Source organism: Oryzias latipes, chromosome 10, assembly GCF_053564925.1.
Source record: "Oryzias latipes strain Hd-rR chromosome 10, Olatipes_Hd-rR_3.1".
Lineage (NCBI taxonomy): Eukaryota > Metazoa > Chordata > Actinopteri > Beloniformes > Adrianichthyidae > Oryzias > Oryzias latipes.
The window spans coordinates 18,389,556-18,660,928 of NC_136246.1; the positions used below are offsets into that span (position 1 = coordinate 18,389,556).

At 39.6% G+C, this 271,373-nt stretch overlaps 7 protein-coding genes, 1 long non-coding RNA gene and 7 pseudogenes across 65 annotated transcripts; 1 reads left to right on the top strand and 14 right to left on the bottom strand.

Moving 5' to 3' along the window:
• Window positions 1-8,361: 8,361 nt before the first annotated feature.
• On the bottom strand, window positions 8,362-185,494 carry LOC101161365 (protocadherin alpha-C2). Of its 44 annotated transcripts, XR_013658552.1 has the most exons (6): window positions 68,975-71,489; window positions 66,363-66,570; window positions 21,449-21,513; window positions 17,731-17,816; window positions 11,271-11,381; window positions 8,362-9,755 (listed from the first exon to the last, which is right to left on the bottom strand). XR_013658552.1 is itself a non-coding variant. In XM_078954210.1 (5 exons), the coding sequence occupies exons 1-5, from the start codon at window positions 177,511-177,513 to the stop codon at window positions 9,709-9,711; spliced, it is 2,664 nt and encodes an 887-aa protein (XP_078810336.1). In that variant the 5' UTR covers window positions 177,514-177,648; the 3' UTR covers window positions 8,362-9,708. The 44 variants fall into 44 exon arrangements, 43 of the variants coding, with proteins under 43 accessions (XP_078810336.1, XP_078810339.1, XP_078810331.1 ...); XM_078954210.1 differs by lacking the exons at window positions 66,363-66,570; window positions 68,975-71,489 and adding an exon at window positions 175,159-177,648; XM_078954213.1 differs by lacking the exons at window positions 66,363-66,570; window positions 68,975-71,489 and adding an exon at window positions 164,104-166,604.
• Window positions 44,530-47,175, bottom strand: LOC105358129 (protocadherin alpha-5-like). The gene has a single exon (XM_023959171.2). It carries the CDS (start codon window positions 47,035-47,037, stop codon window positions 44,641-44,643), a length of 2,397 nt encoding a protein of 798 aa, XP_023814939.1. The 5' UTR covers window positions 47,038-47,175; the 3' UTR covers window positions 44,530-44,640.
• Window positions 55,546-59,074, bottom strand: LOC111948003 (protocadherin alpha-2 pseudogene; annotated as a pseudogene). The gene has a single exon (XR_013658557.1). The product of XR_013658557.1 is annotated as a protocadherin alpha-2 pseudogene (transcript).
• LOC144994878 (protocadherin alpha-8 pseudogene) lies at window positions 55,546-63,227 on the bottom strand (annotated as a pseudogene). Its single transcript, XR_013658553.1, has one exon. The product of XR_013658553.1 is annotated as a protocadherin alpha-8 pseudogene (transcript).
• LOC101170354 (protocadherin alpha-3 pseudogene) lies at window positions 75,117-78,768 on the bottom strand (annotated as a pseudogene). The gene has a single exon (XR_013658556.1). The product of XR_013658556.1 is annotated as a protocadherin alpha-3 pseudogene (transcript).
• On the bottom strand, window positions 86,265-89,269 carry LOC111948004 (protocadherin alpha-2 pseudogene; annotated as a pseudogene). Its single transcript, XR_013658554.1, has one exon. The product of XR_013658554.1 is annotated as a protocadherin alpha-2 pseudogene (transcript).
• LOC101170852 (protocadherin alpha-8 pseudogene) lies at window positions 86,265-92,914 on the bottom strand (annotated as a pseudogene). Its single transcript, XR_013658555.1, has one exon. The product of XR_013658555.1 is annotated as a protocadherin alpha-8 pseudogene (transcript).
• A 3,203-nt stretch (window positions 185,495-188,697) lies between the features above and the next one.
• LOC105354900 (protocadherin alpha-C2) lies at window positions 188,698-241,711 on the bottom strand. Of its 7 annotated transcripts, none has more exons than XR_013658336.1 (4): window positions 239,128-241,672; window positions 191,264-191,299; window positions 190,916-190,953; window positions 190,037-190,223 (listed from the first exon to the last, which is right to left on the bottom strand). XR_013658336.1 is itself a non-coding variant. In XM_078953568.1 (3 exons), exons 1-2 carry the CDS (start codon window positions 241,531-241,533, stop codon window positions 191,288-191,290), a joined length of 2,418 nt encoding a protein of 805 aa, XP_078809694.1. In that variant the 5' UTR covers window positions 241,534-241,711; the 3' UTR covers window positions 188,698-190,223; window positions 191,264-191,287. The 7 variants fall into 7 exon arrangements, 4 of the variants coding, with proteins under 4 accessions (XP_078809694.1, XP_078809693.1, XP_023814949.1 ...); XR_013658337.1 differs by lacking the exon at window positions 239,128-241,672 and adding an exon at window positions 232,614-235,156; XR_002873996.2 differs by lacking the exon at window positions 239,128-241,672 and adding an exon at window positions 204,031-207,196.
• LOC111948010 (uncharacterized) lies at window positions 195,728-201,783 on the top strand. The gene is made up of 4 exons (XR_002873998.2): window positions 195,728-195,855; window positions 196,565-196,639; window positions 196,923-197,015; window positions 200,239-201,783. It is a non-coding gene; the product is annotated as an uncharacterized LOC111948010 (long non-coding RNA).
• LOC144994728 (protocadherin alpha-C2-like) lies at window positions 210,670-214,269 on the bottom strand. The gene has a single exon (XM_078953570.1). It carries the CDS (start codon window positions 214,134-214,136, stop codon window positions 211,722-211,724), a length of 2,415 nt encoding a protein of 804 aa, XP_078809696.1. The 5' UTR covers window positions 214,137-214,269; the 3' UTR covers window positions 210,670-211,721.
• Window positions 215,886-221,303, bottom strand: LOC144994727 (protocadherin alpha-C2-like). The gene is made up of 2 exons (XM_078953566.1): window positions 218,769-221,303; window positions 215,886-216,110 (listed from the first exon to the last, which is right to left on the bottom strand). The coding sequence occupies exons 1-2, from the start codon at window positions 221,163-221,165 to the stop codon at window positions 216,036-216,038; spliced, it is 2,472 nt and encodes an 823-aa protein (XP_078809692.1). The 5' UTR covers window positions 221,166-221,303; the 3' UTR covers window positions 215,886-216,035.
• LOC111948008 (protocadherin alpha-C2 pseudogene) lies at window positions 222,799-225,627 on the bottom strand (annotated as a pseudogene). The gene has a single exon (XR_013658338.1). The product of XR_013658338.1 is annotated as a protocadherin alpha-C2 pseudogene (transcript).
• LOC111948007 (protocadherin alpha-C2-like) lies at window positions 225,714-229,075 on the bottom strand. Its single transcript, XM_023959177.2, has one exon. It carries the CDS (start codon window positions 228,994-228,996, stop codon window positions 226,624-226,626), a length of 2,373 nt encoding a protein of 790 aa, XP_023814945.2. The 5' UTR covers window positions 228,997-229,075; the 3' UTR covers window positions 225,714-226,623.
• LOC111948009 (protocadherin alpha-C2 pseudogene) lies at window positions 235,682-238,784 on the bottom strand (annotated as a pseudogene). The gene has a single exon (XR_013658335.1). The product of XR_013658335.1 is annotated as a protocadherin alpha-C2 pseudogene (transcript).
• Window positions 241,712-253,185: 11,474 nt separating the features above from the next.
• Window positions 253,186-259,606, bottom strand: si:ch73-233f7.1 (protocadherin-10). 2 transcript variants are annotated; one of them, XM_011480196.4, is made up of 5 exons: window positions 256,953-259,606; window positions 256,749-256,862; window positions 254,537-254,595; window positions 254,317-254,444; window positions 253,186-254,014 (listed from the first exon to the last, which is right to left on the bottom strand). In XM_011480196.4, the coding sequence occupies exons 1-5, from the start codon at window positions 259,269-259,271 to the stop codon at window positions 253,716-253,718; spliced, it is 2,919 nt and encodes a 972-aa protein (XP_011478498.1). In that variant the 5' UTR covers window positions 259,272-259,606; the 3' UTR covers window positions 253,186-253,715. The 2 variants fall into 2 exon arrangements, with proteins under 2 accessions (XP_011478498.1, XP_004073500.1); XM_004073452.5 differs by having other exon boundaries at window positions 256,749-259,600.
• Between the last annotated feature and the right edge of the window lie 11,767 nt (window positions 259,607-271,373).

Below are 271,373 nucleotides of genomic sequence, written 5' to 3' on the forward strand. Positions count from 1 at the left end.
AAAACCAAACAATTTAGGGAAATAGTTTGCACCACACAACAATAATTCTTTTCAAATAATGTGCGATTCATTTTTGATGAAAATTCCTTGTAGTCATAGTGATTTCATTAAACTGTTCATGATACTTTCCCCTTTGGTCGAGCTGCACACAAATCAGTGGTCCAATAGAGTGAGATTAAATAAAGCACTTACCCGGGGCTCAGAAACAGGGTTCTGGGTCAAGCCCAAATGCCACAGCTGGTTTGGTGTCATGCTTTGCTCCGTCCTGATTGGATGGCTGTCCCATGCGTCACTAAAGACATCCAAACTTGCCCGAATGCGTGGTAGGAAAATATAGTGACAGCAGAATACGTGATGTTACTGATATTGAGCAAGTCTTGGTCCTCAGGAGAGTGCAGGATGTTGTAACACTAATGAAGACATAACGCCAGAGGGGCTCAATCCTGTATTTGGAAAAAAGCAAAAAGTAGTATTATATTGTCAGATTTATTTTTAATACATCATTTACTTTTATGTATAAAATAAAGCTTCTAAAACTAGGTTCAACTCACCGTTCATTGTGTGTACACTTTTTCCGCAATGAAGCCGTTTGTGTCAGTTCTACGTACTGTGAGCAACTCTACTATGCCCATATTTTCTTCTCCGTGATCTCCTCTCACCCTGACAATAACATGAAAATCATGTCTCAAACACATAATTACAAATGCATCGCCAATACGGTACACATCAATTTAAAAATGTTTGTTCATTTTCTTATGTATGTTGCCAAGTAGAATTTCTAGGTTAAATAAATTGCAGGAGTGGGTTACATGTATCATTGGGAAAAAATTGAGGAGAGAGAGACTGTTGAGGGGGGGTAAAATGTTATTCACGAGGGCAAAGAGTTTTAGAGTTTCCTTTGTTTTAGGAGAGGAGTCTAAAAAAGTTATTTTATTTTTGTACAAATAAGCAAGTACTTATCCTGCCTGATATGTAGATAGAAGATTTCTTTATGAATAACATGAATACCTCAGAGGAAAGCCATGCTGGTTTACAGCGTCACTGAAGAAGGCCAAGTGGGTGTCTGCACAGTTGTTGTCTGCTATCTTCAGGTACAAGATCTATGGAATACAAGTACAAATACTTTCAACTGACAGATATTCACAGGGGCAAAAATGCTACATTCCCAATTGACAGGTACAACAGTAATACAATATGATGAACAATTATGAAATAGAATAGAAGAGTCTTTAATAATTCCTGAGGACATTCATGAAAAACACATAAAAACACACAAGCATTAAAAAAAATAAAAATATCACAAATTAAAAAGATTGATTAAAAAGGTAAATAATTGACAAATCAGTGGGTAAAATTAATTAAAATAAATTACTTCTACAATGCCCTGCCAGAGAGTTGTATTGCCTGATGGTACGAGGAACAAAAGATTGCTTTAGTCTTTCTGTGGAGCAGCGCTGGGACAGCAGTCTGTTGCTGAATGTGCAGGCCTTCCACATCAACAGGTTGCCTCTCCAAGGTGCTTACAGTCGATGATGCAGCCTTTGAAGGATGTCACGCTTCAGTAATTCCTAGAGAATAAATAAAAACACGACAAACATGGATTAGATCATTTAGCTGGCTGAGATTAAACGACATAACTTTCAAATATTTGAAAGGGGATTTTTTTCTTGCTATAATTTTAGTTTGCAGTGAAGAACAGTTTTAAAAAAAAAGCAGAGACAAGACACTGATCACAGGAAGTCTGTGTAGTACTTAAAGTAACTTCTACTCTTATCACTGTTGACAGCTGATTTCTCCCATCCAGCCTTTCTGTGACTACTTATCGACTACAAAACAGCCTAAAACCATTATGTTTGGGATTGTTGTCATTACGTAATTGGAAGTAAAGATACAGGGATTTTAGTGGCTGTCCCTGACACAATCTCACAGGGCTTGTCAGCACAATACGGGCTCTAACGTTAGAAACAAACTTCTATGACGCCTCGAACCAGGGTTCGAATCCGGGCTGCTCCCTGTTCCCTTCTCTGCTTCTGTGCCGGTCCCAAGCCTGGTTGCTTTGAGAAGGTTGCGTCAGGAAGGGCATCCGGCGTAAAACATTGCCAAGTTTACCATGCAACTTGTTCGCTGTGGCGACCCCTGATGGGAAAAGCCGAAAGAGACAGTTCCATCTGAATCATGTTAAGAACCTACAGATTGCCTATCAGCTGCTAGACGGTCCCACCCACCAGCGAGCTTGAACTTCACTCAGGCAGACAACTTGAGTCAAAAAGCTGGCTAGTTTCGAGGCCCCTGGTTGGTTGGTTGTAGTTACTAGTGTTGTGTGAGAAGAGTTGGTATGCCAAGTATAAAACTTGACAAAACCATCACAAGTCCTCCCCCGCTTTAAAACCACAGGCAAAGCTAAGCTAATTTGCGGTGGGTGTACTCTGCAAACGACTCGGCTGAAGTGTTCATAGCATTCACACATGTCACCTGGGTAAGGGGAACGCTTCAACTTATTATTCAATAACATTACAAGATGTACAACAAGGGAATGATCAAATACATGCATTACTTACAGGCTGAGACCAATCCTGTTCGGTGGACATCTTCGCCATTGTTGCCGCCTGCGTACTTTCAACTGCTTTACTGAACAGCACCCTCGTCAGTTTAAAAGTTTGGAGAAAGTCTAAGGGGCCATTTGATTGGCTAAAAGGGAACCCGCCTGCTTGCTGATGAGTTTGATTGACAGATTCACTAGCCAATGGTGACATTAGTCGACCTGCTCAGTCAAAGGAGTCTCAATATTCACCGTATAAAAATCTCTCACAAATGTGGGGAGATTCACAAATGAGAGCGGGTTTTTGAATGCACATTCTCCGATTCGAATGATCTGTGAGTTCACATCACATGTGTACCTAAAAATCATGTTTGTGAAGCACCTATTGTGAATTTCTGAAATGTTTTTGTGAAACACAGTGTACACATTTGTGAGAAACACTTATTGTGCTTTAAAAAAAAACATTTAGTGTGCATGTGTGAAACACAATGTGTGTGTTTGTGAAACACAGGGTGTGCATTTCCAAATGTATTTTTCACGTTTGCATAAAATGACATTTGTGAATCAGAGCATGCGTATTTGTGAAAGAGGTTGTGTGCATTTCTGTTGATTGAGACTGAATTAACTCCATAAAAAAAACAGTGTATTAAATTGGCACAGCAACATAACCATGTTAATAGAAAGCAGAACTGTTCATTATGACATTTTTTCTAGTTTAGCATTTTTATAGGAACATTCATTACATTAACAATGTTATTAATAGGACTTGATTTAAGACTTTTGTTACAAAGTGCAATGTCAAGAAGCCTTTTGTATAATGCAGATTTCTGTGAGATAAGGTTTCTTTGAAAGTAAAAATTGTTTATACAGACTGCAGGGAGACTAAAAAACAGGGCATCCAATCAACCAATAAAAAAAGCTGATTAAAACCCTGTATTTTTAATTCTACATCTATCAGGTTTTAATGTAATAAAAGTGAAGAATTTTTCTCTTTATATCGGTGTCCCTGTTAAATATTTCATCCTAAAAGCATAAAATGTATTCTTTTGCTGTATAAAACAAAGCAGTTCTTGGCATTTGTCAAAATAAATGTAGAAATACGCCCTCAAAAGTGGGCACAGATGTGTTTTACCGGCTGGTTAAAATGTCATTAAAATGTGCTGTAATACCTAAACCAGGAGAGGGCGCCTTTCAAACAGCAGTACAGACAAAGTGAGTGCAGTCAGCAAAGAGAAAAGAATGGAGGTAGTGCATTGTCATGCCTCAGTTCACCTGGGATGTAATGATTCCAAGAGAAGTCCGAAATTGTCAATATATGTTAAAATTCTGAAAACTAAATAAATAAATAAATACTGTGTGGTGATCACAGACTTACATTTATCCTGCAGCTGCTGCTGTATTTCTTTTCACAGATGTATCCAGTGTTATTGTAGTATAGAGGCACAGAGGTAAATTAATGCATGACGAAAGTTGTTAATGGCAGAAAATCTGTTTTTTCCTCATAATAATCTGACAAGATTGAGCTGCATAATTGATGTTGTACTTTATATAGTTTGTAGTTATGGTGATAAATTCTCTTCTCTTCTCTTCTCTTCTCTTCTCTTCTCTTCTCTTCTCTTCTCTTCTCTTCTCTTCTGTTCTGTTCTGTTCTGTTCTGTTCTGTTCTGTTCTGTTCTGTTCTGTTCTGTTCTGTTCTGTTCTGTTCTGTTCTGTTCTGTTCTGTTCTGTTCTGTTCTGTTCTGTTCTGTTCTGTTCTGTTCTGTTCTGTTCTGTTCTAATTTTGTGCAACATCTTGTTCACCATAGTCAAATGGAGGGATGACTGATGGCAAGACACAATAAATATTGTAAGTCATTCCATTTGTATTCATTTTTTTGCTAGAATATAAATAAATAAAAAACTCTATACATACCAGCTAGTTATGGACTCTGTTTCTAACCATGTTAAATATTTAGGTCAAGACTAATATAAAGCATCAGCTTTTTCTCCCAGATTGTTGAATGCAAGTGCTTTAATGTCTTGCTGTAATTAGCGACACAAAATTATGTTGTCCTGTTTATCAATAAAGAAAAGGACAATCAGTGTTGTTTTGGAGCCTATTATTTTCCTAAATGTAACCTTTATCTTTTTTTAACTTCCAATAAAACGTACCCACAGCTGTTTATAAAGATCACATTCTTCAAAGTAAGGCTTTGACTCACAGCCAAGCTCATAAAAAGAAAAAAGGTTTTTATAGACTCAAAGAAATTTATATTCACAACAAAATTAAGAGAAATACCACACTGGAATAAATCTGAGTCATTACTTGGTATTTTTTACATTTTCAAGTCTTGTTTATTCACAGGGTGTCTTAGGTGAAATAAAACAAGATCAATAATTGTTTGCCCTTTAATTTTATTGGCGTCAGTAAGATGCCTCAATTTTGCCTGCGTCAGCAGAATCTTGAATTGCTAAGTCATTGTGGCTGACTGCACAATCACTCAACAGAAGACCATTCCTATAGGGAATTCCTATAGGGACAATTCCTATAGACTGAAGCATCGATTCTACATCAGACATACAAAAAAGAAAAGTGTATTTTTTTAACATGTATTAGGATAAAAAACATGTTAAACTAAAAATGTTCTTCCCTGTTAAATTAAATCTAAACTGCATTGAACTGATTTTTTTAAACATTCAAAATTAAAAAGGAAAACATTAAGCAGAACTGTCTCTCTTTCCAATGCATGGTTTTTACCCTGTCAACGCCTTCATTGAAATGCACATGGTTTAATGACTCAGCAAATGTAAGGATTTGTATAAAAGCAGAGAGTTCGGGAGAATTTAAATAAAATGCAGGGATGCATTAATTTGATGTCTTTAAAGTGAAAGATGTTCTGCTTTTTTTTTAGAAACAACTGTGCCAGCCACAAGAGTCAGAAGGTCACAAAAGCTATGCTAAAGTAATCTATGGCTAATCTGGCCCATCTGTCCAACAAGCAAAGCTTGGTTGAAACTAGGTCGTGGAAGTGGACACTCACATAGGAAAATCTACAATGAATGTCTAAAATGGAAAATCAATTTCTTGCAATAGTCTAATCAAAGTCTAGAAGTAAACTTACAGAACAACAATTGGTTTTTAAAGAAAGGTGTGCACAAATAAATATACTGTACTAAAAATAAGGAATGTGCAGACCATTGTTTATGTGTGGTCAATCTTCTCCAGGGTCCAGGCCGGATAGCTGCCGACCCTTCTCACCCTGGACATGACCTACTGGAACTACTCCTTTCAGGCAGGAGGCTAAGGTCCATCAGGACCAGAACCTCACGACACAAGAACAGTTTCTTTCCCTTTGCAGTCAGACTCTTGAACACCCTTTAACTCCTCCCCCCCTTAAACTTCACTCAATGTCCAGTCAGACACCAGCCCACTACCTGCACCTTGATTATTCTCAGTTTGCACTGTTTTTGGCACTGTTTGCAATACTTATTCTATTTATTGTTCTGACCATTGTGTAAAATTTTTGTCGCTTACTGTTCTTCTGTTTTATGTTGCACACTTGCACCGAAGCAAATTCCTACTCTGTGTAACTACACAGAATATGGCAATAAAACTTCTTGAATCTTGAATCTTGAATCTCATTTTAAGACCCGTGCAGAGGTGCATACTTCAAAAAATACCTGATGAAAATAAAATGAAATGCAATAGGTCATGTTTTTTTCTTGTTTTGTTCTGTCCCTTCTGTTGGATCTTTAAATCATCTTGTGGACGAATTGTGCTATACTTAATTGTATCATACAAACAAACCTGCATTGCCTCACCTCAAATAACCCAGATTTGATCACTACTTTGTTTTTCCTGTTGGACATTTGTTTATTAATATGTGCAGAATATTATTTCACTGAACAATTTTGTCTGTCTTTGTTTTGTGTTTAAATTATGTGGATTCACCATTGCCCGTCCAGTCAGAGGCTTACAGAGCTCTGTTTGCGCTGACACAGTGTATATCCATATTCATTAGCCAAGAATCTGCTCTTGTGCTGCCCAGACACTGCAGGCTACAATTTCCAAACAGTGAGTAAACTAGCTTGTTTGTGTATAGCTCAAGTAAAACAATATTCTAAAAGACCTGTGCACATAATTTCAATCTGCATCAGATGTATAATAAACCTTGAATGTGCAGGTTGTGTTGTTTAGTCAGATTTTTGTTTCTATTCCTTAACAAAAACATTTCAGTTAGAAGTGAATTTCAGAATTTGAGAATAAGTTCATGGTCAGATTAACAGCTCATCAGGCACATGCTCAGACTACACATTTAAACTTACCAAACTTTTTAATTGTCATTTTGATATTATGTTTTAAATATTTAATGAAAGTATTTTCTAAAGATTATCTTGAGTGGATAAAATAAGCATCTCTTTGTTTTGTTGAAAAGACTAACCTGAATCTTCAAGGTTGATTACCTTTCAAAGAAGAAGAAAACCAGAACAAGAGAGACTTTATTTACATTTTTTCTTTGTTTTTGCAATAAAACAAAGTGGGAGTGGGAGTTATTCCAGATTCCGTGCTCCTGTACTTGGCTGTGTACCTTACCTCTGGCTCATCTGTGCTCCTGTACCTGACCATGTACCTCGTCATTTTTCCTGCTCTTACACTTGGTTGTGAACCCTACCTCTGGCTCGTCTTGCCCCCCTACTCATCTGGATAAAGCCGGACTAATTAACCCCTGTGCTATCTTAGATGACCCCACCCTTACATTTAGGTGTTATTCCTACGATGGCAACGGCGGATAAAGGTGGAAAGATTTCATGTAATCCATGGACACCAGTGAAGATCACAAATCATTAAAGAAAAAAGGTTCACTGCACTGTCTAGTGGGTCTAGATGACCCAACTCCCAATGTTAAAGTGCCTAGGAGAGCACAAGGGTTAAATAAGTTGCTGTAGAGTTAGACCAGCCAATTCCCTCTAAGACGTTTAGTATATTGCCTGTCCATCCTGGGGAAGGATCCCTCCTTCATGTGGGCACCCCAAGGTTTCTTATTTTTTTCTTCGAATCATTATTTTTTAGGAGTTTTTCCTTACCGCAAAGGAGGGTCTAAGGGCAGGGATCCCCAGTTAAGTTTGCGATCAGCTATTGAATTCTATGACTTTATGGTCTTTATGATTCATGTTTAGTACACAATTACTATGAAGCCCATTGAGATGACTATTGTTGTAAATATTGGGCTATATAAATAAAATTGAAAATAAAAATAATCTGTACTGATGATTAAAAAAATACAATGCTTCCTTATATATACAGATCAACTGATATAATTATACTACTTTGTTTTCTAAAGGACATATCCACTAAGACAAAAAGATCCATTTAGCCTGTCTATTGAATTATTGTGTGTCTGGAAGCTTCTGCATGGGACAATTTGGAGCACCTGTGACCAGGCTTTCACTGTGGAGAGACTGGGCTTTGCAGATTACTTGGTTGCCTTTTATCTCCACAGAGACTGATCCTTTCTGACTGCTTGTTAGCCCAGAGAAAGGAGGGGGATGTGAACATGTATGATAGAGGAGAGCAGCCTGCAGTTACTTTGTCAGTCCCTCCCTCTCAGATGATGTGCACTCTTTGTGTCCCTCTAGATTTGTACCTTTTTTTTCTTCCCTTTATCTGCTTAGGGTTTCATTGTGCACCTTAGATAATAATAGTTAAAAAAAGAATCTTTGTAACATTGCTTTACAAACAGATCTAGAATCTAAATAAAGTTGTTATAGCCAGATTTGTTCTCACAAAGGCAGTCTGAAGGTAAACAAATATACACCATCGAGATAATAAATTGACATGAATATTTTAAGAAAGAAAACTTTATTGGTGATTTATAAACCAAACACTTTACCACTGTTTCCATTTAGGCAACATAAAAAGAGTCAGAAATAAATGAAATCTGCTACTTCACTGTCACAGCTGATGAGAGTGTGTACAAAAAAGGTTTTTACAACAGATCTCTGCTGATCCATAGAACAGCACATTGCCACCATATTTCACCACCATACATTGGGAAAGAAAGACAGAATGAACACTCACTAAACACAAGCATACACTTACATATACCCTTTTTTTATATTTTTGCTTTAGTTTTACACAGGATTTTTTTTCTTTTGTTTTGCTTTTTATAAGAGTAAAAGGGAAGTGGTAGCTATTGATAGCATCATACATATTTCAGTTACAATAATACAATGTTAGTTAGATCAGAGACAAAGTGTGATTCCTTTTTCTTTCTTTTTTTCTCCTTTTGCTTTGCTCATTCTCAAAACAGTTGTTGGTAAGAGAAAAATAAACTTGCATTGAAAGGTATAACACTATAGCATTTACAAATATCTAAAGAGATTTAGTGGATGCCATTTAACATCTGTAGTGTGTGAAGATGGTAGTACATAGATGTTTGGCAGAGACAGCAGTACAAATATCTCCTGTGAGAGTAATGAAGAGAAATGATGATACAAAATAATAAAACCAATAGCTATCCATCTATCTATATATATATTTCTCTATATAGTATGTGATTCTTTAGAGCAGTACATGCAGCAGCCACTGAATGGAGTGACATCATACTGAGCCGCAAACTCTGGGGACATGGCAACAAGTAACAGGCAAAGGGAGTGGAACCAACAGATGGAGGTTTTGAAAGATGTCCGTGCCCCTTTTTTTCAAAACCTCCTCAGAGGGGATTGGTGGGAGACAGCTTAGGGGTTTAATTATTTTGAGTAACTATTTGAACTCATAATGATTCACTTATTGCCAATCCTTGGAAAAAAAAAATTACCTGCCATTACAGCATAAAGGGTAGCTGACTTGATACTTAATGCTCCCAGAATAATGTGTTCTCTATAACTTTTAGTAATTAGCTTATATTGAACTCATCACTTTATTCCAGCTGACCAAAGTCTTTATGCAAAGCTTCATCCCACCTGGTCCCCTCTCATTAATGGTTACAAACAGGAAATGAACAGTGTACTGTAGTATTCGCAAGTTAAAAGCACTGAACCGTTATGCACTTGAGAAACATCTGAGGAGGTTTCAGGGTGTAGGCCCCCGATCGTGCCTCCCCAGGCCTTGTCCACATTACTCCATGCTGTTCTCAGCACACCACAATGTTCAGAGCAGGCCATAACCAGGACATGTCCTGGGTAGGGGATCAGAGCGGGGGTGGGGGTGACTGCCTGTGGGTAAATAGAGGTGGGCCTGCAAAGCATAAAGCAGTTAAAGCTATGATAGAAGAAAAGAAAATCAAAACGTCATAACATGGAATAATGAATCTCTTTCAAGAAGAAAAAATTAACACAGAATAAGTCAACAAACATCTTAGTTACATGAATAGGCAATCACATGGATGGGTAACAAGGGAGAAAAAGAGGTTTGGGGAGAAGATGGCTTGTGGCAGCAAGTGTCCAGTACAAGTATAGGAGCATTTGTAAACTCAATGTACTGGGTAAAGACTGGTTGCTACCAAACATTCAAAGCAGAAAGCATTTAGGCTTATGCTGCAGCAGGGAAAGTGAAGATCTCTCCTTACTTTCCGTAAGGTTTCATCAGAGCCCATTGACTAAACGCATGAGTATCAAGCATGATCCTCAGAGAAACTTGAAGTATCTTCCACCCAGCACTCTTTGCATTCTTCAGTGGAGGTTCTGGCAAAGGACACAGCTCCAAATGTCCTTTCCATGCAGTGGGCCAACACAGAGGAATCTTGCATCCATCTTGAGAGAGGGCTGATGTGCATTTTGCACCTTAAAGATGACAATGCTAGGCAAAGAGCTTGCACATTTACCATTTATTCACTCACTTTAATTTGTTCCTTCTTTCTAGGCCTCAAGTGCTTTCTGAGTCCACGTGCCATGGTTTCCATGTTTGAATGGGTGAGCATGCATGTGTGCGTGTGTTTCAAGGAGATTCCGGCAAACACGCTTGGTCATTACCAGTGGACTCTGCAGCAGTGTCATAATAGCCTTGGTTTCAGTGACTTTTGCCCGTGCTATTTACAAGAAGAAAGTGTCCAGCTCAGACCTCATACATTGGTATATCAGCCTTCTTTGCGTTTCCATCTTTCCTTGGCTGGCACATGTTTTCTTTGTTCTTGTACAAAGTGTTGTTCTCCTCGATGAGAGGATGATTTCCACATTGCAGCTGGGAATTTTGGGGGGCTGGGTAGGGGGGAGGGGGGTAAGACAGAGGTGCCAACATACCCAAAGGCTCAAAAGGGCAAACAATTCAACAGTCCAAAAGTAAATGTTCCATTTTTTAAAGGATAACATAAGTTGAGTCAGGGTGCGTAGGCACATAAGGGTGTGGAAAAAAAGTTTTATTGTCTGTTTGACTCGTAATTGTGTGAGTTATTTGACTTGACAAAGCCAATGTATCTAGCAACAGAAATCTAAAATCTTATTAACAAGAACAGGAATTAAGAGTATTAAGGTTTTTTTTTTTTTTTGCCTTATGGACTTTGGTTGGTACCTCTGTTTTAACAACACCCGCTTCCTTTTTACTATATTTACTCCTGTTTGTTCTACTCATCCCCATCATCCTTTCCCTTATCCTTTTTGTCTTTCTTCTCCTTCTTCTTCTTCTTTTTCTTCTTGGCCTCCTCTTTCTTTCCAAAGGTGATGAAATCACTTTTGTCATCCTCGCCTCCCTGGTTCTGTCTAATGGATATTATGGCAGGCGACCCTGGGATGATGAATGCTTCTGGGGGAACCTCACCAGGCTTCAGGTGCTGGGGGGCACCAGGGCCTCCTGGGCCATAGCGAAAGTGCCAGCTGTTGCTGTCTACGCCGGCACCCATTGGGGGTGAAACTTCTCCTCCTTCAGCATCTGAAAGAAACAAAGAGAGATTGGGGATTGCACATTATTTTTAGTTGAAACATTAAAAAAAATCTCTACATTTCTTTTTTTTTCATTAGAGCTTTAACTGTGTTGGTACTGGTATCTAGAGCGCAAAATGGAAAAGTTCTATATATGATAGTGAGACTATGAACGGGCTGTCAATATTTAGTGTCAGACAAATAGTAAAATGTAGAGAAACAGTTTCCTTTTTTGGGAAGAAAAGATACTGGTAAGAGAACAAATACATAATATATTTTTAATAAGTATGACTGGGTTGTATATTAGTGGGTGCTGCTTGTCAAACTGACCTTTAGATCTAATATTATGATATTTTTTGTGTTTTTATACTAAAAATCCGAAAATAGACTTTTTTATTTGCAGAAAAAAAGTGGCATTTAACTACCAAATATGTATAGCTGGGAAACAGCTTGTTAAAAAAGACAACATAAAACATAAATGGCCTAATGTCATAAATGACATTAACCTTTGAGAAAAAGCATGGGTGTAATCATATCTTTGATCTATGAAGCTACTGAAAGTCAGTGTTAAACATGTTTTTCTTTTTTCTTTGCCTCCTAACAGCAATGACCTACTTGCTGCACTTGCCTGATGTATTCCTTCCACCGCTTTGAAATCTTTTCTGAGTTCTTACCAAAGGGGAGATTAACTAGACACAACTCCATCCAACTAGAAGGAACAGTGTCTGGGCAAAGAGGCCTAGCCTCTTCCAGGTCTTAAGGCAAATCATTCCAGCTTCCACTAGCATCCAATTCCACGTGTTAGCTCACCAAGCTATTGCCTAAAAAGCATACTATATTTGTAAGCTTTAATTTGAGACATTTTCAATATACTAGGAATAAAGGTGACATAAAACAACCCATTTGTGTGGCCATTGGTCAACTTTCTGATACTAAAACTTGTTTTGAGCATGAAACTTTAATTTAAAAAAGCCAGAATGCATTACATGGAATAAAGGGGAAAAAGCTCCAAATTAGGTGGCAAAAAAGTATTATTTTTGGGGTAAAATACAGTTTTAATTTAGTCAAGTATATTAGCAATTAAAAATTGAAACATGTGCTTTAATTCAACCACAATTTATTGTAGTTTTAGGTGATTTTTATCAAAAGGTTAACAAAACTGCACAAAATCTTCAGACTCCTGGTATCATAAAATAAACAAGTGGAGGCAAGTATTGTAAAGTACTGACAATGTAACTTAGTTAAGTAGTTCAAACTCAAGATGAGTCATGAAGATTTGTTCATTTTGGGTCACAATAAAATGAGCAGATCTTTTTTTTTTTTTATAAACATCATTGACACCTGATTTCTCACAAGGTCAAATCAACTTGACTTAATAGTTTATTGTAATCTTTCTGATTTTTTTCAATTTGCCATCCTTTTCTTAGTGGTGTTTTGGAGAGCAAGTAAATATTCTTAGAATTAACAAACAGGTCAATAATATTTATATATTTTATTTGGTGCATTCTTACATGTTGTAACTATGTCTGGTTCTCTTTGTTACATTTACCCATCTTTCTTTATCAAATTAGGTCATTCATTTAAATTTTATAACATCACTATATCCCAAAATGTCATGGTTTTATTGACTTTGACAACAGAGCTTAGAGTGCAGCTGAGAGGGTGCATTATTAGGAGACAGAAAAGATCAGACAGGCCAAGCTAGATCCCAAAAGAGCCATTTCTACTAGTGAACAGCAGGGCATATAAGCACGCACTGTAGAAATGTCCTCATTTGATTTCCAAAATAAACCCAAGGAAAGTTAATTAAAAGGAGCAAATATCAAATAGAAAAAAGAGATCTAAAAATACCAACAAAAAATCTTTCAGAGAATTGACACACTGGCAGTGTCTTGTTCTGAAGCGTCAGCTCTTAAGTCTTTAATTATGTAATTAATTAATGTAATTTCAGTTTCACCTAAAGTGGAAACTGCATAAGACAGTTGTGCCAATGTGTGAATTCACATGATTAAACAAAACACTTCAAGAGTGAGTCTGTCTGAGAACATATTTTTAAAAAAAATGTAAGTGTATTTTTGTTTGTGCATTGTCCCATTTTTGTCTTTTATGTTTCTTTCAAGTGTTAATCCCCACCCAACAAGTATACACACACAGAAGCTCCTCTGCGTATCCCTCATCTTCTCTGACCTTTCATCTAATCTACTGTGAAAACACAGTCAGACTGCACCCATCGCTCCCAGTTATCCATGCAAGTCCTAATCAAGCTATCAACATTTATAGTAACACTAATGTGATCGCATGTTAAAAAGCCTGTCCATCAGTGGTTACTTACAAGCAAATTTTTAAGGACACCGATGGCTATATGCACTTTGAAGTAGTAACTTCTGTTTCTCTAACAATCTGCAACCATAAGCTTTTTTATCATGCTCCTCCATATATGTAAGGCCCAAAGCTCTTAAATCAATAACACTATGTTCAAAGTTTTTTTTTAATGCTCTTCTGTGTTTGTTTTACTTTCTGTTTTTAACCGATTTTGTTTTTGCATTAAATTTCCCTTCAGTCCCACAGTGCAGCAGGACGTTTTCATAACCATGTAAGCCCCCCTAACTCCATTTTGCCACATTCACTTTATTCACACTTGTCTTCCTCCACCATCAGCCAACTGGGCAGACGCAGGAGCGTTAGCGCAGTGCAGTGTTACATAAGAAGTGGAGAAGGAGTAAGAAGAAAGACTAGGAAAAGCAAGACTGCAGATACAAATCACACTATAAAATGGAGTGTGGCATAAAAAAGATGAAGAAGATTTATTTAGATTTTTTTCCACCATAAGAGTCTGCTGAGGGACCACACCTTTTTCAAGATGGCTCTTTTGTCTGTTGCGCTTGTCTAAGTAATGAAAATGTCTGTGCATATTTAAAAAAAATTAAAAATAGAATATTTGTTTTTTTATGAGTTTAACACCTATCCGTGTGTAGAGTCAATGATTCACTTATGATGATACAAGAATACATTGGTGCTTGCATAACACATGATATACTCCCAATTTTGCAAACACCAATGGTTAAGACATACTTGAGTTCAAAAACAACATTTTATTTACATACTTGTTTTGGGTAAGCAGCTGTGTACTGGATAGCGTATGTGTATGTTTGTGATTTAAGCCAGACTGAACACCCTGCTGTCCCCACCTAGCTTAGTATCAAAGCAGGATTCTGTGAGATGATAACATGCAGTATATTACACTGAATGTGATGCAAACCTAGGAATCTAAAACTGTGTATTTGTACATGTGGTAACTATTGGTATATGTGTAACATACATACAGATGAAGGCAAGTCTTTTCTCCAGAGAAGAGGAGTGAGAGATTTGGCAAGATATTTATAGACAATAGCAGCACATGATGGAAGACAACAGAGTGACCAAAGGAGAGAAAATATGAAACAATCTTGGAAAATGTGAAAGATTTCAGATAGCATAAAACTGTTGTCTCTATATGGGCAGTTTTGAATTTGACCCTGTCTGCCTTGCAGTTTCTATTAAGATCATCTTTTAATGATGATGTACCTATGAGTTCTGATCATAGGATCAGAGCTCTTGATCAGTATGTGCTTCCAGATGAGACTACACGCTAACGAAGTAGATTGCAGTGATGCAGAAATGCAGCACCTTTCATAATTTTTTTTATTTTCCTTTGTCCTTGGTCACCCTTGGTTACTTTGCCTTTAATGTGTGGTTTCAGTTGTAATTTATTAGATACCTTCAGCAGTCCAAATCCATCTTTTCATGTAAGCAGTATATTTCCATGGGTATATAAGAGTTTTCTCTGTTGATACAGAAAACAGGGCACCTGCATCCACCTCTGCAGTACTGCAACACCCCAGCTAATGTAGGCCACTCTCTCTTGGATCTTTTTGCACCATCCTCTTCCTTCACTAAAACTCTTAACACAAACGATGGCTCTCTCTTTCTAAAATAAAATAAACAAACATATCATACACCTTCCTTATCCTTGCACAAACACAGACAAACAGACACGTTCACCCTCTCCTAGCAAAATCAGGAGCTGTGAATAGTTGCTATAGAAACAGCATTCTCAAGAAAAGCAATAGGACATTGGTAGGAGTCATGGTGACAGTGCTTATGCTGATGGAAAATAATGCTGGAAGCTTTCACTCCCTCCTGCCTTCACTGTCTAGTCTAACCAATCTCCCCTAGCAACAACATTAGGCTGATAGAGCTGGCAAATTTCGCTTTGTAGAATTTGTTTTAGTCCCTGATTCCTGCTTCAATTTTTATACTGAAAGAGCAGCTTCTTTCTACTGATTGTACTAGATATTTTTTGTTGAAATTCTCTTCCATTTGTTTATAATTCCCTACAGGTTTTGAATTAGGAACTGATCTGTAAAAATCAGGAACACAGAAGACAAAGACGAGCAAGAGGAATAGACAGGAAGAGTGAGTTGACACCAAACACAACCCCGATTTCCCTAATGTGAATCTGCTAATCTGGGCGTGGGCTGCACACCATCTGTCACAGCAGGAACAGTACACAAAGCAGGCAGACAAAACACACACTTAGAATCACTGCCAGGCAAATAAATAAAGACACACATAAGATGCAGTCTAAAACACATGGCCGGATTTGCAGGTTTTGAATCGAAGGAAAGGAATAAGGGCGTTGTCATCTTTTTGTCTCACAATCAAGAGCCAGCAGCATGGATGTCATGATGAGCAATTCTTTCAATGAAACCCCACCCAAAGACCAGTGTCTTCATTTCTGATCTGTCTATCAGATTTTGATGAAGACATGTTTAATACAATCAACTTGAAATTTAGAGGACACTTCATTATTTTGTCCATTTCTAAATTCTGTTCAAAAATATTTTCATCTGACACTCTGCTTTTTCTGATCCAACATTAAAATTTGACCTGAAACTAATGTAGCCCTGAGGTAATGGTTCTATTCTTAACCTGGAAAACATTAAAGAAGAAGGAACAGTCAACCCTCAGGTGAAATTAAAGCATGTCCCTTACAGCTGCAGCTTAATGAGAGCCCCCTAAATCCTCTCCAGCTGATCTCATTGCATTTGACCGAACCTAAAGGACATCATGTTGTCTCCTTTCCCATCTGTTCTTTTAACTGTTCAATCCATTGTGGTTGGATGCGCCTGCAGCCTGTAGTCCTCAGCTAAGTCAAAAAATCGATGATTGAGTGGAGGAGGCTGTGTGTCAGAGTGTGGATAGGAAGAGACAGTAGTTACCATGCGGGTAGTTTGTCTGCCTGTCTTACCGACCCTCTCCTGTAAAAAAGGACACCAGCCCAGCTCAGTTTTCCTAATTAGAGCAAATCACCCCTTTATCTGAATCAGATCGCACTCGCGGCTTCCTTCATCCAATCTCGTTCCATGAGTCTGTTCAATTTTGTTCTTTGTTTTTATGTATGTATCCTTCACCTATTAAGTTGCTCCTTTTAATGATTGCACTAATATGATGTTTTAAGCACAGGTCACTTGTCACTTGATTCATGCAGTGTCTTACAAATGATGGGCCTCAAGATACTGGCAGAAGAGCTTCAATGTAACTTTGCACTGCTTCTTGGCTTCTACACCTCAAATGGGCTTCACTCGAATTGCAAGAAGTAAAGAATTTCAAATAAAGTTGTTGTTTATTTATAGCAGGTACTGATCCTCAGTGACTCCTAAAATTAAGGTGGCAGGTGAAATCCAATTCATTTTAGAAAAAAGATTTATTAATCAATGAAAGCCATGGGTTAAGCTGTTGGACATGTAAACATATTTTTACATAACCCCCAAGATTTTTGGTGAAAATGAAGCCTGAAGTAATCCCGTCACATTGGTAGAAGCTTACTCTGACCAACTTAACATTCAGAGAATGGCAAGCATGGGGCAGGACAGAGAGTTTATTTTTGGTGCAGAGTTGGACTTTTTAACATGGGAGTCAATCAAGTTTCCACCTTGCATTCCAATACTTGACACAAATCAGAAAGTACTACTTAAATAAAGCACTATAGGCAGGTTGCAAAGAGAAGCAATTTTCCAGTGACTGTTGAAAGGTCTGATTTATTAATCTTCATCATCATGTAGCAGCCATGGGGAGTTGTAAAAGTTAGTTGGATTATTTGAAGTCACTACTTCTATCACCTCTCTTGTGTGGTTCAATTTGCTCTTGAGACTCATGCATTCATTGTTGTGTGTTTATCTTAAAATGTCAGAAACTGTGTTATGGGAAGATTTTACAAAAAAACGTGAAATATCATCACTAATGAGGCTTCTTGAGTCTTGCATTGATATTTATTTATCTGCCATACCAGGTTTTAACTTAGTTCGACCAGTTCTTACCAGCAGCACTCGATGCAGTCGGCCAGTTCTGAACCAGGACGCCCTGGGCTCCTTGCAAGACCGAAGACTCTTCCATGTGCACTGAACTGAAAAGACAAAAATGCATTGTGTTAAACACAATAGGCGTTTTTGCTTTAAAATAAACCTCAAAACAGTTGGCATCTAAAAAAAAAAATAATGTATTTAGTTTCAGTTATATTGTGACAAAGTCACAAATTAAAAACTCCAAATCACGGTGTCTTTTAAATATTGTTAGAAATGCATGTATTGTTTCTCTTTTTTTAGGTCAGCACAATACCAAAATTAAAGAAAAAAAGTGATTAGAAGGACCTTTCTGCACATTTGCACCTAAACACTGCATTATGTGGAGTATTGATAGAAAAGTAGCTTATAGCTTGCAAATCCTGTTGTGCTGAAAATATCATTTTATTTGGATTTGTTGTCTTTAAAAAAGCTTTTTTTACTTCAAGAAATTACAGAGCATGTTAAAGATTTAGTTTAAATGTGTGTTCTCTAATGTGTAAATTCAACAATAAAGATGTACTATTCATTTTGACAGACTCAAGACTGAAGCTGCTTAGTTCTTAGTACTTCAGTAAATAAAATACATTTCATTCAAACTAAAACATATCACCTAAATATATATATGTATCCATTTTCTTAACCCCTTCAATGCCTTTTAGGGTCACCTAAATAAAACACATCAAAAAATCATAATTGTGCTAAGCATATTTGTCTAATTTCTTGTCAAAATAGCCTAATGTACTTCAGATAAAAACTTAAGAGGTAACATTTCACTGACATCACTTGTTTTTGGTCAAACAAAATAAATAAATTTAGTTTTTTTCTCTCTTTTTTTATGTGACAGACAAAAAAACCACCAGGTGAGGAAAAACAGGTCAGTTTAATTTTTTTTGCAAGATATTTAATAATATTTATTAGCTTTGATTTTTATGCTTGTTTCAACTGAAAAATTTCTACCTTTGGGTTGTATTTACTAAAACAGGTCAATTAACTGGAAACCCGTATTTGTTTTGTTTGAATTAATGTAAGTTAATTTCGACCAGTTCTTTTTTTTAACCAATATATATTTGTTAAGATTTTGAGTTTTTATCGTGAGCTCTAAAATTGGAAGCATATCAATTCATGCCTGAAGCGATTGCACCCCTCTCCTTTAGATCCACTCAGTCTTAAATTCTTAAAATCTACTTAATGAGAAATATGTGAGCCAAATGTTTGCCCCAGATTCATTAATAACTGTAATCTCATAACCTGAATAAATATCAAAAGCATGACCTTGGAGAAAATCATTAAAAACATTTTTTTATAAAAAAATCCCAAGTTTGTTGTTTATGTTTGCTAGAGAAATTTTACTGAGAATTTGAACTTTTCCTAAGGGAGGAAAAGCATTATGATGATGGAGGCCATTTTAAGTGCTGCTGAGCACCAGCATTATCACTGCACACATACATTATTAATGGAAATGCTTAGCAGATTATATATTCTTTAACTAATGATAGTCATCTCTTCTCTACATCACTGCACTTTCCTTTCTTATCTTATCAAGATTAACATGTTCAATATTAATAATTATGTCACTAAATGTTTTTACCAATAGGATTTGCAAAACATATAAAAATACAGCATGAAAAAACATGAATTTACAGGAGATTTTTAAACACCCAAAAAAAAGAAAAGAAATCAGTTTAGCAGGCATATGCAAATTACCAAAACAAGCCCAGATGATGTTACTATGTAAAAAGGTGAATAGCTTGGCGATGTTAAATCTAAATTAAAATCAACCTGAATTTTTTATTTTATAAAAAATTAGATAAGATTTATATTTAAAATGATAAACTGGTTTATTAAAGGGCATTTGTTCTGTAAACTGCTATATTTGACTTTGTAATTCCGCTAGCGTAATGGTAGATGATACCCTGAAAATTCACTTGAATGTTATGTTATGTTAGAATGTAAACTTTTGTAAAAGTATGTTCAGGTAATAAAAGTAAACACTTACACTTAAATAATTAATTATATGCTATATTTTCCACTAAAATGTATGCATTGTAGCAGATGTGCAACACTGTCGTTATACTTTTAAAGATAACTGTCTTGTTGCATCTCTTTAAATTCAAGACAATATTAGCCAATTTCAAGCTAATTAATCAGTGTATACCTATTTTTATTTGTTTATTGTTTTTTACCATTCTGTTTCCATGAACTCATGCTTTGTGTCAAACAATTCTAGGAATACTGCCAGTGTGTGGAAGCAGATAGCAGCATCTGTAAGACATCTGTTTAGACAGGGACCTGGCAGAAGTAAATGGATTTTAGAATGCTTTCCCAGGTTAGATTAACAGACGGATATCGAGACATGATTTAGCTTTATGCAAAAAAAAAAAGAAAAACTAGTTGAATCTACATCTTTTAATCTCTATATTCTGTAAAGAACATTGTAAAGCAAACAAATAAAATATGATTTGACCAATTTGAATGAACATGAGAGTTTGTCATGAGCACAAGTTGAGAGTTCACCGAGCCTGCTGGCTGGATATTCAAGGATTTAAGGAGTATTTCTTGCCATTTTCAGTGAACAGAGCAGTTTCACAGAATAGGAATTTGCTGTGGTGCTAATGTGCAACATAATAGACTTAGAATAGAAAAAAATGAACAACAGTAAGCAAAATAAAAGAAAAATGACACAATGGTCAGAACAATAAATAGAAATAAGCTATTAGCAATGAATTTCTGATGCTTTTGATAAAATAATACAAAAACACTTTGGTAGCAGTGTTGTGCTGCATTTTGTGTACTGCTGATACTTTTACAACAAAATATATATAATTTTTGTCCATATTTTGTGAAACTTGGTTCAGAAAGAAAATTATATTTTTAAATATAAAGAAATATTTTCCATCCGATTTTAAAACATGAATCTGAATAACAACAAAGAGGCAAAGGTAATTGTAAATGGTAATGTTGACTCATTTGAAATGAATGATTATGGCAAAAAAAATTTGACTTTATGACTGATACATATTTTCTGTGCTGTTGCAGCATCTTCTCTCATGATAATTGTTAGCTACACAGTATGACAAGACAACAATTGCTATCTTAAGTAGTTGGTAGTGAAGTTATCGAGGCAAAATTTGCTCTTATCACTTTTTTTGGTCTTACAGAATGAAACTGTCCATTGTCTTAGGGTTGGTGACAACTGTGGTGTGGTTATCCAGCAATTTCTTTGTCCTTGATGTGCCACTTAATCACCAGAGGACCTACCCTTCATGCACCACTGAGCTCCTCTACTCTTCCTCCCTGTCTGTTCGCCATCTGTCTGTGGCAGCACAGAAAACCATTTCCAGGTTCTTTCTCTATGTTACCATACAAAGAAATGTCAGTTAAATACTTATTCATTATAGTTGATTAAAAAGATGGGGTTTTCAACACTTAAAAAAAACATATTTTTAAAATAATGCACTAATATCTAAATTGAAAATATTATGTTTTATATTTTAGATGTGGTCAGCAGTAAGCTTTGTCCTTTCCCTTTAACAGCTGCTGTCATGCTGAAACTACAGAAACTGATGGCACATTTATAGAACCACAGCTTCAAGTGTCAATCAAAAAGCTAGATAATATGGAAGGACACAAATTTATAAATAATAAAAGCCCATTATGAAACATGGGTGCAGAGAAAATGAACTGTGAACCTCACCTCTGCATCACTCCTCCTGCTCTCAGGGAGGCCGAGTATCTCCAGTCAGAACCGGGTCCCTTGGGCTGCAAGAGAAAACGAGATGAGTTCAGTCTTAAGTACATACAAAAGCCATTACCATCATATCAATCAATTAATGATGAGACCTAAAACATTTCCACCACATGCGCACAAAGAAATACAAAACACAACCAAAAATCAACCATAACAGCTTGTTTTATGGCACTGGAGAGAGGCGGTAGAAACAAAATCTATGCAGATGCTCTCATCTCCTCCCTGTACTCTGTACCTTTGCCACTGCAAATGTTGAAAAATGGATTAGAAAGGTTTCCTGCCAACCATTCAATATAGTGACAGAATGCCACAAGCAACACATCAAGTAAGCCTCATCTCAAATAGGGGGGTTACATCACAGCTGATGAGAAAAAGTTGACTGAAAATTTCTCACAAAGATGAATCAAATAAAGACTGGAAAAAGCAAAAATTAAAGTTTATGAAAAAGAAAAATACAAAAATGATCTCTGTCACATATTCATATATCACAATATAAAATAATCCTTATTTTTTTTAATCATCCCAATTATTAGTTTCTCTTGATACTTATTTTACAGGCCATTCTACTTAATCTTTGGTCTTGTTTAACAAAAGCTGTGAGATTGGCCAGTTGTCTCCTGTTATTTTAAAGGGGTCTGTTAGTGTTTTTTAATGTCACACTAACATTAAAAGATGAGGTAATCGTCTCAAATAAGGTGAGCAAAATGGCCTCCCTGAGTTAACTGCACTGGGATGAACGAAGACAAGTACATTTGATGCTCCATACTTAGTGAATTTAGTTCAGTGAAGGTCACAAAAAAACTGATAGGGGAGAGAGAACAAATGTCGCATGAAAGTTGTCCTTGTCAGCACCTAGACAGTTCTTTAACGAAGACACAAACAATCACTTCATGATAAAAAAAACTCTGTTCATCGTCACGTACCAGCAGGAAAACTTTTAGAGATCCTAATAAAAATACTTAGATATCTTAATGTATCAGGGTTAAAGATGAGATGGCATTTTTATAAACTACACAGAGCTAAGCTGCTCATTTTGTGAACACACTATGCTCCGTGATTTGTTATATCATGGGAGGTCCATTAGAACATCTATCACACATGATAGATGTTCACTTGCAATTGTGGCTGCATTGACCTCTGGGAGTCTGCAGTGAACATTCGTCATATATGGAATCAAATATTTGGCCTTGATGACAAAAGCCTGGCATCCTTCACAGAGTCATTTAAGGGGAGGTGAACATCTACTGAATAACAAAGTACTGCAGCATCGGTCCAGACACAGATGAAATCCAATTACATAAGCACATTCACTTTACAGAAGTCAGGTGCTAAATACCTTTCTCAAAAAGGGGGAAGGGAGTGACATAAAAACTAGTTGTTTTTCAAAAAAGAAAAATCTAAAACGTGTTAAAAGATTATGGTAGATTTGGGTAAAAACACCAAATTGTTCAAAAAATAACAGCATATTTGATCTGTTCCAACTGTTTGGTTGTTATTGAGCCAAATTAAGACACATAAACTGGACTACTGATGAAATATGAACATTTGTAAAATAGACAAGCAGTTTAGTTCACAACAAAGGAAAATCAGCTTGACAAAACTGGAATATCAAAGTAGCAGTTTATATAAAAAAGAGAAAAAAAGGTTTATTTTTAAAATCTTGATAGAAAAACATGGGTGAGAATGATAAAACAAAATAACTTGTGTTCTGCACATTCTTTGCTTTGCTTTATAGTGTACTGTAAACTACAAAACAAACCCGAACAAAGAATGAATCCATCTTTTTCCTGCCCTTTCTATTCTAACCTCTTCCTGAGTGAACACTCCCTGCATGGATACAGAGCTCACACCTCCGCCATCAACTCTGTGTCCAATCACTTTTTATTCCCCGCCTCATCTGCTTGCAGCCAGCCAATCCATGCACAGTACAAAAAAACACCGTTGCCATTTAATTACACAGCCAGCACGAACATGACCAGCATTTGATCACCAGGTCAAACGATAGGACCAAATTACCCTTTGTAATTTCTTTCTTTGTTTATTTCTGATCATTTAGACATCTCTTTGATGAAGAGATAAGCCCATAGTGACTGAGGTAAAAACAAGGGAAGAACGATTGTTGCATTTTCTGTTCTATAAATTTGTTTATTTTTCTAGGTGAAATCTGTAAATAACTCTAAAATCTGTGATCATCTTTAGCAGTAAATGATGTCATATAAAGTAGAATTATTGTGTAAATGATATTAAGGTGAACATGTTTTTTTAAGCTTTCTAGACCAATTCTTATAGTCTGACACATTGTGTAGCTCTGCAAAAATATTTGACCAGAAGACAATGTTTTGGTGCAACTAGACATAGCTCTTAGTGATGCGTAGCAAGGCTAAACTGTCTTCCTCCCTCAAAAGATGACCATCTATTATTGCCCTCTGGACTAGCTGGACTGAAACATTGTGGCCCCTTACCACAAATGAATTTAAAACTCTGCATGGATTTATATAAAAGATCATCTGACATTCAGGACAAGCTAAAAATGAATGGAAAAAAAAAAACTCAAATGTAGTTCATGTTTGAACAACAAATTTAAAATGTAAAAATGCAAAACATTACAATGGTGGGCCGTGTGTGTTTCATAACAATCTCATTCGATGATTAAAAATATCATGAAGACTATATGTAAAACACACCTGGATGATAGTTGCATCTGGCATACTCAGACGGCGTACAATTATCTGGCTTTGTCCACTGTGGCTTGTGACATAGCCCGAGCCCCAGGTGCCACTGTGTGGCCGCCCTGTGTTGTAGAACATAAAAGTGTCGCTTCCTGACGTGGCAGTCAAGCATGTCTTGTAACAGTATGTTTTGGTCAAAGACCCACTTCTGCGCACTTCAATATAATGCGGTTCCACTTTAAGGTCACGGCGAAGGGCCACGTTGCTGTTTGGCTGCCCTGCACCTCCACTTCCACTTCCTCCCCCACCTCCTGCAGCTCTTCCGCCTCCTGATGTGTTGCCTCCTTCAGGCACACACTTCTTGGATACACAACATGGAGAGCAGGAGCCAGGCTGGGTACAATACGCATGGCAACGTACAATGGCCAGAACAAAGATAGTGACCAGGAATACAAAGGTTGTGGCACACAGGGCAATGATGAGGTAGATAGTGAAGGTGGAGAACATTAAGGGGCTGTCAGGCCTGATGATAGGCTTAGGATCAAGGGTCAACTTTGGAGGCTGCTCCATCACATTAACATGAATGGTGGCAGTAGAGGAGAGTCTTGGTAAGCCATGGTCGTGCACTTTGACAGTGAGAGCAAAAGTTGTGGCATTATCTTCCTTGACACGCCTTGTGGTGCGAATTTCACCTGTGTACTCGTGAACCTTAAACAAGTCAAGGTCTGTGTTGGTTTGTTCCAGGGCAAAAAACAGCCAAGCATTCTGCCCCGCATCTCCATCCCACGCCATAACCTTGCTAACCAGGGCTCCTGCTTCAGCGTTTTTCATGATTGTCTCTGTTGTGCGGCTGCCATTAGCAGGTGGGTAGACAATCCGGGGCACATGGTCATTGTGATCCATAATGTAAACATATACTGTGAGGACACGGCTGAGAGGAGGCACACCATTATCTTGAGCTTTTATCTGAAAGTGAAATTCTTGCAGTTTTTCAAAGTCAAAGGATCGCAGGGCATAAGCTTCACCTGTGTTGGGTTTAATGCTAACGTAGCTGGCCACGGGGATACCATGGTTGTTGTCATTGAGGACAGTATAAGTGATGCGTGCATTTTCTCCTGCATCTGCGTCTGTTGCCTTGACAATGCATAGAGATGCACCTGGAGCATTGTTCTCAGTGATGTAAACAGTATATGAGGTTTGCTCAAAACGGGGTGGGTTGTCGTTAACATCCGCAACTTCTACTTTAAAGGTCATTTGGGAAGATAAGGCTGGAGTGCCTGCATCTACAGCAATGACTGTGACGTTGTACGATGAGATTGTTTCACGGTCCAGAAAAGCTGCTGTGACAATGGTATAGTGATTTCGGAAGGATTTGATCCTAAAAGGCAAATGGGGCATAATATCCAGGGTTACCTGTTTGTTTTGCCCGGAGTCACGATCATTCACACTGATCAATGCCACCACTGTGTCAGCCCGGGCATCTTCACGCACAGGACTGGACAGGGAAGTCAATACAATCTCGGGAATGTTGTCATTGACGTCCAAAACTTCTACAACTACTTTGCAGTGTGCTGCTACGGGGGCTGGGCCCTTGTCCATTGCTTGTATGTACATTTCATAAGAGTTTGTCTCCTCATAGTCTATGTTATTCTTCACCCTAATTTCACCTGTATTTGTGTCCATGGAAAACACCTGTCTTACTCTTTCAGGTGTGTAACTACTGAAAGAATAAAAAACCTCTCCGTTTGAGCCTTCATCTGGGTCAGAAGCATTTAACTTAATTACAAGTGCTCCCTTTGGAGAGTTTTCATATAATTTTACTTTGTACACAGAGCTGTCAAATGCAGGCACATTGTCATTGGCATCAAGGATACGGACATTGATTCTGGCTGTCCCAGTTCGCTGTGGAGTCCCTCCATCCACTGCTGTCAGAATAAGCTGATAAGAGGGCGTCTGTTCCCGGTCAAAGGGCCTTTTGAGGATGAACTCTAGGTGATTATTATTTGAAAGGGGTTTAATGGAGTCCAGTGTGAAATGGTCGTTTGGACTGAGGCGGTACTGTTTAATGGAGTTGGAGTCGTCATCGGTGTCCTGAGCTTTTTCAATTTGAAAGCGCGACCCTGTTAGCGCGGACTCCAATACTTCCAGCTGATATTCATCTCGTGGGAATTGTGGCGCGTTGTCGTTCACGTCCAGAATCTCGACCACCACGTTGTGCACCTCGTGGGGATTCTCCAAGACCACTTCGAGGTTACGTGAACAGGTGCCGCTGAATTCACACAGTGTCTCTCGGTCAATGCGGTCACTCACCACCAGTTTTCCAGTTTCATGGTTTATGGTGAAATATTTGCTTCCACTGTCCGACCTGAGTGTGATACGTCGGTTGGGAGGTTTTCTCAGATCCAAACCTAAATCCCCGACAATATCACCGACCAGTGCCCCGATCTCCTGCTCCTCTGGAATGGAATATCGAATCTGTGCATTTGTAAGGCCACTGAGCACAAACATAAACAAATAAAAAGAAGGAGGCACGTTCTTCTTCACGCCGCAACAGCATCGCGCCGTCACAGCCATCGCAGGCAAAATTTCCAGACGGGCAGGTGAAATCTTTCCGCCTTTCCAGCTTGCTGCGGGTTCCCACCCGCTTCATTAAAAACAAGGCAAAAGTCCGCGCATGACTCCGATTATGTTCGGCGTAAGCGCCACATCCCGCCAGGTGCGCATGAGAAGGAAACGTTTCCCCGTGCATCCATGTTTTTCTTTGTCTTTCAGGTGGAGGTTGTTTTTGTTTTTTTAAATGATTCTGCCTTGCAAAGCTGTCTGCTTTGCAGTGATGCTTCTCTCGGTCTCTCTCCTTCTCTCTGTCTGAGATGGTGATGCTGCATGTGGGCAAAGGGGAGGGAGAGCGACTCGCTCAAACGAATTTGGCTGCATTTCAGCACCTCCGATCGCGCGCCATCAAACAAAATGACACCCCAAAACAGAAGAACCTCTTTAATTTCGCCCAAACTGTCCGTATTTGTCGACATATGTAGAACATGAAGCACTAAGCAGTGCGCACCCATCAATTTCGAGGCACAAAACTACCCCCCCCCCCTTTTTTTTCCCTCTCGCGCTGCCACCGCCCTTTTATTGTGCTGTGAAAAACTGATTTATGAGCAAACCTGCTCACAAGACTGCCTCGCTGATGCCAGCCAGCAATGACTTGGGGAAGGCTAATGCTAAAAGAAAAAGAAAATGCATGCAGCAGATTTTTTACATAAGCAACTTTAAAATCTGTTTATGATAGACGATGCAGAGTCTTATTGCAACCGTATGACGTGACTTCCCTAAAAAAATCATTTAAATGTTCTAAAAATAACTTTTCTGGCAAAATAAGGCATATTATGTTCACCTTTACTTTTAAGCACATCCTAAATAGATTAATTAGGCTCCTTTACTCTGTGATTCTCCAGACTTTTTTCTTTTCACTCCCTATGCTTAACTGGCATAGGGAGTATATATATATATATATATATATATATATATATATATATATATATATATATATATATATATATATATATATATATATATATATATATATATATGTATGTATGTATGTATGTATGTATGTATGTATGTATGTATGTATGTATATATATATATATATATATATATATATATATATATATATATATATATATATATATATATATATATATATATATATATATATATATATATGTATATATATGTATATATATGTATATATATGTATATATATATATATATATATATATATATATATATATATATATGTATATATATATATATATATATATGTATGTATGTGTGTATATATATATATATGTATGTATGTATATATATATATATATATATATGTATGTATGTGTGTATATATATATATATGTATGTATATATATATATATATATATATATATATATATATATATATATATATATATATATATATATGTATGTATATATATATATATATATATATACATACATATATATATATATATATATATATATATATATATATATATATATATATATATATATATATATATACATACATATATATATATATATATATGTATGTATGTGTGTATATATATATATATGTATGTATATATATATATATATATATATATATATATATATATATATATATATATATATATATATGTATGTGTGTGTATATATATATATGTATATATATATGTATGTGTGTGTATATATATATATGTATATATATATATATATATATATATATATATATATATATATATGTATATGTATGTGTGTGTATATATATATATGTATATATATATATATATATAAAAACAACGTTCTATAAGCCTTCCATTAAATATGCCCCTGCTGTTCACTATGGAAAGTACCCAAGTCACAGACAAATGCTCCAGATGTGACCTCATTCAACATCTGGCAAACCACCAAGTTGAACTCATCTGAGTAGACAAATTGTATACATCCAATGGAATAATAATTGTGCAGCCACACCAGTGTGTGCAGAAGGTCTGAATTATAATTAATTATAAACCTGCATTTTTAGAGCTGTTGATGTTTAAACCCATGAGACAACCACAATAATTCAATTAATATTCATATTTGCCAACATTGACTCATGCACCTGAAGGCAATTCAAATAAAATCATATATATTGAATGATGTGTAATTGTAAAAGGTCATGGTTTAGATTATACAAGTCATCTGGATGGGACCGTTCACTGTTGTTGGATCATTAATTTTTGGCTAATAATTTAATCTAATCAGAGCAATAAAGATGTGTAAATGTTCTGATGTAGCCTTGCAACAATAGATATTTTGGGTAAAAAAGTATTCGTAAAATTAAGATGATACAGGATTAACCAGGCCAAAATGAGCATACCACCCACATAATGTTTTCATTTTTTTCCTTTTTCTTTTTGGTTGCACTGCCACCTGAGCCCACGTCCAATCTGCCCATGGTGATGACAGTTCCTGGCATGCCGAAGACAGGAAGAAGGCTGTGACTCAAATGTTGAGGAAGACAGGCTAACAAAAAGTGACTTTTCACACTCGAAAGCAACAAAGGCTCAGTTGGAAATTGTTAAGTTGAAGAAACAGCCAACAGTTTCATTCTGAAAATTTAAAAAAAACTTCCACAAAATTTTTACTATTAAAAATAATTAACAAACAAGAATCTCAACAGCAGTGCAGCTTATCACAGAATAGTGTGGGGGGGTGCGCGCAAAAGTGAGAGATGCACTGATTAAAAGTATTTATTTGTGAGCCTTAAAGGATGCTGATTTATTTTATAAATATTTTGTGAATTATCTATCTTATTCATTTTTTGGGGGATCTTTTAACTAAACACAGGTGTTTTATTTTTTGTTTTTAGTTCAAAATAAAGTAAATTTTCTCATATGGATCAACACCTCCATCTACATTAGCTGTGACATTTAGTGGATTTTCCCAGAGAGAGTTTTGAACCTCTGTGTTTGGCAGCAACACAAAAGAGAGGACAGGCGACAGCTATCTGGTCAGCAGCAGACACAGAGCTGGATTACACCTGACCTTTGCATGTGTGTGTTGCTCATTTCCCTCGTGCCTCCTGAGGATCTTTCTTACAGCTCTTTAGAGCTTCTATCTGCTTCAATTGTGGCCATCTGTTTTAAAAATTCATGCATGCTTCTGAACTGTAGAGTATTTCTCTCATGTCCTCAAGGATGTTGTTAATAAACTTATCAAGATTTCAATTGGAGACAGATGCCCGTCTCGCTTCAAGAATTGTTTATTTCAAAGAACCCATTAGTAACATGTTCTATACAAGGAATTTTCAGGTGAATACACTCACCCAATTAGCTTAGTGAGAATACTTATCTAATGAAATCCTCAACCATTTATGCAAAGCATAATGTCACTTCTCTCAATATCCCCTTGTCATTGTCCTGCTGCATTTCTGTCAACGACCTGCTTCTACTGCTGAGAGTCACACTGAGGTCTTAAGTAAAGATGAAAGCAAATGCCATCTGCAGACAGAAGAGGTGGAGGAAAAAAGGAAAGCAAATGTAGAAAAACAGACGCATATGAAAGAGAAGAGTCACATGAATAAACGAGAAACTTGCTCTTTGTTGGCTAAAAATATGAGCTTTCATTAACTATGCAATGCGGCACTGCTATTTATATTATTCACTCAAACCACATTAATACTGAAAGCAGGCCCTCTAAAAGCAATTTTTCTTCTGCTGCAAGAGACTTTTCCATGGAATTCCCCATTTTAGTGAATCATGGCAAGAAAAAAAAAATAGGGAACTGACCAAGATCAGGTCATACTTCGGTTATCAAGAAACTTGGCTTCTTGCATCATTCCTTCAGTCAGCATAAACAGAAGCATTCATGCAAACCTAAAGGACACTTGTGCCTGTGGGTCTGTGTGCAAGAACATGTCACCATAGAAATGTTATTTAAGGATAAAAATATTTAGTTAATGTCAGCGGATCTTTTCGTGTTGCTTCTTCTCATTTTTAAATGCCAGAGCTTAATCATGATCACTCAGTAGCTTTGAAAAACAGACCCGCATGTGAGGAATAGGAGTGTGCAGAACGATTAGGCAGACAACTGAGGAAGATGCTGCAACAAATAATGAATTGAAGCTAAAACATTTATTACAATTCCCTAACTAAAACTGCTACCTCAAAATAATATGATGGATTAGCATTAGTGTTGTTTGTTTGTGATATTTCAAAAAGAGAGTGAGCAAAAGCAGCAAATAATGAAACAACTTTCTGATAATTGTACTTTGCTGAGAACAGGCACGGCCATCATCTTCTTCAAGATATTAGGATGTTATTGAAATACCCCAAACAAAAAAGTTTGGACAACTGTAGGAGCTGTAAACAACAAAAAAGAGGTCAGTGCCAAAAGCAGTGTAAAATCATACATGTCGGAGCACAAGGACAAGTGAGAAGCAAGTTGAAAAGACAGCAAAACTGGTCCCTCTGTTGGAAAAAGCCGGTAGTACAAGAGTTACAGATGAGGTGGCCAACGCCCCCCCCCCCCCCCCCCCCCCCCGTATTTTTCATTAAACCACAGCACCAAAGGATAATCCTGTCTGTGACTGCGTATATCAAAAAGACTAAAAGACATTTCGAGAGAAGCTACACAGTTATCATCCAGCAGCAGCCATTTGCTTTGCACAACATGACCACAACAAATAAAAAAGGCAAGTCATCCTTTGAAGGTGACACCACAAACAAAGCTATAAATAGCAAGTATACTGTAGAGCCCCTGATGAAAAAGACAGGTGGTATAAAGATTAAAAAAAATAATTCCCACATTTAACACATCTCACTTATGAGTGAATTAAGTCCAAAAAAACTATTTTGTATGCAAAAAAACCCTACAGCAAGTGGAAGCACAGAAAAAGAAAGCTGCCAATGGCTACTTTTTTTGCAAAGTAGATAAGGCACTGTAACCGCTCCCCAAAAATGATATGCAAAATAATCTGAGAAACTGCATTAACAAAACAAGAGCAAGACATGAAAGATTTATCATAATGAAACAGATCTGCGTTCCCATACCTTCCCATGTGGACGAACAATTCCCTTTTAAAATTTCCTACACAAAGGTCCCACGATAACCACAATCCTTTTAACCAGGTGAACACTGTAGCGGGTGGAGAGGTTCTCTACATAAGCATGTTTATGCTGATCCCTTGTGTACTTTCTTTCAAAAATAAAGGGCATTAGAGAACAAAAGCAGCGCAAATCCTCTCCTGTGGGACTCAGCATGGGTTAAACAACTGCTTAGTTACCCCGATTCAGGCAGTGCACGAAACAGATTCTTGCTGAAGCACTGAACAAAGTTATCAGAAAATGCAGGCAGGCTTTGGATACTGCCCTCCAAGAATGTCCCAGCTTTGCATCCCTGCAGGATAGGAGAGGATGTCACTATGGGCTTGAGCATGACAAAGCTAATCTAAAGAGTGCAGAAATATTCCACTGCTACTAGACGATTTATTGATGGAATGAAAATGGAGGAGAGGAAATGGGTGATGAATTTCTCTTTTTATCTGTGACCAATTGTAAGGCTGTGATGTTCTCATTTGGCTGCAAGGCATGCATTTAATGGTTTATTGTCCATGCCATACTCACAAACTCCTGCTCCTCGCTATCTCAAGCTCAAAGCTCAAGTCTTTACAGACTTTCTCTGAAAAGCCTTTCCTAAATTAGAACATTTTATCTCACACTGTCTTGACTCATTTGGTTTGCTAACTTCTTTTTTTTTTTTTTTTGCTTGCTTGAGAAGACATGTCTTCTGGAACCTTTTGCATTTTTGGTCTGCATCTTTGCCTCGGTATCTTTCCTTCTATGTATTTTTCCCATCATTCATTGTGCACACCTTGTTTCCCTCCAGCTAATGTCTCCCTAACACATGGCAATGAGTGGGGGAGGGTGCACACTGACAGCTCCCTGGAAACAGGCTGGTTCAGTCTCCATGGCAACCACAGACAGCAGCAATAACCTCTCTTCTACAAAGGACACACCCTTGTGAAGGAGGAATACAGGAAGTGCAGTAAAGAGAGATGAGTCACGTGCTGAAGGACCAAATATACATGAAATAGAAAATGACTGAATGCACACAAGACAAAAAATGGTTGCTTTGCCTATCTGCAAAATTCTATAAACTGATTTTCTGATTACGCTTTTTTTCTGTAAAAGTGATCTATAAACTCTGCAGCACTTAGCAGTAAGATGCAGCGATGACAAGGAACACTATAATAAATAATTTAAGGCATATTCTGGCACTAAGGAAGCTAGACAGAACTTTTAGCTCATGGTATTTTTTTCAACACTGACCTTATTCTGGTTTATCAATAATGAAATAATGCATTACTTCTATCATCAAGGCTCAAAACAAATATCTATGTCCCTTGGAAGCATGAACAGTTTAAGCACCCCCATAGGCTTCGGTAAAAGATGGCGGATGGCAGCATGCCCAAAGAGCCTCTCCCTCTCATCCCTCTCGCCCACACCTTTTCCCCGCTCTGTAGATTTAATATGATTGACTCTGAGTGCGCCTGCCCCCACCCATTGGCGGAGCGGATCAGCAGGGAGAGCTGAGCCGAACGGGTCTGATACCTCGGTTGGAACGGAAGCTCCCTGCTGCTGCTGCTGCTCCGAATGCAGCAAAGAGCATAGCGGAAAAGTACCTGCCCCTCCCCCTCCTCTCGCACCATACACTGATGGAGCTGCAGCACACAGGGCGCATACTGGACCACTTTAACGTGGAGTCAGCTCCAGGCTTTGTTATGGGAGCCACTGCATCCAGCCTGCGCATATAGCCTATACCGTGAACTGCCAGGATCAGAAAAAACGCAGCGGGAGCTGCAAACACGGTCAGATGGCACACATACCGTGCTGCTCAGCTTATATCACTTGCTGACCCACTTAAAGGCAAAGCCTGGACCAGTCGCTTGTAATATTCTAAGCTTGTTTGGTTGTTTGGGGGAGCGAGAGAGAGGGAGCACACAGGATTCTGATTCACTCTTGAATCAAAAGACAGGAGTTGAGACAGATCAGGCCACGCTTGTTGATGATGGACCACTCCCTAAAATGAGGTCATTGCGCCTGAGGCTCACATAATTCAGGACTGCATAAGAAGCAGTCAATGCCTGAGCCTCACCAGAAATCTGCCAATGCGACCAATTGTAAAAAGAAAGAAGTTGTTGAACATTTGCATCGTCATTTTAGATGTAAACTGAGAACATGCAGACACTTCTGTAGAAAAAAACAACTTGACCTGACACGGATCAGGGTTCTGTAAACACATTACAGGGATGGTAATAAGAATTTATTCGATCATGTTTACAGCTGTCAAAGCCTGATAGAATTCATGTCCGTGAATATAAAGCTAATTTCCTTTCAGATCCAGCTGCTCCCCTTCTGTAGGAGAGGGGGGAAGGGCGAAACATGGCTGCACAAAAAGGGAGAGAGGAAAAGAAGCCTGAGATCAACACCATCATACCACAGTTTGCACATCTTAGCAACTTAGAGAGTAGAATAAGTATCTGTAATTGAAGGCATTAAAAGGCCAAATTTTAATTATTATTTTATGCTTGTTTACATAAATAGTCTAAGAGTTACAATAAAATGCTAAAACTAAGATGTTAGTAGCATTGTTAATGCTCGCCAGATAGCCAGCTCTAGGCCTAAAACATAAATAAAACAAATCAAATCGGAAATGAATAGTCAACCATCAAATACACTGCATTTTGGTATACTGAGACAAAAATTGAGTGAATCAGATAGAACAGGTTAAGAATCACTGGATATGTAACTAAATTTTACTTTTTATATGTTGCAAGCACTTAATAAATGTCTCATCCTTCTGTATTTTCAATTAAATATTTTAGTTTACATCACTCCACATGACTTTTTGAACTATTCAATCTACAGTGATAATGTTTCAAACAGATTTCAGTATTCCATTAAACACGATAACTTTCTTTAAGTGACAACATCACACATCCTCCACCTCATACAATGTTTCTATTTTAAACTTGACGATTAACTGAATAACGCAAAAAGGTTCATTATGACTTAGATTTTCTAAAGGACAGCAAAGGTGAAGCCTGCAAACAGGAAATGCAATTTCCATAAACAAGCTTTCAGCAAAGTTTACTTTGCAGCATCTTATGAATGTGAGCACTTTTTTCTTCCTTGAACATACACTTATTTTACTGGCAGACTTAAATATAACTGGATTTTTTACTGGTAAAAACGTGCTCTAGTCTTTATTTCAAGCTCGCTAATATGATTTTTAAAGACAAAATATCAAATTCTCAATCAGAGTTATGATTTAATTTGGCCTTGTTCAGCTGTCAATGTCATGGTCGTAGTGCACAAAAGCAACCTGCACCTTTGTCTTATATGTTTTTATTCAATCATTGTACCAATTCCTCTACATCAACAATTTTGGTAAACTTGTTAAACAGATTTTAGTTTAGGACAGATAAAAACCTTTCTACATTTAATTGTATTTTTTAAATTTTGTTGTTTAAAGGCATTAGTGCATTTTCACAGTATTACATTTACTGATGTTTACGTTCTGTAAAATGGGAATTGAAATGATGCTGTGGGAACAAAACAAAAAATAAGAAAAAAAAAGTGACTGTTATATCAGCACCATGGACAGCACCAAAAACCCATTGAAAGCTGCAAGTAAAATCCTGGATACGCTGTAGATTTAAAACCAATCAACAATGTATATTTTTACAAAAATACTCTTATCTCACCTTCTCTGAGTTGGGTAAAGTCTGAGTTCTGGTAAACGTGTCTGCTCCGTTTATACTGATCAGTTCTGCATCTACAGGAGGAAACGGTGTGGGGAAAACCACCACGTCACTCTTGAGTGTGTCTGAACTGAAACACACGTCGTACTGCTGAGTAGCTTTCGAGTAAGACCAGCTCCCGTCAGGGTGGGTGGTGATCATTGGAGCGCTGTATCTGCTGAAACGTCCGTCTGTCCTGTGGCATCTGACAGCCATCAGACTGATGAGACTTAGCAGAAAGATGACGGACACTGACACTATGGCGATCAGCAGGTACAGGTTCAAATCCGAGAAGCTGTCCTCCTTTAGAGGCACGTGTCTGAACGGAGTCTGCATGTCAGCGGTGCTTTCCAGCACCACCACCTCAATAGACACAGTAGCTGACAGAGAAGGTTCTCCGTTATCAGAAACCAGCACCAGCAAGGGGTGACTTTTCAGGTCATTGTCGCTCATTCTCCTCTTAGTCCTGATCTCCCCGCTGCTGGTTCCAATCCTGAACAGGTTGTTTCCTTTGGGCTCAGACAGGTGATAAGAAAGCAGTGCATTGTATCCAGAGTCTGCGTCCACAGCCCTGATCTTTGCCACAAAGTATCCCGCTTCAGCAGAATATGGGATGTTCTCACTGTTAACGGAGCTGTGCTCAGAGTAAGGAGCAAGAATGGAGGGACTGTTGTCATTTTCATCCAGAACAAAAACGTTCACAGTCACGTTGCTGCTGAGCGGAGGAACTCCAGAGTCTGTGGCCTGGACTTTGAACTGGAATGTTTTCAGCTTCTCATAGTCAAACGACTGCAAAGCAACTATATCTCCTGTGTCTGAGTTAACTGTAATGACTGAACTTAAAAGTTTATCTTTCTGATCATTTGCAAGAAATTTGACTTTTGCATTTTCGCCTATGTCAGGATCGTCTGCAGTTAAGGTGAAGATAACATCACCAGTAGGACCATTTTCCTTAACAAAAATATTTATCTCAGGTTCTTTAAAACGAGGTGCATTGTCATTGACATCAGAAACATGGACTGTTACAATGGCCGTAGTGGAGAGAGGTGGCTGACCTTTATCAGCTGCTGTAATACGTATTTTATATTCAGAAGCCACCTCTCTGTCTAAAGGCCCATTAACAAGTAAAGAGTAATGGTTTTTATATGTGTTCTTAATTTTGAACGTCACCGAATCTAGTATGTTCACATCAACATCCCCGTTTTCTTCGGCATCATAATCCTTTACAGTTATAAGACCAACCATTGTATCGGGGGGAGCGTCCTCTTTCATTGTGTTTACTACTGACGTCACTGATATTTCAGGGGGATTATCGTTTACATCCTTGATTTCAATTAGCACTTTACAATGAGACGTTCTAGGACTTACACCACTGTCTTTTGCTTGGACTCGTATTTCAACCGCATTGTTTTTTTCGTGGTCCAGTTCCCCGTTAACTGAGATCTCCCCCGTTAAGACATTAATTGAGAATTTATCTACAGTGTTATCGTTGTCCTGGTTTATAAAAGAGTATTGGATTTCTCCGTTCGGACCTTCGTCTAAATCTCGTGCGTGCACAGATATTACTGACGTTCCTGGCGCTGCGTTCTCGAGCACTGTGGCTTTGTACAGAGCCTTGTCAAAAACAGGGATGTTGTCATTCACGTCTTGCACGTTTACGGTGATAAGTAATGTGCCTGATTTCGGTGGTTTTCCTCCATCAGTAGCTGTCAGCGTCAATTTTATAACCGCCTGTTTCTCTCGGTCTAAAGCTTTACGCAGCTCCATTTCTGCAGACTCGGTGGGGTCTCCGTTATTCTGAGCATCCATCGAGAAATATTCATTCGCACTCAATTTATAGCCCTTCACAGAAAAAGCGCCGACATCTGCATCGAATGCTTTTGGGAGGGCAAATTTTTCACCGGGGACAGCCGACTCTGAGACGTTTAAAGCAATACCGGGTATCCGGAAAAACGGCGCGTTATCATTTACATCCAAAATCTTAATCTCAAAGCGGTAAAGATTCAGCGGGGAGTTAACAATGGCTTCCACCTCCAGCGAGCATTTCACTTTTCGGGAACACAGTTCCTCTCTGTCGATTCTGCCTTTCACGAGAAGAGCTCCGGTTTTTAGATCCACTTCGAAATACTCCTTGTAGGCTCCTGATATTTGAAAACCTCGATCTTCCAGCTCTTGTACATTTAGATGCAAATCTTTGGCCAAATTTCCCACCGTGGTACCAAGGCTCAATTCCTCCGTGACGGAATACACTATCCGTGTCGCGGCGGCACTCCATAAATGAAACAATGGCAAACAATAATAAATACTCATCACTAAAGGCTTCCATTCCTGCATTCTGGTCATAGCTTCCTATCCGTTTCGAAAAAAAAATCATACCATAATTGACAATGCTTATTCATGCTCCATCCTGTTCAAAGCTCGTCTCTAAAGCAAACTCATGCTGCTGCACGACAAACAAAGAATTACTACCCCTCTGTAAAAGGGAGGACCACTAAGGTAAAAATGGATGTTTCATGCAGCAAGTTATTAGCAACCTCTTGTGGCCAAGTCAAAAAATTATATATTATTATTCTTTATTAAAATTTATTAATTAAACTTATACAAATATATCAAGAAAAAAACTATAAAAGATCACAGAGGGCTGCTAACATTAAAGCTATAAAGTTCCCTCTATAAAGTTGTCCTATAGATCATTGAAATGCGAAAATATTGATAGCTAAAAAATGGGATACAAACAAAGCAACGTCTAAGACTCAACTAGGCATATTTGTTTATCAAAGCATTTGGTAATGAGTTTTAAATGCCTAAACAGCATTTGAATATTTTTCCACTAAACAGTAACTTGAAACATATTGGTTAACATGATTGTTTCTCCTGTATATCACTGTGCCCTTACCTTCTCTGAGTTGGGTAAAGTCTGAGTTCTGGTAAACGTGTCTGCTCCGTTTATACTGATCAGTTCTGCATCTACAGGAGGAAACGGTGCGGGGAAAACCACCACGTCACTCTTGAGTGTGTCCGAACTGAAACACACGTCGTACTGCTGAGTAGCTTTAGAGTAAGACCAGCTCCCGTCAGGGTGGGTGGTGATCATTGGAGCACTGTATCTGCTGAAACTTCCGTCTGTCCTGTGGCATCTGACAGCCATCAGACTGATGAGACTCAGCAGAAAGATGACGGACACCGACACTATGGCGATCAGCAGGTACAGGTTCAAATCCGAGAAGCTGTCCTCCTTTAGAGGCACGTGTCTGAACGGAGTCTGCATGTCAGCGGTGCTTTCCAGCACCACCACCTCAATAGACACAGTAGCTGACAGAGAAGGTTCTCCGTTATCAGAAACCAGCACCAGCAAAGGGTGACTTTTCAGGTCATTGTCGCTCATTCTCCTCTTAGTCCTGATCTCCCCGCTGCTGGTTCCAATCCTGAACAGGTTGTTTCCTTTGGGCTCAGACAGCTGATAAGAAAGCAGTGCATTGTATCCAGAGTCTGGGTCCACAGCCCTGATCTTTGCCACAAAGTATCCCGCTTCTGCAGAATATGGGACGTTCTCACTGTTAACGGAGCCGTGCTCAGAGTAAGGAGCAAGAATGGAGGGACTGTTGTCATTTTCATCCAGAACAAAAACGTTCACAGTCACGTTGCTGCTGAGCGGAGGAACTCCAGAGTCTGTGGCCTTAACTTTGAACTGGAACGTTTTCAACTTCTCATAGTCAAACGACTGCAGAGCAACTATATCTCCTGTGTCTGAGTTTATATTCACAATAGATGTTATTGGAATGCTGTTTGAAAACCCATTAAGTATTGAATATGTCACTTTAGAATTTTTTTCTAAATCATAGTCTAAAGCAGAAATTCTGAATACAATTTCTCCAATTGCACTGTTCTCTTTCACATAAACATTGATTACAGACTCTAGGAAAATTGGGGCATTGTCATTTATGTCAGAAACTTGAATAGGTATGACAATGACACTGGACAGAGGTGGGGTGCCTTCATCTGCAGCTACAATGGTAACATTGTATTGAGAAATCCTCTCTCTATCAAGAGGTCCACAAACTATTAATGAGTAGTAATTTTTATAATTTAGCTTTAGCTTGAACGGCACCGGTCCAGTAATTTTTGCACTTGTTTGACCATTTTTACCCCCATCCTTGTCAATCACAGTAACAAGAGCAACAACGGTACCCTCTTGAGCATCCTCTTTTACAGGACTCATCAGAGATGTGACAAGGACTTCAGGTATATTGTCATTTACATCAATTACTTCCAATAATAATTTAGCATGCACACTTCGAGAAGGTGTGCCTTTGTCTCTTGCCTGTATCCGAACATCAAATGCTGTGTTTTCTTCATAGTCTACTTTTCCCTTTACATTTATTTCACCTGTTTCTGGATTTATTGAGAACAACGTTTCAGGGTTAAAATGTCCTCTTTCTATAAAAGAATACATTATTTCACCATTTACTCCCTCATCGATATCTGTAGCTCTGACGGTCAGAATGGCTGTTTGAAAAGGAGCATTTTCAGTGACATGTGCCTTATACAACGGTTGATCAAAAACTGGGGTATTGTCATTAACGTCCAGAACATTTACAGTTATCATTAAAGACCCTGATCGAGCAGGCTTTCCCCCATCTATAGCAGACAAAGTAAGGCGAATAGCGGAGTTTTTTTCCCTATCTAAGGATTTTTGCAACACCAACTCAACAGACTCACTGTGCTGTCCGCCGCTCTGCACATCCAGAGAGAAATATTCATTCGTGCTCAGCTTGTAGTTTTTAACCGAGTTGCTTCCTGTGTCTGCGTCGTTTGCAATTGGAAGTAAATATTTCTCCCCAGGAGAAAGCGACTCAGAAATGTTTAGAGTCGTCTCAGATGGTCGAAAATACGGCGAATTGTCATTTATATCAGTGATCTGCACCTCCACACGATGCAGATGCGTCGGGTTGCTCAGCATTGCTTCAAAATTTAGGGAGCATTTCTCTGTATTTGGACAGAGCGCTTCACGATCAATCCGCTGTGAAACGAAAAGGAGACCCGTTTTTGAATCCACGTCAAAATATGTTATAGAATTTCCAGAAACAATGCGTAAATCCCGTGTTTCTAGTTCGTCCACGCCGATGTGTAAATCTTTTGCGAGGTTTCCGACCGTGGTTCCTTTGTCGACTTCCTCGGCGACAGAGAAAGACAGCTGCGCTGTGCACCCGCTGCACAAACACAATAAAGCCGCAATTTGTATCCAAAATGTGGCGTGTCCTCGATCTTCCATCTTGACTATGTAACTAAATAAAAAGTATACACATTTTGACATCCTCACATTTATATGGAATAAAGAAATGAGCTTCCTATTTGCCGTCCTCATTTGATCTGACAAAGAAGAGACCCACTGATGTTTCATAAGGGGAGGAGTCTTAGATCACTAGAGAGGAGGGAGGAGGGGGGACGTAAAATGAAAGACACTCTCATGTTTGCAATCTCCAGCGACACCATCTGTTGACATACGTAAACGAATAAAAGAGAGGCCGCTATTTATGCAAGCTTGAACGATGTTCTCTATTCAGAACCAAGGACAGCGCACGCGCTCAAAAAGTTACACCAATCTCGCTTCACTTTTCATCACAGCATTCGTGTATTTTTTTTACAATTGTTTAACCCTTGTGCTATCTTAGATGACCCCACCCTTCCATTGACGTGTTCTCCCTACCATGACAAAGGTGGATAAAGGTGGAAAGATTTCAAGTAATCCATGGACACCAGTGAAGATCGCAAATCATTGAAGAAAAAAGGTTCAGAGCACTGTCTAGTGGGTCTAGATGACCCAACTCCCAATAAAAAAGTGCCTAGGATAGCGCAAGGGTTAAAAGACTAACTACAACTTTATTCTGTTCGACAACCATAATGTAGTAGTGGCACATTTTGATTACTTTAACACACAAAAGTTTTAATTGAATGCACTTTAGAGAAGTTGTTTATTATTGGAACTCACCTTCTCTGAGTTGGGTAAAGTCTGAGTTCTGGTAAAAGTGTCTGCTCCGTTTATACTGATCAGTTCTGCATCTACAGGAGGAAACGGTGCGGGGAAAACCACCACGTCACTCTTGAGTGTGTCTGAACTGAAACACACGTCGTACTGCTGAGTAGCTTTCGAGTAAGACCAGCTCCCGTCAGGGTGGGTGGTGATCATTGGAGCGCTGTATCTGCTGAAACTTCCGTCTGTCCTGTGGCATCTGACAGCCATCAGACTGATGAGACTCAGCAGAAAGATGACGGACACTGACACTATGGCGATCAGCAGGTACAGGTTCAAATCCGAGAAGCTGTCCTCCTTTAGAGGCACGTGTCTGAATGGAGTCTGCATGTCAGCGGTGCTTTCCAGCACCACCACCTCAATAGACACAGTAGCTGACAGAGAAGGTTCTCCGTTATCAGAAACCAGCACCAGCAAGGGGTGACTTTTCAGGTCATTGTCGCTCATTCTCCTCTTAGTCCTGATCTCCCCGCTGCTGGTTCCAATCCTGAACAGGTTGTTTCCTTTGGGCTCAGACAGGTGATAAGAGAGCAGCGCATTGTATCCAGAGTCTGCATCCACAGCCCTGATCTTTGCCACAAAGTATCCCGCTTCAGCAGAATATGGGATGTTCTCACTGTTAACGGAGCCGTGCTCAGAGTAAGGAGCAAGAATGGAGGGACTGTTGTCATTTTCATCCAGAACAAAAACGTTCACAGTCACGTTGCTGCTGAGCGGAGGAACCCCAGAGTCTGTGGCCTGAACTTTAAACTGGAATGTTTTCAGCTTCTCATAGTCAAACGACTGAAGGCTGATTATTTCTCCTGTCTCCGAATTAATATTTATAAAGGAGGTTACTTGAATATTCCTTGAGTTACCATCCAATGAATATGTAATTTTAGCGTTTTCATTTGCATCCGGATCAATTGCTTTTATCACATAAATATGATGTCCGACTTCACCGTTTTCTTTTACGTAAATATTAATCACAGGCTCAGAGAAACGAGGCGGGTTATCATTGACATCAGAAACCTCCACTTTGATGACTTTTGTGCTGGACAAGGATGGTGAGCCTTCATCATGAGCAGTTATTTTTATGTCGTAAAGAGCATGTCTCTCTCGATCAAGAGGTCCATCAACAACTAAGGAATAATAATTCTTATAGTTTAACGTAAGCCTAAAAGGGACCGTGCCGGCTACTTTGCACTTAGTCTGCCCATTTTTCCCTCCATCTTTATCAGTCACGGTCACCAAAGCAACAACGCTTCCAGACTCGGCATCTTCTTTCACTGGATTCAGGAGTGACGTCACCACAATTTCAGGAGCATTGTCGTTCACATCTACCACTTCTATCAGCACCTTTCCATTTGCTCTTCTGGGCGACGCACCTTTATCGGTAGCTTGAACGTGAACTTCATACGCAGACTGAGATTCATAATCTAACCCCCCTTTGACTGCGATCTCACCACTGTCAGGATTTAGGGAGAACATGTCTGCAGGGTTAAAATTGGCACGCTTTACAAAGGAATAAATCACCGTTCCGCTGTCCCCTTCATCTAAATCGGTGGCGTTTAGTTGAATAACTAATGATCCGGGGGGAGCGTTTTCCTTTACGCGTGCCTTGTAAAGCGTTTTGCTGAAAGACGGCGTGTTATCATTCACATCAAGGACACTTATATGTATTTGCACCGTTCCAGTGTTAGGAGGTTTGCCTCCGTCAACTGCAGACAGACTCAGTTTAATATCAGGTTCTTTCTCGCGGTCTAAAGCTTTTAGCAGCACTAATTCTGCAGAAGCGCTCCTTTCTCCGCCGCTCTGTACGTCAAGGGAGAAATATTCATTCGGACTCAGCTTGTAAGTCTTCACAGAATTGCTGCCTGTGTCAACATCGACAGCTAGAGGAAGCAAGAAATGTTCCCCTGTCGGGGAAGATTCGGAGATATTTAGGAAAAAGGAATTCTCAACAAAAATAGGCGCATTGTCATTCAAATCGACAACATCCACCTCGATGCGCCGGATCACCATAGGATCATTCAGTATGGCTTCGAAGTTTAAGGTGCATTTAAGGGAGTTTGGACAAAGCTCCTCGCGATCGATTCTCTCATGAACGTATAAGTCCCCAGTTTTAATATTTGTCTGGAAATATTTCTTACTGTACCCAGAGACGACATTAAGATTCCTGGATTGCAGATCGTTAACATTCACGTTTAAATCCTTTGCGAGGTTGCCGATCACAGTTCCTTTGTTTGCTTCCTCGGTTACTGAGTAGGATATTTGAGCAGCACACCAGTCCAAAAAAAATAGAACGAGTAGTGAACATAATATTCCACGATTTCGTCCTCTGCCCATGGTAGAATTCAAAAACACTGGCGTGTTGAAAACGGTTTTAATCCATAAAGTGCGACACGATCGGCCAACATAATTCTAACCACTCGGCTTCCATTCATGCAGCTCACACAAAGCGCCTGCCTTCTGTCGCTCCTGCGCACAGAGGAGGAGACTGAACGTAGAGAGTTTGCAAACATGTGGTCATCAGCGACCCCAAATGATGCTACTAAGGTATGAGAAAATAAAAAAAACAACAACAGTATTTATGTTTTAATCGTTATGATGAATATATGAAAACGCCTTTAGTAAAGAAAAAATGGAACTAAACAAATTTTAAATGACTGATGTTTATTTAAAAAAGGAAAATAAATCTAAATACTAAGAAAATATAGCTACACTATTAACAAGTCTTATGAAGCAAACAAATGAAACGAAGGAAGGACAAAACGTTTTTAAATAAAACACAATAAAATACTGCCAAAACAAAAGTTCCTCTCATTAAATTTTACATGTATTTATTGTTGAGGAAATTGAAATCGGAAAGAATTCTTAAAAAAGCACATTATTTACTAGAAACATGATAATCTACAGTACTTCATTCAAAGTGTATAACATTTACATAGATGCTAACTTCAAAAATCACTGAGTGACCAACTCGCCTTCTCTAAGAATCAATCCTTTCATTCTTGATTTTTTTCATCATACTGTCAAATTGTGCGTATATCTGACAAAGGATTATCAGCACGAAAAACAAGCTTTTTACGCACTGTTTTAACACAAAAATCCTTTAAAAATGTCTTACCTTCTCTGAGTTGGGTAAAGTCTGAGTTCTGGTAAAAGTGTCTGCTCCGTTTATACTGATCAGTTCTGCATCTACAGGAGGAAACGGTGTGGGGAAAACCACCACGTCACTCTTGAGAGTGTCCGAACTGAAACACACGTCGTACTGCTGAGTAGCTTTCGAGTAAGACCAGCTCCCATCAGGGTGGGTGGTGATCATTGGAGCGCTGTATCTGCTGAAACTTCCGTCTGTCCTGTGGCATCTGACAGCCATCAGACTGATGAGACTCAGCAGAAAGATGACGGACACCGACACTATGGCGATCAGCAGGTACAGGTTCAAATCCGAGAAGCTGTCCTCCTTTAGAGGCACGTGTCTGAACGGAGTCTGCATGTCAGCGGTGCTTTCCAGCACCACCACCTCAATAGACACAGTAGCTGACAGAGAAGGTTCTCCGTTATCAGAAACCAGCACCAGCAAGGGGTGACTTTTCAGGTCATTGTCGCTCATTCTCCTCTTAGTCCTGATCTCCCCGCTGCTGGTTCCAATCCTGAACAGGTTGTTTCCTTTGGGCTCAGACAGGTGATAAGAAAGCAGTGCATTGTATCCAGAGTCTGCGTCCACAGCCCTGATCTTTGCCACAAAGTATCCCGCTTCAGCAGAATATGGGATGTTCTCGCTGTTAACGGAGCCGTGCTCAGAGTAAGGAGCAAGAATGGAGGGACTGTTGTCATTTTCATCCAGAACAAAAACGTTCACAGTCACGTTGCTGCTGAGCGGAGGAACCCCAGAGTCTGTGGCCTGAACTTTGAACTGGAATGTTTTCAACTTCTCATAGTCAAAAGACTGAAGGCTGGTTATCTCTCCTGTTTCTGAATTAACATTTATAAGGGATGATGTCAGAACATTTCCTTGAGAAGTTTCTCGTAATTTGTAATAAATATTTGCGTTATTTTCCAGATCAGGATCAACAGCTTTTATTTTAGAAATAATTGAACCCACTGGGCTGTTTTCTTTAACATAAACATTAATGACAGGCTCAGTAAATTTGGGGGCGTTGTCATTCACGTCAGCAACCTGAACAGTAAGAACGTGGATGCTGGACAGAGGCGGGTTCCCCTCATCTGTAGCTTTAATGGTGACATTATAAACAGAAATGTTTTCTCTGTCCAGGGGTCCGTCTACAACTAGAGAATAGTCATTTTTGTAGTTGGACTTGAGTTTAAAAGGTGCAGATCCAACGATAGTACATTTAGTTACACCATTACTTCCAGCATCTTTATCACTCACTGTTATGAAAGCAACAACTGTTTCCCGTTCTGAATCTTCCTTTATTGGTGTCATCAGTGACGTCACAGATATTTCCGGTGCGTTGTCATTCTCATCAATTATCTCTATCAGTAACTTCGCATGTGCGCTTCGGGGAGATGCACCCTGATCCTTTGCTTGAACTCTAACCTCAAAAGCACGTGTCTCTTCATGATCTATTTCGCCTTTTACTGTTATTTCACCCGTTTCAGAATTCAAATCAAACATTTTGGATGGATCAATGTTTCCAGTTTTGACTAGAAAGTAACGAATTTTTCCATGTGTTCCTGCATCCAAATCTGTGGCATTTAACTTTACAACTAACGTTCCAGGCTTAGCGTTTTCCTTGATACGTGCTTTATAAAGTGAGCGACTGAAAACGGGAGTATTATCGTTCACATCGACAACATTGACAGTTAAAGCCAGAGACCCTGATCTTGGTGGTTTCCCTCCGTCTACAGCGGTCAACATGAGCGTAATGACTGGCTCTTTTTCTCTGTCCAAAGCCTTCTTCAGCACCAGCTCAGCCGACACTCCATTTTCTCCTCCGCTTTGCACATCCAGAGAAAAATGTTCATTCGGACTGAGCTTGTAGCTTTTCACTGCGTTACTTCCCATGTCTGGATCTACTGCTATAGGGAGAGGATACCGCTCCCCCGGAGACAGATTTTCTGAAATGTTTAACACATGCAATTGTTCCACAAAGGAAGGCGAATTGTCGTTTATATCTTGAATGTTTACCTCAATGCGGTGCGCATCCATTGGATGATTTAAGCCAGCTTGTATTTTCAAAGAACATTTTACCTCAAGCGCGCAGAGCTCTTCCCGATCTATCCTCTCATTAACAAAAAGGTTTCCTGTCCGTAAATTTATGTCTAAGTATTTCTTTTTGTAACTCGAAATAATGCGAAGATCCCGACTCTCCAGTTCTTGTACTTTGAGATTCAAATCCTTCCCAATGTTCCCAACCACGGTGCCTTTGTTCACCTCCTCAGAAATAGAATAGGATAGCTGAGATGCAGAGCCGTCCCACAGACAAAGCACAACAGCGAAACGTATCCACACGCATCCTTCATGTCCTCGCAAAGACATCATTGCCTTGCCGAAACAATTAAATCCACCGCAGAGTTTTAGATTATTCCCTTCCACAAATGCCTATGCCGTCGTTCTCTGTCTTCATCGTATCTCCGAGTGATTGGTAAAACAAAAGTCGACTCATGTGCTTGAAGGAGGAGTTGCAGACGGAAAGAAAAAAAGGGAAAAATGCTATCAGAATCGTACTCACGGTCTGAAGCGACATCATGCGGTAGACAAAAGGAACAGCCGTCAAAAAAAAAAGTTTTAAGCACAATTCCTGTCAGTTTACTACTTGTCCAAATAATTATATTTCAAAACAAGGTCGGTCAAATAAAGCACGAATGCTGATAAAGCGAAGCCGGGCAAAACAATAAGATATAGCATTGTAGCATCAAAACAATAAGATTTGATAAGGTTAAATCATTCTTACTTTTTTTTTTTACTTGGGGAATCTAAGAACAGCAAAGGCTTGTTAAATTAAATGGCCTCAAGCAATAGAGTAAGACGTTTGTTCATTTGATTTATGGACATTGATAAAAAATTATAAGTAAAAACATAAACATAACAACAAACAAAGATAAAAAATCTCCACTCAAAACCACCATTTTCATGCCTGGTCAGACACAAGCAATAAACAAATTTGCTTTTTTGTAGGGTTTTGTTGGATCACCTGAAAACCTAAATATGCCCAAATACTTCAAGATTGGTGTCAATTTAAGAACAAAAATATAATTATAAGCATTGAAGATCAAATATAATTAATATCAAAAATGTAAAATTTGCACAAAAAGTTACATATTAGCTTTGTGTTCAATCAAAAAAAAAACACCTGTTTGGTCATGAATTGTTAATTTAAACATTGAAAAAAACCCGCAAAACACAAGATGATATATAACCAAGTCAAACATGTTTAAATGTATCAGCACCAAGGCCAGCGCATTAAATGACTAAAAGAGTGCGTCTGAGAACAGAGTTTTTTTGCTATTGTTTTTTTTTTTTTTTTTTTTTTTTTTTTTTTCCAGACTATTGGAAATCAAAATCTACCCTGTTAAAAATAATTCTTTCATTCACTTCTGGATATTACGCAAAGAGATCATCTTACCTTCTCTGAATTGGGTAAAGTCTGAGTTCTGGTAAAAGTGTCTGCTCCGTTTATACTGATCAGTTCTGCATCTACAGGAGGAAACGGTGCGGGGAAAACCACCACGTCACTCTTGAGTGTGTCTGAACTGAAACACACGTCGTACTGCTGAGTAGCTTTCGAGTAAGACCAGCTCCCGTCAGGGTGGGTGGTGATCATTGGAGCGCTGTATCTGCTGAAACTTCCGTCTGTCCTGTGGCATCTGACAGCCATCAGACTGATGAGACTCAGCAGAAAGATGACGGACACCGACACTATGGCGATCAGCAGGTACAGGTTCAAATCCGAGAAGCTGTCCTCCTTTAGAGGCACGTGTCTGAACGGAGTCTGCATGTCCGCGGTGCTTTCCAGCACCACCACCTCAATAGACACAGTAGCTGACAGAGAAGGTTCTCCGTTATCAGAAACCAGCACCAGCAAAGGGTGACTTTTCAGGTCATTGTCGCTCATTCTCCTCTTAGTCCTGATCTCCCCGCTGCTGGTTCCAATCCTGAACAGGTTGTTTCCTTTGGGCTCAGACAGGTGATAAGAAAGCAGCGCATTGTATCCAGAGTCTGGGTCCACAGCCCTGATCTTTGCAACAAAGTATCCTGCTTCAGCAGAATATGGGATGTTCTCGCTGTTAACGGAGCCGTGCTCAGAGTAAGGAGCAAGAATGGAGGGACTGTTGTCATTTTCATCCAGAACAAAAACGTTCACAGTCACGTTGCTGCTGAGCGGAGGAACACCAGAGTCTGTGGCCTGAACTTTGAACTGGAATGTTTTCAACTTCTCATAGTCAAAAGACTGAAGGCTGGTTATCTCTCCTGTTTTTGAATTAACATTTATAATGGATGATGTCAGAACATTCCTTTGAGAACTTTCTTGTAATTTGTAATAAATGTTTGCGTTATTTTCCAGATCAGGATCAACAGCTTTTATTTTAGAAATTATTGAACCCACTGGGCTGTTTTCTTTAACATAAACATTAATGACAGGCTCAATAAATTTGGGGGCGTTGTCATTCACGTCAGCAACCTGAACAGTAAGAACGTGGATGCTTGACAGAGGCGGGTTCCCCTCATCTGTAGCCCTAATGGTGACATTATAAACAGAAATGTTTTCTCTGTCCAGAGGTCCGTCTACAACTAGAGAATAGTCATTTTTGTAGTTGGACTTGAGTTTAAAAGGTGCAGATCCAACGATAGTACATTTAGTTACACCATTACTTCCAGCATCTTTATCACTCACTGTCATAAAAGCAACAATGGACCCCACCTCTGCGTCCTCTTTTACTGGAGTCATCAATGGCGTCACAGATATTTCCGGTGCATTGTCATTCTCATCAATTACCTCTATCAATAACTTTGCTTGGGCACTCCGTGGAGATGTTCCCCTATCTTTTGCTTGAACTCTCACTTCATAAGCTGGAGTTTCTTCATAATCAATGTTACTTTTCACTGTTATTTCACCCGTTTCTGAATTGAGATCAAATATTTTTGATGGATCAAAATTCCCTCTTTTAATAAAGGAATATCTTATTTTACTGTTTATTCCTTCGTCTAAATCTGTGGCATTTAAAATCTGTACTAACGTTCCAGGAGCAGCGTTCTCTTTAACACGCACTTTATAAAGTGATTTACTGAATGCTGGAACATTGTCATTAACATCAATTACATTCACATTTATTTGCAGTGATCCTGATCTGGAAGGTTTGCCTCCATCTACAGCTGTTAGGACCAGGGAGATCACGGACTGCTTTTCCCGGTCCAAGGCTGTGTTTAACACCAGTTCGGCCGACATACCGTGATCTCCACCGCTCTGCACGTCAAGAGAGAAATGTTCATTCTGACTCAGCTTGTAGCTCTTTACGGAGTTGCTTCCCATGTCCGGATCGACTGCAACCGGCAGGAAATACCGCTCCCCTGTTAATGACGACTCAGAGATGTTTAGGAAAAAGATAGATTCCATGAAAGCAGGAGAGTTGTCGTTAACATCTACAACGTTAATTTCTATCCGATGTGCTGTCATTGGATTATTTAGAACCGCTTGTATTGTTAACAAGCATTTTGCCATGTGCGGACAAAGCTCTTCTCTGTCTATTCTGTCGTGAACAACGAGGTTTCCTGTCTGCAAATTAACGTCAAAATATTTCTTACTGTAACTCGAAACGATACTTAAATCCCTTTGATATAAGTCCTGCACTTTGATGTTCAAATCCTTAGCGATATTGCCCACCACGCTGCCTTTGTTCACCTCCTCGGAAACCGAGTAGGAGAAATGCGAAGCAGAGCAGTCCCACAGACAAAGAAGCACAACAATGCATATCCACACATATTCCTCTCGTCGTCGAGAACACATTTTTGATGCATCCGAAAAGCTCAAAGCATCTGATCTAACATCCACAGGAAAAATAGTCCCCGGTTGTCGCAAAGGCTCCGCTTTACTCTGAAACGCCGTCGGCGAGTGTGGTAACGTGGGTTTTAATGATTCTCTTTTTTTCATATGACAGAAGGAGGAGTTAAGATTTTGCTCTGCATTAAATCCACGGTCTCGTGCGACATCGTGTGGTGCTTTATGACTTTATATTCAAGAATAGACTCTCCAAAATCGGCATTGGCTTGACAATTTTTTTCTATTTCGTTTTATCCTAAAAAACTCATGGAAAGAAATACTTTCTAAAAATCCTCATATTAACATTAATATAGGTTCATTGTGGGATTTTAAACAAGTATGAAAAATACGTATACATCAATTTCTATTTATTCCCAAGACATGCGCAGCACCACGGACAGCTCTTTATACACCTCTATTTATAGCAAAACGTGAAGCAAAATTCACAAAAGCAACTTAAAATTGTATTTTGTTAGGTTATAAACTTACTTTTTGTAGAGCAAAGACTACATTTGATGACGAAAATAGTTAATTCCATAAGACAGTATGAAATGAGGAGTAAACATTTTATAGAAAAACGAAAAATTAGATAAATTGTTGTAATGGCTATTTTGGGTGGAAAGACTAATGCCAAAAACTAAAAAAAAAGGCAAATTAATTCATATTAAAATAGAAAAAAGTACATCAGCTATCTAATTTGCTCTAACATGAGGAATTAAATTGCAAATAAATTTAGCTTTTCTGCAACTACTCATAAGCATTTAAAACCACACATAATTCAACAAACCAACCCTATTGGGGAGCCAAAACACAATGCAATCAAATGAGAATGAATCCAAACACGGGTGGTTATGGTTACAGGAGCTATTAAAACAAAGGTAGAAATCTGTCTAAAAAGCAGAACAAATATGATATGACTCAGCCCCAAGGCCAGTGGAAAAACAACAAAACCAGCTCCTCATATATATATATATATATATATATATAAAATACATCCGTGTTTTTTAAAATGCACGTCCACAGATATTTCAAATTCGTCATGAACCAAACTGGCAGAAAAAAAAAATAATCATACAGTCTTTTATCTGACTAAAGATTTAAATCGCCTATATCATGCAAAAGAAACGTTTTTGAACTTCCCCGTTTATTACGTGTATTCGTCAGTATGAAAAAACCCAAAGCGATATTTTGATTTATTCACGCCTTGAGCATTCCTTTGAAAACACCAGCTCTGATCACCAGTCTTTCCCAATCCACGAAAAGGAGTGGGTTCTCACATTGTAACGAGTAAGGAACGGCCCCTTCCAGAAAGAGTCTGAGCTCCCAGCACCTCCCCCAGGCTAACAAACACGTCTTCTCCGCGGTTTTCGCGCGTTGGCTTTTACATCTTTGCAAGATTTCGGATGTCATTTGTTTTCGTGGGAGAAACAGAGACACGCTGCCGAGGCCGGCTATGGGTTGACGTCATGAAATGGGTGGCACCCACAAGATGCGAAACCCGGAGCCTCGGAGATCAAGGCGCCTTACTACAGGATAGAAACATGAGCTGCGAGAATAATTAATGTTTTATAATAAATCATTCTGTGTGCCAAAGGCAATTTACTATCATATAGACATAATGTACCTTTAAAGGCTGAAAAAACACGATATAGGCCCTTTTACTTAAAAAAGACATTAACAAAAATTACCCAAACTAAAAAGAAAAAAAAAGAAGAAAAAAAAACAGGGGAAATTTTTGAATTTTACTCTTAACTTTTAATACTATTAAAATGTCTTACCTTCTCTGAATTGGGTAAAGTCTGAGTTCTGGTAAAAGTGTCTGTTCCGTTTATACTGATCAGTTCTGCATCTACAGGAGGAAAAGGTGCGGGGAAAACCACCACATCACTCTTGAGTGTGTCCGAACTGAAACACACGTCGTACTGCTGAGTAGCTTTCGAGTAAGACCAGCTCCCGTCAGGGTGGGTGGTGATCATTGGAGCGCTGTATCTGCTGAAACTTCCGTCTGTCCTGTGGCATCTGACAGCCATCAGACTGATGAGACTCAGCAGAAAGATGACGGACACCGACACTATGGCGATCAGCAGGTACAGGTTCAAATCCGAGAAGCTGTCCTCCTTTAGAGGCACGTGTCTGAACGGAGTCTGCATGTCAGCGGTGCTTTCCAGCACCACCACCTCAATAGACACAGTAGCTGACAGAGAAGGTTCTCCGTTATCAGAAACCAGCACCAGCAAGGGGTGACTTTTCAGGTCATTGTCGCTCATTCTCCTCTTAGTCCTGATCTCCCCGCTGCTGGTTCCAATCCTGAACAGGTTGTTTCCTTTGGGCTCAGACAGGTGATAAGAAAGCAGTGCATTGTATCCAGAGTCTGGGTCCACAGCCCTGATCTTTGCCACAAAGTATCCCGCTTCAGCAGAATATGGGATGTTCTCGCTGTTAACGGAGCCGTGCTCAGAGTAAGGAGCAAGAATGGAGGGACTGTTGTCATTTTCATCCAGAACAAAAACGTTCACAGTCACGTTGCTGCTGAGCGGAGGAACTCCAGAGTCTGTGGCCTGAACTTTGAACTGGAATGTTTTCAACTTCTCATAGTCAAAAGACTGAAGGCTGGTTATTTCTCCCGTCTCTGAATTAACATTTATAAGGGATGACGTCAGAACATTCCTTTGAGAACTTTCTTGTAGTTTGTAATATACATTTGCATTATTTTCCAGATCAGGATCAACAGCTTTTATTTTAGAAATTATTGAACCCACTGGGCTGTTTTCTTTAACATAAACATTAATGACAGGCTCAGTAAATTTGGGGGCGTTGTCATTCACGTCAGCAACCTGAACAGTAAGAACGTGGATGCTGGACAGAGGCGGGTTCCCCTCATCTGTAGCCTTAATGGTGACATTATAAACAGAAATGTTTTCTCTGTCCAGAGGTCCGTCTACAACTAGAGAATAGTCATTTTTGTAGTTGGACTTGAGTTTAAAAGGTGCAGATCCAACGATAGTACATTTAGTTACACCATTACTTCCAGCATCTTTATCACTCACTGTTATAAAAGCTACTACAGCCCCCACCTCTGCGTCTTCTTTTACTGGAGTCATTAATGACGTCACCGATATTTCCGGTGCATTGTCATTCTCATCAATTATCTCTATCAATAATTTTGCATGTGTGCTCCTGGGAGATGCGCCCCTATCTTTTGCTTGAACCCTGATATCATAAGCGGGAGATTCCTCGTAATCGATGTTCCTTTTCACTGTTATTTCACCTGTTTCTGCATTTAATTCAAACAAATTTGATGGATCAATATTCCCTCTTTTAATAAAGGAATATGTTAGCCTACTGTTTATTCCTTCGTCTAAATCTGTCGCATTAACCCTTAAGACAATTGTTCCAGGGGCAGTGTTTTCCTTAACACGCACTTTATAAAGTGATTTACTGAATGCTGGAACATTGTCATTAACATCAATTACATTCACATGTATTTGCAGTGATCCTGATCTGGAAGGTTTGCCTCCATCTACAGCTGTTAGGACCAGGGAGATCACGGACTGCTTTTCCCGGTCCAAAGCTGTGTTTAACACCAGTTCGGCCGACATACCGTGATCTCCACCGCTCTGCACGTCGAGAGAGAAATGTTCATTCTGACTCAGCTTGTAGCTCTTTACGGAGTTGCTTCCCATGTCTGAATCAGCTGCGATAGGCAAAACGTAACGCTCCCCTGTTAATGACGACTCAGAGATGTTTAGGAAAAAGATATTCTCCATGAAAGCAGGAGAGTTGTCGTTAACATCTACAACGTTAATTTCTATCCGATGTGCTGTCATTGGATTATTTAGAACCGCTTGTATTGTTAACAAGCATTTTGCCATGTGCGGACAAAGCTCTTCTCTGTCTATTCTGTCGTGAACAACGAGGTTTCCTGTCTGCAAATTAACGTCAAAATATTTCTTACTGTAACTCGAAACGATACTTAAATCCCTTTGATATAAGTCCTGCACTTTGATGTTCAAATCCTTAGCGATATTGCCCACCACGCTGCCTTTGTTCACCTCCTCGGAAACCGAGTAGGAGAAATGCGAAGCAGAGCAGTCCCACAGACAAAGAAGCACAACAATGCGTATCCACACATATTCCTCTTGCCGTCGAGAACACATTTTTGATGCATTCGAAAAGCTCAAAGCATCTGATCTAACATCCACAGGAAAAATAGTCCCTTCAAAGAGAAAGCGGTTGTCGCAAAGGCTCCGCTTTGCGCTGCAACACCGTTCGCGGGTTTTGGTAAGGACCAATGTGGGGTTTAATGTTTCTCTTTTTTTCATATGACAGTAGGAGGAGTTAAGATTTTGCTCTGCATTAAATCCACGGTCTCGTGCGACATCGTGTGGTGCTTTATGACTTCACAAATGCAAGAATAAACTCTCTAAAATGTGTAGTGGTCTTGTTTTTTTCCATTTGGTTTTTGGCTTAAAAAGAAGTAACAGTAAAGGTACTTTCTAAAAAAAGCCTTATAATAATCATAATATAGATTAATTCTGCCTTTTTACCGATACGTTTGAGACATAAGTTTATAATAATTAATTCTATTGACAAGCAATGGCGCAGCACCACGGACAGTTCTTTTACCACTATGCAGCAAAACCTTATTTTCATGAAGCAAAACTCAAAAATGCAGCCTCAATTTATATATTTTCAGTCATACCCCTAATTTTTGTAGAGCAAAGACTACATTAGATGGTGAAAACAGTTTTTTTCCCTGATAAAGGAGTGGATGAAGAGTAAAATATATGCATAAAATGGAAAATTAGGTAAATTGATCTATTGACTACTTAAGGAAGAGAAGACTGATGCCAAAGATAAAAAAGGTAAACGTTTTCAAATTAAAATAGAAAGACATACATCAACTATACGATTTTATTTAATGGGAGGACATAAAATGCCAATTGTTGGTGATTTCTGTAACTTCTATTAATCATTTCAAACCACAAATTAATCAACAAACAAAGCACAGATGTGTGGGAAACGTAATTTAATAAAATAAGAATGTATCCAAACACAATTACCGTAATAAAAATTAGTTACTAAAACAAATGAAATCATCTGTCTGAAAATCATGCGAACAAAGATAATACCATTCAGCACCAAGACCAGCAAAATTTACTGTAAATAATACTAGCTCCTTAGAACAACTTACAATTTTTCAAGTACATTAGTGTTTTCTATGGTAAACCTGCACAGACATTTAAATTTCGTAATTAACGAAACTACTAGAAAATAATAATAATACACTAATTTATGACTAAAGACTTAGAGGGCTTGTCATGCAAAATCATCTTTCTTTGATCTTTTGTATAATAATGTCCCATCCTCACTATAAAAACCCCAACATGACATTTTTTCAGTTCACTCATTTTTTAGCATTTCAGAAAACCTGTGCTCTGAGCACCAATCTCTCTCAATCCATAGAAAGGAGTGCTATCTCACTTTGTGTAGACCAGTGAGAACAGCGCCGGAGGGTCTGAACTGCCAGCACCTCACCCAGGCTAACACACACATAAACACACTACTTTCTGAACAAAACTAACAGTAATCCTTAAAAAAAAATATTCTTTAATATGCACAAATGCATATCGATCTTTGAAAAAGGTCAGATGTTGTTTGTTTTCGTGGGAGAAACTGAGACACGCTTCCGAGACCGGGTATAGGTCAACGTCATTAAATGGGTGGCACCCACAAGGAGCGAAAGCCGGGGCATTAGAGATCAAGGCGTCTTACTTCCGCGTAGGAAAATGAGCTGCGAAAATGACAAATGTTTTATAATAAATCGTTCTGTAGTGGGCCAAAGTCAACTTATTATCAAATATATGGCTTACTCTAAAACACTTGAAAAAACACGATATAGGCTCTTTACTAATATACATATACACAAGTTAAACAAACAAATACAACGGATGGACATTACGGTTTTTTTCCTCACTCTCACCGTAAACACAATTAAAAAAATCTTACCTTCTCTGAGTTGGGTAAAGTCTGAGTTCTGGTAAAAGTGTCTGCTCCGTTTATACTGATCAGTTCTGCATCTACAGGAGGAAACGGTGCGGGGAAAACCACCATGTCACTCTTGAGTGTGTCTGAACTGAAACACACGTCGTACTGCTGAGTAGCTTTCGAGTAAGACCAGCTCCCGTCAGGGTGGGTGGTGATCATTGGAGCACTGTATCTGCTGAAACTTCCGTCTGTCCTGTGGCATCTGACAGCCATAAGACTGATAAGACTCAGCAGAAAGATGACGGACACCGACACTATGGCGATCAGCAGGTACAGGTTCAAATCCGAGAAGCTGTCCTCCTTTAGAGGCACGTGTCTGAACGGAGTCTGCATGTCAGCGGTGCTTTCCAGCACCACCACCTCAATAGACACAGTAGCTGACAGAGAAGGTTCTCCGTTATCAGAAACCAGCACCAGCAAGGGGTGACTTTTCAGGTCATTGTCGCTCATTCTCCTCTTAGTCCTGATCTCCCCGCTGCTGGTTCCAATCCTGAACAGGTTGTTTCCTTTGGGCTCAGACAGGTGATAAGAAAGCAGTGCATTGTATCCAGAGTCTGCGTCCACAGCCCTGATCTTTGCCACAAAGTATCCTGCTTCAGCAGAATATGGGATGTTCTCGCTGTTAACGGAGCCGTGCTCAGAGTAAGGAGCAAGAATGGAGGGACTGTTGTCATTTTCATCCAGAACAAAAACGTTCACAGTCACGTTGCTGCTGAGCGGAGGAACACCAGAGTCTGTGGCCTGAACTTTGAACTGGAATGTTTTCAGCTTCTCATAGTCAAACGACTGAAGGCTGATTATTTCTCCTGTTTCTGAATTAACATTTATAATGGATGATGTTAGAACATTCCTTCGAGAACTTTCTTGGAGTTTGTAATAAATATTTGCGTTATTTTCCAGATCAGGGTCAACAGCTTTTATTTTAGAAATTATTGAACCCACTGGGCTGTTTTCTTTAACATAAACATTAATGACAGGCTCAGTAAATTTGGGGGCGTTGTCATTCACGTCAGCAACCTGAACAGTAAGAATGTGGATGCTGGACAGAGGCGGGTTCCCCTCATCTGTAGCCCTAATGGTGACATTATAAACAGAAATGTTTTCTCTGTCCAGAGGTCCGTCTACAACTAGAGAATAGTCATTTTTGTAGTTGGACTTGAGTTTAAAAGGTGCAGATCCAACGATAGTACATTTAGTTACACCATTACTTCCAGCATCTTTATCACTCACTGTCATAAAAGCAACAATGGACCCCACCTCTGCGTCCTCTTTTACTGGAGTCATTAATGACGTCACAGATATTTCCGGTGCATTGTCATTGTCATCGATTATTTCAATCAGTAATTTTGCATGTGTGCTCCGGGGAGATGTTCCCCTATCTTTTGCTTGAACTCTCACTTCATAAGCTGGAGTTTCTTCATAATCAATGTTACTTTTCACTGTTATTTCACCCGTTTCTGAATTGAGATCAAATATTTTTGATGGATCAAAATTCCCTCTTTTAATAAAAGAATATGTTATTTTACTGTTTATTCCTTCGTCTAAATCTGTGGCATTTAAAATCTGTACTAACGTTCCAGGAGCAGCGTTCTCTTTAACACGCACTTTATAAAGTGATTTACTGAATGCTGGAACATTGTCATTAACATCAATTACATTCACATGTATTTGCAGTGATCCTGATCTGGAAGGTTTGCCTCCATCTACAGCTGTTAGGACCAGGGAGATCACGGACTGCTTTTCCCGGTCCAAAGCTGTGTTTAACACCAGTTCGGCCGATACACCGTGATCTCCACCGCTCTGCACGTCAAGAGAGAAATGTTCATTCTGACTCAGCTTGTAGCTCTTTACGGAGTTGCTTCCCATGTCCGGATCGACAGCGAGCGGACATAAATACCGCTCCCCTGTTAACGACGACTCAGAGATGTTTAGGAAAAAGATAGATTCCATAAAAACAGGAGAGTTGTCGTTAACATCTACAACGTTAATTTCTATCCGATGTGCTGTCATTGGATTATTTAGAACCGCTTGTATTGTTAACAAGCATTTTGCCATGTGCGGGCAAAGCTCTTCTCTGTCTATTCTGTCGTGAACAACGAGGTTTCCGGTCTGCAAATTAACGTCAAAATATTTCTTACTGTAACTCGAAACGATACTTAAATCCCTTTGATACAAGTCCTGCACTTTGATGTTCAAATCCTTAGCGATATTGCCCACCACGCTGCCTTTGTTCACCTCCTCGGAAACCGAGTAGGAGAAATGCGAAGCAGAGCAGTCCCACAGACAAAGAAGCACAACAATGCGTATCCACACATATTCCTCTTGTCGTCTAGAACACATTTCTGATGCATCCGAAAAGCTCAAAGCATCTGATCTAACATCCACAGGAAAAATAGTCCCTTCAAAGAGAACGCGGTTGTCGCAAAGGCTCCGCTTTGCTTCGAAACACCCGTCTGCGTGTGTGGTAACGTGGATTTTAATGTTTTTTTTCATATGACAGGAGGAGGAGTTAAGATTTTGCTCGGAATTAAATCCACGGTCTTGTGCGACATCGTGTGGTGCTTTATGACTTTACAAATGCAAGAATAAACTCGAAAATCTGCATTGGCCTGACCTTTTTTTTCTATTTGGATTTTGCCTAATAAAGAAATAGAAAAAGGTACTCTCTAAAAAAGCCTCATATTAATTGTAACGTGGATTAATTGTGCTTTTTTTTCCGAGAAGTTTGAATCATAAGCGTACATCAATACAACATACGACTTTAAAAAGCGCAGCACCATGGACAGCTCTTTAACCACAACATGTAGCAAGACGTTATTTTCAATGAGCAAAACTCACAAAAGAAACCTCAAATTGTATATTTTAACTCATAACTCTCCTTTGTTTTAGAGCAAGTACTATATTTGATGGTTAAAAGAAGTTATTTTCCTAATAAAGTGCTGGATGGGGAGTAAATTATGCGCATATAAACGAAAATATAGGTAAATTCATGCATTGGCTACCTAAAGAAGAGAAGACTGATGTTAAAAAGGTAAATGTATTCATATTAAAATAAAAAGACATACATCAACTCTACGATTTGCTTTAACAGGAACATAATGCAGATTGTTAGGGATTTCTGCATCTTTTCACAAGCATTTAAAACCAATCATTATTAATAAAACTGAGCACCGCTGTGGAAATCTAATCAAAAACACAATGCAATAAATGAGTGTGTATCCAAACACAAATGGTTACTGTAATAAACAGGAGATTCTAAAATTAATTAAAACATCTGCCTGAAAAGCACGCGAAAAAACGATTCAACATGAAGGTCAGCGAGAAATATAAAAGTACCAGCACCTTAGAACAAGTTACAATTTTAAAATTCATCTGTGTTTTCTGTGGTACACATTCAAAGAGATTTAAATTTCGTAATTAGCCAAGCTAGTATAAAAATTAATCGTACAGTCTTTCACAAGACTAAAGACTTAAAGGGCCTATATCATGCAAAACAAACTTTTTTGAACCTGTACGTTTATTACGTGTATTACTTAATATAAAAAGCCCAAACAATATTTTGATTCATTCATGACTTATTGAGCATTTCTCTGAAAACACCCGCTCCGAGCACCAGTCTCTCTCAATCCAAGAAAAGGAGTGGGTTCTCACATTGTAACGTAGATAAGTAAGGAACGGCCCCTTCCTGTAAGAGTCTGAGCTCCCAGCACCTCCCCCAGGCTAACAAACACGTCTTCTCCGCGGTGTTAAAGCTGGTTGGCTTTTACATCTTTGCAAGATTTCAGATGTCTTTTGCTTTCATGGGAGAAACAGAGACACGCTGCCGAGGCCGGCTATGGGTTGACATCATGAAATGGGTGGCACCCACAAGGTACGAAAGCCGGAGCCTCGGAGATCAAGGCGTCTTATTTCAGTATAAAAACATGAGCTGCGATAATAACTAATGTTTTATAATAAATCGTTCTGTGTGCCAAAGGCAATTTACTATCATATGAACATATCTTACCTTTAAAGGCTTAAAATATAGGCCCTTTAAAAAAAATAAAATGAAAAAAACATTAAAAATAGTTACACAAACTAAAAGAGAAATAAAGCAGGGGACATTTTTTTCATTTCACTCTTAACTTTTAATACTATAAAAAATCTTACCTTCTCTGAATTGGGTAAAGTCTGAGTTCTGGTAAAAGTGTCTGTTCCGTTTATACTGATCAGTTCTGCATCTACAGGAGGAAACGGTGCGGGGAAAACCACCACGTCACTCTTGAGTGTGTCTGAACTGAAACACACGTCGTACTGCTGAGTAGCTTTCGAGTAAGACCAGCTCCCGTCAGGGTGGGTGGTGATCATTGGAGCACTGTATCTGCTGAAACTTCCGTCTGTCCTGTGGCATCTGACAGCCATCAGACTGATGAGACTCAGCAGAAAGATGACGGACACCGACACTATGGCGATCAGCAGGTACAGGTTCAAATCCGAGAAGCTGTCCTCCTTTAGAGGCACGTGTCTGAACGGAGTCTGCATGTCAGCGGTGCTTTCCAGCACCACCACCTCAATAGACACAGTAGCTGACAGAGAAGGTTCTCCGTTATCAGAAACCAGCACCAGCAAAGGGTGACTTTTCAGGTCATTGTCGCTCATTCTCCTCTTAGTCCTGATCTCCCCGCTGCTGGTTCCAATCCTGAACAGGTTGTTTCCTTTGGGCTCAGAAAGGTGATAAGAAAGCAGTGCATTGTATCCAGAGTCTGGGTCCACAGCCCTGATCTTTGCCACAAAGTATCCTGCTTCAGCAGAATATGGGATGTTCTCACTGTTCACGGAGCCGTGCTCAGAGTAAGGAGCAAGAATGGTGGGACTGTTGTCATTTTCATCCAGAACAAAAACGTTCAAAGTCACGTTGCTGCTGAGCGGAGGAACTCCAGAGTCTGTGGCCTGAACTTTGAACTGGAACGTTTTTACCTTCTCATAATCAAAAGACTGCAGTGCCACTATATCTCCTGTTTCTGAGTTGATATTTATTGCAGATGATTGTTGAGTATTTGCTAAAGAATCCCCTAACAAACTGTAAGTTATTCTTGCATTGACATCAACGTCCGGATCAAATGCACATATCTTAGAAATAACATACCCTGCAGGACTATTTTCTTTTACATAAATATTAAAAGCAAGACTTCCAAATCGAGGTGCGTTATCATTAATATCAGCTATTTGAATTGTAATAATTGTTGTGCTGGATAATGGGGGACTTCCTTCATCGGTCGCTGTAATAGTGACATTGTAAACTGAAGTATTTTCTCTGTCTAAAGGTCCATCTACTATCAAAGAATAATCATTTTTGTAGTTTAATTTTAATTTAAAAGGTACAGACCCAGACACTTCACAGTTTACCGCTCCGTTTTCCCCCCCATCTTCATCACGCATAGTTAATAACGCAACTATCGTTCCTAATTCTGCGCTTTCTTTTATGGGTGTCATGAGTGATGTCACGTGTATCTCGGGTGCATTATCATTTACGTCAGTTACCTCTATCAACACTTTAGCATGTGCAATACGGGGAGACGCGCCTTGATCCTTTGCTTGGACTCTTATTTCATAAGCATGCGTTTCCTCATAATCCATGTTTCCCCTCAGCGTAATTTTCCCCGTTTCGGAATCAAGATGAAAAATATCAGCAGGATTGAAATGACCTCGTTTTATAAACGAATATAGAACCTTGCCGTTACTGCCCTCATCAAAATCGGATGCATCTAATTTGATGATCTCCATTTCTGGCGTGAAATTTTCACTAACTTTAACTTTGTAAAGAGATTTACTAAAAGTCGGGGTATTGTCGTTTGCATCTATAACATTTACCCGGATCTGCAACGTTCCAGATCTGACCGGTTTTCCTCCATCGACAGCGGTCAGAATTAGTTTTAGGACAGGCTGCGTCTCTCGATCCAAGGCTTTATTGAGCACCAACTCAGCAGACACGCCGTGTTCACCGCCGCTCTGCACGTCAAGCAAGAAATAATCGTTTGGATTCAGTTTGTAGCCATTTACAGAGTTCCTGCCATCATCTGCGTCCTCCGCTATGGGCAGGAGGTAACGCTCTCCCGGAGCCGTAGATTCAGAAATATTTAACAAATAGACCTGCTCACTAAAATCTGGCGAGTTATCATTTACGTCTAAAATATTGACTTCTATACCCTGCGCAAACATGGGATTGCTTAGTACAGCCTGCACTCTTAGCGAGCATTGTTCCATGTTTGCACAAAGCTCCTCTCGGTCAATTCTCTCATCGACAAACAGATTCCCGGTCCTCAAATCAACGTCAAAGTATTTCCTGCTGTAACTCGAAACAATGCGTATGTCTCTGCTTTCTAGTTCTTGAGCATTCAATTTTAAATCCTTTGCGATGTTTCCCACCACGGTGCCTTTGTTCGCCTCCTCGTTCACTGAGTAAGACAACTGCAGAGCGAAGCACTCGCCGAGACAAAGCAGCACAGCAAAATAAATCCAAATAAAATCCATGTTGACAAGCAACAAAAAATCGTGAATGTCCTTCAGTACGATTTAATCCAGCTCTGGTTGTAAATCCGTTTGTAACGCCATTTTAGGCGCTGAAATCAGCTTTCCTCTACACAGCACAAAAAACGTCTCTGAAATAAAAGTGACCAACGAGGGATTTTTTTCTCATAAAAGGAGGAGCGGTAGACAATTAAAAAATGCACGGTCTGCAACGACACCTTGTGGTATTAAGAGAGTATGCAATGATGAGAGAAAAAAACACTTTAATAACTGGAAATTGTAAAATAATCTCTTTATTTTAGGCATTTGACTGTTCTCACTTTGTTAAATTCTGTCATTGTTTTAATTGAGTCATTCATTCAAGAATATAGTAAAAAAAAAAACCCAGAACAAGCTGCAGAACGTACTCTATGTTTCAAATAAATCGAAATAACGAATTATCAAAAAGAAAAGAAAAGAAATAACAAACCATGGAAGTTTACTGCAGAACCATGGACAGCGATTTATATCCTGAGGCAGAATGTGCGTTGTTTTGTGTTTTGTGGCAGTAATCTACTATTTTTCATTACATAGTTAATACGAATGCTAAGGGTGATGATGTGTTGAAAAACTTGTCATTTATATTTATGAAAAAGCTACAAGACAGTTTTTTTCAGTGTTCAAAATTACAGAGCTCCATCTTCTATATGGTTGGATTTTTGATTGAAAGGGGAACATCATACATATTTTAATATTTTTTGTGTCTTTATTTTTCTGTTCTTGTATTTTATAATAAATTTTTTCCATTTTGCAGTTTTTAATTATTTTCTACTGCACCAAAATGTATATGAGAGCAGAAAATCTGTAAATTGTGCACTGAGTTTCAGATAAATTAGTTTCATTTACAAGCCAAAGTTTGAGTCTTGTCCCATTTTTATTGTCTATCAACTTTATAACATTTAGTTTACTGTCACAACTCTACAGTAACTATCTTTTTTGAAGTGAATTGAAAAAAGGAAATCTAAATTTAATTGATATGCTACTAAAACAGAATTTTCCAAAATATATAACTAAATAACATAAAAATAATTTGAAGCATTGTATCAAAATAACGTGCTTACCTTGTCTGAATTGGGTAAAGTCTGAGTTCTGGTAAAAGTGTCTGCTCCGTTTATACTGATCAGTTCTGCATCTACAGGAGGAAACGGTGCGGGGAAAACCACCACGTCACTCTTGAGTGTGTCCGAACTGAAACACACGTCGTACTGCTGAGTAGCTTTCGAGTAAGACCAGCTCCCGTCAGGGTGGGTGGTGATCATTGGAGCGCTGTATCTGCTGAAACTTCCGTCTGTCCTGTGGCATCTGACAGCCACCAGACTGATGAGACTCAGCAGAAAGATGACGGACACTGACACTATGGCGATCAGCAGGTACAGGTTCAAATCCGAGAAGCTGTCCTCCTTTAGAGGCACGTGTCTGAACGGAGTCTGCATGTCAGCGGTGCTTTCCAGCACCACCACCTCAATAGACACAGTAGCTGACAGAGAAGGTTCTCCGTTATCAGAAACCAGCACCAGCAAGGGGTGACTTTTCAGGTCATTGTCGCTCATTCTCCTCTTAGTCCTGATCTCCCCGCTGCTGGTTCCAATCCTGAACAGGTTGTTTCCTTTGGGCTCAGAAAGGTGATAAGAAAGCAGTGCATTGTATCCAGAGTCTGGGTCCACAGCCCTGATCTTTGCCACAAAGTATCCCGCTTCAGCAGAATATGGGATGTTCTCGCTGTTAACGGAGCCGTGCTCAGAGTAAGGAGCAAGAATGGATGGACTGTTGTCATTTTCATCCAGAACAAAAACGTTCACAGTCACGTTGCTGCTGAGCGGAGGAACTCCAGAGTCTGTGGCCTGAACTTTGAACTGGAACGTTTTCAATTTCTCATAATCGAAAGATTGCATAGCCATAATTTCTCCAGTTTTTGAATTTATATTTAAAATTGATGAAATTTGAGTTTTCCAAGAATTACTGTCAATTAAGAAGTATGTCAAATCTGCATTGTCATCTATATCTGCATCATGCGCTGTTACTTTGGTTATTACGTTTCCCACTTGGCTGTTCTCTCTCACATATACATTCATCGCACCTTCTGGAAAAGTGGGTGCATTGTCATTTACATCAGAAACTTGTACGTTGATTACTGCAGTGCTTGAGAGGGGTAAACTGCCTGCATCAACAGCGGTGATTGTAACATTGTATTCTGCCACTGTCTCTCTGTCAAGCAACCCATCAACTATTAGAGAGTAATAGTTTTTGTAATTAGTAGTTAATTTAAAAGGGAGGATATTTTTGATTTTACAAGTAGTAATTCCATTCTGTCCTCCATCTTTGTCAGTCACAGTAACCAAAGCAACAACGGTTCCAATCTCTGCTTTTTCCTTAACTGGACTCATCACGGATGTTATGGAGATTTCTGGTGCATTGTCATTCATATCAACAACTTCTATCAGCACTTTAGAATACCCACTCCGGGGGGAGCCTCCTTTGTCAGATGCTTGCACTCTTAATTCATAGGCATTGTTCTCCTCATAATCTAAACGATTCTTCAGAACGATCTCACCGCTCTCTGGCACCACATAAAATTTTTCATGAGAATCCACATTTCCTCTTTTCATTAAGGAGTATTTAATTTCCGCATTTGACCCCTCATCCAAGTCTGTGGCATTCAACTTCAGTATGGTTGTGCCAACTGACTCGTTTTCACGGACACTCACTTTATAAAGCGGCTTGCTAAATAAAGGCGTATTGTCGTTAACATCCACAACGTTAACGATAATTTGCATGTTACCAGAGCGCGCAGGTTTTCCTCCATCTACAGCAGTTAATATCAGTCTCACATTAGGTTGTTTTTCTCTATCTAAAGCTTTCTGTAACACCAACTCTGCAGACAAACCGTCTCGACTTGTACTTACATCTATGGAGAAAAACTCATTTGGACTTAATTTGTACGTTTTCACTGAATTGATGCCTGTGTCGGCGTCATGTGCAGCAGGGAGGGGGTATCTCTCCCCCGCTGAGGAGGACTCAGAAACGTTAAAAACGTGTATTTGCTCCAGGAATTTCGGAGCATTGTCGTTAATGTCGAGAATATTGACCTCAATCCGATAAATATTCATGGGACTGCTAATGAGCCCCTCGATATTTAAGGAACACTTGTGTGTATTAGGGCAGAGCTCCTCGCGGTCGATCCGTTCATTTACGAACAAAGCGCCTGTTCTTAAATCCACTTCGAAATATTTCTTACTGAGCAAAGATACGATCCGAAATCCTCGTTCCTCCAGCTGTTGTGAAACAATGTTTAAATCCTTTGCGAGATTTCCTATCACTGTGCCTTTGTCCACTTCCTCGGAAACTGAGAAGGACATCTGAGCGGCAGACCAGTCAAAAAGACAAAGAAGAATGGCGAGAAGCATCCTGGCTGCTTCGTTGAAGTCCCGTCTATTTATATTTCTCTGAAATGTAAATAAATCCAAGGGAAATCAGTCATTATTTCCTCTACATCAAGACCGTTTAAAATAAAAGAAAAAAACAAGCTCAACAAAATGTGAGATCTGACGAGGTCGTTTCCGCGGCGAGAACAAGCGGAACGCAGGGACTGGTTCCTGTTTCATATTCAGAGGAGGAGTTTGGGGTGGTTGTTAAAAAAAGCGTGAATATGTGGTCTCGAGTGACATCTTGTGGGTTATGATGTCACAGACTTCACATCAACATTTTCCTATCAGATAAAACTAAAAACTTAATACATGATTTACTGCGGAGAGTAAGGACAAACAGGAAACGTACAGATATAGTTATGTCAATCCCCTTTTTGCTAGATGGTCAAGTCAAATGTAATATTAAATAGTGCAAAATCTATAAATATGTTCACAAAAATACGCTTTAGAGTCGGCTAAATTGATCTATTATTGATAATGCTTTGTACGGAGTTATGCAAGCATGGACGAAAGAAAGAATGACGTCAAATGCACTAGTGGAAGACAAAAACAATATTGAATTTATGAAAAAACATATAATATTTCATAGTTAAATAAATGAATAACATATTCTAAAATAAAGTTCAAAATGATACCATCCAGACCAAGAAAAGAACAGAAAAACATCTGAATGAACGGGACAATTGAATTTCCTTAAATCAGCACCAAGGCCAGCGCTCTCGCATGAAAAAAAAAGAAAATTTGATGTCTCTTTTAACCAAAAAGAATTCGACGGAGTTTTAGGGCCACCCAAAAAAAAGTGAAATTACGAGATTTTATCTCGTAAATTTAGGAGACAAAAAGTCGTAAATTTATGAGAAAAAAAAATGTAAATTTGCGCGATTTTAAGTCGTACATTTATGAGAAAAAAACTCGAAGATTTAGGAGATTAAAGTGGAAGTGTGCATATGAGAAGCAGGTGAAAGCCGCGCAGCAGCAGAGCGGATCGCCTAAACTTTGTTGAACGGGTGAGCTGAATGTTTATTGATAACGTTCCAAAAGTCTGGAAGCTCATTAGTTTGATTTATGATTTATTAAAGGTTTATTTTGGTTGGTTTGAAGGATCTCAGCAGCCCGAAGCCGTCGGGTATCCCTGCAGCTGTTCGCTTCCGTCTGAGGAGGAGCAACACCTTTTGGCCTTTTCAACGTTATGATGCCATAGCATTATACCGTTGAAAAGGCCAAAAGGTCTGTCTGTCTGAAAATAGTCTGTTATAATATAGTATCATAGACTATTTTCATTCCTCTTTATTGTTTTATGCTGAAACGGGACGCTTCATCTGGAGTAGGGGGCGTATGCAACACTGTTTACTTCCGCATTGGTGTTCGGTTGACAGGTTCATGACGTAATGAGACAGATGAACTACAGGTTGTGTGAATGAAAAGGAAGGAAGGTGAAGAAAATTTACATTTATGAATTTAAAATTTGCCAAAAAATAATAATGTATGTTCTAATGTTTGTTTGAACATGTTTGCATGCTCTCCCCGTGCGTGGGTTCTCTCCGGGTTTTCCGGCTTCCTCCCACCGTCCAAAAACATGCTTCTTAGGTTAATTGGCATTGGCAACTCTAGATTGTCCCTATGTGTGAGTGTGAGAGTGAATGGGTGTGTGTTTGTGGACATTCTACCCTGTGACAGACTGGTGACCTGTCCAGGGTGTCCCCTGCCTTCGCCCATAAGTGGCCGGGATTCGCTTTGGCAGCCCCGTGACCCCGAAAGGGAAAACGGTTAAGAAAATAAATGAATGAATAATAATGGATGATCCCCTGGCACATCTGAAGTATATTTTGTAAAATTGTGTTTTGTATTGTCCTTCCGTTTTGTACAATAAAAGAAAAGAAAAGTGTGAATAAAAAGGAGAATAAAGGCTGCAGCGGTTCTCTACACCCAAACGTGTCTCTGATCTCCTTATCATATGAATCTCTGCTTTACCGACACCGAACCCCGGAACGACGGCTCCACTGACAATAAACTGATTTTGAGTGATCAAAAGGTTCAGAATCTTTGTTTTAAACTATAAGCCGAAAAAAAATCTTCACAAACGGCTCTGCATATTTCATCTTCAAACTAGGCTCAAATTAACAGACAACTTTGGTGTTTTCTCCTTGTTAATCTATGACTTTTTTCTCGTAAATTTACGAGTTTTTATCTCCTAAATTTACGAAATAAAATCTCGTAATTTTATTTTTTTTGGTGGCCCTAATACTCCTTCGTAAGAAGAATATGTTTCATAGATGTGTCATTTTAATAGATGTTAAAATAAAATAAACAAACACGTATAAAGGCAATAAAAGTCACTGCACTTTAAAAAAATGAATGATCTGATAGAAACCCAACCAAGCAAAAGTTTCATGTTCAGTTTTGAGCCACAAGATTGTCTTACCTTCTCTGAGTTGGGTAAAGTCTGAGTTCTGGTAAAAGTGTCTGCTCCGTTTATACTGATCAGTTCTGCATCTACAGGAGGAAACGGTGCGGGGAAAACCACCACGTCACTCTTGAGTGTGTCTGAACTGAAACACACGTCGTACTGCTGAGTAGCTTTTGAGTAAGACCAGCTCCCGTCAGGGTGGGTGGTGATCATTGGAGCACTGTATCTGCTGAAACTTCCCTCTGTCCTGTGGCATCTGACAGCCATCAGACTGATGAGACTCAGCAGAAAGATGACGGACACCGACACTATGGCGATCAGCAGGTACAGGTTCAAATCCGAGAAGTTGTCCTCCTTTAGAGGCACGTGTCTGAACGGAGTCTGCATGTCAGCGGTGCTTTCCAGCACCACCACCTCAATAGACACAGTAGCTGACAGAGAAGGTTCTCCGTTATCAGAAACCAGCACCAGCAAAGGGTGACTTTTCAGGTCATTGTCGCTCATTCTCCTCTTAGTCCTGATCTCCCCGCTGCTGGTTCCAATCCTGAACAGGTTGTTTCCTTTGGGCTCAGACAGGTGATAAGAAAGCAGTGCATTGTATCCAGAGTCTGCGTCCACAGCCCTGATCTTTGCCACAAAGTATCCCGCTTCTGCAGAATATGGGATGTTCTCACTGTTAACGGAGCCGTGCTCAGAGTAAGGAGCAAGAATGGAGGGACTGTTGTCATTTTCATCCAGAACAAAAACGTTCACAGTCACGTTGCTGCTGAGCGGAGGAACTCCAAAGTCTGTGGCCTGAACTTTGAACTGGAATGTTTTCAACTCCTCAAAATCAAATGACTTTAGGCTGGTTATCTCTCCTGTTTCCGAGTTAATTGTTACCAATGACGTCATCTGCGCTTTTACGTTAGGGGTTTTAATTAGCTGGTATGTTGATTTGGCGTTTTCGTCTAAATCTGCATCAACTGCTTTTAGTTTATACATTGTTGTTCCGATTGGACTATTTTCTTTCACGTATACATTGATTTGAGAATCCAGAAATCTGGGAGGATTGTCATTAACATCTGACACCTGAACAGTTATGATATGCGTGCTAGAAAGTGATGGCGTCCCGTCGTCTGTCGCTAATAATGTAATGTTATATTCTGAAACAGTTTCTCTGTCAAGAGAGCCACTAGTTGATAAAGAATAATAGTTTTTGTAATTCGATTTTAATTGAAATGGAACAGAATTCATGATCTTGCAGTTTGTTTTTCCATTTTTGCCCCCATCTCTGTCATTAACTTGCACCCTTGCCACAGCTGTGCCAATTTCAGCGTCCTCACTCACAGGACTCATAAGTGACGAAACTGAGATGTCGGGGACATTATCATTGACATCAATTACTTCAACTAAAATTTTACTATGCGCACTGCGGGGAGGATTGCCTTTGTCCCGTGCCTGGACACGAATCTCATATGCCTGAGTTTCCTCAAAGTCCAAACTGCCTTTGACCGTAACCTCCCCGGTCTCATTATTCAGGAAAAATGTGTCGTCTGGACTTAAACGCCCCTTTTCTGTAAACGTGTAAACTACCTGTCCATTAACGCCTTCATCTAAATCAGAAGCAGCGAGCCTCAGTAAAGTTGTGCCCAGAACTGCATTTTCCACCACTTGCACTTTGTAAAGAGGATAACTAAAAGCAGGGGAATTATCATTTACATCCAGGACATTCACTTTTATTAGTAAACTGCCTGTTTTTGGAGGCTTTCCTCCATCAAGCGCCGTGAGAATGAGTTCATAATGCGGCTGCTTTTCCCGATCTACCACTTTCTGTAGAACTAATTCAGCAAACACGTTCTGCTCACCGGTGCTCTGTACATCTAAGGAGAAATGCTCATTTGGGCTCAATTTATAAGTCTTCACCGAGTTAATTCCAACATCTGCATCATGGGCTCTCGCCAGAGGATATCTCTCTCCAACATACGAAGATTCTGAGATTTCCACTGTTGTTACTTCCTCCACAAAAGCTGGCGCATTGTCATTAATATCCGTTATCACGACTTCGATTCTATGCAGACCTCGGGGGTTGCTCAGACTGGCCTCTATGTTTAAGGCGCACTTTAGCATATTAGGGCAAAGCTCCTCACGGTCTATTCTGTCGTTAACGTAAAGATTCCCGGATTCACGATCCACTTCGAAATATCGTTTTAAATATCCAGATTTGATCTGAAGACCCGAAGTCTGGAGCTGCTGCACACTGAGATGCAAGTCTTTAGCGAGACTTCCTACCGCGGTGCCTTTGTCCACCTCCTCCGCGATGACATATGATATTTGAGCCACGGAGCATTCGCAGAGACAAAGAAGGATGACAAATAGATTCCAAATATGATCCCATAGTTTCCAAAAAGCCATTGCTGTTAAAGGAAAATGTCTGGGTGCTTAATATTTCCTCATCCAAAGAAAAAAAGATTTCGCCACATCTCCATTCCGTGAAAAGCTCCTTCCTGTTTGAAGCTTTGCTCGCATGTGAGATCTTCACAAAGCAACGGACAAATGATGACGTTTATGTTTGGTCACGAGAGCAATTTACAAACACGGATTCTATGGTCTCCAGCGACATCTACTGGCGTATTAAGAAACAATTCAAAATAATAGTCAACAATATAAAAAAATTGCTAGAAACATTAATATTTTTGTCAATAAAAAAATGATAATAATAATATGAATAACATAATTTTTTTTGACATTATTTCGGACTGCCTCACCAGTATGTACGTCTGATATACTTTCAGGCTTTCACATAAATATATGTATATCAAATAAATATTTATGACAGGCACCAAAGCCCCACAGAGGGTGTAAACAGAGCAAAGAGGACAATATTTTTAGCAACATTGACAGTGTATTTATGGCAGGTTGAGAAACAACAATTTTCCTCATGCTATGCAATAGGCAACAAGTAGTTTTTTTTTATTTAAAAACTCTAACATAACCTATATAAGTTCAATAAGTTGACCCCAAGAGTCTTAGTGAACAAAATTTTATAGCACATGCACATCAACCTCCTCAACCATATTATTGTCATTATTTTTTGATTTGTTTTTTGTTTTGCCTGTTAGTAGTAAATAACAAATACTTTTATATCACTTAACTAGATTCTTGGAAGACAAAATAGCACATTGCTGTCACAGTACCATTCACCAAACACAAACACATTTAGACACTGATGGCGGCTCTGCTGCTCAATTTTGGTGCCAACCTATAACCACCAGTAGCAATTTGGGGTAAGATGTTTTGCCCAAGGACACTACAACACAGGTGAGCAGACCAGAAACAAAACTGGTGATCTTCCAATCAGACATTGACTGCTCTACCTCTACACAGAGGCATCGTCCTATTGAGACAAGCAAGTAGCTTACCTTCTCTGAGTTGGGTAAAGTCTGAGTTCTGGTAAAAGTGTCTGCTCCGTTTATACTGATCAGTTCGGCATCTACAGGAGGAAACGGTGCGGGGAAAACCACCACGTCACTCTTGAGTGTGTCTGAACTGAAACACACGTCGTACTGCTGAGTAGCTTTCGAGTAAGACCAGCTCCCGTCAGGGTGGGTGGTGATCATTGGAGCACTGTATCTGCTGAAACTTCCATCTGTCCGGTGGCATCTGACAGCCATCAGACTGATGAGACTCAGCAGAAAGATGACGGACACCGACACTATGGCGATCAGCAGGTACAGGTTCAAATCCGAGAAGCTGTCCTCCTTTAGAGGCACGTGTCTGAACGGAGTCTGCATGTCAGCGGTGCTTTCCAGCACCACCACCTCAATAGACACAGTAGCTGACAGAGAAGGTTCTCCGTTATCAGAAACCAGCACCAGCAAGGGGTGACTTTTCAGGTCATTGTCGCTCATTCTCCTCTTAGTCCTGATCTCCCCGCTGCTGGTTCCAATCCTGAACAGGTTGTTTCCTTTGGGCTCAGACAGGTGATAAGAAAGCAGCGCATTGTATCCAGAGTCTGCGTCCACAGCCCTGATCTTTGCCACAAAGTATCCCGCTTCAGCCGAATATGGGATGTTCTCGCTGTTCACGGAGCCGTGCTCAGAGTAAGGAGCAAGAATGGAGGGACTGTTGTCATTTTCATCCAGAACAAAAATGTTCACAGTCACGTTGCTGCTGAGCGGAGGAACTCCAGAGTCTGTGGCCTGAACTTTGAACTGGAATGTTTTTAGTTCCTCATAATCAAAAGACTTAAGGCTGGTTATTTCTCCTGTTTCTGGGTTGGCACTAATCATTGTGGTTAGAAGTAAGGAACTTGTGTTTGTAGCCAAAACAGAATAAGTTATCTTAGCGTTGGTGTCTACATCAGCATCAATTGCTGACACCTTTCCAATAACTCCTCCTGTTTTTCCATTTTCGTTTACATAGATGCTTATAAAAGGACTTGGGAAATGCGGGGCGTTATCATTTACATCTGACAGGTAAACAGTTACCACAGAAATATTTGAACGAGCAGGTCTACCTTCATCACTAACTAATATTGTGACATTGTACTTTGAAGTAACTTCCCTGTCAAGCTTTCCATTAACAACTAAAGAATAATAGTTTTTATAGTTGGTGTCCAGTCTAAAAGGGACATCATTTAAAATCTCACACTTCACTTCACCATTTTTACCACTGTCTTGATCTAGAACCGACACCAGGGCTATAGCGGTTCCAACATCAGCATCCTCATTCAGTGTAGAGAGAAGGGACGTCACGGTAATTTCTGGAGTATTGTCGTTAACATCAATAACTTCAACAAGCACTTTACTATGCGCAGACATGGGAGGCTGGCCTTTGTCTCTGGCTTCTGCTCGGATTTCAAATGCTTTTCTCTCCTCATAGTCTATTTTGCCTTTTACTGAAATAATTCCTGTTTCCGGGTCAATTTGGAAAGCATCCAAAATATGGTCCTGATCTTTGCTCCTCAGAGAGTAAACTATTTCACTGTTTGTTCCGTCATCGGCATCTGTCACATTTAATGTAAATATTTTTGAGCCAACTGCAACATTTTCCAGTATCTGGATTTTGTAAAGGCTGCTGCTAAAGATTGGTGCGTTATCATTGGAATCCAACACATTTATATTAATTTCGGACGTGCCTGATTTTGGCGGAGACCCCCCATCCACTGCTGTAAGTAAAAGTTCTATGTTTGCTTTTTTCTCACGATCTAAAGCTTTCTGTAGCACTAATTCTGGAGAAATAGTATTTCCTCTTTTATGTGTCACAAGGTTAAAATATTCGTTTTGACTGAGCTTGTAGGCACTGACGCCGTTTTTACCCACATCGGCATCGTTTGCCTCTGATAAAGCGAACCTAAATCCCGGTATTGTGTTTTCTGCGATGTCCAGTGTTTGTAACTTTGTATTAAAGGACGGCGAATGGTCGTTCACGTCTTTAATTTCTATCTCCACTCGGTATAGTTTCAATGGATTGTTTATCACAGCCTCCACAGTAACAGAGCATCTGGGCTCCTCCGCACAAAGCTCCTCTCGGTCGATCCGCTCGTTAACAAACAGGAATCCGGTTTTTAAATTGATTTCAAAATACTTCTTTTTGGATGCTACTATTTGGAACAATCTGGTCTCTAAATCCTGCACATTGAGGCTTAGATCCTTTGCGATATTCCCGACATTAGTTTCAGGGTTTACCTCCTCCGACACAGAATAGGCGAGCTGCACCGACGCCGCTCCCGAGTTACAATCCAGCAACGCGAGCGCAAGACATGTGAAAAGCAGCCTGCAGCGGCTGAACAAAAACATAATTCCTTCAAATAGAGGTCGCAGATGAAATCCGTCGTTTTGATGATTTGGGGAAGATAAAAGTGATGAAATCTAAAGAAGAATCTTCGTGTTTGAAGACACAAACTCCAGCCGTCGCTTCCACCTCTCTCTTTGTGCAGAAAATCACAGCATTTACGCTTTTACTCAGGGAGGAGCTGCAACATTTCTGTGTCACGGTCTATCGCGCCGCCACGTGGCAACTTTAAGAAATTGCACACATTGTGTGTGGGTGTGTGGGTGTGTGTGCGTGTGTGTGTGGGTGTGTGCGTGTGTATGTGTGTGTGTGACCGTCAACAAACACCTACATTGATTAACACTAAATAAAATCTGTTATGCGCTGGCTTTTATATTCAACATTTTTCTTTTGGGTCATATACAAAGCCTATATAATCTAGCTTTTATCTTGCTAAAACTTGTTCAGTCACGTAATTCGGGCTTCATTTCCCCCGCACGTGAAAAAGACTCTATTTTGCTCAACTCGTTTTCGCAAATCTCTTTTTCCAATAATCATTCCCCACAGATTAGGCATCATTCCCACTGACAAATAGTAAACAAATAAATAAATAAAAATAAATCCGGCATTTAGGGGTGAGAGTGAAGTGAACATGCTGTGGTAAACCAAATTAAATTGTGTTTTAAGAAAAAAAAGGTTGTTGTAATTTAAATGTATTAATTCCCTTGTTTGTTTGTTATTGTGTTTGTTAGTTGGAACTGTCAAAAAAGAGAAAAAAATTGTCAATTGTACTTCTGCCTTTATTTCTTTCTTTTTAAAAGTCTGAAGAAACTACCGAACAACTAAGAGCTTCTACAGGTGGTCCTTTTTAATATTAATTTTGTCCCTGTTTGTTGTCTATTTAAAAAAAAAAGAGAGAGAAAAAATAAAATGAATAAAAGTCACGTACTTATATTTTTCTTAAATGAAATTTAAGTTTTGATAAATGGATTTTAACTATGATTACATTAAAGAAAAGAAAAACATTTCTAAGGAGCTAAAATCAGCACTAAGGACAGCTACGTATTTCCGTCACAAGGTTAAACTTATAGTTGATCTTAAGATCTAGCATAAATTTACAAAAAGAATGTATAGTTTTCTTATAAATTAAGAGCAAAAATATTAAAATACAACTTAGAACACGTTTTCATTTTTATTTTTTAAAGAGCGTATTGTTCTGTTTTATGGAAAAATATAATAAATTATAAAAGTTATGTTCTTACCTTCTCTGAGTTGGGTAAAGTCTGAGTTCTGGTAAAAGTGTCTGCTCCGTTTATACTGATCAGTTCTGCATCTACAGGAGGAAACGGTGCGGGGAAAACCACCACGTCACTCTTGAGTGTGTCCGAACTGAAACACACGTCGTACTGCTGAGTAGCTTTCGAGTAAGACCAGCTCCCGTCAGGGTGGGTGGTGATCATTGGAGCGCTGTACCTGCTGAAACTTCCGTCTGTCCTGTGGCATCTGACAGCCATCAGACTGATGAGACTCAGCAGAAAGATGACGAACACTGACACTATGGCGATCAGCAGGTACAGGTTCAAATCCGAGAAGCTGTCCTCCTTTAGAGGCACGTGTCTGAACGGAGTCTGCATGTCAGCGGTGCTTTCCAGCACCACCACCTCAATAGACAAAGTAGCTGACAGAGAAGGTTCTCCGTTATCAGAAACCAGCACCAGCAAGGGGTGACTTTTCAGGTCATTGTCGCTCATTCTCCTCTTAGTCCTGATCTCCCCGCTGCTGGTTCCAATCCTGAACAGGTTGTTTCCTTTGGGCTCAGACAGGTGATAAGAAAGCAGCGCATTGTATCCAGAGTCTGCGTCCACAGCCCTGATCTTTGCCACAAAGTATCCCGCTTCAGCAGAATATGGGATGTTCTCGCTGTTAACGGAGCCGTGCTCAGAGTAAGGAGCAAGAATGGAGGGACTGTTGTCATTTTCATCCAGAACAAAAACGTTCACAGTCACGTTGCTGCTGAGCGGAGGAACACCAGAGTCTGTGGCCTGAACTTTGAACTGGAATGTTTTTAGTTCCTCGTAGTCAAATGACTGAAGGCTGATTATTTCTCCTGTTTCTGAGTTGATATTTATCATTCTGGACAGCGGTGCATGTTTGTTATTATCGTTTACAAGTGAATAAGATATTCGAGCGTTTTCATTTTCATCAACATCAACTGCAGATATTCTTCTTAAAGCTGTTCTTTCTTTAGAGTTTTCTTTCACGTACAGATTGATGACGACTTCAGAAAACAAAGGGGCGTTGTCATTTACGTCAGTGATCCTAATAAACGTGGAGGCTGTGGTGAACAGAGAAGGTCTTCCTTTATCTGTGGCTTTCATTGTAATGTTGTAATTAGGAATTAGTTCCCTGTCTAAATGACCATCAACTATTAATGAATAATAATTTTTATAATTTGTCTCCAATTTAAAAGGAACCGAATTCATTATTTCACACGTGACTTCACCATTTTTACCTCCATCTTTGTCAAGCACTGAAACAAGAGCTATAGCTGTGCCAGTTTCAGCATCTTCCTTAACAGACGTGAGCAGTGCCGTGACTGTGATCTCGGGGGCATTATCGTTTAGATCCAGGACTTCCACGAGGACTTTACATTGTGCCGTTAAAGGAGGCTGGCCTTTGTCAGTGGCCTGAACGCGAATTTCAAAAGCAGGGCTTGTTTCAAAGTCAACAACTCCCTTCATTGTTATTGATCCTTTTTCAGGATCAATTTCAAAAGTTTCCAACACGTGGTCCTGATCTTTTGCATTAAGCAAATACACGATGTCTTTGTTTATTCCCTCATCAGCGTCAGTTGCTGTCACCGTCAGGACTGTTGTTCCAACTGAGGGATTTTCTGAAATTGTCGTTTTGTAAAGTGTTTTTGTAAAAATCGGAAAATTGTCATTAATATCCAAAACATGAATAAGAACTTCAGACGTTGCTGTCTTTACCGGTGTTCCTCCGTCTAGCGCTGTCAAAGTGAGCTTGATTAAGGCCTGTTTTTCTCGATCTAATGCTTTCTGAAGAACTAACTCAGCGGATACGCTTTTACCTTTGTGGACCGCTAAAGAAAAATATTCATTTTGTGTGAGTTTGTAGGTGTTAATTGCATTTTTCCCAATATCGGCATCATAAGCAGACAGCACGGGGAATGTGGCTCCAGGCAGCACGCTCTCAGCTATGTCGATAGTTTGTGATTTGGCACTAAACGACGGCGGGTTGTCATTAATATCGAGAATATTAACCTCAATACGATAGAGCTTTAGTGGATTATTGATCACGGCCTCTACGTTTAATGCGCATGTTGCAGCTTTTTCACACAGCTCCTCTCTGTCTATTCTTTCTATGACATGAAGGAGACCTGACTTTAAATTCACATCAAAATACTTTCGCTTTGATCCGCTCACGATCTGAAACATACGTGACTCCAAATCCTGCACATTGAGGTTCAAGTCCTTCGCAAGGTTTCCGACTGCAGTCCCCGAATTTACCTCCTCTTGCACGGAGTAAGAAAGCTGCCCAGACACCGCTACACAGCTATATTCCAGAACAAAAAGCACCAGATATATCCGAAAACAAATCATTTCACCCAGCAGATGATTCATTCCGTATACGAAGGTGGCAACAATTATATCCTGGAATGTAATTTAAAACAGACAAGAAATGGGTATATTGAAAAAAATCCGGAGCTGAACAAATCCATTCCACATCTAACTGCGTTTGAAACAAAGGCCGGACAAAGAATGCGACGCGTCTGACGTAGGAGTGGTTTTCACGTTTCAGAGACTTGCTGTCAGTTTCACGGTCTAGGCTGTCCCCTTATGGACGTTTTGAGGAAGTACAACTTTTTGATAGTACTCTGAATTCGACCCTACATTTATTATATTTTGAACAACGATGAAATCAGCTGTACAAGGACAAAAAAGGTTAAATAAATGCAGTGTTTTATTAGAAGTGGAGCGCAACTGCGTGCGGCAAATATTTCAGTACCACGGACAGAGTTTTACTGCAGCAGTGCGAGAAGGAAAAAAAGAGGAGAAAAAAATAAAGTAAGAAAAAAGTTAAAGGTTTAAAAAACATAGGTGATGTTATTTCATATTATTGCAGGCTCAATTTATTTTTAGATTAAATCAAACAAATATCTGTTGCTGTCTCAATAAACATTTAAAACCATAAATTGTTCATTTACTACCATGAGGGGTAAAGAGGTTTTTACACTTTTAGACTTCATGTCTCTTTTTTCTTTTTTCTGTTCATGTTTATGTTCAGGGGAAAATACTTTCACTATTTTACACTTCTTTTTAAATTCTGAAGGTAGTTGTATCTAACTAAAATATTTTATGTAGTTTTAAGTTAAACACGAAAATATATAAATTTAACAACAACAAAAAACCCGCATAAAAGCAGGGGTGCTCATTGCGTCGATTGGGATCAACCGGTCGATCTTTAAGGACTTGAGGGTAGATCGCAGGCCAGCAAAGATAAATGACAAAGAAGTACTTCTAAAAAAATCCACCAGCCAATCAAAATCCTCACCTAGAAGTACGGGACTTAATTGACATGCAGAACGGCCAATCAGACATCCTCTGATACATACGTCACTGCATGCGTGTTTAATTTCTCTGAGCTCAAATTCTGTCTGTCATCAGAAAGTTGCTTTCTGCCCCACGGCACCTCAAGTCCCCGGCTGAAGACCACTCTGGACAACCGGAGTGTTTATTGAAGCTGCCTCGCGTGTCTCCTCCTGGTATCGGTTCTGCAGTTCCCGCCCGCTAAATACGAGCTGATTAAGGAAGCAGTGTTTTTTTCCGTGGCACGCGCTTCATATGGAGCCAGCAGCGATTTAGAAATGCCATCCTCCCTGCATTGCATGGTTTACAACAGAGCATGACATCCGATAGTCCCTGCTTTCTGTCTTTGTAATAAAACGCCTCATCTGTTAATACAAAAGTATCTTTGTGTAATTTCCCTGTGTAGTTTTTAATCATCAGTACATAAACAATAATGTTCAAATACACATGTAACTAATTAACACAACTAACAAACATTTACTAATAGTATTAAATAGTATTTAATATACATTGCTAAATTATTTTAATGATAAAAAAACAACAACATACCCTCCCACCAGAAGAATTGTTAAATTACTAGTATGTTAAAACATCATCTTACCTTCTCTGAGTTGGGTAAAGTCTGAGTTCTGGTAAAAGTGTCGGCTCCGTTTATACTGATCAGTTCTGCATCTACAGGAGGAAACGGTGCGGGGAAAACCACCACGTCACTCTTGAGTGTGTCCGAACTGAAACACACGTCGTACTGCTGAGTAGCTTTCGAGTAAGACCAGCTCCCGTCAGGGTGGGTGGTGATCATTGGAGCACTGTATCTGCTGAAACTTCCGTCTGTCCTGTGGCATCTGACAGCCATCAGACTGATGAGACTCAGCAGAAAGATGACGGACACCGACACTATGGCGATCAGCAGGTACAGGTTCAAATCCGAGAAGCTGTCCTCCTTTAGAGGCACGTGTCTGAACGGAGTCTGCATGTCAGCGGTGCTTTCCAGCACCACCACCTCAATAGACACAGTAGCTGACAGAGAAGGTTCTCCGTTATCAGAAACCAGCACCAGCAAGGGGTGACTTTTCAGGTCATTGTCGCTCATTCTCCTCTTAGTCCTGATCTCCCCGCTGTTGGTTCCAATCCTGAACAGGTTGTTTCCTTTGGGCTCAGACAGGTGATAAGAAAGCAGCGCATTGTATCCAGAGTCTGCGTCCACAGCCCTGATCTTTGCCACAAAGTATCCTGCTTCAGCCAAATATGGGATGTTCTCACTGTTAACGGAGCCGTGCTCAGAGTAAGGAGCAAGAATGGAGGGACTGTTGTCATTTTCATCCAGAACAAAAACGTTCACAGTCACGTTGCTGCTGAGCGGAGGAACTCCGGAGTCTGTGGCCTGAACTTTGAACTGGAACGTTTTCAACTTCTCATAATCAAAAGTCTGGAGGCTTACTATTTCTCCCGTTTCTGATCGGATATTTATCATAGTGGACAGTGGCATTGAGTTACTGTTGGTATGTAAAAGTGAATAGGTCACCCGCCCATTTTGTTCGATGTCTGCATCAACTGCTGACACTGTTTTCAAAACGCTTCCTGATGGACTGTTTTCCTTCATAAATATGTTTATGATGTTTTCTGTAAACAGAGGTCTGTTGTCATTAATGTCTGACACTTGAACATGAATCACACTCGTGCTGGACAGAGGAGGTCTCCCCTCATCTGCAGCGGTGATGCTTATATTGTAATGAGGAGCAATCTCTCTGTCCAGCTCACCGTCCACTACTAACGAGTAGTAGTTTTTATAATTGTTTTCTAATTTAAAAGGGACGTCATTGGAGATTTTACACGTGACCATCCCATTTTTTCCGCTGTCTTTGTCAAACACGGACACGAGAGCGATGGCAGTACCAGTGCTCACGTCCTCTTTGACAGAGCTTAAAAGGGAAGTGACAGAAATTTCTGGAGCATTATCATTAACATCTACAACTTCTATTAATAATTTTGAATGAGAAGTCAGAGGAGAAGAAGCTCCGTCACTAGCTTGCACTCGAATCTCATAAACATTTTTTTCTTCAAAGTCAATGTTCTTTACATTCGTCACAGTTCCTGTTTTTGCATCAATGCTGAACAAATCCTTTTGTTTCTCCTGATCTATTTCAAGGAAAGAAAAAAACACTTGCGCGTTCTGACCTTCGTCTAAATCTGTAGCGTTTAATGTAATTATTGATGTTCCTATCTCAGCATTTTCGTACACTTTGGCTTTGTAAAGGTTTTGACTAAAAACTGGAGGGTTGTCGTTAACATCCAAAACGTTTATAGTTATTGTCATGCTGCCAGATCTTGCGGGCGTCCCTCCGTCTATGGCCGTTAGTATCAGAGGAATAAGCGACTTTTTTTCTCTGTCTAAAACTTTCTGCAACACTAACTCGGCAGTCACGCTTTCTCCTTTGTGTAATGAAAGAGAAAAATACTCATTTTGATTTATTTTATATGTATGTACTGAATTTTTACCTACATCTGCATCCTGTGCTCGTTTCAGAATAAATCTGGTCCCTGCTGCGGTGCTTTCTGTTATGTTAATCGTCTGCGAGCGGCTGAGAAATAGCGGAGAATTATCATTTATATCCAATATAGTAACTTCAATGCGATATAATTTTAAGGGATTATTTATTACCGCCTCCAAGCTAAGTGAACACGAGGACTCGTCTGCACAAAGCTCTTCTCGATCGATTTTCTCATTCACGTAGAAGGCACCAGTCTTTTGATTTACCTCAAAATACTTCCTCTTTGATCCAGCAACGATTTGAAACTCACGAGTTCCTAAATCCTGGACACTGATACTGAGGTCTTTAGCGATATTTCCGACAACGGTTCCAACATTTGTCTCCTCCGCAACAGAATAAGAGAGCTGAGCAACCACGGCTTTCCGACAACAATGCAGCAAAACAGCCATCAAATATATCCACAAAAAGCTCGTCCATCCCGATTTGCACATCTTTTGGAAAATAAAAATAAAAAGGTTTCCGAAGAATAAGAATCAAAGAATGACTTCTAGCTGATTATTCTGCATGCTGGGAATCTAACACCGGGCCGTTGTTTTGTGATTCCACCTCTCTTTGTCATAAAGCACATACGCGTCATCAGGCTGGATCTAGGAGGAGCCCCAACCTAACCCAGTCTAAATGTGGCGGTCTGCAGTGTCCTCGTGTGGACTTTCATCAGAACTTCATCTCACAAGAACCATAAAACCAGAAGGAAAATAGTTACCATCCGGACAACATCAAAATAGTTGAAATGTAAAAACACAAGATATGGAAACCATAGGACGTCATACAGCCCATAGTGGCGGCATTAGGAAGCTTAACTAAATCACACGCAAAACATTGGGAGAAACAAAAGGGTACTAGTAAATGAAATGCAGGAATGTTTAAAAAGGTTAGTTTTTGTCCTTGGATAACCTATGTTTGTATGTATGTTTTTAAAAGTATAAAGTAATTAAAAGGAGAAGGGGAAACTAATATGACGGAGATTACCGTGTAAAATATAATAAATAAAAATGTGACAGTTCGAAAATTAAATATTTAAAAGGTTATGATGTTACAATCTGTGCAATCAAACAATAGTTCTAGTGACAAAAGAGCAAGTATAATGAATAAAAACGAGAGAAAAAACGTGTTACTTAAGCCAATATGTAGAAAATACATTTTAAGAAAAACATTTCAATCTCATTTACAATGGACTGAGGATTTGGTAGATGCAACCCTTGATTCTTGATTTTTTTTTTTTTTTTTGGACAAAGGATTTTCGACAGAAAAAAAAAGAAGCTTTTAACTCGTTGTCTCAATGCTAAAAATCCTTGAAATTTATCTTACCTTGTCTGAGTTGGGTAAAGTCTGAGTTCTGGTAAAAGTGTCTGCTCCGTTTATACTGATCAGTTCTGCATCTACAGGAGGAAACGGTGCGGGGAAAACCACCACGTCACTCTTGAGTGTGTCCGAACTGAAACACACGTCGTACTGCTGAGTAGCTTTCGAGTAAGACCAGCTCCCGTCAGGGTGGGTGGTGATCATTGGAGCGCTGTATCTGCTGAAACTTCCGTCTGTCCTGTGGCATCTGACAGCCGTTAGACTGATGAGACTCAGCAGAAAGATGACGGACACCGACACTATGGCGATCAGCAGGTACAGGTTCAAATCCGAGAAGCTGTCCTCCTTTAGAGGCACGTGTCTGAACGGAGTCTGCATGTCAGCGGTGCTTTCCAGCACCACCACCTCAATAGACACAGTAGCTGACAGAGAAGGTTCCCCGTTATCAGAAACCAGCACCAGCAAGGGGTGACTTTTCAGGTCATTGTCGCTCATTCTCCTCTTAGTCCTGATCTCCCCGCTGCTGGTTCCAATCCTGAACAGGTTGTTTCCTTTGGGCTCAGACAGGTGATAAGAGAGCAGCGCATTGTATCCAGAGTCTGGGTCCACAGCCCTGATCTTTGCCACAAAGTATCCCGCTTCAGCAGGATATGGGATGTTCTCGCTGTTAACGGAGCCGTGCTCAGAGTAAGGAGCAAGAATGGAGGGACTGTTGTCATTTTCATCCAGAACAAAAACGTTCACAGTCACATTGCTGCTGAGCGGAGGAACACCAGAGTCTGTGGCCTGAACTTTGAACTGGAACGTTTTCAACTTCTCATAGTCAAAAGACTGAAGGCTGATTATTTCTCCCGTTTCTGAACGGATATTTATCATAGTGGACAGTGGCATTGAGTTAATGTTGGTATGTAAAAGTGAATAGGTCACCCGCCCATTTTGTTCGATGTCTGCATCAACTGCTGACACTGTTTTCAAAACGCTTCCTGATGGACTGTTTTCCTTCATAAATATGTTTACGATGTTTTCTGTGAACAGAGGTCTGTTGTCATTAATGTCTGACACTTGAACATGAATCACACTCGTGCTGGACAGAGGAGGTTTCCCCTCATCTGCAGCGGTGATGCTTATATTGTATTGAGGAGCAATCTCTCTGTCCAGCTCACCGTCCACCACTAACGAGTAGTAGTTTTTATAATTGTTTTCTAATTTAAAAGGGACGTCATTGGAGATTTTACACGTGACCATCCCGTTTTTTCCGCTGTCTTTGTCCAACACGGACACGAGAGCGATGGCAGTCCCAGTGCTCACGTCCTCTTTGACAGAGTTTAAAAGTGAAGTGACAGAAATTTCTGGAGCATTGTCATTAACATCTACAACTTCTATTAATAATTTAGCATCAGATGTCATTGGTGAGAGAGAATTATCACTGGCCTGCACCAGAATCTCAAAAGCACTGTCCTCTTCAAAGTCAATGTTCTTTATATTTGTAACAATACCAGTTTTTTCATCTATTTGAAAGATGTCAGCTTGTTTCCCTCGGCCCACTTCACTGAATGAGTATGAGACCTGTCCATTAAGCCCTGAATCTAAATCTGTTGCGTTTAATGTTATGATTGTTGTGCCTTTTTTAACATTCTCCTGCACACTGGCTTTATACAGTGATTGGCTAAAAACAGGAGCATTGTCATTGATGTCCAAAACATTCACTATTATATTCATTGTTCCAGATTTAGGGGGAGTTCCCCCGTCAATGGCAGTCAATGTTAGATGAATCAATGATTCATTTTCTCTGTCTAAAGATTTTTGAAGAACCAGTTCAGGGACCGTGTTCTCCCCCTTGTGCCTTACAAGAGAAAAATATTCATTCGGGCTCAGTTTATAGGCAGTCACCGAATTTCTTTCATAATCTGCATCTTCAGCTGAATGCAAACGAAACCTTTTCCCTGCTGATGTACTTTCACTAATGTTGATCCGTTGAGATTCACTTTGAAATACGGGAGAATGATCATTTACATCTAAGATCAAGATCTCAATGCGGTACAGTTTGAGAGGATTGTTAATCACGGCTTCTACAGTAATTGAACATTTCGCTTCATTGCCGCAGAGCTCCTCTCTGTCTATTTTCTCGCACACGTAAAGCGCACCAGTCTTTAGATTTACCTCAAAATACTTTCTCTTAGATCCCGCAACAATCTGGAACATGCGCGTCTGCAAATCCTGCACGTTTAGGTTTAAATCTTTGGCGACATTTCCAACAACAGTCCCCAGATTAGCCTCCTCTGGAACGGAATAAGACGGTTGAGCAGAAACCGCTTCCCAGAAAAAAACAAGCAGAGCGACGACATAAATCCACATAGCGCTCGATCTGTCCGGGAAAAGCATAATTCCATACATCCAGATTCCCTCATTGGAAGGAAAAAAAAAACAGAAAATGTTGGATCTTTTTAAGGAAATCAATACATTTGTAATCAAATCGGGAAGCCTCGTCACGACGTCTTCTGTTCTCCGTCTCCGTCTCTTTGTCTCAAACGAATGAGAAATAATATCCGCTCAGCCTGGGAAAAGCCGAGACCCACGAAAGCAGAATAAAATGTGATGGTCTACGACGTCCCTGTGTGGACGATAAGTAGAACTACACGGTACGGACAATTCTACCAATCACACAGTGTTTCTTGCCAGCTAAACCGTAAAATGTGTAAATTAGTATGCGCCTTTTAATTGTGAGAAAGTGTTTATTGATGTGTCTAGCCTGTTAAAAAAGTTTCGTATTAGAAAATATGTAAATCAATAACACAGTACTATTAAAGTGTAAAGAAGAATAAAACAGCAAGGTCTAAAACTCTATTAAAAAACAAACAAAAATAAACATACAAATTTGTTGGCGGCAACAAAAACTTCAAAATTCACGCTATTCACAAATACGTTGAACATTCTCTCGTAAACACTGTCCTTATTATTCTCCCTCATTATTAGATTGAGAGTCCATTTATTAATAAATTCACATGTGAAATAAACAAATGACTTATAATTGGCACTTAAATTAACAAAAACAAGTAAGACAACCAAAAAAAAAAAAAAAATGACCAGCACTAACGACTTGATATCACTTTTATTGCTAGTGAAGTTAAATGATTACTACCTCCAAATACATCTGTTGTACGTAATTCCTCATGATAAATGCAATGCGCGGTCGGTCAATGTAACTTAATCATGAATTCCTTACTAAAATCTAACCCAATGTAACCAGATTCAAACAGTCACACAAGTTTGACTTATTTTAATGTTTGCCAAATCTTAAACTAAAATGACATATTTCTATGTTTTTGCAAGTGTTTGTAGAAGTGACTGTAAAATCTTATTTAAATCATCCTATCATTAAATTTTCTTTGTTTAACGGAAGGGAATGTTAAAAAAAAAAAAAAAGCCAAAACGCCTGTTAATGTTAACATGATTTCAGCACCTTGGACAGCAAACAGTTGTTAGGGGGCTGACCTTTTGGGAGAAATAAGGCTTTCGTTCTAAGGACAAAGTAAAAAACAAATTAAGCATGATTAAAATTAAAAGAAATATTATTGCTTTCTATCGTAATAAAGATGTTGAGGTAAACTTGAACCAAAAAAATGCCTGAACATAAAAAGGGCAATGTTTGGTGAAAAGTCGTATTCTTATTGTTTTGAAACAAGTTATTCAAATGATGTTCTTACCTTCTCTGAGTTGGGTAAAGTCTGAGTTCTGGTAAAAGTGTCTGCTCCGTTTATACTGATCAGTTCTGCATCTACAGGAGGAAACGGTGCTGGGAAAACCACCACGTCACTCTTGAGTGTGTCCGAACTGAAACACACGTCGTACTGCTGAGTAGCTTTTGAGTAAGACCAGCTCCCGTCAGGGTGGGTGGTGATCATTGGAGCGCTGTATCTGCTGAAACTTCCGTCTGTCCTGTGGCATCTGACAGCCATCAGACTGATGAGACTCAGCAGAAAGATGACGGACACCGACACTATGGCGATCAGCAGGTACAGGTTCAAATCCGAGAAGCTGTCCTCCTTTAGAGGCACGTGTCTGAACGGAGTCTGCATGTCAGCGGTGCTTTCCAGCACCACCACCTCAATAGACACAGTAGCTGACAGAGAAGGTTCTCCGTTATCAGAAACCAGCACCAGCAAGGGGTGACTTTTCAGGTCATTGTCGCTCATTCTCCTCTTAGTCCTGATCTCCCCGCTGCTGGTTCCAATCCTGAACAGGTTGTTTCCTTTGGGCTCAGACAGGTGATAAGAAAGCAGTGCATTGTATCCAGAGTCTGGGTCCACAGCCCTGATCTTGGCAACAAAGTATCCCGCTTCAGCAGAATATGGGATGTTCTCGCTGTTAACGGAGCCGTGCTCAGAGTAAGGAGCAAGAATGGAGGGACTGTTGTCATTTTCATCCAGAACAAAAACGTTCACAGTCACGTTGCTGCTGAGCGGAGGAACTCCAGAGTCTGTGGCCTGGACTTTGAACTGGAATGTTTTCAAATTCTCATAGTCAAATGACTGAAGGCTGATTATTTCTCCTGTTTCTGACCGGATATTTATCATAGTGGACAGTGGCATTGAGTTAATGTTGGTATGTAAAAGTGAATAGGTCACCCGCCCATTTTGTTCAATGTCTGCATCAACTGCTGACACTGTTTTCAAAACGCTTCCTGATGGACTGTTTTCCTTCATAAATATGTTTACGATGTTTTCTGTGAACAGAGGTCTGTTGTCATTAATGTCTGACACTTGAACATGAATCACACTCGTGCTGGACAGAGGAGGTCTCCCTTCATCTGCAGCGGTGATGCTTATATTGTATTGAGGAGCAATCTCTCTGTCCAGCTCACCGTCCACTACTAACGAGTAGTAGTTTTTATAATTGTTTTCTAATTTAAAAGGGACGTCATTGGAGATTTTACATGTGACCATTCCATTTTTTCCGCTGTCTTTGTCAAACACGGACACGAGAGCGATGGCAGTACCAGTGCTCACGTCCTCTTTGACAGAGCTTAAAAGGGAAGTGACAGAAATTTCTGGAGCATTGTCATTAACATCTACAACTTCAATTAATAATTTTGAATGTGAAGTCAGAGGAGAAGAAGCTCCGTCACTGGCTTGCACTTGAATTTCAAAAGCGTTATTTTCCTCAAAGTCAATATTCTTTTTGTTTCTTACTGTGCCCGTTTTTTCATCTATTTCAAAAAGTTCTGTTTGCTTTTCTTGACCCACTTTACTGAATGAATATGAAACTTGTCCATTGGATCCTGCGTCTACATCAGTTGCATTTAATGTTATCAAAGATGTGCCAACTTTGACATTTTCTCTTACTGTCGCTTTATACAGCACTTGCGTAAAAACAGGGGGGTTATCATTTATGTCAAGAACGTTTACTAGGATCACCATTGTGCCCGATTTAGGAGGAGTTCCGTCATCTACAGCAGTTAGAGTGAGCTGAACCACTGATTGTTTTTCTCTGTCTAATGATTTTTTAAGTACAAGTTCGGGCGATACACTTCCTCCTTTGTGTGTTTCCAGAGAAAAATATTCATTTGGACTCAGTTTGTAGCTGTTGATTGCGTTTTTCCCGACGTCTGCGTCGTGAGCAGGATGGATGGGAAATTGTGCGCCATTTGCCGTGTTTTCACTAATGTTCATTGTTTGTAACTTGCTGAGAAATGATGGGGAATTATCATTTACATCTAAAATTGAGATTTCTATGCGGTACAGTTTGAGAGGATTATTAATCACCGCTTCTACAGTAATTGAACATTTGGCTTCATGGCCGCAGAGCTCCTCTCTGTCTATTCTCTTGCACACGTAAAGCGCACCGGTCTTTAGATTTACCTCAAAATACTTTTTCTTTGATCCCGCAACAATCTGGAACATGCGCGACTGCAAATCCTGCACGTTTAGGTTTAAATCTTTGGCCACATTTCCAACAAAAGTCCCCAGATTTGCTTCCTCTGAAACGGAGTAAGACAGCTGACCAGAAATCGCTTCCCAGAAACAACCAAGCAGAGCGACGACATAATAAATCCACAAAGCCCTCGATCTGTCCGGGAAAAGCATAATTCTATACATCCAGAATGAAAAAAAGAAACCGGTTTCCTTTAAAAACAAGAATCTATTGATTCAAACGTAGCACAAATAATCTCCGCCGAGTCTTTCTCGCTCCCTTTTTTCGTTTCTTTGTCTTGATCGCCTGAGAAATATTCATCCTGTGAATCTGGGAGGAGCTGCAGATTACGAGCAGCCAGCCCAAAGTGACGGTCTATAACGCCTCCATGTGGACACTAAAATAAACTAATTTTTATTTTTAAGAGAAATCACCTCACCGAAAACAGTTATACTGTTAAGATAGTCCCATTAAACTGGGATGCATACGAATATGATCCCGCACGAGACCACATGCTGCAATTTTGAAATGAGCGTACTCAATACCTTAGCTCACTCCTTCAATACGTCATCTGTTTGCTGCCCACATTCAGTTTGATGAATAGTCCAGCCAGTCTTGATTTCCTATCCCTGTTCTTTTTCTACTTCAAGTCTCCTGACTTGACTCCTGCATATGACCTGTTACATGCACGCTAACCTATTTAACAAAATCCTCAATTACACACTCTGAACACACAAAACCAAATTATTATTCAGTAGTGACTGTTGATCCTGACAATGCTCGTGTATATTAGGGACAAAACATATTTTAAGGAACATGGGAGACAAATAAAAAGTAAAAAAAACTTTAGATTATTTTTTGAATGCTATTTTTGTATTATTAACACAAATCTGAGCTCCATAAATTATTTATTGACTAAGCAACTTAAATCCTTATTACCAAATAGCAATTGGTGCATGCAAATTTTATATTAAATAATTATAGATTTGTAAACAGAAACATAAATGACAAATGCAAACTTGTTATAAATGTGGATAATGTAGAACAATGATCAGAAAAAAACGTTATTAAACCTCGTGCAAACACCATTTCAGCACCTTGGACAGTCTCAAATTTTCAGCACTTGGCTAAATTTTCAAAAAATGTTTCTTTTAACTAAAGAAAAATAAAACAGGATGAAAATAAAAAAAAATAATATATACAGTATAATTTTTAATTTTGTAAAATGATATCAAAATACAAAAACAAACTATTTTTTTAGTAAAGTAAGTTTTTATGGAAATTTAAGATGTGTTATAAAATATATGTTCTTACCTTCTCTGAGTTGGGTAAAGTCTGAGTTCTGGTAAAAGTGTCTGCTCCGTTTATACTGATCAGTTCTGCATCTACAGGAGGAAACGGTGCGGGGAAAACCACCATGTCACTCTTGAGTGTGTCTGAACTGAAACACACGTCGTACTGCTGAGTAGCTTTTGAGTAAGACCAGCTCCCGTCAGGGTGGGTGGTGATCATTGGAGCACTGTACCTGCTGAAACTTCCGTCTGTCCTGTGGCATCTGACAGCCATCAGACTGATGAGACTCAGCAGAAAGATGACGGACACCGACACTATGGCGATCAGCAGGTACAGGTTCAAATCCGAGAAGCTGTCCTCCTTTTGAGGTACGTGTCTGAACGGAGTCTGCATGTCAGCGGTGCTTTCCAGCACCACCACCTCAATAGACACAGTAGCTGACAGAGAAGGTTCTCCGTTATCAGAAACCAGCACCAGCAAGGGGTGACTTTTCAGGTCATTGTCGCTCATTCTCCTCTTAGTCCTGATCTCCCCGCTGCTGGTTCCAATCCTGAACAGGTTGTTTCCTTTGGCCTCAGACAGGTGATAAGAAAGCAGCGCATTGTATCCAGAGTCTGGGTCCACAGCCCTGATCTTTGCCACAAAGTATCCCGCTTCAGCAGAATATGGGATATTCTCACTGTTCACGGAGCCGTGCTCAGAGTAAGGAGCAAGAATGGAGGGACTGTTGTCATTTTCATCCAGAACAAAAACGTTCACAGTCACGTTGCTGCTGAGCGGAGGAACTCCAGAGTCTGTGGCCTGGACTTTGAACTGGAATGTTTTCAACTTCTCATAATCAAAAGACTTTATAGAAATGATTTCTCCCGTGTCTGAGTTGATGTTAACTTGAGATGGATTTTTATGATCGATTTGTATTAAAGAGTATTTAATCTGCCCATTTTCCTCAGTGTCAGTGTCATATGCAGTTACGGTTTTAAGAACTGCCCCCACTGCACTGTTCTCTTTAACATAAATATCTATTATAGAATTTTGAAAAAGTGGTGCGTTATCATTTACATCAGAAATTCGTATAGGCAGGACACTTGTGCTGGAAAGAGGCGGACTCCCTTTATCATGCGCGACAATAGTGACGTTATAAAACGACACGGTCTCCCTGTCCAGCTGTCCATTAACCGACAACGAGTAATGGTTTTTGTAGTTTGTTTCGAGTTTGAACGGGACTTCGCCTTTAACGTGGACCTCAACGTCACCGTTTTCTCCACCATCTTCATCAAGAACCGACACGAGCGCAACCACGGTGCCCGCTGCTGCGTCCTCTCTTACTGTGGCATGTAGTGACGTCACCGTGACTGTAGGAGGATTGTCATTTACGTCCACGACTTCCACCAGCACCTTGCAGTGGGCAGACATGGGGGGCTGGCCTTTGTCGCTGGCTTCCACGCGGATCTCAAACGCCTTTCTCTCCTCAAAGTCTATGTTGCCTTTGATTTTAATGACACCTGTTTCGATTTCGATTTCAAACGCATCCAGTATGTGATCCTGATCCCTGCTTCTTAGTGAATACATGACGTCACCGTTTGATCCCTCATCTGCGTCCGTCGCGTTCACAACAATTACGGTAGTGCCCAAAGGCGTGTTTTCGTAAACTTTTGTTTTATACAGGGAGTCACTGAAAATTGGAATATTGTCATTATTATCTAAGACGTTAATAACGAGCTGTGAGGTCCCAGTTTTTGCAGGAGTTCCCCCGTCCACTGCCGTTAGTGTCAGGGTTATGACCGGCTGCCTCTCTCTATCCAGCGCTCTCTGCAGCACTAACTCTGCAGACACACTGCCGCCTGCTTTGTGCACGGCCAAAGAAAAATGTTGGTTCTGACTTAATTTGTATGTATTGACGCCATTCTTCCCTACATCAGCATCAGCTGCTTCAGACAACGCGAACTTCACTCCGGGTAAAGTACTCTCTGCTATATATAAATGTTGCTGTTTGGATGAAAATAAAGGCGCGTTGTCGTTTACATCTACAATTTGTAGTTCAATCCGATATAGCTTCAAAGGGTTATTTATCACAGCTTCCAGACTGAGCTGGCATTTGAGCTGTTCTGAGCACAGCTCTTCTCTGTCTATTCTCTTAGCCACAAAGAGAATTCCAGTTTTAAGATTTACCTCAAACAATTTTTCCTTAGATCCAGCAACAATCTGAAACATGCGGGATTCCAAATCCTGTGGACTGAGGTTTAGATCCTTTGCGATATTCCCAACAGAAGTCCCTGGGTCTACCTCCTCAAAGACGGAATAAGAGAGCTGCCCAGCCACCATTTGGCAGCAACATTTCAGCAGAAAAATCCATAAATACATCCCAGAATTGTTCCTTTCAAAAGCAAAATTCATTTCCTTTCTAGAGTCAGAGATCAAATGATGCTCCAAATAATAAAAATGAAAAAAGCAAATACAATAAAAGCTTTAAGCTTGATGTATTATGTTAACGTGTTTCTTCCACCACCCTCTGTGTCTTTATAACAAAGAATGAGGAGATGTACTCCTAAAAAACAGGAGGAGCTTCATTTTATGAAGCAGCTGAGCTGCTGCTTATGATGGATCAACAGCGGCGCCGCGTGGAGAAATAAGGAAACTGCATTTATAATAATAGCATTATATATTAATATAATACATATCTTAGAAACATAATACATATAAATTAAAAATCTAAAAATAAATGGTAGAGATCACATCTAATTTTAAAGAGTGTGTTACAATGGAATGTAGCACCAAAGTGTGTGTGTGTGTGTGGGGGGGGGGGGCAGTAACACTTTAAAACAGCTATATTGACATTAACAATGTTTAAAGAAGTCAAAGACAAGTCCAAAATTCATTCATTTTTTTATATTTATTCATGACCTAAAGTAACAAAATGCCTTTCCCACAATGGGGTAAATTATAAATGCTTTAATCAATGTTGTTGGCTATAAGATGTTTAACCAATTTTTGTTCCCTGAGACATTTAAGCCTTAAATCTATTTTCTATCCATACTGTTCAGTTACTCTCTATTTAATTCAATTTCATCTTGGATTTTGGAAATGAAAGTCCTCAACTTTTCTTTTGTCATTCACAGACACACAGATCCAATCACTGAGTGGTTTAGTTTGGAGCATTTCATTCTATGTCCCAAGAGAGACAGCAGTCACATGATTACAAACATTCCCTTTATTATAATCCCAGAACTAAGCTTCAGCCTGAGAGGAAAAACAAATCTAACAGTGTAACAGTTCCATTCATCTGTAAGCTGTCAAATGCAGTAACAGAAATGACTCACAATTGATGATTAATGTGCTAATTTTGCTAATGTATATTAGCAATGTACCCTCCATGCAGGCATGCACACGCACACACACACAAATACACCACCTGGTCCTCCAAACCTTGATGACCTGCAGTGAAATCCACTGATTCGTGGATTTATAGGTCACACTATACAGCAGCCCTTTGGGATTTAATTCTGGATTATCTTTCTAATAAAGTAATATGTGTGGAGTTTGCATGTTCTCTATGTGCATGTGTGTTTTTTTTGTCACTCTGACTTCTTTCCAGATACTAAAACGATTTCATATCTGCTTTTACAGCTAAACAAAAGATAAGTGTTTGTATTTGCAGTAGCCTCTTTAATAGAAATATAAGTAGGCAAAGTGATTAGATGACCAAGAAATAGTTTATTGACAAATGAAAAATAGATTTATCTATCTCTTTGACCTGCTCTGTCCCTTTCACAAGGCTGTCACAGGGCTGCCAGAGCCTATACTGTTGCCAGCCTTTTGCAGTGTCACACAATCACACACCCATGCACACTCATAGTCACACCTAAATTTAGAGTAATCAATCAACAAATGAAGCATGTTTTGTACTGTGGGAGGAAGTCGGAGTACCCGGAGAACACACGCATGCACAAGGAACACATGTAAACTCCACACAGAAAGGTCCCAGGTGGGATTTGAACCAGGGCCTTCTCGCTGTGAGGCAAAAGCGCTAACCACTCCCCATCAGTGCATCCCCAAACGAAAACTAAATTAAATAATATGGAAATTTATATGTCTGCTTTATTTGACAAAAAAAAAATCAAGTCAGTCTTTATGGAATTATTATTTGCATGTCATGAATAAACCTTTAACACATCAAACAAATCTATCTTCCCTGAAACCATGATAAGTCAATGTTATTAATTATTAATTGTGAATTAATTGGTGTTTGTAAAAATAAATAATCTAAACTACACAATCAATCTAAAGTTAACCCAGATTTCCTTTCATTTAGTTGAGTTTACTGTTGTTGGAGAAGAAGAAAAAGCTTAGTGAGGAGAAACTGCAGGAAGTGTGCATGTCAGGATGAAAGTGGCTGAGTAGAGAAAAGCAGAAAGCTAGTTGCATGTGCAGAAGCAGCCAGCAGGGCACATTAGGCGTGGTCTTTGCATTTTTAAAAGGCTTTTTTCCCCATATTTAGTTTTCTGCATTCATCTTATCATGTTCTCATTTTTTAGTAGTGTTTTGGCACTGAAAATAGCATATATTCGTGCATGTTTTAGAAGGGCGTGTACGGTTCAAGAGAGAGTGAGTACACGGGGGGAGGGGAGATACGTGAACACCCTTCAAGGCTGATTCTCCTTTCTTTCTGTTTTTCTCCTTCCGCACTGCTCTTTCGTCTCCATAGCAACGTCACTTGCAGTAGCAGAAAAATGATGCACAGGCACAAATACATAAACACCCATTATCATGTCTGCAGACTGTGTAATGTCTATTTAGCATTTAAAATCAAAGTTATGTAAAACAATGCATCAATAAAAGATATTTGAAACCAAATTAAATTTTAGGTTATTGAATCTGATCAGATGTCAGTTACAGGCATCTAAAGACTCACACGTCTGTTCAGCAAAACAATTTATAGTTTACTGGATAGGGGAATATGCTGTCCTTCACTGCATGTGGATTAATCACAGTGAGAATGTAGAACTGTGACATCCACTATGACAGCAGTTCAGCTGTCAAACCCACTTTTTTCTGCTCTCACAACCCCCAAGAGAGTGTGACCTTTGCATTCTGCCATGCCAGACCCTCTGCACTCTGGTGAGCCTGTGCTATGAGGCTGTGCTGACGTGATTTGGATGACATTTCAGGTTTTTTTTTTGTTTGTTTGTTTTTTGTGTGGATTAGTGCTAATTAAGACACAAGAGGGCATTCTGTTATTTTTGTGCAATTCTGTCCAAAACTCACTGCCTTTAATTTGTGTGCAGGTGTTTTTCTGTCACTTTATTTCTCAGCTTGTCTTTGTTTCATATAACCTTTTCTTTGAGAAGCACTTGTCTTATGGCTTATGGAGAGTTTAGTTTTTATAAAGATGCAAAAAATCCTCAATACAGATAGAAATGCACAACAATGAACAAAAGGTTTGATTAAAAAAAAAAAAAGCTTGAAAAAAGTATCATACATTTTTTTCACTAAGAAATAGGGAAACTAGCAAACAAACTCTTTCTATAAAATGAACTGCACACATGATCTGCATTACTATGGTTGCAACTATTTATGTTCAAACACAGAGCAAAAAAAACAACTTTGTAAGATGATTCATGGGACATGCAGGGAGACAAGGAGTCAAAAAGAAGGCAGGGGAATCGAATAAGCTTCAGTGGTTAATCCAACTACTACTTAATCATTTATTGCCAAATCTGCACTTGTTTTTGGAATAAGTAGGACAGGGGCGGGTCCACGAAAACATGAGCCGGAACAAGATGAAAACCAGGACACAGCAATATGGAGCGTGCTTAAACACACAGAAGCACAGGCACATTCCAGAGTGTTACACTCACATTGCGTGCAACATCATTTTGGGAAAGTAACAGCCCTATGATGTCCAACAATGCAATTCATCTTCTGAGAAAAAAACAAATTAAAAAGATAAATTTGACGCTTCTTTAGCCTTAGAAGATATCAATCGATCATGAAGTGATATAGCATAGATCATTTGGCTTTTTCAAGAGTGTCATGTTTGATTTAAAATGTATCACAGCAGATATGAGATGCTTTAGGAACTGTCATCAGAAAGTGACAAGTGACAACCACAGCCAGTGTGGCTTTTGTGGACATACACAGCTGAATCATTGATGTGATTTACATGCAAGAGAAATAGAGGGGTGTGAGAAGAGACACAAAAGGCTGGATTTGATGTTTCCTGAACTGCTGAAAGTTTAGTTTTTAAACATGTACACCAGTTAAGAGCTTTGCAGTAGCAGTTGTTTCCTTATATTGTACATAAAGATTATTATCTGAAGTGGTCAATAAGAGGAGGATCCACACTGAGCTTTCGTAACAGTAATTGTAACAAAACATTTGACTGGACAGCTGGTGTCAGTAAGACTGTAATGCACACTCTGATTGGCTAAATATCATGCCTAGTGACAAAGGCAGAGTCCATCTGATAGATCCACTCTTTCACAGTGAGCACATATAATTGATTTACTATCTTCCTCTTGTATCCATGGAGATGCAGCCACCTCTGTCTGTGCCTTTCTCTACATCCAATTCTAGAAAACCCCACCGTATTAACACAATTCCCTTAATATTACTACTCATTTTTTAGAAGTCAAACTTTTAGCTTTACTAAAATAAGATTTGTAAAATTTTTGAATATTTATTTCATGACAATAAAATCCTTCCTACAATCACTCCGAATTCCTCTTTTATCTTTCACTTTCCAGGTGAAAAAAAAATCGTTTTTACTGAGATTAAGATCAAATCTAGTTACATAGTGAGACATGGATAACCCAGATTTGTCAAGCAAACAGCCCTCTGGGGAGGAGGCTTTTCACTCTGCATGGCTTAAATCAAGACTTGGAAATGGGACAGTACTTGCTATATATGGATCAATACTGATACCATAGGCTCAATAATGGTACTAGTCAGTACATTTCACAGACAAAGTGACAACATCGTAAATAAATGAATGTACTGACACACAAACACAGAGGAAGTAATGAGTAGTTCATGTGTTTCTCCACAAGAGGGAGCCTCCCTGTTCTCTCTTTGTTTTGCAAAGGAGCTTTTACATTTGAAGACGGATATGTGGATGCTAGAAACTGGCGAGAGGATTCTTTACAGCAGTAGAAATTGCATCAGTTAAATAGCAACATGAGCTGTCTGAGTATCTGCTGCACCGGTGCACTGTCTGCGGAAATGAAGACGGCATCTGTCTCTGATGGGAAAATAGATTAAATGGGCTGTATTTCTGCACACTCTTATCCAGCTGATACATATTAAAGCTGACAGGAAAAGATAACGAGAAGACTATGTCAGGTGGAGCTGAAAATTCTGGAAGACACACTCAAAAAAACAATATTTTCTGTTACTGATTGTTCATCTGAGTATACTATCTCACCAGAGACTCTTTAAATGCTTTTTTGTTTCACCTGTTAATGCAGTTTCCTGTGCAGCAGGAAGTCCTGAAGTGGATTGCAGGTAAAAGTCTGCTGTGCTGGGCATGACCCATTTCTATAAAAAAAAAAACAATGAATAATAGAAGAGAGTGCTGGCCTGCAGAGAGTTTTATGTCAGAAAAGGCTGAAATGTTCTTAGTTGGGATGTTTATGTGCTGTGTAACGATGGCCAGTTAAGAAATAATTAAAAGTTAATAAATCATTTAAGCCTGTGCTGCAGGTTTACAAGAATAGATCCGACATCTTCATCTCACCAGTATCCAAAAGATGTCAAATGGATGGGCTTTAGACAAAGAAGAAACATTTGATTTTATGGATGAGCTATTTTGGAGGGATTAATAACCACACATTAAAACTAAAAACATGCCTGCTTATTATTCTGTCATATGAAGTTTTGCCATTTGTTTTCTTTTTTGCAAAAATAATTGTGCATTGATTTAAACTCAAAAGGGTCAGTTTCTTTGTCAGTTTGTATATTGCTTGTTTTGTTTAGTTTTTCTCCTTTTTTCAATGTTCCTCATTTTTTGTGTCCAACAATGTATCGTTCAGTTCTATGTATATTTCTTACTGAAAGTATGAGTAAACTCCTGCAAACTCCTTGCAATTCATTACTTAATTTGCTTGTAAAAGAGTCAGCGAGTAAAACTTTAAATTATATAAAGTTGTAAAATGTTCAAATAGTTCTAATTTTAACAAAATAAATGGAGCTGAATCACTGAGTTAGGAGGAATTAAACTAAGCAAAAAAATATTTGACAAAAATGAAAATGGTGTAAATACCATGAGTACAAACTTTTAAGCATGCCATTGAAGAGTGAACGACAGTTTAGCTCACATTACATGCTTCTTTCTGTGAAAGCTTGACTGTTTGGCATCTTAGGAAGACTTTAACTAATCGCATTAGAGGAGCAACATCAGAATTAGATCATTTTCACACAGTGCAGAAGCCTTAATCCAAGTCAAATAAGCGCAGGGATTTCTTGCACTGAAATTATTCCATACTTAAACACGTGAAATAGCACAGATGCTCCATGGCCATTTCCTTTTCATTAAACATAGATTATTTAATACCTAGTGGGTATACAGTAGGAAAAGGATAAGGATGGTACATATGTCTTCTGGTAAACTATAAATATTACATATTCAAAGTTCCATATTAGGCAAGTTTGTCACAGGCTTTCTGATCTGCTTCCAGGTAAAGAAAGCAACTTAAGTTTTTTTTTTGTTGTTATTTTTTGTTTTTTGTTTGTTTAGTAACCAATATTGTTGTTAAATATCTGAAATTTTTAGATTTTAATGATAATTTGAAATGGTTTATTTTATTGAGCCTTAGAACTTTATAAATGCTGCTTTGCTTTGCTTTTATCCAGGCCAGATGCAACATTTTTAATCAACCTTGTTATGCACAAAACGTGTGGTTTAAGGGCCAGCACATGACACAGTCTCTGTAAAAATAAAAATAGTTACATTTACAGAAGTGAGATCTAAAGGTAATAAGTAGTGTTGCTTTGTAGTAACAAAAATCTGTTCAAGCATTGTGTTTGTTCTTTTTTTCTCCCACATTATCACTTTTCTTCTCACAACATGAAGCCTGCCTCCACAAAACTATTTTTCCCTACATCTCATCATGTAGGGAAATGTCTCATCATCCATATTGCTTTCCATCAGTTATAGAGTTCAGCAGCATTTTTAAAACAAATTAGTTTTATTGAAAGTGGGAGTAATCTGTTTGATGCCTGATTTTAAATCTCACTGCTCATCTGTCCAAAGCTTGTGAACGTCACACAGTAGCACATAATGGGATACACTGAAAATGATGCATCAAGACAAGGCCTGAAGGGCACACATGGCTATGCACACAGCATCGTGGCACTTTTTAATAAGCGTAATGACTAGCACAATTTGTATAACTCCCAAGTCAACAACATTTTATTTGTCTGAAAATAACTTCATTATTAAATCCATACTTAGTTAAAACACTGACAGATTTATTTATTTTTTTCTAAAGGAATCAAGTTTGTGAGCAAACTGTCATTTTGAAAAAGTTCCTTTATAATAAAAACAAAACAGCTCTATTTTTTTCTTTCTTTCTTTTTGATAAGAGGCTGTCACATTTTAATTTACTGTTTTACTATACATCTAAAGAACTTTCCTCTATTTTCATTTCTAGTCTTTTTTTAAACCTGCACAACTGCAAAAGGGTGACTACCAAGGCATGACAGCATAAACATCTGTTTAAGCAAACACATGACATGCAAGCAAACCAAGCAAGCCACAGTGACCGGAGAGAGTAGACAATTATTTGAAAATAAATAGAAAAAGAAAAAAAAACAGCTTGTAAGTCTTAACAATTTCCTCTCATTGCAGTTGCAGAAAGCGACAGGAGAGGGCATAAGAACAAGTCAGCCATAGGACGTCAGTATGTGTAGGAGGAAGAGAGGCATGAAGAAAATCAAAGAAAATAGGGGCTTTATCTGGAGAAAAGCCCGAAAAATGCAAAGATTAGGGACTGGATAACTGTAAATGTAAATGATTTAAAATGGTAAAACAGTATGTCCAAAACGAAATTGCGCGATAAAGAGAACAAAAGAGGAGAAAAAGAGGAGGAGGGGGGCTGAGCTATGAGTCAAGCGTTCAGCTCTAACACTCATGTTCCACACCCATACTTCCTTTGTTTTATTCATACTGTGCATCTACACGATCAGACTGCAGGACGCAGAGTGGGGGGATTCGCTCGTGCTCACGCAGCACAGCAAACACGCGCGTTTGCAACAGGGTGTCCTAAGCCATAAATCATGATACAATCATAGATAGAACAATATATTGCAACAATTCTGATTAATTCTTCGGACAAATGGTTCATCCTAAAAATAAACAGATCAGCTGCACAAAATGAGAAGCTACATGTGGGACGAGATGACTCACTCAATGTTCAGAACAGCTCACTGTTTCACATTCCAGAAAAAAAGGACCAGAAGGAGGCAAATGGTTTCTGTCCTAATAAATATGAAGACATTCTGAGCTCCAGGGGGATCAATCTCACTCCACGTGATTTCAGATACTCTCTGTGTGACATAACACACTGTTTATTCTTATTATTGGTGTTGTTTTTGTTATGAAAATTATTATTGGTAATATTATTATTATTATTATTAGCAGTAGTAGTGGTAGTAGTAGTAATAGTAGTAGTATCTTTTTATTCATGCCAAGTTCGAACTGAAAGTAAAAATTATTTAAACATGTCCAGTGAAAATTAGGCTTAAGTCTGGACGTTAGATAGACAATCATTAAAAAAAGAAAAATCACATCTAAGTAATGGTGATTTTGTTTTTGTGAAAATGGCGCATGATTCAAATATTTGCATTATTTTTATTATAAAGTTTAACAAAATAATATCACAAATTCTAATTTTCTTCATCCAAAAGGTATTTTGTAATTGGTCAAGTTGGTGCAGGTATTTAATATTATTAAATATTTTTTATTATCACCATTATCATCGTTATTATTATTATCATTAATATTATTACTGCATCTTTTTTAATAAATGGCTTGATTTTACTGTAATTTTATGATATTCTTAAATGCTTTGTCAATAATTCTGTTGTCGGTGTCTATGCCATCTATAGTGTTTCATTAACAACAACAACAAAAAAAACACAGAATAAAAACAATAACAAAAAGAAAAAAGAAAAAAACCTCTGTTTCAGAACTAAAACTGTCAGAACTGCAACTTTTGTTTCATCTTTCATTTGTTAATTTTAAATATCTGTTTCTAAACTCTTTACATATAGTGTGGTGATTTTATGTTAGCACTTAATCTTATTTACTATATATATATAAATTTTGTGTTTGGACGGCCCATTTTGTATCAATAAATATAAAATTTCAAATATTTAAAACACATTTACTGCATCTACCAAAAATAATAATAAATAAAATAAAAAAATATCCATCACTTTGCGAAGTAAACCACTTAAGCACACAAAGACCCCAGAGAATGTCAGAAAAACCACGGGAAGACCTTATTTGTTAAAAATAAGCAACAGATTGCCTAAAATTGCCAAAGGAGGATCAACAAGCAGAGAAACAGTCACAAGAGAAGATGAACCCTGCAGCTAGAGACTGTATATCTGTGACAGAGCATCTGATCCCAAGCCTTGCATGTGCAGAAATCAACACAACATCCAGTATTAATCAGGCAAGTATCTGGCATTTGTAACAGTTTACCCCATTTACCCCCACGGCGCACAGTGCAAACATACTGTGGCAGGAGGGCAATCCTCTTAGGAAGGCTTCACCAACTCTCTAAAGGGTCATCTCTGGATTTTCCTCACTTGTTTAGGCATTTTCTGTTTAGAAATCGTAAAAAAAAAGCTTTCACAGATTCCAGTTTACAGCAACAGCCAATTGTAGATTTCTCTGCATTTGTACTTAATGGCCCACAGTTTCACATGATGCTTCGTGCTGACCCATCAGTCAGTTCAATCCTCCAGGCCAGCCTTAATGACCTAAGCACAGCACCAGATGTTGTGTCTCTGTGAGCACTTTTACTAAACAACATCTGTTCTGAGTCCTGTTGATTAAGAAAAAAAACAAAAAAACAATATGTGCTTAAAGTAATTCAACAGAGCATTAAAGCACATTTTTATTTCATTATTATGAACATATTCTGATGATTATGTAAGTACCGTAACTAACAATTAGAAGGCAGAGACTAGATATTGATAAATGAAGCCTGGGCCATGAGCTCCTAATCTATGAAAGAGACAAAAAGTGACACTTCAATATTGGATTTGCAAAATACTTTCTTTAATGCAATTAAAAATAAATCAATTAATTAAATAAACATTCCTTGTTAACAAGAATCATCTACCAGTTAAGCTTAAAAAGAGCAGGTCCAGCAGGATATACAGCCATGAGTTAATGAACTGAGAAAGAAAAAAAAGGGATGGTTTATATAACAGTGGAAGAGAGAAAGGGTGAGGTCAGCCTGAATGTCACCCTGATTCAAGCACAACCGAGAGACAGCAAATTAATATTTCAAATGTGTTCCTGATTAAACATCTAACTAGCTTGGAGGATATGTTTGCACATTTCTTGTTCAAGGTGAAAGCTAAAGATTTCCCCCAGATCCTGAAATAAAATTCTGACATTCAGACTCAAGATATACCCCGCTAACTGAGACATAACTGTTTCACAAGAAAACTGTACGGAACGTGAGACTGTAATGTAGGCATCTGGCTTGTGGCTTCATCCAAAGTGACTCCCATGAAATGTTGTTACACACAAACACAGAAACACAGCATACATGTTGTTGTCAAAAACTCATCTCTTGTTTTGTTTCTTGAATGTTCTTTTTTGTAGTTTTGATGTTACATGGGTTGATAGTGTGCTTATGGATCACTGAAAGAAACAAAAAAAAAAAAGGGTGAGAGCAAGTAATTTTTTGAAAGTATTTCTGCTTTGTCTGGGGATAGTGTGCATGTGTCCCTTCTTAATGTCTCTGTGCTGGTCCCTGCATCAGCACCTTCTTAGTGCAGACATTCAGGTGATTTGGTGTTGTTAAATCAGGAGGTCGTTCTTGTGAATGTCAGCAGGCACGTGCACTACTGCAGTGCAGCATAGGAAGCCTTACGCTTCAAACCAAACAAAACAATACTTGCACCTGTGTTACTATTATTTTTTCAGTTAAATCAAATATTTTCTTTTTTAACACAATAAAATCAATAAGGGGTTATTTTGGTTAAAGTGATTTTATGGATAAGGAATGTTGAATTCAATAAATAATTTATGTAATTATGATTTAACAAGAAGATACTCAGCATAAATTCAAATAATGTCTGGCATCTGTTGCCCTCCGCTTTGGTTGCTAAAAGATTGTCACAAGTCTACAATGTTTGATATGGTAAAAACAAAACAAAAAAGTAAAAATAAAACTAGCATCAACCAACTGATTGCTATCATTATTTCCTCCATCTCCCTTTGTGAGAGTGCCTTTCAAAAAAGAGGGTTAGGTGTATGAGAGGAGTCTGCTGCAGCAAGTGTGAGCATGAGTGCATATGTGCGAAGACTGAAGATGGCTTTTTTTCTTGTACAGCACTGGGTGTGTGTGTATGTAAATTAGATTAGCATCACTGGTGCTGACCTCAGTGTGAATTGTGTCGTCCTCAAACAAAGCTGGAGCAATAAGAGAGAATTTGCCCTACTGACACAGCGGCACCCACACTGCACCCACACTCACAACCCTGCAGGCACGAGGCACAGCCCCACTGAGCTAAAATGCATGTGGTGGATCGAGAGGCGAGCAAATGGAGACAGGGAGAGGATGTCTGCAAAGGGCAGCACATGCAAAAGGAAAGGAAAGGCAGATGCATGAAAGTGAGAAAAGGAGGCCAAGTGGGGGAAGGGGGAGGAGATGGCTGGTGAAAGGAAAAGCTGAGACTGAAATCAGAATGGCGGGAAAGGAAGGGTAAGCAGAGAAGCTGGAGAAACTGGGATTTACACAGCACAGAAAGATGAACAAAGGACATACGTGGAACAGCAGGTGCTATACGAGCAAAATATGGCACAGTAGCCTGCAATAACTATAAAGGTCAGTATCTTACAAACTGAAAAATGTTTGAAATACAAATACACTCTGAAAAAAGAGAAAAAGCTGGTTGTAAATATGAGCAAAACATTCAGTTTAAAAGAGGAAGGGGAAAAAATGTTCAATGGAGAGCTGAAGTCTAGTTGTATATGTCAATCTAAAAGCATCTGCAGACAAAAAACAATTACTAAAAGCTTATTTGGAAAGTTTGGCATATTTATCAAATGCTTTTAATTAAAATTGTTGTTTTAGTCTCCCATTTATTTACAAAAATATTATCCTCAGAAAAAGAAAGCTTTTGCTCAAAGGCGCTGTCTGGGCTTTTTAAGGATTTGCTCAAATACAAATCATGTATAAATCTGGATTATTCATTTACAGCAGCAAGAAGAGTAATTCATGACACCTATAGAAAAAGTAAAGCCTGAAACCTATTTTGGCCAATATCAGCAATTAAGTATAATATACAATTTGTAGATCTAGTCTGACTCGTTTAAGAAAACTTGTTTAAGACAGCAAACCGCTTCTCTGCTTCTTGAGCTACAGATACTCCGCACTAATGAGGGTCAAGGAGGCAGAAAGATGCAGCAGAACATGAGACCTATGCCAGAAATAACACCAAAAGTCTTATTTAAATATTAAAATGGAAAATTAAAACCCATGAAAGCATCAGATTCTTTCCAGCACTTACAATACTGTTTCATTATGAACCACAGTGAATAAGCTAAAATGAATCTTTAACAGAAAATACCTTGATAAAATCAAAACATCATTCTTACATTCTTCTTATAGTACTAAACCTTTGATTTTGGTCAAAAATTGTCATGAGGCGATAATAAGTACATTTTGAAATCCTATATATCCTGTTTTCATTCATTTTTTCAGTAAATTAAAAAAATCTCACATAGGGTATGAAGAGTAGAACAGAAATGGAGTTTAGACTCTTAACAAATCTGCTTAGACAGCAAAGACACACATAAACATCACAGTATTGCCCAGAAGAGTGTATAAAATAAGTCTATAGCATTGTTGTCAATTGTACTGGGCACAAACGTAATTTAGTCTTCTTATCTGTTTGTTTTATCAAATTTGTACTTTGAAAATAAAAGAGTAGTATCAGAAAAAAAGCATTTTAACTGAGAAACAGTGAGAGCCTGTGAGCTTAAAATGTAATTGTTAGCTTCATGAAAGGTGTTCATATTTAATCACGTCTTCTGTGGGCATCTGCTGTCCAGGCACAGCTAAGTGCTGCTGCTGTGACATACTGAATAAGCAACATGTATGCTTTTTTCTGTCACTCGCACACAAGCATAAACACATTAACATCAATAAACACACATAGACCCACACTTGTTTATGTGTATTTATGGAAGGGACTAGGACAAAGGAAGTGGTAAAATGCTGCAATAATCCTTTCAGCCTAGACTTCATGAAACTCTGACTGTGCTCAACCTTCCCCTCCCTGTATGTAAGCTCCACTCAGACTGTAATTTATATTTCATGCTGCTCTGTCTTTAAATATGTCCTTCGTTTTCAGCTTCATTGTCTTGCAACTAAAATCACACAGTGTACTTCTGGCTCTTTTTTTTGCTGGCAAATCTACAGATGACCCAGATGTTTGAGGAGGAAAAAATTACCCCCATCAGTATATAGATTTAATTAAAAGCTTAGCCATTTCCAAATTCATCACTATGTTCATGCATTCACCATCTGGTTTTAAATGTTCATTTCATCAAAGTAGGCCACGTGTTTTCCCCTAAATAAAGGTTTTATGATTACGGGCATGATATTTCTGCAGATGAGCTTTAGCAAAGGCGCGTCCCTTCCCCCTCTTTTTCTCTTTCATCCCTCCCTTTCACTGCTGTTGCTAAGATCCGCGTCAGCACACTAGTCTGTGGAAACCAGTAGACTCCAAGAGGAGGATCACCCAGTTTGTTGCTATGGGCAACAAACAAATTTCAAGATGGAATCAGCTAAGAAGTCTAGCATACATACTTTCATTCACATGGGATAAAAAATGACCTATTTCTTTGTCAGTCAAAAGGGATTGTGTGCTCTGAAGCCTGTGGATTTTGTTTCTCATAGCTTGCAGAGCACATGCTTGATTGCAACCTCTATAAATTAATTTGTTTTTTAGGTCCTGGTCCAACATGCCAATGATCTGATCACTTTTAAATACATTTACAGCTTATTTTTTCTTCCTGCAATGAATGCTGAGGCAAAATATTATAACGCTACCTGAATGGCTGCACATTGTGATTCACTCCACACACGCCTCAGGCTCTCTCTGACCCGCTCCCTTCTTCAGCCATTCACAGTCCAGTGAATGTCTTCCAACTGCATCAGCATGCAGAGATCTCAAGCAAGTACTTTAATAAGGGAATGATTATGCATGCATTAATATTAACTCTGGCAGGTTTGACAGGAGCAAAATTTCAACAACAAAAAAAGGTAAATCAAGAAAATGACCTAATAAAAAGGAAATAAAATAAAAATAAAACATAAAAAAGTATAAATAAAATACATGAAACAAAAAAAGATAAAACGAATGTAATATTTAAAGAATATATTAACATAAAAAGTGAACAGTCAGGGTTGGGGCTAATAACCAGATCTCAATTGATGCGTGTGTAAATATTAATGCAATCTGGCCTCAAACTAAGCTTAGATGCAACTTATTTCTAAAAGTCGACAAGAATGTATGTGAATAAAAATACAGGCACCATAGCAGCTTCTTCAAGTTCCTAAAATAATTTTCAAAGTATTTGTTTTTGGTTTCATATCCTATCAGCAAAGCACTAAAGAAGTATCTCAGTGTGAACGACAGATTTTTTTTAAAATGCTTTTTAAATATATATAGAGGCTCCCCTTCTCACCATCCACGAATGGTCCAGAGGCCTGGAAGCTTGAGGATCCAATGTGCATATATTAAAAGATGTGCTCTCTCCCCACCATTTTGTTGTTGTTCAAATGTTCCCCTGAACATCATATCATTTGATATAAGAAACATTTCTTACCTCCTCACAAAATTTTCTTCTATCTGGAAGAACAAGTGTGTTTGCATGACTTCCAGAAACTATAGTAGATCCAACACTCATTCTGGGTCCCACTAACATGTAGCGTTTGTCTCCAGATCTGTACTGGATGCTGTGACACAGTGTTCCATCATAATTGGGCTCTGGCAGATATTTGGAAGTATAGTCTGTGGACTTGGAGCACTGCATTGCAATCAGCACGATGATGCTGATGAGAAAAAGCAGGGAAACGGAGCCCAAAGTGATGATGAGGTAAAAAGTCACCTGACTGTCCTCATCCTCCGCTGCTGCACTTTGAACATCAGAAGCTGCAAAAGCCTCTTTGGGCTCCACAAGTTTGACAATGACAGTAGCTGTTGCTGAGAGGGAAACGTTGCCATTGTCTTTGACCAGGATGAGCAGTTTGTGTTCAGCCTCGTCTGTCTCTGTGAACGAGCGGAGAGTTCGGATCTGTCCTGTATAGCGGTCCAAAGCAAAGAGACTGTGGTCAGTCACTTGCTGCAGTGAGAACAGCAGCCAGCCGTTATATCCTATATCAGCGTCATAGGCTCGGACTTTAGTCACCAAGTGTCCTGCGTTCACGTTGCGGGGAATCTCCTCCACCCCTTCAGCAGAACCGTTGGAGCTGACTGGATACAGGATGACTGGAGCGTTGTCGTTCTGATCCAGAATGAACACGTTCACTGTCACGTTGCTGCTCAGAGGCGGACTTCCTGAATCTGTGGCAACAACATGGAACTGGAACGTTTTTACACTTTCATAGTCAAAGCTTTTCATAGCTACAACTTCTCCACTTTCAGAATTAATGCTCAGAAATGAAGCTAGTTTTGTGTATTCATTCTCAAGTTTCGCCATAGAAAATGACAGAACAGCATTATTCCCTTCATCATAGTCATGAGCACTAACAGAAAAAAGAGGAACTCCAACAGCATTGTTTTCAGCCATATAGAACATAAAAGGATTTGATGGAAACTTTGGACTATTATCGTTAACATCTGAGACTCTCACATTTAATGTTAATTGAGATGACAAAGGTGTTTCAGCAGCATCTTTTGCAACTATTGTTAAGGTGTAGCTTGCCTGATGTTCTCTATCCAGGAAAGACTTCGTAATTATGGAATACATATTCTCTTGTGACGAAGGAGTTAATGTAAAAGGTGCCTCTTCAGTTATGGAGCAGATTACTTTTCCATTCGCACCTGAATCTCTATCTGTAACACTTAACAGTGCGACTGTTCTACCAGGTTTAGAGTCTTCGGGAACAGCATTTGATAAAGATGTCACCTCAATCTCAGGTGCATTATCATTTAGATCAGCAATAGTTATCATGACACTTTTTTCTGTTGCTAACGGAACCAATCCTTTATCAGAGGCTTTGATGTCAATCTCATATTTGTCTTTTTCTTCAAAATCTATGAGTCCTTTCACGGTTATAACTCCTGTTTTAGCATCAATTTCAAAAAGTTTGCGTATTTTATTATTCACATTATTCCCAAAGGAATAAACCACCTCTCCGTTTAAACCATCATCTGAATCTGTGGCGTTCATTTGAATAACACTTGTCCCAACAGGCGAATTTTCCTCTAGCACAGCACTATATGAATCTTTGACAAAAACTGGCATATTATCGTTAATATCTAAAACATTTATAATAATTGTCATCGTTCCTGATCTCGCAGGCTTTCCGCCATCAACAGCCGTAAGGCGCAAAATGTGATGACGTGCAGCTTCTTTGTCCAGCGGTTTCTGCAAATACAAAATAGGGATTTTACCATCATCTCCTCTGTCTTTGACCTCCAAGCGAAAATGATCATTCTGACTGAGCTTGTAATTCTGAACAGAATTTACACCGCTGTCAGGATCAGCGGCCGCTTGGAGCTGGAATCGCGCTCCGGGTAAAGCAGATTCAGAAATCTCTAGCTGCGTCTCGTTGTCGGGGAAGGTGGGTGAGTGGTCGTTCACATCCAGAACCTCAACACTGACATAGTGGACCTCCAAGGGATTCTCCAGCACCGTCTTTATGTTGATAATGCAGTTGGTGACGCCTTCACACACCTCCTCTCGGTCTATTTTGCGGTGAACGGTTAAGACTCCATTACTGTTGAGTTCAAAGAGGCGTACGGCAGATCCCGAGACAATGCGAAAGCCTCGGGTTTCCAGAGCACTGCGATCCAGCCCGACATCTTTAGCGATATTCCCAACAACAGCCCCCACCGTGAGCTCCTCGGGAATTGCGTATCGCAGTTGTGCCAAAGAGGAATTTAAAGAAAGACCCAGATAAACTAGGAGCATGGACAGGAGCTCAGACCACTTCACGTGTCCTCCTCGTGCCATAGTCAACTCGAAGGAAAATAAAAAATAGGATTTGTAAGATACAAAATTGTCCTTATGTTCGCTTTTTCAAGAGAACATAATTAGAATAAAAAATAGCTGCGCGCAACGATGCCGATGACAGCTCTGCAAAAAACAATGGATTTGAAGCCATCGCCCCACAACGTCATACAACCAATAAGAAAAGCCTATCTAAGCGAGAGTCCTCCACTTTTACATCCAGTGACACCATGCGAGCTGCTGTTACAGTACAGATGCATCGTCAACAAGGTGGAACTAGAAGAGATCTCCTGTTTTGTGGCCGGTTCCACGTTTCACTGCCACGCAACATATTGACAAAAAGTGAAAAAAGCCAATAATCGAGAAGCTCATAAAAGGAATAGAAAAAGAAACATAAAACTAAACAACTATGTTATTATATTTTCCGCTATGCCAATCCTCACATGTCCAAGAAAGTGGACGATAATAGACTCGGTCAGTCACTGTACTAGTGTATTCCCCTATTTTGAAGGGTGAAACATTGTTTATGTTTGTTTGCATAATCACGTTTTCCACATACATTGTGAACGTGGATGTATATACAAATAAATATACAATGTCCTAAATTTGTGCTCGCGCTTGAGTGTCCCCCGGAGTCCCTGTGCGTGTGTACATGCGAATTTGTTGCTTTTTGATTTTTATTGTGTCCTTATTTTTGCTTAAAATACATTTTGTGGACAAGGGTACTTTATGAAAAAAAAAGAAAAACTGAAAACCTGCAAGTATATTTTTTAATAAATTGCAGAAATGAAAAAAATAAAATGCTAATTCCTTTTTTGAGTTACTCCTAATCCTAAAATATAATTTCTTAAAACATTTTCGATTTATTAAGTTTCAGAAGTATGTTTGTAAATGCTTACAAGCTTTTCCATTATATCAGACCCCTGACCAATAGATCCCCACAACTATCTAAACAATCAAAAAATGCAGGGGTATATTTTAAAAAGTGTCAATTCATGTGACTGTCGATGTTTTCTAACATTTCCTTCTTTTTCAATTAAATACAATCAATCAAGTCTCAAAAACTTCAGTCACAAACAATAAATTTTAGACTGACTTTCGCTTCCTTTTTCAGAACCATGGACAGCATAATACCGAAAGTGCTTTTGGAAAGACTTTCAAGGACTACATCAGACAACTCACTAATTCTAAATCGACACCAGTATCTCAATAATCCAAATATGTGAAGAAATATTCTAAGTGTAATTTTATGTGTGTGGTAAAGGCTATTTGACAAAAAAAAAAAAAAAAAAAAAAAGAACTCAAAAAAATGAAAGATTCTGGACTAACGTTTCCTTCCATTTTTGGCACTATGGACAGCAAATGAAAAAAATATGATAATTATATTCACAGCAAACAAATGCAAGCTTTTCTCCCTAAATATTTTTTGAAGGAGAGGGCACCACCACATACATGTTTAAGAAATTAAAAACATAAATATTTGCAGTGTTATGAACAAGTTTAATAACCCATATTTATCCTAAGCTTGATAAAATGGAAACAAAATATTACATAATTTAACTTTATTACCACAAAACTCAGAAGCACCAGTAATCTAAAGAGAAGAAAAGGAACTATACATTAAAAATGCTAAAAAGTAGAAAGTAATGGGCAGCAAAAGTAGCTAAACTACATACCTAAATGAGTGAAAATTTACAATCAAAGCACAAGGACACATAAAAAACTACTTCCAATAAATAAATAAAAAAGGTTTTAGATTTTAAGTTTTAAATTGTTTTACCTCATCAGATGTCCTTCTGTCAGGGAGCACAAGTGTGTTTGCATGACTTCCAGGAACTATAGTAGATCCAACACTCATTCTGGGTCCCACTAACATGTAGCGTTTGTCTCCAGATCTGTACTGGATGCTGTGACACAGTGTTCCATCATAATTGGGCTCTGGCAGATATTTGGAAGTATAGTCTGTGGACTTGGAGCACTGCATTGCAATCAGCACAATGATGCTGATGAGAAAAAGCAGGGAAACGGAGCCCAAAGTGATGATGAGGTAAAAAGTCACGTGACTGTCCTCATCCTCCGCTGCTGCACTTTGAACATCAGAAGCTGCAAAAGCCTCTTTGGGCTCCACAAGTTTGACAATGACAGTAGCTGTTGCTGAGAGGGAAACGTTGCCATTGTCTTTGACCAGGATGATCAGTTTGTGTTCAGCCTCGTCTGTCTCTGTGAACGAGCGGAGAGTTCGGATCTGTCCTGTATAGCGGTCCAAAGCAAAGAGACTGTGGTCAGTCACTTGCTGCAGTGAGAACAGCAGCCAGCCGTTATATCCTATATCAGCGTCATAGGCTCGGACTTTAGTCACCAAGTGTCCTGCGTTCACGTTGCGGGGAATCTCCTCCACCCCTTCAGCAGAACCGTTGGAGCTGACTGGATACAGGATGACTGGAGCGTTGTCGTTCTGATCCAGAATGAACACGTTCACTGTCACGTTGCTGCTCAGAGGCGGACTTCCTGAATCTGTGGCAACAACATGGAACTGGAACGTTTTTACACTTTCAAAATCAAAGTTTTTTAGAGTAGAGATAGCTCCTGTTTCAGAGTCAATGTTTAAAAATGAAACAATTCCCTTGTCTTTGTTTTTTTCCAAATTATACAAAATAAGTGCATTGTCACCCTCATCATTATCTGTTGCCCTGACTGAAAATAGAGGGGCATCAATTTGATTATTTTCAATTAAATAAAAAGTTTGTGGACCAACAAGAAACTCAGGTTTGTTGTCATTCACATCTGAAACCACAACTGTGATTGTTTTTTGTGATGAAAGTGGTGGAACGCCAGCATCTTTTGCAATTACTGTTAATGCATACAGAGATTTTGTTTCTCTATCTAGTGGTGAGGTGGTTACTATAGCATACATATTGTTCTGTAGCGACGGATATATAGAAAAAGGAGCATCATCAGAAAGAAAGCAAGATACCTTTCCATTTGAACCCGAGTCAAGATCACTGACACTGATTAAACCAACTGTAGTTTCAATTTTACAGTCCTCTGGGACTGATTCAGAAAAGGATGTGACTTCAATTTTGGGGATATTATCGTTTAAGTCAACAATTTTTATTGTAACAATTTTGTCCACGAATAAAGGCACAGGGCCTTTGTCTGTTGCTCGAACATCAATTTCAAAATTTTTAGTTTGTTCATAATCAATTTCTCCAATCACTTTAATTTCACCAGTCTGTGAGTCTATACTGAACAGATTTTTCAGACTGACGTCCACCTCTTTACCAAACGAGTAAACAATTTCCCCGTTTGTGCCCTCATCCAAATCAGTGGCGTTAATTTGAACAACAACTGTTCCAGGGGGCACATTTTCATTCAGCGTGACACGATATGCATCTTGGGTAAAAACTGGGGAATTGTCGTTAACATCAAGTACTTCAATCAGTAGTTCAATTGTGCCAGACTTCGCTGGCCTCCCGCCATCTATAGCTTTTAGCAAAAGCTTATGTTTCCCGACAGTCTCTCTGTCTAATTTCTTCTGTAAAACCAGGAACGGGGTCTTGCGGTCCTCGCCCCTCTCCTCAACTTCTAATCGAAATAGATAATTTTGACTTAGTTTATACTGCTGAATGGAAAACTGAAGACCGTCTGCGTCACGTGCGGGCTGGAGCTGAAATCTCGCTCCCGGCAATGCCGATTCAAATATTTCAAGCCGCTTTTCTCTCTCAGAGAAGCTCGGGGAGTGGTCGTTCACGTCCAGCACCTCTATGCCCACGTAATGAATTTCCAGGGGTTTTTGAAGCACTGTTTTCAGATTTATTACACAAGTGCTGCTGCGCTCACAGATCTCCTCCCTGTCTACGTTCCTTCTGACATACAGGAAACCGTCGTCCTCGTTAAAGCGGAAAAGAGGTTCAATGGAGCTGTCAATGATGCGATATCCCCTGGCTTTCAGGTCATTTTTATCAATGCCCAGGTCCTTCGCTATATTTCCAACAACAGTCCCTTCATTTACCTCCTCCGAGATGGAATATCTGATCTGAGCCGCAGTTTCCCCCAAGAACGTCCCCAAAGCCACCGCAAAAACCAGGCATCCCCACCACCTGAACAGGCGCCTTCTTTGTTCCATGTCCGACAGGAAATAATAAAAACAAGGAAGGAAGATATATCAAATGTGTTTCAAAAAAATGTATTCCTCTGTAGATCGAAATCCGTCACGGTCACGTCGCAAAAGCAATCAAAAAGCTCCGGTTTCATGTTCAAGTCCGAACCGCTACATGACAAAATACAACTGTGTGTCCGTTGGTAGAAAGAAGAAAAAAAAGGCTTAGACGTTGTTTGTACGACACTGACACCATGCGAATCATCGTGTTATTGTAGTTTCTGATGAGTAAATATGGAAATATCCACCAATCCTTTTGTTTCTAATCTACCTGTCAATAAAATTATATGGGTATACACTAAAAGTTATGTCGAAGTTAGCTTTCAAAAAGCACCTGTCCATAAACTAAATTATCACAAACAATAATCTTAAACATGTTTCGTAATGTAAGTAAGAATGGCAGTTATGATTTAGCACAACAGCAACGGTTCTGGGGAAAACATTCAGGACCAAGGACAGCACAACTGTGTCACGCAGAGTCACTGAAACTGGACCAAAAGCAGCCACTGCTGATTTTCAGTTCTCCCCTCCCCCACACACACCAAAGAAAAGTTAGGTAAATGCAACTATTTAACATGACCTCTTGAAGACAATTTCACACTCTATACTGGAAACGTTTGCATATATTAAAATATTAAATTTATTCTACTAACCAAAAATACTTAACAAATTCCACAGTACTTTTCTTTGTAATATTTGTATAGAAAAAGAGAGCTATAACATTTAGCTCATCCAAAACAGTCTATGCAAGTGAATCTTTCTAAAACAAAAGCTATTTCTTATGTTCTTTTCAAATACCACAGTAATCTATGCGTAAAAGTATGGGAAGAAGTCTGTGTATTCAAAAACTTATCTTAACTTATTTTTTGTTGTGAAAAAAAGAAGTATGTTAAATTGCATGCTCAATAACCCCCAAATATCCAGCCTTTTAAAAAAATAGGAATTGTATCATATAACTTGATTACTGCAGGATTCAGAGAGCTTGCAATACAACTCAAAAATAAAATTTAAAAAATAATAAATACCCCAAACTGATGCATATAAATTTGCTGAAATCATTGGTAAGTGAATAGCTCTACCACAAAAAGGTTTTTTGATTGGATCCAAAAACATTCTTAATACATTACTTTCTTTTTTCTTACCTCTTCAGATGTTTTCCTTCTGTCAGGGAGCACAAGTGTGTTTGCATGACTTCCAGGAACTATAGTAGATCCAACACTCATTCTGGGTCCCACTAACATGTAGCGTTTGTCTCCAGATCTGTACTGGATGCTGTGACAAAGCGTTCCATCATAATTGGGCTCTGGCAGATATTTGGAAGTATAGTCTGTGGACTTGGAGCACTGCATTGCAATCAGCACAATGATGCTGATGAGAAAAAGCAGGGAAACGGAGCCCAAAGCGATGATGAGGTAAAAAGTCACGTGACTGTCCTCATCCTCCGCTGCTGCACTTTGAACATCAGAAGCTGCAAAAGCCTCTTTGGGCTCCACAAGTTTGACAATGACAGTAGCTGTTGCTGAGAGGGAAACGTTGCCATTGTCTTTGACCAGGATGAGCAGTTTGTGTTCAGCCTCGTCTGTCTCTGTGAACGAGCGGAGAGTTCGGATCTGTCCTGTATAGCGGTCCAAAGCAAAGAGACTGTGGTCAGTCACTTGCTGCAGTGAGAACAGCAGCCAGCCGTTATATCCTATATCAGCGTCATAGGCTCGGACTTTAGTCACCAAGTGTCCTGCGTTCACGTTGCGGGGAATCTCCTCCACCCCTTCAGCAGAACCGTTGGAGCTGACTGGATACAGGATGACTGGAGCGTTGTCGTTCTGATCCAGAATGAACACGTTCACTGTCACGTTGCTGCTCAGAGGCGGACTTCCTGAATCTGTGGCAACAACGTAGAACTGGAACGTTTTTACACTTTCAAAGTCGAAACTTTTTAACGCTACCACCTCTCCACTATCAGAGTTAATGTTTAAGAAGGAAACTAATTTGCTGTTATCATTTCCATCCCTCACAATGTGATAGGTAATTCGTGCATTTTCACTTTCATCATGGTCAAAAGCCTTTATGGAAAACAAAACAGCTCCTGGCTCATTGCCTTCAGAAGCATAAAAAATATAGGGTCTAATAGAAAACTCTGGATTGTTGTCATTCACGTCAGATATCACAACATTTATAGTCTTTTCAGAGGAATGTGCTGGTTGCCCAGCATCTTTTGCAACCACAGTAATGCTGTATTGTGACTGCTTTTCTCTGTCCAACTGGGATTTTGTGACCAAGGAGTACATCCTGTCCTGCACAGAAGGAGATAAATTAAAAGGTGTCTCTCCATCTACACTGCACACAACTTTTCCATTCAGACCAGAGTCCTGGTCATTTATGCTAATTAGAGCAACCGTTGTTCCAGGTTTGGAATCTTCAGGGACTGAACTGGAAAATGAAGTGATCTCAATCTCCGGTACGTTGTCATTCACATCAATGATTGAAATTACAACACCTTTTTGTGATGCTAAAGGGGCTACTGCTTTATCTGATGCCTGAATGTCAATTTGATATTTATCCCTTTCCTCATAGTCTATTGAACCTATTACAGTTATTTCCCCTGTGTTTGCATTAATTTCAAAAAACTTTAAGAATTTAGGATTTACACTGTTACTGAATGAGTAAACCACTTCTCCATTACGTCCTTCATCTAAATCTGATGCGTTCACTTTAAGGACTGTTGAGCCAATTGGGGAGTTTTCCTCTAGCGTGACGGAGTAAACATCTCTTGAGAAGACTGGTGCATTATCGTTCACATCCAAAACATTTACTATTATGGTGACCTCTCCTGATTTGGGTGGTTTACCCCCATCTATCGCTGTCAGTACTAACATGTGTCTCTCGCATGCTTCCCTGTCTAATGATTTTTGAATAATCAGCACAGGTATTTTACCATCTTCCCCCGTATCTTTAATATCCAAACGAAAGTGATCATTAGAGCTGAGCGTATACTGTTGAATGGAGAATGGACCTGCGTCGGGATCACGCGCAGGCTTCAACAGAATACGTGTTCCGGGGAAAACGGTCTCTGAAATTTCCAATCTAGTTTCATTTTCTGCAAAAGTCGGCGAGTGGTCATTTATATCTAACACTTCGATGATTACATGGTGAACCTCAAGCGGATTCTCCAGGACTATCTTTACATTTATCACACATGTGCGGGTGCGCTCACAGACCTCCTCCCTGTCAATTTGTTGGCTGACGTACAGGAAGCCATCCGTCTGATCTACATGAAACAGGGAATCTGTTCCTCCTGAACCGATCCGGTATCTTCTGACCTTCAATGAGCTTTTGTCTAATCCCAGGTCCTTCGCTGTGTTCCCAACCGCCGTTCCTTCTTTAACTTCTTCCGCTATTGAATAGCGGATTTGCGCTGCGGACACGCTCCACAAACACGCTGCGACCACGCAGCTCATCCATCCTCTCACCCATCGTCCCCGGTGTCCTCTTTGTTCCATCATCACAATGAATTCGTCGTTTAAAGATGAAGTTAAATGATTTTGATGAAATACATACTTTAAATAAAGAGAGGTTGGCTAGAAAAATGATTAAAATCCTGGAAAAAATGCGGTAATATCCACCAACAAGCAATTCAGTCCGTGAATGAGTTGAAAGCAGAGAACAGGCGGAAATAAAACGCAGTGATAGCAAGGCAGCATTCTTTTTCTCCAGCACACCGACACCAAGCGACGCTACTGCTTACTGCAATATCTCTTTTTGGTATTAAACAAATACGCAAATCAAAATTGACACAATTTTCCAGGTTAGAGCACAAAAGCCGAAAATAAGGAAAAACTATTTGAACCTAAAATGTTTATCCAGTACAAAGGTCGTGACAACATGTTTCAACCATTCTTTTTTTTTTTAAAAGTATTGCTTTAAACATAAGGTCCTTACACAAAATGTATGAACAAATAAATAAAGTCATTTAGTATAGAATTTGATCATAATCATGACACAGTGATGGACTTCTCTATAGATGTGGAGCCAAACAGCCAAACGAATGTCATGAGGAGTTAAAGAATTGTCGCAAAACAAACTTACATTCTATAGAAAACATAAGGAAGTGAACTATTGCAGATACAAAGAAATAATGAGCTCTAATACACATAGCTCCCTTGACAAAGATAGGACTGTCTTTTTTTTGACAACTATATTTGCCCAGATATGTATATTTATTATTTCCATTTGAGGCAGCCAAAGAACGTGACCATATAAAAATTTTTCTACTAAACAAAATCTGAATTAAAATTTACTATAAACCTAATACTTCCAGGCTGCAACACATGAAGCATTTCGTTTTGATGGTATTAACTTTATCATCATAATACAAGGTATTTGATAAACTGTCAACCTACTTGAATTTGTTTATTTTTCAACTTAGCTGAAAAGGTGTGGCATCAAACAAGGTATTCTTTTCTAGATGTTTTTTGTTTTGATAAATGAGAATGTAATTATGATTTACTGTGATAAATTTTGTGATTTTTTTCTTTGCGTTGGAACATGGGAATGTTTATGTGTATATAAACATGGCACATGATGTGCTCATAATAAAGAACAATATCCAACAGTTCTCAAATTGCTACACAATCACTGATCCTGTATTTTCCTAACTTCTAGAATGTTGAAACTTATGGAAAAAAGGCCTTAATTAATAAAATACCTTTAAATATTTGTGCAACACAAGAGAAACAGGATGATAGAAGAAAAGAATCAAAATCTGATGTACAGCACACGCCTGCTGAATGGTTGCTATGGTATAAAAACGTGCACACGCGCAAAAACACAGCCAAAAAAGATGAAGACAGATATGGTCAATAAACAAGCATTAGATTGTAATAAACACAACTTCTAGGAACCTTTACAGATCTATCTTGCAGTAAGCCAATGCCAATTTCAATAGTGACAACAGCAACATTCTGTTATGCAGTAGTCATGATTGGAAATTCTCACTAAATCCATGACTTCAGAAAGCTATTTTCTCAGTACAATTCACAAATAAATGTTAGCTTTCATCTTGTGAAAACCACCAAAATGTAAACTATTAAAAAAGACAAACAACTTTGTGTTTTTATTGGCACAAGTCTGCCAATGGGGCCAGAAGAAAAAGCAGGGAATTGCAGCCCAAAGTGAGGATGAGTAAGCCTGTATCACGTATCCTGTTTGTATCATAATCCAATTTAGTTGTTCTTCATGTTTTGTAAGGATGTCAGAAAAAAAGAAAAGAGAAGGAACAGTTTTTCTTTGATAAATGTTTGCAAGTGAATGCCAATTTTTTTAAAGTAACCTTATTGACAATTTGCACAGATGTGAGAGCACAGCATCATAAAATACACATTACTGTAATTTTTAAAATACTATAGTTGGGGTGTGAAGCAAATATCCAGCATGATGTGACTACCAAAAGTTTAAGCTTTCTTACAAACATTAGTCCACCATGTCAAATAACCTCCATCATACCAGGCTCCAATTTTGTCATATCTTTTCCTCACAATATCTCTCGCCTGTTAGCTCAATAAACGCAAGTAGTGTCTAACCAAACCTAATACCCGCAGGACTCAGAGAACTTGGAGTAAGAATAAAAGGCAAACACAAAAATATCATTATGCAAATCACGAAGACTCCAAAAATATGCTAATAAAACCAAAAAAATAGAGACTTTTATGTATAAAAGTAGATTATCATAGCAAAAAAAACAAAGAAATAAATTTTCTATTAACATACCTCATCAGATGTTTTTCTTCTGTCAGGAAGCACAAGAGTGTTTGCGTGACTTGCAGGAACTATAGTAGATCCAACACTCATTCTGGGTCCCACTAACATGTAGCGTTTGTCTCCAGATCTGTACTGGATGCTGTGACACAGTGTTCCATCATAATTGGGCTCTGGCAGATATTTGGACGTATAGTCTGTGGACTTGGAGCACTGCATTGCAATCAGCACGATGATGCTGATGAGAAAAAGCAGGGAAACGGAGCCCAAGGTGATGATGAGGTAAAAAGTCACGTGACTGTCCTCATCCTCTGCTGCTGCACTTTGAACATCAGAAGCTGCAAAAGCCTCTTTGGGCTCCACAAGTTTGACAATGACAGTAGCTGTTGCTGAGAGGGAAACGTTGCCATTGTCTTTGACCAGGATGAGCAGTTTGTGTTCAGCCTCGTCTGTTTCTGTGAACGAGCGGAGAGTTCGGATCTGTCCTGTATAGCGGTCCAAAGCAAAGAGACTGTGGTCAGTCACTTGCTGCAGTGAGAACAGCAGCCAGCCGTTATATCCTATATCAGCGTCATAGGCTCGGACTTTAGTCACCAAGTGTCCTGCGTTCACGTTGCGGGGAATCTCCTCCACCCCTTCAGCAGAACCGTTGGAGCTGACTGGATACAGGATGACTGGAGCGTTGTCGTTCTGATCCAGAATGAACACGTTCACTGTCACGTTGCTGCTCAGAGGAGGACTTCCGGAATCTGTGGCAACAATGTGGAACTGGAACGTTTTTACACTTTCAAAGTCAAAACTTTTCAGGGCTACAACTTCTCCACTTTCAGAGTTTACATTCAGAAATGATGTAAACAGATTATCTGTATCTCTGTCTCTTAAAATGGAATATGAAATAAGAGCATTGCTGCCCTCATCACTGTCATGGGCTGTAACTGATAGAACTGTTTTTCCTGGACTGTTGTTCTCTTTTATGTAGAAGTTAACTGGATTCCGTAGGAATGTGGGGACGTTATCATTCACATCAGAAACAACAACCGTGATGCTTTTCTCTGATGACAAGGACGGTTCTCCCGCATCTTTAGCTACAATTATCACTTCATAATGATTCTGCTGTTCACGATCTAAAACTTGTTTGGTTACTAGAGAGTACATGTTGTTCTGTGAAGAAGGGTTTATTATAAAAGGGAGGTTCTGGTCTATGAAGCACAGAACTTTTCCATTAACGCCAGAATCTGAGTCTTTCACACTAATTAATGCCACTGTGCTGCCTGGTTTTGAATCCTCAGGGAGCGCACGTGAAAATGATGTCACTTCTATTACCGGAACGTTGTCATTTAGATCTACAATAACAATATTTACAGTCTTTTCTGCTTTTAACGTTGCTGCCCCCCTATCAGAGGCTTGAATATCGAGTTCATATTTGTCATTAACTTCAAAATCTAGTATCCCTATCACAGTAATCACTCCAGTGATGCCATTCAAGTCAAAAAGTTCTCTTACTTTTGGATCCACATCATTTCCAAAAGAATAAACTATTTCTCCATTTGAACTTTCATCCAAATCTGTTGCAGATACTTGGATCACAGTTGTTCCAACAGGAGCATTTTCTTTCAGATGAGCAACGTATGAATCCTGACTAAAAACTGGAGGATTATCATTAACATCAGAAACGTTCACAATTATGGTCATGTTTCCTGATCTCGGAGGTTTACCTCCATCAAAGGCTGTTAAAAGTAAAACATGACTCTTTACTGTCTCTCTGTCCAGCGGTTTTTGGAGAACTAAACTGGGTGTTTTACGATTCTCCCCTCGATCTTTAACTTCCAATCGAAAATAATCATTCTGACTCAGTTTGTAATGTTGAACAGAAAAGGATCCGATATCAGCATCACGCGCAGCTTTCAACTGAAACCTCGCACCTGGTAAAGCAGATTCTGAAATTTCAAGAACATTTTCTTCTTCCGGGAAGCTCGGCGTGTGGTCATTTACATCCACAATCTCCACAGCAACATAATGGACCTCCAGCGGGTTTTCCAGCACGGTTTTTACATCAATGACGCAAGCCTTGCTGCGGTCACACATTTCCTCCCGATCGAGTTTTTCATTTACATACAATAGTCCATCATCCTGGTTTATCCTAAACGGAGACGTTTCGGATGCATCGACAACTCGGACTCCACGTTCTCTCAGAGTGATCTTATCCACACCTAAATCCTTTGCGATATTTCCGACCACAGTTCCCTTTTGAACTTCCTCGTGGATTGAATATCTGATTTGTCCTGAAGTGCAGCTCAAAAACGAAGAAAGAACCACGAATACAATCCACTTTGGTCCGCTCCACGGCCGAGCTCTCCTTTGTTCCATGACACAACCATTAAGCAATCACAATAACAAACAAGAATAGGAGATTTCCTTAATTTAAAAAAGAAACACTTGTCTTTCATCCAAATGAGCAAAACAATCAGGTTTTATCCGATAGGTATTTAACGGTAACACTGCTGAATTTAACCGCAAGCAAACAAAACGTCTCACTGAAATGACGTGAAAGAAAGGGTGGGCGTAGACAAGAAGAAAATATGTAGCTATATGAGATTATAGACTGACACCAAGTGTCCAAAACTTGTACAACAGCGTCATGATTTAGAGCAAAAAAAATGATTTAAGTATTTAAAAAAAATAAAAAAAAGTAAAAGAAAAAAACTTTGAGGATTTTTTATTTAATTTGTCAATAACCGTTTTCGAAAAGGGAAAATATGAACAGTCATTGTAACTGTCAATGAATACAATTTTAGTTTTGCGACATTTAAAACAATCAGCAGGTATTGAGACACTCTCACTCAACTGGTAAACAATCAAGACGCTGTCTTCGAACTGAACAGAAGGAAGAGACCACGGCAAAAAAGTTTCAGTACCACAGACAGCGAAATTCTCTCATCAACCAACCATGCTTGAAACCACTGCAAACAGTTACTTAAAAAGCCACCATCTTGCTGAAATTTGGAGATGGGCTTTGGGACCACCAGACTTTTAGCACATTTCCCCCAACAGGAAAAGAGCGCAAAAGTCACTTAATGGCACCTCTGAGACTGGGCTAATTAGCTAATTGTTTAAATAGTATTATGTGAAATTCTAAATATTATTAAAATTACAAATTCACCGAAATTATAGGAGCATATACTCAGTCACCTTTAAAATTAAATTAAATGGACCAAAAAAAAAAGAAAAAGAAGCAGAAGGTGCAACTAATAAGACGTAGACTGACACCACGTGTCCAAAAGTTCTATAGCACAAGGAATTAAAAAAATAAAAGAAATAAAAATGAACAATATACTTTCATGATTTCATTTATAAATAATTCAAACAATAAGAAAAATATGATTTTTCAGACAACTAGGATTTTTTTCACATTTAGAACATCAACACGTCATGGGGCACTCTTCCTTTAGACCCGAGAACTTTTGGAAAACACATTCAATACCAAAGACAGCAACAATTTTGTTAAGCAGCCTAAAAGAAAACACCTGAAAACATTAATTTACTAAATCTATTGTGTTACAGCAATCAATAAATCTGTGTTAGTTATTTGGGTAAAAAAAACGCACGGAAAGCCTATGGCAGTACAAGGGGGGACAAACAAACAGAAAATTAAAAACTCAAAGTTCTCTCTGACAAGGAGACAAACTTGCCATGCTCCAAATCTAATCGTCTTGATTAATACCTATACTGAAATGAAGTTTTCTACAAATTTGCAAAATTATAACCAGGAAACTATTTCATTATGGACCAAAAAAAGCCAAAGAATAAAGAAAAAAAGTTTTTGCCTACAAAAACAAAATCTCAGCATTAGGAGTTCAATCTTACCTCTTCTAAGGTGTTCCTCCTATCAGGAAGCACAAGTGTGTTTGCGTGACTTCCAGGAACTATAGTAGATCCAACACTCATTCTGGGTCCCACTAACATGTAGCGTTTGTCTCCAGATCTGTACTGGATGCTGTGACACAGTGTTCCATCATAATTGGGCTCTGGCAGATATTTGGAAGTATAGTCTGTGGACTTGGAGCACTGCATTGCAATCAGCACGATGATGCTGATGAGAAAAAGCAGGGAAACGGAGCCCAAAGTGATGATGAGGTAAAAAGTCACGTGACTGTCCTCAACCTCTGCTGCTGCACTTTGAACATCAGAAGCTGCAAAAGCCTCTTTGGGCTCCACAAGTTTGACAATGACAGTAGCTGTTGCTGAGAGGGAAACGTTGCCATTGTCTTTGACCAGGATGAGCAGTTTGTGTTCAGCCTCGTCTGTCTCTGTGAACGAGCGGAGAGTTCGGATCTGTCCTGTATAGCGGTCCAAAGCAAAGAGACTGTGGTCAGTCACTTGCTGCAGTGAGAACAGCAGCCAGCCGTTATATCCTATATCAGCGTCATAGGCTCGGACTTTAGTCACCAAGTGTCCTGCGTTCACGTTGCGGGGAATTTCCTCCACCCCTTCAGCAGAACCGTTGGAGCTGACTGGATACAGGATGACTGGAGCGTTGTCGTTCTGATCCAGAATGAACACGTTCACTGTCACGTTGCTGCTCAAAGGCGGACTTCCAGAATCTGTGGCAACAACGTGGAACTGGAACGTTTTCACACTTTCAAAGTCGAAGCTTTTCAGAGCTGATATGTCTCCTGTTTCTGAATTGATGCTTAAAAATGAAGACAGCTTGTTATCGCTGTTCATTTCTCTCAGAATTCCATATGAAACGAGCGCATTTTCTCCTTCGTCTCGGTCAAAGGCTTTCACAGAAAAAACAGAAGCTCCAGGAATGTTGTTCTCAGTAATGTAAAAAGTATATGGACTCATGGAAAACTCGGGAAAGTTGTCATTAACATCAGAAACAACTACGTTGATGGTCTTTTCTACAGTGAACGAAGGATCTCCTGAGTCTTTTGCAATAATTGTCAAGTCATAATGAGGCGTAATCTCCCTGTCTAACTGGGACATGCTCACAACAGCAAACAGGTTTTCCTTTAAAGATGGAGATAAAGTAAAAGGAACATCTTGTTTAATAGTACAAATAACTTTTCCATTAATCCCCGAGTCTGAATCACGGACGCTGATTAGCGCCACAGTAGTTCCTATTTTTGAATCCTCTTTGATTGAGTTAGAGAATGACGTCACCTCAATCTCAGGAGGATTGTCATTAACATCAATCACGTTTATTTTAACACTTTTGTCACTAGTTAGAGGAACTGGTCCTTTATCAGAAGCTTGAACATCAATTTCATAAATTTTATTTTTCTCAAAATCAATCTGACCTTTCACTGTTATTTCACCTGTTTTATCATTCATACTAAACAGTTCAGTGATTTTTGATTTAACTTCATTACCAAAGGAATAAATTATTTCTGCGTTTGCTCCTTTGTCTAAATCCGTTGCATTGACCTGAATAACAACAGTCCCAATGGGAATATTTTCCTTTATTGTAGCGGAATATGTTTCTTTTGTAAACACTGGAGAGTTGTCATTAACATCAAGTACATCCACAATGATTTCTATGTTTCCAGATTTTACAGGTTTGCCTCCATCAACAGCTGTTAGACGTAGTTTATGTTTCTCTGCTGTTTCTCTGTCTAACTGCTTCTGCAGGACTAAAAACGGGACCTTACCGTCCTCCCCTCGATCTTTGACTTCTACTCTGAAATTTTCGTTCTGACTGAGTTTATATTGCTGAATGGAGAACTGACCCACATCAGGGTCCTGTCCAGCCTGTAACTGAAACCTCGCCCCTGGAAGAGCCGACTCTGATATTTCAAGTCTTTTCTCTCTTTCTGCAAAAACAGGAGCGTGATCATTAATATCAAGGATTTCAACTTCCACATAATGAATCTCAAGCGGGTTCTCCAACATAATCTTTAGGTTGATCAAACATAGAGAGGTTTTTTCACAAACCTCCTCTCTGTCTAGTTTCTTTTTCAGATACAGATTACCATCGCTTTGATTCACTTCAAACAGCGGGTCGGAAGAATCTGCAACGATGCGATATCCTCTGAGCTTAAGCGCATTCTTTTCAAGTCCCAGATCCTTCGCTATATTTCCAACCACAGTTCCACCTTGAACCTCTTCAGAGACAGAATATCTGATCTGTGCAAAAGCTCCGCTCCAGAAAACGTCCAGTAAAACAAAGACAAAGCAACACCATCGCTGCTGCCGCGCGATGCGTCCTCTTTGTTCCATGGCAGAGCGCTGATTCACCACAATCCAGCAAATAAATCCAACTTTTAGAATCCAGTCAGCAACCCATCTTTATCAGGTTTCTCAGGGGTATATTTTAGAGAAACAGATCCTACACTCGCTCCTTCAATCTCGGTCTTGCTATTTGAGACTAGCACAGCAGCTCTACAGTCCACTCTGACGTTACGCGTGGATACGGTATGTATTTCTGGAATTCCAGTGACACCAAGTGTTGGATTTTGTATTTCACATAAGTTAATGTCTTGTTTCCTACCTGAATAATGAAAAAGAAATTCGGTCATAAGTCACTAGTGCAACAACCCATTGTATTCTTTTAAGATCCTCCGGTCGTTTTTGATCAGATTCTTTCACACAGAAATCAGTATTTCTTATTTTAGGATATAGTTTGAGTATATGACTTAAGGTGATAATTGAAATCCATAATTTTCCAAACTATGTTAACTATTTTTTTGTTCACGGTGTTGCTTTAGGTACTCTTGGGCAAAGGCAGGGTACACCTTGGATGTCTTGTCAGTCCATCCCAGAACGACAAGCGAGACAAACAACAACACACTTTAAGATTTGCACCTGAAGGACAAGTCACAAGACACCAGTTAACCCGTTAAGAATCTTTTTGGACTGTAGAATGAAGCAGGATATATCAGAGAAAGCCCAAGCATGCACCACGAGATATTACAACATCCAGACAGACGAGTAGCTGGGATTTAAACCAGGGCTCTGTTTTACATTAAGGTGGGAGTGCTAAACACATTTCCATGCAGTACAAATTAATGCATTTTTTTAAACGGGATATTTTTGGTGATGACTTATAAATAGTCCAGTCACTATGTACTTATTTAAAATACTTATCTAATACCTTTGTTGTGTTTCACAACATCTCCAGAACCACAGACGGTTCCAACTTCTAAAGTCTAAAGCTGAACGTTTAAATCAAAAGTATTAAAAGAAAAATTGTTTAGAAAGAGTCAGCAACATATTACAATATTTAAAAGAAAATAAAAATGCGCAACATAATTATCACCCTTTTAAAAACAGGCCTGCTAAAATTATGTTTAGGTTGTTTTAAATTTATTTATATATTCTGTTGAACAAAAACCCAGATTAATCTTTATTCCCAAACATGATTTACCTTGTATATATGTGTATAAATGATGTAGGAGTCAGTAAAATATTTTTTGTTAAATCTTGACCATTTTGATTTATTTGCTGCTTATAAATTGTATATTTTTTATTATTTTTATTTTCTAAAGTACTGTGATGTGATAGGTTTTGGGAAATATTTATGTAAAACATGGACAACATAATATGTGAATTACTAAAAAGCACCATAGAGGATTGAATGACAGTAGTAAGCTTTTAAAAGCAATAGAAAAAAAAAAAACTTGACCCAAAACTGTTCTGCCTCTAAAGCATGTCTCCTGTCAAATAACGTAAGTGCGTTTGCATGATTTCAGCAAATGATGATGGTTTCAAAATCAACAGCTAAACAGCAAAGCCTTAACAATTAGATTTGCAACAAAAATCATTTTGAGCAATTTTCCAAAAATAATCTTACCTCCTCTTTCCTCCTGTCAGGAGGCACAAGTGTGTTTGCATGACTTCCAGGAACTATAGTAGATCCAACACTCATTCTGGGTCCCACTAACATGTAGCGTTTGTCTCCAGATCTGTACTGGATGCTGTGACACAGTGTTCCATCATAATTGGGCTCTGGCAGATATTTGGAAGTATAGTCTGTGGACTTGGAGCACTGCATTGCAATCAGCACGATGATGCTGATGAGAAAAAGCAGGGAAACGGAGCCCAAAGTGATGATGAGGTAAAAAGTCACGTGACTGTCCTCATCCTCTGCTGCTGCACTTTGAACATCAGAAGCTGCAAAAGCCTCTTTGGGCTCCACAAGTTTGACAATGACAGTAGCTGTTGCTGAGAGGGAAACGTTGCCATTGTCTTTGACCAGGATGAGCAGTTTGTGTTCAGCCTCGTCTGTCTCTGTGAACGAGCGGAGAGTTCGGATCTGTCCTGTATAGCGGTCCAAAGCAAAGAGACTGTGGTCAGTCACTTGCTGCAGTGAGAACAGCAGCCAGCCGTTATATCCTATATCAGCGTCATAGGCTCGGACTTTAGTCACCAAGTGTCCTGCGTTCACGTTGCGGGGAATCTCCTCCACCCCTTCAGCAGAACCGTTGGAGCTGACTGGATACAGGATGACTGGAGCGTTGTCATTCTGATCCAGAATGAACACGTTCACTGTCACGTTGCTGCTCAGAGGCGGACTTCCTGAATCTGTGGCAACAACGTGGAACTGGAACGTTTTGACACTTTCAAAGTCAAAGCTTTTTAGAGCTACAATCTCTCCACTATCAGAATTTATGTTCAGAAATGAAGCCAATTTATTGTCTTCTCTTCCATCTGTTAAAATATGATATGCAATGACAGCATTATCATTCTGGTCGCGATCAAGAGCTTTAACAGAAAATACTGACGCCCCTTGTTTATTCCCCTCATTTACATAAAATATGTAAGGGTTCAGAGAAAACTCTGGACAGTTATCATTAATATCTGATATCACAACACTTACAGTTTTTTCAGATGACAATGGAGGCTGACCCGCATCTTTTGCTATTATTGTCAAATCATAAATAGACTGTTTTTCTCTGTCCAGCGGAGCTTTTATCACCAAAGAAAACATCTTATCCTCCACTGACTGTGATAAATCAAAAGGAACGATTTTATCTATTGAGCAAGAAACTTTGCCATTTAAACCTGAATCCAGGTCACTTAGACTAACAAGAGCAACTGTAGTTCCAGTTCTGGCATCTTCAGGAATCGAGCTGGAAAATGATGTAAACTCAATCTCAGGTGTGTTATCATTGACGTCAATTATTTTTATTTTCACGCTTTTTTCTGTTGTGAGAGGAACGGTGCCTTTATCCGAAGCCTGTATTTCTATTTCATATTTGTCTTTCTCTTCATAATCAATCTGCCCTTTGACAGTTATTTCTCCTGTTTCTGTATTCAGACCAAATAGTCTTAAAATATTAGTATTAACGCTGTTAGTAAAAGAGTAAACGACCTCCCCGTTTGTTCCATCGTCTAAATCTGACGCATTCACCTGAATTACAGTTGTTCCTGTTGGAGCATTTTCTTTGAGTGTCACTGAATAATCATCTTCATTAAAAATGGGTGCATTGTCGTTCACGTCTAAAATATCCACGACAATTCTCGTATTGCCAGTTTTCGGAGGTTTCCCTCCATCCAGGGCCGTAAGCGTCAGGACGTGTCTAACAGCCGTTTCTCTGTCTAATGATTTCTGAACAACCAGTATTGGTATTTTTCCATCATCTCCCTTATCCTTAACTTCCAAACGGAAGTTTTCGTTGTGGCTGAGTTTATATTGCTGTACAGAGAACTGACTGCTGTCTGCATCATGTGCGGCTTTTAACTGAAATCTGGCTCCGAGCAGCACAGACTCGGACATCTCCAGCGTGGTCTCGTTTTCCTGAAACGTCGGAGAATGATCATTTACATCCAATATTTCCACTCCTACGTAGTGAACCTCAAGAGGGTTTTCCAGAACGGTTTTCAGATTCAACAAGCACAAAGCGGTCCTGGGGCACACCTCCTCTCTGTCAATCTTTCGGTTCACATACAGGATCCCGTCACTGAGACTTACGCGGAAGAGCGGATCCGGATCATTTGAAACGATGCGATACTTCCTGCCTTTTAGAGTGGTTTTGTCTAAGCCCAGATCTTTTGCGATGTTTCCAACCACAGTTCCTTCGTTTACGTCCTCGGGTATGGAATACCTCACCTGGGCTGAGACCATGGAGCACAAAACAACGAGAATCAGGCATCGCAGCAGATATCCTGACGCCATTCCTTGTCGCCGTTTTCTTTGTTCCATTATCAGTCCGTCTGGTATTAACGATCCATCACATAGAACAAATAATTGACTGAAAAAAACAGAAATAAGCATGGATGTACTAAAGATTAAAAACGGATAGAAATTAACTTCTAAGACGTTCGAAACGCATAAATGATCCTGCTGTTGTCGAAGGTTGAGCGGAGTAAAAAGGTTCCACCACAAAGCGTGTGGTATGAGCTCCTCTGATGGTGACTTTTTACACTATACTGACACCATGTGATGTTGTTTCTTATTGCAGAAACATAAATGCACGAATAAAGCATTTGATCTTTCGACAGCATTCTTTCGAAGCACCAATGTGATTTTTACGCATGAACAACACATTTCAGGACCAGGGACAGAGGTAGGAAATGTTTAGTGGTGGTATGTGGCAACCTTCTAATGCACAATTCAGTTCTACTAATTTATTTCCCCCATTATCATTGCAATAAAGCTTGAATCCTTTGGTTTTTCAGTTATTCACAAATTATTCACAAATTAAAGAAATAAGCATTAAAGTTTATATGAAAAAAGATTCAAAAGGTGAAAAAGCCACTGTTGCTGGCGAGATATTAATCCTTGGATGATTTTCTTTTCCCTCTAAGCAAACAAATGAGAATTTATGGCTGCAGGAAACCAAAAATAAATATATAAAACTATTTTTCCAAGGTCAAACTAAACTGTAAATTGAATTCCAACACTTGAACTTAAGACTGGAAAACTGAGTTGTTGTTTTTTTGTAAAGATTTAATAACAGACTGACATTTGCTTTGGATGTTGCTTTTCCCCCCTCTCTAGTCACAGATCATCTCAAAAGTGTATATCTATCATTGTGATACAACTAACTTCATACTGTTAAATTAATATGTTTTCCAGAATCAAAAAAAAAATTACCATGATTTCTTATATTTTAATTAGAAAAATAAATTATGTATTCACTAAATTACAGAATACCTGTTTTTTTCATCCCCACTTGAGATCTGTGCTAGTATGTTAAAAAGAAAAAATATATATTCAAATAAACAATGCAATACAGAGATTTGCTTCAGTAAAGATTTGAAAGATTTTGAACACAGATATCCAAATCTAAGATGATCTCCAAATATTCCCACACTGAATCTATAAGAAAGTAAATTTCAGACAGTCATTCAAACATAGAAATACTGCCCTCCATTATTAGTAATTAGTAATTATTTTTTTGATAATGTAGTCAATGATTCACTTTTTACTGCACCAACATACACCCAAATGTTTTCTAATAGTCAGAACTGATAAAAAAAATGTTTCTTGTTAACCATGATTTGATTCTGAGATAATCTTTCAGAAGTAACCTGTAGACAACTAATGTGGGTACTTTAGACAAAACTTTTGTATATAAAACGGCCCACAAAATTTAACAAAAAGAAAACTATAGTATCACAATGTCGCCTCAACTATAGAATATTCCATAAACCCATCCATTTTTAAACTTGCTCATCACTGTGCAGTAGCATTTTGTCACTAAAATCCATCTCCCTTTCATTGGGGGAAGGTGGGAAACTTTCACAGCAGTCCATCACAAAAAAACAGAGGCAGAACACTAGATTTAAGACTCCAACAAGGAAAGTGCCTAAAGATTTCAAAGAGTTCTTTTGAAATGAAAAACCTAAATAAACGCTAAAATCAAAGAGAAGCCTTGTTTTTTAATATATACTGTTTGACGGAAAACCATGCAGGTAATGGTAATAACAACTGAAATAGTCAATATCAGCAACAATGATAGTTTCAAAATCACTAGCTAAACTGGAAAGCCTTAATAATTAAATTTACAACAAAAATCATCTTAGGCAATTGCCCAAAAATAATCTTACCTCCTCTTTCCTCCTGTCAGGAAGCACAAGTGTGTTTGCATGACTTCCAGGAACTATAGTAGATCCAACACTCATTCGGGGTCCCACTAACATGTAGCGTTTGTCTCCAGATCTGTACTGGATGCTGTGACACAGTGTTCCATCATAATTGGGCTCTGGCAGATATTTGGAAGTATAGTCTGTGGACTTGGAGCACTGCATTGCAATCAGCACGATGATGCTGATGAGAAAAAGCAGGGAAACGGAGCCCAAAGTGATGATGAGGTAAAAAGTCACGTGACTGTCCTCATCCTCTGCTGCTGCACTTTTAACATCAGAAGCTGCAAAAGCCTCTTTGGGCTCCACAAGTTTGACAATGACAGTAGCTGTTGCTGAGAGGGAAACGTTGCCATTGTCTTTGACGAGGATGAGCAGTTTGTGTTCAGCCTCGTCTGTCTCTGTGAACGAGCGGAGAGTTCGGATCTGTCCTGTATAGCGGTCCAAAGCAAAGAGACTGTGGTCAGTCACTTGCTGCAGTGAGAACAGCAGCCAGCCGTTATATCCTATATCAGCGTCATAGGCTCGGACTTTAGTCACCAAGTGTCCTGCGTTCACGTTGCGGGGAATTTCCTCCACCCCTTCAGCAGAACCGTTGGAGCTGACTGGATACAGGATGACTGGAGCGTTGTCGTTCTGATCCAGAATGAACACGTTCACTGTCACGTTGCTGCTCAGAGGAGGACTTCCTGAATCTGTGGCAACAACGTGGAACTGGAACGTTTTTACACTTTCAAAGTCAAAGCTTTTTAGAGCTGAAATGTCTCCTGTTTCTGAATTGATGCTTAAAAATGAAGACAGCTTGTTATCGCTGTTAATTTCTCTTAGAATTCCGTATGAAACAAGCGCATTTTCTCCTTCGTCTCGGTCAAAGGCTTTCACAGAAAAAACAGAAGCTCCAGGAATGTTGTTCTCAGTAATGTAAAAAGTATATGGACTCATGGAAAACTCAGGAAAGTTGTCATTAACATCAGAAACAACAACGTTGATGGTCTTTTCTACAGTGAACGAAGGATCTCCTGAGTCTTTTGCAATAATTGTCACGTCATAATGAGGCGTAATCTCTCTGTCTAAGTGGGACATGCTCACAACAGCAAACATGTTTTCCTTCAAAGATGTAGACAAAGTAAAAGGAACATCTTGTTTAATAGTACAAATCACCTTTCCATTAATTCCCGAGTCTGAATCACGGACGCTGATTAATGCCACAGTAGTTCCTATTTTTGAATCCTCTTTAATTGAATTAGAGAATGACGTCACCTCAATCTCAGGAGGATTGTCATTAACATCAATCACGTTTATTTTAACACTTTTGTCGCTTGTCAATGGAGCATTCCCATTATCTGAAGCTTGAACATCGATTTCGAAACTTTTACTTTTTTCAAAATCAATCTGTCCTTTCACTGTTATTTCACCTGTTTTTTTATTCATACTAAACAGTTCAGTTATTTTGGATTTAACTTCATTACCAAAGGAATAAACTATTTCTGCATTTGCTCCTTTGTCTAAATCCGTTGCATTGACCTGAATCACAACAGTATCAATGGGAATATTTTCCCTAATTTTAGCGGAGTATGTTTCTTTTGTAAACACTGGGGAGTTGTCATTAACATCAAGTACATCCACAATTATGTCTATGTTTCCAGATTTCGCAGGTTTGCCTCCATCAACAGCTGTTAGACTTAGTTTATGTTTCTCCGCTGTTTCTCTGTCTAACTGCTTCTGCAGGACTAAAAACGGGACCTTACCGTCCTCCCCTCGATCTTTGACTTCTACTCTGAAATGTTCGTTCTGACTGAGTTTATATTGCTGAATGGAGAACTGACCCACATCGAGGTCCTGCGCAGCCTGTAACTGAAACCTCGCCCCAGGAAGAGCCGATTCTGATATTTCAAATCTTTTTTCTTTCTCCATAAAGCCAGGAGCGTGATCATTAATGTCAAGGATTTCAACTTCCACATAATGAATCTCAAGCGGGTTCTCTAACATAATCTTTAGGTTAATCAAACACGGAGTGGTCTTTTCACAAATCTCCTCTCTGTCTAGTTTCTTTTTCAGATACAGATTACCATCGCTTTGATTCACTTCAAACAGCGGGTCGGAAGAATCTGCAACGATGCGATATCCTCTGAGCTTCAGCGCATTCTTGTCAAGTCCCAGATCCTTCGCTATATTTCCAACCACAGCTCCATCTTGAACCTCTTCGGAGACAGAATATCTGATCTGCGCAAAAGCTCCGCTCCAGAAAACATTCAGTAAAACAAAGACAAAGCAACACTGTCGCTGCTGCTGCGCGATGCGTCCTCTTTGTTCCATGGCAGAGCGCTGATTCATCACAGTCCAGCAATTAAATCCCACTTTAGAATTCAGTCAGTAAACCCATCTTTATCATGTTTCTCAGGGAATATATTTTAGAGAAAAATAATACCCGCTCCTTCAATCTCGGTCTTGCTATGAGACTACCAGCTCTACAGTCCACTGACGTTACGCGTGTATACGGTATGCATTTCTTGAATTCCAGTGACACCAAGTGTTGGATTTTGTATTTCACACAAGGTAATGTCTTCTTTCCTACCTAAATCATAAAAAAATGGTCATCTAATTTACTTTTGCAACAACCGATTGTATTCATTTAAGGTTCTGCGGTCGTTTTTTATCAGGTTGATTTACACAGAAATACGTTTTTCAAATTTTAGGATGTTTGAGTATATAACTTAAGGTGATAATTTAAATGCATAATTTTCCAAACTATGTTAACTATTTTTTTGTTCACGGCGTTGCTTTAGCTAGGTACTCTTGGGCAAAGGCAGGGTACACCCTGGATGGCTGGTCAGTCCATCCCAGAACCACGCGAGACAAACAACACACTTTAAGAATCGCACCTGAAGGACAAGTCATAAGACACCAGTTAACCCGTTGAGAATGTTTTTGGACTGTAAAATGAAGCAGGATATCAGAGAAAGCCCAAGCATGCACCACGAGATATTACAACCTCCAGACAGACGGGGTTTAAACCAGGGCTTTTTTACAGGAACCACATTTCCGTGCAGCACAAAATAATGAATTTGTTTTAATGGGATTTTTTTTTTTGGTGACAAGTTAAACATTGTGCAGTAATTATATAAAATTATTTAAAAATACTTATCTAAAACCAGAGTTGTGTTCTAAAACCTCTCCAGAACCACGGAGAGTTCCAAATTCTAAAGTCTAAAGCTGAAAGTTTAAAGCAAAAGTATTAAAACAAAGAAAGTTTAAAAGGACTCAGCCATATATTACAATATTTAAAATTAAGTAAAGCACAGCATATTCTCACCCTTTTAAAACGGGCCTGCTAAACTTCTGTGAAGGTTGTTTAAAATTTCTTTATATCTGATTTGGAACAAAAACCCAGATTAATCTTTATTCCCAAACCTGATTTACCTACCATGATTTGATATTTTGATCTATTTGCTGCTTATCAATAGTTTATTTATCTATTTATTTTATTTTTTTAGAGAATGTGTTAGGTTCTGGAAAATATTATTATAAACATGGGCAAACATAATATGTGAATTACTAAAAAGCACCATAGAGGATGGAATGACAGTAGTAAGCTTTTAAGAGCATTAGAAAAAAAAACTTTGACCCTTAATATTAGCAAACCCAGGAAAAACTATTTAGAACATGAAAAACATGTGCAGGTATAGGATTAGCAAAACTGTTCTGCCTCTAAAGCATGTCTCCAGTCAAAAAACAGAAGTGCGTTTGCATGATTTCAGCAACAATGATGGTTTCAAAATCAACAGCCAAATAGCAGAGCCTCAACAATTAGATTTGCAACCGAGATTGTCTTGAGCATTTTTCAAAAGTAAGCTTACCTCCTCAAAGGTTTTCCTCTTGTCAGGTAACACAAGTGTGTTTGCATGACTTCCAGGAACTATAGTAGATCCAACACTCATTCTGGGTCCCACTAACATGTAGCGTTTGTCTCCAGATCTGTACTGGATGCTGTGACACAGTGTTCCATCATAATTGGGCTCTGGCATATTTTTGGAAGTATAGTCTGTGGACTTGGAGCACTGCATTGCAATCAGCACGATGATACTGATGAGGAAAAGCAGGGAAACGGAGCCCAACGTGATGATGAGGTAAAAAGTCACGTGACTGTCCTCATCCTCTGCTGCTGCACTTTGAACATCAGAAGCTGCAAAAGCCTCTTTGGGCTCCACAAGTTTGACAATGACAGTAGCTGTTGCTGAGAGGGAAACGTTGCCATTGTCTTTGACCAGGATGAGCAGTTTGTGTTCAGCCTCGTCTGTCTCTGTGAACGAGCGGAGAGTTCGGATCTGTCCTGTATAGCGGTCCAAAGCAAAGAGACTGTGGTCAGTCACTTGCTGCAGTGAGAACAGCAGCCAGCCGTTATATCCTATATCAGCGTCATAGGCTCGGACTTTAGTCACCAAGTGTCCTGCGTTCACGTTGCGGGGAATCTCCTCCACCCCTTCAGCAGAACCGTTGGAGCTGACTGGATACAGGATGACTGGAGCGTTGTCGTTCTGATCCAGAATGAACACGTTTACTGTCACGTTGCTGCTCAGAGGAGGACTTCCTGAATCTGTGGCAACAACGTGGAACTGGAACGTTTTTACACTTTCAAAGTCGAAACTTTTCAGAGCTACAACTTCTCCACTTTCAGAGTTTACATTCAGAAATGATGTAAACAGATTATCTGTATCTCTGTCTCTTAAAATGGAATATGAAATAAGAGCATTGCTGCCCTCATCACTGTCATGGGCTGTAACTGATAGAACTGTTTTTCCTGGACTGTTGTTCTCTATTATGTAGAAGTTAACTGGATTCCGTAGGAATGTGGGGACGTTATCATTCACATCAGAAACAACAACCGTGATACTTTTCTCTGATGACAAGGACGGTTCTCCCGCATCTTTAGCTACAATTATCACTTCATAATGAGTCTGCTGTTCACGATCTAAAACTTGTTTGGTTACTAGAGAGTACATGTTGTTCTGTGAAGAAGGGTTTATTGTAAAAGGGAGGTTCTTGTTTATGAAGCACAGAACTTTTCCATTGATGCCTGAATCTGAGTCTTTCACACTAATTAATGCCACTGTGCTGCCTGGTTTTGAATCCTCAGGGAGCGCGCGTGAAAACGATGTTACTTCTATTACCGGAGGGTTATCATTTAGATCAACAATAATAATATTTACAGTTTTGTGTGATTTTAATGTAGCTGCACCCTTATCAGAGGCTTGAATATCGAGTTCATATTTGTCATTCACTTCAAAATCTATTATCCCTATCACAGTAATCACTCCAGTGATGCCATTCAAGTCAAAAAGTTCTCTTACTTTTGGATCCACATCATTTCCGAAAGAATAAACTATTTCTCCATTTGAACCTTCATCCAAATCTGTTGCAGATACTTGGATCACAGTTGTTCCAACAGGAGCATTTTCTTTCAGATGAGCAACGTATGAATCCTGACTAAAAACTGGAGGATTATCATTAACATCAGAAACGTTCACAATTATGGTCATGTTTCCTGATCTCGGAGGTTTACCTCCATCAAAGGCTGTTAAAAGTAAAACATGACTCTTTATTGTCTCTCTGTCCAGCGGTTTTTGGAGAACTAAACTGGGTGTTTTACGATTCTCCCCTCGATCTTTAACTTCCAATCGAAAATAATCATTCTGACTCAGTTTGTAATGTTGAACAGAAAAGGATCCGATATCAGCATCACGCGCAGCCTTTAATGGAAACTTTGCACCCGGCAAAGCAGATTCTGAAATTTCAAGCATATTTTCTTCTTCCGGGAAGCTCGGCGTGTGGTCATTTACATCCACAATCTCCACAGCAACATAATGGACCTCCAGCGGGTTTTCCAGCACGGTTTTTACATCAATGACGCAAGCCTTGCTGCGGTCACACATTTCCTCCCGATCGAGTTTTTCATTTACATACAATAGTCCGTCATCCTGGTTTATCCTAAACGGGGACGTTTCGGATGCATCGACTACACGGACTCCACGTTCTCTCAGAGTGATCTTATCCACACCTACATCCTTTGCGATATTTCCGACCACAGTTCCCTTTTGAACTTCCTCGTGGATTGAATATCTGATTTGTCCTGAAGTGCAGCTCAAAAACAAAGAAAGAACCACGAATACAATCCACTTTGGTCCGCTCCACGGCCGAGCTCTCCTTTGTTCCATGACACAATCAATAAGCAATCACAATATCAAACAAAAATAGGAGATTTTCCCTTAATTTAAAAAAGAAACACTTGTCTTTCATCCAAATGAGCAAACAATCAGGTTTTATCCGATACGTATTTAACGGCAACACTGCTGAATTTAACCGCAAGCAAACAAAACGTCTCACTGAAATGACGTGAAAGAAAGGGTGGGCGTAGACAAGAAGAAAATATGTAGCTATATGAGGTTATAGACTGACACCAAGTGTCCAAAACTTGTACAACAGCGTGAGGATTAAGAGAAAAAAATTGATTGAAGTAGATAAAAAAGTTACAAAAAAATCTAAAAGATTAGTTATTTAATATGTCAATAACCGTTTTCAAAAAGGGAAAATATGAACAGTCATTGTAATTGTTAATGAATACAATTTTAGTTTTACGACATTTAAAATCATCAGCAGGTATTGAGACACTCTCACTCAACTGGTAAACAATTAAGACGCTGTCTTCGAACTGAACAGAAGGAAGAGACCACGGCAAAAAAAAGTTTCAGTACCACAGACAGCGAAATTCTCTCATCAATCAACCATGAAACCACTGCAAACAGTTACTTAAAAAGCCACCATCTTGCTGAAATTTGGAGATGGGCTTTGGGACCACCAGACTTTTAGCACATTTCCCCCAACAGGAAAAGAGCGCAAAAGTGACTTTATGGCACCTCTGAGACGGGGCTAATTAGCTAATTGTTTAAATAGTTTTAGGTGGAATTCTAAATATTATTAAAATTACAAATTCAACGAAATTATAGGAGCATATACTCAGTCACCTTTAAAATTAGATTTAATGGAACAAAGAAAAATAAGAAAGAAAGAAAGGTGCAACTAATAAGACGTAGTATGACACCATGTGTCCAAAAGTTCTACAGTAGAAGGATTTAAAAAAATAAAAGAAATAACTAACAATATATTTTCATGGTTTCATTTATAAGTAATGCAAACAATAAGAAAATATAAATTCTCAGACAACTTGGATTTTTTTCACATTTAGAACATCAACACGTTATGGGGCACTCTTCCTTAGCCAAGGAACCTTTGGAAAACATATTCAGTACCAAAGACAGTAAAAATATTGCCAAGCAGCCTAAAAGAAAACTCCTGCAAACATTAATGTACTAAATTACGAATTTTAGGAGATTACAGCGGGAGTGAATATATGCATAGCAGCAGGTGAACACCGTGCAGCAGCAGATCAGACCGACTAAACTTGGTTGAACAGGTTAGCTGAATGTTTATTGATAACGTTCCAAATGTCTGGAAGCTCATTTGTTTGATTTACGATTCATTAAAGTTTTATTTATTGATGGTTGGTTTCCAGGATCTCTGCAGCCCGATGAAGCCATCGGGTCTCCCTGCAGCTGTCCGCTTGAATCATTTCTTCCTCCACCAAAGACAAGAGCTCTACGTCTGTGTGACGCTTCCGTCACACAAAAGGAGGAGCACTTTTTTGGCATTTTCAATGTTCTAAAGCTAAAATAAAAGACAATTTTCATTCCTCTTTATTGTTTTATGCTGAAACGGGACATTTCATCTGGAGGAGGGGGCGTATGTAATGCTGTTTACTTCCGCATTGGTGTTCGGATGACAGGTTCATGACGTAATCAGACAGACGAACTTCAGGTTATGTGAATGAAAAGGAAAATAAAGACCGCAGCGATCATCTGCACCCAAACGTGTCTCTGAGCTCCTTATTTTACATATGAAACTCCGCTTTACTGACACTGAACCCTGGAAAGACTGCTACACGGAAAATAATCTGATTTTGAGTCGCTAAAAGGTTCAGAATCTCTTTGTTTTAAACCTATAATAATCCGGAAATAAAGCTTCACAAAAGGCTCCACATACTTAATCTTCAAGCTAGGTTCCGATAAACGGACAACTTCGGTGTTTTTTCCTTAATCTACGACTTTTTTCTCGTAAATTTATGAGATAAAAAGTCGTAAATTTACGAATTTTTATCTCCTAAACTTACGACTTAAAATCTCATAATTTATTTTTTTTGTAACTTTTTTTTTTTTTGGTGGCCCTTTTTTTTTCTTTTTGAACTTTTTTTTTTTTTTTTTGGTGGCCCTAATACTCCGTCGTACTAAATCTATAATGTTTCAGTAATAAAATAATCTGTGTTAGTTATACTGGTAAAAAAAAAAAAAAAAAAGCACAGAACGCCTATGGCAATACAAGGGGGAAATAAAACGGACAAAAAACTAAAAACTCTAATTTCTCTCATCATAGGGAGACACACTTCTTATAATTATCTGCATGCAATCATCTTGATTAATACCTATACTAAAATAAAGTTTTCTACAAATTTGCAAAATAATAACCAGTAAACTACTTTTGAGGGACCAAAAAGAAAAGAATCAAACAAAAAAAGTTTTTTGCTACTAAAACAAAATCTCAGCATTAAGAGTTCAATCTTACCTCCTCTAAGGTATTCCTCCTATCAGGGAGCACAAGTGTGTTTGCATGACTTCCAGGAACTATAGTAGATCCAACACTCATTCTGGGTCCCACTAACATGTAGCGTTTGTCTCCAGATCTGTACTGGATGCTGTGACACAGTGTTCCATCATAATTGGGCTCTGGCAGATATTTGGAAGTATAGTCTGTGGACTTGGAGCACTGCATTGCAATCAGCACGATGATGCTGATCAGGAAAAGCAGGGAAACGGAGCCCAAAGTGATGATGAGGTAAAAAGTCACGTGACTGTCCTCATCCTCCGCTGCTGCACTTTGAACATCAGAAGCTGCAAAAGCCTCTTTGGGCTCCACAAGTTTGACAATGACAGTAGCTGTTGCTGAGAGGGAAACGTTGCCATTGTCTTTGACCAGGATGAGTAGTTTGTGTTCAGCCTCGTCTGTCTCTGTGAACGAGCGGAGAGTTCGGATCTGTCCTGTATAGCGGTCCAAAGCAAAGAGACTGTGGTCAGTCACTTGCTGCAGTGAGAACAGCAGCCAGCCGTTATATCCTATATCAGCGTCATAGGCTCGGACTTTAGTCACCAAGTGTCCTGCGTTCACGTTGCGGGGAATCTCCTCCACCCCTTCAGCAGAACCGTTGGAGCTGACTGGATACAGGATGACTGGAGCGTTGTCGTTCTGATCCAGAATGAACACGTTCACTGTCATGTTGCTGCTCAGAGGAGGACTTCCTGAATCTGTGGCAACAACGTGGAACTGGAACGTTTTTACACTTTCAAAGTCGAAGCTCTTCAGGGCTGAAATGTCTCCTGTTTCTGAATTGATGCTTAAAAATGAAGACAGCTTGTTATCGCTGTTCATTTCTCGTAGAATTCCATAGGAAACAAGCGCATTTTCTCCGTCGTCTCGGTCAAAGGCTTTCACAGAAAAAACAGAAGCTCCAGGAATGTTGTTCTCAGTAATGTAAAAAGTATATGGACTCATGGAAAACTCGGGAAGGTTGTCATTAACATCAGAAACAACAACGTTGATGGTCTTTTCTACAGTGAACGAAGGATCTCCTGAGTCTTTTGCAATAATTGTCACGTCATAATGAGGCGTATTCTCTCTGTCTAAGTGGGACATGCTCACAACAGCAAACATGTTTTCTTGTAAAGATGGAGACAAAGTAAAAGGAACATCTTGTTTAATAGTACAAATAACTTTTCCATTAATTCCCGAGTCTGAATCACGGACGTTGATTAACGCCACAGTAGTTCCTATTTTTGAATCCTCTTTGATTGAATTAGAGAATGACGTCACCTCAATCTCAGGAGGATTGTCATTAACATCGATCACGTTTATTTTAACACTTTTGTCACTAGTTAGAGGAACTGATCCTTTATCAGAAGCTTGAACATCTATGTCATAAATTTTACTTTTCTCAAAATCAATCTGTCCTTTCACTGTTATTTCACCTGTATTTGTATTTATGTTAAACAGTTCAGACGTTTTTTTATCGACTTCATTACCAAATGAATAAACTATTTCTGCGTTTGCTCCTTTGTCTAAATCCGTTGCATTGACCTGAATCACACCAGTATCAATGGGAATATTTTCCCTAATTGTAGCGGAGTATGTTTCTTTTGTAAACACTGGAGAGTTGTCATTAACATCAAGTACATCCACAATGATTTCTATGTTTCCAGATTTCGCAGGTTTGCCTCCATCAACAGCTGTTAGACGCAGTTTATGTTTCTCTGCTGTTTCTCTGTCTAACTGCTTCTGCAGGACTAAAAACGGCACTTTACGGTTTTCCCCTCGATCTTTTATTTCTAATCTGAAATGTTCGTTCTGACTGAGTTTATATTGCTGAATGGAGAACTGACCCACATCGAGGTCCTGCGCAGCCTGTAACTGAAACCTCGCCCCAGGAAGAGCCGATTCGAATATTTCAAGTATTTTCTCTCTCTCCGAAAATACAGGAGCGTGATCATTAATGTCAAGGATTTCCACTGTTACAGAATGAATCTCAAGCGGGTTTTCCAAAACGGTTTTTAGGTTGATCAAACACGGAGTGGTCTTTTCACAAATCTCCTCTCTGTCTAGTTTCTTTTTCAGATACAGATTACCATCGCTTTGATTCACTTCAAACAGCGGGTCGGAAGAATCTGCAACGATGCGATATCCTCTGAGCTTCAGCGCATTCCTGTCAAGTCCCAAATCCTTTGCTATATTTCCAACCACAGTTCCACTTTGAACCTCTTCAGAGACAGAATATCTGATCTGCGCAAAAGCTCCGCTCCAGAAAACGTTCAGAAAAACAAAGACAAAGCAACACCGTCGCTGCTGCCGTGCGATGCGTCCTCTTTGTTCCATGGCAGAGCGCTGATTAATCACAGTCCAGCAAATAAATCCCTTTTTAGAATCCAGTCAGCAAACCACCTCTATCATGCTTGTTTGAGGATATATTTTAGGGATACATAACCTAAACTAGGTCCTGTAATCCCTGTCTTGCTGTTTGAGACTAGCACAGCAGCTCCACCGTCCACTCTGACGTTTTGGACGGACACGGTATGCATTTCTTGAATTCCAGTGACACCAAGCGTTAGATTGTTTATTTCACTATGTAATCTTCTATTCTAAATGTACTCAACTTATAAAAAAACATTCTATTAATCCATTAAATTATTTCTGCAGCATCTCATTATAATTTACTTAAGATTATGTGGTCGTTTTTAATGAGTCGTAAATGCAGAAATATGTATGTTTTCTCGCATCTTAGAAGATAAAATTTAACGTGATGAGTAAAATCCATACATTTTCCAAACTACCTTAGATAATTTTTGGGTAACAAGGTTCTTTTAGCCTATCAGCCACTCTTGGGCAAAGGGAAGGTCCGATGACTTTCTGTCTTAGCGCAATAAGACAGAAAGCAGCCAAACTAACTAAAGAGATTCACACCTGGAGGACAAGTTGGGAGCCTCCAAAGAACCTGTGAAGAATGTTTTGGACTGTGAAATGAAGCTGAATTTCCAGAGAAAGCCACGCATGCACAGAGTGAAAATGCCACCTTTATACAAACTGGTCCGAGCTGGGATTTGAATAAAGTTCTTTTGCAGGGAGGCGATAGTGCTAACCACATTTCCATGCAGCACAGAAGAATTAAATATGTCACATAAAGATCTTTTCGTAGTTAAACATAGTGCATTATGTATTTGTTAATTAAAAAATGCATTTCAAAAACATCTAGTTTCTTTTTTAACATCTTCGGAACCGAGGACAGTTCTGACTTTTAAATATATAAACCTAAAATGTAAAAAGTAAAATAACTAGAACACAGATATAAAAGTGTCAGCTAGATAATAAAAAAATGCAAATTATAATAAAACAAAACAGACAGATCACCTTTGAAAAATGGCTCTGCTACATTGCTATTTGTAGATTACTATATGTATGAACATTTTCCAATTCTGTATCTAAAATGGGTTAAAAAACGGATCTATTATCTTGGCATTATCATTTACACTGTATGTAATACTTGTTTATACTTTTTTTTTACACATTAAGAAATCACGTTTTGAAACAACCTTACATTTGGGTATAACTCACTACAAGTTAAAATCATTTGCCAAAACACTAATATGTATCCCTATAAAATATGGAAGCAAAAACTTTAAAGGATTCCTAATACACCACTCTTTTTGTCCACAGACAAAACACACCTATAAAATAAAAAGTGTAATAAAAAACGAACACCAATTAACATTGACCTCAAATCAGCAGACGCAAAAAAGCTTTCAAGATCTCAAGAATTTCTGTGCAGGTTGGAAAAATGACAAAACTACTTAAACTTCAATGAATTTGTATGACCTCAGCAAAAAAAAAAAAAAAAAAAAAACATCTGAAATCCACATCTTAATAAGAGAGCCTTAAAAAATAAATATGCAGCAAATATCATAGGCAATTTCCCAAAAAATATCTTACCTCCTCTTTCCTCCTATCAGGAAGCACAAGTGTGTTTGCATGACTTCCAGGAACTATAGTAGATCCAACACTCATTCTGGGTCCCACTAACATGTAGCGTTTGTCTCCAGATCTGTACTGGATGCTGTGACACAGTGTTCCATCATAATTGGGCTCTGGCAGATATTTGGAAGTATAGTCTGTGGACTTGGAGCACTGCATTGCAATCAGCACGATGATGCTGATGAGAAAAAGCAGGGAAACGGAGCCCAAAGTGATGATGAGGTAAAAAGTCACGTGACTGTCCTCATCCTCCGCTGCTGCACTTTGAACATCAGAAGCTGCAAAACCCTCTTTGGGCTCCACAAGTTTGACAATGACAGTAGCTGTTGCTGAGAGGGAAACGTTGCCATTGTCTTTGACCAGGATGAGCAGTTTGTGTTCAGCCTCGTCTGTCTCTGTGAACGAGCGGAGAGTTCGGATCTGTCCTGTATAGCGGTCCAAAGCAAAGAGACTGTGGTCAGTCACTTGCTGCAGTGAGAACAGCAGCCAGCCGTTATATCCTATATCAGCGTCATAGGCTCGGACTTTAGTCACCAAGTGTCCTGCGTTCACGTTGCGGGGAATCTCCTCCACCCCTTCAGCAGAACCGTTGGAGCTGACTGGATACAGGATGACTGGAGCGTTGTCGTTCTGATCCAGAATGAACACGTTCACTGTCACGTTGCTGCTCAGAGGAGGACTTCCTGAATCTGTGGCAACAACGTGGAACTGGAACGTTTTTACACTTTCAAAGTCGAAGCTTTTCTGAGCTGAAATGTTCCCTGTTTCTGAATTGATGCTTAAAAATGAAGACAGCTTGTTATCGCTGTTCATTTCTCGTAGAATTCCATAGGAAACAAGCGCATTTTCTCCGTCGTCTCGGTCAAAGGCTTTCACAGAAAAAACAGAAGCTCTAGGAATGTTGTTCTCAGTAATGTAAAAAGTATATGGACTCATGGAAAACTCGGGAAAGTTGTCATTAACATCAGAAACATCAACGTTGATGGTCTTTTCTACAGTGAACGAAGGATGTCCTGAGTCTTTTGCAATAATTGTCACGTCATAATGAGGCGTATTCTCTCTGTCTAACTGGGACATGCTCACAACAGCAAACATATTTTCTTGTAAAGATGGAGACAAAGTAAAAGGAACATCTTGTTTAATAGTACAAATCACTTTTCCATTAATTCCTGAGTCTGAATCACGGATGCTGATTAGCGCCACAGTAGTTCCTATTTTTGAATCCTCTTTGATTGAGTTAGAGAATGACGTCACCTCAATCTCAGGAGGATTGTCATTAACATCAATCACGTTTATTTTAACACTTTTGTCGCTTGTCAATGGAGCATTCCCATTATCTGAAGCTTGAACGTCAATATCATAACTTTTACTTTTTTCAAAATCAATCTGACCTTTCACTGTTATTTCACCAGTTTTTTTATTTATACTGAACATTTCCGAAGTTTCTTGGTCGACTTCGTTACCAAATGAATAAACTATTTCTGCGTTTGCTCCTTTGTCTAAATCTGTTGCATTGACCTGAATCACAACAGTCTCTATGGGAATATTTTCCTTAACTGTAACAGAATACGTTTCTTTTGTAAACACTGGAGAGTTGTCATTAACATCAAGTACATCCACAATTATTTCTATGTTTCCAGATTTCACAGGTTTGCCTCCATCAACAGCTGTTAGACGTAGTTTATGTTTCTCTGATGTTTCTCTGTCTAACTGCTTCTGCAGGACTAAAAACGGCACTTTACGGTTTTCCCCTCGATCTTTGACTTCTACTCTGAAATGTTCGTTCTGACTGAGTTTATATTGCTGAATGGAGAACTGACCCACATCGGGGTCCTGCGCAGCCTGTAACTGAAACCTCGCCCCAGGAAGAGCCGACTCTGATATTTCAAGTATTTTCTCTCTTTCCGCAAAAACAGGAGCGTGATCATTAATATCAAGGATTTCAACAGCTACAGAATGAATCTCAAGCGGGTTTTCCAAAACGGTTTTTACGTTGATGAAACACGGAGACGTCTTTTCACAAATCTCCTCTCTGTCTAGTTTCTTTTTCAGATACAGATTACCATCGCTTTGATTCACTTCAAACAGCGGGTCGGAAGAATCTGCAACGATGCGATATCCTCTGAGCTTCAGCGCATTCCTGTCAAGTCCCAAATCCTTTGCTATATTTCCAACCACAGTTCCACCTTGAACCTCTTCAGAGACAGAATATCTGATCTGCGCAAAAGCTCCGCTCCAGAAAACGTTCAGAAAAACAAAGACAAAGCAACACCGTCGCTGCTGCCGCGCGATGCGTCCCCTTTGTTCCATGGCAGAGCGCTGATTCACCACAGTCCAGCAAATAAATCCCTTTTTAGAATCCAGTCAGCGACCACCTCTATCATGCCTGTTCGAAGATATATTTAAGGGGAACAGAACCTAAACTAGGTCCTGTAATCCCTGTCTTGCTGTTTGAGACTAGCACAGCAGCTCCACCGTCCACTCTGACGTTTTGGACGGACACGGTATGCATTTCTTGAATTCCAGTGACACCAAGCGTTAGATTGTTTATTTCACTATGTAATCTTCTATTCTAAATGTACTCAACTAATAAAAAATACATTCTGTTAATTCATTAAATTATTTCTGCGACATCTATTTTTAATTTACTTAAGATTATGTGGTCGTTTTTAATGAGTCGTAAATGCAGAAATATGTATGTTTTCTCGCATCTTAGAAGATAAAATTTAACGTGATGAGTAAAATCCATACATTTCCCAAACTATCTTAGATACATTTTGGGTCACGAGGTTATTTGAGCCTATCAGCCACTCTTGGGCAAAGGGAAGGTCCCACCTGGATGACTCGTTACTCCATTAATTTTGGCGTAATAAGACAGAAAGCAGCCAAACACACTAAGAGATTCACACATGCAGGACAAGTTGCGAAACTCCAGAGAACATGTGAAGAATGTTTTGGACTGTGAAATGAAGCCGAATTTCCGGAGAAAGCCACGCATGCACAGAGTGAAAATGCCACCTTTATACAAACTGGTCCGAGTAGAGATTTGAACAAAGTTCTTTTGCAGGGAGGCGATAGTGCTAACCACATTTCCATGCAGCACAGAAGAATTAAATATGTCACATAAATATCGTTTCGTAGTTAAACATAGTGCATTATGAATTTGTTAATTAAAAATGCATTTCAAAAACCTCTAGTTTCTTTTTTAACATCTTTAGAACCAAGGACAGTTCTTACTTTTAAAAATCTAAATCTAAAATGTAAAAAGTAAAATAATTAGAACAAAGATATTTAAATTGTCAGCTAGATAATAATAAAAAAAAATCAAAATATAATAAAACAAAACAGAAAGATCACCTTTGAAAAATGGCTCTGCTACATTTCTATTTGTAGATTACTAAATGAAAAATTTCCAATTCTGTATATAAAATGGGTTAAAAAACCGATCTATTACCTTGGATATATCATTTACACTGTATGTAATACTTGTTTATACATTTAATACACATTAAGTAATGATGTTTTGAAACAACCTTACATTTGGGTATAACTCACTAGTTAAACTTATTTCCCAAAACACTAAAAATATATTTCTCTATAAAATATGGAAGCAAACGCTTTAAAGGATTCCTCATACACCAGTCTTATTGTCCATAGATAAAACAGATTTTATGGAAGATTAAATGAAAATGCAAAGTTTTTTTTTTTTTTTTTTAAGTGTAATAAAAAACGAACACCATCTAAGATTGACCTCAAATCAGCAGACGCAAAACAGCTTTTAAGATCTCAAGAAATTCTGTGCAGGTTGGACAAATGGCAAGACCACTTGAACTTCAACGTAATTGTATGACTTCAGAAAAAAAAAAAAAAAAAAAACATCCTTACGAAATCCACAGCTTAATAAGATAGCCTTAAAAAATAAATTTGCAACAAAGATCATCTTAGGCAATTTCCCAAAAATTATCTTACCTCCTCTTTCCTCCTGTCAGGGAGCACAAGTGTGTTTGCATGACTTCCAGGAACTATAGTAGATCCAACACTCATTCTGGGTCCCACTAACATGTAGCGTTTGTCTCCAGATCTGTACTGGATGCTGTGACACAGTGTCCCATCATAATTGGGCTCTGGCAGATATTTGGAAGTATAGTCTGTGGACTTGGAGCACTGCATTGCAATCAGCACGATGATGCTGATGAGGAAAAGCAGGGAAACGGAGCCCAAAGTGATGATGAGGTAAAAGGTCACGTGACTGTCCTCATCCTCTGCTGCTGCACTTTGAACATCAGAAGCTGCAAAAGCCTCTTTGGGCTCCACAAGTTTGACAATGACAGTAGCTGTTGCTGAGAGGGAAACGTTGCCATTGTCTTTGACGAGGATGAGCAGTTTGTGTTCAGCCTCGTCTGTCTCTGTGAACGAGCGGAGAGTTCGGATCTGTCCTGTATAGCGGTCCAAAGCAAAGAGACTGTGGTCAGTCACTTGCTGCAGTGAGAACAGCAGCCAGCCGTTATATCCTATATCAGCGTCATAGGCTCGGACTTTAGTCACCAAGTGTCCTGCGTTCACGTTGCGGGGAATCTCCTCCACCCCTTCAGCAGAACCGTTGGAGCTGACTGGATACAGGATGACTGGAGCGTTGTCGTTCTGATCCAGAATGAACACGTTCACTGTCACGTTGCTGCTCAGAGGAGGACTTCCTGAATCTGTGGCAACAACGTGGAACTGGAACGTTTTGACACTTTCAAAGTCGAAGCTCTTCAGGGCTGAAATGTCTCCTGTTTCTGAATTGATGCTTAAAAATGTAGACAGCTTGTTATCGCTATTCATTTCTCTTAGAATTCCGTATGAAACAAGCGCATTTTCTCCGTCGTCTCGGTCAAAGGCTTTCACAGAAAAAACAGAAGCTCCAGGAATGTTGTTCTCAGTAATGTAAAAAGCATATGGACTCATGGAAAACTCGGGAAAGTTGTCATTAACATCAGAAACAACAACGTTGATGGTCTTTTCTACAGTGAACGAAGGATCTCCTGAGTCTTTTGCAATAATTGTCACGTCATAATGAGGCGTATTCTCTCTGTCTAACTGGGACATGCTCACAACAGCAAACATGTTTTCTTTCAAAGATGGAGACAAAGTAAAAGGAACATCTTGTTTAATAGTACAAATCACTTTTCCATTAATCCCCGAGTCAGAATCACGGATGCTGATTAGCGCCACAGTAGTTCCTATTTTTGAATCCTCTTTAATTGAGTTAGAGAATGACGTCACCTCAATCTCAGGAGGATTGTCATTAACATCAATCACGTTTATTTTAACACTTTTGTCACTAGTTAGAGGAACCTGTCCTTTATCAGAAGCTTGAACGTCGATTTCATAACTTTTACTTTTTTCAAAATCAATCTGACCTTTTACTGTTATTTCACCAGTTTTTTCATTTATACTGAACAATTCTGAAGTTTTCTGGTTGACTTCATTACCAAATGAATAAACTATTTCTGCGTTTGCTCCTTTGTCTAGATCTGTTGCATTGACCTGAATCACAAAAGTGTCAATCGGAATATTTTCCCTAATTGTAGCAGAATATGTTTCTTTTGTAAACACTGGGGAGTTGTCATTAACATCAAGTACATCCACAATGATGTCTATGTTTCCAGATTTCACAGGTTTGCCTCCATCAACAGCTGTTAGACGCAGTTTATGTTTCTCTGATGTTTCTCTGTCTAACTGCTTCTGCAGGACTAAAAACGGCACTTTACGGTTTTCCCCTCGATCTTTGACTTCTACTCTGAAATGTTCGTTCTGACTGAGTTTATATTGCTGAATGGAGAACTGACCCACATCGAGGTCCTGCGCAGCCTGTAACTGAAACCTCGCCCCTGGAAGAGCCGACTCTGATATTTCAAGTATTTTCTCTCTTTCCGCAAAAACAGGAGCGTGATCATTAATATCAAGGATTTCAACTTCCACATAATGAATCTCAAGCGGGTTCTCTAACATAATCTTTAGGTTAATCAAACACGGAGTGGTCTTTTCACAAATCTCCTCTCTGTCTAGTTTCTTTTTCAGATACAGATTACCATCGCTTTGATTCACTTCAAACAGCGGGTCGGAAGAATCTGCAACGATGCGATATCCTCTGAGCTTCAGCGCATTCCTGTCAAGTCCCAGATCCTTTGCTATATTTCCAACCATAGTTCCACCTTGAACCTCTTCAGAGACAGAATATCTGATCTGCGCAAAAGCTCCGCTGCAGAAAACGTTCAGAAAAACGAAGACAAAGCAACACCATCGCTGCTGCCGCGCGATGCGTCCCCTTTGTTCCATGGCAGAGCGCTGATTCACCACAGTCCAGCAAATAAATCCAACGTTAGAATCCAGTTCTTAATTTCAAGTTCTCTTATCTATTGTTTTTGTTCTGGTAGTATTTCGGTATATGTGATAAAATAAATCCCGCACTCGCTCATATGACCTATGTCCTTCTTTATGAAAAAAACGCAGAACGTCCACCCGCCACTGTGACGTACAGGAGCAGACATTTTGCGGATTTGCTGAATTTCAGTGACACCAAGCGTTGGATTTTATCTTTCAAACTAGTATGTTTTTTTTTAATTATTTCTAAAATGTTATAATACCTTATCATTATTTACAACAGCCTGTTTTTGATACTTTTAGGATTTAGTGGTATTTATTAAATAAAGTTCTTTGCATTAAATGCTTTCACATTTCTATATTTTTCACATGATAGTTAAAATTTAAGATAACAAATTAAATTATCCCTTCTCAAAACTTGCTTGAATTTCCTCTGGGGTCATGGGATTACACAAATGTCAGCCACTTCTGGGGAAGGGAACAGCCTGGATAACTCATCAGTCCGTAGCAGCGCAACACAGACAGCCACACTCACATGTCTACATTCACAAGTCAGGGACACTTCAGACTTACACTCTGAAGAAATACTATGAACCGGGGGAAAGTAAACAAGGTGCATAAGATGGCCCGCAAGTGATCGATGAGACGTTACTGTTTTTTAAAATAAAAAATTCAAAAAGGCACAATTTAAAAAAAAATGATTATACCATTAAATTTCAAATTTAATCCACTCAACAAGTCATGAGACTCTCTGGCTTTAATCACACACTTGTGACACTGAACGAAAAGGAAGAACTCAATATGACAAACTTCAGCACCACAGACAGCGATACTCAGTTTTAAAAACCACGCTAAAATAAAAACTCTCTAAAACAGAACCTTTGAAAATTCTCTTTCTTGCAGAAATACACATATCTTCTTTAGTTATAGGAAGTAGCTTAATGAAACCACCAGTTAATTCGCTCAATAAATAGTCTGAAAGAAAATGAAAGGAAAAGGGAAAAAAACTGAGTGACTCAAACTTATCTTTATTGTAAAACTGCATCAGTCCAAAGCAGCTGATTTTTCAAGAGTCGAAGTTTGAAGATCTACATACTGAATTTTTCCATTTCTACGAAAATAAAGCATACTATAATCCAAATATTTATTTTAAACATACCAAAATAACAAAAAAAAACATATCTACAAAAGCTTGGAGGGCAAAAATGTCAATCATACCTCATCATATGTTTTTCTTCTGTCAGGGAGCACAAGTGTGTTTGCATGACTTCCAGGAACTATAGTAGATCCAACACTCATTCTGGGTCCCACCAACATGTAGCGTTTGTCTCCAGATCTGTACTGGATGCTGTGACACAGTGTTCCATCATAATTGGGCTCTGGCAGATATTTGGAAGTATAGTCTGTGGACTTGGAGCACTGCATTGCAATCAGCACGATGATGCTGATGAGAAAAAGCAGGGAAACGGAGCCCAAAGTGATGATGAGGTAAAAAGTCACGTGACTGTCCTCAACCTCTGCTGCTGCACTTTGAACATCAGAAGCTGCAAAAGCCTCTTTGGGCTCCACAAGTTTGACAATGACAGTAGCTGTTGCTGAGAGGGAAACGTTGCCATTGTCTTTGACCAGGATGAGCAGTTTGTGTTCAGCCTCGTCTGTCTCTGTGAACGAGCGGAGAGTTCGGATCTGTCCTGTATAGCGGTCCAAAGCAAAGAGACTGTGGTCAGTCACTTGCTGCAGTGAGAACAGCAGCCAGCCGTTATATCCTATATCAGCGTCATAGGCTCGGACTTTAGTCACCAAGTGTCCTGCGTTCACGTTGCGGGGAATCTCCTCCACCCCTTCAGCAGAACCGTTGGAGCTGACTGGATACAGGATGACTGGAGCGTTGTCGTTCTGATCCAGAATGAACACGTTCACTGTCACGTTGCTGCTCAGAGGCGGACTTCCTGAATCTGTGGCAACAACATGGAACTGGAACGTTTTGACACTTTCAAAGTCAAAACTCTTCAGAGCTACAACTTCTCCATTATCAGAATTGATGCTCAGAAATGACGTCATTTTATTGTCCTCACCAGCATTCCTGAATAAATTGTATGAAATAAGCGCATTTTCTCCTTCGTCGTGATCAGTAGCTTGCACTGAAAACACAGGAGCGCCTGGTGTATTATTTTCTGTCAAATAGAACGTGTAGGGGTTTAGTGAAAACTCTGGTTTGTTATCATTAGTATCAGAGACATAGACACTAATTGTTTTTTCAGATGTCAATGATGGTTCTCCCGCGTCTTTAGCTGTAATAGTGATATCATATCTTGATGTTTCTTCTCTGTCCAGTTGGGATTTTGTCAGAACAGCAAACATGTTGTCCTGGATTGACTGGCTTAAGGTGAACGAAGCATTTCCATCAATAAAACTGATTATTTTCCGATTTATTCCTGAATCTAAATCCGTTATACTCAGAAGAGCTACGGTTGTTCCAGGTCTCGAGTCTTCTGAAACCGAACTTGACAGAGATGCCACTTCTATCTCAGGAGGGTTGTCATTTATATCTTCAACGTGAACTATTACACTTTTATAAGTCCTCAATGGGGTCATTCCTTTGTCAGATGCCTGTATGTCAATGTCAAATCTGTCTTGCAACTCAAAGTCTATATTCCCTTTCACGATTATCTCCCCGGTATCAGAATTGATTTCAAAAAACTCTCGAATTTTGTCCTTTACTTCACCCCCAAATGAATAAGTAACCTCTCCATTAATGCCATCATCTAAATCTGTAGCGTTAACTTGAATGACTGTTGTGCCGATTGGTGAGTTTTCTCGCAGCGCAGCTGTATATGTGTCTTTTGTGAAGACTGGCATGTTGTCATTAATATCTAGAACATTTATATTTATCTCTAAGGTTCCGCTCTTTTGAGGGGTCCCTCCATCAATCGCCGTGAGCACCAGTTTGTGTCTGCTTTTAGTCTCCCGATCGAGCTGCTTTTGTAATCTCAAAATAGGAGTTTTGTCCCTTCCGCGGTCCTTAATCTCCAGACGAAAATGATCATTTTGGGTAATTTTATAACTTTGAACCGAATTTGCTCCACCGTCTGGATCGAGAGCGTTTTGTAGTTGATACTGTGCGCCAGGCAAAGCAGACTCTGAGATCTCAAGCGTCTTTGTTTTTTCGGGAAATGTGGGTGAATGGTCGTTTAAATCCGTAATCTCCACTGTGATGTAATGTATTTCTAGTGGGTTTTCAAGAACAATTTTAAGGTTAATTACGCAAAGATTGCCGTCCTTACATACCTGCTCTCGGTCTATTTGCTGGTTAGAATAAAGGATCCCGTCATTTTCGTTTACCTCAAACAGTGTTTCTGTCGGGCCGGGCATAATTCGAAACCCCCTCTTCTTCATCACGTTCAGATCTATTCCTAGATCCTTTGCTATATTCCCAACAACGCTCCCCTCTCTGAGCTCCTCGGACATTGTGTATCTTAGTTGTGCTCTTGCTGCATTCAACAGTGAAATCAAAGCAAAAATGCAGAGCAATGGAGATCGCTGTCGCCATGAAAACGGCCCTCTTTGTTTCATTTTGTGTTGTGTGAGCAAAGATCAGGGCACATCCGTTATTCCCCGCGCTTTTGAAGTGTTGCTTCCTTTAAAACAAGCAATATGTCCACCTATTTTCCTGCAAGTTGGAAAAAAACAACAGCCACAAAGCGTCCGCCGCCCAGCCTTCCTCCCGAAAATGCTCTTTTAACAAAGTAAAGCGGGGCGGACTAAATTATTCCAGAGGCCAATCCACTGTACTATACTGAGAAAGTACTGCCACCTTGTGACATTGTGTGAAAGTGCATGCTTTACATCTTTCAAGTAATATGCAATAATCATTTCCTTACTTTATTATTTATTTTTGTAATTCTCGAAGAGAAATGCAATTGACACCATAAATGTTTCCTGAAATTCTTTTTTCTATTTTTTGCCAACACTGTCAATATTTTAAATTAAAACTTTGTTTTAGGATTTCAGAAGAAAAAAAAACGACAAAGCGTGTAAGAACATATCATTTTAAAGTTCACATATAAAATAATCAATACTTGAGGCACTCTGCAAGTAGACTTTTTGAAAAATCAATCACTAGATGAAAAACTCGCATAAAAAAGATAAACAAAAATAAAATTCAGGACCAAAGACAGCGACAAAATCATTAGGCAGCCACTCCTAAAAGAAAACTGATTAAAACGGATTAATTTAGCAAAGTCATAACTTTACTGTGACCACAAATCTGACAAGGCTTAACCACCAGTCAGCTCAGGTGGCATTAGTGGCAAAAAACAGAAAAGCTTGGAAATGCGAAGATCTCCTTATTGCATCTACACTAAAAACATAACTCATTGGATGAACTGAATTTAATTGTGGGCAGGATTTCAATCCAATAAATATGAGTAACCCCACTTCAAATAAAACTCTTCCATATAATGAAATATAATTGAGTTAGTCGAACTCAATTTTATCAGGAAAGGCAAGGCAAAAAAGCTAAGCAACAGCAGCCTGTTGCCGGCCTCGAACTCAGAACCTCTAAATGATAATCCCGGTAACTAATCCACTGAGCAAACACTTTGGTAACAACTTTTGGTCGCCAGTATAAATAAATAGACTCATTATTTCCATTAATGAGGCTCGTTGTGTATCGTCTACAGTTCGTTTTTTACGTGGAAAAAACGAACGAAAGTTTTCTCTCTTTGAAAAGTCGAAGGATTTGAAGGACCAAAAGTCATACCAGGCATTAGACGAAAGAGTTGAACATTTTAATAGTTGAATGGTTAAAATAGGTGAAAAACTCTTGCCGTAAAACGGTAATAAGAATAAATAAAGAGAAACAGGAAAACAGCATTCAACAGCATGCCCCTTACGTGAACTCAATTATTTTGGATTACTGGAGTTATAGGTAAAACTATTAATACATTAAGTCAATTAAATACCGATACATTCTTTTAAAATAAATATTTTTAAATAAAAAAAAACAGAATTTTATTGTGTTACATGAAAGAGGGGTTTGAATCATTTTTTTGAGAATTGTTCGAAAGGAACAATCTAGAAAAACGACGATAAAACCCATTTTCAAAAAAATAGAAAAAAGAATGGGAGGATTTTTATGGAAATAAAGGCATAGGAGTATTAACAAAACATGCAATATACAGCAAAAACTAAGTCTTAAAAAATGCAATCATACCTCGTCTGATGTTTTCCTTCTATCAGGAAGCACAAGTGTGTTTGCATGACTTCCAGGAACTATAGTAGATCCAACACTCATTCTGGGTCCCACCAACATGTAGCGTTTGTCTCCAGATCTGTACTGGATGCTGTGACACAGTGTTCCATCATAATTGGGCTCTGGCAGATATTTGGAAGTATAGTCTGTGGACTTGGAGCACTGCATTGCAATCAGCACGATGATGCTGATGAGGAAAAGCAGGGAAACGGAGCCCAAAGTGATGATGAGGTAAAAAGTCACGTGACTGTCCTCATCCTCCGCTGCTGCACTTTGAACATCAGAGGCTGCAAAAGCCTCTTTGGGCTCCACAAGTTTGACAATGACAGTAGCTGTTGCTGAGAGGGAAACGTTGCCATTGTCTTTGACCAGGATGAGCAGTTTGTGTTCAGCCTCGTCTGTCTCTGTGAACGAGCGGAGAGTTCGGATCTGTCCTGTATAGCGGTCCAAAGCAAAGAGGCTGTGGTCAGTCACTTGCTGCAGTGAGAACAGCAGCCAGCCGTTATATCCTATATCAGCGTCATAGGCTCGGACTTTAGTCACCAAATGTCCTGCGTTCACGTTGCGGGGAATCTCCTCCACCCCTTCAGCAGAACCGTTGGAGCTGACTGGATACAGGATGACTGGAGCGTTGTCGTTCTGATCCAGAATGAACACGTTCACTGTCACGTTGCTGCTCAGAGGAGGACTTCCTGAATCTGTGGCAACAACGTGGAACTGGAACGTTTTGACACTTTCAAAGTCAAAGCTTTTCAGAGCTGATATTTGTCCGTTTTCAGAGTTTATACTAAGGAAACTTGTTGCATCATTCTCTCTGACAATGTGATACAAAATTGCAGAATTTTCGTTAACATCCATATCTTCTGCACTTACTGAAAACACATTTGCCCCAATTTTGTTGTTTTCTGTCAGGTAAACATATAATGGGTTTTCTGAGAACTGTGGGCTGTTATCATTAACATCTGAGATCTGAATGCTGAGAGATTTTAAAGTAGCCAATGGCGGCTTACCACAATCTGTGGCTTTTATTTTTATTGTGTATTGTTTCTCCTTTTCTCTATCAAGATCTTCTTTTGTAACAATTGAATACACGTTTTCTTTATATGAAGGTTTAAGGGAAAATGGTACATCATTATTAATGTTAAGAAGAATTTTTCCATTGAGACCAGAGTCTTTATCTGTTACGCTTATCAGTGCAATAACTGTGTCAAGCTTTGAATCTTCAGATATGCTGTCTGACAAAGATTTTACATCAATTTCGGGAGCATTATCATTAACATCTTTTATTTTTATTATTAGCCTACATCGACCAATCAGTGGAGGCTGTCCTTTATCCGATGCCTGAATGTCTAATTTGTACGTTTCAGATTCCTCAAAATCCAAATCACCTTTTAATTTAATCTCTCCACTTGAAATATCAAGATCAAATATGTCATAAACTTTACGGGGTAACATTTTGCTGAGGCTATACTCTACTTCTCCGTTTGATCCCTGGTCTGGATCTGTTGCATTCACCCTGGCAACAGAGGTGCCTACAGACGCGTTTTCTCGTATTTCAACTTGGTAAATCTCCTGACTGAATATAGGACGGTTGTCGTTGGTATCAAGAACCAAAACTGTTACGTTCAGAGTCCCTGTTCTCTGAGGTCTACCTCCATCAACTGCGGTGACAAAAAGGACGTGTTTGTTCTTTTGTTCTCTATCTAACGACTTCTTTAAAAGTAAAAATGGATTTTTTTCCTCTTCGCTTATTTCTATGTCAAAGTGTTCGTTTGGCGTTAGTGTATATGTGCGGATGGAGTTTGCTCCAGCGTCGGGGTCGCGCGCTGCGTGCAGCTGGAATCGCGCACCTGGGGAGGATTGCTCTCCTATTTCAAAGACTTGCTCTTGTTCGATAAACATCGGGGCGTGATCATTCACATCTGTGATTTCTACAACAACGTGGTGTATTTCTAACGGGTTTTCAACGAGAATCTGCAGTTCGAGAAGGCATGGCCCGTTACCCTCACAGAGCTCCTCTCTGTCGATTTTTGAACGTACCTTTAAAGCACCGTTATTAGAATCAACGTCAAAATGACGGTCCTTAGATTCGGTCACAACACGGAAACGCCGATCTTTTAAAGAGGATTTATCCATTCCAAGATCCTTTGCAACATTTCCCACCACAGTCCCGTCTTTCGTCTCCTCGGGAACCGAGTACCTCAATTCAGCCACAACATGATTACCGAAAATCAGCAGAAGGGGCAAACAAAACCATAACCGGCAGTGCTCCTTTAAACAAGGTCCCGCTTGGTTCTCCATTCTTTTCCAGAACAATCAAAAACGGTAATCCTTTTGGGTTTTAAGCTGAATCTGCTAGATGTGCTCAAAGGGCCTTCTCATTCGCATCTCGCTCCAACATCTAGCGCTAATGCAGCCGTGAAGCAGCAAACAAAAGCTCTGGGTAAGGGAGGGCTATGCTTTTCACAGAATCGTTATATTATAGTGACACCAAGAGGACACAGATGTTCACCATTTTGCAAACTCCGTCAATCAGAATCACAAAAAAAAAAAAAAAATATATATATATATATATATATATATATATATATATATATATATATATATATATATATATATATATATATATATATATATATACATCTTTCAACAAAACCAGTAAGATAAAAAAATCACATCTAAATGAACAAGGCTTTTAATTATTTCACGTTTGAAATACATTTGTCTACACAATTGGTTTTGTTAATGGTGTTTTACGTTAAAATACAAGAGCCTTCAAAGTTCAGTACCATGGCCAGAGAATGAAATTCCTCTGAAAAGTTGTCTTGCAATTTTACAATTTTGATCAAAACGAAGCATACTTTAAAAAAATCAAAACTTATATGTCGAGAAAAGTTGTGTTGTTATTTCAATCACTTAAAAAATGCGTTATGAAATGAAATATTTTCAGATAAATTACATATAAAACTGAGCTGTAACGGAATCCTGGTGGTACTGTTTTTGAACACCCCCTCCTTAAAAACCACCAGATTTTTGAACATAAAATTAATTAATTAATTAATTTTGAGCAAAAAATTAAGTCGCTTATTTTAGGTACAGTTACTATATAGAGAAATGAAATAACAGTTTCATTTTTTTAAATCAAGGCAAATCACTCATTTTCTTCACCTTCCTACTTTAAATAAATCAAATAACAAAACTGTCATCAGTGAAATTTTAAAGCCAACTCAGCAAAAACCTTAAGTACAATGATGTCACGTGCGCAGTGCGTGCACGTTTGGATTAGTTCGTAAGCTTTTGTCACTAACGAAATCAGTGGAGGCAGCGTCTGTGCTCGCAGTGTAGAATAACATCTGAAGTGATTTCAGATCTTGGGATGTCATTTTTGCAGTGCGTTTGTTTTCAACATTAAATTGTTGACAAATGAGCAGAGTTTTCAGAAATCGAGCTGAGCTTTTCCTACATATGTAGACTAAGGAGGTAACAGAGACATATTCTCTCGTGCACTTCAACGAAATGCAGTGAAATGTGAAATGTGGAACGTAGGGGAAAACGTAGGTTAAAAACTACAAACTCTAACGCTGGAATTATTAAGATATCTCGTGTTATGTTTATGTTGTTAAAGCAAATTCAGAAAAAAAAATCTAAATAGGAATAGGTTTTATAGTATAGAATGAAAAATAAATGTCCCTCAGTCTGAGAACAAAATAGATTAAAATTCTGTAAATAGTTTTCCTTTTTCTTTTATAATCAGTAGTGGCGTTTTACTCGCCTATAGATAAAACAGTTTGATATTGCCGTATAATAACCTGTCAAAATAAAACAGAACATTGTGTTCAAAACCGGTTTCTTGTTTGCTCTCTTTACCAAACCAAAAAAGAAAATTTGAACAAATAGCTTTCTTACATTTCTGGCTTTGAAATTAGAGGTGAAAATAAAAAAGATGTCATACCCCCAAAATACGACTGACATTTTGTCAAAGTCCATGAATCACTCTGACTTAAGTGAATAAATTGTCCAAATATCGCTTTAGTCATGACAAGACTCCTGCAAGCATGCAGATCCATAAGTTGTTTTAACACACTTATTAAGTCTGATTGCTGGTTAATCTCGATTATTGGCAAGCACGAAAATAAATTCCTAATACATCATGATATCAGCAGGTGTCTAAATATCTTAATAATAACTGTTGTTTAAAGTCAAAGCAGGTGACATGTCATAAAAAGGAGTTGCCAGCAAGTTGTAAGTCAAAGTTTCGCAGAGGATTTAATTATTTTAGTTGCTAATCAATCTCCTCAAGTCAGGTAGCAGTCTGCAACTTTTATGCAAAAAGATATGTCAAAAAATAGAAGATACCGTACTGTGAACAACTTCACCATCTCTTTCAAGGTAAGAAATATTTTTGAACAGACAAAAGCCCTTCTTGGAACTATATTTCTTTAGAAAGACCTTACGAAATATCTTACCTCGTCTGATGTTTTTCTTCTGTCAGGGAGAACAAGTGTGTTTGCATGACTTCCAGGAACTATAGTAGATCCAACACTCATTCTGGGTCCCACTAACATGTAGCGTTTGTCTCCAGATCTGTACTGGATGCTGTGACATAGTGTTCCATCATAATTGGGCTCTGGCAGATATTTGGAAGTATAGTCTGTGGACTTGGAGCACTGCATTGCAATCAGCACGATGATGCTGATGAGAAAAAGCAGGGAAACGGAGCCCAAAGTGATGATGAGGTAAAAAGTCACGTGACTGTCCTCATCCTCCGCTGCTGCACTTTGAACATCAGAAGCTGCAAAAGCCTCTTTGGGCTCCACAAGTTTGACAATGACAGTAGCTGTTGCTGAGAGGGAAACGTTGCCATTGTCTTTGACCAGGATGAGTAGTTTGTGTTCAGCCTCGTCTGTCTCTGTGAACGAGCGGAGAGTTCGGATCTGTCCTGTATAGCGGTCCAAAGCAAAGAGACTGTGGTCAGTCACTTGCTGCAGTGAGAACAGCAGCCAGCCGTTATATCCTATATCAGCGTCATAGGCTCGGACTTTAGTCACCAAGTGTCCTGCGTTCACGTTGCGGGGAATCTCCTCCACCCCTTCAGCAGAACCGTTGGAGCTGACTGGATACAGGATGACTGGAGCGTTGTCGTTCTGATCCAGAATGAACACGTTCACTGTCACGTTGCTGCTCAGAGGAGGACTTCCTGAATCTGTGGCAACAACGTGGAACTGGAACGTTTTGACACTTTCAAAGTCAAAGCTTTTTAGAGCTGAAATTTCTCCTGTTTCTGAATTGATGCTTAAAAATGAAGACAGCTTGTTATCGCTGTTCATTTCTCTTAGAATTCCATAGGAAACTAGCGCATTTTCTCCTTCATCTCGGTCAAAGGCTTTCACAGAAAAAACAGAAGCTCCAGGAATGTTGTTCTCAGTAATGTAAAAAGTATATGGACTCATGAAAAACTCGGGAAGGTTGTCATTAACATCAGAAACAACAACGTTGATGGTCCTTTCTACAGTGAACGAAGGATCTCCTGAGTCTTTTGCAATAATTGTCACGTCATAATGAGGCGTATTCTCTCTGTCTAACTGGGACATGCTCACAACAGCAAACATGTTTTCTTGTAAAGATGGAGACAAAGTAAAAGGAACATCTTGTTTAATAGTACAAATAACTTTTCCATTAATCCCTGAGTCTGAATCACGGACGCTAATTAGCGCCACAGTAGTTCCTATTTTTGAATCCTCTTTGATTGAGTTAGAGAATGACGTCACCTCAATCTCAGGAGGATTGTCATTAACATCAATCACGTTTATTTTAACACTTTTGTCACTAGTTAGAGGAACTGGTCCTTTATCAGAAGCTTGTACGTCAATTTCATAAATTTTACTTTTTTCAAAATCAATCTGTCCTTTCACTGTTATTTCACCAGTTTTTTCATTTATACTAAACAATTCAGTGATTTTTGATTTAACTTCATTACCAAATGAATAAACTATTTCTGCGTTTGCTCCTTTGTCTAAATCTTTTGCATTGACCTGAATCACACCAGTATCAATGGGAATATTTTCCCTAATTGTAGCAGAGTATGTTTCTTTTGTAAACACTGGGGAGTTGTCATTAACATCAAGTACATCCACAATGATGTCTATGTTTCCAGATTTCACAGGTTTGCCTCCATCAACAGCTGTTAGACGTAGTTTATGTTTCTCTGCTGTTTCTCTGTCTAACTGCTTCTGCAGGACTAAAAACGGGACCTTACCGTCCTCCCCTCGATCTTTGACTTCTACTCTAAAATGTTCGTTCTGACTGAGTTTATATTGCTGAATGGAGAACTGACCCACATCGAGGTCCTGCGCAGACTGTAACTGAAACCTCGCCCCAGGAAGAGCCGACTCTGATATTTCAAGTATTTTCTCTCTTTCTGCAAAAACAGGAGCGTGATCATTAATATCAAGGATTTCAACAGCTACAGAATGAATCTCAAGCGGGTTTTCCAAAACGGTTTTTACGTTGATCAAACACGGAGACGTCTTTTCACAAATCTCCTCTCTGTCTAGTTTCTTTTTCAGATACAGAATACCATCGCTTTGATTCACTTCAAACAGCGGGTCGGAAGAATCTGCAACGATGCGATATCCTCTGAGCTTCAGCGCATTCCTGTCAAGTCCCAGATCCTTTGCTATATTTCCAACCACAGTTCCACCTTGAACCTCTTCAGAGACAGAATATCTGATCTGCGCAAAAGCTCCGCTCCAGAAAACGTTCAGAAAAACGAAGACAAAGCAACACCATCGCTGCTGCCGCGCGATGCGTCCCCTTTGTTCCATGGCAGAGCGCTGATTCACCACAGTCCAGCAAATAAATCCAACGTTAGAATCTGTATAGGAAATTCAAGCTCTGTTACCTATTGTTTTTGGTCTGGTAATTTTCTGGCGTATTTGATAAAATAAATCCAGCATATGATCTCGATCTTTCATTATATGAGAAGAAGGCGGAAGCTCCAATGTTCACACGAGACTTGCAAGCAATGACATTAACCATGTCTTGAATTTTAGTGACACCAAGCGTCGGTGTGAAATTTTCACAGCATGTTTTCCTTGTTTTATTTTTTTACTCGAATATTTTCCAGTGTAATTTGGTCCTTATCATTATTTACAGCATCTTGTTTTACATGTGTGCAGGTTTTGGAGGTGTTTTTTGATGTCTCTTTTTTGTCATGAGAGTTAGAATTCAAATTGATAAACTAAATCATCCATTCTTTAAACTTGCTTGAATCTCATCTGGACTCACAGGGTTACACACGTCTATCCCAGCCACTTCAGGGTAATGGCAGGGAACAGGCATCTCGCCAGTTCATTGCAGCGCAACACAGAAAGCCACACACAAATGTCTACATTCACAATTGTGAGACACTTGAGGTTTAATCTGTGAAGAAATATTTTGAACCTATAGGGAGCCTGGAGAGAACCAACGCATGCCAAATGAAACACGTATGCAAAATAAGAAAATATGAAAAGTAAAAATTTCTAAAAATGATTATGATTTTGAATTTCACATTTAACCCAATCAAAAAGTCATGAGATCTTTTGCTTGTAGTATGGCATAATCACACTGACATTGAATGAAAAAGTGAGAACTCGCTATGAAGAAACTTCAGGACCTAGGACAGCGAAAACCTGTTGCATGAAACCGTGTTATAGTAAAAACTCTCTAAACAGAACCTTAGAAAATTCATTTTCTTGCAGCAAACCACAAATCTCCTTCAGTTATGTAGGATGTGACTCAATAAACCAGTTAATTTGCTCGTTCGAAAGTTCGAAACAGAAATGGGTAAAAAGCTGAAATGACATAAATCTCCCTTTGTTGAAAATCTTTCAAGAAACCAAAGCAGCTAATTGTCTCAGGGCCTAAGTCTGATATCCTACGTAAATTAAATTTAACAAGTTCTACGGAAGTAAAACTACATATTCTTTGTTCCAAATATGCATTTCAAACAGGGTAAAATAAATAAAATATCATTCATCCATAAAAGCTTGGAGGGTAAAAAAATTAATCATACCTCGTCAGATGTTTTTCTTCTGTCAGGGAGCACAAGTGTGTTTGCATGACTTCCAGGAACTATAGTAGATCCAACACTCATTCTGGGTCCCACTAACATGTAGCGTTTGTCTCCAGATCTGTACTGGATGCTGTGACACAGTGTTCCATCATAATTGGGCTCTGGCAGATATTTGGAAGTATAGTCTGTGGACTTGGAGCACTGCATTGCAATCAGCACGATGATGCTGATGAGAAAAAGCAGGGAAACGGAGCCCAAAGTGATGATGAGGTAAAAAGTCACGTGACTGTCCTCATCCTCCGCTGCTGCACTTTGAACATCAGAAGCTGCAAAAGCCTCTTTGGGCTCCACAAGTTTGACAATGACAGTAGCTGTTGCTGAGAGGGAAACGTTGCCATTGTCTTTGACCAGGATGAGTAGTTTGTGTTCAGCCTCGTCTGTCTCTGTGAACGAGCGGAGAGTTCGGATCTGTCCTGTATAGCGGTCCAAAGCAAAGAGACTGTGGTCAGTCACTTGCTGCAGTGAGAACAGCAGCCAGCCGTTATATCCTATATCAGCGTCATAGGCTCGGACTTTAGTCACCAAGTGTCCTGCGTTCACATTGCGGGGAATCTCCTCCACCCCTTCAGCAGAACCGTTGGAGCTGACTGGATACAGGATGACTGGAGCGTTGTCGTTCTGATCCAGAATGAACACGTTCACTGTCACGTTGCTGCTCAGAGGAGGACTTCCTGAATCTGTGGCAACAACGTGGAACTGGAACGTTTTTACACTTTCAAAGTCAAAGCTTTTCATTCCTATTATTTGCCCATTTTCCGAATTTATGTTAAGAACGGCATTTACATCGTTATTAGTCCCTTCTTTTACTATATGATATGAAATTACTGCGTTTTCGTTCAAATCCATGTCTGTTGCACTAACAGAGAACAGTAGCGTCCCTGCCACGTTATTTTCTAATAAATAAAAGTATAATGGATTGTGGGAAAACTGCGGACTGTTATCGTTAACATCTGATAATTCAATGCTGAACGTTTTAAAACTGGATAAGGAGGGATCACCGCAATCAGTGGCTTTAACTATTATTTCATAATGAGGAACTTTCTCACGATCAAGAATGTCTTTGGTTGTGACTGAATATATATTTTCCTTATATGAAGGCTTTAATTCAAATGGACCGTCTGTTTGAATGTCTGTTAAGATTTTTCCGTTAAGCCCAGAGTCTTTATCAGTTACACTAAGTAGAGAAATGACTGTGCCTGGCTTTGAGTCTTCTGACACTGTGTTTGACAGGGAAGTAATTTCTATTTCTGGAGGATTGTCGTTTACATCTTTTACCTTTATAATGACTCTGCACTCTCCGGTGAGGGGAGGTGTTCCTTTATCAGATGCTTCAACATCCAGTTTGTAAACATCCGTTTCTTCAAAGTCTACAGTTCCTTTTACTCGAATTTCCCCCGTTTTTCTGTCCAACTGAAAAGCCTCATACACTCTCTTTTTCAGCGTCTTTCCAAAACTGTATTCAATTTCTCCGTTTGTGCCTTCATCCAGATCACTCGCATTCATTGTTAATATGACTGTATTAAGAGGAATGTTTTCTTGTAATGTTATTTCATAAGACTCCTGCGTAAAAACGGGTCGATTGTCGTTACTGTCAAGAACGAAAATCCCGACATTAAGCGTTCCTGATCTTGCAGGCTTTCCCCCATCCACCGCCGTTACCACGAAGGCATAATTGTGTTTTAGCTCTCTGTCTAGTGATTTCTTCAGCACTAAAAATGGTATCTTATCATCATCACTTTGACGGATATCAAGCTCAAAGTGATCGTTGGACGTCAACGTGTAAGTACGGATAGAGTTAATTCCCGCGTCAGGGTCTCGAGCAGCGTGCAGCTGGAACCTCTTTCCTGGCAGCGTATGTTCAGCTATATCAAATGTCTGTTCTTTCTCTGGAAAACTGGGTGAGTGGTCGTTTACATCAGTAATTTCTACAATCACATAATGCATTTCCAACGGGTTTTCCACCAAAACTTTCAGCTCCATTACGCACGCACCGCTCCCGCGACAGAGCTCCTCTCTGTCGATTTTTTTCTGAACATACAGAGCCCCATTGTCCTGGTTTACCTCAAACAAAGCTTCTTTCGTTCCGACCACAACACGAAAACGTCGATTGCTCAACGACTTTATGTCAAGCCCAAGATCTTTGGCAACATTCCCGACAACGGTTCCGTCCTCAACCTCTTCGGGAACAGAGTACCGAATCTGCGCAGAAGCCTTTTTTCCTAAAAGCAGCTGAAAGGCCAAATAAAAAGCAATCCAGAGGCAGCTTGAGCTCGTCGCCCGATCTACTCCAGAAATCTTCATTGTAATCCAGTAAAACTAACGCACAAAAGAGTGCCTGATTTCCTCGCGCGATGAATTGTGTAAAAAATAGGGAAACATGTATTTAGAAAATCCCCGCGTCTCCGTGTATCGTACACTGCCACGCGCCAAACGCCGTTCTCTTCATTTAGTGAGGAAACAAAAGCCATGAAAGGGGAGTGACAGTTTCCTCCTGACTTTCCTGCAGTGTACCAGTGACACCCAGAGGATAATATAACGAATCTGCTCACATCATCTCAATTTGACAAAAATGCAACCTGAAAAAAATGCTATATAAGTCATTTATAAATCACCTAATTTAAACAAAACACTGGGCTTAAAATATTTTAACAGTTAAAAATATTCTGCACCAGAAGTGCAAAAAATAAAGAAATTTTCATTTTAACAGCAACAGTCTCAGACGTTCCAAAAAGAAATCAAGTCTAAAACATTAAGTAAAAAATAGCTTCAGCATGAAAGCTTATGATTTTATTTCAATTCTGTGTGCCACTAAAAACCTTGAAGTGTAATTTATCTTTTAAAGGGTGATCTTTTTCTCCGTTTTTATGAGTTTGATTTCAATATGTTGAGCAGATTTGCAGGATGCATGTGAAAATTAATAGAAAAATGCCTTTGTTTTGTTTTGCAAAATGACAATGAAAACAACATTTTGTGGTACATAGGAGAAATTAGTCAATAATACATTTTTAATGGAAAATTATTCATTAATTCATTCCTTTCTGGGTCAATGGGCTGCCGGAGCAAATCCCGGCCACTTATGGGCAAAGGCAGGGGACACCCTGGACAGTTTGCCAGTCTGTCGCAGGGTATGGAAAATGAAAATCTGTTTAACAGTAGAAATGTTCTGGACAATGCAACTTACAATAAAAAAATAAATAAATAAAAAAACATGTGCTCTACTGATCCACAAGACATATTTGGATTTCAGGTTATCCACCCCTTGATGCAAACACAACCGACAGCTAAAAAACACAAGGCAGAGCTTTTTGACATTTTTAAAAGGTCATTCTTGCACCAAAGGTCTGCCAAAAATGTAGCAAACAGTAGTAAAACAAATAAAAGGTAACTGAATTATCCTACCTCATCGGAGGTTTTTCTTCTGTCAGGAAGCACTAGTGTGTTTGCATGACTTCCAGGAACTATAGTAGATCCAACACTCATTCTGGGTCCCACTAACATGTAGCGTTTGTCTCCAGATCTGTACTGGATGCTGTGACACAGTGTTCCATCATAATTGGGCTCTGGCAGATATTTGGAAGTATAGTCTGTGGACTTGGAGCACTGCATTGCAATCAGCACGATGATGCTGATGAGAAAAAGCAGGGAAACGGAGCCCAAGGTGATGATGAGGTAAAAAGTCACGTGACTGTCCTCATCCTCTGCTGCTGCACTTTGAACATCAGAAGCTGCAAAAGCCTCTTTGGGCTCCACCAGTTTGACAATGACAGTAGCTGTTGCTGAGAGGGAAACGTTGCCATTGTCTTTGACCAGGATGAGCAGTTTGTGTTCAGCCTCGTCTGTCTCTGTGAACGAGCGGAGAGTTCGGATCTGTCCTGTATAGCGGTCCAAAGCAAAGAGACTGTGGTCAGTCACTTGCTGCAGTGAGAACAGCAGCCAGCCGTTATATCCTATATCAGCGTCATAGGCTCGGACTTTAGTCACCAAGTGTCCAGCGTTCACGTTGCGGGGAATCTCCTCCACCCCTTCAGCAGAACCGTTGGAGCTGACTGGATACAGGATGACTGGAGCGTTGTCGTTCTGATCCAGAATGAACACGTTCACTGTCACGTTGCTGCTCAGAGGAGGACTTCCTGAATCTGTGGCAACAACGTGGAACTGGAACGTTTTTAATCTTTCAAAGTCAAAGCTTTTCAAAGCTGATATCTCCCCTGTTTCTGCATGGATGTTGAGAAAAGATGTCAAGTCCTTATTTTCTCCCTCACCTCGGATCAAATGATAGGATACTGCTGCATTTTCATTTAGGTCTTTGTCAACTGCACTCACTGAAAAAATGGATTTTCCTGGAGAGTTGTTTTCAGTCAGATACAGGGGTAAGGAATTATGTGGAAACTCTGGGATGTTGTCATTGACATCTGACACTTGAATATTTAATATTCTGGACGTTGAAAGAGGTGGATCTCCACAGTCAGTAGCTGTGACCGAAATATCATAATGGGATACAGTCTCTCTGTCAAGAGTATTTTTTGTTACTAATGAAAACACGTTTTCTTTAAAAGACGGCTTTAACTCAAATGGCACATTTTCTGTTAGATGACATATAACTTTGCCGTTCACACCTGAATCACTGTCTTTAACAGTGATAAGAGCAACAACAGTCCCATGCTTGGAGTCCTCTGGGACCATGCTGGACAGAGATGTTACCAATATTTCTGGCTCATTGTCATTAACATCTTGTACTTTTATTATCACTCTACAGTCAGTGGTCATGGGGGGCTGACCTTTGTCAGAAGCTTGAACGTCTAACTTGTAAACATCAGCTGTTTCATAGTCAATATGTCCTTTAACCCGAATTTCACCAGTGTTTCTGTCTATGGCAAATAAAGCAATTGAAGTCATGTCATCACCAAAGGCATACTCCACATCTCCATTAGGTCCTTCATCTGGGTCAGTTGCTTGTACTTTTAAAATAATTTTATCTAGAAGGGCATTTTCTTGTAATTGAACAGAGTAGGTGTCTTTGGAAAACACTGGCCTATTGTCGTTAATATCAAGAACTTTGACTGTAAGATTTAATTGAGCTGATTTTGATGGTGTGCCTCCATCTACAGCAGTTAAGATCAAGATGTGGTTTGCTTTTTTCTCTCTGTCCAGCTGTTTCTGTAACACCAGAAAGGGGATTTTATCATCCCCACTATTTCGGATATCCAGACTAAAATGATCGTTTTGGCTGAGTTTGTACCTCTGAACTGAATTTACTCCCACGTCTGGATCTCGGGCCGCTGGTAGCTGAAAGCGGGCTCCTGGTGCAGTCGATTCTGCTATTTCTATGAGCTTTTGCTTCTCTAAAAAACTCGGTGAATGGTCGTTAGCATCTAATATTTCCACTGTGACATAATGGACTTCAAGTGGATTTTCCACAACAATCTTCAGATCAACGAAACAGTCAGTATTTTTTTCACAAAGCTTTTCACGGTCGATTGTTTCATGAATGTATAAAACCCCGTCATTTGTGTTCACCGCGAACAGTCCGTCCTGAGCTTCGGAAACAATTCGACACCGTCTGTTCCTCAATGCGCTTACATCGAGTCCTAGATCCTTGGCAACATTTCCGACCAAAGCTCCTTTTTTAACCTCCTCTGGAATCGAATATTTTAACTGAGCAAGACACCGCTCCCCGCAACAAAACAGGAGCGTAAACAGCAGGGTTTGCGACGCAGACATTATTCCTCTTGGTCCTTTGTTTCCAAATGTCAAAATCGTTCCTAAAATATGTTTTTTTGAAAAAGAAAAATAATATCCATTGTGATTTTATAGTCCCGTATCACAAACAAGCAAATGAAGTAAGATCCTCGCCAAACGAGCAAATCCATCCGAAATGACCTCCGCCTTTGTGTTCGGACTGAAAGCACAACCCTTCGTGGGAATTTTTTTTTTGTCATAGAGGCTTAAATGTTTCTCTATAGTCATACTGACACCTACTGGATAAATTGAAGCTAACATCTAATATGAGAAGAAGGAAAAATGCAGAACGTTTCGAATACCATTCAAAAACAACTACAAATTGCCTTGATACAAATGTGCACACTTTTCCTTTCACGGGAAAATGTATTTTCAAAACCATGGACAGCGAGTCAAAAGCAACAAGGTAAGTGTGCGTGCAATATACTCAAATACATCTCAATTGTTAAAATACTTTAACAGCTTATTGATTAAACTAAAAAAAACAAAAGTGCAAAAAAGAGCTATATACTTAAGACCTCATGAACATTTTTTCGGGGCTGTGAATTGAAAAAGTAAATTTCGCCTCTTCATTAATAGTTCAAAAATCCGTATTTTCTTTCACCGGTGAACCAGTTTTGTCCTATATATTGGATTTTATTAGACATCAAAAATTGTGTTACTCCTGTAAAATGTTAACACTATACAAGTCTTGACTTTAGTGTGGCAAGTAGGACATACGCCCACTAATTATGAGGCAGCAGTAACACGCTTGTGTTAATTTGGTGGCGGTGCTTGATGTGATGATGTGGGGAAATTGCATGTTTTAGTGTGTTTTCTTTTGTGCATGTTTTGCATGTTTGTGGTACCTGTTTTTGCATGCTATGGACATGCCCCCTTGAAACACAGCTGGCGATCAACAACACCTGTTCCAAATTAGAAGAGGACTATAAGAGTCATCAGGAGAAAAGCACAGCAGGCCCGCGCTTTGGGAGAGGCGTCGCGCGCCGGCCGCGAGGCCGCCCGCCGGCCGGAAGGTCGCACGCACGCCGGCAGAGAGCGCACGCACGCGCGCACAGGGAAGTCGCATGCCGGCAGCAGGGCACACGCACACGGGGCGCGGTTGGAGCACCGGAGCGACAGACGCAGTGGGGACCCACCGTGACCGCACACGCACCGGGAGCGCTTGGAACGCTGGAACCACCAGTCTGCAACGCGGTCAACACGCAGTGGCAGGGCAGGGACCCTGCCTGTGTTGTAAGTAGTCGGACGTGATTTTGCACAGTGGCGGTTCTACCCTGAATTACTCCCCGGGCGAGACCCTCCCCAGGCGCCCCCCCCCCCCCCCCCCCCCATAGTCACAACAGAACTTTGTTTGTCTTTGTCAACTGACATGTTTTATTCTCATTGAAATTAAGAAGTGGATACAAAAGATGTCAGAATTCTGAACAGCATTATAATAGTTATCAGAACACAAAAAATAAAAGACCATAAGCAATGCAAAAATACAGTTAGCTAAGAAATATTAAATCAATATTAAATAAATAACATAAAATAAATATTTTAAAAACATTTATGAATTGGAAATTTAAATTTTCATGTTCTATATCGATCTCTACTTCAGAGAAGAAAAATTAGCTCATGTTTTCCGTCTTCAATCCTTTGATTGGAACATTTTTAGTTATGACCTGTTGAATTATGTTTTGTCCCCATAGATTTGCAGTAAATGGTAAATATTCATTTTTAAAACTACCTACAGATTAATGGAAATTCTATTGGCTAAAAATATAACCCCACATTTGTAAAACAAATAAAAAATAAACTTCATATGCAGGCTCAAAATTAACCTCTAAATCCCCAGTTAAATGTCAAAAAAACATTGTGAAAACGTTTAGGCTGTCACAAACGATTATTAAATTTAAGACCAATCTCAAATTATTTGCCCCATTAGCATCTTATGGCAGCAGCAGCATGCTGTGTAACCATCACAGCTTTTTTAACATTATGAGCTAGTATACAACAGCAAAACCCAACAAAACCTTTGTGTCACAGCAGAGCAGACAGACACATGAATCATAACTAATGTTACAAGTTAAGGCAGAGCAAATTTTTAAGAATAAAATCTAAAAAATAAATAAAAAATGACGCTATTTGCAACATTTGAGCCTACTTCAGTGTTGGTCATCGACCAAAATAAAGTTTTCATCGGCAACGTTGTTGTAGGGCAGGTAGCATTAGAATTTAGAAAAGACATGCATCAAGCTGTGAGGACTTACCGTTTTCTTTATCTCTTTTCTCCTCTTCTTCTTTTCTTTCTAAATTGGGCACCAGATGGCTTTGACCTTTTTTTCTCCATATTTTAGATGTTTTTGGCGTTTGTTTGGCATAAATGTCCTCACGTCACGAAGAAGACATCAAGTCTGTCGACTGAACCAACTGTCACCTTAGTGACAGCATTGTTTTGTGTTGCCATTTTTTCATTTGGGCATTTAACACAAAATTAACCCAAAAAAGAAGAATGTAGGTTATAGAATGTCACCTTATGACTGACTTATAAAGAGGTTTTATGAAGTAGATTCAAACCCCCGCCCTTGTCCCCACCTAGCCACTTAATTTGGAAGCGTCCCACAATTGAACTGATTCCCCGCACCCCCCCCCCCCTTTCTTCATACATTTCCAGCAGGAGCGCGTGCAGCTACAGCCAGGGGCGCTGATTCGCTACATGACGGCGCAGTCGCAGTTTTTACTTTTATTTTTTTCATCAAGCCCGCGACCGTCGCCTCCCCTGAAAGATGAGCCCGCCAGGTTTTGCGCATGCGCAAACGCGGTGGCGCTCCGTGCTCCCCCCTCGCCCCCTCCCTTCTTCTTCACACACATTTGTGTCTACTTCTCAAAGACAGGAGAGCGCACAGCTGCGGGGCGAGGGCGGCGGCGCGGCCAGGTTCAGGCTGTTACAAACTCACAAACTGTGACAAAAGTAAACCAATAGTGGTGCATATAATATTTTACAAGGGCTGAGCCGCCGGTGCCGCCCCCCTTCAGTTTTCCGCCCCAGGCCACCGCCCGGACGGCCCGTGCCTAGAACCGCTACTGATTTTGCAGACTGGTCGAACTAAGTCGGCGGGAAGGCTGGTGGCAGCCTGCATTGGAGATTGCTTGGTGCTGCCGTCTGCCTGTCTCCGCAGGATTCCAGCGTGTCCGGGGGGCCAGCTGGAGGTGACACGGAGGAGTGTCCGCGTTACACGCACCCCCAGAGGCGAGGGGAGCCCCGCCTCCCAGGTCCAGGTGTGCATGTCCGGAGGGACCCTCGGCGCAGCGTCGGGGGAAAGTCGACCCCAAAAGCCAAGTCTGGTGCAGAGAGACGTCTTCTGGATTGGGATCAGTGATTCCCCCCTTTGAGCTGCATTTTTAAACCAGTTTTAACTGTTCTTTGGACTTTTAGCTCTCTTTTATCCTTTTTAACTGTTCCTGGGATTTTATCGTGTTTTACTGTTTAAATCTGTGCCTCGAATTTTTAGACGCATTTTATGCTTAAGTGTATTTTAACTGGGACCTTGTGGCCATTTATGTTTTCTTTTATGTCGGAATAAATTGTCATTGTGGCCAAGAACTTGGGTCCTCTTTGGTGGTGTCCGTGCGCTCTCCCCAGATCATTCCCCTAGCCCTTCAATATCCTCAATCAATTTATTTTTTCAACCCATCTTTCAACCCTACAGGCCTTTCACATATACCCTTCTAACATTTAAAAGCCCTCCTCTTCGTTCGGACATGAACTTGTGCTGTGCCATACATCCAAGGCATCGGGAAGTGGAACGAGGGTTGGCAGGCAGCTCCCTGCACAAGAGAAATCGGCCAGATTTTGGCACATCTACAGCGTGGCGGCAATAATCTGCAAGCGTGACGTGACTCTGTTCACCTAGATCCGCCCTCCTCTCAGTGACCGGAACGTGTTTTAGGCTGCACGCCCTTCTGTCCCCCCAAATGGGGGATTAAGCTGCTGCTTTGCTTTTATTGTTTTTACCGTGACTTCTGTCCGGGTTTCCACCCCTGCCACGACTGAACCGGTTGGAGCGAACGCCCAGCTCACGAAGACCTCTCGTTGCTGTGGCATTTGACCGGACTGTGGACGGCTCCCACCAGCTGATCGGCGGTGGTCGGGCGGCTCACCAGCGCCCCTGAACACTAATCATCTTTTTAATCTTAATTTTTTAAATTTGTCTTTTATTGATATTGTCAAATCTATTCTTGTTTCAGGAGGTGGGAGGCCGAGGTGGTGGACTGCTGTGTCTGGTGGTGGGTCCCAGTGTGCTGTGTGGTTTTCCATCACGTGTGCAGTGATTCACAAAGGGGTGTTTGCATTGTTTTTACGCTGTTTTTTGCCACCTCGGTAAGCTCCTCCTCCAGAACATTTTTTTTAGCTGACTTATCAAGGATTGTTTTATTAAAACGTTTTTAACATTGTTTTTAACTGAAATCTATTAAATTATATTTTAAAAACAAACCACAGCCTCTGCCTTTAGAGCAGGACCTGCACCTGCCTTAGTTTAAAATATTTCCCTGGGGCTCAGCAGCCCCAGGTGGCGTTGTCAACCTGTTTTCTAGTGCTGCCACATTAGGTTTTAGGAATGTTCCCAAGTTTGTACATCTGTTTTGCTTTGAACTCCCAACACGCCAAAGAAAAAGCATAAACTCTAATTTATAATATAAGACTGCTGTGTCAAGAAAGCAATACAGGCTTTCGTCAGCTCACGCAGGAAACAAAATACTCAAATAACACAAACCTTTGCAGCAGAATATTAGCCCAAGTAAGAACACCTTAAACATTCAAAAACTAATCTTCAAATCTGTCACAGCTATGTGAAAAACATTAGATACAAGCAAACAAAATTCAGCAGACCCTCCGAAATACTGTTTAGGGAATATTGAAAGAACAACTCTGTTCTAAAAAAAAAAACTGCCATTTGAAAATCAGCATTAACTCAAAAAGCACACGGAGTACGTTTTAGCTCCAAAAACAACAGCAAGAACACAACATACTTTTCTTTGGTCAGGAAGCAGAAGGGCATTCACACACCTGAAATAACTATATTTAAAACTTTACACAAAAGTAAGAACTTAACGCTGGAATTAACTCTAAAAATATTACCGGCAAAACAGCTATCAAGACTTAAAACAGTAGAAAAGCTAGACTCAGTTACTCATCAAATAGTTTCAGGACCAAAGACAGCGTAATGATCAGAGAATACATTGTGCTCTGGGGACATGAAGGTTGCTTACCTCATCTGATGTTTTTCTTCTGTCAGGGAGCACAAGTGTGTTTGCGTGACTTCCAGGAACTATAGTAGATCCAACACTCATTCTGGGTCCCACTAACATGTAGCGTTTGTCTCCAGATCTGTACTGGATGCTGTGGCACAGTGTTCCATCATAATTGGGCTCTGGCAGATATTTGGAAGTATAGTCAGTGGACTTGGAGCACTGCATTGCAATCAGCACGATGATGCTGATGAGAAAAAGCAGGGAAACGGAGCCCAAAGTGATGATGAGGTAAAAAGTCACGTGACTGTCCTCATCCTCCGCTGCTGCACTTTGAACATCAGAAGCTGCAAAAGCCTCTTTGGGCTCCACAAGTTTGACAATGACAGTAGCTGTTGCTGAGAGGGAAACGTTGCCATTGTCTTTGACCAGGATGAGCAGTTTGTGTTCAGCCTCGTCTGTCTCTGTGAACGAGCGGAGAGTTCGGATCTGTCCTGTATAGCGGTCCAAAGCAAAGAGACTGTGGTCAGTCACTTGCTGCAGTGAGAACAGCAGCCAGCCGTTATATCCTATATCAGCGTCATAGGCTCGGACTTTAGTCACCAAGTGTCCTGCGTTCACGTTGCGGGGAATCTCCTCCACCCCTTCAGCAGAACCGTTGGAGCTGACTGGATACAGGATGACTGGAGCGTTGTCGTTCTGATCCAGAATGAACACGTTCACTGTCACGTTGCTGCTCAGAGGAGGACTTCCTGAATCTGTGGCAACAACGTGGAACTGGAACGTTTTTACACTTTCAAAGTCGAAGCTTTTCAGAGCTGATATCTCCCCTGTTTCTGGATTAATATTGAGGAAAGCAGCACTTATTAATTGGCCTGTATCCCCTCGAACTACATAAGTTAAAATCGCATTTTCATTTAAATCTTTATCCAAAGCAGAGACCGAACATATCACGTTTCCAGGTGTATTATTCTCTGTCAAATAAAGTTCAACTGGATTCTGTGTGAATTCTGGTTTATTGTCGTTCACATCTGCAACATCAATGCTTACAGTTTTAAATGTCGACAAAGTCGGTTGACCACAGTCCGTGGCTGTTATCAGGATGTCATAATGTGATACTGACTCTCGATCTAAAGGTTGTTTCACCACTAAAGAGTACATATTTTCCTGAAAGGATGGTTTTAAATCGAATGGCACACTATCTTGAAGACTGCAAATCACTTTCCCGTTCAAACCCGAGTCCCGGTCTGTTATACTGATCAAAGAAACCACAGTTCCTGGTTTCGAATCCTCCGAGACCGATTTAGAGAGAGAAGTCACTTCTATTTCCGGCAGGTTGTCATTTTGGTCCAAAACTTTGATGATCACCCTGCAGTCAGCATTCATTGGAGGCTGTCCCTTGTCAGACGCATGAACGTCTAATTTGTAAACTTCCGCCTTTTCAAAGTCGATTTCTCCTTTTACGGAAATTTCTCCACTGTGTTTATTAATGCTAAATATTTCATATATTTGAGGATCAAGTTCGCCGCCAAAGCTGTATTCAACGTCAGCATTTACTCCTTCATCCAGATCTGTTGCATTAACCGTGATCACATTGCTGCCCACCTTTATGTTTTCATTTATAATTGCTGAGTATATTTCTTGCGTAAATATAGGGCTATTGTCGTTCGTGTCGAGTACAGTTACTGTAACATTCAGAGTTCCAGATTTTGGAGGAGATCCTCCATCAACTGCTGTAAGGATCAGTTTATGTTCAGCGTGTTTCTCTCTATCGAGAGGCTTTTGCAACACCAGAAAAGGTATTTTGTCCTCTTCTCCTTCTCGAACTTTGACATTGAAATATTCGTTTTGATTCAGTTTGTACATCCGCACGGTGTTAAGAGCAACATCTGGATCGCGCGCAGTTGGCATTTGAAAGCGTTTGCCTGCAGGGGTCGACTCGGAAATATCGAGCGTTTTTTCACCGTCTTGAAAACTTGGTGAATTGTCATTTACATCCATAATTTCAACAGCAACATAATGAATTTCCATCGGTTTTTCTGCTACTATTTTCAGATTTATCAGACAGGGAGAAATGCTCTCACAGATCTCCTCTCTGTCGATGTTTTTACGCACATAAAGGACGCCATTGTTCTCATTCACTTCAAACTGAGCGTCTTCATTCCCCGAAACAACGCGGGCACGTCGATCTTTCAGGGAACTGATATCCAGTCCGAGATCCCTGGCCACATTTCCCACAACAGAGCCCACTTTAACTTCCTCTGGAACTGAGTATTTGATCTGAGCTGAGCATTGTTCCGCACAAGCGAGCAGCACCGAAAACCCGAAGAAGACCCACCGGTACAGAATTCCTCCCCTTTGTCCGTCTGCTTCCATTGTTTACGGTAAAATATGTGAAAATAAATCCATTCACAGATCCTCAGTCCATATAGTAGCCTATATAAAAAATCATGCTATCTGAAAAAAAGAAAATAAGTCCACCTTTTCCCATGGACAGCAATATCCGAAAACAAAATCTCGTTTCTCCCTCGATGGGAAATCACAGTGAGGGGCAGGGCCGCTGACGCAAATGCTTAGGCTGATGTGATACTGACACCTCGTGGAATATATACAACATATTCTCCTTTATGATGAAAGTGCAACCCACGTGCTTTTTAATATAGTTTTAGGTCAATTCAAAGAAGTATTGAATTTCAAAAAATTTCAGCGTAAAGTTCAATTGACAGCATCTATGAATTATATTACTTTTACATTTTTTACCTCGACAATTTAGTTATTGGCATTGATAAAAAAAAATCTCAAAAGTATAAATCAACATGTTAGGGGATATTTAACTTTGACAAGACTGTGGGTGAATCGTCAATATCAACATAATAAGAAGAGAACAATGTGAAAACATCACTTATAGTAAAATCAAATAAAACCAACCATTCTTGTAAAATATTAAAATCATAAACTTTGCATAAGATTACTCTGAGAAACGTGCCTTGAAAAAGCTACAGAATAAACCAAACAACAACATTTCAGCACCACGGAGAGTGGTACAATCGGGAAACAGCTTTCCTAATTTAAAAGAAAGTGAAAAATACAAATATGAAGACTTATGCTTAAATAAAAGAAAAGAAATGTTTGCAGAGTAACGTGTTATTCAATTCTGACGTTTTAGATGCTAGATTTAATTATTTATTATTTATTTCTGTAATATCACTGAATACAAAAGGTTGCCTTACCTCATCTGATGCTTTCCTCCTGTCAGGAAGCACTAGTGTGTTTGCATGACTTCCAGGAACTATAGTAGATCCAACACTCATTCTGGGTCCCACTAACATGTAGCGTTTGTCTCCAGATCTGTACTGGATGCTGTGACACAGTGTTCCATCATAATTGGGCTCTGGCAGATATTTGGAAGTATAGTCAGTAGACTTGGAGCACTGCATTGCAATCAGCACGATGATGCTGATGAGGAAAAGCAGGGAAACAGAGCCCAAGGTGATGATGAGGTAAAAAGTCACGTGACTGTCCTCATCCTCTGCTGCTGCACTTTGAACATCAGAAGCTGCAAAAGCCTCTTTGGGCTCCACAAGTTTGACAATGACAGTAGCTGTTGCTGAGAGGGAAACGTTGCCATTGTCTTTGACCAGGATGAGCAGTTTGTGTTCAACCTCGTCTGTCTCTGTGAACGAGCGGAGAGTTCGGATCTGTCCTGTATAGCGGTCCAAAGCAAAGAGACTGTGGTCAGTCACTTGCTGCAGTGAGAACAGCAGCCAGCCATTATATCCTATATCAGCGTCATAGGCTCGGACTTTAGTCACCAAGTGTCCTGCGTTCACATTGCGGGGAATCTCCTCCACCCCTTCAGCAGAACCGTTGGAACTGACTGGATACAGGATGACTGGAGCGTTGTCGTTCTGATCCAGAATGAACACGTTCACTGTCACGTTGCTGCTCAGAGGAGGACTTCCTGAGTCAGTGGCAACAACGTGGAACTGGAACGTTTTCACACTTTCAAAGTCAAAGCTTTTCAGAGCTGAAATTTCTCCTGTTTCTGAGTTAATATTGAGGAAAGATGTCACATCAGCCTGTTGACTGTCTCTTCTCCCAACATGATATGTGATCGCTGCATTTTCATTTTGATCGTTATCACTTGCCTTTACAGAAAATACAGAATAGCCAGGTTGGTTGTTTTCTTCTAAATAAAACTCAAGCGGGTTTTGACTGAAAACTGGAGTGTTATCATTTACATCTGACACTTGAACTCTCAAAGTTTTTATTGCTGAAAGTTGAGGTTTGCCGCAGTCAGACGCAATAATTGTAATATCATAGTATGACACACTTTCTCGGTCTAAACGCCCCTTTGTGACTAGAGAGAACATGTTTTCTTCTATGGAAGGTGTCAAATCGAACGGGACTTCTTCATTAATCCTGCATACAACTTTCCCATTACTTCCAGAATCTCTGTCTTTGACGGTAATGAGTGAGATGACAGTTCCAGGTTTGGAGTCTTCTGGAATGGAGCTAGACAGAGATGTGATTTCAACTTCTGGTTCGTTGTCGTTTAAATCTTGAATTTTTATCACAACTCTGCTTTCGCCTGTCCAAGGCGGCTGACCCTTATCTGAAGCCTGCACGTCTAATCTGTAAAGTTCTGTTTCCTCAAAGTCAACATTCCCTTTGACGCGTATTTCGCCCGTTACGCGGTCTAATTCAAATACTTCATGGGCTTTTTTCCTCTGAGTTTTACCAAAAGTGTATTCAATGTCCCCGTTCGAGCCTTCATCTAAATCTGTTGCGTTTAACTTGATAACAAGAGTTCCTAAAGCTGCGTTTTCATTCAAGGAAACAGTATACACATCCTTGCTGAAAACAGGTCGGTTGTCATTTACATCTAAAACAATAACAGTTAAATTAAGGAATCCAGATTTTGACGGGTTTCCGCCATCAAGAGCAGTTAATATTAAATTATGTCGTTTCCCCTTTTCCCTATCTAATGGGTTTTTAAGAACTAAAAATGGAATTTTGTCCTCTTCTGTATTTCTAACTTCAACATCAAAATAACCATTCTGAGTTAATTTATATTCTCGAACAGAATACGCACCAAAATCGGGGTCTCTGGCTGCGTGAATTTGAAAGCGATTCCCCGGAGGAGTGTTCTCTGCTATCTCCAGCCGCTGCTCGCCCTCGCTAAAGGCGGGGGGATGATCATTGACATCGGTTATTTCGACTCCAACATAATGAATTTCCAGCGGGTTTTCAACCACAACCTTAAGGTTAATCAAACAAACCTTTGCGCCATCACAAAGTTCTTCACGGTCTATGTTTTGCCGCACAGACAATGCACCGTTGCGCTGGTTTAGTTGGAACAGCTCGTAATTCGGCCCCGAAACGATTCGAAACTGTCTTTTTGTCAACGTGGCGATGTCGATCCCCAAATCCTTTGCAACGTTTCCCACAGAGAATCCCACCTGAACATGTTCTGGAACAGAATATCTTAAGTGGGCAAAAATCTGTTCATTGAAATCCAGCAATAAGATCCCGACGAGCCACCAGCAGGTCACTCGGCGCCTTTGTCCTTTTTCTTCCATTGTAAACCAAAAGAATCACTTCTTTGTTTGCTGTAGAGGCAACGATCGCGCTCCTCTTTAATCCATCGTTGACAGAACCGTTTTCGATTGTCAGATAGAGGCGCGTCCGTGCGTAAAGATAATCAGCATTTCCTCTGTCGTAAAATAAAATCAGTTGACTGTGTTTCAGAGCACACTTCAATGGATTATACACTAAGGAAACGGGGAGGGCCTATACAAATAAATGTTGCACAATCATTGTCTAGACCACACTGACACCAAGTGGAAAGTAGGATTCAAAAACTGGTTTCTCCCTCTTTACTTTTTAATTTTGATTTTTAAGAGTCAATCTGTAACTCAGTTGCTCCTCATCCCATCACAAATCACATTAATTTAGCTGTATGACTGTGATTTACTCAATGTGCTGACCTTCAACTTTAAACACTTAAAATCTAAACCTGTCATTTTCAGGAACATTTGTTCATTTGTTCCAGGAACAAAGTTCTAGTGATTGGAACACTGGACAGGCTGGCAATCTGTCCAGGGTGTACCCCGCCTTTGCCCAAGTTAGGTAAAGCTCTAGCACCCCTGTGACCCAAAAAGGGATGCAATGGGTCAGGAAAAGGGATGAATAGATATTGTGAATGGAAGTTTATTAACTTTAAACCTTTTAAAAGGCTAAAATGGTTTAAAAACGTCCCACATGACTGAAAATTTTTGCAGTCATCTTTAAGGTTTATGGTGGAATGGACAGAAATTGTTATATATATGTGAACATATTGTGAGAACATTGAGCATATAGGAGTAGCGCTTTGTATTTTTCTGGCCTTCTATATATATATCAAGTAATACATCCACAAGTCTTCATGTCCATTGAAAAAAATAGTCAGAAAATTACAGAATGTAACTGTATAAAGTTTGCATTCAAGCCAATAACTGAGATTTAACAAGAAATGTTAGTTTTGCAACACACTAACATTTTATTTGGCACAAGCACATCAAACTCCCCTTAAAATAATATCTTGAAACTTATTGTGCTCTCGATATATTATTCAACCCCCAATTAACTTGAAACAATCCAGTCATGCTGATTTAATTTACACAAAGCTCTGTAAGACAATCATTGTTGCTCATCCACTCCAAAGTATCAGGAAATCATATTGGAAAGAGAAAGTGTTTAGGAGTGCACTGCAGCAAGTTTGAAAAAAATAATAGATACTGTTTTTTAGTAGACAGCACATAAAAGAAAAAAAATGGAAAGAAAATTTGATTAATGTGATCATGCACACCTACTAGGTCTTGCATATTTTTTTGCTAGGCCAAACTTGTTTGTTTGTTTATTTATTTATTTGTTTGTTTGTTTGTTTGTTTATTTATGGATTTTAAAATTTACAGTGCATGTTTTCTTGTTGATTCTTCTAAGTTGTGTTTAATTTTTAATTCTCTCTCTAACATGACATCACTTTTTCATGTTTTAACTGACATGGAGAATTACAGTTTGCCCTGAATCTGTTTGTTTTTATTTATTTATTTTATTAGAGACAAATTAAAAGTATTTCTGTTTGTGTAAATATATGTCTGTAGCTTTTTTAAGCATGTTTATTCACTGTTGTCACAAAGGTATAAATCCCTTAATGTATGACAGATGAAGTGAAAAAGGTTTAGGTTTTACTTTTATTTTCTCATTTTCTTATTGATTTATAGGTTTACTACAACAAGAGAAAGAACAATGGCTACTTTTGGATTTTTTGTGTGTTCTGTTTATTTTTTTTTGTTCTCTTTTAAGTAACAACCACATAAGAATAAAGGGGAGTTTGCTCATTTAAGTTGAATTTGCTGTTTCGAAAACAAAAAATCCATTATAGTCTGTGGTTTCTTTTTTTATATAATACAAGCACACAAAGAGCATGACAAACAACGTAAAATGAACATTTCTCCATATATTTAGAAAACTGTCAAAGTTCAAGATCTGTGCTCAAATTGTTTTCATACACTATCTATAGCATATCCAATCCTTTAAGGTCAAATTATATAATTTGTCCCTAGCTGTGAAATTCACCATACAATCTCCCATCATGCTGCAAAAAGCTATGAAAGCTGCGGCTAATGTGAAAAGGGGAAATGAAATGTTCAACTATGTAAACAAAACAACGTCTTTAAATTAAGTTGTAATCTCACAAATTTAGTGACTGAACGCTATTTGTTTCTCAAAGATACAATTTCAAGCAGTTTCTCTTCAGGACCAAGGACAGCGACAGGTATATTTCTTGCCTGAAACGAAAATCCTTACCTCATCTGATGTTTTTCTTCTGTCAGGAAGCACAAGTGTGTTTGCATGACTTCCAGGAACTATAGTAGATCCAACACTCATTCTGGGTCCTACTAACATGTAGCGTTTGTCTCCAGATCTGTACTGGATGCTGTGACACAGTGTTCCATCATAATTGGGCTCTGGCAGATATTTGGAAGTATAGTCTGTGGACTTGGAGCACTGCATTGCAATCAGCACGATGATGCTGATGAGAAAAAGCAGGGAAACGGAGCCCAAAGTGATGATGAGGTAAAAAGTCACGTGACTGTCCTCATCCTCTGCTGCTGCACTTTGAACATCAGAAGCTGCAAATGCCTCTTTGGGCTCCACAAGTTTGACAATGACAGTAGCTGTTGCTGAGAGGGAAACGTTGCCATTGTCTTTGACCAGGATGAGCATTTTGTGTTCAGCCTCGTCTGTCTCTGTGAACGAGCGGAGAGTTCGGATCTGTCCTGTATAGCGGTCCAAAGCAAAGAGACTGTGGTCAGTCACTTGCTGCAGTGAGAACAGCAGCCAGCCGTTATATCCTATATCAGCGTCATAGGCTCGGACTTTAGTCACCAAGTGTCCTGCGTTCACGTTGCGGGGAATCTCCTCCACCCCTTCAGCAGAACCGTTGGAGCTGACTGGATACAGGATGACTGGAGCGTTGTCGTTCTGATCCAGAATGAACACGTTCACTGTCACGTTGCTGCTCAGAGGAGGACTTCCTGAATCTGTGGCAACAACGTGGAACTGGAAAGTTTTGACACTTTCAAAGTCGAAGCTTTTCAGAGCTGAAATCGTACCATTAACTTCATTTATATTTAAAAATGACGTCACGATTGAGCCCGAACTTTTTCGATCGAGTGAATAAGTGATTTCGGCATTCTCAGCTCCGTCTTTGTCACTTGCACTCACTGAAAAAATGGACATGCCAGCCACGTTGTTTTCATTCACGTAAAAAGTGTATGGGGTTTGGGGGAAAACAGGGCTGTTATCGTTCACATCTTTCACATCTACCTTTATAACCTTTGTAGATGACAGAACTGGATATCCTAAATCTTGCGCTGTTATTGTGACGCTGTAAACCTCTGACGTCTCCTTATCCAGATAATCCTTAGTTATCAATGCGTAAGACTGTCCGTCGGGTGATGGCTTCAGTTCAAACGGCAAATCGGCTGGCACGCTGCAGAGCACCTGTCCATTCACCCCCGAGTCACGATCTGTTACCCCCATCAAGGCAACCACAGTGCCGGGAGGCGCGTCCTCTGCTATCTGACTTGACAGGGAGGTGATATCTATGTCCGGCTGATTGTCATTGACGTCCTCCACTCTTATAATCACCTTGCAGTTAGAGGAGAGAGACACGGCCCCTTTGTCCGCAGCCATCACGTTGATCTCGTACACCTGCTTTTCCTCGTAATCGAGGTTTCCGTTCACAGTCACTTTTCCAGTTTTACTGTTCAAAGCAAACGGATCAGACACTAATCCTCTGAATTTACTTCTCAAAGAATATTCAATCTCACTGTTCACGCCCTCATCAGAGTCAGAGGCGTTTACTGTCAGCAGATATGTCCCTGTGGGTGCGTTTTCTTTTACTGTCACTGTGTATTTTTGTTTGTCGCACACGGGTGGGTTGTCATTAACATCTGATATAATAACAGTAATATTAAGAATACCCGATTTAGGTGGTTTTCCTCCATCGATTGCTGTGATTATTAACGTATGCCGAGCTGTGTGCTCCCTATCCAAGGGTCGCTGCAAAACAAGGAAGGGGACTTTCCCTTCTTCCCCGAAATCTTCCGTTTCAAGAGCAAAATACTGATTATGGTTTATTCTATATGAATTGATGGAGTTCGGCCCAACATCCAGATCCTGTGCTCCCTCCATTTGAAATCGAGAGCCAACAGCAGCCAACTCCAGCACCTCCAATGTGCAATTTCCTTCTGGAAATGTCGGTGAATTATCGTTTATATCCAGGATTTCGACAGTTACCTGGTGCATTTCCAGAGGATTTGAAACCACAGCTTTTAGATTTGTAATGCACGGAGCGACGTTTGCGCACAGCTCCTCACGGTCTACTCTCTGCTTCACGAGCAAAACTCCATTCGTCGGGTTTACCTCAAACAGATCCTGCTTTGTTCCCGATACAACCCGCAGATTTCTATCCGTCAACACTTTTAGATCCAAACCAAGGTCTTTGGCCACGTTTCCAACACTTGATCCTGGTTTCAATTCCTCTTGGATGGAATATCGCAGTTGAGCTGAAATCTCCTGAAATCTAGTAAGTATTAGCAGTGCCAAACAAAGGGAAAAACGCGCATCCTTCCATTGTCTTTTGACATCCATTGTTTGAAAAAAATATTTTTAAAAATATGAACGTAAATCCTTGCAACTCGTTTGGATTGTTCCTCTCCTTAGACTCAAGAACATTTTTTGATGAATAAATGAATTAAAATGGTAGCTGCTAAAACGTACTTCAGCCCCTCTAAGGGTTTCCACTGTGAATAGGTTGGAAAGATGCTCTCTTACTCACATCGCAGTATTGACAGTGTAACAACGCCACCTACTGTTGACACTGTGAAGACAGTGTTTCTTTCAAATGAAAAATAATCAAAAAATGATTTAATCTCTCACCGAATGGCCACGTTTCACCTCAGAGATGCTCTGTCTGCTCAGATAGTCTCCCTGGATGGCATAAGTATAGCCCCCAATTCCACAGTTAGAAACATTGGGGTTTTATTTGACCAGGATTTATCATTTAAGGCTCACATATCTCAGGCGTGTAGAACTGCCTTTTTTCACCTGCGGAATATTGCTAAGATCAGAAATATACTTTCTAAGAGTGATGCTGAAAAACTCCTCCATGAATTTGTTACGTCGAGGCTGGATTACTGTAACTCTTTGTTAGCAGCGTGTCCTAAGAGTTCCTCGTCTCTGCTCACCTGACCGAGTACCTCCTCTCTGCTTCTACTCCTACACCTGGCTGTGGTTCCTGTCTCCGGCTCGACTCGCACCTTTGACTGTCCCCCCAACCACGGCTGGATGAAGATCGTCTGCTGGACTTTATATATGTAGTTGTAGAGTTAGATAAGTTAATTCTTTTCTCAGAGTTCTGGTAAATCCCCTGTCCGTCCTGGGGGAGGATCCCTCCTTCATGTGGGCACCCCTGAGGTTTCTTCGTTTTTTCCGGAATCCGTTTTTTTTAGGAGTTTTTCCTTACCGCGAAGGGGGGTCTAAGGACAGGGATGCCAGTATAGCTTAGTCAGTTTGTTAGTTCATTTTAGTATTTTCCTATTGAACTCTTTGTATTCGTGATCCTTTTGAGTTCATGTTTTACTTCGAAGCCCATCGAGACGACTGTTGTTGTGATTTTGGGCTATACAAATAAAATTGAATTGAATTGAATTGAATTGAATGTACTATACCAGAAGATACTTTTAAACAGTTTTTTGAGTGTTTGCAAGACAATCAAACAACAAACAACAAATGAAAGTTTATTTTACTTGTGTTTAATCTACATTTGTAATAAAAAGGATACATAGAATGTTTAGTGTTTCCTTTTAGTCTTTGCAGAAGTGTTGCTTTGTAAACCTGACGGATTTTAGCAACACAAAAAAAGAAAGAGAAAAGAAAAGAGAAAACTTGATTCAGTCCCATTGTGTATGTACTTTTTTCTTATGGAAGTTACATTTTAAGCCGTTGTGCTACTCTGCACTCTACCATAGACTCAATTTCTTAGAAGAAGTAGCAGCGACACCTTGTGGATCTAATCTGCAAATGTCTAGATGTATTTCCTTTTATTCAATTAAAAAGAAACCCTTGATTTGCTTTTATTACATATGTCCATTAATTATCTTTCAACAGCTATACATGGCAGTAAAGGAAAACATAGAGAAAGTAAGCACACAGTGTGGAAGCCTTGTGACCTACATACGTTTTTCTGTCTGTGCACCCCTCCCAACTGCCTCAGTTACACGTCGGTGCTGGAAATAGGCCAAGAGTGCAATGCGCATGTGCGATTTCTGCCGCAGTCTGCATCACCTCCACCCATCACTGCAATTTTAAGCCATGGTGCTGCAATGACTTCACACATTTTTGCTGTGCAGATCTTATTCTAACAGAAAAGGTGAATCCAGTGCAAACCTATGAAAAAAGAAGACATCAGATGAACTCAAAGGGTTGGAGGATACGTGAGCCCAAGGAGGTGGAGGGAGGAAAATCACAGCAGTCACAGCACTCAAAAGAGGACACATTGTCATGGCAACGCAGCATCCCTAGGCATTTGTTGGCCATGGTGCTGAAAGAAACAGAACTGTGAATTTTATAAACAGTTCAAAATTATTTGTCACATTTGTAATTTTATTTAATATACAAACATTTAATATTTTGTCGAGCTTAACTACAATCACTGTCAGTGAGACATCTGGTAGAAAAATGGTGGCCGCGTGTCAGCCTGCTAGTGCTGTCTGGTGGCTGTCTGTGTGCTTTGTTCCACATTGGTGAATGATTGCATTATGCACCATGTGTGCTAATCTGTCAGTGAAGCAAATCAGTGAACAACTGATGATGTTGTTGTTTCCTAAACGCTCCCTTGAATCTGCCATAGAAAAGTGACAATTTGGTGTACATTAATGAACTAAAATATTTTCCTTTCTCTTTTGTGTGCTCACGTGATTCCATCTCTCCTGGGAGACAGGGTCAGTTGGGTTCACTCATTACATGAGCTCACAACAAGAGACTGATTTGTCCATTTTACCAGTCTCATTCACCAGAAGATGTGTGTGTGTGTTGTTCTATACATTTCCCACATTTTGCGAAACAAAGTTTTCTCCATTTGTATTTTTATAGTTGTTTACGTCAGGGACGTTCATTGAACAAATACCTACTCAGCATACATATATATAGCATACATATATACATAGCATACACACACACATATATATATATATATATATATATATATATATATATATATATATATATATATATATATATATATATATATATATATATATATATATATATATATATATATATATATATATATATATATATACATATACATATATATACACATAGCCTTGAGTGGTTAAGCACCAAAACACGAGATTGATCTCTTGACTCATTATGTACCAGCCACACCTCTCCAGACGTCTGGATCCGGTCGTTTGTCCGTTCCTGGAGTCCAAACCAAGCATAGAGAAGCCACAGTCAGCTTCTATGCTCCACAGATTGAAATTGACTTCCAGAAAGCCATAGATCAGATGAAACAATGAGGTTTTTTTATTCCAGGTTAAAGACCCACCTGTTTTCAAAAGTTTCCATCTGCCCTTTTTTTTTTTTACTTTGAATTCAGTTCTTAAACGTTCTTTAATTTTGCTTTTTAATAGTCGTTCCTTAATTTGTTTTGAATGTTTCTTTTAAAATTTTATTTAAAGAACTTTGGATTGTCTTTGTACATGACAAGTACGAAACAAATAAACTTGCCTTGCCTAGATTTTATTAATGGTCAGTGCTACAAAATAGAACTAAGATAGTTCAATAAAATCTTCACATTATGAGCTTGCAGATAAAACACATCCAATATAGGCTTGAAAAGACAGAAAATATTAAAAATCTAATAACCCCTAGAAAAAAATAATTCAGAAATTATACAATTTTATACATGTACACAAAGCCAAAAAGAAGAAAAACTCACTTAACTCATTGATCTTTAAATTTAATAGTTCATACTGATCAGATCACAACAGGTATACAGAACTGACAACATGTTCTACCATTGTGGTTACACAATACAAAATAATGGTATTTATTTATTTGGCTGAAACAGATTCAGACATTGAGAGAGACACACAATGTATGCAGTGCTAAATGTTTGGAATAAATGGGTGTTGTTGGTTTTTCACCTCTTTCATACAGAATCAGAGAACACACTATTTTTTGCAATTAATATATGCAATAGCACAATACTGAAAATGAAAAGAAAATTTTGTAAACAAACATATGATGAAATAGATAAACCATTACATCAGAAAATGTGTTGGGTATACAGATAATACAGTTATCATTGATAAGCATGAACATAGTTGAATAGGTGAAAAATAGTACTGATGATATCCATGCTTGCTTCTGACTTTTCATAAATGATTCTGAAATCAGAAAACACCTTACACACTTTTTAACCTGAAATTGGTGCTTCAAGTGTATTTACAGTATTTCAAAGGTATTACAGTCTAAACCTCGAGATGCTTTCCCTAGTACAATCCCACTAAACATTCACACCCAGTATGCATTCATTGCACCTTCAACTTGCTGTTTTTGCATAAATGAATAAAAATACATCAAGTTGAACGTTGACTTCTTTTCTTCTGGATGCATTATAATGCATTCTTCCACCCTGTATTTAAACTTATATTGTGGCTTTTTAGAGTAAAAAGGATATGTTTAACACTTTAAAACACCAAAAGCTATCAAAGTACACAGATTACTTCATGCAAAAAATCTGAAAGGCATGGTTGCTGAAGGCCATCATTTGCGGGTCTTTTTCTGAACTTGGCACTCTTGTTCTTGTACTTAGGCCTTGGTCAGTTACAAAGCACAATATCAATGAAAACGTTTAACGTTTTTACATCTAGAAAACAATTCACCGTTACTTGTGTTTATATTGTACGTGGTCGTTCAGCATTTCTGTCATTTGTGCTATGTCGCTTTTTTAGTTTACTGATGAAAAGCATTAATGCAGGTAAATAACAAGATAAAGCACAGGGTAAATGCTTAAAGGCATTTTGACATTCCCAAGTCTTCCCCAATAGTCCTTGTTGTGGCTTTTTTGAATATTATCTGGTACATTTCCATTAACAGTTTGTTCATATTTGGGTATGTCCTTCTGAAAACCTTTTGCACAACAGTTCTACAGGAGGTTGAAGTCATGCAGTCTCATGCATCATGTAGCCACACAGAGCTATTGCTGATTTGTTTTCATTAGCTCAAAGAACATGGGAGTACTGATACAATATTTCTAGCTTTAGTTGTTGATATGACAGCATGACGACTACACACAGAGTTAAAGAACGAGGACCAGACTGAGCAAAGTGGATACGGGCTATGGATGTGGGCTGGTTGCTGACAAGGAGATCTCATTTTCCACAAATAGTTTTCGGTTTCCCTTTATACAAAAAGCAGCTTGGGGAACAGCCTCAAGTGGAACTGCTGCTGCTGGTGGTGGAAGCCTGCCAAGGAGATGAGACAGTCAAACAAATGCAGACATACAGCCTCCAGTTTAGGCCAAACTGACATAGCTCATGCAGCCGACGTCTGTCGCTCAGACAGGGGTTTCAGGCAGATGAAAGAGTGGGAAGTGAGGCTGAGTGCATCCTTTAACATTTAGTGGAAAACTGACAGGTCTATCAACCCCATGCTCCAAAACTATGGGAAGGAGAGTGGTTGCTAGGCAGCAGGGTTTCTCTTTGTACTTCTCCTGCATAAATAATTAGATCAACATTCATTCAACAGTAGATTTGTCACACCCGTTCAGAAGTGTCATTCTGTAAAAAGGACAGAAACAGCACACTCCAGTTCCACAAGAACACTGAAAAACTGGGCCATAATCCTAAAATAGCAGTGATGGGTCAGTAGGGGAGTGAACACACATTAATACATACAGGTACATGCATTGCATTCTTTAAAAAACATAGTGATTAATTCAAAGTCTAGATTTTCCCAAAAAGAAATTAAATGACAGCACTGTGAAATTAGAAATTTTTGTCTTACATGCATCCCTGTACTTTTTAATAGGCTTTAGACACAAGTACAATTTAAAATGTACTTTGGGGGGCATACTTTATGTATCATGGCCTATAACCTCACACAACTTCATGTCAGTGAAAAGTCAAATTCATTTCAAAATTAGGCCAAACTTAACTGAAGAAGAGACATTTGGTAGGGAGATGTGTTCACATACTATAGCAAAAAGATAAAGATCATTAAGAAAATATAAAGTGAAAGGGCAGCTTGTTAGTCTGATACTGAACTAACACTGATACTCATGAGCATGGAAAGCTAAAAAGGAATCTGGCAAAGTTTATGATAAGTCAAATTATATAAACTTGTAAGATAATAATATTAAATTAATAAAACATATCTCTTATAAGAAACATTTTAAGAAAAATGTCAAAAACAATAACTTAATGGAAAAAAAACAACAACAAAATAAAACATTAAAGGTTAGCAATAAAATCCAAAAAGATTATCCAGGGTGGGATCTGCATACCTCCAGCTGCCGAGTGGATTTTCCTCATTTAGGGTACTTTGGAAGAAAAAAGAAAAAAAAAACAGTAAAGTGGTTAGCTGATTGCAAGAACAACAACAGAAGTATCGCTTTTACTCTTTAATTAGACAGCTGCTGTCACTACAAGAGAGGTGATGGCAGTGAAACATATCCCACACCAAGAGCTGCTGCAGAATTCAGGAGAACTGATTCAAATATTTTGTTATGTGGGAAACCCGCGGGTAAACAAACACAGTTATGACACTGTTAGCTGGTTATTCTTTCAGCAGCATAGATACTTACCTCAAAGGAAGCACGTGTTGATATACACCTAATGTAATAAAGTTTCAGGAAGAAATCCACACAAATTATTTTTCAAAAAGTAAAAAAAAGGGGAAAATGATATCACAGGGTTTGCTTTTATGCGTATGAAAACATCAGCAAAATTGTATATACAAAAACAGCAAGAATCACACAAACATAAAAGAGAGTGTCTATCCATAGATGTCTGCAGTGTTGTAATATGGTATTTACAGATAAAAGATAAAGAGCCAACATAGCAAACTAAAAAAAAGCTTACATATTATTTATATTTGCTAAAGAACAATTTGATTACTTTATTTATTCATTTTATTAATTTCTTTTAACTGTAAAACTAAGGGAAATGTTTACAACTCAGTGATAGTTTTTTTTTATATTAAACTTTAATTAAACTTCAATTTACCAATGAAAATGCTTCATGATCTGGGAATCTTCTCCTCCACCACAGAGCCGTTGGCACGTGATGGAGACACAATGACAGGAGCGTTGTCGTTCTGGTCCACAATGATGATGTGGACGCTCACATTACTGCTGAGAGGAGGAGAGCCAGAGTCTCTGGCCTCGATGTGGAAAAGAAACTCCTTCTCAATCTCATAGTCAAAGGTTTTCAGTGCGTAAAGTCTCCCATTCTCTGGATTGATGGAGAACAGCATGGACATGGAGGTGTTGGCAATCTCCTTCTCTATGATGACGTAAACCAGATACTGGTTTTCATGGAGGTCAGGGTCAAACGCACTCAGAGACTCCAACAGGGCCCCAGGGGCATTATTCTCCATCACACGGATGGTATAAAAGGACTTGGGGAACTTTGGTGCATTATCATTTACATCCAGCAGCTCTAAAGTCATGGTTTCATTGTCGGACAAAGGCGGAGAACCTCTGTCTGTCACAGTGAAGGTGATGTCATATTCTGGGACCTTCTCACGGTCTAAAGCCTCTGAAACCACTAATTCATAATAGTTATCAGAGGACTTTCTCAGTTTGAAAGGCATATTATCAGGAATGTGAAGATCAACTATTCCATTTTCCCCTGAGTCTTTGTCACTCACACTCACTACAGCGATCACTGTGACTGTAGCCACATTTTCTTTCACTGGACTCTGAAAGGATTTGATATAAATTTCTGGATGATTATCATTCATATCAGTTATCTGTATTTTAACTTTACACTGTCCAGATAAGGAGCTCAGTCCTTTATCACTGGCTATAACTTCCATTTCATAAAGCTGCAAATCTTCATAGTTAATCATCTCTTTCACTCGTATTTCTCCATTCTCTGGATTCAACTGAAACACATTTTGTGTTCTCTCTGATGTGTACAAACTATAAGAATAAACAACACCAGCGTTGGATCCCTCATCTAAATCAGTGGCATTCAGTTTAATCACCAAACTTCCAATCGGGGAGTTTTCCATCACATCCACAACGTACGTGTCTTTGTCAAAAGAAGGGGCGTTGTCGTTCACATCGAGCACGCGCACAATGATGCTGGCGGTGCCTGTGCGCGTGGGAACCCCTCCGTCCACAGCAGTAAGGGTTAAAGTGTGAACAGCCCGCTGCTCTCTGTCTAAAGGTTTTTTGAGGATCAAGTCAGCGAACTTGGATCCGTCTCTTCCTGTCTGAATCTCAATAGAGAAGTGCTCACTGGCGCTCAGGTGATAATCTTTCACGGAGTTGGTTCCAACATCTGGATCTACTGCATTGCTGAGTGAAAACCTCTCTCCAACTGGGCTGGACTCGGAAATGTCCAACTCCATCGTTCCTCGACGGAAATGAGGAGCATTGTCATTGTATCAGTTATTTCCACCTCGATGTTAAACATGCGGATTGGATTTTCAAGTGTGGCCTTCAATTTAAGAAAACACGATGTGGTTGCCTTATTTGGATGGGCACAGGGACTCCCTGTCGATTCTTTCCGAAATAATCAGCTCCCCTGTGTCGTAATTGATATCCAGGTATCTTTTATTGGCTATAACATCCACGCAGTGGCGGTTTTTGATATGGGCGATATGGGCGGTCGCCCAGGGCGGCACTTCATAGGGGGCGGCATTTGCCGTGCCCGATGCGTAATGTGGTACACACTATATTCAAAGAGGTAGCTTAAAGCTTTTAAGTTGAAATTGCTTCAGTAGCCGACACTTAATGCTTTTATTTTGAAACATCAGACTCTTAATAATGTCTTCCTCCTATTTCCTCTTCACACTCATGGTGCAAAAAAAAAATAAAAAAAAAAAAAAGAATAATTCAGAGTGAAACAACGTAAAACAGGCACATGAAAAGGATTTAGGCAGAAAAAACATCCGTGCTCAACCCAATTTCGACAAAAGCAGGCAATGGGGGTTATTTCCCACAATTCTTTGCCCAGACACAGCAGACCCGATGCGCACGTGACCACCGCCCTCTGCTGCAAGACGCTTGCGGCCACACCTCTTTGCGGTAGTCTTTGGAACATTAGTAAAAAAACTCGAGAGGGGGGTGCAATTCTCCGGTGGCTGGGTGAATCACACTAACAGGGGATTGGGAGTCTTTTTCTATCTGACAATCAACTCTGAGCCGCAGCTGCACCTCCCGTCATAGAGACGGAGCCGCGTGTGTGAGAGGGAAGGGGAAGGGGGGGGGGGGGGGGGGGGATGAGCGCAGACCATTCTTTTAGAATTGAGTTTTTTTGGAGGATTTCTACTGTTGGTGTTGCACAAATTTAGGGAAATGCCAAATATTTTTGGAGTAATCCCACTGATGAGTTCTAAGATTTAGTCTTTAATGTTTTATAAGACCTAAACATATTAATCACAATAAGTTTTATTTTTTAGATCTAATCCCTCTGATATGTTTCACAAAGACACACACAGGACGTCACACATTAAGAAATTATTGCTAAAAATGAAGCAGGAGTCCAGCTCTAAAAAAAATGCTCTAAAGAATGATGAAAGAGCAAAAAAAATGGAATTATTTGATATGTAATTTCTTATTAATATTATAATATTTCCAGGCTTTCTTTGTTTTTTGTCCTGCAGCATGTTCATATTTGTATAATTTTGACAGAATATATTTCTCTGGAGAGCAAAATATTACAAGGTTTTTAAGGTTTAACTTGAGTTATACTGGATTAATGTTCCTGTTTTTATTCATATTTATGTTCAAAAAGTTCAGTTTAAAAGGTTTAAAAGTTTAGCTTTAGTGTGTTCAGTTAATGTTTATCTTCTTCGGCCCAAAACCTTAAGCGTGTTTTTAACTTAGGCCCCTGTGTGACTGAGTTTGACCCCCCCTGTAATATGAGTCTAGAAAATTCATGCATTTTTTGAGTAAAATGGCTAAATAGAAGATAGGGAACACAACAGGATGTTGTCAAATTTTGTAATGTGTGCGGGGGGGGGGGGGGGGGGGGGGGGCGCTGGTGGGGTTACTCGCCCAGGGAGTAAGTTAGTGTAGAACCGCCACTGCATCCACGCGCATGTTCCTGGACTTCAGCGTTTCCACGTACAATCCCAGATCCGCTGCCACATTCGCGACCACAGATCCCTCCTCCGTTTCTTCAGGAACCGAATAATGGGTTTCGCAAAAGACCGAGTTCATGAAGGCAGAGGCGCACAGAAACAAGAAAACGTACCCCATCCTGCCGACGGGCTGCGTCCTGATGAAGAGCGCGCGGCTTTCTGGAGTGAGGATGCAATGTTCACGTGCCTCCTAATCCGATGAAAACTCACATATTTCACTCTTTATGATAAAGATGGTGAAACCAGAACTTTTACGAGAAGAGACGGACTATGAAGAATTCCCACCGACCCTCAACTTTTTCTTATTTTTTTCCCCTCATCTTTTTCTCTGACCAGCTATCGCGATGATTGTGACGTCAAGCCATAATAATTTAGTAAACAACAAATGTACTGTTTTCAATAAAACAATCACAACAAATTATTCTTATTCAATTAGAAAATCGTTTTGAAAACATGAAATACGCAGAAAAAAATGAAACATCGTGTTTTTGAATTAACTAAAATTAAGCCAGTATATGCAATTGAATGTATTCATATTTTATCTGTTAACGTAATTTAAATAAGTTAATACAATGTGATTAAATAAATTGTTAAATATACTTGATTGTATCATGTTGACTGAAAGTAATTCAATTCTAAAAGTAAATTTTAAGTATTTATTATCCCTCAAAACCGGAAAAGGAAATAGATTGAAATGCAGCGGAACTGCCCAAAATTCAGGAACTTCAGCTGGTAAAGTGTCTCTTCAGTGGCGCTAATCAAGACCTAGAAGTTAAAATGGTAAGTTTATTAATGTTGTTAATGATATTAGCAACATTACCGTTCGCGTTGATATATTTAGCCTTTGTTGACGCCCTAATTTGCTGGCTAACCACAACAAAACATGTTGCTAGCAAAAGTCTAATGATCATTCAATGGAAAAGCGATTGCTTGTCACCCGCCGTAGTACACAAATCGTTTGTGATGTGTGGTGTTTTACATAATAAGACGAGTTTCCACAAACCTCTGGCACGAAGAGCAACACTTACGAAAAAAAATGGTTCTGTGCATGGAAAAAAAAAACACTCGGTGTGCGTTTATTTAGCAATCACGCGCGCGCGAGTGACTTGTTGCTGTGTGAATAATAAACTTTCTGCCCGGCGAGAGAAAATCTGCGTGAGGAGTTTTATAATTCATCATGGGGGATGCTTTTTACAATCTGGGGTGGACGCTTAGCTCGAGTGGAACAAGCATGACGTTTTTTTGGTGGTGGAGTCAAAGCTAGCTATTCCTCATAACAATAACCCACCCAGTCTTACACCCAGAAATCCCGAATTGTGGTTGTTGAAAACAAAAAAAGGGGGAAACTTGATTATTTGATTAAGTTCTGGAAAATTATTTATGTTCCTCCAAAGTTTTGAAGATGCCTAACTCTTTCAATTGAAGAAAATGTATTTTTCATTGTGTATTCATTGTTGTAAAATTTTCTCCCTTTATTCTGAATTCAAAGGAATCACCAGGGCCCCCACTACAGTCACAGCTCATGTACAGCCGGACGTCTACATGTACTCTGAAAACCAGACGAGTATGTTTTTAAAAAGAGGTCAACTTGGTCAAAGGCTCATAACAATAGTTGCAAAAATGGATGAGTGGAAAATATTTGTTAGTTATCATAACTAATGTTGGCAGTGGAATCAGAATTTTTGATCATGTTATAGAATTTCTAGATTATAAGCAGCCTAACTAACTTGATTCTTAGATTTGAGAATTGCGCATTAAAGTCATCATTTATTTATTGATTTACATTTTAATTGGGTTCTACAATTAGTACCTAAACAGTTGAAAAATAAAGACATTTTCTTTTCTAGTTTAATGATGCAGATGCCGGATGAGAGTCCATTACTAAAGGAGCATGTATTTACATGGATGAAGATCCAGAAAACCTGATCCAGGAGTATGTGGTATGTATATATGTGTATGTGAGTCATAGCTTGATTTTCCCCTTATCTTTAGCGCACCTGATTACAAGCCGCACCCGCTCATTTTCACGTGTTGAGCTACCTTCATACATTCCTAAGCCGCATCAGTGTACAAGCCGCATATAATCAGCAATGCGGCCATCATGGCACAGCACGTCCAGACTCCCAGACTGAATGCTGCTTTTAATGCCACTGTGGGAGGAGTCGGCATAGCGTCAACTCATGTACTTGAAGCTCACATATCTAACAAACAGCATGCACCTCACTCCTGGGGCCTGTTTCAGAAAGGAGGTTAAGTGTAAACTCTGAGTGCGTTAACCCTGAAATCAGGGAAACCCTGGGTTTTCTGTTTCAGAATGGGAGGTTTGTTAAACCAGAGTAAACAGAGTAAGTCAAACCCGTTTCTGAAAGAGAGGTAACTTATACTCGGAGTCAGTGTCCATGGTTACTTATGCTGTGAACCTAACCTGGTCGGGAGCAGGTTTTATCCTCTAAACTCAAGGTCTCTGCCGGTCCCTCCCCTTTTTAAAGACGAAGCGGTATTTTTCGCTTTAACCTTCATTGCCCAAATTTCCGTCACACAGAGACTAAGTGACAAGAATGGCGTGTCCTTTTTTGGAGGACCCAATAGACGAGGAGGCTGCATTAATTCATAGAGAATTGCATTTACGTCGTGCAAGGATTTTGAGACCTAGACTCGATTTTTTTTTTGTCATTTCCCCATACGTTTTTGTTTGAGTGTTACCGTCTTTCGTTGCAGTCAATTACATATATACAATGAAAACAACATTAGATATGTATTGCTATGTAGATGTTTCATATGTCAAATATTGTCAACAAAGCCTACATCCATGACATGCTCAAATTTGACCTGATTGAATTATGTTTTTATACTTCATTTTTAGCTGCTGCCATGTTCTTTTAATTCCTGCAGGATTGCATCTACATGAAAATGAAATCAGGGACATTGAATTAGATTAATGTAACAATTACTTTTTGGAAACACAATTTGCTAGCACCGCTTACTTTCTTAATCCCATATAAACCTATACCACTTGATCAATACAAGGGTAGACAAAAGCTTACTTTTAAAAACACAATTCTGTAGCAGCCCATGCAGTGTCTCATGTTTATGCATTTACTACTGCAGTTACGGTAGTGGGACTGTAGGGGGCATGTGTTCTGCTGTGCAAGATTTATAATAAAGAGACCTGTGGAGTGAACAGACGTGTGTGTCTGAGCGCCATAATTTCATTCACATCTACCGACACCGAACCCTGTGAGGCCGGCTACAATTGCATGTATTAATATTAAACTGACCAGAAGTTTGCAAGAGGGGAAGGTTAACAAAAAAGTCCTCTAAACATTACCGACGTTAAATGCATTTTCCCCCAGATTGGTTCTGTACACTAAGCAGCATTTCATGCAATTACACCAGGAATGACACTTCAAAAGTACACCTAAATATCGCCATTTTTATTTCACACCTTACGCTATTTAAAAAGTTATTACAGTCAATATTTTCTAACAATGATTTAAATGCAAACTCATGCATTAACTTGAGCAGCTATGTTTTCCCACGCTAACTGTCTCTGTTTTGCAGATGCAGCGGTGTTGCTTTTCTTCCGGAATATGTGCTCAAATTTACTGTAACTCTGCAGCAGCACGTCAAGTTCAGCTGGCGAAAAATACGCAGACCTCTTTTTTTCACGGTTGCCATGGTGACTCGTGATATCTGCGCTCCATTGATAATGGCTTCTTATAGTCGCGGTGCGCACGCTTAACTCCGAATCAGTCCACTCAGAATTGATTGACCTAACTCCGATCAGCTTCTCTGAAACAGAAAACTCAGAGTTGTTAATCTCTCAATTGACCAACTCAGAGTTCAAGTTTAACCCCAGAGTTGGTTGAACCTCCTTTCTGAAACAGGCCCCAGATCCCAAGTTCCTCAGTTATGTTTTTTTTTTGTTTGTGTTTAGTTTTTTTTAACTTATTGACAATTGAGGTATCATACATAAAATTACAAACAGTTACCATATAATCAACATTACATCCCTCAGTTATGATGAGGAAATTTACATCCGCGATTCCCCATCTCCCATGAGTCTTAGGGGCTTAAGGCGGGGCTATTCCCTGGGTCACCACACTGTTGTCAGTGTTTATAGAATGAGCAAGGAGCAGCATTGGTGGGAGGGGCGAACGGGAGAGCAGCTCTCCTTGCGCTTGTGTCGCGGCAGCATTATGGTACTAAAAGGGCTGGTTAAAAAAACACACCAGTAAAATAAAGAAGCGGCAACTGAAAGCACGCGCCTCTGTGCGGCTCCCGGTCGCTGCGCGCGGCTGCTGGTGGACAGAGCGAATCCTGTCTGTGCAGAGCAATCAGACTTAATACTGTACGTTTTGTGGATGACGGGCGAGAGAGGATGCGTTGTTACGTGTGGGAGCCTTCAGACTGCCATCTGTCCCGCAGCTCTATGTGAACGAGCAGCAGGAGAACATCATCTCGTATATTACGGAGCTGCTAATAGATGGACTAGTGTCACTATGACTCTGAGGTAAATTCACTCTTGAGCATGCGCTGTTCTCTCCGTCACGCAGCTGAGCGGCTTTTCCAAACCCGTTGGTGATGGTGGATTTTTTTGACGCTGCTTTTAACTTGAAAGCTTCATCATATTGTAGTGGCGATCACGTGCACGTTGGGTCTAATGGCACCAAAGGATTCTGGGATTCGGCTGGGCATGCGTGTTTCTTTTTGTTGAACCATGACTGAAGTGTCTAAGACCTGAAGTCAAGGCCATGCTGTTTGGCTGCTTAATGGTGTGTTGAAAAACAAATGACTTGTTACTTGGAGTTGGATCACGCTTTCAACCCCAGCTCCGAGATCAAAAGTACGTTCAAGGCGGCCGTTCAAATAAATCCACAAATTAGCCGCGTCACTGAATAAGCCGCAAGGCTGTAAGCGCAGGAAAAAAGTAGCGGCTTATAGTCCGGAATTTACGGTAATACATTTTTCAAGTGGTGGACTTAAAAAAGTTATTTTACAGTCCTTTATTTTGTTTCCAACTACTAAAGGAATTGTGTTCTTTCATGTATTTTCTACCACCAACTGCTGAGAAACATGGTGTATTTGTTTAAAGTTGTACAGCTAATATTTCTCCTTTACTAACGTCCTATCTTTGGTGTCATTCTATTTGTTGTGGCACAGGGCATCTATGAAGAGTCCTTTCACCAAGCCATTGAAGACACCAGCATGGTTATCTCCTGAAACGGCAAACTTTAAGTGCAGAGGCAGAAGGCATTAGAATCGTCTCGGAGGGCATTAAGGTGCTGCAGGATCTGGACAATGTGGCACTGGCTGTCGCCGTGCTGTTTGGACTGATGTATGCTCGAAACCCCCGCTACACTTTTGAGGTACTGCAAAAATTAGTTATGGAACGGAATGAAGATGAACATTCCAACAAGGGGCGCCCGCTGAAAAACCGAGTCTTATACTGAGAAGGTCAGAAGGCCAGAACGGTGAGCAGTGTTTTCAGAAATGCACTTCAGAGCATGTTCAGCCTCACGGTGTTCCCAGTGGTCCTTTAAGTATGATTAAGCCGTTTTTAGCCTAAATTTAAAAACCTGTGTCGTTTTTTTAAAACATTTTCTGCCGTACAGAAGGAACTCTTAGAAATTCACCTTGGAGTTGCGGCTGGGACTGTTGATGCAGAAGTTAGCTCATTTCCCATCAGCACTTTGTTTACAGTTTAGAGCAGATGTCAGCTCAGATGAGGAAAATGCAGATGTTGGTGGATCAATTTGTCTGCAAGTGGAGGCATCCGTATTGGAGCGCAGCAGGGAGATTTTGGCCCGCCCAGCGAAGTTGCTGCATCACAAACCTGAGCTTTTTCATCTGGTCCTGATTCAACACGATTTGAATAAAGAAATACTCAAACGCAACTTTAAACACATCTTAATTTGTTTTGTGTATGTCCTCCATAGTGAGAAAAATGCTAAAAAAGAACATGTAAAAACACCAAAAACATGATTTTCATTGGAGTGGGTCTTTATTAGCTTTTGGTTTTAATATTTTGGAATGCACAGTGCGCATAACAACAAAACTCATAAACTTTGTAACTTCAGTCAAGTTGTATAACTTCTTATGCTGTTTTATTTTTCCAGCTGCTCTGTGAAAGTGAGGTGTGTGTTTTAATGAACACATGTGCTTCACTGATTTTTATCTCCAACATGTGTGTCACAGGTTTTTTTGTGTGTTTATTTATTAACTAACAATTGCTTCTGTAATGCTGCTGAACATAGATTTTAATGTATGTTCAGGAGTTCCTATTGTTCTCCACAGACACCGGATCATAGACTTTCAGCTTTGTAGCCTCTGTCACCCCTTTTGTGTTTCACTGTTAGGATAATGGGTCATGGGCTGTTTCACACTATAGATTGCAAAACGTTTGTAGCATTAGGGGATTTAAAAAAAATCAGATCTCTTTTTATTTGTTGTTCATTTTTGTACTTGTGAAGCTACATTTGTATTATAAATTTACAACAGACTTACTTTGTTTCAATTTAATCATGTGTAACTTGTCCTGTGCATTTTTAGAAAACGAAAGTGATGGTAATCATTCATTGTTGTATAGAACCGTTTTGTTTTTCATTTTTACTACTAGTGTATGACTAGTTAACAAATTCACAGTTTTGCAAACATAATTTCTTAGCAAACTGGTGTACCAGATAATAAAATTTGAGGTTTGCACAATTCTGACAGATTTAACTTCTTGTGTTCCTGCATAAACTTCTGCTGACTTATCTTTTACATAAAAAAAAATCATAATGTCTATTAGTTTTATTGCATCTTGAATTTTTTTTATTATTTCTTTTTTTCTGTTTTATTTTCCTACAAAAATACACAATGATTGTGTTTGTCCTGAACCAAGTGGATTTTCAGTAAAGGTGCTCATTTCGTGAGGCAGTCATTGGTCTATTTCAGATTTTTGTCCGCTAATAAAACAGTACAAGCATTCAACTTAGTAACTAGTGGAATTTTAAGACTTATATACCTGTGCATTTTTTTCTGTTTTTCCCATGAAAATTAACTTTTTTTATTCCAGATGTTTCCCTACAAAACAATTTGCTACTTGTAGCTTTACCCCCCAAGTATTAGGAATGTTTTGATTTAATGCTAGTCATGTCAGTAAAAGAATAGAAGTTTATTAAATTTTGTTAACTAAATATTCTGAATTTATACTTTTTGTTTTAAAATTGATCTATGTAAACATAAAGAAACATGAGCATTATATCATTTTTAGGAAGATGTAAGTTTTGAATGGTATTAGATGCATTACAAATTTAATGGAAATGCAACTGCCGGTACATTGTGCTGCACCAGTTTTAAACACATGCAATAAGCTGCTGTAGTGATCCCTGAAAACAATCTTTTCTGCAGGTAGCAATGCTACTAAAGGTCTACTTTTTGCCTGCCTTACTCCCATTCTTTTCATAATTGAGTAATGTGGTTGCCTCAAATGGGAGTCGGGTTTTTGCTTCTTTTTTTTTTCTAGTATTATCTTGACGGTTTGTTTTGCATGCTGGAAATGTAGCACATTTTATATAGAAAAAACTATTCACAACACTAGTTAGCATTCCTTTTATTGACCAAAACATTTGAGATGTTTCATGATTTTATGGTTTCACTGATCATTTGAGTCTGATAGGAAGGTTATATTCTCATGTCAAGTATCTTTTTTTTAAGTTGCACTGTGTAAGCAGTCTGATGTATTTGAGGAATATATTGCAAAGTCATAGTATAACTTGTCGAAACCTTTAAACAGTTATTCACCATTCAGCTTGATTGGAGGGGCTTTAGTGTGTTTTCTGTTTTATTCTGAAATCTAGAATTTTTTGGGGGGTTGGGGGGAGGATTATCTTAAGGGTATCTTTTAAATTGAGGACTCTCAAAGTCAAGGCACTTTTTTTTAATTTAGTTCGGCTGCAGCGGATAGGGGCGGGAGATACAATGGATTTAAAGGGTTTGTATGTTTTTCATCTTTCCGAGCTTTACCAGGAGGCAGTTTAGCAGGCAAAAAGTCTATTTAATCTTTGATCGTTAAGCATTTTTTATGCGAATCAGTGACATTTAACAGTTTGGGTTTATGTGTACACACCCAGTTTCATGCGGATATTTCCCTTAATGGCAAGCTGTCAAACTTCAAAAAATGGATGAACAAATTTCAACTATTAACAATACATTAATTTAAAGAAGAAAACTTCCAGATTAAAATAAACCAAAAACGTTAGTCTCTTGATATTTTTTTTAGCTAAATGATTCTACTAACATAAGTTTTTGTGTGTAGCCATTTTCATTTTCAAAATTGTGTTTTAATTTGCCATGTCATAGCTACATGTGAACTTTTATAGTCTATTTTTGTTGTTTTATAGTCCGTGTTTTATAGGGTAATGACAAATTTAGCCAACAAGAACCAAATATAAAGAAAACGCAACATTTAAAGAACACAAACAAGCTCTCTTTAAACATAAACTATAACACATCCAAGTGCGTGTAGCATTTCACAACAGGCATTTCAACTTCAAAAACTTTTCACTGGGACTTTAAAAGTTTAGCTTCAGGTTTCTTTGGAAAAAATAGACAGGATTCAAAAAATACTGTTAATGTTATGTAATTATCATTTGCTTACACGCTATTATCACCATGATATGTTTGTCTAGGTTCTATCTTTCAGTAAGAAAACAATGACCTGAAAAGTTCTGAATTATACAAGAATAGGATGTTCCTGTACTGCTTGATTGAATGACATACTCTTATGTTATCAACCCCAGCAACCAATAACACCAGGATTCAAATTGTACTTTGAGGTGCTCTGTGGACTAAAGATTATCAAAATTAGTCATTTTTCTGTAAAGACGTTTTGACTTGATAGGCAACATTGTTGAAGCTATCTATTCCCTACTTGCTCACAATACTTAAGTTATGTTTTCTTGCTCATACCTGCAGAGTGGAAGCAGCTGAGTCACTAGTGTCTGTGAGTCCTGTCCCTCTTGGAATGCTGGACACGATGTATCTGGAGCCCTTTGGCACAGGCTGTCTAACCACCAGCTTCCCTTTCCTGGTCTCTGCCAGAAACAGACTGTACCAGTAGGCATCATTGGACACCAGAGTGGAGTCTGCGATGGTGGAGTTCCTCTCACTGATCACACTGTTCCTGCTGGGAGGAGCCGCTTTGCTGGGCTTGGCTTTCTGACACTTCAGCACGATGGTGACCAAGATGGTGATGAGCAGGAGAAAAGACACCGAGGCCAGACCAATCACCAGATACAGGTTGAGGTCTGAAAAGATGTCATATTCCAGAGGCACCTCAGTCATGTCAGAGTAGGCCTTAACAGCAGTCTCCTCTGTTGACAGCTTGATGGTGACTGTAGCAGAGAGAGCCGGCTCCCCGTTGTCCTTTGCAACAATAACCAGTCTCTGGTGGCGCGGGTCTCTGTAACTGAACATCCTCATGGTCCGGATCTCTCCGTTGTATTGGTCCAGACTGAACAAGGTGGCATCAGTCACCTGGAGGAACTGGTATGTAATCCGAGAGTTGTGCACAGAGTCCGTGTCCAAAGCGATCACCTTGGCAACCAGGGAGCCTTTATCTGTGGATCTGGGAATCTTCTCCTCCACCACAGAGCCGTGTGCACGCCACGGAGACACAATGACAGGAGCGTTGTCGTTCTGGTCCACAATGATGATGTGGACGCTCACATTACTGCTGAGAGGAGGAGAGCCAGAGTCTCTGGCCTCGATGTGGAAAAGAAACTCCTTCTCAATCTCATAGTCAAAGGTTTTCAGTGCGTGAAGTTTCCCATCCTCTGGATTGATGGAGAACAGCATGGACATGGAGGTGTTGGCGATCTCCTTCTCTATTATGACGTAAACCAGATACTGATTTTCATGGAGGTCAGGGTCAAACGCACTCAGAGACTCCAACAGGGCCCCAGGGGCATTATTCTCCATCACACGGATGGTATAAAAGGACTTGGGGAACTGTGGGACATTGTCATTTACATCCAGCAGCTCTAAAGTCATGGTTTCATTGTCGGACAAAGGAGGAGAACCTCTGTCTGTCACAGTGAAGGTGATGTCATATTCTGGGACCTTCTCACGGTCTAAAGCCTCTGAAACCACTAATTCATAATAGTTATCAGAGGACTTTCTCAGTTTGAAAGGCATATCATCAGGAATGTGAAGATCAACTATTCCATTTTCCCCTGAGTCTTTGTCACTCACACTCACTACAGCGATCACTGTGTCTAACTTGATGTCTTCACTCACTGGACTCTGAAAGGATTTGATGGATAATTCAGGATGATTATCATTCATGTCTTCCACTAGAATTTTTAGTTTGCATTGTCCTGACAAACTTTTGGTTCCTTTGTCTGTCGCTATCACCTCCATATCATACACCCTGAAATGTTCATAATTTAACACTTCTTTGACTGTAATCTCACCAGTAACTGGATTTAAATGAAAGGTTTCTTGGGTTTTTTCTGATGTGTACAGACTAAATGAGTATATCACCTCTGAATTAGACCCTTCATCTAAATCAGTTGCATTTAATTGAAAAACAAGACTACCAATGGGAGAATTCTCCAAAATGCTGACCTGGTAGCTCTCTCTTTCAAAGGTAGGGGCGTTGTCATTTGTGTCCAAAACATGAACAATAATGCTGGCTGTGCCAGAACGAGACGGCATTCCCCCGTCTGTGGCAGTCAGGATTAAATGATGACTAGCTTGCTCTTCCCTGTTTAAACCTTTTTTCAAAATCAAGTCTGCAAATTTGGAGCCATCTCTCCCTGTTTGGATCTCGATTGTGAAGTAATCACTTTCGCTTAAATGATACGTTTTTACAGAGTTCGATCCCACATCTGGATCAACCGCATTGCTCACAGAAAAGCGCTCACCAGGCTGCGTGGCTTCAGAAATGTCTAAATCTACAGTGTCTCTCCTGAAATGCGGCGCGTTGTCATTTATATCAGTTATTTCCAACTCGATGTAAAATATGCGCTTTGGATTTTCGATGATTGCTTCCATCTTCAGAAAACATGACGTCTTTGCCGGACAGAGGGACTCTCTGTCGATCCGCTCCACCACATAAAGCTCGCCGGTCTCCCTATTCACGTCCAGATATTTCCTGTTTGCGATGAGCTCTAAACGCATCCTCCGCTCCACCAACGTCTTCACATCCAAGCCCAAATCTGCGGCGAGATTTGCGACGGCGGATCCTTCTTCCATCTCCTCGGGAATCGAGTAGTGCGTTACAGCCGTGGCGCATTTCAGAACCACGACGAAGAGCAGGGATATCCAGACGTACCTGTCCCAGGGTTCACGGCAGAAAAGCCCTCCCATTGTGAACCTAATTGTTGATTCCTAAATCGAGTTTTGATTCAAGCGTAAACGGAGTTGTCAGCGGAGCCCGCAAGACGAGAAACTGGGAATGAATCAATGAAGTGGACTAAACGAAAACCCGATTCTCCTTGTGCTGTTTTGCCTTCCTCCTTGTCTCGTGCCCGTAATAAAATCTGTTGGTGGTTATGACAGGAGCAGATCCGAGGAACAGCGCCTCTGTACGCAAAAGAGCGACTCTCTCAGACGTACACGTAGCCATAAACATTTTACGCATTCAAGAAAATAGGTTATTTAAATCGCAGTATAATTTAGCAGTATACTGCCTTGTGAAAGTTTTCTTTGATCATTCTTTCAAAATTTTGAAAGTAATTCGTACGTATTTTGAAGCATGTACCAGAGGCGGTCTTGGCTAATTTGATGCCCTGGGCGAAACCCCGGACGGCGGCCCCCATCCTCATCCCCCTTTCCAGCCCCGCTCTCAATAACTCAAAGCCTGCATAAATACTAACACATAAACATATATTATTTATTTTTACTTTATTAATCATATAACTATAATGTACGTTTATAGTTGAATTCACAATTAAGACATAGTATGTAAGTTAGTTCATACCTAACAGGAATCAGTTTGTGTGTTTTCTCTTTGAACGCTGTCTGGTTCTGCTAAAAACGCCCCTTTTTTCATGAGCTGAATACAACCCTGACACGAATTATGAATGAATTAATTCCGGTCATTTCTGTTTGCTTCATGACTGAACATCAATGAAACTAAACAACACATTCTTCTGTTTTTGTGCTACAGCGCCACATAAAACTGAACAAAACAAGACAAATGATTGTGTACATTGCATCTGAAGCATTGACTGTTAATGACAATGGCAGAACATCTTAGATTAAATAAGATATTAAACAGCTAATTAACAAGACAAGTCTAATTAAGTGGAAACGTTCAATAGCCAAATGTTGCTCAAAATTTTACTACTCAAACTAAATTTGGTGGTATTTGGTTCCTAGCAATTGTTCATTTTGGACACCGCCTGCATTCCTTTATTCTTGGAGTGTTTTTTTCTTCCTCTTCTCTTTTCTTCTTTTCTTTCTAAAGTCTGCACCTGATGTTTCCCTTGAACTATTGCCCATTTTCCACACCCTTACATAAACGTTTCCGTCTGTCAAACATCCACAGTCAAGATAAGTGAGATGATTGAAACAAATTCACTTTTATGCAGACTCGTTTTTCTTTCACTTCTCAAAAAATCCAGTAAACCCAATACAGTATATTAAAATTTATGAATGAAAAGTTTTTAAATTGTATTTGTTTACTTATTAGAAGGCAGCAGTTAGTTTGTTTTGGGGTGTGGTATAGAGCTGTGAAGGTGTCGGATTTTTCATCACCGCTGTGATGAACCACCAGGGGGCGCGGTGTCGCGGTTAACCGCAGCCCCCCCCCAATAAAAAAACAAAACCCGAAATTCCCCGGCGGCTGCATCGGAAATAAATCAATACTATTAAAACATACTATTCTTTATTAACAAATAACTGTAACAACTAACTAATACCTATCTAACTAATGACTTAACTATGTAGGTGTTGTAGATTGACTGTGACTGTGTCTGTGCGCTGCGTCTTGTGTAGGACTAGGAGGAAGAAGCGCGCACACGTGTGTTGGGGGGTGCGTGTTGATTCTTCTGCCCTCTGGCTGCATGTGAGGCTTCACCTGTGCTCTCTGGTACAGACATCTTCCCAAAATATTAGATATTGCCCAGTAATAAGCAGACTGCAGACACTTTGTCACCTTTCCAGTAGCCGTGAAGCCTGACACCCATGAAGAACGCGGGACAGGAGGCTCCGCCTTTGTTTATTCAGACACGTAACTTTGCTGCAAACAAAATAGTTCCCAACAAGAAAATGTAGTGATATTCATGGAAATCTAACAGCGCGCATTCATGTTTGGTGTTACAGAGTGACTGAGAACAGTAATACCCCCCCCCACACACACACACACAAAATCCTTCGGCGGGCGGCCGTGTCGCGCACTCAAGAATGCACGCAGCGTGTAATGGAAATGAATACAATGGAAATGAATAATTAGAACGCAGTAAATTTGTCGTATTTTCTCGCAAGACACAAACTTTTGTAGAACTAGGACATGTGTGTTTCTGAAACAGCGCACGTGTGCGTGTTTAAGTAGAGTGCGCACGTGCCGCGTGCTTCTCTGAGACAGTGACAGCCGCGGGCGCGCGCAGGCGGGTGCGACAAGGAGAGAAGAAGAGTGATAAAAGGTTTCCCATAGAAACCCTTTATGTCTGAAAACAGGACTTGCAGAGAGAGTAAATTATCAGCAAAGATTAATGTGTTGAATGTGTTTATTGTAGTTCCAATCACGCACCATATGCAAAACTTTCAACAACAAAAAAAAAACGTTCAAAAAAAAGATGCGGTGATGACCTCATCACCGCGGTGTGATGCGGTTATCGTCAAAGCCCTAGTGTGGTATCATAAGAGGTGAGTCTAAGCCCCTCCCCCGCTTCTCTACCTGCTTTTCCTCTACCTGTTCACATCCTCTGCAGCGGGTATTTGGTCCCCCCCCCCCCCCCCCCCACACACACACACACAAACGCACTCGTTCTTCCAGTTTGTTGTACACATGTACACAGAGAGCGCGAAATATTGTCATTTTGGCAGTCAGTTGACACGACAGGGGCGCCCTAGCGCAAATGTATTTAAGTTTACATGAAATTGACCGGTTTTAGTCTAGGAAAACTGCGGTGGGGTTATGGCAATGGTTTTTTTAGATTGCGCCCTGGGTCACTGCCCAGATTACCCATAGGAAAACTGCCACTGCGTGTTATTTTGCCCCAAAATAAAATCATATCAAACTTTCTCTTAGTTTACAACAATTTTAATTTTAGCTCCCATACATATATATGGCTCAGCGTAAAGCCACTAAAATGTAATAAATGAAAAAAATATAAAACAAAAATAAAGGCTGCATATAGTTACCGCCACATTGCAAAAAATTAATGCTTCTGCATGAATGTGAAGCGGAATTACAAACAGATTTCCAAGATTTATCTTCTCAAAAATGAATAGAGTTTTCCTGAAACAGTTTTTCTCTCTTCTTTTTGATTTAAAGGAGTAATTGATACTTTCATTCTGCACTTTTTTTGACCATCTATAACTGGACCCCTCAGATATTATTTACAAATCAGCTCTGTACTTTGTTTCCTTACCTAAAGTAGAGAAACCCTAAAAAATGCTGTTAAACTGAAAGTACCTTTATATTCGCCTACATAAAACATTTGATTGGCATGTTTTGTTTACAGTTATTCCCCCTGTGTTTGTTTGCAGTTTTAGGAGTAACATATTACAAAAGTATTATAGAAATAAATGTTGTTTTTGCTGTAATGAAAAAGTATAAAGCAATACTAATGAACTGTGAATATTAATGTGTTTATATTTATTTTTTCTGTTTTCAAAGTACGCATGGCTTATATTATCGTATTATTAACAAAATTGACTTAATTGACTGTATATTCTGTCATTAAACAAGACTGCTCCTCATCTAAATGCAAAGCTTTGCAGTACGGTACATATTTCCTTTTACAATTGATGTTCTTCTGCAGGTATTACAAAAAAAAGTATAAAGTCATAAATGTATTACCATTCTGAGGCAGAAGTACCGTAAAGTAAATATTTTTGAATTATATTATAAGTTATGTAATGCTGCATCTGTTAGAAGTTACTTGCAAAACACTTTTTAGTTGTCAAGGAAGTGGCATGACCCTTAATTTTCAATTCAGACCCACGGAGCTGTCCACACATGAGACATTATACTATTGTCTTTTCAAATTCTCTTAGTTTTATTTAATTTTTTTTAGAATTTTAATGAAATATTTAATTACTGAGTGAGTGAATATTGTTTGGGAATTCTCTTTGGAAACATATTCAAGTTTTAATTAAATTAATTTAAAGAAGTATTGTGCCTCCTTGAGCAGAGAACATACTGACCCACACTTTCTTTCAGGGGAAAGATATTAAAAATCACACAGTTCTCTCCGGTCACAACACTGAAAAGCAAAGGGAGAATTGATTATGATTAAACTTAAACTGCTTCAAAGATGCACCAACTGGTTTGTAAATAAATAAATAAATGAAAGTTTCCCACAGTATGGATGGACTTTGCAGCTATAATATAAATTTAAAAAATGCTGGAAAGCTTACAAACTGGCGCAATTCTTTTTATTTATCATTTGTACTATTTGTGCTACATTAAATATTTTCTGTTATCTAGGATCTGTTGATGTTCTACAAAACAAAACTGTGAGGCCGCTTCCATAGTCAATCTGTATTTCGGATCTAATCAACTGATGTATCATTTGCTCTTAACAAGGTTGGGTTTATTTCTGAAAACTTTTTCTGTTTCTTTCTGAATCTATCCCGTCATGTCCTCTTTGTCCAATGTTTTTTAAAAGGAAATTAACCCTTTTTAATGTTGTAATGCACCTTTATCATTTTCGATCTATATTTTATATTATTAAAGGAATTAATTTTCATTTCTGAAACCCATCCACTAAAGTATGTTCTCTGTATTCTGCATGGCACTGCTTTCAAATAGTTTATTGTATTAATTTAATTAAGGTTAAAAGAAGGAAAACAAATAATGAACCACTTTTTAAAACTTGTTTGAAGTACTTGGCAAAAAACTAAATGGAAATGTAGAAGAAGTCTAATCTGCTGAAACAGAAACATGAGTTTTGTTAAAGCCAGGTGCATGTGGGATTTAGGCAAACTTCAAAAAACATTATTTGGGACTTTAAAAGTTTAAGATTCAACATAAAAAACAGACTATAAGTTTTATTTAAACTAGATTTACAGATTATTTTTTACCTAAAATTGGAATGATTTAAATTAATTGGATTATTTTGAAAATACTTTGTCACAGAAGATAATATTTGTATTTGACCTTTAACAATTTTAACTTTAAACAGTAACAAGATGGAACTTATCCTTGTATTTTTTATTTAAATCAAACATATTGTTTCTAATTGGAATTTGCAGTGTTTTAAGTGCATATAAGGTTAGGGCATTATTTTAGGGAAATTGACAAAAACTGCTTTATTTTTTGTGCTTTGGTGATCCGATTTTAGTTAGCTTTATTGCCACCACTATATGAAAAAACTAATAACAAATAACAAAACAATGATTTTTCTGTAAAAACATGTAAATAAATCTTAGGTAACAGTTTTTTAAGTCTTAATACCTTTAATACTTCAGTTATGTTTTCTTGCTCATACCTGCAGAGTGGAAGCAGCTGAGTCACTAGTGTCTGTGAGTCCTGTCCCTCTTGGAATGCTGGACACGATGTATCTGGAGCCCTTTGGCACAGGCTGTCTAACCACCAGCTTCCCTTTCCTGGTCTCTGCCAGAAACAGACTGTACCAGTAGGCATCGTTGGACACCAGAGTGGAGTCTGCGATGGTGGAGTTCCTCTCACTGATCACACTGTTCCTGCTGGGAGGAGCCGCTTTGCTGGGCTTGGCTTTCTGACACTTCAGCACGATGGTGACCAAGATGGTGATGAGCAGGAGAAAAGACACCGAGCCCAGACCAATCACCAGATACAGGTTGAGGTCTGAAAAGATGTCATATTCCAGAGGCACCTCAGTCATGTCAGAGTAGGCCTTAACAGCAGTCTCCTCTGTGGACAGCTTGATGGTGACTGTAGCAGAGAGAGCCGGCTCCCCGTTGTCCTTGGCAACAATAACCAGTCTCTGGTGGCGCGGGTCTCTGTAACTGAACATCCTCATGGTCCGGATCTCTCCGTTGTATTGGTCCAGACTGAACAAGGTGGCATCAGTCACCTGGAGGAACTGGTATGTAATCCGAGAGTTGTGCACAGAGTCCGTGTCCAAAGCGATCACCTTGGCAACCAGGGAGCCTTTATCTGTGGATCTGGGAATCTTCTCCTCCACCACAGAGCCGTGTGCACGCCACGGAGACACAATGACAGGAGTGTTGTCGTTCTGGTCCACAATGATGATGTGGACGCTCACATTACTGCTGAGAGGAGGAGAGCCAGAGTCTCTGGCCTCGATGTGGAAAAGAAACTCCTTCTCAATCTCATAGTCAAAGGTTTTCAGTGCGTGAAGTTTCCCATCCTCTGGATTGATGGAGAACAGCATGGACATGGAGGTGTTGGCGATCTCCTTCTCTATGATGACGTAAACCAGATACTGGTTTTCATGGAGGTCAGGGTCAAACGCACTCAGAGACTCCAACAGGGCCCCAGGGGCATTATTCTCCATCACACGGATGGTATAAAAAGACTTGGGGAACTGTGGGACATTGTCATTTACATCCAGCAGCTCTAAAGTCATGGTTTCATTGTCAGACAAAGGAGGAGAACCTCTGTCTGTCACAGTGAAGGTGATGTCATATTCTGGGACCTTCTCACGGTCTAAAGCCTCTGAAACCACTAATTCATAATAGTTATCAGAGGACTTTCTCAGTTTGAAAGGCATATTATCAGGAATGTGAAGATCAACTATTCCATTTTCCCCTGAGTCTTTGTCACTCACACTCACTACAGCGATCACTGTGTCTGTAGCCACATTTTCTTTCACTGGACTCTGAAAGGATTTGATAGAAATTTCTGGATGATTATCATTCATATCAGTTACCTGTATTTTAACTTTACACTGTCCAGATAAGGAGCTCAGTCCTTTATCACTGGCTATAACTTCCATTTCATAAAGCTGCAAATCTTCATAGTTAATCATCTCTTTCACTCGTATTTCTCCATTCTCTGGATTCAACTGAAACACATTTTGTGTTCTCTCTGATGTGTACAAACTATAAGAATAAACAACATCAGCGTTGGATCCCTCATCTAAATCAGTGGCATTCAGTTTGATCACCAAACTTCCAATCGGGGAGTTTTCCATCACATCCACAACGTACGTGTCTTTGTCAAAAGAAGGGGCGTTGTCGTTCACATCGAGCACGCGCACAATGATGCTGGCGGTGCCTGTGCGCGTGGGAACCCCTCCGTCCACAGCAGTGAGGGTTAAAGTGTGAACAGCCCGCTGCTCTCTGTCTAAAGGTTTTTTCAGGATCAAGTCAGCGAACTTGGATCCGTCTCTTCCTGTCTGAATCTCAATAGAGAAGTGCTCGCTGGCGCTCAGGTGATAATCTTTCACGGAGTTGGTTCCAACATCTGGGTCTGCGGCATTGTTCAGCGAAAACCTCTCTCCAACGGGGCTGGACTCGGAAATGTCCAACTGCATCGTTCCTCGACGGAAATGAGGAGCATTGTCATTGATATCAGTTATTTCCACCTCGATGTTAAACATGCGGATTGGATTTTCAATTGTAGCCTCCAATTTAATGAAGCACGATGTGGTTGTCTTTAAGGGACAAAGAAACTCCCGATCCATGCCTTCTAAGATGAACAGCTCTCCGGTTTCTTTGTTGATGTCGAGATATTTTTTGTTTCCCACCACGTCCACGCGCATTTTCCTTTTATTAAGACTCCTCACATCTATTCCTAAATCGGTGGCTAAATTCGCAACGACAGATCCTTCATCCATTTCCTCCGGAACAGAGTAATGAGTGACAGTAAGAACCGACTCCATAACGACTGAAAGACACACCAACAAAGACACATACCCCTTCCACGAGAACACACGAAGATTTGGAGCCATGACCAAAAATAAAATCTATTTCGATCTTCAATCCTTAAAACTTCGATCACCACTCCTGCGAGTATGAAGGGCGACGAGTGTTATTCAGAAACAAATCCGCGCAGGAGCTTGAGTCAGAAATGTCCGCCTGCACAGCATCAGCATGCAGTGAACTATCGTGAGAAAACAGATTGTATGAAGGAGCGAGTTTTTGTAGACAACAGCGACATGAACAGCCCCCTTCAGCTACGGCACAAAATATAAATAAAATGTTCATTTAAAACTAGATAAAAGTGTTTTATTCTAGTTTTTATTTTTATTTAGAAAGTATAAGTTGAAACAAGCTTTCTTGTTTGTGATTGGAGCATTATATTTTCTTTGGGTTATATTAAAAAAACTGATAAAGTACATTTTCTTTTATTTATAAACGTTATTACGTCTGCAAGTGCGCGCCTAGTGTGCACATGCGCACTTGTTTGTGCGTGTTTGTACAGGCCACTATTTGTTCAGCACTTCATGTTTTTGTATGTTTTTTCTTTAACTTTCCTTAATTGTAACGCTATTAAAAGTCATGACATTAATGTTACATTTTTTACAAAAATAAATTAATCGTGACTGGAATAAAGATATTTTTTGTCATACAAGTAACGTCAGATGTGTCTATGTTTAAATTATTTAAAACACTGCATTTGTGAAATAAGCACAAGATGGATTATTTTTGAATGTCTAAAATAATATGGTAAATCTGTGATGGAATCATTTAGAAAATAAGAACTGCAACAATTTTCAAGTCAAAAGTTAAAAAGTAATAGATTATGAAACCTGGCTTTAAATGATGACTGGATGTTTGAAAAAATGTAATGGTTTTTGTTTGAATGGAACATAAAGCATCACTAAAAGTAACCACTGTTCATTTTAAGAGTTTACATTATTTAAAACTGTAAAGGATTATGCAGCAAAAATGTGTTTTGCCTCTAACAGCTGAATTGCGTTACTGTACAGCACACCCTCATTATGATATAGATTAGGCAGGTAAATTGAACAAAGATTGATCTTATGGTTTGGAATTTTGTCATACCTGGAGAGTGGAAGAAGCTGAGTCACTAGTGTCTGTGAGTCCTGTCCCTCTTGGAATGCTGGACACGATGTATCTGGAGCCCTTTGGCACAGGCTGTCTAACCACCAGCTTCCCTTTCCTGGTCTCTGCCAGAAACAGACTGTACCAGTAGGCATCGTTGGACACCAGAGTGGAGTCTGCGATGGTGGAGTTCCTCTCACTGATCACACTGTTCCTGCTGGGAGGAGCCGCTTTGCTGGGCTTGGCTTTCTGACACTTCAGCACGATGGTGACCAAGATGGTGATGAGCAGGAGAAAAGACACCGAGCCCAGACCAATCACCAGATACAGGTTGAGGTCTGAAAAGATGTCATATTCCAGAGGCACCTCAGTCATGTCAGAGTAGGCCTTAACAGCAGTCTCCTCTGTTGACAGCTTGATGGTGACTGTAGCAGAGAGAGCCGGCTCCCCGTTGTCCTTGGCAACAACAACCAGTCTCTGGTGGCGCGGGTCTCTGTAACTGAACATCCTCATGGTCCGGATCTCTCCGTTGTATTGGTCCAGACTGAACAAGGTGGCATCAGTCACCTGGAGGAACTGGTATGTAATCCGAGAGTTGTGCACAGAGTCCGTGTCCAAAGCAATCACCTTGGCAACCAGGGAGCCTTTATCTGTGGATCTGGGAATCTTCTCCTCCACCACAGAGCCGTGTGCACGCCACGGAGACACAATGACAGGAGGGTTGTCGTTCTGGTCCACAATGATGATGTGGACGCTCACATTACTGCTGAGAGGAGGAGAGCCAGAGTCTCTGGCCTCGATGTGGAAAAGAAACTCCTTCTCAATCTCATAGTCAAAGGTTTTCAGTGCGTGAAGTTTCCCATCCTCTGGATTGATGGAGAACAGCATGGACATGGAGGTGTTGGCAATCTCTTTCTCTATGATGACATAAACCAGATACTGGTTTTCATGGAGGTCAGGGTCAAACGCACTCAGAGACTCCAACAGGGCTCCAGGGGCATTATTTTCCATCACACGGATGGTATAAAAGGACTTGGGGAACTGTGGGACATTGTCATTCACATCCAGCAGCTCTAAAGTCATGGTTTCATTGTCAGACAAAGGTGGAGAACCTCTGTCTGTCACAGTGAAGGTGATGTCATATTCTGGGACCTTCTCACGGTCTAAAGCCTCTGAAACCACTAATTCATAATAGTTATCAGTGGACTTTTTCAGTTTGAAAGGCATATTATCAGGAATGTGAAGATCAACTATTCCATTTTCCCCTGAGTCTTTGTCACTCACACTCACTACAGCGATCACTGTGTCTAACTTGATGTCTTCACTCACTGGACTCTGAAAGGATTTGATGGATAATTCAGGATGATTATCATTCATGTCTTCCACTAGAATCTTTATGGTACACTGACCTGATAAACTGTTGGCTCCTTTGTCTGTTGCTATCACTTCCATGTCATAAATGTTGAATTCTTCATAGTTCAACATTCCCCTCACAGTAATTTCACCACTGGTTGGATTTAAATGAAATGTTTCCTGAGTTTTCTCTGATGTATATAAACTGTATGAATAAGTTATATCTGAATTGGATCCTTCATCAGAATCTGTGGCATTAAGATGAAGAACCAGACTTCCAATAGGAGAGTTTTCCATGATTTTAACATTATACAGGGATTTATCAAATGTAGGTTTATTATCATTTGTATCTAAAACATGAACAATAACACTGGCGGTGCCTGAACGAGCTGGTTTTCCTCCGTCTACAGCAGTGAGTGTTAAATTATGGACGGCCTGCTGCTCCCGATCCAGCGTTTTTTTCAAAATTAAATCTGCAAACTTTGTCCCGTCTCTGCCGGTCTGAACCTCAATGTTAAAATATTCATTTTCACTTAAATGATACGTTTTCACTGAATTTGATCCGACATCAGGATCAACTGCGTTACTGAGCGAGAATCTCTCTCCTTTTGGCGTCGATTCTGAAATATCTAAGTGAATAGCGTCTCTACGAAATTGTGGGGCGTTGTCATTTGTGTCCAATATTTCAATTTCAATGTTGAAAATCCTCAATGGGTTTTCTAGCGTTACCTCTAATCGCAGGTAACAAGATGCCGATGATTTTGATGGGCAAATATATTCTCTGTCTATTTTCTCCATAATATACAGCTCCCCAGTCTCTTTGTTCACATCCAGATATTTCTTGTTCGCAACGATATCAAGCCGCATCTTCCTCTCGTTCAGCGTTTTCACTTCCAGCCTCAGATCAGTCGCGAGGTTAGCAACGACTGAACCTTCCTTCATTTCTTCAGGTATAGAATAATGAGTCACGGAGGTCAAAACGAGCTGAATGACTAACAAGACGACAAAAACACCGGGAACAACGTACCGTCTGAAAGCCTCCATTGTTGTAGAAAAACCCAGGGTTACGCGGATGTGGAAAAAAAAAACTCAACAAACAATCTACATGGACGAGCTTACGTGTTTACTGCAAATGTGTTTCCAAGTTTTGTTTGTCAAGTATAATCCAGAAAAAGATCGAGGAGAACGTGGCCGTGTCTCTGATCGGGGTTCCAGCACCGCGGAGCTGTCCTTTTCCGCTACGTCTGAACATCAGAGATTCACCGTCACTGCCTTGGAGTGCAAAGCAGCGCCACCTCGGTGCTTAATCTACGGTCACAACATACGTCTCTGCTTTTTTTGATGCTCAAATCATAGTTTGACAACGCGTCCTTTTACGGTTTAGACCCTACCTAATTTGTTAATAAAAAATCTTATAATCCGCTGTGATTTTAAAGAAAGTCATAAGATAATTTACTATATACTGAAAGTTTTAATTCATATTGTATTCCATGCATTACTTTTAAATGACGGTATTTTTTCAAACCCAATCATTAATTAATATTTTATTTTTATGTTATTTCTTTATGCATAGTTTGTTCTGTAAATTATTTGTTTTGTGTGCTTTTAATCTCAACATGTAATTATGACAGTGTTGCCTGAATTTCTTTAAAATGTTGTTTTATTACGCGGTTTTGTTTTCTTTTTTTCCCAGTTAATCATCATTTTTATTATAGAGTTTACAGAAACAAGATTAACGCTAATTCAAGACTAACAATAAATAAAACTTGCTAAAACGACATGTTATAATTATTGATTTTGTGTACAATAAAATATGCTGTTAGGTGAAATACGAAGAACTGTTTCATTTCTCGGTAAATTTACTGAAGGGGAGGTGGGTATTAGTTAACAAATAAACAACTTAGTTTTATTTGATGAACAGTTTTGATTAATCATGGAAAACACGACCTCTAAAAAAGAGAATAGTGACAAAAGGACAAAATTAGAGTGGAAGGAAAGACAGTATTGTATTTGAAAACATTGTATTGTAATAAACTGTAAAGATAAATGTTGTTTCCAATAATATTTTGAAGTTGATGATTCATGAACCTGCAGTAACTGATGCAATCTATGCATAGCTTGTATTTAAAAATACTAATTTAAAAATGAAAACCATACATATTCCATGTTTAAAGAAACAAGAAATCTATTATTTCAGTTAACACTTGATTTAGTGTAAATACCTGCAGGGTGGAGGCAGCTGAGTCACTAGTGTCTGTGAGTCCTGTCCCTCTTGGAATGCTGGACACGATGTATCTGGAGCCCTTTGGCACAGGCTGTCTAACCACCAGCTTCCCTTTCCTGGTCTCTGCCAGAAACAGACTGTACCAGTAGGCATCGTTGGACACCAGAGTGGAGTCTGCGATGGTGGAGTTCCTCTCACTGATCACACTGTTCCTGCTGGGAGGAGCCGCTTTGCTGGGCTTGGCTTTCTGACACTTCAGCACGATGGTGACCAAGATGGTGATGAGCAGGAGAAAAGACACTGAGCCCAGACCAATCACCAGATATAGGTTGAGGTCTGAAAAGATGTCATATTCCAGAGGCACCTCAGTCATGTCAGAGTAGGCCTTTACAGCAGTCTCCTCTGTGGACAGCTTGATGGTGACTGTAGCAGAAAGAGCTGGCTCCCCGTTGTCCTTGGCAACAACAACCAGTCTCTGGTGGCGCGGGTCTCTGTAACTGAACATCCTCATGGTCCGGATCTCTCCGTTGTATTGGTCCAGACTGAACAAGGTGGCATCAGTCACCTGGAGGAACTGGTATGTAATCCGAGAGTTGTGCACAGAGTCCGTGTCCAAAGCGATCACCTTGGCAACCAGGGAGCCTTTATCTGTGGATCTGGGAATCTTCTCCTCCACCACAGAGCCGTGTGCACGCCACGGAGACACAATGACAGGAGCGTTGTCGTTCTGGTCCACAATGATGATGTGGACGCTCACATTACTGCTGAGAGGAGGAGAGCCAGAGTCTCTGGCCTCGATGTGGAAAAGAAACTCCTTCTCAATCTCATAGTCAAAGGTTTTCAGTGCGTGAAGTTTCCCATCCTCTGGATTGATGGAGAACAGCATGGACATGGAGGTGTTGGAGATCTCCTTCTCTATGATGACGTAAACCAGATACTGGTTTTCATGGAGGTCAGGGTCAAACGCACTCAGGGACTCCAACAGGGCCCCAGGGGCATTATTCTCCATCACACGGATGGTATAAAAGGACTTGGGGAACTGTGGGACATTGTCATTCACATCCAGCAGCTCTAAAGTCATGGTTTCATTGTCAGACAAAGGTGGAGAACCTCTGTCAGTCACAGTGAAGGTGATGTCATATTCTGGGACCTTCTCACGGTCCAAAGCCTCTGAAACCACTAATTCATAATAGTTATCAGAGGACTTTCTCAGTTTGAAAGGCATATCATCAGGAATGTGAAGATCAACTATTCCATTTTCCCCTGAGTCTTTGTCACTCACACTCACTACAGCGATCACTGTGTCTAACTTGATGTCTTCACTCACTGGACTCTGAAAGGATTTGATGGATAATTCAGGATGATTATCATTCATGTCTTCCACTAGAATCTTTATGGTACACTGTCCTGATAAACTGTTGGCTCCTTTGTCTGTTGCTATCACTTCCATGTCATAAATGTTGAAATCTTCATAGTTCAACATTCCCATCACAGTAATTTCACCACTGGTTGGATTTAAATGAAATGTTTCCTGAGTTTTCTCTGATGTATATAAACTGTATGAATAAGTTATATCTGAATTGGATCCTTCATCGAAATCTGTGGCATTAAGATGAAGAACCAGACTTCCAATCGGGGAGTTTTCCATGATTTTAACATTATACAGGGATTTATCAAATGTAGGTTTATTATCATTTGTATCTAAAACACGAACAATAACACTGGCGGTGCCTGAACGAGCTGGTTTTCCTCCGTCTACAGCAGTGAGTGTTAAATTATGGACAGCCTGCTGCTCCCGATCCAACTGTTTTAACAAAATCAGTTCCGAAATTTTTGATCCATCTCTCGCTGTTTGAACCTCAATGTTAAAATATTCACTTTCACTTAAATAATATGTTTTCACTGAATTGGATCCAACATCAGGATCAACTGCGTGACTTAACGAGAATCTCTCTGCTTTGGGCGTCGATTCTGATATATCTAAATACATGACGTCTCTGCGAAATTGCGGGGCGTTGTCGTTTGTGTCCAAAATCTCCACATCTAAATTAAATATCCTCTCAGGGTTTTCTAAAATTATCTCCAATCTGAGAAAACAGGACGCTGATGATTTTGTATTACAGACTAATTCTCTGTCTATTTTCTCCATAATATACAGCTCCCCAGTCTCTTTGTTCACATCCAGATATTTCTTGTTCGCAACGATATCAAGCCGTATCTTCCTCTCGTTCAGCGTTTTCACGTCCAGCCTCAGATCAGTCGCGAGGTTAGCAACGACTGAACCTTCCTTCATTTCTTCAGGTATAGAATAATGAGTCACGGAGGTCAAAACGAGCTGAATGACTAACAAGACGACAAAAACACCGGGAACGACGTACCGTCTGAAAGCCTCCATTGTTGCAGAAAAACCCAGCGATCACGCCGATGTAAAAATAAAAAAAGTGCTTTTTTGTCTTCCACAGACAAGATTATTTTCATGCAGCAGCCCTTTCTCCAAGACCTATTTTTCGTGAGTGTAATCCAGAAAAAGTTGGTATAAAACGTGTCCGGGTCTCTGATGGGAGCTTCAGCACCGAGGAGCTGTTCTTTTTCCGCTACGTCTGAACATCAGAGATTCGCCGTCACTGCCTTGGAGCTGGCAGTTTACTGACCAAGCAGCGCCACCTCGAAGTGTGACTCTGACTTTAATAATGTTTTCGAATATTTGTTTTTGCCCAAACTTAAATTTTTTGAGATAAAATGTTTGTCTTTTTTAATCAATTTTTTTGGTTGCATATGCAGTTTTCACTACTAACTTGAGTTAAAATAAGCATTTCCTATCTTAACGATTGCATTAGCTGAATTTTCCCATCTTTTATGGAGCAGTCATGTGCCTAGTTTTTGTGACAAAATTTTACTGCAAATAAGCCCATAGGTCATCACCATTTTGTCTGTGATGAAATAAACGCCGTGGCTCCTTAAGGCATATACTGTGTATGGTATGCACATCATTCTTTGAAAAAGTTCAGATGTTTTTATGTTTGTTTTTCTCGTGGGCATAACGCAGACAGCTGCCAAGGCCGGCAATAGGATGACGTCAGGAAATGGGCGGCACAAACAAGGAGTGAAAGGCGGTGCCTCAGTGGTCTTGCTTCCCGGTCGTAATATGAGCTGCAAATATAACTCGTATTTCATTAAAGAAAATGTTCTTTAGTGTGCCAAAGGTGATATAAGGTCCTGTATATTATAGTTTACTATAAAACGTTTAAGGAAAAGCATGACATATAGGCCTTTTAAAAGTTTACCATAAAGACATCGTTTTCTGTTACGGTTTCTGTTTCTTTGCCCTTGTGGTTTGTTTCCTTTTTGTTCTGTGATGTTTTGAGTTTCACTTCCTGTCTTATTTTGTAGGGTTTCCTGTTTCGTTGTTGTTTTGGGTTTTACCTTGCCCCATCAGTCCTGAGTGTTTCCACCTGTGTCTTGTTGCCTTGTATGTATTTAAGTCCTGTCTTTCCCTTCCTCCTGTGCTGGTCCATATTGTATTCTTCCCCGGTTTCAAACTTAGTGCATTTTTAGAGTGTTTCGAGTTTCTAGCCTGCCGTATGCAGTTTTTTTGGTTTTGTCTTTAGTTTTGTTATTAAAACCCCGTTCTCCTGCCTCCTCTCCTTCTCTGCGCCTGGGTACTTCCCTTCTCCCCCGTTACATTTTCACCAGAATTTCAAACTACTTATTATTAGAAAGAACTATACATAACTTTACTCTATCATTTTAAACGTGTAAAGGTGTGTTTATTCAATTATAAAAATGTGAATATTCCTCAGGCTTTGTTTTTTTAATTTGTCAAATATAAAATAAATGTTATTGTTTTTTAGCCAGTAAAATATCTTTTTAATGAAATCCTGCAGTTTAAAACAATACATTTTCAGGAATTTTTTAAGAATTGACATTTGTCATAAAAAAATAAAAGATATATATATAGAAAAAACATCAGCACAGGATAGACATTCATAAACAAATATTTTCAAAATTTTCAATTCGCTGTAAAATATTTTGGAGTTAATAGAAGAAGGAAAGCTTTTAAAATTTAATGGTAGAAAAAATTTAGAGATCGATTAATGTATGTGTCTAAGCTATTCATCAATATTTTTGGAATTAAATTAATTTATTAAAGAAGAAAATTCTGTTCACATCTATAACTTATACTCATGTATTAGTCTGAAAGAATGGAAAAGAAAATTTTGTCGGATAAAACTTTGGCATAATACCTGCAGAGTGGAAGCAGCTGAGTCACTAGTGTCTGTGAGTCCTGTCCCTCTTGGAATGCTGGACACGATGTATCTGGAGCCCTTTGGCACAGGCTGTCTAACCACCAGCTTCCCTTTCCTGGTCTCTGCCAGAAACAGACTGTACCAGTAGGCATCATTGGACACCAGAGTGGAGTCTGCGATGGTGGAGTTCCTCTCACTGATCACACTGTTCCTGCTGGGAGGAGCCGCTTTGCTGGGCTTGGCTTTCTGACACTTCAGCACGATGGTGACCAAGATGGTGATGAGCAGGAGAAAAGACACCGAGCCCAGACCAATCACCAGATACAGGTTGAGGTCTGAAAAGATGTCATACTCCAGAGGCACCTCAGTCATGTCAGAGTAGGCCTTAACAGCAGTCTCCTCTGTTGACAGCTTGATGGTGACTGTAGCAGAGAGAGATGGCTCCCCGTTGTCCTTGGCAACAATAACCAGTCTCTGGTGGCGCGGGTCTCTGTAACTGAACATCCTCATGGTCCGGATCTCTCCGTTGTATTGGTCCAGACTGAACAAGGTGGCATCAGTCACCTGGAGGAACTGGTATGTAATCCGAGAGTTGTGCACAGAGTCCGTGTCCAAAGCGATCACCTTGGCAACCAGGGAGCCTTTATCTGTGGATCTGGGAATCTTCTCCTCCACCACAGAGCCGTGTGCACGCCACGGAGACACAATGACAGGAGCGTTGTCGTTCTGGTCCACAATGATGATGTGGACGCTCACATTACTGCTGAGAGGAGGAGAGCCAGAGTCTCTGGCCTCGATGTGGAAATGAAACTCCTTCTCAATCTCATAGTCAAAGGTTTTCAGTGCGTGAAGTTTCCCATCCTCTGGATTGATGGAGAACAGCATGGACATGGAGGTGTTGGCGATCTCCTTTTCTATGATGACGTAAACCAGATACTGGTTTTCATGGAGGTCAGGGTCAAACGCACTCAGAGACTCCAACAGGGCCCCAGGGGCATTATTCTCCATCACACGGATGGTATAAAAGGACTTGGGGAACTGTGGGACATTGTCATTCACATCCAGCAGCTCTAAAGTCATGGTTTCATTGTCAGACAAAGGTGGAGAACCTCTGTCTGTCACAGTGAAGGTGATGTCATATTCTGGGACCTTCTCACGGTCTAAAGCCTCTGAAACCACTAATTCATAATAGTTATCAGTGGACTTTTTCAGTTTGAAAGGCATATTATCAGGAATGTGAAGATCAACTATTCCATTTTCCCCTGAGTCTTTGTCACTCACACTCACTACAGCGATCACTGTGTCTAACTTGATGTCTTCACTCACTGGACTCTGAAAGGATTTGATGGATAATTCAGGATGATTATCATTCATGTCTTCCACTAGAATCTTTATGGTACACTGACCTGATAAACTGTTGGCTCCTTTGTCTGTTGCTATCACTTCCATGTCATAAATGTTGAATTCTTCATAGTTCAACATTCCCCTCACAGTAATTTCACCACTAGTTGGATTCAAATGAAATTTTTCCTGAGTTTTCTCTGATGTATATAAACTGTATGAATAAGTTATATCTGAATTGGATCCTTCATCAGAATCTGTGGCATTAAGATGAAGAACCAGACTTCCAATCGGGGAGTTTTCCATGATTTTAACATTATACAGGGATTTATCAAATGTAGGTTTATTATCATTTGTATCTAAAACACGAACAATAACGCTGGCGGTGCCTGAACGAGCTGGTTTTCCTCCGTCTACAGCAGTGAGTGTTAAATTATGGACGGCCTGCTGCTCTCGATCCAACTGTTTTAACAAAATCAGTTCTGAATTTTTTGATCCATCTCTTCCAGTCTGCACCTCAATGTTAAAATATTCACTTTCACTTAAATAATATGTTTTCACTGAATTGGATCCAACATCAGGATCAACTGCGTTACTGAGCGAGAATCTCTCTCCTTTAGGCGCCGCTTCTGATACATCCAGATAAATTGTGTCTCTGCGAAATTGCGGGGCGTTGTCGTTCATGTCCAAAATCTCCACGTCGATATTAAAAATCCTTATTGGGTTTTCTAAGGTGACCTCTAGTCGGAGATAACAAGTAGACTTTGTATTACAGACTAATTCTCTATCTATTTTCTCCATAATATACAGCTCCCCAGTCTCTTTGTTCACATCCAGATATTTCTTGTTCGCAACGATATCAAGCCGTATCTTCCTCTCGTTCAGCGTTTTCACGTCCAGCCTCAGATCAGTCGCGAGGTTAGCAACGACTGAACCTTCCTTCATTTCTTCAGGTATAGAATAATGAGTCACGGAGGTCGAAACGAGCTGAACGATTGAAAAGACGACAAAAACACCGGGAACAACGTACCGTCTGAAAGCCTCCATTGTTACAAAAAACTCCAGCGATCATGCGGATGTGAGAAAAAAACAGTGTATTTTTGTCTTCCACAGACAAGATTATCGTCATGCAGCAGCCTTTTGTATAAAAACCCTTTTTTGTGAGTGTCCAGAAAAAGTGGGTATAAAACGTGTCCTTGGCCTCTGATCGGAGTTTCAGCACCGCAGAGCTGTCCTTTTTCCGCTGCGTCTGAACGTCAGAGAACCACCGTCACTGCCTTGGAGCTGGCCGTTTACTGACAAAGCAGCGCCACCTCTGAACTTCAATAAGGCTCTCTTAACATTTTCAATTTTTTTCTTTAATTTAAACTTTGTTGCTCCCTTTGTTTGGGATAAAAAATATGGGTCTTTTTTGTACTCCATTCTGTTTGGGTACATGTGCTTTTTTCAGTACTATCTTAAGTTAAAATAAGCAGTTCTAATCCTAACGATTTCTATAGCAGAATGCTCACATATTTTATCAATCAGTCATATGTCATATTTTTGTGACCGAATGAACTATTACCATTCTCTCTTTGATTAAATAAGCGCTGGGGCTTGCAAATGCAGATACTGCGTACACATTATTTTTTGAAAAAATTCAGATGTTGTTAATTTTCTTATGCATAAAGCAGACACGCAGCCGAGCCCAGCTCTAGGTTGAGGTCACGAAATGGGCTCCACCAACACGGAGCGAAAGGTGGTGCCTCAGTGATGGAGTCGCGTTGCTTCTTGGTAACAAAATGAGCTACGGATATAACTCAGATTTAATTGAAAAAAAATGTGTTCTTCAGTGTGCCAAAGGTGAAATGAGATTATATATATGGCTATAATTTACTCTAAAAGGTTTATGAAAACCATGATATAGGCTCTTTAAAAGTTAACAATAGAAACAACGGTTAAACACTTTATATGGAATAAAAGATTTTAAAACTTTTTCAAATTAGAAAAAAAGAATACATAACTTTTCTGAATTAATTTAAACTTGTAAATATGCAGTTTTTCAACTATAGAAATTAGTTAGAAGTCCTTAAGGCTTTGTTTTATTTATTTTTTTCAAAGCAAGAATGAATGTACTTCTTGTAATCAGTAAACATCATCTTAATATCCTCTTGCAGTTTAAAACATAAGACATATTCAGTGCATTTTTAAGAACTGACATTTGTCATAAAAAAACTAAAAAGCACAAATAAAAGTGTATTAAAGCAAAAAAAAACGTGTTGACATTTATAACTTATATAAATATATTTGTATTAAAAATGAAAAGTAGATTGAGTCTGATAAAACTTGATTTAACACAAATACCTGCAGAGTGGAAGCAGCTGAGTCACTAGTGTCTGTGAGTCCTGTCCCTCTTGGAATGCTGGACACGATGTATCTGGAGCCCTTTGGCACAGGCTGTCTAACCACCAGCTTCCCTTTCCTGGTCTCTGCCAGAAACAGACTGTACCAGTAGGCATCGTTGGACACCAGAGTGGAGTCTGCGATGGTGGAGTTCCTCTCACTGATCACACTGTTCCTGCTGGGAGGAGCCGCTTTGCTGGGCTTGGCTTTCTGACACTTCAGCACGATGGTGACCAAGATGGTGATGAGCAGGAGAAAAGACACCGAGCCCAGACCAATCACCAGATACAGGTTGAGGTCTGAAAAGATGTCATACTCCAGAGGCACCTCAGTCATGTCAGAGTAGGCCTTAACAGCAGTCTCCTCTGTGGACAGCTTGATGGTGACTGTAGCAGAGAGAGCCGGCTCCCCGTTGTCCTTTGCAACAACAACCAGTCTCTGGTGGCGCGGGTCTCTGTAACTGAACATCCTCATGGTCCGGATCTCTCCGTTGTATTGGTCCAGACTGAACAAGGTGGCATCAGTCACCTGGAGGAACTGGTATGTAATCCGCGAGCTGTGCACAGAGTCCGTGTCCAAAGCAATCACCTTGGCAACCAGGGAGCCTTTATCTGTGGATCTGGGAATCTTCTCCTCCACCACAGAGCCGTGTGCACGCCACGGAGACACAATGACAGGAGCGTTGTCGTTCTGGTCCACAATGATGATGTGGACGCTCACATTACTGCTGAGAGGAGGAGAGCCAGAGTCTCTGGCCTCGATGTGGAAAAGAAACTCCTTCTCAATCTCATAGTCAAAGGTTTTCAGTGCGTGAAGTTTCCCATCCTCTGGATTGATGGAGAACAGCATGGACATGGAGGTGTTGGCGATCTCCTTCTCTATGATGACGTAAACCAGATACTGGTTTTCATGGAGGTCAGGGTCAAACGCACTCAGAGACTCCAACAGGGCCCCAGGGGCATTATTCTCCATCACACGGATGGTATAAAAGGACTTGGGGAACTGTGGGACATTGTCATTCACATCCAGCAGCTCTAAAGTCATGGTTTCATTGTCAGACAAAGGTGGAGAACCTCTGTCAGTCACAGTGAAGGTGATGTCATATTCTGGGACCTTCTCACGGTCTAAAGCCTCTGAAACCACTAATTCATAATAGTTATCAGAGGACTTTCTCAGTTTGAAAGGCATATCATCAGGAATGTGAAGATCAACTATTCCATTTTCCCCTGAGTCTTTGTCACTCACACTCACTACAGCGATCACTGTGTCTAACTTAATGTCTTCACTCACTGGACTCTGAAAGGATTTGATGGATAATTCAGGATGATTATCATTCATGTCTTCCACTAGAATCTTTATGGTACACTGACCTGATAAACTGTTGGCTCCTTTGTCTGTTGCTATCACTTCCATGTCATAAATGTTGAATTCTTCATAGTTCAACATTCCCCTCACAGTAATTTCACCACTAGTTGGATTTAAATAAAATGTTTCCTGAGTTTTCTCTGATGTATATAAACTGTATGAATAAGTTATATCTGAATTGGATCCTTCATCAGAATCTGTAGCATTAAGATGAAGAACCAGACTTCCAATAGGAGAGTTTTCCATGATTTTAACATTATACAGGGATTTATCAAATGTAGGTGTGTTATCATTTGTATCTAAAACACGAACAATAACGCTGGCGGTGCCTGAACGAGCTGGTTTTCCTCCGTCTACAGCAGTGAGTGTTAAATTATGGACGGCCTGCTGCTCCCGATCCAACTGTTTTAACAAAATCAGTTCCGAAATTTTTGACCCATCTCTCGCTGTTTGAACCTCTATGTTAAAATATTCACTTTCACTTAAATAATATGTTTTCACTGAATTGGATCCAACATCAGGATCAACTGCGTGACTTAACGAGAATCTCTCTCCTTTGGGCGTCGATTCTGATATATCTAAATACATGACGTCTCTGCGAAATTGCGGGGCGTTGTCGTTTGTGTCCAAAATCTCCACATCTAAATTAAAAATTCTTTCAGGGTTTTCTAAAATTATCTCCAATCGGAGAAAACAGGACGCTGATGATTTTGATGGGCAAATATGTTCTCTGTCTATTTTCTCCACAATATACAGCTCCCCAGTCTCTTTGTTCACATCCAGATATTTCTTGTTCGCAACGATATCAAGCCGCATCTTCCTCTCGTTCAGCGTTTTCACGTCCAACCTCAAATCAGTCGCGAGGTTAGCAACGACTGAACCTTCCTTCATTTCTTCAGGTATAGAATAATGAGTCACGGAGGTCAAAACGAGCTGAACAACTGAAAAGACGACAAAAACACTCGAAGCGACGTACCGTCTGAAAGGCTCCATTGTTTCAGAAAAATCCAGGGCTCACGTAGATATGAAAAAACAGCGTTTTTTTAATCTTCCACAGACAAGATTGTCTTCATAGAGCAGCCTTTTCTTAAAAAAAAATATTTCTGTAAGTGTAACCCAGAAAAAGTGGCTTAGGTGTCCGGGTCTCTGATCGGAGTTTCAGCACCGCTGAGCTGTTCTTTTTCCGCTGCGTCTGAACGTCAGAGATTCACCGTCACTGCCTTGGAGCTGGCTGTTTACTGACAAAGCAGCGCCACCTCGGAGCCTGTTTCCGGCTCTAGTAGTTTTCAAATATTTTTTTTCTTAAACGTTATTTCTGTAGCTTTTTTGTTTGAAAAAAATGTAGCTATTTTTTAAAACGATTTTATTTTGTTTTATTTGTTGTTTTCACTACTTTCTTTAACTAAATTGAGCAGTTCTAATAATAACAATATCTTGAGCAAAAAATTTACATATTTTAGTAAACTGTCAAATGTCTTTTTTTTTTACAGGGGTTGAGTATTTTACAATTTAAATGTTTCTTGTTTATTAGGTTTATGTGTGTGTTTGTTTGTCTTTTATTTTATTTGTATGCCCTGAAAGTTACTTGTGTTTAAACTTTAGAAACATAATTTTTGGGGAGGCATCTTTGGTTTTCACATTTTAAACTTTGTCCAATTGTTTTTCCATTATCCTGTGTTTTTGATTTAAAGGGCCTACCACGCAAACTCCACTTTTTGAGCTTTTAAGTGTACAGTTTTCTCCGCTTATTTGCATTTCAAAATTTGCGGTTTGCGTATTCCCGGAGTTCTGTCGGTCACGTGACACCTCTGGTAATCACACAAAGTCAGAACTCAAGACGCTTGTATGAGCCTTTTGCGTCCGAAGGAGTTGCTTCGAGGGAGGAGGGGAGCCTAGATGAATGGCACAGCGGCCCGTCGGCTTCCTTGACGGCTTCTAAGTAATATTTCTCAACTATTTCCATCAGTTCCTGAATCAGAACAGAAGTTCGTACCCTTGCATGGAAAAATGACATCAGCTGACCCAGCAATGGCCGGAAAATATCCTGAAACGCCATGGAAGTTAATCGCGGAAAATAATTGTCATATGGAGCAGGTGTTAAATAATATAGATGAAACCGGTCTCTTCCAGAAGAAGATGCCTTTTTGCATCTAACTGATGAGCATGACTCCTGGACTCCTGGTTGTATGGCACAGATTGACAGAGTGACACTCCAAATGTGCGTTGTACGCTATGATATAGTCAACTGCTCTGGAAAAAAAACCTCTATGTTGAGCAATGTTCCCATGTTTTTAACGAATGTTTTATAAAGCATCAGAAATGTTTCAGAAGTGTTTTACAAGTACATTATTTGGCCGCGGTGATGGAGTGGTTCTCACTATATGCGGATTCGTGTGACTGGTTCCTAACTCCCACGAATATGGGGGGAAAACGGTATTATAATATTCTTTCATCAATTTAAACAACCCCAAAGCGGTGATCCATTCACGCATCTCTGAGTATTCCTATAAAAACCTGCGCTCTTGGCACCAGTCGTCCCCAAGCCAAGAAAACACGAGGTCCTCATGATGACCTAGACCAGGGAGGAACGGCCACTTCCAGCTTGCTGGCTCCGCCCCCAGGCTAACACCCACACCCACTTTATCCTAGAAGCTAGTTGTCCTGAACAATACACTTTCAGTTTGAAAGCACAATACCATATATCTTCCATTTGTGTCCTGTCTCCAATAAACGCCGGGTCTAACAGTTTCCCTTTACTTTAGACAGCAGTCCTGTGCCAAGATATGTTTCCCCTGAATTTGTTTCCCCTGTCGCAGCAGGACCTGGCATAGTTGATTTTTTCCCCAGCACTTTTTTTCCCCAAAAAGCATAAAAAGAAGGTGAATGTTTACAATATACTTTATTCTGTGGCTTGTGGGAGTTTATTGTCATCTTTGAATTTTTCTCACATATTTTACATAAAGCAACGACGGAGGGCACGGATTTGGTCTGGCCGCTGATCCAGCCTGTCAGAATCTGGGCCCCCCAATACTGCAATAAAAATGCAGTACAAGCAACAATTATTTACTCATTCTCCATTCTTAAATACGCCTGTGCGAGGGGATCACAACACCCATAAAAAGACACTTTCATAAATCGCGTTTCTTATTCTAAATTAGCCAAGCAAAAAGTCAGTTCTCTTTTCAACACAAAATGTGTTTTTGTTTTATGTAGAATGTGTAGAAAACAATGCAAATATGACAATAAACTTCCAAAAGTAACAGAATAAAGTATATTGTAAACATCAACCAATTTCATTTTACTATTTTTGGGACACAATATAAATGCTACGAAAAAAATCAATGATGCCAGAGACATGGGAGGAAACAAATTCTGGCAGAGGTATCATGTTTTGTCACACCACTTGTATCTAATAATGGCCGGGCTCCTGGTTGCTAGGTGTCAGTGTAGTGAGGGCCAAGAAACGTTTATTTGATTTAGTGTTTAAGCTTCGTGCGGTGGCATTCTGGTGAGGAATCTGCAGGACATTTAGGGGTGGATCCTAAACGTATCAGAGAATGGAACAATCAGAAGTTTCATATTTAGAAGATGGCTGTAGAAAAAGGAGCAAGCGATTTCCTGGTGGGGATATAAAGAAAACAAGTGACGAATTCCAAGTTTGAACGTGGATTATTGAGCAAAGACGGAAATCGGTGTTTGTCCAGAGGGAAATAATTTGCATGAAAGGAAAAAGGACTTCTGTTAAGGAAATTGATGATGGTTCAAAAAGATAAGAAATTTCAAAGCCAATGCCAACCACAACATAATACAATGTTCTAATCATTTCATTAATTTCTAATGTTCATCCGGTGTTGTTGTCTGCCTTTTGTGACAGAATTTCACTGCAAAATGAACCCATAAGCTATCACCATTCTATCTGTGATGAAATAAACGACGGGGCTACTAAGATACTGTATATGGTATGCACATCAATCTTTGTAAAAATATGAACATACATAGCTTGAGCATACATAAACAATATAAAGAAATATATATGTGGTTATTCCATTGTGAAAAATATTAAGTCCTTAAGACTTTTTTTAAATTATTATTATTTAATATAAAAATGAAAATGTGTTTTTTTAACAGTAAATATCTTCTTAAAATCCTCCTGCAGTGTGAAACATAATACGTTTTCAGGTCATTTTCAAGAAATGACATTAATCACACAACAAGAGGAGCACAACAAAAACATTCATGAACACAGCTTTTTAAAATACTTCATTTCATGCATATAAAACTTGGAGTAAAAGAAGGAAATCTGTTTGTTTTTATTATTAGAAGATCAAGACTCATTGATCATTCAGAGATCGATACATGTGTGCTTTTAGGCTGTTAATAAATATTTTTGTAATTAATGTAATGTATTTAAGAAAATACTATGTTAACATGTATACCATATGTCCATACAATGGTATAAAAAATGAAAAGTAGATTATGTCAGGTAAAATGTGTTCTGGCATAAATACCTGGAGTGTGGAAGCAGCTGAGTCACTAGTGTCTGTGAGTCCTGTCCCTCTTGGAATGCTGGACACGATGTATCTGGAGCCCTTTGGCACAGGCTGTCTAACCACCAGCTTCCCTTTCCTGGTCTCTGCCAGAAACAGACTGTACCAGTAGGCATCGTTGGACACCAGAGTGGAGTCTGCGATAGTGGAGTTCCTCTCACTGATCACACTGTTCCTGCTGGGAGGAGCCGCTTTGCTGGGCTTGGCTTTCTGACACTTCAGCACGATGGTGACCAAGATGGTGATGAGCAGGAGAAACGACACCGAGCCCAGACCAATCACCAGGTACAGGTTGAGGTCTGAAAAGATGTCATATTCCAGAGGCACCTCAGTCATGTCAGAGTAGGCCTTTACAGCAGTCTCCTCTGTTGACAGCTTGATGGTGACTGTAGCAGAGAGAGCCGGCTCCCCGTTGTCCTTGGCAACAACAACCAGTCTCTGGTGGCGCGGGTCTCTGTAACTGAACATCCTCATGGTCCGGATCTCTCCGTTGTATTGGTCCAGACTGAACAAGGTGGCATCAGTCACCTGGAGGAACTGGTATGTAATCCGAGAGTTGTGCACAGAGTCCGTGTCCAAAGCTATCACCTTGGCAACCAGGGAGCCTTTATCTGTGGATCTGGGAATCTTCTCCTCCACCACAGAGCCGTGTGCACGCCACGGAGACACAATGACAGGAGCGTTGTCGTTCTGGTCCACAATGATGATGTGGACGCTCACATTACTGCTGAGAGGAGGAGAGCCAGAGTCTCTGGCCTCGATGTGGAAAAGAAACTCCTTCTCAATCTCATAGTCAAAGGTTTTCAGTGCGTGAAGTTTCCCATCCTCTGGATTGATGGAGAACAGCATGGACATGGAGGTGTTGGAGATCTCCTTCTCTATGATGACGTAAACCAGATACTGGTTTTCATGGAGGTCAGGGTCAAACGCACTCAGAGACTCCAACAGGGCCCCAGGAGCATTATTCTCCATCACACGGATGGTATAAAAGGACTTTGGAAACTGTGGGACATTGTCATTCACATCCAGCAGCTCTAAAGTCATGGTTTCATTGTCAGACAAAGGCGGAGAACCTCTGTCTGTCACAGTGAAGGTGATGTCATATTCTGGGACCTTCTCACGGTCTAAAGCCTCTGAAACCACTAATTCATAATAGTTATCAGAGGACTTTCTCAGTTTGAAAGGCATATCATCAGGAATGTGAAGATCAACTATTCCATTTTCCCCTGAGTCTTTGTCACTCACACTCACTACAGCGATCACTGTGTCTAACTTGATGTCTTCACTCACTGGACTCTGAAAGGATTTGATGGATAATTCAGGATGATTATCATTCATGTCTTCCACTAGAATCTTTATGGTACACTGACCTGATAAACTGTTGGCTCCTTTGTCTGTTGCTATCACTTCGATGTCATAAATGTTGAATTCTTCATAGTTCAACATTCCCCTCACAGTAATTTCACCACTAGTTGGATTCAAATAAAATGTTTCCTGAGTTTTCTCTGATGTATATAAACTGTATGAATAAGTTATATCTGAATTGGATCCTTCATCGGAATCTGTGGCATTAAGATGAAGAACCAGACTTCCAATAGGAGAGTTTTCCATGATTTTAACATTATACAGGGATTTATCAAATGTAGGTTTATTATCATTTGTATCTAAAACATGAACAATAACGCTGGCGGTGCCTGAACGAGCTGGTTTTCCTCCGTCTACAGCAGTGAGTGTTAAATTATGGACGGCCTGCTGCTCCCGATCCAACTGTTTTAACAAAATCAGTTCTGAATTTTTTGATCCATCTCTTCCAGTCTGCACCTCAATGTTAAAATATTCACTTTCACTTAAATAATATGTTTTCACTGAATTGGATCCAACATCAGGATCAACTGCGTTACTGAGGGAGAATCTCTCTCCTTTAGGCGCCGCTTCTGATACATCCAGATAAATTGTGTCTCGGCGAAATTGCGGGGCGTTGTCGTTCATGTCCAAAATCTCCACGTCGATATTAAAAATCCTTATTGGGTTTTCTAAGGTGACCTCCAGTCGGAGATAACAGGACGCTAATGACTTTGAATAACAAACAAGTTCTCTGTCTATTTTCTCCATAATATACAGCTCCCCAGTCTCTTTGTTCACATCCAGATATTTTTTGTTCGCAACGATATCAAGCCGCATCTTCCTCTCGTTCAGCGTTTTCACGTCCAGCCTCAGATCAGTCGCGAGGTTAGCAACGACTGAACCTTCCTTCATTTCTTCAGGTATAGAATAATGAGTCACTGAGGTCAAAACGAGCTGAACGACTGAAAAGACGACAAAAACACCGGGAACGACGTACCGTCTGAAAGCCTCCATTGTTGCGGAAAAATCCAGGGGTCATGTAGATATGAAATAAAACAGTGTTTTTAATCTTCCACATACAAGATTGTCTTAATGCATCAGCCTCTTCTATTAAAACGTGTTCTGTGAGTGTCCAGAAAAAGTGGGTATAAAACCTGGTCGGGTCTCTGATCGGAGATTCAGAACCGAGGAGCTGTTCTTTTTCCGCTGCGTGTGAACGTCAGAGTTTCCCCGTCACTGCCTTGGAGCTGGCCGTTAACTGACAAAGCAGCGCCACCTCGGCGCTTCGATCAGGCTCTCATAACGTTTTCATTCTTTTTATTAAGCGTAAACCTTATTGGTCTCCATGTTTTAGATAATACAATGTAGGTATTTATTTACTCCGTTTCGTTGATTATATCTGCTGATTTCACCACGCTCTAAAGTTAAAATAAGCAGTTCTAATCCTAACGATTTCTTCAGCAGAATGCTCATATATTTTATTAATCAGTTATATGTATAGTTTTTGTAATCAGTTATATGTATTGTTTTTGTGACCGATTATCACTGCAAAATGAACTAATTAGCCATCACCATTCAGTCTGATGCAATAAACGCCGGGGTTTGCAAAAGTTCAGTTGTTTGTTTTCGTGGGTACACCGCAGACACGCAGCCGAAGCCGGCTCTAGGTTGGCCGGCTCTTTAAAAGTTTACCATATGATAAGAGTTTAACACGTTATATTAACAGATTTTAAAACTATTTGAGATAAGAAGGAAATATATACATAACTTATCTATATTCTTTTAAACTTGTAAAGATGTACTTATTCATCTACAGAAGTAAATGAGAAGTCCCTAAGGCTTTTTTTTCAATGCAAGAATAAATGTGTTTTTTAACCAATATCATATTGCAGTTTAAAACAGAAGACGTTTTCAGGGCATTTTTACGAACTTACATTTGTCCTAAAAAAAATTAAATATAAAAAATTAAAAGCTCAGCACAAGATAAACATTCATAAATAAAGCTTTGAAATTTTCCAATCAATTTAAAATATTTTAGAGTTAATATAAGAAGGAAATCTGTTTTTAATTTAACTGGTAGAAATCATTTAGAAATCAATAAATGTATGCGTTTGAGGTGATCATGGATATTTTTGAAATTGACAAAATAAATTAGAGGAAAAAAAGTTTCAACATCTATAACTTATATTCATATATTAGTAGAAAAAAATGAAAAGTAGACAAACTTGCTTTAGGATAAATACCTGCAGAGTGGAAGCAGCTGAGTCACTAGTGTCTGTGAGTCCTGTCCCTCTTGGAATGCTGGACACGATGTATCTGGAGCCCTTTGGCACAGGCTGTCTAACCACCAGCTTCCCTTTCCTGGTCTCTGCCAGAAACAGACTGTACCAGTAGGCATCATTGGACACCAGAGTGGAGTCTGCGATGGTGGAGTTCCTCTCACTGATCACACTGTTCCTGCTGGGAGGAGCCGCTTTGCTGGGCTTGGCTTTCTGACACTTCAGCACGATGGTGACCAAGATGGTGATGAGCAGGAGAAAAGACACAGAGCCCAGACCAATCACCAGATACAGGTTGAGGTCTGAAAAGATGTCATATTCCAGAGGCACCTCAGTCATGTCAGAGTAGGCCTTAACAGCAGTCTCCTCTGTTGACAGCTTGATGGTGACTGTAGCAGAGAGAGCCGGCTCCCCGTTGTCCTTGGCAACAACAACCAGTCTCTGGTGGCGCGGGTCTCTGTAACTGAACATCCTCATGGTCCGGATCTCTCCGTTGTATTGGTCCAGACTGAACAAGGTGGCATCAGTCACCTGGAGGAACTGGTATGTAATCCGAGAGTTGTGCACAGAGTCCGTGTCCAAAGCAATCACCTTGGCAACCAGGGAGCCTTTATCTGTGGATCTGGGAATCTTCTCCTCCACCACAGAGCCGTGTGCACGCCATGGAGACACAATGACAGGAGCGTTGTCGTTCTGGTCCACAATGATGATGTGGACGCTCACATTACTGCTGAGAGGAGGAGAGCCAGAGTCTCTGGCCTCGATGTGGAAAAGAAACTCCTTCTCAATCTCATAATCAAAGGTTTTCAGTGCGTGAAGTTTCCCATCCTCTGGATTGATGGAGAACAGCATGGACATGGAGGTGTTGGAGATCTCCTTCTCTATGATGACGTAAACCAGATACTGGTTTTCATGGAGGTCAGGGTCAAACGCACTCAGGGACTCCAACAGGGCCCCAGGGGCATTATTTTCCATCACACGGATGGTATAAAAGGACTTGGGGAACTGTGGGACATTGTCATTTACATCCAGCAGCTCTAAAGTCATGGTTTCATTGTCAGACAAAGGTGGAGAACCTCTGTCAGTCACAGTGAAGGTGATGTCATATTCTGGGACTTTCTCACGGTCTAAAGCCTCTGAAACCACTAATTCATAATAGTTATCAGAGGACTTTCTCAGTTTGAAAGGCATATTATCAGGAATGTGAAGATCAACTATTCCATTTTCCCCTGAGTCTTTGTCACTCACACTCACTACAGCGATCACTGTGTCTAACTTGATGTCTTCACTCACTGGACTCTGAAAGGATTTGATGGATAATTCAGGATGATTATCATTCATGTCTTCCACTAGAATTTTTATGGTACACTGACCTGATAAACTGTTGGCTCCTTTGTCTGTTGCTATCACTTCCATGTCATAAATGTTGAATTCTTCATAGTTCAACATTCCCCTCACAGTAATTTCACCACTAGTTGGATTCAAATAAAATGTTTCCTGAGTTTTCTCTGATGTATATAAACTGTATGAATAAGTTATGTCTGAATTGGATCCTTCATCGGAATCTGTGGCATTAAGATGAAGAACCAGACTTCCAATAGGAGAGTTTTCCATGATTTTAACATTATACAGGGATTTATCAAATGTAGGTGTGTTATCATTTGTATCTAAAACACGAACAATAACGCTGGCGGTGCCTGAACGAGCTGGTTTTCCTCCGTCTACAGCAGTGAGTATTAAATGATGGACGGCCTGCTGCTCCCGATCCAACTGTTTTAACAAAATCAGTTCCGAAATTTTTGATCCATCTCTCGCTGTTTGAACCTCAATGTTAAAATATTCACTTTCACTTAAATAATATGTTTTCACTGAATTGGATCCAACATCAGGATCAACTGCGTTACTGAGCGAGAATCTCTCTCCTTTAGGCGCCGCTTCTGATACATCCAGATAAATTGTGTCTCGGCGAAATTGCGGGGCGTTGTCGTTCATGTCCAAAATCTCCACGTCGATATTAAAAATCCTTATTGGGTTTTCTAAGGTGACCTCCAGTCGGAGATAGCAAGACGATGTTATTTTTGTATTGCATATATATTCCCTGTCAATTTTCTCCACGATGTAAAGCTCCCCGGTCTCTTTGTTCACATCCAGAAATTTCTTGTTAGCGATCACGTCTAGGCGCATCTTCCTCTCATTCAGTGTTTTCACATCCAGCCTCAAATCAGCTGCGAGATTAGCAACAACCGATCGTTCTTTCATCTCCTCCGGAATGGAATAATGAGTTAGCGTGCTTGATATCTGAGCCGTAAATGACGAAAAAAGGATTGTTACAAGCGGGACGTACCTTTTCCAGGCATCCATTGTTGCAACGGGTCTCGTTGTTTTGTGTTAGGATTAGACGGCGTGGAAAATATTGCAATCTGAACAGTTATCCCCTTCATAAAGAAAAAGCATTTAAAAAATGTGCGCCGATTTTTTGAGAAGAGGAACGCTTTTTTTGCCGCAGCGATTTTCAGCACCACGGAGCTGTTCAGTTCACTGTGCGTCCCAAAGACAACGGTTCCGCGTTATGGCGCCGTCTGGGTGGAATTTTATTATTTAAACAGCGCCACCCATTTGAAAATGACTCACAACCAAAATCAATTGAGCATCGCATGTTTAAAAAAATTATGGTTTCAGCTATTTTTAATATTAACACTTATCTTTTTCTATAGATAAGTTACTTTATTTTCTTTTTAATAAATTTTAAAAGTGTTTAAAAACCTCAAAGAAAGGTTTAAATGTGTGTCTTTTCTTTTTCTTGAATCGAATGACTATATTAGCAAAAGTGTAAAACTAAGTGAAGATCTTACCTGCAGAGTGGAGGCAGCTGAGTCACTAGTGTCTGTGAGTCCTGTCCCTCTTGGAATGCTGGACACGATGTATCTGGAGCCCTTTGGCACAGGCTGTCTAACCACCAGCTTCCCTTTCCTGGTCTCTGCCAGAAACAGACTGTACCAGTAGGCATCGTTGGACACCAGAGTGGAGTCTGCGATGGTGGAGTTCCTCTCACTGATCACACTGTTCCTGCTGGGAGGAGCCGCTTTGCTGGGCTTGGCTTTCTGACACTTCAGCACGATGGTGACCAAGATGGTGATGAGCAGGAGAAAAGACACCGAGCCCAGACCAATCACCAGATACAGGTTGAGGTCTGAAAAGATGTCATATTCCAGAGGCACCTCAGTCATGTCAGAGTAGGCCTTAACAGCAGTCTCCTCTGTTGACAGCTTGATGGTGACTGTAGCAGAGAGAGCCGGCTCCCCGTTGTCCTTGGCAACAACAACCAGTCTCTGGTGGCGCGGGTCTCTGTAACTGAACATCCTCATGGTCCGGATCTCTCCGTTGTATTGGTCCAGACTGAACAAGGTGGCATCAGTCACCTGGAGGAACTGGTATGTAATCCGAGAGTTGTGCACAGAGTCCGTGTCCAAAGCGATCACCTTGGCAACCAGGGAGCCTTTATCTGTGGATCTGGGAATCTTCTCCTCCACCACAGAGCCGTGTGCACGCCATGGAGACACAATGACAGGAGCGTTGTCGTTCTGGTCCACAATGATGATGTGGACGCTCACATTACTGCTGAGAGGAGGAGAGCCAGAGTCTCTGGCCTCGATGTGGAAAAGAAACTCCTTCTCAATCTCATAGTCAAAGGTTTTCAGTGCATAAAGTTTCCCATCCTCTGGATTGATGGAGAACAGCATGGACACGGAGGTGTTGGCGATCTCCTTCTCTATGATGACGTAAACCAGATACTGGTTTTCATGGAGGTCAGGGTCAAATGCACTCAGAGACTCCAACAGGGACCCAGGAGCATTATTCTCCATCACACGGATGGTATAAGTGGACTTGGGGAACTTCGGAGCATTATCATTTACATCCAATAAACGTACTGTTATCGTTTCATTGTCAGACAGGGGGGGCGTGCCTGAGTCTGTTACAATCAACCTAATTTCAAATTCTGGGACCTTCTCACGGTCTAAAGCCTCGGATACAATGAGTTCATATTGTTCCGGTTTATCTGATGATTTTTTCAAAATAAAAGGCATCGCGTGATGAATAGATATGCTGACTTTTCCATTTTCTCCAATATCTCTGTCACTTGTTTCCACTAGCGCAACCACACTCCCTACAGGTATGTTTTCAGGTACTGTGTTTTTGACAGACTGAATGGTAATTTCTGGGTAATTGTCATTCACATCTGTCACGTAAACGACTACTTTGCACGATCCTAGCAGTGGGTGTGTCCCTTTATCTCTGGCCTCGATGTGCATCTCGTACATTTTCATATCTTCATAATCTATCATCCCTTTCACGGTTATGTCTCCCGTGTTTGAATTTAGTGCGAACACATCTTGTGTTTTTTCTGACGTGTAGAGGGTGAATGAGTACACTATCTCTGCGTTCAGACCCTCGTCGAGATCTGTTGCGTTAAGCCTCGTCACTGCGGTGCCTATTGGAGTGTTTTCTGTCATGTTAATTGTGTAAATCTGATTGTCGAAGCGCGGAGGGTTATCATTCGTATCCTGCACTCTGACCACGATGATTGCGGTGCCGGAGCGCACAGGGACACCTCCATCCACGGCTGTCAGGATTAGATGGTGCGCTGCTGTCTCCTCTCTGTCTAAAGATTTGGTCAAAACCAAATCCACATACTGAGTCCTGTCACTGCCCGTCTGAATCTCGATGGTGAAATGTTTGCTCGCGCTGAGTTTGTACGTTTTAATAGTGTTTATGCCCACGTCTGGATCCACAGCGTTGGGCAGAGAGAACCTTTCCCCCGGTGCCGCAGATTCAGAAACGTCCAACTCGACTTTGTCTCGACGGAAATGCGGAGCATTGTCGTTTATGTCTGTAATCCCGAGCTCAATGTTGAAGATGCGTAATGGGTTTTCTATGACAACGTCGAGCTTTAGAAAGCAGGATGTGGGCTTAGCTGGACATAAATACTCCCTATCAATGTTTTCCACTATGTAAAGCTCTCCCGTCTTTTTGTTGAAATCTAAATATCTTTTGTTTGTAAATATATCGAGTTTTACCTCTCGGTCTTGCAGGGAATTTAGATCAAGTCCCAGATCCGCAGCCAGGTTGGCCACAACAGAGCCGCGCTCCATCTCCTCGGTTATAGAGTACCGTGTCACGGAGAACGCACAGGGCCACACTGCAGCGAAGACAAAAGAAGCAGCCCAAAGCGCCATCCTCTGCTGCGCTGTCCAAAACATGATGTTCTCACTTAAGATCCAGCAGGTTTTTGGGATTATTAGAAATCCGTCAAAACAAAAACGTAAGAATGTCTCAGAAAAGTCACGAGATTTAGAACGAAAATCATCTTATTCAAGCAGCTGATGTGATCCACACACGCCCAGTGAAAAGAACTGGGACGTCACCGTGAAAGAGGATGTGCTTTGGTGTTCAACAGTGACACCATGTGAACGACACTGTACATTCTCAATAACTCGTCTTGTGGTTTCGATTTGTTTAAAATAAACATTTAAAATGTGTTAGAACCTGTTCTCAACAAATTTTGTGCATTAAAGTGAGTTCCTTGTGTTTTCATTGTTTCTTCTTCCTGTTCAAACTGATTGTCTTTTTGGTAGAGGCGTGTCAAAAATACACTTAAACAAAATACTTTGTCCCCTCTCATGAATACTTGCCTTGTCCCTTTTTAAATCTTTGGTTTTAACTATTTGCTGGTGTCGGTTGGGAGACATCTTGATTTCAAAGAGGTACAAAAATAGGCACATTTAAGAACACAAGGATATAAGGCTGTACTTTAACTTGAAAAAAGAATGAATGAAGTGATACTAATAGTAGATTTTCCTACAGGTGTTTAAAATTTAGGATACATCAGAAAATTTAGAATATCTTAATTTTTTCTCATTTTTAAAACAGCAAAGCTGTTTGCGCTTCAAAACAAAGATTGTATATAAGTAAAGACGCTTCACTCTCTCCTTGTTGCCTAATTTATTACTTGTATGGAGGCCCTCGTGGTTGTCGCAGCTGGTAGTTCCAGGTTAAAGTAAGTCAGGCAATGGAGCTGCCATCAATGTGTGAATGTGTTTGTGTGGGTAAATGGGGCTGTGACCTTAATGCAATTGTAGTAAAGTGCTACATACATATACTCCTTTAACCTTTTACACGGGGGGGGGGGGGGGGGGGGGGGTCAAGGGAGTATATACATGTACATAGGTATAAATGTATTAGTCGCTTTTTTTTCCCTTATGTAACGCATGCTGGCATATTCAAATAAAGTGGAAGCAGGGGCGGACTTACCATTAAATGTAAAATAATTCTTATGCCCAGTACTATTTCCCTTTGTAATATATAAAAACATCTATATTTGTTTATATTGTCTTTAGATAAACAGTGAAGTTATTTATGTTAAGGTAAACTGTTGGCAAAGATTTTAAATGAAGTATTATCAGTGTTTTATTATTTTTTTAAATTATTTTTGAAGTTACTGTAAGTGTATAAAGCAGGAGTCGGCAACCTGAACCTCTCAAAGAGCCATTTGGATCAGTTTCCCACAGAAATGAAAGCACAGGGAGCCCCAACAGTAAGGGTGTTAGAAAAAATATTTTTGCCAATATATCACGATAGTTCATTTAGCAATACTTGTATTGATTCACAATGTTGTCAGGATATTTATTTAATTATTTATTTTAATTATTTTTATTCTTTATGAGCGTGATGTTTCCTTTGATCTTTTGTCCATTTTCCACAACCTTGAATAGACTTTTCTGTCTGTCAAACACCCAGAGTTAAGATGAGTGAGATGATGGAAACAAACTCACTTTGATGCAGACTCCTATCTATTTTTTCTTCTTCTTTAAATCCAGTAAACCCAATAAATTTTATCAATTTTATGAATGAAGCAGCTGTTAGTTTGTTGTGCGTCTGGAATCACAAGCGGTGAGTCTAAGCCCTGTTCTTTGTTTTCACCCGCGTGCACGCTGGAGGGGGGCTCCAGCATGTTCTACACAGACAGCGCAACATACGGTCATCGTAGCAGCAAGATGACAAGATAGTGGGGGCGCCCTAACGTAAATTTAATTCATTTGATGTGGAAATGGGTGTTTTTTAGTCTAGGGGGGAATAAAGGCTTTTTTGGGGGGCATTCATGTGTCCGCTACGAGATCGCGCCACTGACTGTCTTTCCAGAAAAACTTTCTATCCCATACCAGACTCTGGTCGGCTTCACAGCTGCAGACACGCCCCCTCCGGGCGTTCACGCTGCTCTCTTCCTGCCTGCTCGCTCTAGCACAAGGGTTAAAGGCACCACGTCAGTCTTAGAACATGATAGTTATTTTACCAAAACACAGAGAGCCGCAGTACAGATATGAAAGAGCCGCATGCGGCTCCGGAGCCACCGGTTGTGTGGGCTTGAGTGTAGGCTAATCTAATTGGATGTCAGATTGTCCATCAAGGGATTTTTCTTTGAGTGTTATTGGTTGGTTTAGGATGTTAATCCAATCACAACATCTGAGGGCGGGACGACTGAAAAAACTGTGTGCGTGTTGAACAGACTACGGTCAGAAGCTGGAAGCGTGTTGAAAGTTTTTATTGATTTATATTCTCTGACGGTGGTGGATGCAGAATTTCGCCAAAGGAGTTCAGAGCGTATGGAATACTGTTGAAGGACCAGGACGCGCTCTTGGATTTTTCATGTGGATATCTGACGGGGATCCAGAAAGTTCCCGCTGGGACCAGGTTGTGCTCAGTCAGTCAACATCGAACGAGAGTCAGGGGGGTATTCCAGAAAGCAGGTTAGTTTGAAGCTAAGGAAGTTGATAACCTCAGCTTTCGGTTCCAGAAATGGAGGTATGTTTCAGGGTAGGTCAAGTTGCCATGGCAACTCATGCTCTGAACGTAACCTCATGGAGCAGGTTTAATGAAGGTTAGTTTGTTTTCAGAGAGGTGAAGCAGCATGGCGTGTCCATTTGAAGATACTTTAGTGGATGACGAAGCTCAGATAATATTTTTTCCACCGTTAAGACAAATCATTTTTTGAGTTCAGTCAACTTAAAAATAACACGTAGTTATCAGACAGTTATTTTACTTTCATTCAAATTAATTCAATTAAGTAAGTGTAATTTTGGTGCTGCTGTTAGATCGGCACCGCAAGGGATTGTGGGATACCATTCCCTTTGCCTGTCTGGACTTATTTGGGTTTAAGTGTGTGTTTAGTTGTTTAGCTGTTTTACTGTGTTTTGACGAGTTATGTTGTCCTACATTGCTTAAGTCTCTGCACCATGAGTGAGAGGGAGGGCGAGGATGATGAGTTTATATAGCACCCCTACTATCAATTTTGTAATGTCAATGATGGAATTTTTTTGAATGAATTTATGCACTCTGTGCATATTTTTTCATTCATTTTATTGTTATACAAATGAGTACATCTGCCGGCTCAAACTTAGACATATGAGAGTTCAAGAATTATTATTAATTAAGATGGAAAAAAAATTAATTGAATTGGTAGTAATATGACATTTAGTTAAATAAATATGTAAATTTGTGTTGTATAAACAATTATTGAGTTTTATAGACGTAAGAAATTAGGTTGAATACATTTAACTCAATTACTTTTTACCAATAGAAGTTCCAGTTCCAGTTTTGGTCAAGCTCCTCTTCCCTCTTTCATTTCCAATACAAAACACCATAGAATCCGCAGTGACTGAATTAGGAGGCCGTGAGTACAAAAACACTGCACGTGCTTATTTTGTTTTGCTTTTGAGTGAAGCGGTCACCAAGTTTTAGACCTCAACGCTGCTGAGCGACGACACAGGCCTGCAAAGGGTATTTTGTTTATTTAAAAGGGACATTTTCTGAGTTTGTACTTTGTTACTTTTGGATTTATGAACTAATAAGATTCATACCTTGTACTGATTTTTTGTATTCGTTTTTACCCAACTAAATTTACATTTTATTTAAAAGACACTTCTTGTCTGGAGTTGAAGGTGTTTTTTTGAAGATTGGAGAGGGTAAAAGAGACAAAGTTTTAAGTTATTAGATTCGAAGTACATTTTGAAATTTTTCAATTCTGAATTTTGACAGTAATCAACTACAAAACAACTAGAAGTTGATAGTGATTTGTGATGGCACCAAACCATAAAAATCACACCCATAGTATTACAATATATGAGTTGTTTACCGATTCGTTTGTTACATGGAACGGGCGCTACACTGCTACGGGGCGGCCGTGGTGCAGCGGTAGGGCGGTCAACCCATGATCGTAAGGTTGCAGGTTCGATTACCGCCTTGCACGCCCATGAGTCGAAGTGTCCTTGGGCAAGACACTGAACCCCACCTTGCCTCTGGTGGGAGGTTGGCGCCAGTGTTTGGCAGCGGAGTCGCCGTGAATGTGTGTGTGCATGGGTGAATGGGACTGTGACTGTAAAGCGCTTTGGGCCTTCGAAAGAGGGTAGAAAGCGCTATATAAGTATACGCCATTTACACTAACATGTCCAAACAGTAAGTTTGGCAATGTGTTATGCATGCAGGTAAAACATTTTAAATATTTTTTACAGGCTTACAGTTTTAACATATGTTAACTAACTAACTAACTACTAAAAAAAGAACTGAGGGGAGAATAAAAAGACACTGGCCCTCTCATACAACAATCAAAAAAGCAACTAACTCAGGGGTCTGCAACCTTCAACATCTCAAGAGGCACAGCCTTTCTTCACCCTTTAGAAAAAAAAGACACTGGTTTGTAGACCTATTTATGTTATTGTTACTATGATGAATATAATTAAAATGTTGTTTTAGACCAAAATAAAATGTGAACACAAAGAGAAAATAACTTTTCAAGAATATGAAATAGTTTGTAACTTTTGACAGCGGTTCACATGACTTCCTTTCTAAACAAAAGACACCCTGTGTCGGGATCATTGCAATGCAGGAAATGTAATGTCAGAAGTGAAAATATGGACCTAAACATAATTATGCAACCCTCACTGTATTTATTTGAGCCACGAAGCGCACTTAAAATCCTTAAATTTGTTCAATTATAGGAAAACTTCTATAACCCTGTGTGCCTTAAGTATGAATTCTGGTTGAACTTATTGACCTCCAATGGATTTTCTGTGATACACTGCGCTCAAAAACTTCTCCAAATGTTTTAGTTTGACTTGTGATGTACTGTCTTTCGACTCTTCATGAATGACTCTATTAAAGCCTAAGTTAGTTTACTTTACTACTTAGATTTCTATTTTTTCTTTACAGTTACTTTTAAAGTTAAATGCGTTTTATTTTTCAGGTTGCCAGTCTGTTGCAGGGCCACGCACTCATGCACACCTATAGGGTAATTTCGAGATAACATTCAATCTTTAGGCCTGTTCACACCGGGACGAATTTCGCCTGCGATTTTCGCCGACGTTTAACGCTTGTGACTAAACAAAGGGCACCAATGTGAGTGTGCACACCGACGCGAAAAAACACCACGCGTCAAAGCGTCAAAAAAAAACCCGCCTCGGGTTCGTTTTTTTTTTTTGACGCCTCGCGTCGAAATCTATTCGACCAATGAGAATGGCGCTTTTGCACACGTGTCTGGAGCTTCTGAAGTTACAGTAAAACACAACTTGGGGGCGCTCAAACACAAAACTGCCTTGCTGAGCACACATACCAGCGAAGAAGATAGACACCAAGTAGCGTCTACACTGCCGCGAAGCAATAATGACGGACATTCTAAAATATCCCCGAACCAAGCACCAGTTGGAGCTACTGGTGCTTGAAATATTCATGTTTTCTTTGTTTGATTCTGACAAGCGCGTAAATACTTGCTCTCTTCTTCTGAGTGAAAAGCGACTTTAAGAAGCGTAAAGTTGCGCGGCGCCACCTTGTGTACAGGAGTATTTCTGTTTTACATTAAGCACCATCTAATGTCAGGGAATGAAATTGCATGTTCACTCCGCTCATCGTCAGCGAAAATCGCCTGGGTGTGAACACAAAAAACGTGGCGAAAAACGCTGGCGAATAACGCCTGGCGAATATTCGTCCCGGTGTGTACGGGCTCATTGAAGTATGGACTGTGGGAAAAAGCTGGAGTGCCCAGAGAAGACCTACACATGCATGGGGGAGAACATGGAAATTCCACACAAAAAGGTCTCAGCTGGGATTTGAACCAGGGCCTTTTCTGTAAGGCGATCACTACACTGCCCCCCCAGTCCCTGACTAACTATATGTTTATTTGTAAATATAAAATAATATATCTATTTATCGTAAATACAAAAATGTGTTAAAAACAAAAAACAAACAAGCTAGAATCTGAAATATTTTAAGGGAAGTTCATGTTTTGCTTTTTGATACTGTGTTCCGCAATGCAAAAATAGTCCACAGTGAAGAGTTTAGTGAAAAAAGTGAAACTATTGTGTCATTGGTTTGAATTTTTTCCCCTGGATTAATGTAAAGGATCAATATTTATTCTTGTTAGTGACTATTTTGACAATTATTTAAGTCTGTATTTGTCGGTTTGATAAGTTTTCAGTTTGAAAACCTCAAAGTTATTTTTCTTTAATCATGCAGAACGTTTGTTATAAGGTATTACTAAACTGTTTCTATTCACAAACAAATCTGTTTCTGATATTATTTTTTAATAACTTTGCCAACCAAAATGCTCCTTACTTTATGCATCTGCATTTTGTATTTTGCCAAGCTAGTTGTAGCTTGGCAGACCTATTGCCAGTTTAGCACCAAGTACATGTGCTCAAGATGGTGATGTAGTTTCCAGTGTTGTCGTTTTTTGTCTTGCTCTTCAGAAAGGGTTTCATTGTATGAATTTTGTTGGTCACATTAAGACTAACCTGTTGTTACTATACATGCTTATCTGTAGCTGGGTGGTCTTAAGCTTTTAGAGGCTTCTTGACTATGTCAAATTTAAGATTGTTTCTGTGCTTTCCATTGGTGTGAAATTGCATGTAGTTTCAGGTTTAGGCCAGCAGAAAGGTTCAGGTGTTGTTTGTCTTTGTAGGCGAAGCACAGACACGCTGCCGTGGACGGCTCTAGGATGACGCCATGAAATGGACGGCAACTACAAGGAGCGAAAGGCGGTGCCCTCAAAGATCGGCATCCGGGTAGGAGAATGAGCTGCGAAAATAACTAATATTTTATTTTAAAAATGGTTCTTTAGTGTCCCAAAGGTAATATATTATCATGTATATGGATATATTCTAATTTTAAAAGGCTTAGAATACGATATAGACCTGTTCGTATTAATGGTTTTCTAAAAGCTTTTGTATATCACAGTCACACTGCTGCAATGTGCATTGTGTCTAAATTGTGTCATAAAAATGTGTCATCTCCTTTATAGAGTCATGAGATCAATTTAAGAAGAGTGTCTCATGAACGCCTTGATTGTATACCTCGTAGTCGGAGAAAGTCTTGAAGGAGTATCCGGTAAGCCAATTAAACTCACCAAGGTGAAGTTAGTTGGATATTGGACACTCGGCAAACATTCTCTCCGGGAACAATGAGGCACCAAAGCCAAAAGAAGAGCCAGGTATGCTGATTGTACTTGGAAGAGGTGTCGGAAGGCGTTCTATTCATATTTAGAGAACGTCAACAAATTAAGAATGTGTAAATATACCGATATGAAGCCCATCTTGACGACGGTTGTTGTGAATTTGGGCTATACAAATAAAATTGAATTGAATTGAATTGAAAAATGTATATTTTCGCATTTTTCTATAATAACTTCTACGTTATTTCACCCAATCATGCCAAATCACTGTAGAATAGGGAAACTGATTGAGCACTATCGGGGACAGCAGGTTACATTTATTATTCTAGAATGATTTGAAAAGAAGAAAAACGTTGACATTTACACAAAAAAATATTTAAAAATATAAAAAGCTCATGTAAACCGTTGTCCCTGATAGTGCTCAATCAGTTTTACCATTTTAGAGTGATTTGAACCAATTGGGTTCAATAACATAAAATCTATTTAAGAAAAATGTACTTAATTTCTTGACGGTCCCTAAATATGAATGCAAACTTTTACCGACACTACAAAAGACCACTAGAAATGCTTCTCCGTTAAAAAAAATTAAAAACAACAACAATATAGTTTATGCGACTTGAAGCAGAGTTAACTACTGTGGTAATATAACCCAAAATGGAATGTCCAGGCGTGTGGATTCCAGATCCTAAAAGTTCAAGTGAAAGAATAACATGTTGAACTCCTTACATTACTGTATTAAATGTCAACCTTTCCACTTATTTTCAACCAAGTCAAAGAATCCAGAGCTGGATAGCTGTGCCATGGCAGTGGTGGTTGGATCCCCCATCTATCCTCCACGTGATGTTGGTATTGTTGTATGTTGTCGACAGCGTTAAAGTGATCAAAGATTTGTCACGTCGAGCACATGGTTGTGCCGTGTTGTTTGGTTTGATTTATGCACCGAACTTGAAATATCCACCTGAGTTAAAGCACATCTTTAAGACTCTACAACATTATTCATGGAAATTGAGCCAAAGATGATGTCATGTTCAATACATGACATTGCATTACATTAGCTTTGCTTATGACCAAGGAATAAGTTATGTTCTATATTAGTAGATTGAGAATGTTTTGTCAAAGTTGTTAAAGCATGAAAAAAACAGCTGGAAAAGTATATGGTCTGGAGAATGTTATATCTGAACGTGATGCATGTTATTTATTATTGTGAACGTTTCTGAGTTCTTCTAAATTGTTCAGGGGCAAAAAAAACTGAAGAGGTCTATCTTTTGAAAAATCATCTCAATTTGATGCATTTTATCATTTTATATTGTGATACTCTCAAAGGGTTGTTAAACCAGGGGGAAAAAATAACTGGAGAGAATAATTTATTTAAATTAGATGCATTTTATTCAATATCACAATGCAATAATCTGTCAAAAAGTTGTAATGGCAAGAAAGAAAACTGGACAGCTTGATTATTAACCTTTTTTATGCAAGCGTGCTTAATGTTCTGAGCAATAAAGAAATTTAAAAGGAATTTGCGTTTTTGTTCGTTGTAAATTAAAGAAACAACACTTTCTGGATTTTAATGACTTGCACTGAGTGACATTTTGATCTGCTATTAAAAAACATTGATTATTGTGAACATAAAAAAATGGATTGTGGTACTGAATCCAAAATGTTTACTTCAAATAATATAATTAAATTACATGTAACAAATTACAGCAATTTTAGTAACTAAATCTAAAGACATGTTAAATCAATCCAAGTTCAACCAAAGTATAAAGAACGGTTGTGTTCACTGGAATAACTCAATTAAGCAAAAGAAAATGTTTGCATTTGTGTATTTTTAAAAAGTACTTACATCAAGTTAAACTTGATGATTTAAATCAACTAAAAAATGTAATTTGATAAAAACTAATAATTTTAAATGTCACAGATTACAGAAATTGTATTAATTGATCCAATTTTTCAGTGATTTTTCCCATTAAAACACCAGTTAATAAAATATTAACATATCGAGATACTGACCAACTTTTATATGATGATGGGGACACTACAGTCGAAAGAGTTTCCAAAAGATCCATTAAAAAAAATCTAATGTATGCAGTCAAAGACCATGAAATAAAGACCTGTTAGGTTTCCTCAACTGAACTTGTTTAGTAGCTAAAAGTTAACCTGAAATTGATATAAAGTCAACATTGGTTCATGTAAATGCGACTTGATAAATGTGGGTTAAAAAGAGGTTAAAAATGTTTGCTTTCGTTTTTTTTAACAGTTATTATTTCTGCATTGATCTATCAAGTTGTTGCTTGAGTGAAATTACACGGTAGCACAAAGATTTTAAAAAAAATTATGTAGACAATTAAAATACAATTAAACAATGATATCATTGCAGTTCAAGATAATGTGAACTGCTTCAATCAAACTAAAACAAATTCACAATGATGCACACACGTTTATAAGCCTAATGTGTAAAATCAGTTTGTACACAGACAGATTTATACAGAAAATGCTAAACTAATTCTTTCAGCTGACCCTGGTGCAGTGTGGTGTGGCTTAGACCAGTCACATACACACACACGTGCACACACAAACACACTGAAGGAGGAGGGTTTGGGGAAGAGAAGGAGGGAGTTAAGAATGTGTGCCCTGTCTAGGCTACCCCACTTTGGTGGGACACAGCCTGGGTATATAGATACATAGAAATCTTTCACAGAACCATCACTTACGGGGCTGCCGGAGCCTGAAAAAAGTTAGACTTAAAAAATGACATCATTATATGAAATGAGACTAAAACTATTCTCACAATAAACTGAAAAAGAAAACTCTGAAGCCAAACTCTTCACTTGAGATCAAATGATTCCTACTCAATGATGCCATCTGCTGGAGAAATACTTCAACACGGCTGAGTAGAAATAAAGGGACAGACTTACAAATAAAGACTATTTATTAATAAACAAAAAACATATATATATATATATATATATATAATCTTTTATTACAAATTAAAAGTATTCAATAGCTTAGCGTTTAAAATGTTGAATTATTTTCCTGATAAACAAGCATAACTAGAGAATTAACTATTTTATTAGATTGATTTATAACCAACTTTTTATGTTCTCTTTCCAAAAAAAAGAAAAGAAAAAAAGGTTGTATTTTACTCCTTGTTATTATTATTATTTGATACATTCTGTTAATTTGCTTGTTCAGGGTAGCACAGATTTAATATTGAGCTTGATTATTTTATCTTTTGTTTCTTTTTTCTTCTCTTCTTCTTGTTAATGAAGGACCCAGTTCAGCCTAAGGTGGTTGAACTTGGTGTGTTTCGAAGGGAAGAGAATTTAAATATTTGGACTTTTTTCAATTGAAATTGATATTGACTTTTCAAGGCGCCCTCTGGCGGACATCTACTCACTTTACATTTTTCAAAACAGAAAATGTGATCAACCACTGAGATATCAGCACCACAGAAATGGACAGCTCCTGTTAAATAATACAAAGCATTTTGGAGATGTGAACTTTTGTGTTGTGTTTGCGTAAACATTACTTTGAAAAAGTATATATAATATGAAATTCATCAGGTCTTTACCTGTTATACAGGTGACAGTAAAAGATGCAGAACAATCAATTTAAAAATATATTGATACATTTTTATTCCATGTTTTAAAGATGTTTAAGACACATTTATATATTTAAAGTTTGATTTCAAAGCATTTGCCCTAACTATTCTGAAAATAAGCCAAGCTGACCTAAATATGGCTGCCCCTGCAGTCAGCCCAGTGGATTGCCTGCTGCAGAAAAGGTTAGTCTGCCTTCTCCCCATCCACCAACCCCATGCTCTCTGTGGACACCAGTTTCCTTATTAACAGAATTATTTCAGTTCCACTCATAGGACAACCTAATTACCCTGCTCATTCCTGGCCGTTGGCCCACTCTCATCTGTTGCTGATAGGAGTGTGTTCCCCTAGAAGTTTGTAAAAGGGCACGGAGAAAGAGTAGCCACTGGCCCCTGTGGCTTTTATTCAGGTGTGGCATTTGCAGTTGATCCCCTGCTTCTCCCAAAGCTTGTATTCATGTTCGTGGTCTTAATTAAAGTGATATTTCAAGAGAGGGGGGTTCTGTTTGTTCAGTTAATGAACCCTGGTATTCTCTGCGGGCAAATGGAAATGCAAGTGCTCCAATTAGCATATGTTAGCATTTTACGATGTTTATTTCTTACCATGAAAAAACAGCTTAGCAAGGCAAAAAAGCTTGTGAAAGTCTCTGCAAAACTTTTTCTGCTGAAAAAATAAAAATAAAACGTGATCTAGTTTAGCACAAATGAGTAAACGTCGTAACTATATCTGCTTTATTGATCCAGCAAACATAGCAGAGAAAATCCTGGTCTTATTGAATCACCAATGATTTCATAGGCATGTGAAAGAGTCAGAAAAGACAAGGTGGAAAAAATACTTTACTTTGATAAATGTATACAGTACGTGTGAGGAGGTATGCCCCCCCGTTATTTCAGTATAGTCTGCATCATAATGCAGCTTGCATATACATTTACACGATATTTGTCATATTTACAGAAGCTTTGTTAGCAATCATACATACAAAAACAAAAGACAGTTATTATTTGTTTAACCAAAATATGAATTCATACAAATGTGCAAAATAATTCATGGTTTTAAAAACATTTGGGTGGACCTGCTGTTCTGTATTGATTGTCTAAATAATATAATCATAGTAACAGTTTAAATGACAGTAACAGTGATAATACTAGTCATATACATTGGTAATGACACGGTGCCATGTCAGATTAAACTTCTCCACAATAGATTGTCCACTCACTTAATCCCCTTTTCATTTGTCATAGTAGGTCTAAATCATATGGTAATTCATTTATGCACTGAATGATGCCTCCCTCTGTTTTCACAATGTCATCCATCACTGCGATTATCCAGTCAGGCTGTCGCTGGAACCTCAGTCATTGTACAGGTCATTATTTATCATCGCAGCCTCGCCCTGGGGGGACATCTGAAGACGCCGCTTCTTCCCGAATGTGGAGAAGGAGTTGTGAACGTCCAGCTCGCTTCTCTGCACGGCGGGCCGGAGAGTGCAAAAGCCTGATGGAGTGCCGGGAATGTACACATTGTGGTGGTAGTCGGGTGGTGGGTGCGGATGGGGGGGGATGGGCGGCTGCTGCTGCTGTGGAGGGGGTGTGCATCGAGGAGTCCAGGGGCGAGAGGAGATTCCAGTTGGTGAGGGTGACATCTTATACTCTGTAAGAAAGGAGGGAAGAGGTAACAGCTTATTATACACTACTGACCTTACTGCAACAAGGCTACGTTCATTTGCATACGGCTTATGCAAATCAGGGTCAGGTGGATTGCAGTAAGGAGAGAAAACAACTTTATGCAGCTGAAGAAGAGGTCAGTGAGAAAATGATTAAAACAGCACATTTGTGCTGAATGTGATCCTTTTCTAGGAGAACAGAACATAATTACTTGAGGGAAAAAAGGTTGAATGAACACAAAAAAAACTGCTGTTTTTTTGACGATCAATATCATCCGGCCTATCTTGCCTTTCATGCTTTTCATATGAGTACCCCAGGTCCAGTACTGGCCAGGTGCCATGGAAGTCACATAGTTGTCAGGGTCTGCATGCATGGCCTTGCGCATGAGGGTGCCATCCATGTTAATGGAGTTGTAACTGCAGATAAATGACAAGAGAACATGTCATTTAAAATGATAATGTTGCTACACAATCTGTGTTGGATTATTTAAAAAGAGTCAGAATGATACCTTTTGATGGATGAATTCTGATTCTTTGTGAGAGTCCAGTCTGTGTTTGGCTGCTTCAGCTGAAAGTACAAAAATATAGGCATAAAAAACTACATTATTAAAAGATTTTAATTGATAAACATTATGTTGTCATTAATCTGTTGATTTGTTTAGTTCCATTAAAAAATAATTCGTTTACCAAGTGTGATAGCTTGTTATCTTAGTCATGAAGGCTGTTTGTGCTGAACTTGATCATAATTTTTGATGGACCTTTGCTGCCATCTAGTGGCAGTTTGGCAGAGTGCGCGGTCCCTTCAGCAACGAATCTTCACAGTTTGGGCTTTAATCGTCAGTGTGGAGGGAGGTAAAGCAGAGAAGCGAAGTGATATTTACTCCAGAGCTGACGGGTCGTATTAATGCATGCTCTATTAATATACCCACAGCTATAAACAAAGAGAACGCGAGGTAAGCGTATTAGAATCGGTATTTAAAATGCTCTCTTTGCAAACTATGCACAAAACCAATTAGAACCCCACCGGGATGAAACGAAACACGATTTTAATCTTCAAAGGAAACCGTGCCAAGCAGCAAATTAAAATAATTACACACGTCATTGTTTTGTAGATTTTTATGCATCATTTTGCATTAATATTTTGATGCTCCTCGAGCAAGGTTTTTAATTAAAACTCTCAGAAAGAGCCTCTTAAAAGTTTGCTGCCCTTGCAGCCGGAATACAGCATCTCTGCGCTCTGCATGGAGCCGGGCGCAGCGCGCATCCTCATCAGTCCTGCAGCTTTTAAATGTGTTTAATCCTTTCACCTTGGAGTTGCTATAGCTTAAGCAGGCCCGTGCCTAAGATTTATATATAATACCTAAAGTGTTATCCTGTCATTTGTCTTTTATGTGCCACTGCCGACCTCTGGGGGGCTCGTGTAAGTGTGAGCCGAGGGACTCGGGTTGAATTAGTGGAACCAATTTGTAAGAGGAAGGACACTCTCTCCTGCAGGAGCATCGCTGCAGGCGGAACAATCACCGTGACCTCGAAATCCCTCTGGTGGCCAGGGGTGTTTGCGCGGGTGACATCTCGCCCTGCCCGCCGGACTCTGGCGTGAGAGCGCTGACTCTGTGTCCTCTCTGCGTTTTGGCGAGAATCCGCATTACGCACACATTTACGGTCTGCTGCTCCGTCTGTTAGGATTAAGGCACAACGCTGTAGACATCCTGCTGCTGTGAATGCCCTCTCTCATTGTCTCCTTCCCTCTGTGTTCTTCGATTACACCCCCGCCCTCGCTTGGCAAATATGAAACCACATCTTCTCTTTCTCTCTCTCTCTGTCTTTCTAGCCTCTCATATCCAGAAAACAGCAACGTGTCCGATCTACAGGCTGTCCACGTTTCAGTTCAGTCATGTCCTTGCACCCCCCCCCCCCTCTTTCTCCTTGCCCCCTCCCCTTGATGTCCTCCAGTGTCTCTCCAAAACCGGCCATTTGCCATTTCTCATCAATAATTGACACACACCCGCTCCTCCTCCCCATCACGCACACACACTAAACATACACACTTCCCCATTCCTCTACTTCTCCTCCTCCTCCCCTTTGAGTGGCTCGGTCGTCCTTGTGCCCTTGAGGCACAGTTAGTGAGGATAGACGTCCTACATTGTTAGTTCCAGAGTAGAAAGACGCGCTCCACAGCTGACCGCTCCATTTGTCTGGAGCCAAACTATTTACTTTAGCGCACAGAGCATCTTCTTCAAACTTAAGTGGACGCGCTGGAAGCAGGTGCGCGCCGTCTCTCCCCTTCATTAAACTGAGGTAGTAACACTGATTTACGCAGATTGCCAATTCCAGTTATTTTAAGTGAGATTTAATTATCACCAGCACGGAAATGGGGGGAGACTGTTCGAGCTGCACTCACATCTGAAGTCTCACTTCATTCTGTGCACATCCTCCTCACAAGAATGGGCTTTACACCTTCATTAAAGTGTCTATTAAAATGTAATCCCATGTCGTTTCATCGTGTTCTTGTGTGCAGAACGTTACCACAATGGAGATTAAATTAAAATAGAAACTGTATGATGAGTTCCATCAGTAGAAGGGAGGGGAGGGGGAGTATGTCCTTAAATTGACTTTGAACCTCAGTGGCATGGATTTGACCTTCATGCTCCCAAAGGTCAAAGTCTGGATTTGGATTCTTTTTGTTGTTATAGGAAACAAAAGGTATGGATAGGACTGTACCTCGCTGGGAGTTGTGGCTCCGTTGTTCACGGATGCGCTCCGGTTGTGCGCGTTCCACGAGTTTTCCGCGCTCTTCGCCTCGTTGTTCCTCGGCGTGCTGCTCGGGCTGCACGGCTTCAGAAACATAAAGTCACTTTTGGCTGATTCGGGGGTCAGACACACTTTATAACAATATGACTGAGACACACTGCTATTTCCATTCACCTCCATACAGTTTGGAGGCACTTTGGCTGCGGACGAAATCTGCAGGTTGATGTTGGATTTTTTAAACACCTCCGTGGGCGGCTCCGGTTGAAACCCCCCGCAGCAGCAGCAAGAGAAGGGAGGCAGGTTGTAGCCGCTGTGGGTCTCTCTGTCCTTGTAACACTTGACCGCAGCCAGGATGATGATGACAACCAGGAATATAAGGGATATCGTGCTCAGTGACACGATCAAGTAGAGAGCAACGTTTGAGGGGGGCTGTGGACTGAGCGTGAGGTCTCCGAAATCTGACAGCGACTCAGGGACGCTGTCTACCACCGTGAGGACAATGGAAACGGTGGCTGAGAGCGGCGGCTGCCCGTTGTCTTTGACTAAAATGACCAGCCTCTGCCTTGTTGCGTCTCTTTCTACTAATCGGCGTATAGTTCTGATTTCCCCTGTGTACAAAGCCACACTGAACAGCCCCGGGTCTGTCGCCTGGAGCACCTGGTAGGACAGGCGGGAGTTCTGCCCCGCATCTGCGTCTAAAGCGGTTATTTGAGTCACCAGGTATCCCGCGTCCACTGAGCGCGGAACCACCTCTGAGGCCACCGTGCCGTTTTTGGGTAAAGGGGAAACGATCACAGGTGCGTTATCGTTCTGGTCCAAGACAAAGACGTTAACTGTGACATTGCTGGCCAGAGGGGGGAAACCAGCGTCCTGCGCCTGCACTAGAATCTGAAAGTTTCTCAGCTGCTCGTAATCAAAGGAGCGCAGAGCGTAGATGTTGCCGTTGTCTGAATTGATGGAGACATAAGTGGACACTGGCATGCCCTGGATCTGACCCTCCAGAATAGAATAGGAAAGATATGCGTTCTGGTTGGAATCGGGGTCGAATGCATTAACGGAGCAAATGGAAGCGCCCGGGGCGTTATTCTCGGTCACATAAACTGTGTATGAAGGCTGAGAGAACCGCGGGGGATTGTCGTTGATGTCAGACACTTGAACCAGGATTGTTTTCCTGGTGGACAAAGAAGGGGAGCCCAGATCCCGAGCTGTGAGGGTCACATTGTACTCAGACGTAGCTTCTCTGTCCAGAAACTCGCTCGTAACTAAAGTGTAATAGTTTTTGAAAGACGAATGGAGCTGAAAGGGGACATTGCTGGGGATCTGGCAGTCCACGTTCCCATTCTCCCCCGAGTCTCGGTCCATGACGCTAATCACGGCTATCACCGTACCCGGCGGCGCGTCTTCCTGCACAGGTGTGGAGACTGATGTGAGGATGACTTCGGGGGCGTTGTCATTAACATCCAGGATGTCCACCAGCACTTTACTGTGCACCGCCACAGCGGATGGCCCCCTGTCTTTTGCCTGCACGTAAAGCTCATACACGCTGGCTTTTTCGTAGTCCACAACGCCTCTGACTCGGATTTCACCCATGTACGGGTCCACGCTGAACAGTTCGCGCACCTTGAGCGGCGCGTGTCCACTAAACGCATAAGTGACCTCCCCGTTCGTGCCCTCATCCAGGTCTGTTGCGTTTAATTTCAGTACCAGCGTCCCTCTCGGTGCGTTTTCCACCAGGCTTGCTCGGTAAACTGAGCGGTCAAACATGGGCACGTTGTCATTTGCGTCTAACACTGTGACCGTTATCAGCGCAGTCCCTGAGCGCTCCGGCGAACCTCCATCCAAGGCAGTGAGAACCATCTCGTGCCGTTTCTGCTGCTCTCGGTCCAACGGTGTGTCCAGCACGAGCTCGGCAAACTTGCTCCCGTCATTGCGCGTCTGGATGTTCAACACGAAGTGCTGGTTTGCGCTGAGCTGGTAAGAACGCAGAGAGTTGGTGCCCACATCCTGATCCTGCGCGCTCTCTAACGGGAAACGTGAACCGGGGGAAGCGGACTCCGTGATGTCCAGGTTGAACTCACTCCACGGAAAAGTTGGAGAGTTGTCGTTCACATCTAAAATTTCCACTTCCACTCTGTACAGCTCTAGTGGGTTTTCAATCACCACTTGTAAGTGCAGAAAACAGCTCGGACTTCGTTCGCAGAGCTCCTCTCTGTCTATCTTTTCGTTGACGAAGAGAATGCCATTTTCCAAGTTCACCTCTAAATACTGCTTCTTTGCGCCAGAAACTATTCGAAATCGACGGGCTGACAGTTTGGCAACATCCAGACCCAGGTCCTCTGCAATGTTTCCCACAAAGGCTCCGTGTTCCAGCTCCTCTGGAATGGAGTAGCGTATTTGTGCCAGAACCAAGTCCACCACACAAGCGCAGAGCAGCAGGCATATAACCAGACTTGTCACCGGCAGCCAGCTGCGTCTGGAGAGTCTGTGATCCATGTCAGAAGCGTGCGTAAAATCACCTCATCCAGACATATTTGGCTTTGGAAGAAGCGCAGCGGACAGCCGGCAGAGTTTGAAAAAAGAAAAAAATCAAACAAAATCATCAGATGCAGGACTGTCACGTCACGTCTGTGTGCGCACAACTTTGGAGGGAAAATGAACAGTAAAGGAGAAAAAGAGGCGCGTCTCCCAGTTTTGCCTGTGCGTAACGCAGCCGGTGTGTGAACAGAGGAGGCTCGGGCTTTGATTTTCCGGTGTATTAGGCACACAGAGGAGCTGTAAGGATGGGGAGCGCACACTCGCTCTGTTTGCGTGCGCGCGTGTCTGTGGATAGAGGAGAGCGTGAGTTAGGGAGAGAGAAAGAGAGAGGACGCAGCTCCTCGAAGCTCCATTGGAGGACGCCGACACCAAGTGCGGCTCTAATTACTGAAGACGTTTAACTCTTTCTCATCCTCGCGCCTGTTCCGTCTGACCCATTAAAGAGACGAGAGGGCGTAAGTTTTGACAACAGACGTCAGAGCCAGATTTGGATTAGAAGACAAATTGTGTCGTGGGTGTCGTTTTCTGAGGATCTCCTCGCCAGATGAGGACGGATAAGGATTTGTCTCGATGTCCAGGGAATCTTAGAAGATGACAGTGATAGTCAACAGGATTTAAATGCCTTTCATCGCATCTCGTGGGGAGGGGGGGGGGGGGGGTTGAACTCTGTGGCAACAATAATACAGCAAAAAAAAAAACTCTCATTCCATTTCTCTCAAATGGTCTGGTGGCCACTACAAGTGTACTCGTGGGACTTTATAATGCTTTTTAATTAGATCCCTTTGAAGATGAATGCCCGCACTGCAAAACAGCCCCATCCATTAATCATCACAAGCGCGTTGGGCTTTGGTGTGTGACAAAAAGAATCTTTGATAAGTCAGGACATCCATTTTTAATCACCGTTTAAGCGAAAGCGCGAGACCTCGTGGAGCTTAAAACTATCTTTTTTTTTTTTTTACATTTATATGACCAGCAAATAAACACGCATTACACCACTTTAATTCACTTGAGTGGGCTTGTTTCAACACAATCAACATAAAAGCAGCGGTATAAAGCCTTAATCACACTTGCCTCATATCAGGTATTATGGCAGGGATTAGATAAATATCCCATAGGTGATGTTTTTGTGGCGTTTGAAAAGGAATGAAAAGGCTACAAACGTTTGAATCAGATTAGAAATGACGGCAGAGGATGAAAGCACACCGGCTTTTGTGTGCAACTGATGAGGAGAACACTTTAGAGTGCAGATCATGATTTTTTTTAATGCTATAATCAGTGCTGGTCAGTTAGATGGATAAGAAAGAGAGGCTAAAAGAGGAATTAAAGGATGCCTTTGTGAAATGGAGTTCGTCTCCAGTAGGACTGGAGCTGCATCCTAATGGGAAACAGAGCTTCAGATGTGAAAGTCTCTTCTTGGGACTGACGACACAGCCGTGGCCCCCCGGGCCCGTTGATTAGAGAGTGTGTGTGTGGGGAGGGGGGGGGGGGTTAAAGGGAAAAAAAGAAGCGGATATGTTATACTTCCTGCAAGAGATGGAGTTATCTTTTTATACATTTTTTTCCCTAATATATTTCCCCCCAAACAGGAGAACTGCACCCTCTGTTGAGAATTGGACGGGTGTGAGATCTGAGGCGGTGCTGATGTTGCTGTGATCTTTCCATTACAAAAGAAAGGAATCAAACGAACGCAGTGGGAGTGCTTCAAGTGGAAATAATGGTTGTTTGTGACTCTCTCGAGCAACAAAGAGAACAACTTCAGCAAACAGAAGCTTTTTGATTTATTCTCCTTCATTCAAGGAAATCAAATTCTCTCAACACAAGTCCCAAGTTTCCCCTAAATAAAACAATCACCTCCTATATGAAAAAAGCATTTTAGGAGCAGACACTGTACACAAAGTATCACTTTCTTTTAATAAAAGAAAAAGTTCCAACCAACAAGCAGGCCCTAAATGCAACACTGGTGCTTTTTCAGGAAAAAAAATGACAAAATGAAATCCCCAGGTTTAAATAAGCAGAGAACACAATCTGCTTGTAGACTTAACCTCAAGCAGATGGTTAAGCTTCTCCAGAAATGATTACATTTCTGGAAAAAGAAAAAATCCCTGCCACCAGTTCCATTGCTTTCGCCTTCCTTTTTAATTAACAGAGTAGGGGATTAGTGTGCAGCTATCCGGGATCAACCGTTCTCCGACGGAAGAATACAAATATTTTGTGATAAATAATCCCGAAACCCTCCGACTGGCACTCCCTTGGTGCATGTTACATTAACATGCATTACACGGAACATTAAGCCGGTTTCATCCGCCCCGATCGCTCGGCTCACTCAATTGTTTGACAAAAAAACAGCCATTACTTTTAAGGAATTTCAGCAAACTCGACCATGGAGAGAGTCAGGACAAACCGAGACCGAGAAGAGCTGAAGAAGTAGGTTTAGAAATACTTTAATAGTCCCAGGACAAATACATAGCTGAATGAGGGACAGGATGTTTTTTATCTGTGCAATAATTCAATAATGTGAGATTGAAAATGAACTTTTTCTAATTATTCCTGATCCAATGGCGCCATCTACTGGATTTAATCTTTAAATGTATAAAAGGTGGAAAGACCCTTTTCTAAATAATAATAAGTTATCATAGGAACGTGTGTTCATTTCCATAATTCAAAACAACTTCCATATAGATTCAGGCCACAATATTTATTGTATGTTTTTTAGTACAGAAACTGGGGTTCCAGCTCATAAAACCCACGAAAACAGAATTTCAGTATATTAGAATATACCGCAAATAAACATTTACATCTAGGTTTTTACAAACGTTTTTATGCTTCAATACTTCAATATGGGCAGGGGGAAGGTCCTGCTGGAAGATAAAATCTGCACCTCCATCCAGATCCTCAGCAGAAGGAATCCTGAAGTCCTTTAGAACATTCCGGTAGACTGTTGCAGTGATTTTGAATAGAAGAAAGCAGAGTTTACCAACACCAGTGCTGGAGCCAAAATTATAACTGACTGTAGAGATTTCACACTAGACTGTAAGCAGCATGGGTTCTGATCCTTACCAGTCTTTCTCCAAACCCTTGGACCTTGATTCGCCTTGATTGTGGTGAAATAATCAAAGCTCTTTTAATCACAACCAATGAGTATTACATTGTATAATGTGCAATAATGATTACTGAAATGTTGCAATTACATCAATAAGCTATTGATTTTCTTTACTTGATCTACAATGTGTGGCAATAATTACCGATCTGATTTGATAATATATTCCAATAATCATCAATGATTATTACATATCAGTTACTGTTACTCTTTACTGAAATCATGAATGAATGTTTTCTGACTATAATCCATCATCAATAAGCACTTGATTTTGTAATTTGAAAAGTATCTGTCTGATCAGAACCAGATTAGGAAAACTGTAAAACTATCAAATGAATTCACTCAGTAGAGGTGGGATTTTATAAATCCACTTATTCCCTCTCTTTTTCAAGCAATTAATCAAGCTCTACCTGACATTATTTATTGATCACAAATTAATTGAGCAACTGTGTTTTACATTTTTTTTTACGTTTTTTTATTTGTTTGATAAATTTGTTGAGTTGTTTCCTCCGTTGGTCCATGCTAAGAGGTGGTTTGACCAAAGGAACCCAATAGATATAGTTCATCTCCTAAATGTGTCTGAATGTGGTTTTTGAAGCTGTTCCTCCACCTCATTCCCCTCTTTCTGGATGTCTGCAGGTTCTTCAATCTTGTTCTTTTGATAATTTGCTGAAGTTCATGGTCGTCTCTTTTGCTGCTGCATCTTCTCCTTCCATTAGACTTTCCGTTGGTCTCCTTGGACACAGCGCTCTGTGAACAGCCAGCGTCCTTAGGAACGTCTGTGGACTATGGAGGAGATCAATGATGACCTTCTGGCTAATTGTGAAGTTGGAGGTCTTCCCTGTTGAAACTGAACTGAGACAACTGAACCGAAGTGAACCGAGTTGATGACATCTGGGGAACTTTGCAGTCGCCTTGAGTTGAGGAACGACAATCCATGACAGAGTTAGATCCCCTTGTCCCTCAGTTGATTGACAATCTCCACGTCCTTGATCAATCCATTTTAGGTCACTCAATATTGTTTAAAATGAACAAAATTGAAAGTAAATCGAATCGGCAACCACAAATATTAAATCAAATTGTTTTTAAAATGAATGGTATGGTCCTCTTGCTTCCTCTATCAAGCCGTCTGTCAGGAACCTTGGGGTGAATCTGGACCCGGTTTTATCAGACTCACATGTTGGGTCACGTTCTTGTTTTTATCATTTAAAAAACATTGCAAAGCTGAATCCAATTGTTTCACGTTCTGAGATGGAGATGTTGATCCACGCTATTATTTCATCTCGTCTTGATTATTGCAACTCCATCTTCACATGCTTGAGCAAAAAATCTTTAGAACGGCTCCAGGTTGTCCAGAACGCTGCTGCAAGGCTTTTAACTAAATCATCCAAGTTTTCACACATCACCCCGTTGTTAATCCAGCTGCACTGGCTCCCCATCCGCTACAGAGTGCATTTTAAAATTCTGGTTTTAACATACACAGCTCTTAATAGCCAAGCACCGGTCTACATAAAAGACCTTTTGCAGCCAAACACTCCCAGCAGGTCCCTGAGCTCATGTGACCAGAGTTTGCTGGTTGTTAAGAGAACTCGGTTAAAAACTAAAGGTGACAGAGCCTTTGCAGCAGTGGCCCCATCCCTCTGGAACTCCCTTCCTCTCAGCCTAGGATCTGCTGACTCAGTGTTTTCTTTTAAAAAGCAGCTAAAATCCTATCTTTATAAAATAGCATTCTCTTAATTTTCTATGTACTCTGTGTTTTACTGTGTTTTATTGTGTTTTACCGTGTTTTACTGTGAAGCGCTTTGTGCTTTTTATCTTGAAAGGTGCTGTACAAATAAAGTTTATTATTATTATCATCATTATTATTATTATTATTATTATTGTTATTATTATTATTATTATTATTATTATTATTATTATTATTATTATTATTACTATTATTATTACACCCCTAGAAATTACCCATGTTCTGCATCTCAATGATCTCTGTACGTAGACCACTTCACTTTTTAGCTACTTGGATGATGATAGGCTAAACTGAGCTCTTATGTCTAATCCACATTCAGGTGCAGGAGGTTGGCCTGATATTACTCACAAAATCAGGAGTTTCTAAAAAAAATATTTTATTTTTGATACTTCCCCCTAACTTCTAAAATACTAAACTTAAAAAAAACATGAAGACTTTTATATTTAATAGGTGTAATCTGTATCTAAATCTTCCGTTGCCCCACAAGTCTTTGGACTTTTTAAAACAGTTTGAAGGCTATTAATTGCAAACGTGATCTCGTGGCGCCATCTGCTGGATACTGGACTTCATTGCAATTAAGCGTGTCAACAGAACCAAAGGTCTTCACTAAACGTTCAATTTGCTTTTTTTATTATTTAATCCAGTGGCCAATGATTTGGCCAAATAACTAATGCAATTACCAATGTAACTATAGTATTCAGCTTTTGTTAAATTATGTAAAATGACGCTTTTGTGACCTATTTCAGACTTTTTAGTTAGTTTGTTTTTGTTTTTACCTTTCTTGCACAACAAAATGACCGAAATTATACAGATACAAAACTTTATAATTTTTTTTGTTTGTTTTTTTTTGTCTATTGGCTCAATCGAATTTTCAACTATTTCAAATTTAAACCGTAAAATACATTTTACCCTACAGTACAACCTAAAGTGAAAGTATTTTCTTCCTTTGTTACCCATCAAAAGTCAAGAAACGTATAAACGTTTTAACAGTAAGTCCATTTTCCTTTTCTGTCAATCATTTAATTACCACAATAAAAAAACATCGGACGGCACCCGCGGTCGAACCCGTCTATGCGAGGACAGACAAAGTTTTTCGTACACAAACGATGAAGTAACCGCTGAGCTAAACCGATGCAGCAGAACAACGTGTCTAAAATTTATATAGTAATACTATTGGTTCAACACTGCCAACTGAGCTGTTTTAACGTGGTGTCACCAAGAAAATTACACGTGTTCTTCCGGTTGACACATCACTTGTCATGAGAACTGCTAAGTTTCGGTTCTGATTTGTTCCTACTGTATTTACTTTTTTTTCCCAAACCAATCAAAGTATTGGCACTAAACAGCGGTGCTTCATTTTGAACCGAACTGAGACAATGTAACCCAACTGAACCAATTTAATGACAGGTGGCAAAGTCTTGCTGCATTGAGTTTAGGAGATGATTAGTTGGTGAAACTTAATTAAAAAATATGAATGATAGCGACATTTGGGCAGATTGCTGCAGAATAATCACATTTCTTGAAAGTCCGTGTTCTTGTGTTTAATGAGCGCCAATTTATGTACAAATAAACAAGTGAATACTTCAAATCAATTAAACAGTGGGCTCCCTTTTTAATTCTGCTTAATGAACGGCTGGGCAGCTCGGTTGGTAAGGGGGAAGGCTGCCACGCAGGAATCGGACCCGAGCTCCCCCAGGGGATGGGCCAAATGCAGAGAACAAATTTCACACACCTGTATGACAGACAGTGGGAGTTTCTTCTTCTTTAGACTTTTTTCTTTAATGATTACTCTTCATGATACTATAATTTTTTGCAAAGGATGTGATCATTTAAAAAATATTCACTTTTATTGCTGTGGTAAAATACCAGATATGATTTAAACAATTCAATGTTGTCTATTAAAAAAAACGAAAAATTTCTATGTTTTATTCAGGAAACTAAAACTAGAATTTTAAAATAATTTCATTTTGATTCTAAAACTGTGGGAAAAATTATCAACACAGATAATGTTTGTACTAGTATTAGTTTTATTATTATGATTATTATTTTTACAATTTTTACTTATTTTTATTTTCTTATAGCTTTTTACATGGGGGGGGGGGGGGGGGGTAAATTAGTTGTTAAAAAAATGTATATTGTCTTTTTTCTGCAAACATATTTAAAAGCCTATGGATTACTTCATGAAGACACCACCACAGTTAGGAAATAAAAAGTTTATATCTAGAAATGCAAAATGAAATAAATATTAGATCTAATAGGGTCAAATCTTCAAATAATTGCTGGTATTGGGAACCATATTAAAAGATTTTGAATTTTCTGATGAATCCCAAACTTCTGAGCTGCACCCATGATGTCAAGTATCCAGAATGCAAACCAGTAGAAGCAGTTTCATAGTCTTTGCTTGATTTATCATCAATGTGAGCCCAAATCAGTTAATTCATTAACATTTTAAATACAAAAATGCCACAATTTGGTAGCTCAATTGCTAAAAGAGTAATGTCATGAAGTATCATTGTCACACACTATGTACTTAAAACCTTTCCAGACTTCTAGTGATGTCTTGGAAATAGAATACTCATCTATATGTCTCTTTGGACATTATTTTTACTAGATTTTTGCTAAAATAATCATCCTGATCTGACTAGAATGACACATTTTATAAAAGATTTTATTTTTTAGCCATGCATTTACATTACACTCAGGTTGCATAAATCAAGAATAAAACATTTAACACCTTCAAGCAAAACATTAAAGACTGGTGCTTTTACATACAAAAAGCGTTGTGTTGTTTCAAAAGGAATACCCAAAAGCAACAAAGGAGTTCATGGAAGATTGGCTGGAATTTAAAAATAAAAATTTTCATTAACAGTGAAATTCTGCTTGTAGGTAAGAAGAAGTAACCACTGAACTAAACCATTGCAGGAGGTGAGGAGGAATCCATAATTCTTAAGTCATGACATTTGTCAACACTGTCAACTTAGCTGTCTAAAGGTGACATCACCAAAAGAATTTCAGGTGTTCTACCAGTAGACAAATCATAAACTGCTGATCAGACACCGTTGATCCTGCTTAAACACATCACAGAAGAGAGACCAAAAAAGATGGCTTCAGGTGGAATGGGAGCCTTAAGAGTAACGGGAAGAGCTGGTGGAGAGGAGCTGAATTGTTGGTCAGAAGAAATTGAGGAGGTCTTGCTGGAGCACTATGACCTTAGAAAGATTGACGATGATCAGTTAGGCCTGGAGCACAGGGGTGACTTCCTTCACAAGAGCTACTATTGGAGATTATCCAGGAGAGACTAGAGGAATACTCCTAAATCTGAAAGGATCTTTAACAAAACCCACCTTTCTCTGTAGAAAATCTTTCAGGCCGTCCAGAGCAACCAGAGGCTTCCACATGACTCACTGTTTGTAGCACCATTAAAGATGTGGCAGAAGTCTTCTTTTTTTTAAACAAACTTTAATAACAAATCTCAAGGTGTTTTCAGACGGGACACATTTGGCTCGATTAAAGTGAACCAGTGTTCGTTTCCCCCGATAATCTGGAACAAATTTTCAGTCTGAGTTAGGGGTGTAACGATACGCTAAAATCTCAATTCGCTTCGGTTCAGAATTTCATAGGGATCGGTTCGATACGATTCGGTTCGGTACTGCTGTTTAACATATCTGCCTGAAATTAACTGCCTTTTTATGAACTATTATTTTGTTGTTATTTATTGTGTGTGTTTCTGTGTGTTTTGCTGCCGGACACCTGAATTTCTCCCTTGGGAGATTAATAAAGTTTCTATATCTATTTATGGTATTTTTTCATTACAAAAAACTAAGGCAGAAAAAAAATTATTTAAAAAATGTACAACATTTATTGGTTTTACATTAAAATAAATAACATTAAGCCATAGATGATCAGCTTAATAAAATAAGAAAAACTACTAGCTGCCAGGAACCAAAAACTTGGCCTGAAAAAAAACATTTGAACTTGCACATTTTTTTCTTGTAGACCCGATTGTTAAAGTCGCGTGATGCAGTTTTAAGTTTGTTAACAGATTGGATGTGTTACTGTGGCATACGCTATCTTTGTGTAAGTAACAATGTCAACACACATCATTCGATTAATCCAACTGTCTTTTCCTTTCCTGGATGCTGACAACAAAGCCGTAGTGTTCCCACACAGGAGAACATAGGGAGATGGGGGGTCCTTATCTCTGGCCTCGCGTCTGCATTAGCCATTAGTTGACATGCTAACTGTCCGTCACCTAAAAGTGTCTCGGAGGGAACTCACGGCTAACATTACTTCCGCCTCGGCGCAAAGTTAATACAATGGCGACCCGTGGGTTAGCCCCGCCTACAGCCACTAAGACTAATGGGAAGTGTGAAATCTTGTGTGTTGAATTCTTCACCATCACCGAGAGAGCTATGAAGAGAAGTGAGGTTCATGTTCTTACGCAGTTTACGTGTGTTCATAATAAATGGGTTTACATGCTGGTAAGGAGATGGAACAATCTATTTCTCTGTCTCTCTCTCTGTTTGAGGGCGTATGGAGTGTGGGGTAAGGACAGCCAACACAGCCAGTTAAGTAGTAGCTTAGCTCTCGTTTCCCCGCTACGAGTGACAAAGCAGATGGGTCGTAACAAAACAGAAAATAACGTACCGAAACAGTACAGAAGTGAACTGAAGCGAAACTGCCGTACTGAAACAGTTCAGTTCAACTACGTGTATCGTTACACCCCTAGTCAGAGTAAACCCAAGCAGACCCTGATCCGGGACTAGAAACCATTCTAGGTCCCATCTTTCAAGATGGTGCCGGTTTGTTCCCAATCTGACTGAGCTCGAGTTCGTTCTGAGATTCCTCAATCTGAATCATAGACTGAAAACAATGGACGAATCGGGTGTGACATCACCCATAGAAAATGTCTCACCTCCGGCTCTCGCAAAATTCCTCACCATTGCTACCTGACACGGGCGCTGCGATGTCGTAACCAGTCGACAGTGATTGGTCCGAGTCACTCTGAGTCATCGTATCTACGGCAATGGCGACAGTAGTTGCTATAGATACTATGACTCAGAGCGACTCGAACCAAACACTGTCAACTGGTTTTAACAGGGCAGCGCCCGTATCAGGAAGCAATGGTAGTTTCTATTTGGGAACATGAGTAGGGAGAGGTTCAGGTGTCCATATTTTTTTACTGTCAATGGACTAAATACAATACAATCCCGGAACGGAGCAACTGAAACAAAATGGCCACCGTAGCAGATGTAGACAGAGTAAGAATGTAGCAACATGTGAGCCATGGACAAATGCAAAGCAATGATTTTCGTGTTTTTAAACAGAAAAAAGGATACAACTTTTTATTTGTTTGAACTTTTATTAAACACAGATGAAAACGCTTCTTACCTGCTTTTCTTTCTCGTTACGTTGCAGGCGCCCGACAGGTGCTGCTGTGACGTCATCGAAAAAAGTACCTTGTAGATCCTTACGAATTCTCTCAAAACAATGCCATAACACCACAACGATGAGACACAATTCAAGTAAATTTAGATGTGATCGGATGAGTTCCAACTCACCAAAATGATTTTTTAATACAGTTTAATACAGTCAATACACACATTGCTTCTCACTGGTTTCCCAACAATGTAAATGTCATAAACACTCAGTAGCGCACCTTCTTAGCCGTCTTCATGTCAGTAACGGCCCAGAAGCACACCTCCACCAGACCATATTGAGCGAGTAAAAAGTGTTGAGCCTGACGGTGATACAGACGTTCAAAACTTGTGAGCGAAATACAAAGTTTGAGTGAACTAAAAGTGGAAGACTTCCATAATTTCTGCATCTACGGTAGTTGCTTTGCCCCGCCCTTGTAATTCCTGACCAAAGAGATCTTTAGTCACATGGTTTTGTTTTATAAGCTTTAGTCCAGAAGAACACAAAGAGAATAAACAGGGGGCCAAAAAAAAAAAAAAGAAGCACAGAGCACATCTGACTAAATCAGCATAATGGGAATGGGGGAATGTTGAGAGCATCACCAGCTATATTCTTGGAATAAATTCCAAGTTTTTATAGCTTTCGGATTGTTTGACGTTTTGAGGTTTGCTGTATTTTTTTTTATTTTCACAAATCAAGAGAGGTAAAGAAGAAATAAAAAGTAGAAAAACATCAGACAGTGCCCGTGGTCGAACCTGTTAACCTGCAGATAGAGAGGAGCCACATTGTTGGTCAGAAAGAGTAGTGAAGACAGTAAATAAAGTGCTCTGTTCACAATGGCAGCAAAGTTGGATGAGTCTGTTAAATTAAGAGCACCTCATTCTGTGAGGTTTGGGGAATGAGAATCCATGACAGAGTAGTTTCTGCCCCCTTGTCCCTCGCTGGAATAACAATTCTCATGTCCTTGCAGTGACCAGCTTCAAGTATAGTGCTTCGTTTACTGCAGTAGAGCACAGCTGAATACAATCACTTACAATAGAAAGATATCAAGCATCTAGCTGCACAGAAACTACCAATGTTCTGCATCACAGTGATCTCTGCAGTCCAGCCTGCCTTTCAAGTGATCTACCTCCTTTTCTTCTTCCTTACTTTGGATGACGGTAGGTTAACTGACCACATATGTCTAATTCAGACACTGGTGGGTGGCCTGGAATCACTCAACAGTCAGCTGTTTCTGAAAACTGTTCTACTGCAGAGTCATTAAAATATTTCTGATACTTCTTTCATTTCAAACATACAAAACGCCACATCAAAAAGAAAAGAAAAACATGAGGAGTTTTATATGTAACCGGTGTGACTGGCTACCTATCTACATTTCCCTTTTTTCTATTCAAGTCAGGTTGTCTTGTCTGCCACCGTGATCTCATAGCGCCATCTGCTGGATGCTGGTCTACATTGCCGAATTCAGCAACGGAGAAATGAAGATCTTAATATCGGACTGAACGTAGCTGAAAATTACATTTTTAGTGGATTTGTCTTATTAACTCACGTATTCACTTCACTAATGTAACTAGAGTTGCATTTTTGTTTAATGATCATGTCATGACTAGTTTGTCACTTATTTCAGACAGTGTTTTTGTTTGTTTTTACATTTATTGCACAACAAACTGTCTGGAAAGTATGCGGTTCCATTGAAAAAACATGTTATTGTTTATTTACATTATTTTTATCATTGAATGTTCAATAATTATATAATTTAGTGTCCCACAGTTCAAATTTATTTGTTTTCTGCTTCTGT

Bases quoted from the DNA above. Each gene is read 5' to 3' on its own strand.
- LOC105354900 (XM_023959180.2), bottom strand. From the start codon at position 206,433: ATGGGAGGGCTTTTCTGCCGTGAACCCTGGGACAGGTACGTCTGGATA. The intron at 190,224-204,030 runs GTATGAGCAAGA...TCTCCTTGGCAG, and splicing joins CAGCTGCTTCCACTCTGCAG to GCTTCCACCACCAGCAGCAG.
- si:ch73-233f7.1 (XM_004073452.5), bottom strand. From the start codon at position 259,271: ATGGATCACAGACTCTCCAGACGCAGCTGGCTGCCGGTGACAAGTCTG. The intron at 254,596-256,748 runs GTACAGTCCTAT...TTGTACTTTCAG, and splicing joins GAGCCACAACTCCCAGCGAG to CTGAAGCAGCCAAACACAGA. The intron at 254,445-254,536 runs GTATCATTCTGA...ATTTATCTGCAG, and splicing joins CAGAATTCATCCATCAAAAG to TTACAACTCCATTAACATGG.
- LOC111948007 (XM_023959177.2), bottom strand. From the start codon at position 228,996: ATGAAGGAAGGTTCAGTCGTTGCTAACCTCGCGACTGATTTGAGGTTG.
- LOC144994727 (XM_078953566.1), bottom strand. From the start codon at position 221,165: ATGGAGGCTTTCAGACGGTACGTCGTTCCCGGTGTTTTTGTCGTCTTG. The intron at 216,111-218,768 runs GTATTTACACTA...ATGTCATCATAG, and splicing joins CAGCTGCCTCCACCCTGCAG to AGAAAGAGATTGCCAACACC.
- LOC105358129 (XM_023959171.2), bottom strand. From the start codon at position 47,037: ATGATGTCTTTGCGAGGACATGAAGGATGCGTGTGGATACGTTTCGCT.
- LOC101161365 (XM_023959164.2), bottom strand. From the start codon at position 26,745: ATGGCTGTGACGGCGCGATGCTGTTGCGGCGTGAAGAAGAACGTGCCT. The intron at 17,817-21,448 runs GTGAGGTTCACA...TTGTCTTTTCAG, and splicing joins GCAGGAGGAGTGATGCAGAG to TTCAGTGCACATGGAAGAGT. The intron at 11,382-17,730 runs GTAAGAACTGGT...TGTTTCTTTCAG, and splicing joins GACTGCATCGAGTGCTGCTG to ATGCTGAAGGAGGAGAAGTT.
- LOC144994728 (XM_078953570.1), bottom strand. From the start codon at position 214,136: ATGGCTCCAAATCTTCGTGTGTTCTCGTGGAAGGGGTATGTGTCTTTG.